Below are 288,358 nucleotides of genomic sequence, written 5' to 3'. Positions count from 1 at the left end.
ACCGGCTGGACCTCCTGGGCCAGCCCAGCACTTGCCTCCACTTCAAACAGCTGGCTACTCTTGGTAAAGCCCTTGCACTTCTCAGCTTCCTTAATGGCCTGGTTTATAGCAGTTCACCATAAAAATTAGTTTGAATTTCTTTAAAAAGATGTTGAGTGTACATTGTGCCAGGTAGGGGATACAAATGTGAAAACAGTGTGAAGACTTCCCTTGGGTCAGGTTCTCCAGAAGACACTGAAATATAAGGGTTTGTTGCTGGTGGTTCACTACGGATAGACTCTCAAAAGAAACCAGTGAAAAAGTGAGGGAAGGAGAAAGTTCGAAAGAATTTGATTAGGTAAAGTTTTTACCTATGCCTAATCCTGTAGTGGGGCGGTGGGGGGAATAGGAAGGGGGAGTTTGGAGTGTAAATTTTACATTGGAGTTTGTCCAGTCTCCAGAAAGCGAGCTAAATTTGCTTATTCCTTCGTCACTTTCAGCTGTTGGCAGGTAAAGAGGTTTTAGTAGCCCACCTAGGAGAGTCTATATGTGGCCCTTTGGAAGCAAGCACACAGGTGTGGAGATGCAGCGGGAGGGATGACGCAGTGGTCAGGGGTGCCCAAGGGTTGCAGACACACGTAGCTATGTAGCGTAGCTGCATCTTCCACAGATCCCTGTATTCCAAAGAGCTGTGAAAATAGACAAATAATTCAAAGGAAGCATAAGGGAATTTGCATTTATTATATAACAGGTATTTTACATTTATCCTCTGAATCAGCCTCTTATAGAGGAGGACGTTTGAGTTTATCAGAAATAAGCATTTTCCCAAGGTTACACAGGAAGCAGCAAGGTTGAGATTTGACTCATGCTCCTCTCATCCCATGATCCCTCTTTTAGTGCATGCTGCCATGTGCCAGACACACACTAAGCATTTGTGGCATGTGTTTCTACCACCCATTGATTAAATTTGAGTTGATAAACTCCACTGGTCTAAAACTAGACTGTACAACTGATGTTCTCTTTTTTCATTTTTGGAAAATATTTAGGATTCAAAAAGGTGAATAACTTGAAAATTACTGCTCAGCACACAAACCAAGTAGAAGGAGCACAGTTGGGAAGCAGATCAAGGATAGACGTCACCAGTCTCTAGATTCCCAAGGAAAACATATGTATTTGGTTCTTCTTTTAAATTCCATCCTAGAGAGTTTCTGCCTGGATATGAGATTAAGAAAGCAGGCCAGAGTAAGTGATCCCTCCTATGACACATTCCAGCAGTAGATACAACTTAAAAGAGCTAGAGATGTCAATCAAAGAAAGCTTACTTTAGGTTTGGGAGTTTGCCTTTTCTTCTTTAGACAAAAGAAGATGCATGCCCTTTCATTCATATTTTAAAGAAATGCTTTCTGAAAATCTAAGGTGTATTTGATTTTCTTAAATGCTGCATGAGCAAGCTAACCATCACTGCTGGTGAAAATGAGGTCACTGTTCTGAAATTTAACACAGTGAAACACAGCAGTTTTCTTGATGAGAAAAGTCTCAAGCCCAGATTTTCCTGTGGATCACACTCCATAGCTACCCTGTCTATAGCTTCACGTGGCTGTCGAGCTCTGGAAATGTGACTGGTCCAAATTGAGATTTGCTGTAGGTGTAAAATGCCTACTTATTTTTTTATATAGAGTACATGTTAAGGTGAAAATATTGTGGGTATATTGGATTCTATAAAATATATTAAAATTAATTTAACTCATTTCTTTTTATTTTTCTTAATGTAGTTAATAGAGAAGTCTATGTTGTATCTGGGGATTGTACTGTATTTCAACTGGACTGTACTACCTTACAAAGATGCTCAGAAAATGCAGTTTGTCAACTCAATACTTAACATATGATTAATGGACCGCTCCTAGGTGAGCCCAGCAGACCTTAGGTCAGCATGTGAATTGCACTTTGCAGCCATACCCTCACCTGGCTATAGAACCACAGGCCAATGTGGAGTGGTCATCAAGGGTAGTTTAATATCAGTTGCTAACAAAAGTAAAACAAGACAGTTCCAATATAATAAAAAGGAAATAGAAATATTAGGAAAATGATGGCAAATAAATGGTTTCTCATTAGTTTCACTGTGATGGGAATTTTGAGACAAAGTGTTATATATATGTCAGAGCTCCGTTCATGACTGAAAGAGGGACATTATCTTTCTTGGTACACTAAGGAGAGGGAAATTTTTTAAGAGCACATCATCTAGTACAGTTAAGTACACATATGTATATAGGTGTTTACTGCCTATGCACAAAGCCTTGGGTCCTGTTCTCTCCTTCAGTCGATCTTGTACCCCCTTTTGTACAGTTCCCAATCTACTGGCTCACTCTCCAAGGTTTCTCTCTCCACCTTTTCCCTTGGTCCTACTGCAGCTCTCTTGTCCCCGAAGTGTATTGCCTTCTGACATTTCTGATATTACTGTGTTCTTATATTTTTGTTTCCCTCTTTTTTTTTTATCCTTGGTCTCTCCAACTGGATCCTGAGCACTTTGAATTCAGGGACAGTCCTCTTTCTCTGATACATCCCTACTAGGGGCCCCCATGATAATATGCATATAAACCCACAGCAACACTGCTAGGCAGCCTGACCCTTTTAAGCCTCTGACTTTCTTCTCCTTGATATACATATATAATAATCATCCACACCACCCATAAAGATATCCTGAAAATTATATGAGATATAACATTACTTCACCCATCTGCTGAGGACACCTAAAAGTAATGGATGGGAACTTAAAGAAAAAATCTTGAAGTTGGTATACCTGAAACCTATATACTGTTGTTAACTAAAGTTACTTCAATTTAAAAAAAAATTTCCAAAGCATTAAAGAACTAACATGATTATAAGGAGTTACTAGGCCAAAGTCTAAGATAAAAACCCAGAGAAGGAAAGAACACTGAAAATCACTTTTGCAATGCACATATTTACCACTTCAGAGGAAACAGCTATGGAATTGAGCTTCATAGGGATTGGGAGAGGAGCAACAAGCAAACCCAGGGTGCCCATGAGGTGGAGACTAACACATGAAACCTACCCTGCCACCCCCACCACGCACGCACGCACGCACACATGCATGCACTCCTGTTTCTAACACCTCATTAGGGGAAGGACGAATTGAAATTAAAGCAGCCTTTGATGTGGAATTCCCGTCATCTGGGTGGCCTAAGGAACCTCAAGTACTAGCTAGTTGTAGACAAGCTGGATATCACAGTCCCATGTAGAGGTCTGAAGCCAGTGGCCTGGTGCCTTACTGGGAACAGTTTGCACCTCACTTCCCAGCCTCATCTTGGGGTGGGGCACCTGGCAAACTCAAATAACAACCCTCTCTGGAGAAAGGCCTCAACAATTCCTACCAGTTTGTCTTTAAAGACAATGTCCAGGATGGTCAGAGACCACCAGCCCCTAAGGAAACAAGACCCGGTAAATGAGCACCTTTGCCATTTCAGGCATTTGTATTCCTTAGACATGTGTCGCTTCTGGGTCACTCGTGACTCTAAGCTCCCTGAGGGAGAAAAAAATGACTTTCTTCCTTTTTAGCTGAGTTCTTCGCTTTCTTTGGGAAGACTTTAAATCTCCACAGCTGACAAATTGGCAAAGCCTTGGCAATACTTTTCTTTGGGCCTGAGATGAAGCTTCTGTGTTCTCAGGCCGGCTTTGTCTGCTGCTTTTTCAGAAAGTCCAACTGTCATGCTGTCTGCTGGGAGCTTTTCCTCCCCCTACGAACACCTCAGCCAGCCAGAGACAAAGCGCATGGTAGAGCACTACACAGCCTATCTCAGTGACAACACCCGCCTCATTGCTAACCCAGGGCTCAAAGTAAGTGCTGGCATGGGGCCCCATTTCTGGTGACCCCCTCCATAGGCATGGGAGGGGGCGCTGGCCATGAACCTTTGAAGTGGGAAGCCCAGCTCTGGGTCTATGCCTCTCAGCTGGTGAGCCAGAAAGCAGAGTGTGTGGCCCAGGGGATGCTGGTCAACGATGACCCTTCTGATGGATTAAGAAGCCCTGTGGGCCAGATGAAGAGTCTCTTTCAGGCCTCAGATGTGCAAAGGGCTTTCCAAGGGGGGTCATGGGATGGGTGATTCAGAGACCAGGGAAACTTTTTCTGTCCCACTTTTCCCAAGGGAAAGAAGTGCCCCGACTGTCTGTTGAAATAAAACTGGTAAAGTTTAAGGAAGAGATTTAGCTCTGTGTGTGTGTGTGTGTGTGTGTGTGTGTGTGTGTGTGTGTATACATGTGCTTAATGTTTCACTATAGGATTTTTCCTTTAAAAGCAGGAAGTCTAGGATGAACAATTAAGTAAATTACACATCCACTGACTGTATTTCAGTAAGTTTTTGTTTTCACCAAGTTTGGCCATATCCATCTGCTGTGGAAAGATTTTTGAGAAGTAATTGGGCTTGGCTTCTCTGTAAGAGAGCTTTGGGAAGCCCTGCCAGCAGTCCAGTCTCTTTTCATGTGAGTCTTAAAGGATCCCTGCTATGTCTCCCTTTGTTTCCCAGTTCTCTGTCAGAAATGAAGTAATGGCTACCAGCCACGTCACAGATGAATGGATGACACAAATGGAAATGAGTAGCCTGAACACTTACATTGTCCGCCGTTACATAGCAACGCCCAATGGCGTCCTCAGAATTTATCCTGGTTCCCTCATGGACAAAGCATTTGATCCCACTAGGAGACAATGGTGAGTTTTAGGGGCTTCCATTATCAAAGGTTCCCCCCAAATCCTGGAGAGACATGATAAGTACACACAATAAGGCAACTTTAGGCAGTCACATTAAAGAAGAGATTTTCATGGCAGTGAAAACATGTTTCTGAATAGTCTCTTTTTTTAATGTAGTATTCACAACAGCTTTGTGGGTTTCCTTTTATCTTTCCATTGAAATTTTAAGACTGAAATGCTTTATGCTTGACATTGCAATTCCTGGTGGTTTGCGGATTCCTACCTGTGTGCAGAGTGTCTGTAGCAGGCAGACTTCATTTCACTGCCCACAATCATGGCATCAAATTACAGCTCATGTCTGCATGACCTTATGGAAAATGACCTACATAAATTCAAAGACCTTTTTCACTTCTGGGGCTTTATTTTTACTCTGGTTTTCAAAAAAGAAGTAGTCAGGTAGTATAGCAGGAAGGGAACTCGGGCATAAAAACAGGGTTTCTAGTTTTGCGCTGTACACTGAGTCATTTCTGAGTCACGTGTTCTCTGCCTGTTCCCTCGTCCTTACCAGGGAGCACTGTTATGTGCCAAATTATATTTGTTTTTTTCCTTACTTGTTAATTTCCTTTTATTTTAGCCTCTAAAACTTCTACACCATGTGTCTTATTAAAAGCTCAAATACACACTTAGTTCCATGTCTATTTTTTAAAAAATTTCAATTTTTCTTGACCCCCTTATGTGGTTGCTACAGCCAGACATAAAAGATAGGCATCCTCTTGAATGTTAATGTAACATAGGCACAAATTATAATAAATCTTTAGAGCTACAAGCTCATTTTTCTTCGACATCTACATTGTAGGTGCTTAGACACCAAATAACTTGACTTTGTCTCCATTAGGTATCTCCATGCAGTAGCCAACCCAGGCTTGATTTCCTTGACTGGCCCTTACTTAGATGTGGGAGGAGCTGGCTACGTAGTGACAATCAGTCACACCATCCATTCATCCAGGTAACCTTATCATTACTCTTCAGTCATTTCTTAAACGTATCAAGGATATTTTGAAAAGTTGAATAAAGCAGTAGATGCCTAAGATTAGTGGCAAAAGCATGGCCTTTGACATGTAAAGTAAGGTGGGGTTTGAATGTCTTCTCTGGCTGTGTCATTTCGGATTCCCTGGGCTTCCTCCTGACATTTGTAAAATGGGGGTGATCCCTGTCTCACGGGGTAACATGTGACTGAATCCATGAAGAGCTCTTATCCCTGTACTTGGCGGCCATGATGATGCTCACAAATGATTTGATTCAGTGGAACAGTTTGTAGAAAATGCCATCTGTAAACCAATCAAAGAAATACTAATAGCAACCTGACCAGCCATCACTACACAAGAGTGTTTTCCCCAGCAATTGACCATCTTTGCTAAAGAAAGTATCAAGACTTCAAATTTAGTACCTCTTGTGTTTGGGTCTAACTCTTAAGCATTATATAGGTGGTGGCAATGTTTTTATTTTGTCATTGCCCTGTCTCTTGAAAAATTAAAAGGCATTTTGAAAATTGATTTTCCAAGATGTTACAAAATGTCGGTATCACTGTAAATATATTTAGAGTGCTTTATATTTCCTGCTTTTGAGGTTTCAGGGTTTAAGCTACAAATGTCAATGAAATGTTGGATGGAAAGGCAAGTGGAACATGCTGTTTTAATCCCTTCATTATACCAATAGCAGTTTTTCCCTAGCAACCAAGAAAAACTATATTTTCACTGGTACCTGTAATGATGGCTTAAAATTTATGGGAGACAGATTTCCCTGCTTAACTTTATGCTTTTCACTGGAGCTCATTATATATCAAATGATTGACATTCAGTAGAATTCTTCTAACGCGAATTCATTGGAAACAAGATTGGAAAGCAGTGCTGAGTGGCATTTCAATAACATGACCTGTGTCTCCATGGAAAGCAGGGCCCTGCTGCCAGCCAAATGTTGATTCCTTCATGGGGCATAGTATCTGCTTGGCTCTGTCATCCACTCCATGATATGACATTTCACGTATAAACAAGTAAACACTCGCTTAGAACAGATCTTTCCGATGTTTTCATTAACAGACCATCTGTCGGGCTTACGCCCACGATTGTTTGAATAGCAAGATTTGTCATCCCTTCCATATATTCTAATCATTTGAGAAAAAGTAAACAAAGGTGTTTCTTTATGGTGCAGCAGTGATGTTAGTGTTTGATGGCAATGAAATGGACCAGAGTGGGCTCTAAAAGATGTCCTTGGGGGGAGAGAAGAGGAAGAATCCTCCATGACTTCCTTGTCTTTAATGATTCACCAGGCTTTTCCTTCTGGGCCACTTATTTCAAGAACCATGAACTTTTCCCCTGTACAGCATTCTATTTTTCTAGTGGGGGTTTGGGGCACCATAAGAAGATGCAGATTATCACGTTTGTGTATGCACGTATATGTGTTTTGGTGGAAGTTTGGATGAATGGAAGTTTTCATTCATTTTATTAACAGTTATTATTGTGTCAGTCCAGAAGAGCATGACTGTAACATAGACTGTCAGGTTAGAAAAACCTAGTTCGATTCCCTTATTTTATTTACTTTTTATAGTGTTTATCCTCTATAAGTTCAGCCATTCAAATTTTTAAAAGAATGAAAAATGGCAATTTTCATCTGGGATGGAACTGTCTACTATTGATTCAGTGAGTGTGTATTCCTGGAATAATTATCTGCTCTTAGTTAATATGCCATGGACTTGATCACTTGAATATGTTTCTTAGCACTGAACTATCTAAATTTGGGTATTTTCACTCAACGTAGTTTAGAATGCAAGTCAACTGCTGCTTCTGCTTTTCAACCAAAGCATTGTCACTTTAATGGGTATAGTGGTAGGTGGGCTCCACAAAGGTGCTTTTTTCAAATGAATATCATTGATTTTGGCCTAATGTCCCAACGTGTACTCCTGTCCTCCTCCTAAGATGTGATTCCAGTCTGAAAAAGTAGATTTTCCATGTTCTCTCTATATGATATATAAGCAAGTACCTTTTTTCCCTTGGTTTCCTCACCTATGAAAGAAGGCTATTTGAGCTTATCTCAAATGATTCTTTAAGAATTGCATTAAATAATATATGCAAAGCTCTTCAAACAGTGCCTGGCACATGGTAAGGGCTCAATAAATGCTAAATGCTTTTATTATTGTGTTCCTTGTTCTCCTTGAGTTGCATATGTAAAATAGAGGTAATGATGCCCGTGTCGAACTGGTACAATGAGAATTTGAGGCCATGCTTGTAAATTGCTCAGCACTATACTCAACATTGTTGAGGCCTCAATGAATGGCAGTTATTTGTTTTATCGTGCTCTTCATGCTTTGAATTTCTGGCACTTTAACAAGTCAGAAGAGAAAACTTAAGCTAATGTTCAGCTTGTCATAAGGCACTCTCATTCACCCAGGGTTTTCAGAAGAGGTTTGGCTGGTAGTTTGGAGAGGACCTTTTCTCACTCAGTGCTCTCTTATCAGTTATAGTAGATGTGCTGTGATTCTTCCATACACATTACTAGTAGACTGAGAATCTGGCTGTGCATTCTTTGGAGAATCATAATGCTGGTGGAGATGGTGACAATCAGTCAATGAATAAAGGACTTGTCAGATGAATCTTAGGCAGTGAAAATCTCATAAGTGCTGCTAACAACATGGTCTGTTGTAATTAAAACAACAGACCATGTTTGATTCTGCTGTGGTATTTATGTACAGTTACCATAGTAACTGTACATTTCTGAAATGCAGGTTAAAATGTGAATGCTAGGCTTACCTGGGCACTGGGCATACTTTTACTGTGCATGTAGATCATACTGGGGCAGATAGTAGTCAACTGGAGCTGTTTAATGCAAAATTAACTTGCCTCCAAAAATGGGGGGGGGTGTATTTTTTTAAAGATTTATTTATGCATACAAGAACTGGGGTATAGGCCAGAGGTATGGGGAGGTGAGAGGATTCACCAGAGCCAGAGTAGGGAACAGAACAGGCAGAATAGGGGAGAAGTAGGCAAGGCAAGAGAGGTCTACTGTGCCATGTGGGTCACCTCTCTGGCCGGAGATCAAACTCGTGCTGCAGTGGCTGCGGATTGCTTCATAGTGCTGCGTCTTAACCCCTTGTGCCACCAGGGAGGCCCCGGGGGTTGCATTTTTCACTGAGGCTGCTGAAATACTACAAAAAGAACCTGATCTGTAAACTGATTTTTATAGTGTAAATTCAAGGTGATCCATTATACTTAATTCTTAATCATTCTAAGCCTAATTTTTCATTTATAAAGTGGAAACTATAATTCCTCCCCCATATCTCCATGGGAAATTGAATATGTTGTGTACACTTTCCTGGAAAGTCTTGAGAGTGATATGCAGCTCTAAGACAGCAGGATAATGTAGGGGTTAGGAGTGTGTGCTTTGGAGTTGGAGACGCTGAGTTTAATTTCCTGCTTCCACTAGTTATTCATTGTCCGACCTTAGCCAAATATTTTATCATCCTAAGCTTCTGCCTTTACAGGAATGATAGAAATAATTGAAATGCTGTATTTGGATGCATATAAATTGTGACCATTCAGTAAATGGAGTGATTACCATTATAGCAATAACTATTATTTAAATTCATCACTCCTTCCTGGACAACCAAGAGTGGTTCAGACTTATTTTGAATGATATTTCAGCAAACCATTATTTGCTACAAAGCACAAGTTCTGTGTGAACTCTTAGAGTTATTCATGGTGGAATCTGAGTTACTTCAGTAACAACAGGAGAGCTTACTGAGTCACTAGCATCTCAGAGGTGGCCCACACCATACTCCTCCCCCACTGGCATACCAAGCACAGCTTTGATAGTAAAGCTCTGATAAAAATTTTTTGGGATCATGATCCTTTTTTCCAGTGTTTGGGTTTTGGGGGTTCTCTTTTGAGGGGGGGCAAGTGGGGAGACAGGGACAAGGAACTAATAGGATATCAAAGTTGATAGTAACCAGAAGGGGGCAGTTGTCTACATGGCAAAGCTAATTTCACTCCTAAATTCTGATTTTCCAAAATAGGATTTCACTGTGGGAAATTTTTCTAGACTTCCCAATTACTATTTTTAAGGTTTTTGTCAATAACAACACTATTATTTTTTGGTATTTACTTTATAAAGAAATCAGGTGTGTATATAGGCTCTGGGAACATCCCATTTTTGAGTAGAACCCTGCAGATTCCCAGCCCCAAAAATACAGAGGAGGCTCATTGGTCAGGTAATCCAAGAGCCTCCTACTATCCATGACCATAGATTAAAAAGAACCTACGTTGCTCAGTGAGAAGTCTACACTTCAGCTATATCTAGCAGTTTCTCTGAGTGTAATTTCTCTAGGGAAAAAAAAAAAGGTCATTTTCTGTCCAGGCCTGAGCTTTAAGTCCTCTCGTGTAATTACTTCTAATTGGGTGTTTTCTCTATGGAAGGCAGCTTGCCAAGCACTGAAACACACTCTCATGTAATCTCAGTAAAAAAAAAACCTTATAAAATAGGTACTATTATTACCCATTCTCAGATATGAGAACTGAGGCTCCAAATGATTAAGTGGCATCCCAGGAACCACGTGGAGAGAAACCAATAGGGTCAGGATTTGACCCCAGATCTGCTTGATTCCAGAGCTAAAGGCTTACACCATGTTAAACTGCCAGCTTTGTCTTCCTTGGTACTCCTATTTTTGAGAGGAATATTTTAGAATGGTCGGGGAATCAGGAGAGGCTTATTCTAGAAAATGAGTTGTGTTTTAAGTAAAGTCAATTTAGTGTCATAGAACAAAAACTAGACTTTTTTTTTTAATGAAGTATTGTATATAACCCTACAACGGTCAGTTAACCTTTTTGAATTCTCAGTTTTGTCTGTAAAATGAAGGAAATAATTAAGGAAATCACTCAGGTTTCTTGTCTAAAGATTTATTTTTGGAAGGAATTTTAGTAATCATATATCTAACTTCCCAGCCCATGTCTTTCTCTGGACTCCTTATTCTTGCCAAAGAATAGTTCATCAGCTGTTTGAACATCTGGAGTCAGGACCAGCCATATTCCACAGCTGCTCTTGTTTTGGATTGGTCTGATTTAGAAAGTTCTATCTTAACTCTTAAATTTTTCTCTCATTAAATACCTATGTTATGTTAAATTAGTCATTATTTCATCTTTTTTTTGTAAGAGTGGGTTGTGAAGTGTTGAGAAACAGTAGGAATGTGTTTCTGATACCCTACAATGCCCTTACAATGGACATAGATCTAACCTTTAAATAAGACATATTTCTTGTTCTCATTTATCTTTTCCACCTGAAGCACACAGCTGTCTTCCGGTCATACTGTGGCAGTGATGGGAATTGACTTTACACTTAGATACTTTTACAAGGTTCTGATGGACTTACTACCTGTTTGTAACCAAGATGGCGGCAACAAAATAAGGTAAGCCCTGCCACTCACCATTTCCATTCTAATTGTAAAATACAAAAAAAAAATGATGTAAAGTGTCCAGTGATTTGACAGCTACATTGCCGTGTTCAAAACCAGAAATAAAGTCCATGGTCTGGGTGTTTCATTGACACAGTTTTGATCTTTTCCATTTTTCTAACAGACATGCCATGTATGATTTAGACAGACATACTCCTAACAAGGAAAATAACTGTGGTCTGGCATTCTCCAAAAATACTTAGTTTTCTAAAAGTCAGTAATTAGACCTTTCCCATATCTTGGGTATTCTTGGGTAAGTGCTTATCATAGTAAGTTTTAAACCAAAGTCTTGGTGAGATTTTTATATGCTTAGACTGTTCCTTTTTACATTTCCTCAGGAAGAGGCTCGTGGAACTAAAAGTCTTTGCCACCTAAAGTTCAAAAGAACCTGTCTGATCAAAGCAAGCTCATTCCCGTGATTCAATGCAGGCCACTTTTTAAAATACCTTATTTCTGTCTCATGACCATCACTGCTATATTTCACACTGGCCCTTAATAGGGAAGTGCAGGATTACAAGCTGTTAAAACAAATGTGGAATAAAACAGCAGAATCTTGTCTTAATTGGCACCTTTCTAGCTTTACTTATTTTCATATGATATTTTTGTATGTCCCTGAATGTTGTGTTTTATGATTGCTTATTATCAAAAAGAGAAATTGTATGATTTACTTAAAGTTTGTATCCCTAAATATGCAAGACAAGTTCCTTTAGAGTCTCCGTCTTCTGAAAGAAGAGTGCACTTTTCACTTACACATTCTTCCAAAGACGTTTCAGGTCTATAGTACTTGCCCTGGGTGGGCACAGAGTGTGTGAACTATGCAGACTACCTCAGAATCAGCATAATGATGCTCTCACCTTAACTTATGTGTTGAGGTGACCCTCCACTTCAAGAATAATGTCTCTTTTCACCTAGTTGCCAGCCTGCCTTCATTTTCCCAGTGAATATCTGTTCAGAACTTGAGATAAACACTATTCGTTTCAGAATAGCAAGATAAATGCTTTTCAAGTATAGAAAAACAATTGATGTGAATGAGGATGCCACTTGTTTTGGTGTAGGTGTTTCATCATGGAAGACAGGGGTTATCTGGTGGCACATCCAACCCTCATTGACCCCAAAGGACATGCACCTGTGGAACAGCAGCACATCACCCACAAGGTACTTGTTGCTATGCTTATAGCTCAGTTCCCCAACAGCCTGCAGCTCATTAATTACATGGCACATGTCTTCTGTTCTGTTTGACCTTGCTAGGAGCCCCTCGTAGCCAATGACATCCTGAACCACCCCAACTTTGTAAAGAAAAACCTGTGCAACAGCTTCAGTGACCGAACAGTCCAGCGCTTTTATAAATTCAATACTAGCCTCATGGTAAGTGGATTTCTTAATACACATAATCCCATCCCTCAATGGCATATGAAATGGAATAAAGGTTAATGTCTTGGAATTATCGAATGATAGGACTGGACCTTCATCAGTTTCCCAACTGGACAATTGTGGGACAAAGATCCTCGAGTGCAGAAGTGAATATTTTAGACGTTACACTTGGTATTTTGTTTTGGTTTTGTTTGTTTTAAAGCACACCCAATCTTAGCCCTTTTACATACCCACTGTTCCCACATTCTTGTATAAATGTGTGGCTCTGTGTGTTCCTCTCTTCTTGTCTTCTGAAGATCTCTGTCTCCTTAAATTCCCAAGGCTCAGCTGGGTCAGTTCGTGGTCGTCCACCCTGCTAGATCAGAACACTCATCCACAGCATCCAAAAATCTTTTCCTTTTTTTAATTTAAAATACTCCACATGATTTAGAGTGCTGCAAACTTATCCTTGAAACGATCAGAGGTCTCAAGGATAGTCTTTCTCACTTGTAAATAATCCTAACTGAAAGAGAACTAAAGTGGATGATGACAAGGCCAGCATTCAAAATGCTACACATAGGGAGTATACTTTTTATTTAGAATAATTATTTATATCTTTGAACATATTAAAAATTAATTTTTGAAGTGTTGAGTAAAATGGGAAATCTTCAACTTAGTATCAAATAAAGCAATTGCACAAGCAGTTGCCCAGTGGGATAAAGGAGTTTTTACAAGTAAATATATTCGTAGGATAGTGAGTTCACAGCCAGGGAAGTCCAAGCCCACACCACTTGGTGTGGGAGCATACTCTGTAATCAGAGGAAGGAGGCTGTCAGGTGAGGTGGCCCGTGAAATTCTGACTTCCACTGTGTGTCATCTGTCATTTGTACAATAGTTTCTTGAGCCCTCAGCAGACAGTCATATCCTCAGGTTCAAAATTTCTCAGAAGCTCAAATACCAGTTGAATATGAATTAGAATAACTGGTTAACAACCCAAGTTATTCCACAGTGCAATTGGAGCATTCTTGGTTGCAGCAGCCAGATGGATGATAAGCATTGCTTATATGGTAGAGGCAGGAATCTTCCAGTCATGGGGAAATCCATGCAGACCTCTTTTTTTTTTTTTTAAAGATTTATTTATACAAGCACTGAGTACAGTCAGAAGCGTGGGAGGGTGAGAGAATTCACCAGAGCCAGAGCGGGGAGCAGAGCAGGCAGAAGGACCAAAGTACACAGCTGAGGGGAGCAGCAGGTGGCAGGAGAGTGCTGCGCGCCATGTGGGACCCTCCTCCTGTGGCCGGGGGATCGAACGGGCACTGCAGAGGCTGCGGGCAGCTTCGCAACCCAGCACTCAACCGCTGCGCTACCAGGGAGGCCCCACCATGCAGACTTCTTAAGGATCTATCTAGTCCCTTGATTCGTGGAGTTAGGCTTATCCTCACCATGCCTATATATGGGATGACTGGCATGGAAATAGGCATGGGATTAAAAATTTTGCCTGCTGCATAAGCCATACATGCAGAAAAAATAGAACATATTCAACTTTACAGTGCCACTTTTGAATCCTTGGTTTTCTAATGCAGTAGAGAATCAGGCATTTCAGGAAACTACCATGTTTTCTTGTTATAGAATGAACAAAGGGATGCTTGCTTTAGTTGGAATGTGTAAATATTCTGCAGGAAGGAAACAGGCCTCCTGGAGAGGATTGGGTTTTTAAATAATTGTATTATTCAAAAGAAGAGAACCTATTATCCAAGGGGAGGAAAATATCTGTTTTCTGGTTGATTTAGCTATACTTTGAATACATTTTAACTATTCCTTGTTTTAACTATTTTTTAGTAATTTTAAACTACTCCTGAAAGTTGTCTTTCATTCTTCTTCTGAAGTTGTCCCAATTTCATGATATATTCTTGTGTTTAAAAAAGATAAATTACAGAGCCTCCCGGGTGGCTCACGGGTTGAGTGCAGCGCTGTGAAGCTATCCGCAGCCTCTGCAGCACGGGTTCAATTCCCAGCCAGCCAGGGAGATACCCACATAGCGCGGCAGACCTCTCCTGTCTCGCCTGCTGCTCCCCTCAGCAGTGCTTTCCATCTGTCTGCCTGTTCTGCTCCCCGTTCTGTCTCTGGTGAATCTTCTCACCCTCCCACGCCTCTGGCCTATGCCCCAGTTCTTGTATAAATAAATAAATCTTTAAAAAATAAAAATAAAATAAAAAGATAAATTACAAAAAAGCTATAAATCTTTAGATATAAAGATAGATAAAAGGATAAATGTAATACTCTCAATTGTTAAGTGAGAATTCTCTGATTGGTGGAATGATGAATAATTTTCATTTTCCAGATTTTTACCAGTGATTGTATACTACTTTATCACACAGATGTGCTGCTTGCTACTCTTGCAGTCAGAAGTAAAGTTGCATTGTAATCCATCAGCAGAGGGTTGCAGGGTTACAGCATCCCTGGTAGGTGTCAGTCTTTGCATTGTTTGTCACTTCTGACACTGAGGTTGTTTTCTCTAGGGGGATTTGACGAACCTCGTCCATGGCAGCCACTGTTCCAAATACAGGCTGGCAAGGATCCCAGGAACCAATGCATTCGTGGGCATCGTCAATGAAACGTGTGACTCTCTTGCCTTCTGTGCTTGTAGCATGGTTGACCGGCTCTGTCTCAACTGTCACAGGTAAACATGCCATAGGTCGTATTCTTTGTTTGCCATGCATCTGAATATTTTAACTGAATCCAGTCACTCTAGAAATGATATCTACTAGGGCGTCCCCTGATGGTGCAGCAGTTGAGCGCTGGGCTGCGAAGCTGCCCGCAGTCTCTGCAGCACCAGTTCAATCCCAGACCGCCGGTGAGGGTCCCACATGGTGCAACAGACCTCTCCTGCTCCCCACTGCTCCCCTCAGCAGTGTATTTTGTCAGTCTGCCTGTTCTGTTCCTCACTCTGGTTCTAGTGAATTCTCTCACCCTCCCGTGCTTCTGACTGTACCCAGTGCTTGTATAAATAAATAAATAAATCTTTAAAAAAAGAGAGAGAGAGAGAAGATCATTTATTAAAAAAAAAAGAAGAAGAAATAATATCTACTAAATAAAAAGTGCTAGGATGTTTCCTGGAGAAAAGGAAAGTCCTGATTACAGAAGCATTTTGAGCTCTGTTGTTTGCAGAACCCTTGTCCAAAGAACAGTCGATTGATGGATGACCTTTGGTCATTCATTACCCCTTTTTCGTTGTCCTTTTACCTTGCTTTTTTCTTTATTTTGCTTCCCTTGGTGAATGTACAATATACAGTTTGTTATTAAACCTCATCATAGTAACTTTCTTTTTCTTCTCAGGATGGAGCAAAATGAATGTGAATGTCCCTGTGAGTGCCCTTTAGAGGTGAACGAGTGCACTGGCAACCTCACCAATGCTGAGAACCGGTAAAAAAAAAAATAGTGTATTTATTTATATAAGTATCGGTAGTCTTATTTATAGATTTGTTTTGGGTTGGAGTCTAAGAAGATGACTTATTCTAGTGGTGGAATTACTGTGTAAGCTAAATTTCAAGCTCTGTAATGCCTTAGGACGAAGTCCACTTTCAAATTTAAATGCCATTGCTATCACAGAGTTGAGATTGTATGTGGCATGTACAGATGCATATGATATTTACAGACATTTACTGAGTGCCTCCCCTTTGTCAACTACTTTCAGCACATTAAGTCACTTTTGTTTTCAAATTAATCCTGTGATAAATGTGTAGGAACATTTCACATACACATGTTCCCATGCAATGTTGCATTATTTATATTAGTGACAAATTTTATTTTTTAAAGATTTATTTGTGCATACAAGAACTGGGGTACAGTCCAGAGGTATGGGGAGTGAGAGGATTCACCAGAGACAGAGTGGGGAACAAAACAGGCAGATCGTGAAATACACTGTTGAGGGGAGCAAAGGGCAAGTCAGGAGAGGTCTGCTGCACCATATGGGTAGCTCCCTGGCCAGGGATCGAATTCGTGCTACAGTGGCTGTGGACAGCTTCATAGGTTGCATCTTAATCCCTTTTGCCACCAGGGAGACCCTATTACTGACAAATTTTAAACCATTTAAGTAAATTGTGGTTAAGTGCCTTCTCTAGAACTTAAAGCATTTTGTGTCTATGCATATCCTAATACATGTTTCGGCATAGAAAATAATGTCTAAAAGGGCATTAAACTATAAAACGGTGATTATCTCTGGTGAGTGGGGGATATTCACTTTTATTATATGCATACCCGTTTGTTGAATATTTATGGTCTCCTAATTATTTTTATATTATATCAATTGTATATAAAGATGAACAGTTTGAACTTCAGAGTACTTAAGTGACTGGCCCATGTTTCATGTTGAATCCCAAAGTGGGGATTCAAATCCAGATCTCTCTGACACTAGTGGGGACCAGGGGCATGATGAGTGGGGAAGGTACATGGTCCTAACCTCCAGTCTTGCTCCTGCGTAGAAACCCGAGCTGCGAGGTCCACCAGGAACCACTGACATACACGGCTATTGACCCGGGCCTGCAAGACGCCCTTCACCAGTGTGTCAACAGCAGGTGCAGCCAGAGGATGGAGAGTGGGTAAGCTGTGGACGGGGCTTATTGGATCTCAATAGGGTGGCTCTGGGGGCAGAGCCTAGAAAAGAACAGCGACCCCCAGTTTCATCCAGCCTCATCCCCATTCTTGATGTTTTAAAAAGATGTATATTGATTTCTCAGGTCCAAAACTGGTTTCTCCATACCTTTGACCCACCATGGTTGTTTTCTACTTCCTACTTAGTACAGCTCTTTGACATCTGCACCATCTGTTGGTAATCTCTCTGGATGAGGATGTTATTGAAATAATGAAAGGATTATGATGGGGACATGTCATGGAAGAAGTCAGAGCAGAGGGGGCAGGACCTACTTCATGGGGCCCAGAAACCCCATGCTTTCTAGCTCTATAATACATTTAAGCTCATCTGTAAAGTGAAGATGCTTTGTGGTAATTTTAAAAAGTGAAAATTCCAGGTCCCTTCTTCTTCCCCCTCATCCCTAGGGTGTTTGGGGCTAGACAGTTTGGGAATGGTATCTCTGGTAGACTGAAAGAGAGTGGGAGCAGGGTGATTCGTTTATTGTGGCTTCAGGTTGCCATTTGATTACACAGTTAATGGGGAGAAGGGGTAGCTAATTCTGTTCTTGGTGTAAGTTTTAGCACAGGAATGATAGGGCATCTGATGGATTAATTTGAGATGTTACATGGGAACCCAAAGTCAGTTAAGTTTGGGGAACACTGCATATATTCTCTCAGAAAGTCATCATATATAGCAAGAGAATGCTTATTAAAATGCCTAAGAAACTGGCCATAAGAAAATCTGTTTATCTAATGTTTCCCAAACTTATTGGACCATTTTTTTCCCTTCCTTTTTTATGACAATACTCTTGGGAGATGTTAGGCCAAAAATCCTGCAAACTTTAGGGCCATTTGGAATTTTAAGATAACTTTGAATAATCCAGCACTTAATTCATGATGTGTGGATTTTATTGTTTGATTCAATAAAGAACAGTTTTATTTTTCTCATTCCCAAGTTGTTGAGGGACATAAAACAGCTATCCCTTGGCAGACTGTTACTATTCTCCTTTTATAAGGAAAGGAAACTAAAGCTCCAGAAGTTACAACACTACTAAGTCACAGAGCTCTTGAGAGCTACCTTTTACCCACGCCTTCCCTCACCCAACACTGCTTTCCAGAACGCTCACAGCCTTCTCTCTGCAGGGACTGTTTTGGTGTGCTGGATTGTGAGTGGTGCATGGTGGACAGCGATGGAAAGACTCACCTGGACAAATCCTACTGTGCACCCCAGAAAGAATGCTTTGGGGGAATTGTGGGTGCCAAAAGTCCCTATGTTGATGATATGGGAGCCATAGGTATGTTTGTTGGGAACGCAGAATAATTTAATTCTTAAATACATATTTTCCTGCCTTTGTGATAGTAAAGACATCTTAAAACATTTCTCTGCTTCCCCGATTCCTTTGTGAGTAGTTTTTAGTTACAAAACCAAGGCAGATAATTACCTTCAAAGCTGGCTACATATTCTGTGCAGAGTGAGCAGCCATCTGTCCTGCCAAATTTTGTAAGCCTGGAATTTATTCCCATAAAACCTGTTCTGAGAAATGTCAAGCCTGATTTCCATGTGACTGAAGTATGGAGTTTGTTTGAATGGGAGTCCGAGCTGTCAGAAGAGCAGGGCCTTTGATGGACAGAAATGACCTCAGCACATCAATTCCCTGCTGTGGTCCTCCCTCCTAACCTTTGCGAGGCAGGAGTCTGTGGCTAAATATCAGCAACTAGGGTCATCAGAAGCCACAGCTACACGATGCAACCAGAGCAGCTTAGGGTGGGAGACAGGGACACCTTTGGGAACTGTGGCCTTGAGGTCAGGCCACAAAACCTCAGAAATACTGCCTTACTCCTCTGAGATTTTCTCAGTGTCTTTCTGAGAAGAAAGATATCTGAGAATTAGTGCATTCACGTGGCCCCAAAAACAGCCCCATTGCTCTCACCTCTGCCTCCGTGACTTCTCTCTAAGATTTGCCCACACCCCAGCGAGCTGGGCTCTTCACTCTGGGCACTGCATGTGTAAGTGATTCTCATCTACTTGCTTGTCTTACCAGTCCTGGCCAATTGTGCTCTTGCTCTGCCCAGCCACCATGGGATTAAGCAAAATGATGACTGCCGTGATCCGGTGGGTCTTCTCGGAGGAACTGAAAGCTTAAGGCAGCTGTGTTCTTTCTTAGCTTCACCAAGCTCCTTTCAAATCTCCCCACCTCCTACTACCCTGGGGGAATCTTTACCAGGGACATATATATTTTTTCTTTTATGAAGGCGATGAGGTCGTCACATTGAACATGATAAAAAGTGCCCCTGTGGGTCCTGTGGCCGGAGGCATTATGGGGGGCATCATGGTCCTGGTCCTCGCAGTGTACGCCTACCGCCACCAGATCCACCGCCGCAGCCACCAGCACATGTCTCCTCTCGCTGCCCAAGGTGAGCTCCATGGGAACCCCAGACCCCTCTGGAGGTAGGAGCCTCCCTTGGCTTGTTCCTGGGCTGGAAGGATGTGGGCCAATTGTGGACGCCTAACAAGAACAGCTTAGCGACCCCAGAGTGGTCCCAGGTCCCCAAAACTTGCTTTCCTTCTTTGGCCCATGGCTCCTTCTTTAGTGCCTAAACCCCACAAGCTCCATTTTGATTCCCTAGTAAATCACTGGATCATCTCTCCTCTTTCACAACATCAACCTGCCTTTAGAGTAAGCCAATTCAGGGGAGCTGGGATCCAAAGTGGGAAATTTTGTTCTTCCCTGAGCTCAGATGTGCTGCCTTTGCTGTTCCAGAAAGACAGGTGACCCAAGGACACCCCAGGTCATTATTGGCAAGAACATAAATCTGTTGCATTGCAGCCATTATTATATGTATGAATGAATACATGTCCAAAGAATAATCCCATGTCTTCTAGGATAAGTAATTGTAGTCAAGTACAAAATGATTAATTCTGTAACCAGGGCCTCCAGAGCAAGAGTTTAAGTGGTATATGTGCCTGTTTGCAAGAGAGACAACCATTTAATGACCATGTCCCTCCTCCCTTAAAGGCCCCAGGGATGTGTTAACCTGACCTTTGTGGAGGTAAGGCTAAACTGCTCATTCCTTTTGGTCAGCTCACCCTTGCAGCATAATGACAGCTGGGTAATGGCACGTCTCACCATGGCCACAATCCTGATGAGGGATCCTGGGGTGTTGCCTGATTAAGTAACAGGGCTAATCACAAGGCTCTTTCCCCTGGGTAAGGTTTGGTGAGGCTGAGGATTACTGCCCCCAGCATAATCTCATGCCAGGCTCCTTTTAGGACTGTGTCAGACCTTTTTATCCGCATAGTAGGCCATAGTTTTATACCCCTTCCTTCTGTTTGATGTAAGTTAGTAGAGGATTAAAGATCTACTAAGCCCTACTAACTTCTTTCCTCCTCTGTCTTCAGAAATCAACTTCAGGTGCCTCTCTTGATTATTGTTCTCTCTTCTGATTCCTGCCTCCCTCCTCCTTTAAAAAAAAAAAAAAAAAAGGAACATCAGTTCATTCCTTTCCAAGATAAGATTGGTTCTTGATGGAATGCTGTCAGCCGGCCATCAAACGAGCACTCAGCAGGGTATTAAAGTGGGTGATTTTGTTTGATTAAATAGTCATGTTTCTCTCTTTTTAATGATGGGTAGAAATGTCAGTGCGTATGTCCAACCTGGAGAATGACAGAGATGAAAGAGACGACGACAGCCATGAAGACAGAGGCATCAGTGAGTATTCAAGCTGCCTCGCTGCAGAATGTGTCAGCAGGAGGCTAATCCAGAATAAATATTCTTTCTTATATCCTTTTGGCTTGTATTAAAATTTAAGAAGCTTTGACATGACAGGTGTTTTTTTTTTTTTATTCCCCATATTGAGTAGGGCAAAGTGTAGGTGTTTGCTTTGTTTTAGAAAATCTCGAAAGATTTCATGATGTTCTTTTTTGCTTTAAGTGCTTTGGCCTAAAACTTCCCCCTGTTCTTTCTCCTCCTCATTACTTTCCAGCATAGTTATTCTAGAAAGGGAATCTTCAGGTATGCATTTTTTTTTGATCCCTTAACTAATATATATAATTCTGGGTAAAAAAGAGCATCTCTTTATCAAAAGAGAGTTTCATTAGCATTGAGGTACCTTGGCCGTCAACTGCACAGAGCAGACCTTCTTTGTGCGCTTAGGAGATATATAATTGGGAACCTTTTATGCCTCAGTTCTAAAATCAGATCCCTTAGTCCACAGAATTTTTAAAATACTATTTTAGCTTTCCAGAGAATAATTTCCCCCAAGGTATGACTCAGCCTGAGCCTGCTAAGACCAAATGTGCTTAATACAATGAAGATTGGCAGACCAGTGACATTAACCATCCTTGCCTTCCCTCCCAGTCAGCAATACTCGCTTTATAGCTGCGGTCATCGAGCGCCATGCACACAGCCCAGAAAGGAGGCGTCGCTACTGGGGACGATCAGGGACAGAAAGTGATCATGGTAAGGCCTGACTTCCTACCTTGGAGAATGTGAGGAGCCTGGCATACTCACACTCGCCTTTCTCTTTCCTGTAAATTATTTTGATGTAGTTTCCCCAAAAGACACATTTCACTTTGACCCTTTTATAAGAGCCCTTGGATAGTTATGTTGATGTCACTGCATGCCCAGGCAAAAGTGGGGTGACTGCTGGACACAACTATAACTTCCTAGGTTTTCTCCATTAATGAGCATTCAGATGGTTAAAATGGAGCCTGCATACCACCCCACTTGAGTCTCATAGGTTCTACAACCAGTGTTATTAGTTGGCACCACCAGCATCATCACAGGCTCTTCTGTCGATCATGTATTCTTGGGGCATGGCTAGAGTCCACAGTGACCCTGAACTTGGCCAGCCTTGCCTGGAAAGCACAGAAAAGGCTTCACCAAATAGACAGTATTTGCAGTGAACCTTAAAGGATGATTTTTTTTTTTAAGTTAGGGGTAAAAGATACTCAAAGCAAGGGGGTAGTAGTGCAGACCAAGGTATGCATGGAATTGTCTGAAGTGCCCATAAGATGCTCAGAAAGGATCAGGGCTACGTGGTGAAGAGGCCCGAGCTTGGAGGGCACTGAGTCGCCAGTCCACATGCTGTACCAAAGTCTTGGCCAGTATGTGGCTTCTCGCCATCCCTGTGTCATAAGACTGGTTACAAAGGACAGCAAATGTAGCCTACTCATTACGTGTCACTGCCATGGTGCCATGAAAATATTAGAGGAGTGGTAGTCCTTTCCCTGTAGTTGTAATGTGTCTTTATTTTTCATATATTTAATTTTCCAGAAATCTTTATTTTCTTCCCAGAATCAGGGCTCTTTTAGATGCATAAATAATGCATTTATGCCTTATTGACTCTGCTTTCTCCCCATATACTAGGGGAGGGGGAGTGGGAGTGGGTAGGCTGGCAATATATCTTCCACCAGTGTGTTCCCACACCTGTGCTAAAAAATGCATTAGTAGATATTCAATGAAGCAACCAATGTCACCTTTTTATGCCACAGCCAGGTATTCAGACATCCTCTGGAAAACAGGAGAAGCCAAGGCTCTCATTTGTAAATTGGAATCTGTTCATTCGGGTTTTGAATGGCATTGTTTCCACCAACTAAATAGAAACTTTGGGTTTCTATGGAGAGTCAAAGTAGAACTTAAATTTTTCAGTTTCTTTGACTTTCTGTCTCTTTTCCCTAAAAACCTTTGAACCTGTAAAAATTCATTCTGCCAGGCAGTTCTGTGCCTCCTCTCCTTTGAATAATAAAACAGGTCTGAGGCTACTAAAGTTCAACAGAAATAATTTCTTATTCAACAGAAATACTGAATCCTTTCTCTCTTTCTCCTCCCTCACCCCACAGAAATTGCTTTAATACAAAATTGGAATTCTGAGTGATGTTTACGTTGTTCCATTAGCTCTCCCATTGTCTTAGTAAAATGGCACATGAAGCAACAGCTTAGATAAAAGAAACAGTGCAGTGTCGGTATCTGAAAGCCCAGGACTCTAGCTAAGGGCTCACTTTCTTTCATTTTTCACAATAATTGGATCCCTGTTATCCCCAAGGAATGAAAAACAGTTTCTCATGCAGACTGAATGCATTCACACCAAAGGAAGTGGGAGACATCGACATTCCACATAACTGCAAATGCACACAAAATCAGTAGCATTTAACTGCCTGGTGTCATGTCCCAGAACCTGTAAGGTCAGTCACTAAATGTGGTGGCAGCAAGTTCATTTCCTGCAGTGCCTGGAAAATAAAAGAGGTGTGCATTGAAATGTAGGAATCTAATTGTTTTGTCAGTATCCTTGTTCCTCTGTGTATTCTCCTATTTAGTGAACATATTGGGTGTCTACTCTTTGTAGGTGGGATGCAGGAAATCAGGGAAAGGGAGATAGTATTCCTGGGAAGCTGACGGAGTAGAAGAGCTTATAAGATAGCATCCAGTGGAGGTTGCCCACATCTCCCCCTCTTTATGAATTGTGACACCTTCTGGGAACTACTTCAGACAATAGTTTCTTAATCATTAAAGTGGACTTGGATTATTTCAACCTAGTAAATTTGTTGTAGGATTAACTGAAATAACTTATGGCAAACATGAGCTCAGGGTTTACCTCCCATCTCCATACCTATTCTGTCTTTAAGGAATTCACAATTTTTGGAGGAAACTCTAATGAATCATATTTTCATAAAACTGGTAAAAGTCGAATGTGACTGTTTCCTAAAGGGAGTGGAAAAAATATGGAGGATGGAGATAGTTCACTTTCATCTGCAAGTATATCATGAAAGATCCCCAGGGAGAGGTGGCATGGGTGCCAGACCTTACACTGGTGGGATTTGTAATATCAAGGTTCTTTGCTATCTAGAGAGCATATGTCCCTTAAGTTCTGTGTCTGATACACAAAAGGAATCTCCAAATAATATAATATGCAAATATGTAAGTATTAAACAGACGAGGCTTTGGTGGTTTGGGTCAGTGTTTTGATTTCCTAGAATTAAAAGTGTTACCAAGCTAACTTGAATTTTTATTTAGAAATAGTCAATGTTATCCAAAAGGGCTTTATATTTTAAAGGAGTCTAATTTCAATGTTTGTACCCTAAAAAAATACTTAGATCAAAGTAAGAACATTTTTAGAAAGGTAGAATTATTGTCAATAGTATATTAGGACTACTTCAAGTGATTGTTTTTCAGCATCCAGTATAAAACTATTCCCTTCACAAGTAAAGGTTAGAAATAATCACTCTCCATCTATGCTTTTAACTATACAAGCACTTTGCCCATACTTCTCTTAAAAATAATCATGTTCTAACTTATCATCTACTGGCTCATTTTTAAATAAACACACACACACACACACACACACATATATATATATATATATATATTCTCTGTTTTTGGTTAATCATCTCATTAGAAACCATGTATTTTTTATATATATATGTTGCATATATATATATATTCTCTGTTAATCATCTCATTAGAAACTGTATGCGAATGTATGTTAAGCAACAGGTTTTTTCTTTGTAAAATGGCAGCTTCCCCCTAATGAAGCAAATTCCTGAGAAAGGACTTAAAATGCAAATGGGGAATCTTGAAACCTGGTCGAAAACTGCATAATGCAACCAGAAACAATTTTCTAGAACACAGATAGCCTGCAGTTACTCTCAGTGACCACAAGGTGGAGAGTGAGTCCCAGAGGGACCTAACATCCCTTCCTGTCTAGAGTGGTTTCTCAGGAGACTTTGGGTAAATATAGAAGCAGACTGCATAAAAAGGAAAAGTTTCAACTTGACTCTTCTGTTCTTAATGGATACCTGGCCTCCCTTCTGAAGTTTATTTCTTCCTTAAGATTGGCTTTGCAGAAATTTTTCTGCCTATACCTTTGGATAGTGAAGAAATGTTTCCTTTGAAAGTATTTGTAAATATCCTTTGTGTTTTAAAAAGAGCTTCCTCACCCATGACTCAGAAATTGAGTCTCTTATTCATCACTCTTCCCAAAGTTCAACAGAATTGCCTGGTACTGAGTAAACAATTAATTTGTTAAGTGACAGCATGTGTTCGGCTTTCTCCTGCTTCTCCACAAGCTGCAACTCCCTCTCTCCAGATTTGCCTTAATTATTGAGATAAGAGAAAGCCTGAGTAAATTAGAGGGTTGAGCAATTGTGTCACACTGAAGAGTAAACAAAAGACTCCAGTGAGGGGTTCACTTTGGAAGGACCTCTGCTGGAGTTCTCACCAAAAAGCAGTAGCAGGAGAAATGTGGGTGCCCCCCAACCTGTGAACAAGATAACCCTATGTTTTAATGTAATATGGCACAAATGCCATGTAAACTCATGGAAGGGAGCACCAGACCCCATCTCGGTTGACAGGACAGGTGTGGTTAGGGAGACTTCCCAGAGACGACCTTCATACTTGTAAAGGCAGGACAGGACACAGAGCAGGTTTTCTGATCTCATGCAGACTGGGTAAAGGAGGAGTCAGAGTCCTCAGTGGTTTTTTGCAGGTCTTTTATTGGGATTTACCCGGTACACAGCAGGTAGGGGTGCAAGTCTTCACTCTATGTGGGCTCTCGGCCTTCTCTGCTTCTCTCCTGACTTCTGTTCGTTCTCGGCTTCTTGGCTTCTGCTGCTACTGGCATCCCCATGACGCCGCCCTTAAAAGCCCAGTCTTAGCCCAGGTGAATCCCATCTACCTATGCCCACACCCTACTCCAGGTGCCCGCCATCAAGCATGCATTCAGGACAAGGATCCATCATCTATCCTGATGGCGGGAGGGCAGAAAAGCCTGACATTTTCTTTACCCTACAATACTGAAGCATGTAGCATATGAGGAGGGAAGAGCGGGAGTGAACCAGGCAGAAGGACCACCGTGCACTTTATACCATAATGAAAATGAATTGTCAGTTACTGTGGGTGCTTGTAAATGAGCAGAGGGAAGTCATCCAGGGAGTATTTGGAGGCAAGATGAAGATAACCCAGCAGTAAGACAAAAGCAATCAACGCAGACACTTTGTGCGAAAACCATGCTTTCTACATTCGTCCTTTACCTGGCTGGCATGAGGTTAACCTTTACATGGTTAAGCACATGCAGCACTCTGTAACTGAGGCTTCAGAGCCCAGCACCCAGTTTTACATTCTAGAGCTAGCACAGCCAAAGCTGAGCTCATTCAGACTGCTGATATCTTCATCTTGTGTAAAGGCGTCACTGTGTCCCCAACCTTGAAACCCAGAAGTCTGCACCTTATCTAAGGATGCCAGTCCTCCTGGCATCTTCACCAGGCAAGCCCATTGGGTCACCAAGTCCTGCCTACTCTGCACTTGCACTAGCACTTAAAAAGCAGCAGAATCCTCCACTTAGACACTGCTACTATTCCCTTTCAGGTCCTCCACATCTCCTGGGGACCCATGCACCAGCCCCCTGGCCTCAGAGCCTCTGGTTTCTCCTTCCTTTTGTTCAGCCTTACCTTGCCACCAGAGCTCATCTTAAAAGTGTGTGTTATGTCCTTGCACGCCCCTCCGCTTGCCTGTTGCTGGGTCCCACCTCACAGCCAGCCTTCTTGGTCTGGTCTCAGCCAGCCCCAGCAGCACATCTCCCATTCCTTCTCGCACACACAGAGTTTATCACCATTCCTCAAAACCCCTAGAGACCTCAGGCTGCCATGTCATCATATTCTCCTCTCCCTGCCAACAGCACCTCCACACCCCTTTCTTTACATAGTGAACTTCTCTCCCATGAGGGGATCACCTTACATGTCTCTTCTTCTACTATCCTAAACCTAGACCTTAGCTTGGTTTTCCTCTCGGTGTGCCTCTGTGCTTGCTTGCGTGTTTCCCCCTGTTAACAGCATTTAGGAGCTGGGGCCTGACCTCAGCCCTTTTTCTGTTGAGTCTTGAGCTATCACAATAACCTCTACCTGCCCCCTCTCCATTTCATTCATCCTCCATTCTCTTTTTTAGAAACACAGAAATCATGTTGATTTCTTCAGGTCTGCTCAAAATCTTGCATCCTCTCTTTGTTCTCTACACTTTGGCATGGCTGGAGTAATGATCTGACTAGAAATCGCCTTTCTGCCTTCCCCCCTGCCCTTTCCCCCAGCCACTTGCTACCACTCAGCCACGTGGGGCAAGAATGACCTTAGGTTTCCTGCACTCACCTTTCCCTTGCTCAGGTCCACTTACCAAACTCCTACTCATCCTTTTAAACCCAACTAAATAATGTTTTCTACTGTGAAGCTTTCTCAATCCCCCATCCAGAATGATTCTCTCGGCTGGATTTCAGTTATACCTCAGTGATAGTTCTTATCATTATCTGCACTAGGGTGAACTAGCTTCATGAATAACTGCCTCATACTAAGTTGCGAAACCTCCTTAGCAAAGAGAGTCATGTCTTATTCATGTTTCCCAGTCACTCCCTCCAGCCAACGATAGTCTTCAATTAATGAATAATAGAATTGTGCTCTATCTGTCCTTTTGTTGTTGTTGTTCCTCACTCATGAGCTCTTAAGTCCCATGTGCAGGACCAGGTTTTTATCTCAGTGTCCCCTGCAATGCCCAGCATACTGGCTTTTGTGCAGAGTAGGTGCCCAATATTTGTTGAGTTGGACGGACTTAAATAATTCTGTCAATTGAGAAATGTTTCATTGAGAACAGAGAATTGCCTTTCTCGTTGTATGGAGCATACATTTTCAACCACAAACTATGCCTGCTTGGCTGGATGCAAGCACATCAATTTTGCAGCCACAAATGTGACTAGCACTACCCACAAGTGAGTGCTGATTGATGCTAACTGTAGATGCAGCGGAAATATTAATGAGCTGTCACTTCTCAAAAATATTAAAGGAGATTTTTGCAATATTTAAAAACATGCCAAGGTTCTTGGAATGGAATCCTTTGATCAGCAAGGGCATTTTCTTTTGAAACATTTATTACTTAGAATAGCAAAAGGAAATTAATCTTTAAATACTGTGAACCAGCTGACACAGAATAGTTGATTCCTTTGTGAGTTAACTGCGGGTATATGTAGAGTTAGTATTTCATCAGGTACTGGAACTTAAGGCAAGTTCATCAACGTCTCTGTTCATTTCCTTCACCTATAAAATGGATATAAAAAGTCATGCCTCATTGGCACACAGGGATTACCTGACACCGGTGCTGACATGGAGACAGGTGCAGAGGGTGTGGCAGTGGGCAGTGTTTCACTGTGGCATCACATTTAGACCTTGAGAAGCCCCCTGCCCCCCAACAGCTGAAGCTGATCTGAGCTAACAGCTGATCTGAATTCTGTTATGATCTTTTACTTGAAGCTGTCATTTTTTCCAATTTCTTTCAAATAAAAAATTGTCTCAGTCTTAAGTCAGGGAAAAATCTAGGAGGCTATAGTTCCAAAGGGCAGTGGTATTTATAGCCCAGATGTGGGGGGATTTTAGTTTTGTTCATTTGGGGATGTGGGAAAAGAGTTCTTGTGTATTTTTTTCCTTATATCAGTTCTCTAAAGTGAGTACTTACTGTGTGATGACTTGAAGAATCAAAAAAAAAAAAAAAAAAAAAGCTCACAAGTGATCTCTGTAAAAATAAGTCTCTTCATCATCTGCTGACAGTCTGCAAACACTTGCACCTATGAAGATAGGAATGCCTCCCTGTGCCCTAGAAATCTTACGTGACATCTCCCGCCTGCGTCTGGATGCTCTCAGCGGCTTGTTTGTTTTGTTCATTTTCTAGGTTACAGCACCATGAGCCCACAGGAAGATAGTGAGAACCCCCCTGGCAACAACGACCCTTTGTCAGCGGGGGTCGATGTGGGAAACCACGATGAGGACTTGGACCTGGACACCCCGCCTCAGACTGCAGCCCTACTAAGTCACAAGTTCCACCACTACCGCCTACACCACCCCACACTTCATCACAGCCACCACTTACAGGCGGCCGTGACAGTGCACACTGTCGACGCAGAGTGCTAACAACCTCCTCACCTCCAGGGGAAGTCGGGATCCGAGAGACGCAGAATGTTCTAGAGAAGAGAGCCAGCATGACACCCACCACAGAGACCCCTGTGTTAGCGCTTTGCCCAGAGTGGTTTTAACTCATTTCCTGCCTGTGACCGTGTTTAAAAACCAGAGAAACGGCAACAGATTCACTTTTGTGAAGCTGCAAGGCTGGTTGTGAAATGGAGGGGGAGTAAGCCTGAGGAGCAAACCTGCCATAATACTAAGCAAGTGGAACAGAAGGCAAACCTCCAAACTTAGAGACGAAACCTATAAATGAAACAGTGGGAACCCTGGTGAAGCTGAGCCAGAGGAATGTTCCCAGGAGCCAGAAACATTCAGCTCTCCTTAACTGGAAGAGAGAGAAATCTTCTCCATCGAGACTGGGCGTGTGGCCCGTCAGATAAAAGGGGTGCTCGGGAGATGTCACTTGGTTTCTGAGCGGTACCTCGCTACCACATTGCTGTATGGAACTCACGTTGAGCTCTAAATGATGCATCTCAAAATTTCTAAGTAAAGGATTATTTTTCTACTATTTATTGAACTTTCAAACGTTCTCAGACTGTAGGGGAAAGAAAAGGAAACTCTAAGAAATTTTCGGCAATTTTCCCTAGCTGTCTGGTGTGTGATGAAGTGGTTCTTTGACTAAGGAATTCTATTTCTTATTTAACTGATATCATCCCACTGCCCTAACTCCACAAAATGGGAAAATGAAGAAATCTTTCTCTCTGACTTGTTTGCAGACATTTTCTTTAGAACATGGTCTGGTGGAAACACACCTTTATTTGTAAAGCAGTATTCTTTCTCTGTGTTTGACAGAGGTGGGGAGGGACAGAGGAATCCAAGAAGCTTTTAAAGAAAGTTTGTTTCTTTTTAACTCATTTCTGCTCTCCATACAATGCTTTTCTTAGGTTTCTACGAAACCTAATTTTACAACCCCAGCCTTTCAGCTAAGGGAGGGTTGGGTTTAATCTCCTTGTTTTAGAGACTATTGATTTTAAAATGTCCCATTTTGATTCTGAGAATATTGAACACATAAAGGAAGTTTTTTAAATTCAAAAGTTTGATTCTTAAAGATTTCTTTGGAAATCATAATTGAAAGCTGCTGCTGCATTATCCAAGAAGTTATCCTCCAAACTGCTTTGTGATGTCTCCAGAGATGAATCAGATCTGGCCAATATAACATGGGGCATTGTAATTTTAAAGTAGTGTTCTAATTACAGTGATGTATTTTAGATTCACATTTTGTGATTCAAATATGTTATAAAGACATTCTTGCACCGTGTGTGGTAAATCTCCATTTATATGTAGTTGGAAAAATTTCACTGAATAATGTTTTAATGATAGGGTATTACAATACAATGTAAAAAAAAAATTGGTTCTTCAGCAGTACAGGAAGTAAACTACATGTGTCTATCAGGAAACCCCTTCTTACTGTGTATAAATTTGCAGTCTAGTGAAATAAACTGTATGAACAGACTGTCTTTGGGTCTAGTGATTTGTTAATCTGCTCCTTCTCGTGCCCCAAGGCAAATTACATTCACTTGCTAACCTATCAGGGCTCTTGCCAAAATGAAAGCCTCCTTGCAGCACCATTGTCAACTTCAGGGCCTTCTTGACAATCTTGAATATGCAGCAAGGTTTAATAGAATGAAATAAATTAAAAGCAAACATTAAAAATGTGGAACAGAGCTCCCCTTCCTGCTCATCTAAAGTAAAAGTCTTGGTTCTTCTTTAACTGCTGGAGAAAATGGATGATTTCCAGTCTTCCCAGGAAAAAAACGTCTCCATGGGCTACTGGGATTTTCCATTAAAGTCAAGAACTTCTGTGTTATGGAACTAGCCTTTTGATGAGGGGGGAATGAGTTAAGGGGGAGCCTGGTGTTTTTTAAGAAAATAACAAAACTTAAATCTTAAAAATAAAATACTAAAGTTTGCTCAAAGATTTCAAAATGGATTTTGTGTCTTTTACAGTAAGTATCTTCCGCTATCCTGAAATTTAGGGGGAAATAATTGAATGCTTGTACCTGAATAAGAAATGTCTTGCAGTTCCTGTGGAATATGACATATAGGTTTTTGAAGTTTTGATCTTCCAAGTTGTCTCATGTCTTCTTTCCCAAGAGTTGTTCATAATGTTATTTAAGCATTTGTTGGTGTTCTTGTTGCTTAAAAGGAAAAATGCTTTTGGAAATTTTATCATGGTAACCAACATTAGTTCTTTTTGCACTCAGGTACATAACTGACTGAATACACAAATTCCCTGCCTGGAGGGAGATCCTCTCAATGCCTTCTCATTCACTAAAGTCTCTTAATGCTTCTAACCCACTGTGCTTATCAAGTATCAAGAGCTGAGGGTGTTCCTGATGATTTTATATAACTAGAATTGGAAATGTCCTATTTCTGTCCCTAGTAAAACCAGATTCAGACTCATACTAGTCCTCGTGGTATATGTTCCTCTGCTTCTCAGATACATTTACTTTAAAAATTTTGGAGTATATATATTGTAGTTTTTCTTCCTCAATGTCTTGATTTAATTTGAATGCTTAACTACATTAATAGGTTTATTTAAAAAACTTTGTGTAATTTGCTTAGACAGATTTATGACTGGTATAAGCAAAGAAATCCTGGAAGATCACTTCAGCTCATCTCCCTAGCTAATGGGCTGCTCAAATGATTATAATTTTTTTAAATATTTATCTGGTAGAATAATCAAATCAAAACAGGCCAGTCCAGTCTCATTTGCGTCTCTATGGGTCTGTTTCTCTACAGAGGAATGGTGATTTTCCTGGCTGACATGCAATACCATATTCAGAATTTTTTCTGATTTGTCGTAAAAAGGAATCTTAAGCTAAAGATGTACATCTCTGACTATTAATACCTGTGTAAAAAAAGAAAAACCTGTGTACGATGATAGTCTGGTTTTTTTTCTTTTTTTCTTTTATTTTGTATATTTTGACATCATTTTTCATTTTTGCACAATGTGTGCATGCATTTTCATCTTGGTAATATTCCCCATACAATTCCCATCCCCCGATGGTCTGTTTAATAGTGAAATTGTGTGACATGTATGAATCAATCTAGAGAGGTAACTGGAAAAATCTTAAGCGTGTTTTTCCTCCAAACTCCCTCATCAGTACTAGCCTACTTCTTAGGGCCTCTTCACCTTTAATCCAGTGTTTCTTAACCTTTTTTAAAGAAATTCATTGCCCTTCTAAAGTTTTTATTGATGTTACATTTACCCTAATGAGAAGTTACGTACTTGGGATGAGATATTGAATATAGTTCAACTGTGAAAGGCTACACACCATTGTAATATCTGATTTCTTTTTCTTTCCCCAAGAAATAGTCGTTATCTTCCCCATTTGAGAATGTGTACCTTAAAGTTATGCAAGAAAGTAAGCAAGAAGGCCAGGACTAAAAGAAGTCTCTGATTCGATGCTCAGACCTGTCTCGGGTCAATTCCAAAGGCAAATATCTTCGGATGAGCAACATCACCTGCACCTATCTTATCCTTTCCTTTTTTTGTGTGCCTGGTTTGCAAGCTCTTGTATATGCCTCCACTGAATCCGTGACCTCTAAACTGGTTCCTAGACTCTTCTCCAGATCATCATTCATTCAGTAAGCAATCATAGGGCCCCCACTATGCGTCAGGTACTGTACTAAGAACTAAGTATACAGGAATGAATGAAACAGAATGATCCCTTCCCTCATTGAATCTAACTGAATAATGGGACTGACTCTTCTTCCTTTGTGTTTCACTGCATGAGATTCTAGAAGTTGACTCAATCCTAGGGTTGGATTTCTTCACAATCCTATATAAATCATAATAAGCCCATCCTACTTATTTGGTTGAATTTCAGATTCATGACAAACAGGGTTAGGCATTTCTTCTGCCCCCACAACTACTTTCCTACTCTGCTTCTGTGAGTTTGACTTTTTTTTTTTTTAAGTGCTCCCTCATATAGGTGATACTGCAGTATTGTCTTTCTCTGGTTTCTTTCATTTAATGTAATGTCCTCCAGGTTCACCTGTGTTGCAAGTAACAGGATTTCCTTCCTTCTCAGGGCTGAGGGTTCATGCTTTTTTATTTACTTGTATGTTTTCGTCTGTTCTTAAGAAAATAACCTCCCCTCTCACCCCAGCAAGTATCAAATACAACTTCTCCCATGATCAGGTTCCTTAGCAACCCCATTCCCATACCTGATAAAGAGAGCAGTGGTCTTAAGCTCAGCTTCTGCACCTGTCATGAACTTCTAGTTGACATTACCTGGAGCTTAGCTGCGTCTTCATGTGAACTCCTACAGCCTCCACTGGATTTCTGCTTTCTAAGAGCAGAAACTATTTCCTTCTCCTTTTATAGGGCTATGCCTGAAACTTAGTATACACTCTACTCTTCAAATCCTTGAATATTTGTTGCAAGAATTAAATTTCTATAGTGTCATCTGCAACCACAGTCAGGTACAGCCTATCAAAATATATGTTGTATTTAAAGTAGTAGATGAAGGCTCCCTCCTCCAGCCCCTGGTGGCGCAGCGGGTTGAGCACAGAGCTATGAAGCTGTCAGCAGCCTCTGCAAATTCTCTCACCCTCCCACACCTCTGGCCTGTACCCTAGTTCTTGTATAAATAAATTTTAAAAAAATCTTTTAAAAAGTAAAATAGTAGATGAAGCATATTGATTTCTCCAAAATACTTGTTTAATTAGTTCATCAGTTTTCTAGCATATTGTACACTATTACACATTTTAGAAGTTTTTAAGTGTTATCGCTGATACAAAAATCAAATTCCTAAAGCATATAGATTCCATATATAGGCATTTAAAATGATACATGTAATTTATCATCATTTATATCACATGCACACTTCCAAGTACTCAAATAATTCCTGCTGGCTACTGAAATGTATAGTTAATTATCCAATGTGGTTTTAAGTAACATTTTCTTTGAAGAAGGAGCTTATATATGAAGGCTTTCAAATCCTATTTCTCATAAAACTTCTTGTATTTCTCTCACACTATTCCCATTCTATTTCTGGGTGTTGGTTGATTAAAGTGTTTTATGTAACAATATACCTACCAGGATTAGTGCCTTAGTTCTTACTTCAGCCTAGTGCTTTTAGAAAAAAAAATTACGTAACAAGAGGCTTGGCTCCCCTACAAAGTTACGTTCTTGACTTTCAGGACTCCTTGGCAATCCTTTATCCAGACCCAGTTTATTCTCTGTTGTATTCTCCTCAAAATCAGATCCAAGGTGTTTTCACATTCTCTAGCCCTGTGCTCTCTCCTGCCACAGCCACTCCACAGCTGCCCTTCATTTCTGCCCTCACATATGGGTGGAAGTCTTACAACTTTATACCTTTCACATCATGTTCTCTGATCTCAGACGCAGGCATCATCTTACTCTTCTTGATCGGGTTGTATCAAATTGGCATAGCCTCAGTTCTACCTCCCCAAACAATGCATCCTTCTCCTTAAGCTTAAAGCACATTCAATCATCCCCTAGCCTAAAAAGACAAGCCTTCCTTTGCCTTCCTTTCCACTCAGATTACTGTTAAATGACTCCTTTGTTTGGACTGATACTTCAAAATCGGAGTGTCCCATCAAACCTCTCCCTGCCTCATGCTGTTTCCTTGTGCCTACTCTCCCCCTCCTGAGCTAGGTCATCCTCTCCTGTGACATCCACAAGAAGCAGTAGCAGCATTCCTTCTCCCGGGACTGCCCCCTTCCTCTGTGTTCCCTCTCTTAAATGCTGATCCCCCCACCATCCAGTTGCCTATGAGGTTCTCCACATGGATATTTCCCAGGCAACTCCACACCAGAGATCCCATCTTCCCTACCCTAACCCAAGTTGCTATCATTCCTCACCTGGCTCTCTGCAGCCTCTCCCCCTGTCCTCTTTTCCATTCTTGCCACCTCCAGTTCACTATGGAAGTCCAAGTAAGTTAAATGTCATGCACCAAAAATCTAACCAACTTAAGGTATGCAATTCAGTGGAGATTGGTACATGCAAAACGCTATGTGACCATCACCTCCACTGAGTTACAAAGAGTTTTTGCCATCCCAAGAAAAGCTACCCATGAAAGTCACTCCCCCGTTCTTTTTTCCCCCATTCCCTAGAAACTGCTTTTTGTCTCTATAGAATTATCTAATCTGAACATTTCATTTAAATACAACTTGTGATCTTTGTGTCTAGTTTTTCTCACTTAACCTAATGTTCCTGAGGTCCATCCATATCATAGCACCTATCCGTACTCTGTTCCTTTTTGTACTTTGTTGCTGAATACTATTGCATTGTATGGTTATGTTGGCTTTTGTTCATGCATTATTTAGCAGATATTTGAGTGGTTTTCATCTTTTGGCAATTGTGAATAGTGCTGCTTTGAGCATTTGTGTACAAGTATCTGTTTGAATACAGATTTTTCAGTTCCTGCGGGTACATACCAAGAAGCTGAAATGCTTGGTCATCTGCCAATTTATGTTTAACATTTTGAGGCTTTATCACACTGTCTTCTTGAGCAACTTCACCTCTACATTCTACCAGCTATGTAGAAGAACTCTAGATTCTTTACTTGCTTGCTAACACTTGGTTTTTTTTTTCTTTTTCTTTATTCTTTTTTTATTATAGACATCCTGGTCAATATGAATTATAATCTCACTGTAACAAAGTGTTATGTTTTTTAATGTAAATTAATTAAAATTGACTATTATTTGCCTAATGTGCTTTAATGTTTCACAATTGCCCCACCCCCTTTCTACCCTAAGGATACTCACCTTAACCTCATATTACCCCCAGTGTCTTCATTCCTGCTTGTCTTCATTTAATGTCTTGAATAAGCCTGCTGTAGTCCAATTGGGGGCCTTTACATGTGCTTGGATCACCTCCCACAAGCCCATCCCCTCCTTTACCTGTTCATCCTCAGATCTCAGCTTCACTGCCACCTCCTCAAGTCACTGCCCACACTGCATTAACTTAACTTTCTCTGTTGGAGAGAAAGTTTTTTAAACCCTAGATTGACAATGCCTGCTTTTAAAAGAGGGTGCATAATCCTCATCAGTAGAAAAGTCTAACTTTATTCTGGCCCCTCTGCTTACCAAAGGGAGAAGAAAAGACAAACTCTGAACGCTGCCAGTTTTTCTGTGCTGTGAAAGGATGAGACTATTATGTGAAATTGATCTGCATAATAAACTGGGATAAACAGAGTTTCTGAAGGGACAAAAAAGACAGAAGCTATGTGAGTTGTGAGGCAGAAAGCAGACACCACCTGTAAAGGCCCAGGGACCCACAGAGAAAGGTGACCACTAAAAGTCATGCTTGCATAGGTGGTGAGAAGGCTGAAGGAGTATTGGGTTTCAGTTTGTCTGGCTGTTATATGTCCACTCCCATCTTCCCAGAACTCCCCTGGAGTCTCATAAGCATAAGGTGTGAGTGACGACTATGGTAAATCAAAGAGAATGAAACCAAGTTGCTACAGGCCAGGACAGAGCAGAGAAACAGGGACAGTTGCAGGGATAAGAGATAAGTGAAACAGCTGAGTAAAGCAAGCACTTAGAGCCTAGGGCAACAAAAGCCTTGAGGAATTCACAGAAATCTTGGGAAGGTCCTTGGATTTCCTGCAGGACTTGGGATAAAAGCTTGAAGCCAGTGTCATTTAAATCTCCAAACACACTTTGACCTCAGCTGACACCTGGAAATACCACAGCACCCTATATGAGCCGACTCCTCCATTCTCATTGTACTTATTTTACTTACCTGCCTTCCCTCCAGACACTCTGCTCTGCACAGTCAGGGGCAGTTGTCTGTATTTACATTGCATCCTGGTGCCGAAAACATGAAGAGATTTGCTGAGAAAAGAAACGCTTTTTTGTGAACAGAATTTAAGATGGATTAAAAGGACATTAAAGTAGGATAATTGCATATTTTTAATTTAGCTTTCCCTGAACTGGAAATAAGAGTGAAAGACACATTTGAAAATTCAAGATGCCTTAGGTTATAGGGATAAGTTTACTTGCTAAAACATTGGAAACAATTGGAATTGCCTTATCAGTGTCCCCACAAGTACATCAAAATCAACTTCTCAACTATAAAGGCATGAGAAGGAAATAAAATCCTGTGCTTATGACCTTGGATTAAGGCAGACCTTCTTTTAAAAGACCTAACAAAATAAAAGTCATTATCTCAAAGATTGTTATAAATCAAAATCTCAGTACTACAAAAAATAACTAAAAAATGTAATTGCAGTATTAGAACAAGGCTTGGTAATGATAATAACAACATATGCTAATTACCCAATTACCAGGCAAAGAGTTCCTCTTTAGTGAAAAGAAAACAAATGGTAATCATGAAGACATGTTCAACCTAGAAATAACTGTTGTGCCCAAGATCAGCAGACTCGGCGAGCATAGCCTCCAAGAATCCAAAGACAGCTGATGCAAATGCAAAAGGGAGTTTATTACGGGCTCGAGACCGGGCCCTCGACACGCACCGATGCAACGGCAGAGGTCGAGAGCCCCGAATAGAGGAAGCAGGGGTATCTTATAGGGTCGCGAGTGGCGCGAACTCTGAAAGAAGCTGGCAATTACTCATTGGCTACTACAAAGGCATTTTGGCGCGCGCAGTTACAGTTTCAAACTGACTGGACGGTTAGAGATGCTGTCCCATTTATGGACAGGACTGCCCTCATTGGCGGCTGGGGTGGTCTGCTTTTTCGCCACCAAGTGGAGTGAGGGTTGTGACTGCTGAAACTATCTCCGGAATGCGGCTGGACAAGGACTAACATATCAAGGTGGAGGATATACAAAATGGCAAAACCTTGGCTAAACTTGGTTCCACAATAACAAGATGCAAATTAAAATGAGGTAAGTTTTTTTAACCTGGAGTTGGCAATAATCTCAAAGTTTATAATATTAAACATTAGTGTGAGCATGTATATTGGTATAGACTTTGAAAAATCTGATAAAATTTATTTTTTTTAAATTATGGTGTTTTATCCATTAATGAACTTTTTTTAAAGATTTATTTATTTATGCATACAAGAACTGGGGTACAGGCCAAAGGTGCGAGGGGTGAGAGGATTCACCAAGGACAGAGTGGAGAACAGAACAAGCAGACTGACTGAAATACACTGCTGAGGGGAGCAGTGGGCGAGACAGGAGAGGTCTGCTGGGCCGTGTGGGTAGCTCCCTGCCCGGGATCTGTGAATAGCCCCATAATGCTGACACTTAAACCCTTGCGCAACCAGGGAGGCCCAAATCTGATAAAATTTAAATGTACACATTGATTCAGAAAGTTTACTTACATGCGAGCATAAGAAAACTTGACAAATATGTTGGCTAAAGCATTTATGGAAGAAAAGAATTGAAGACACCTTCAATCATGACTAAGTAAAATGTGGGATACCTTAAAAAAACAGGTCTCTGTGCATAGACATGTTTATATCTAGAAGATATATTGCTGGGTTAAAAAAAAAAAAAAAAAGCAAACAGCCCAGAAATACATATAATGTATTACCTGTAATTTGAAAAACACAACAAAAAACAGTTCATTTCCTTAAGGACACTATCATGTCTGTGAATGAATAGGGGGAAAAGAACAAGGGGATCCACACCAACAGATCCTAGTAATTATCACTTACGTCCAGGAGTAGGTAAAGGGGGTAGCAATAACCTAAGGATAGTAGAGGTCTTATGTATATTTCAAATTTTGCAAGAAAAAAATAAATCTCATTTGTGTTATTAAATTTTTTTAATTTTATTTTTTGCATAGAATAACTGGGGTGTAGGCCAGAGGTGCCAGGGGTGAGAGGATTCACCAGAGACAGAGTGGGAAGCAGAACAGGTGGATCTACTGAAATACACTGCTGAGGGGAGCAGCAGGCAAGACAGAAGAGGTCTGCTGCACCATGTGGGTTAGCTCCCTGGCCAGGGATGGAACTCAGGCTGTAGTGGTGACAGAGCTGAGACTTAATCCCTAGACTACCAGGGAGGCCCCAATTAGTAAAATAATTTAAAGCTAGTACATAACAATAAGACTCTACTCTGCAATAAGAAGCAAACCATGGACATGGGCAGCATCTCCATGAATCTCACAGATTGGAGGCAAAGCAGAAGAAGCCAGCACAGGAGAGTGCACTCTGAGTAAGTTCATTGTGATAAAGTTCTAGAACATGCGAGACTAATCCATAGCACGAAAAAAATCTAAGCTGTGCTTACTTCTGAGGGTGGGGAGACAGATGAGGTGACTAGGGCGGTAGAAACATGGGTCATGAGGATGGATCCATTGTTACTATCAGACTGTTATCATCTCTGCATTTCAAGGTATGTAAAGTGGTCCTTAATAATACAATTAACAAAATTTTCTAGCTGTGTCCATCTGTCATAGTACAATGTTGAAAATCTTCCTTTTGCCCCAAATTAAACTAATCTGTTCTTGCACGGATGTGCTCATCCTTAATTTCCCATCTCTGCCAGCATCTCATGGGGTGATTGGTCACTCAAGCTCAGCTTAGATGCCACATGAGGACAGTCAGGCCACAACGGCACGAGCATGGTTTGAGGAAAAGAGAAAGGCATTGCATTTGTCTGCAGAGAACAAGCATTGAAAGTGCTGTATGACCAGCCCCATGAAGGGGATTGGAGAGAGTCACTTACTGTGCTAACTGATCAGCCCATGTTTCATGTTTAGGAATCAGTTTACAGAGAGGGGAAGGAGAATAGATGAAAAGGAAAAGGACACCAGTTCAGCCTTTTAATTATGGAAAAGTTGGAAAGGGCAAAGAAACCACACAAATGGACACGTACCCTTGAGGGAAAAGGATGCAGTGTTAGAGCTATGTTTTCTGTGGGCCTCCAAAAGGCAACAAATTTTCAGATAGTTCTTTCTTCACATCATATAAGAAGAGGGGTGCAAATGTGAAATTTCAGCAAAGACCTATGCTGGCCAATGAGGAGAGGGGTAAGGCAGGTTCTCCTCCCAGCCTGGTGACTGGGATTCCTAGTAAGGGAAATGAACTTTTGACCAAATTAATGATAAGATTTAAAATGTAAATAATTGGGAGCTGTGAGGATTAAATGAATGGGTACATGAGGAAAAATTCCTGGCATCAAATATTCATAAATGTTATCTGAAAGTAGTAGCAGCAGTAATACTATGAAACAACCAAAATCCAGACTATTTTGGCTTTTGCAGACATTCCTTAATTAATTATAGTTTTAAAAAAGTCCAACCTATCTCAGCTGGAAGAAAAGGCAAAGGGGGAAAATAGGACAGTTTTGCAATTTGCACCAGATAGTTAGAGAATGTGGTAGATTACCCGCTCAGGTTGGTAGATGGTGTGAGCAGGCAGGGATGTAACCAGTCCCTGACCTGAGGAAGGCTGGAGGTGAGGCAGACAGTGTAACAGCATCCAGATCTGGAGACCTAACGGGCTGGAGGCCAGAGCACCCTTGCACTGAGCCATTCAAGGTTAAGGCCTAAGCTGAACTGTGGCCTCTACTGTCTTCTCACTGTCTCATAAGCCTCATCCATTAATGTACTGCCTGATCCTCAGTATTGAAGGACAGTGTCCATAGAATACATGTGGATGCTTTTTTTATATAAAAATTTTTACTATAAGCATATAACATAAAATTTGCCATTTTGACCATTTAAGCATATGACTCAGTGGCATTAAATATATCTGCAATGTTGTGTAATCATCACCATGATCTCTTTCCAAAACTTTGCATCACTCTAAAATGTAGGTATGTTTTACCTCTCCTGATTTGCAGAATGACAATTCCATTATTAAATATTGGAGCTAAAAGGATCTTGGAGATTTCCCCCAATCATCTTATTTGTACAGATAAGAGAACTGATACTCAAAAAGGCTTTATTCAAGGCCACAAAGTTACACTGTCCCCAGGCTAGAGCTCAAATCCAGATTTCTTGATTCTTAATCAAGAGCTCAGTCACCAGGGAGCTGTTTCTATCATATACTCTTGTTTATTCTTCTTCAACTATTTCTAGCTACTGAAATTAATTAGTTTAATGCAGAGGTATAATGTCAAATGCCTAGCAGAGCCTAGAGGCCCAAGACAGATTGTCAGTAGATGTTTCTTAGATAAACAAATTAAGCTGACAGCTCAAAAGGTTAATAAATCCCTCCATCTAAATGAGAGTAGCCAACTTTAATATCATTGCCAAATAGTTGCCATTTTTTAAATAAAAGTCAAAAATTTAGATTTGTGTGGATGCTGTCAATATTAAATATTATATGTGTAAAAAAATGTTTGAAGGCTATAGTCATTATTCAGAATTTAGTACTTCCATAAATCCAATTTGTTATTAGAATCTCTGGAGAAGTATGAGTCCCCAGCAACCATCAAAGTGGTTGGCATGTAATAGACATTGGATCAATGTTTATTAAAGTGAATAGATTGTGACTCCACTCCATATTTTCTCCACAGGCTAAAACACTGGAGGTAATCAACAAAGACCTATAGAAAGATGTTTGTGTGTTTAGTGGGAAGACAAGAAATTGACCAGTCAAGTCATGTATGTATTCACTGATTTTTTTGATTCACAAGTTCATTGACCACATGCTATAGAGCAGGCACTGTGGTAGATATTGGATATGCAGAAAACAGAAATACACAGTCCTTACCTTCCAGGAGCTCACAAACTCATATAAACTATTCTAACACAATGTCATAACTATTAACAGAAAGGTGATGACCACTGCAAGTGTAGTGAAAGTCCCTAGGTGGGGGTGGGTTTAAAGGCTCAGGGAGAGGGGAGAGGACTTGTCAAAACTGGAAATAGTTTACCAGTGACAGGCTACAAGTGGAGGATGAAAAAGAGGAGGTGGTTGGATAGATGGTGCTGCTTAGTCTCAAAATTCTGCATTCCTCTTGTCTATATTAGGAACGCTGCTCCTGAGTGGTAGTAAGCCACTTGTTTAATTGCCCTGAAACTACAGATAGACTTCAGCCCTAAAATCTTATATTTTATCCCCTTTTTAATGATAAGTGCATCAAGACTTATTTTTTTATTTATACATTTTTACATCATTTTTCATTTTTGCACAATGTATACATTTTCATCTTGATTACAGTCCCCATACAATTCCCACCCCCCTTATTTTGATCCTACTCCCTCCTTTCCCCCTTGTAGTGTGTCTCTTGTTTATAGTTGATTGTTGATTTTGATTTTTACTTGTTATAATTAGTCTTTTTCCTAGTTCCTTATTTAGGTTTTCTAAATTCCTGGTATGAGTGAGACCATCCGGTATTTTTCTTTTTCTTTCTGGCTAATTTCACTGAGCATGATCCCTTCCAGCTCCATCCATGTTGCTGCAAATGGCATGAGTTTATCTTTTTTTATTGCTGAGTAATATTCCATTGTGTATATGTACCACATCTTCTTGATCCAGTCATCTATTTTTAGGCATTTGGGTTGTTTCCATAGCTTAGCTATTATAAATAGTGCTGCCATAAATATAGGGGTGCAGGTACCCTTTGAATTAATGTTTCTGTGTCCTTTGGGTAAATACCTAGGAGTGGGATTGCTGGATCATATGGAAGGTCCATCTTTAGCAGGTTGAGGAATCTCCACACAGCTTTCCATAGTGGTTGGACCAGTTTGCACTCCCACCAGCAGTGCAGGAGAGTTCCTTTTTCTCCACATTCTCGCCAACATTTGTTGTTGCTAGTTCTTTTAATATGTACCATTCTCATTGGTGTAAGATGGTATCCCATTGTTTTGATTTTGATTTTCATTTCCTTGATTGTAAGTGATATTGAACATTTTTTCATACGCCTGTTGGCCATTTGCATTTCTCCTTTGGAGAAGTTTCTATTTAGTTTTTCTGCCCATTTCTTGGCTGGATTTTTTACTTTGTTTTTGTTGAGTTTTATCAGCTCTTTGTAGATTTTTGTGATCAGTCCTTTATCATTAGGACTGAGGTATGCAAAAAAATTTTTCCCAGTCGGTGGGGTGTCTCTTTGTTTTTGTTATTGTCTCTTTTGCTGCTCAGAAGCTCTTTAATTTGATGTAGTCCCAGCTGTTTATCTTTACCTTCACTATCACTGCTTTGGGTGATGTGTCTGTAAAGATGTTACTGAGGTGTATGTCATGTAGTGTTTCGCCTGTATTTCCTTCTATGTATTTTATGGTTTCAGGTCTTATGTCTAGTTCTTTAATCCATTTTGAGTTGGTTTTTGTGCATGATGTGAGGTAGTAGTCAAGCTTCATTCTTTTGCATGTAGTGATTCAGTTTTCCCAGCACCATTTATTGAACAAACTTTCTTTGCTCCAGTGCATATTCTTTGCTCCTTTGTCAAAGATTAGTTGACTGTAAATCTGTGGGTCTATTTCTGGATTTTCTATTCAGTTCCATTGGTCCGTGTGTCTGTTCTTGTGCCAATACCATGCAGTTTTGATTATTATGGCTTTGTAGTATAGTTTGAAGTCTGGGAGTGTGATGCCTCCAAATAGCTTTGGCTATTTGGGGTTTTTGGTGGCTCAATATGAATTTCATCAGTATTTGTTCTATTTCTTTGAAGAATGTCATTGAAATTTTTATTGGAATAGCATTGAATCTGTAAGTTGCTTTTGGTAGGATGGCCCTTTTGATAATGTTAATTCTTCCAATCCATGAATAGGGGATATCTTTCCATTTCTTTGTGTTTCTTCTATTTCTTTTAACAGTATTTTATAGTTTTCTTTGTATAGGTCCTTTACCTCTTTTGTTAGGTTTATTCCCAAGTATTTGATTATTTTTGTTTCAATAATGATGGGATGGTTTTCTTGATTTCTTCTTCTTCAGATTTATTGTTTGTGTATAGGAAGGCTGCTGATTTTTGTGTGTTGATTTTGTATCCTGCTACTTTTCTAAACTGATTGATTAGTTTGATTAGTTTTTCTGTGGGGTTTTTGGGATTCTCTATGTATATTATCATATCATCTGTGAATAGTGATAGTTTAACTTCTTCCTTCCCTATTTGGATTTCTTGTATGTCTTTCTCTTGTCTTATTGCTGTGGCTAGGACTTCCAGTATTATATTGAAAAACAGTGGTGAGAGTGGATATCCTTGTCTTGTTCCCGATCTTAATGGAAATACTTTTAACTTTTCACCATTGAGAATGATATTGGCTATGGGCTTGTCATATATGGCCTTTATGATGTTGAGGTGTGTTCCTGGTATCCCAAGAATTTCAAGGGCCTTTTTCATAAATGGGTATTATACTTTGTTGAAAGCTTTCTCAGCATCTATTGATATTATCATGTGGTTTTTATATTGCTTTTTGTTGATGTGTTAGATTACTTTGATTGATTTTTGGATGTTGAACCATCCTTGTGTCCCTGGAATAAATCCTACTTGGTCATGGTGAATTATCTTATGAATTTGTTGTTGGATTCTGTTAGCTAAAATTTTATCGAGGATTTTTGCATCAGTGTTCATTAGAGAGATTGGCCTGTAGTTTTCTTTTTTTGTGTTGTCCTTGTTCAGTTTTGGTATTAGTGTAATGTTGGCTCCATAGAATGTGTTTGGTATTATCCCTTCCTTCTCAATTTTTTGAAAGTGTTTATGAAGGACAGGCACTAGTTCATTTCTGAATGTTTGGTAGAATTTATTTGTAAATCCATCTGGTCCTGGGCTTTTGTTTGGGGGGAGGGTTTTGATTACTATTTCTATTTCACTGCTTGTAATTGGTCTGTTTAGGTGTTTTATTTCCTCTTTATCTAGCTTTGGGTGATTGTAAAGTTGTAGGAATTTGTCCATCTCTTCTAGATCATTGAACTTGTTTCCATATAACTGTTCATAGTAGTTTCTGATTATTCTTTTGATTTCTGCTGTGTCTGTTGTGATTTCTCCTCTTTTATTTGTGACCCTATTTATATGTGCTTTCTGCCATTTTTCCTTTGTAAGCCTGGCTAGGGGTTTGTCTATTTTATTTATCTTTTCGAAGAACCTACTTTTGGTTTCATTGATATTTTGGATTGTTTTTTTAGTTTCTATTTCATTTATTTCTGCTTTGATTTTTATTATTTGCTTTCTTCTACTGGTTTTAGTTTTTGTTGTTGTTGTTCTTTCTCTAGTTGTAGGGTTTTTTTTGAGTTCTTTTTTATTTTTTGATGTGAGCCTATATTGCTATATATTTTCCTCTTATTGCTGCTTTTGCTGTGTCCCATACATTTAGGAAATTGGTGTCCTTGTCATTCAACTCAAAGTATTTTTTAATTTCTTCTTTGATCTCCTCATTAGTCCAGTGGTCTTCCAGTAGTGTGGATAGGAGGGTTCCTTGCCTTCTTTTTATGGTTTATTTCTAGTTTTGCGTCAAAACTTATTTCCAAGAATGTTTCCTATCATAGTATCTCATTGTTTAATAGTAAAAGATTAGAAATGAGAAAATTATAGAGAATTAAAGACATTATTATGCAGTGGAATAGCTTGCAGTATTTATATATTGCTCTTAAAGAATACAGAATTGCATGGGAAAATGTATTAATTGTAGTACTAGGTTTTGAAAAGAATATAAAATTGTATGTTCAATTCCAGATTTAAAAATACAGGGAAAGATATGTTTGCATAAGCAAAAGAGTTTCAAGTACATATATTTAAATGTTAATAGTGGATTTTTTAATGTCCTAATTATAGATTATTTACTTTTTTCTCTGTATTTTCCACATGTTTGAAAATATCATTCTCAGTTAAAAAAAAAAAGTTAGATTGCAGTATTATCTTGGACCCATATTGGGTTATCTATCTAGTGAGACCCTTTGTCTGGGAAGAGTCCCCAGATTCCCACTCTAAATCTGCAAGGTCATGGAGGTGATTCCAAGGACGCAAGTGTACAAAGTCACATGGTTCCCTTGGCTAAGTCAGCTAGTCCATAGGTGGGCATCTGACCCAAGCTAGATCAATCAGATGGCATTTCCTGACAATTTGAAAATAAAATCCTTCCCAAATCAAGTGTCCTTTTGAATGGAAGTAATATAAACTTGGGAGCTAGAGGTTGACCTTTATTTTGTTTTTATTTTTATTTTTTGCTTTGTGGACTATGGAGTAGAGATAAATAGTCTCAGAGGCAAAAGGAAAGTTGCCAGAAAAAGAGAAGGAGAGCAGCAAATGTGTCTGATTCCCATGACAGATGTGTTCCCTCTAACTATCCTCTCAGTGTCATCCTGAATTTCCATGAGAAATCTGTGCACCTTAGAAGAAATTTCTCTCTTTTGCTTAATCTGAATCAACTTGGCTTTTGTTTCTTGAAACCTAGAGCTCCACCTAATACCAATAGCTTTGGGAGCATAAGAAGAGAAACCAAGGTCATGAAGAGAGCTTCTAAATGATGCTTTTCTGTGAGGTCAAGGACTACATTTCAGGCTGCTATCTCCAAGCCCAACAGGCAAATGGCTGGTGCATCAGCATGCTTACTCAGAGCTGAGAGAATGAATAATGCATTTAGCATGGCATCTTTCATTCAACTTGCTCTACATTCCTATGTAGTAATTAGTAAGAATTTGTCAGGTGTAGTAAAAGAGACACTGTGAGCCCCTCTCTCCTCCTTCCTACAGGAAAAGTACTCCATTTACCTGATCTGGGAAACGTTATTGCCGCAGACCAGCACAGCAGTAGACGATGAGGCCACCTCAGGGTTGAGAGAAGCGTGCAGGGTGGTCAGGGAGTCGGCGAAAGAAATGACAAACAGACACACTTCAAGAGTGAAAATCTGAGTGTAATTTTCTTTAAGTTTGTGACTAGTATATATATGTTTTCTAAAAGCACAGGAATGAATATCAAAGAAATTAGCTTGCTCGCTGGCTCAGTCTATCACTATCAGGGAGGTGATCTACATAACAAGCAATGACCATTATAGAAGAAAGGAGGAAGTTTAGAAAGACAGATAAGGGATTAAAGTTTGTAGTTCTAGGATTTTTAGCATTCTTGTAGTGGTTCTTGGTGGTCGTTATCTATTAAGCTTCTGCCTTTTCAGGGAACTTCCGCTGCACTTCCTCTGCTTCAGGCTGTTCTCTCCCCGCGCGCTGGGCCCAGCCGGATCTAGGGACCGTGGCGAAAGCCATTCCTAAAGATCACTGCGGGGAGAGGTGCAGCAGGTAGGGTTTTGCTGTTCTCCCCCTGCGCGCTGGTTGCCCAGCCGGACCTAGGGCCGGTTAGCCCTAAAGGTCACTGCAGGGGGAGGTGCAGCACGTTATCATTTCTCAAATTCCACCATCATTTCATTTGTAATTAAAGGTTAGATATGGCTCAGAAATTTCTTACTTGCTGAGGGACAAAAGACTTCATTTGGAAGATACAGAGCTATTCTCAGTAAAGGAAAAGCATGTAAATTGACATAAATATAATCAGATGGCACTTTCTAGAATTTATGATCCTTCGTCCAACATTCAAGAGCAGCCACAGTGTTCAACTTGCTGCCAAGCCACTCTCTGTTTTCGACTTCATGGTTTGTTAGAGAAAAATGCAGAATCATTTGAATTGAGTCCTTTCTTCCCCAAGACAATAGGGCAAAATATGTAGGGTATAAAAATAAGGTAGCTTGGAAAAGTTTTGAATTTTTTGAAACGATGAACCAGGTCAAATTTCTAAAGTTTCCAGCAACTCCAACATCTTACTTTGGAAATAGGAGCAGATGTTTCAAAGTGGTAAAACCACTTGCATTAATAGCATTACTGAATGTTGTTAACAGTGTGAAGTCTTTAAGAAGTTATCTGACCTACTAAAATTAAATAGGAGGTTTAAAAGGCTTTGGAAATGTGCAATGTACTACCTTCAAATTGCAATGTCAGGTTGCTAACTGATGGATTCAACTGCTAATTTTAAGGCTATTTTCTACCACCATATGGCACACATGATCGTTTAACTCTGAAGGGCAAAGTTGGCAGGGCCAACAGAAAGAAAAAGAAAATTGAGTCACAACCATCCAAATATTTTAAATGTGTCAGCTTGGCCTCTTTGGGAAACAGGCTTGTAATTTTTAATGAGAGCCTTATATACACAGCCTTACAAGCTGAGGTCAATATTTATGTTAAATTCTCTAAAATTCTGGAGATAGTCCCTAAGACTTCACCAATACCAGGCAGTGTGCTGAGTCCTGGACATACAGTGACTAATGAAAAAGACAAGCATCTTCAAGAAAGGCTCTGAAAGGGTGAGGAATAGTCATGCAAATGGGGAATGGCGAAGTGTTCAAGGCCAGGGAGGGGCATATTAAAAGGCCTGAATGAGTCAGAAAGATTGTGGTTTTAATATGTATGACCTTTCTATATGTTGTGATGCTTTAACATCTTGGGGCCTTATTCACAGGGAAGGACTGCCCCTCCTAGGGTTAGCCAATTCCTAGGGATTGCAAACACGCCTTTGATGTGCCAACCAATCTATCCTAAATCCATTCCTCCACTCACCTTTTACCAAAATCCTATAGTTCAGGAAACTGTTCCCTGCCCTAGATCACCCCAGGGCCAGGTGCAACTAGGGACCTCCCCAAGAACCCCGATCTCCTTGAAATGATTCACACTATTTAATTCTAAACCTGCCTTTCCTACAGAAACCACAGTAAAGACTCCTGCCAATGTCTTCTCCACATTCCTTCTGCCTCCTGATCGAGCCTGGTGTTTCCCCAAATGGTTCTGCTAGGCCTGACATGACCCTCTCCTCGGGAACTGTGAATTAAGAAGCTACCTTTTTCCCCCAGTTTTATCAAGATGTAATTGATATATAGCATTGTGTTAGTTTTAGATGTGCAACCTGTTAATTAGATATAAGTATATGCTATGAAGTGTTCACCACAATAAGTTTAGGTAACATCCATCAAACTACTTTTTCAATAGTAGTCATCTTTTGATTTATTGCCCTCACCATACCTGAAGGAAATCAAAATCCAAGCAGTACCTAACTCTCATATTGTCATAGAATCATCAAAAATTGAAAAATATTAGGATAAAGGCCAACAAAAGGAATATTAGCATATACAGCACTAAAAATATTTTGAATACAAAACTGAAAAAATTTTCTAATAAAAATGTCATCCATAATAAAGCAGCACTCATTCAATGATATATATTCAGCACACCATGTGCCAGGCTCTGTGCTGGGTACATGGACAGAATAGTGAACAAAACAAAGACCTCAGTTCTATGGCACTTATGGGCTAGCAGGGAAGAGAGAAAGAAAAAGAGAAAAAAAATATATAGATATAAAAAAATATGGTAAGGCTTAGGAAAAAAAGCATGGTTAGAATGGGCTTCATTGAGATGGGATTTGATTAAAGACATGACGGAGATGAGAGTTTTGTGGGTATCCAAGGAAAAACAATTAAAGAACTTAAGATAGGATCGTGTGTGGCTGTTTGAGAAACAACAAGGCTAGAACGGAGTGGCTAGAGCAAGGTAAATGAAGAGGGGAAGTCTGACTAGGTAGAGGAATAATGAAGCTAGAGAGGTGAGAAGTGGGGGAAAGGCAGATTGTATCCAGGTATGTCCCATTTTAAGAACTTTGTCTTCAGGTGCAGCCCATTTTAAGAACTTTGGCTTTTATTTTGAGATGCAGAGCTGTGGGGGTTCTGAGCAGAAGAGTGACATGATCTTAGACTTTAAAGGATAACTCTGGACCCTATGTTGAGAATATACAATAGAGTACACGAGGGGAAGAATGGCACTTGTTGGGACACCTACTATACAGGGCATGACTGGGCTCTCAGACTGGGTGGTAGCATGAAGATGGCTAGAACTGATCCGAGTCTGGATAAAGTTTGAAGGTTAAATCAAAGTCAAGGATAATGTCAAGGTTTTGGCTGAGCTACTAGAAGGATGGCATTGGCATCAATCAAGATGAAAAAGATAGTGATGATGTGATAATGGGATGTACAATTCAGGAGAAGAGAGAAAGGTCAGTGTTGGCGATATAAATTTGAGAGTTGTCACTATATATATATATTTGAAGTCATGAGCTGGATTGAGAGTGGCTGGAGATGGAGAAGAGATGATCAAGGACTCAATCCTGTTAAGTCACTTCATTTGAGATGAAAATAAGCGACTGATAGAAGAAAATTATGTTTATCCAATGGAAGAGGTGATATGAAGTCCTTAAAAATGTTTAGATGCTACAGAATATAGAAGCATATTTATTATCATGGGAACAAAGCAATATACAAAATTATATATCAATATGACACTTGTTATAAGTATGTAGGTTTCAGGCCTCTCTGGTGGTGCAAGGGGTTAAGCACCGCACTATGAGGCAATTTGCAGCCTCTGCAGCACAAGTTCAATTCGATCGTTGGCTGGCCAGGGAGCCATGGCTCAGCAGACCTCTCCTGTCTTGCCCACTGCTCCCATCAGCAGTGTATTTCAGTCAGTCTGCCTGTTCTGTTCCCCACTCTGTCCCTGGTGAATCCTCTCACCTCCCGTTTCTCTGGCCTGTACCCTGGCTCTTGTATGCATAAATAAATAAATCTTTAAAAATATATAAGTATGTAGGTTCTGAGTTGCATATATAGATAGGTATATCTATGAATTCATGAGGAAGAGAGAAAGGAAAGACATAAAATGATAACATATGAAGAAAATTCCTTTTTATATATGCCTTTTACCAATCTACTCATCTTCCAACCTGTCATTTTTATCCATGTCAACCTGTAGTTATCAATGTTGGCACAGAGGTACAGAAACCCAAAGTTTAGCTGTTTGCTTGGCTGTTTCTGAATTCTGATTGTGTCTAGAAATGAGTATTTACTGCATCTGTTAAAGAATCTTTGGGATTAAACACAAAGTATAATATTATGTATTACCTTTCCATGAGACTTATCCTTTTAAGAGTGCAAGTCAAATTGCTACAAAGTTACTTTTAAAATAAAGATCCTCGGGCCTCCCCCGTGGCGCAGCAGTTGAGCGCTGGGTTGCGAACCTGCCCGCAGCCTCTGCGGCGCCAGTTCGATCCTCGGCTGCTCCCCAGCCACAGGAGGAGGGTCCCACATGGCGCGCAGACCTCTCCTGCCGCCCGCTGCTCCCCTCAGCAGTGTACTTCGGTCCTTCTGCCTGCTCTGCTCCCCGCTCTGGCTCTGGTGAATTCTCTCACCCTCCGCGCTTCTGACTGTACCCAGTGCATGTATAAACAAAACAAACAAACAAATAAATAAATAAATAAGCATGCCTCTATAAAATTTAAAAAATAAATAAATAAATAAAAATAAAGATCCTCAAAATTAACATCTTATGTTAATAGGGAAAAAAGTGTTAATAGGAGTTTTCTCTGGGTAGTAAAACTACAGATTACTTCTCCCTAATTTCTAATTATGCTTACCAATTTCTTGTAATGAATATATATTTATCAATGGGGAAAATTTTTTAATAACCAGGTTTTCTCACTTTCAAAAGTAATAAAAAGGTCACTTTTCTATAACAATCATATTTTTCTTCAACTTTTTTTTCAATAAACTTAGATATCTATGGTTAACTTAGTGTGTTTATCTATAATTTGTTGACAATTCAATAATAGTAGATTTTTTTAATGAAATGAAACACATGTCTTCCTTTGAAGGTGAATATTGCTGAGAAAGCTCATCAAGCAAACTGAAATAATTATGGAGACTTTTTAATCACCCCTACCTGAAACCTACTCTATATGAAGTCTTTCCCCCAATCAGTCGATGACTGTTTTGGGGGTCAAAAGTCTGAGAGTCACCCTTGATTTCTCCCTCTCGCTCACATTCCACTTCTAATCCATCAGGAAATTCTGCCAGCTCTATTTTCAGAACGTACACAGATCCGATCACTTATCACTTCCACTGCTCTGTTCTGAGTCACCAGCATTTCTTCTCCGAATTACTTGAACAAACTGTTCTCTAGTCTTCCTGCTTCTTCCTGGATCTCCTAGATTCCCTGTACAGCAGCTAGATTGTAAAACATAGCTCAGATGATGGGACCCCTCAGCTTAAAATCCCATGGTGGTTCCACATCACATTCAAAGAAAGTTCTTTGGTGTCTGTCTGGCCCTAGACAATCTACCCACTCCCACCCCACCCCTAGCCCAGCACACAAACACACACACACTCACATACTCACACTCTTCCACCCCAGCCTCAGTTAAGTCTTTGATGTCACTCATGGCCATTTGCTCCCCATCTCACTCCGCCTACTCTAGACACACTGTCCTGGTCTCTCTTAGGGTCTTTACCCTGCTGGTCCCCCTGCTGAGCATATTTCCTCCTGATTCCCTGCAGTGTCAACTCCTCTCACCCTTTCTTGTCTACATTCTATATTAATTTTTTTTACATCATTGTTCATTTTTAAACAATATTTGCTTCCCCACCCCCTCAGGTGTAGTCCCCATAGAGTTTCCTTCACCAGTGCACCCGTGCACCATCACCTCAGTCCCCTGTGCTCCACCCTTCCTCCCTCTGATCCCTCTCCCTCCTCCCCCCTGCAGGATGTCTCTGATTTATAATTGTCCTTTTTAAAAAACACGGGACACTTCACAAATTTGCATATCATCCTTGCACAGGGGCCATGCTAATCTTCTCTGTATCGTTCCAATTTTAGTATATGTGCTGCGGAAGTGAGCACTCTTATCTATGCTCTAATGTGACCTTCTCAATGTAATGGATCCCCTCTACCTAAACTCTTAACTCCTTGTATCCTTTACTATTTTTTTCACCAAATACTTATCTTCTAACATATGATATAACTTATCATGTTTGTTATTTACTTTTCATGCCCTCCTGGGTTGTAAACTCTATGAAGATTGAGGTGTTTATTTTTGTTCACTGACATAATCCAGGCATCTAGAATAGTGCCATCTTAAAGTAAATATTTGTTGCATTACCCCATTACTATAAGGTGCAGTTTACACTGGCTCCTTAGCAACCCATCAATTTCATGCCGGCCCCTGTTCTTCTGGTAAACAGAATGAGAAGATGGCCCTCAATTAAGTTAGGTATTACTAACAGCTAGACTTAAGTGAGTGGTCACTTAAGACACTGGTCCTAGACACTGTTCTAAGGGCCTCACATGTAGTAGATCACTTTATTCTCACATTAGTCCTATGGCATGGGTGCTATCATTGTCTTCATGATAGAGGAGGAAGCTACGGCACAGAGAGGTTAAGGATGATGTCTAATGTCACACAACATTGAAGAGTCTGAGTCAGCATTTGAACCCAGAAAACCTAGAATCAGAATATTCACAACTACATTTTGCAGCTCTCAGACTCACAGGCATATAGGGAGTAAAGACCCTTCATGACTCTAGATTTACTGTAGGTGGGAATGGCCTCCTCTTGACAACATCCTCAATATATTGAAAGATTAATCTCAAGTTTTTATTCATGGAATCTTTTTTTTTTAAGTTTTTTTTTTTTTTTAAAGATTTATTTATTTATTTATTTATTTATACAAGCACTGGGAGTCAGAAGCGCGGGAGGGTGAGAGAATTCACCAGAGCCAGAGCGGGGAGCAGAGCAGGCAGAAGGACCGAAGTACACTGCTGAGGGGAGCAGCGGGCAGCAGGAGAGGTCTGCGCGCCATGTGGGACCCTCCTCTGGTGGCCAGGGAGCAGCCGGGGATCGAACCGGCACCGCAGAGGCCGCTGGCAGCTTCGCAACCCAGTGCTCAACCGCTGTGCCACCGGGGAGGCCCTGTTCATGGAATCTTAAAATTAATATTTTAACATTTTTTGCTCTTTCTCCTTGGTAGGCTAGGGGAAAAAAACATTTCCCTGCATTCATCTATCATTCATATATTTCCTTCCATACATTATTTTTCCCAAATCAAATTCCTGTTTTAGTTTAATAATTTTTGCATTAATGGAAATGTCTTTTAAGGAAAACTGGTCTGTTTGCTAATAATAATACTAAACAATACAAATCCTAGAATACCTACTTCCCTTGAATTTATTTTTTGACTATGAGTAAAAAGTAGTGCACTGTGCCTAGCAAAACTTATTTCCACAAAATGAAAACTGGTTAAATTGATCGTTCCTGTACTGTTTGGATATTTTTATTGCTACACTGGTGGGAGAATTTATACAGCTCTCTCCTTCTGTGTTCCCTTCCACGATGATTAAAATTTAAATAAGTTTGCCAGTAGGCTGTTTGGCAGCTGTCGTGTCTATTAAACAGAGTGCATCTTTAGAGCATTCCATTCTGTGCTAAGTAGAAAGAATTTTAAAGGAAAATAACCTACCTTCCTGAAGAGTGAAGACGTTACACTTCATTCAAGTGAAAGTTAAGATGCAATGGATTTGTTGTGAATAGATATTATTGTAATAGGCCAGGCCTTCAAGTGTGATTATACCTTTGTGACTGAAACGCCTTTAACCTGTGGAGAATCCATCAGAGATGGAAGTGCATGTGCCTATTTTTGTGCCTCTCCGTGTTCTGAATTTCCCAAGGGCTGCTGGAGTGAAATGCTGCATTACTTCAGAACTTGGCCCAACTGAGCTGTCTAATTGTTGTAAAGCTAGCGTGTTGCCTGATGCTTTTTGATTGTATTTAAGACAGACCATATGACCTCTTGATGATATTTATCAGAGGAATAAGCAGTGTTGTTCAGATGCTGCAGGATTTGTCAACATAGTTCTTAATTATTGAAACACTTCAGATATGAGTATACTACCATAATTACTAAGAAAAATCATGTTTTCATATATATCTACTGTTTTCATTTATCACTGATATGAATATCAGTTCAAGATGTTGTATAAGAAATGTGTCCCGAAACACACAGGCTGGACTAACTGGGTCACAATCACCCAGACCCAGGCTGAGAAGGGTTCCATGTGCACAACAGTTGAACATAACTCAATCAGTGAAGAAAAAAAATGCCCATGATCTGTGACCTCAAGCCATCAATCTGTAACTGGATCCCAGAGGCCCCGGGGTAAGGGGCAAGCAAGGCAGTATTTTGGGTCCTGAATTATGCTGGCCTCAGCCCGCAGTTTGCAACTATTTCCGCAATCCTGGCCCTAACAAGGTTGTTTCTGGCCATGGCTCCCTGGAGCCCACTTGAGCCCTGACCTGAGTACAGGCTGGTTTAGGCAGAAGCTGGGCTTTTCCCTTTTATAAGTAGCTCCAGAATCCTAAATAGGCCAATCAGGTTCAAGCTAAATGGACCAATCAGGATTTTTTTTTAAAAAATCACCCAGAGAGCTTTTTAAAATGCAGAGTCCTGGGGTCCACTCTCAACTATTCAGAGTCCATAGGTTTGAATAGGGCTTCAGAATTGATGATGACATAACTAATTGTGACATATCATCAGGTATAATGGCCAGTGTCCACAGACATTTATGGAGCTGTATTACAGACATCCAGGCCCTAACCACTGCCAAACTGTAAGCAACTTTCTATTAATATAGCCCCTTTAGGGCCCAGCTAAAAAAGATGTATTGAGTTTATTTGAGTTGAATTGCTTTGACTTGGAAAACGATGCTTGGAAGTGAACACGAAGTCACTGGAAAGCTTCATCCTCCTTCACAAACTAATAGGCCTTTGGCAAAAAGCATTTTGTGAGCTAGCTCAGTCAGTTATTCCCAAGCCTAACGGGCCCTTTGGGAAAAAGACCCTGTACTTGAAGGTCAAACAGACCTGGCTCTAAGCATTGACTCTGTTTTTGATTGTAGCTACACAATATACTCAATCTCTAACATCCCATGTCCTCATCTGTTAAGTGGGTACAATACTAACCATGTAAGATGGCTGTATGGATCAAGTGAGAAAATGTAGGCTTTGTGTGTGCTTGCAAACCAGGTAGGTGCTAAGTGAATGTTAATGGCTTCTACTACATTTGCATGTTGTTCTGTGTGCAGCTGAAAATCATAGTTGCAGGATGAGAATAGTGAGAGTCCAGATGCTAAACTATGGACATTCCACCAAAGAAAGCACCATCCTGCCTCTGGGTTACTAGAGGATTTATAATCAAAATGAAAATGCCATTATTATAGGGATACTATGTTAACCTTCAATTTCAGGAATAGTTGCAAGCAGCATTTAACTAACTATATTGGTTTCCAGGGCTGCTATAAGAAATTGCCAAACACTTCATGTTTTGATACAAAAGAAATATATTCTATCATAGTTCAGGAAGTGGGAAGTCTGGTGTTGGTAGTGTTGTTCATCCTCTCTAAAAGATCTAGGGGAGGGGCCTCCCCGGTGGCCCAGCGGTTGAGCACTGGGTTGCGTCAACCGCTGGGGGCGAAGCTGCCTGCAGCCTCTGCAACACCGGTTTGATCCCCGGCCGCCAGGCGAGGGTCCACCCGCCGCTCCCCTCAGCAGTGTACCTCGTCAGTCTGCCTGCTGTGCTCTCCCCTCTGGCTCTGGTGAATTCTCTCACCCTCCCGCGCTTCTTCTGACTGTACCCAGTGTTTGTATAAATAAATAAATAAATCTTTTAAAATAAATAAATAAATAAAAGCTCTAGGGGAGGATCCTTCCTGGGCTTTTCCAGCTTCTGGAAGCTCCTGGTAAGATTGCTTTAATCTCTGGTTCCATCTTCATGTGGCTTCTACTCAGTATTTTTATTTATTTTTTTTCCAATTTACTTATTTGTTTGTTTATTTAGTTTGTAAATCTCTTTTTTTTTATTTTTATATTTCCCATACAATTGCAACCCCCTGATTTTGACCCCAATCCCGCCTTTCCCCGCACCCCCCCCCAAAGTGTGTCTCTGGTTCATAGTTGTTTATTGATTTTGATTTTTTTCTTTCTTATAGTTATTCTTTTTCCTGGTCCCTTATTTCGGTTTTCTAGATTCCTGCTATGAGTGAGACCATCCTGTATTTTTCTTTTTCTTTCTGGCTTATTTCATTGAGCATGATCCCTTCCAGCTCCATCCATGTTGCTGCAAATTGCATGTGTTTATCTTTTTTGAATGCTGAGTAATATTCCATTGTGTATATGTACCACATCTTCTTGATCCACGCATCTATTTTTGGGCATTTGGGTTGTTTCCAAAGCTTAGCTATTGTAAATTGTGCTGCTATAAACATAGGGGTGCAGGTGCTCTTTGGAATTAATGTTTCTGTGTCCTTTGGGTCAATACCTAGGAGTGGAATTGTTGGATCATATGGAAGCTCCATCTTTCTACTCAGTATCTTTATGTCCTTTCCTCCCTCAATAAGGACCCCAGTCACTGAATTTAGGGCCCAAACTAAATTCAGAATGCTATCAGAATGAGGCACTTAAGTACTTACATCAACAAAGGCTATGTTTTCAAATGATGTCACTTTCTGAGGATTGGAGTGGAGATATATTTTGCAGGGAATCTATTCAACCGACTATATTAACCATCTAGGATGAACATGCTAAATATCCTCCAAATCTGTTCTTTCTTCCTTGGTGAGATAAATCTCATTTTGTTATACACAGAACTGCCTAGGACAAAGGCTTCATCTAGTAGGCTCACAGAATATGGTAATATGACTAAGTTCTGGCTGATACAATACCATCAGATGTATATTGTGAATCCTTAAGAGGATTCTGTCTTTCTTCTTTTTGCTTCCTGGACTGTGGACATAGTGATTTGACTTGAGCAGCATTGAGCATGGAAGAAGCATGTTGACGGTGATGAGAATCTGGGCCTCTGACAACTTCATGTAGCTGCCCTATCCTGAACTGTGTTCTACCAAAATTTTGTGTAACAGAGAAATTTCTATCTTGTTTAAGTCAGTATTACTTGGGATTTTTATGCTACAAACCTAATTCTAGCAAGTACACCATCTGTCTTCTCTTACATGATAGATTTGAGGTTAAAACCTCAAAATAAAGGATCAGAATTGTATTGAGCATTTTAAAGAAAATTTTGGTGCCTCTAAATAATCAGTCCTCCCTCTCAGGGTCTTATGGTCATTATAGCAATAATAGCTTAGTTAATAATTTAGCAAAATATTGTGTACTTGCCTTTACTTCCTGACTTTCTTCTTATGAGGCAAACAGAATAAGATCATTTTCCTGCTTTGTCTCTAGCACTCTGATTGACTGGACCTTGGTATTTCCAAAATCCAGGAGTATCATTCACAGTGTAATCTCCTAAGGGTACCACTACAGTGTTTTTAGTACCCCTAGAGGTGTGCAATACAGTGGTTTTGCTGCCAGGCTCCACGTACAGTGGGAGAATAAAAGAAGTAGAACATTGTTGTCCTCATTTGAGGAATAATAGTTCATTAGCTTACCAGTGTTTAGTTTTTAAACTGTATGTCAGTGTCATATTCCTGAAAATAGTTGCTCAGGCCTCAATCACAGAAAACTGGATTCACTCATGATAGTTTAAGAAAAAGGACTGACTTACTGGAATAAGAGGATATATCCTGGGTTGTGCTGCATTGCCCAACAGCCACAACTCTCTCTCTCTCTCTCTCTCTTTTTTTTTAAACAATAAATGTTTCTCACTCATGCTATGTGAACATTCTGGGTTGTTGGGGGTTCCATTCTGTGGCATCCTCAGTCTAAGCGAATGGAGCAACCACTTCATGGAACATTGCTATTAGCCACTATATGGAGGGAGAGGTAATATTTGTTCTCATTTCATTGGTTCAAGCGTCTTAAAGTCAACGTGGGTTTGGCTCCAAAGGGGCAGGGTAGAACAATGCTACCATATGCCCAGGGGCAGAAAGCAAAAATAATACTTATAAACAGCATTAATTGCCTATCCAGTCATTGGAAGGGCTGGAGGAGGGCAAATAAAGTGGGGCTTCCACAAATGACTCCAAGAACAACACTGCAGACACCCTACTGGGGGTGCCACTGCCTCTGATAGAGAGCGGGAACCATGACAACTAGGACAACACTGCCTTTGCCATTTTGAAATAGTAGCTTTCTTGGGCTTTCAAAGTACATAATTAACCCCCAGATACCCTCAGTGTTAAGGATCAGATACTAAAACCTCAGCTACCATAGCTGCAGGGAAGTCGAAAGCATCCAGAGAGAACTGGTGCATGTGCTTTCCTTCTCTCTGGGTCACTTCTACTTGGTGGAAGTGAGGTTGTTTATGGGAAAAGAGCTGTAATGAAACCTGAAGGATGTAACCTTGAGATTTCAACTGCTCTGAAAGGTCTTTTATGAGTCTTGGAAGGAAGCTGAGTGAGATTCTTGATTATCTGCTGCATGTACAATATTCACTTACTCTTTCATACTTTTCTCCATCCATTTTTTCATCTGTTCTTTTAGCTGACACTGATTGAACTCCTACTATTTCTAGGCATTGTATTAGATGGTTGTGGTGAGGGAAGTTAGGGGGCATGTCAAGGACTGAGAGAAAATAATGACCTGGATTTTAATTATGATCTATGAACATTTCCAGATCAAACTCAGCAATCCAGATCACTAAATTTGGAAACAAGATTGAAATGGAGCTGTGGCAACACATTTCTTTACACATACAACAGGAAGTTGGTTTAAAAAAAAAATCATCCCACATTAAATAATTTAAAATGTGTAGAAATCAAAGGGTTTACATATCCGGAAGGGGGAGATGGTTGTTTCTACAGCAAAGTACTTGAGTGGGAGTTTGAAGACAAAAAGCACTTAGCAGATTAGTTCCTTACAAATAATAACTGGTACCTTTGGGGGTTTTCCTATTATCAGCAATGAAATAAATAAGATTTTACTTTAATGAGCTGTATAAATAGCACCAGGGGAGCAAGGTAAGCCTTTTGTTCGCCACCAAGAGAATAAAAGTAAACTCTGGAGGATGCAGAGAGATTTATAAATTTAGAGTCCTATGAACATACCTATTCTATTCAATGAAAAAAACAGCTGCCCAAACAACATGATTATTTACCCAGAGACAGTATTACAATTCTTTTTTTCAGTCTCACCACCAGTGCAGTGAATAGCATCCCACTGCCTCTCAGCCTCTCTATAGAGAATTCTAACATGCTTTATGTGGATTTGTTTTCCTTTGGAGATGTAGTTACTCATTGAAAAATGTTTTGTCATCTTTTTAATCTCTCATTCTCAACTAGTTACTTTTTTATTACGACTTAAACATGATCATGTATTTCATTTTCAATAATATACTTTCCCCTTATTCCCATGTTCCCCCAGGCAGCACCTTACCCCTCTCTGCCTTTCACAGTTACACTTCTTGCTGTGTGTTTGCAATGTGCCTGTCCACATCTCACCTCTCTCTCACTCCTCAGTCACTATTACATGAGTCATACCTCACCCTTCTACTGAAAATATCCTTAGTGAGTTCATATTTTCCCCCAAATCCAATAAACACTCTTATATCCTATCTCAAGAAATTCAAAACTGTTGGATCTGTCTTCCTTTCTTAAACATTCCTTGTCTCCCACAATCATAGATTCTCCTGGGGTTTTTTTTCCCCATTTCTTGGGTAGATTAACCCTAGTCCACTTAAAAATGGAATGAAGTGGGATTTCCCTGATGTCTCAATTTTAGTTGAAAACGCATGACATGTACCTCCATATTCAAAGGAGAAATATTATAACTTGTTAAGCATGGACAGATCTTGTCCTGTGCCCCTTGACTTATGCAAGGAATCACCCTAGAGGCAGAGGATTTCTTGCCAGAGAGTTACTAGCTAAGTTGGAAGTGTTGTGGCGTTTTTTTCCTCCTCCCATGGAAGAGGTAAGGGTAGATTACCTCATCCCTAGCCAAATAAATGAGGCACTAAGTGAACACTCAAATTAATTTAGGGTGAGTGCTATCCAGAAATGAATATGGGTCTCTTACTCCCTGCTGGATGCTTGCAGAAATGCAAAAAATCCTTGTTCTACTTCCAGGCTCTCACTAGAGCCAAGCACAACTTTTTGGAGAGCCTGACATGGGCTTCAGAGAGTTTAAGAGTCTATGAGATAAAGAAAGAAGCTGAATGGAAAGGCTCTGTCAGCAAAGGGAATGGGGAGAGACAGTAAGAACAGCCTGTTACCAGGGTTTGGAACATTTGCTCCAGGTCAATCTGACATGTGGGGGGGGGGGTAATCATTAGAGCTATTTAAAAATATTCCATTTTTCTCTTCATCTGGGCATGTGATAGTACTTTCCTCACTCTCTTTCAAGTTAGAGTTGGGTGTTTGCCCAGTTTTGGCCGATGAAATGTTGGCAGAAGAGAGGTGTCACTTTGATGAGTCAGCACAGGATTCACCATTTTTTGCCATGGTGATCTTAAGAGTATGAATCAAGAGGGGACCTCTGTCAGCCTGGATTCTTAATATAAGCAGAACCCCCTGCAAACTGCAATGAACGTGTAGCTCCAGTGAGAGTACATTTCTACTTAGATTTAGGAGCTATTGTAGCATAACTTAGTCTATCTTGACTAATACCGGAGGACAGTTGATCTTGCAAGGATCTAACTCAAGAAGTGGCCTATGTGGGAGCTGATTACCCCAGCAGGGAAAAAAAAAAGATGGAGTTTGAGGGGAGTTGTGAGAAGCCAGTTGGACACTGAATATTCTGAGTCAAGGAAGAATATACTATAGAGGTCCCCAAATTTTTGGAGAAGGATGAAGGATAAGTGTCTTTAGACAGCTCACACAAGAGGAAGAGCATCTTAAAATCTGTCAAGGGAAACAGCATTTATTTGACAGCCAACTACAAAAAAAAAAGAAATACTTACACCACATTCTCTCTTCCCCTAACTTACCAGGAAGGAACCAGGAAGGAACCAAGAGCCAGAGAGAGAATGCGGGCAGAAACATGGTGCAAAAAGAGTGAAATGACAAGCCATACCCTTTTCCCACTTCATGGCACAGTGCCAAACTGGAGCTGGAGGAAGGTGGTCGCTTGTACTGGAGGACGCTTTTTTTTTTAAATGTTTATTTATTTATGCATATAAGAACTTTGGGTACAGGCCAGAGGTGTGGAGGGTGAGATGATTCACCAGAGACAGAGTGGGGAGAAGAATAGGCAGAATCACTGAAATACATTGCTGAGGGGAGAAGCTGGTGAGACAGGAGAGGTCCGCTGCACCATGTGGGTAGCTCCCTGGCCGGCAGGGGATTGAACTCATGCTGCAGAGGCTGCGGATAGCTTCACAGTGCTGTGTTTAGCCCCTTGTGCCACCAGGAGGCCCTAGAGAATGCTTTTAGATGGAAGTTTTAATCTAGCTTGATCTGAACATTTTTGTACTTGAAAAGAGACTATTTGAATATTGAGGAGCTTGCAAAAATGAATAGAACATGCTCTAGATATTGCCCAGGATGGAACAGTTTGAAGGTAGCAATGGTGGGAAAATGAAGTTTTTGTTGTTTTTTTTTTAAGTATACTCTACCAAGTCCAACTAGCTCAAATTCTGACTCCTCAAAAAGAATTCTCAGGGTTTTATTATAGACCTTTATCTCACATACTGCTTTCACATATTTACATAGATAATCATTTCTGTGGCTATGTTTTTCCCAAACCTGTTTTTCAGGCACAGGCTACTCTCATAAGTTACACAACTGGTATATATATAATTGCTTATGGGGCATTGGTACTTGGACAACTCGTAGGAAACCAAACTAACTGGACACATTATTATCCATCCACCCTTGAAATCCTCCTAGCTGTCTCTTCTTTAGGGTTCTACTTCCCATTGATTGCCCAAGGTGGAAATTTTGACCTTTGCTTCTGCATGGTTTCTAACATCCAAACAATCACCAAATCCTTTCTACTCTGCCTTCTAAATTTGCCTCGAATCTTCTCATTTCTCCTCATTTTCCCTGTGGTCTGAGTCATTCTCTCATTTGAAGAACTTTAGTGATCTCCATCTGGACTCTGTGCTTCTAGTCCCACTGAATTCCAAACTATTCCTTTCATTGCAGCTACAAATCATCTTTCTAAAATGAGTCATTCATTCTACAAACACATAGTAGTGCATGCCTACCATGTGCCAGGACCTGAGCTAAGCTCTGGAGGCAGAAGGGGAACACAAACTCAGTCCTTGCCCTCATGGAGTTTACCTGTTAATTTGAGAAGATAAATCTTGAATGAAATGATCTATAACAGTGGTCAACAAAGAATTTTAAAAGATATAGTTATGCACTTAATGTATACTTGGAATTTCTCTGTGCTTTTTGTGTGTTACACTAATAGGAATGCAATTATTAATTTAGTGGGTTTAGAGCATGTGTTTGGGTCAATAAAGAAAGACAGAAACAAGATTAAATAGACTTGAAATTGTTTACATTTTTGCAACTACACAGTTGAGACAGACTAAGGGTGGGGACATGACAACTCAGAATAGGAAGTCCAGTTGAGGCTCAGTTGTGTAGGGACCACTTTCAGTTGCCTCTGTTATAGTTGCCCCATTTCCATATTAATGATATCATGGTAAGGAGAGCTCACACAAATGAAGTAAACTATAATTAGGGCAAAGTCATCTCCAGACCTTTCTGGGTATTGAAGAGCTGTTATATCTACCCCAGATATGGTCATGACCAGTAAACAGATTTGTGTGTTTTCTAATTTACTGTTTGGCCTGACAGCATCACTTCCTAGAAGAAATCTAGGATTAGAAAAGCTTGCTTTCCTCATGGTTTTTGTGAAATAGTTTAGGTTATAAATTATACCTTGATGCCTGATTGTTCTCTCTGTTGGTACCAACCAAGAAGTCTCAAGCTTCCCCCACAGGGGTAAGAAAGATATGAGGTTGTTTTAGTGATAATAGACAAGGTTTACTACAGCAATCCCAAACTACTTCAGCTGCTGAAGTTGGGACTTCAGTAGCTCAACATATCAAAAATTATTTGTTATACCAAAGATTTTGTTAGCAAAGATATTCTGCTCCACATAGTCATTCAAGGATTAGGTAGAAGTTCCACCATCTAGAACAAGGTCAGCCACCTTGCCATGGAAGAGACAGAGTGGAAAATCACAGAGTGCCTTCCATCACTTCACGCAGAATTGACAACCATCATTTCTGCACACACCTTGACTGGCATGTATTAGTGATGTGACCTGGATTATATAAGAAGTGATGCCTTTCATACATTCAAGAAGAAAGGGAGAACTGGATATTGGTGAATGTTGATAGTGTCTACTACCTAAGCCATTAGTCACTTTATTCAGAAAAACTTCCCTTACTAATATTTGTCAATACCCAAGTAAGGTGTTACTTTGATACGTTTCAATAGTCCCTTTGCATCCTCTTTCATTATTTTACTTCTTTAATTGTTATCTTGCATTTTTAGATCCCCCCCTTTTTCCTGCAACACACTTGCCATTACTCCATCTGCTATCTCCTACTTATCCTATAGGTCTTAGTTCTAACTACTTACAATAGGCATGAAGAAAAATATGTGAACTCATAATTTCTCTCCTTGAAAAATTCCTCAGTAAAGAAACTAGGGCTCCTTGGAAGGTATATGGTATCAGATCTGAGGAGAGGAAAAAATAAAAATAATCTGACATTATTGTCTTTTTGTCAAAACCTAGAGATATATTTTTAAATGGTCAAATGAACATTAGAGACATTTCAGTCACTGGATTACAGGTGACAAATTTGGCCTTTAAAATGCCCACATTTAGGGGCCTCCCCGGTGGCGCAGCTGTTGAGCACTGGGTTGCGAAGCTGCCCGCAGCCTCTGCAGCGCTGGTTCGATCCCCGGCTGCTCCCCGGCCACCGGAGGAGGGTCCCACATGGCGCGCAGACCTCTCCTGCCGCCCGCTGCTCCCCTCAGCAGTGTACTTCGGTCCTTCTGCCTGCTCTGCTCCCCGCTCTGGCTCTGGTGAATTCTCTCACCCTCCCGCGCTTCTGACTGTACCCAGTGCATGTATAAACAAAACAAAAACAAACAAACAAATAAATAAATAAAACATGCCTCTATTAAAAAAAAATAATAATAAAATGCCCACATTTGGAAGATGTTGAATCTGTCCAAGGAGCCATGAATCCACAGTGATTTTCAAGAGGTAAAGTGGTTTTAAAAATTGCTGCAAGAATGGCTTGGGATTAATACTTATATATTGAATGAATGAGTTGTATTTTGACTCAAATAGAAAATGGTAATTTATATGAAAATGGATGTAGTAGGAAATAAATAGTAACTTAGAGAATATGTTTCACTTCTTGTATAAAAAAAGTGATTTTTTTAATCCTCTATATCATACTTATAATAAAAAGGGTATTTAAGCTATGACAGAAGGATTTCTATATTCAAAGAAGAAATTCATGTCTGTGGCCATTGTTCAACTCTAGAGTGAGGTTATTGACTCTTCCTGAGGTGCTTTCCATCCTGTCTGGGTTGTTTATGTACAACTCTGCTCTAAGGCAGAAGAATACAAGAGAGCTAATTTGCTCAAAGTCCTTCAGGCTTATGAATCTCTAAGGTGGTCATTATGCACAGGTACAAATATGCTTGTACTTCATTAAATACAATTCATAGGAAACTTGGTGAACCTTTGGAATGGACATTCTGTAAATGAAATATTTATAGTTGCATTAAATGTGCATTTGCTTCAAAGATACAGGCTCCTGTAAAATGTTCCTGGGAAATTTTCAACAATATGTATGGAATGAGCAATAACCTATTTAACTGAGGTTTTCTTTGTCATGCCCTATCTTAGAATCTTTTTCTGTGTTGGAAATAAGTTCACCAAAAAAAAAAAGAAATAAGTTCACCAGCTGAAAAGTATATTAGGAACAAGATCTGTACTCATGTGAAAACTATTCTGGAATAGTTCAACTTCAAAGGTTGGGCTTCTCTTACTGCATGAAGAAAAGCAAAGTGCTGCCTGTAACTGAACTATTGAGTGCAAAAGCAGAAGAGGTAATGGAATATTACAACCAAAAAAGAAATGGAAGAACTGGCAAGAGAAACAGAATACAGCAAAATGGAGAGATGTAAAATTAGCTGAAAACAGAAGCAGTTGTAGGAACATTCCTTTTGCGTGGGCTGTTCAAATGCTAATGATTCTACAAGGAATTCAAGCTTTAACTAGAGAATCCTAGGAAGTTTGATCCAACAATATGTTTGGGAAGGTATGGGGAAAATTAACTTGAAAACTCCCACCTCTATTGGCTCAAAGGGGAGGTGGGAATGTGTAAAGGGAAGTTTAATATGTTTTTTAACTGCCTGCTAAATGAGACCAGATAATTTATTCATAGACAATTTGTGAGGCACCTGTTCGCTTGGCTTCATATGCAATAATTATCCAAGCACTGTTATTGCTAATCAGTGATAAGACCGTTATCAGGACTGAGCTAATTAGATAGGGTCTTAAAAGTGTGCTGGAATGCCATATTCCCATGTAGATCAACAAACATAGCATGGCAGTGTGCAAGGGGCTGAAGACTAAAGGGGTGAAACTGCAATGGATTACACAAGATGGCAGAAGAATAAAACAGAAGGAGGAACATAGGTCAAAGTATGGAGGGAGTTCTAAATATCAAAATTTAAAGAACAGTTTGTCTTAGTCAGGTTTTCCAGGAAGCGAGACACCAAAGTGAAATGCGATGGGCAGGAAATGTATCACTGGTCATGCTTGTAAAGGATAAAGACAGGAGTGGGCAGGAGTAGATGGAGTGGCTTTCAGGCCTCCCAGATGCTTGACCCCTGTGAAAGGAGAGAGGAAAGGAAGGAGTATCTTGACTCAAGAGCCCCAGATGACAATGTGAGTACCGTGGTGAAGATTCCCTCATTGGAGCAGTCAAGAACTGCTTGGAGAAAAATGACCCAGCTCTCAAAGACCCCTGTGCTCTGTCAATAGCTGGGAGCATCAGGGGGAGCATGGCTTCAGTTTGAAGGCTGTGCCAGATCACAAAATTCAACAGCTGAAGGTGGTTTGCCAGCTACACTCCTTCCTTACAGCAGGCTCTGGGAAGGGAGTCGTACCTGCTATAGGTACACTTCTCCATGCATGTTTGGGGAGCAACTCTTCCATGGCTCTTGTGCGTGTCTCTTCCTGAAAGGAAATGTCCAAGAGGGAGGTTATTGGGATAAACTGCATCCCTAGATGTGACAGCAGGTCTCAGAACTGTCTCCCTCCTCCTCTGTCCTAAGTTCCCCATCATCCTTAACCATCACCTCTATTGTTCCTGGAGGCTTATCTGGTAGTTTGACCCAAACCTCAATCCTGAGGGACCTGATTTCTTGGTAATCTTACCTTTTAAGGCCAGCATTGCCACATGTGTCCATTCATTGTTAGAATTGGTCAAATGAGTAAAGAGGCCTCCAAATGAGTGGCCATGTAGAAATGCAGTCTTACTTCCTCCTGCTGGTCACATATGTTACCCCAGCAAAAATGGTGACTTCTTATCTGCTGGTAACTAGATGCAAAGAGTCCAAAATGTTCAACAGCAGACCCAGTAGGAGATGGAGGTTTGTTTTAATGCATTTACCATATCCTGGATGATAACACTCTATCCTCACAGAGTATTGCCTCTGAGATTGTATGTCAGCTATGCTTTTGTGCAAGTCTTTTAGAATATCTACTTTAGGTTGGTGAGGATCACTCTAATCTCTTGAGGGCCCACTCTTGTCCTTGGAGTGGGTTCCCTGGTCTGCTGCAATGCAGAATGTAATTCCATGTCCATGGATCAGTGTTGTATAAACTCCTGGATAATGATACTGATGCTCTTCAGGAAAACCCAGACATAAAATCAGAGTCTATCACTATGAGGACAAACTGTGGGCTCTTTCAGGACTCAAGAGTCCAATGGCACCAAGGGCTGGTAGTTGGTCTCCTTGAGGAATAGTGCTGTATCAGGTCTCAGAGTTCATTTATGTTGATGGAAGGTTGGATGGCTAAAGGTAGCGGTGGTTAGATTTGTCTGAGTAAGTAGATATTCATGCTCTGAAGCCCACACATAGAGGCTATCTTTGATACCATGGTCACTCCATTCATGTGCCCATTGTGTCAATTCTGAGAAGGCCAATGATGAAGATTGGCTGACACTGGCTAGTTGAGTAATTGGTTCTTCAGTGTCTTTTCCGAGGTAGATGCTCTTAGGGGGGTTTAGTATGTTATACAAAAATCTTCATACTTCATGGCCACTCCCACATGTCCATTGACATCCTTATTTCTATCTCTCAGTCACAGAGCTCCTTGAGCTGCAGTCTACATTTTCTACAGAGCTCTTTTAGATTCCAGGTTCTACTCAAAGACAGCAGCTTTCCATATCATCCAGTCTAGGAGCTGGAATATAGTTCCAGTGTTAGATATAGATTAGATTGTCTACAGAACCCAAAGAAATCTACCAATTATTATGTTGTCTTGTTTGTAGCAGAAAATATAAGATACAAGATACAATAGTTTCTCTCTTATTTTTGCAAACCTACCACTGGTCAATGAACTTCTAAACACTTTCCTGAGGCTCATGCACCTTACCAAGACCTCCAGCACACAAACCAATCTAGTTTGCTCTTCCAGGCCAGCATTATATCATGAATATATTAAATCAATAAGATGATACAGACCTTTTGAATTATTTTATGACAGTGTGGAGAGTAAACATAATCCTGTGGCAAAAGTACGTATGAATTTTGTCTACTCTCTGTCATTGTAAACTGATTGTGATCCTCTCCTGATTGTTACAGAAAAGATTGCTATTATCAAATCAGTGCCTATGTACTCCCTATCTGAGACCCACTGATCTGCTCTACCATCAACATCACATCTGGCACAGTAACTGTGTTAGAGCTGCTACTTTTTTGAGTTTGTAGAAATCTATAGTAATCTCCAAGGTCCATGTGGTTTCTGTAGACATCAGACTGGTGAATTAAATGGAGACAGGATAGGGACTACCACCCCTACTTCCTTTAATCTTATATGGTTGTATCAGTGAGGGTCCAGAGTAACAGAATAATAAGCTGCGTGTGTGTATGTGTGTGTTAGTGTGTGTGTTTGTACCATAAGTTATAATACATATATTTGTTTACAAATATTTTAAAAAGACACTTCTTTGGCTCATGTGAGTATGGAGGCTAGGCAAATTCAAAATCTGGGAGAGCAGTTGTATGGAGATCCTGGAAAGTTGCAGTTTGAGTCCAATCTGCTGGCCAACCAAAAAGAGTAGATGTTGCAGATGAATTCTGAAGGCAATCTACTGGAATAATTTTCTCTTAGGGAAGATCAGCTGTTTGTTCTAAGTTTTCAACTGATGGGGTGAAGCCCACCCACATTACAAAGGGTAATCTGCTTTACTTAAGTACACCAATTTAGGTGGAAATGTCATCTAAAAATATAGTCACAGAAATATCTAGAATAATGTTCAATCAAAATTCTTGGCACCATGGCCCAGTCAAATTGAAACATGAAGTTAACATCACAATGGGTGGTACCTTTGCCATCATTTTTGGGATGCAGTGTTTGACTGTATTAGCTCAAAAAAATGGTAGTTTCAGAGGCTTTCTCTTGGTCTGCTCCAGTATAATAGTTCTTACCATAGTAGCCAAGCACCTAAGTGATTCAAAATTCCGTGAATGGAATCCTAAATTTTCACTAAGAGTAAGTGAAATGACCACTATCTATGTTTGTGGATGCAATGGTCCTAGAATGCATATATTACTGGGTCCCAAAGCTGCAATTCTAGCAGGGATCATGATGACAATTGAGATTTTCATGTATTGATGTCAGCTCTGAAAGCATGACCAAAAGTCCTCAATAAGTGCATAGTCACCTGAGTACGTGGCTGCAGGCCCCATAGGGGCGGGACTGGGGAAACCATTACACTTAATCCTTGCCATGGCAATGCAGGGTAAACTTCCTCCTTGGGACACAGTTGTCTCTCACTCACTGTGTACTGGGTCTGAAACTTGTCTCAAGTCCAGAAACTGAGCAATGAATCTTGAATTTTTATTAGGACAATTACCCTTCTGCTTCTGCTTCTCCCATTTGCTTGTTTCTGAGTACAGATATTTAATGGACCTCTCAATAATTCCCTTCTATATTGCCCCTGGGGACACCAGCTTCTGTTAACCATTTCATCACTCCCTGTGGACTATACCCATGACAGTAACTCCAGTCTTTTTGGTAGTTACAGCCGTGGCAGCCCTGCGCTGGCAGTTAAGCTTTATCACGTGGCTTCTATTAATTTGCCACTTGCTGCCATCCCTGTTGCCATCCCAGATCAGTGACAGCTTTATCCCTGATGGCAAGGAGTGCCACCACTAGACTGGATGCTGGTACTCCCCTCACCAGTGCATCCTGGAGGCTGTGGAGAACAGTATGTTCTCTGGACCCTCTGGGGAACAGAATCCCCTGGTGGGACTCACATCATGAAGCTATTACAGGCTACCCCTTTCTGTAGCCTTTTTATTCCTTTCTTTACCACCTGCCATGGAAACTTGGGCACTTCCACTTCAGTGTGGGCCAACTCCTTCTCTAGGCTTCTCAGAGTCACCCTACCTGAGTCTGTCCCATCATCCACAGAGGGGTGCATGTATATGGAGTATGGGGTCCGTGCAAAGGTGTTAAATCCCATTTTCCCAGAAAGTGCTCTAAGTTGAACAGTCTCTAACTCTTTGCCTTTTACTGTTTGCTATTTCTCAGTTTCTCATTCTCTGCAGGGCATCAATAGACATTTGAAATAACCAGCCAACACTACTGTACTTGTGGACTTCATTCTCACCATATTTTTCTTTTTTTTTTTTTTTAAAGAGGCATGTTTTTATTTATTTATTTGTTTGTTTGTTTTGTTTTGTTTATACATGCACTGGGTACAGCCAGAAGCACGGGAGGGTGAGAGAATTCACCAGAGCCAGAGTGGGGAGCAGAGCAGGCAGAAGGACTGAAGTACACTGCTGAGGGGAGCAGCGGGCGGCAGGAGAGGTCTGCGCGCCATGTGGGACCCTCCTCCCGTGGCCGGGGAGCAGCCAGGGATCGAACCGGCACCACGGAGGCTGCGGGCAGCTTCGCAACCCAGCGCTCAACCGCTGCGCCACCGGGGAGGCCCACTCACCATATTTTTCTAATGCCTAGTCTTCAAACTAGAAAAGCTGTTGCCCTTATCAGTATATATTCCCTGGCCATCAACAGTAAAATCTTCAGCAATTGCAGGGTCTTCTTCTGCCAACAATTCCACATTCCCCACATTCTCCTCAGGATGGGTCCTATTTAAGGGAAAGAATAGTCACCAAACTAATTTTACAGCCTGCTTTCTTGGGCCATTTCTTGGGCCAAATCTGTGAGTTGGGTTTTAGATAGCAGACACCAAGCCAAAGTCACCCAGGCAAAGGATGTATTGGGTAAACATCTGTGAAAGACAAAGGGGAGGGGAACAGATTGGCAGGGTGAGCCATCAAACTGTGAAGGTCCAACATCTGTGGAAGGAGAGAGGGAAGCAGAGAATGGGTAGGAGGTGCCTTAGTCGGAGTCAGTTCCAGCTGCAAGTGGGGAGTCCCGGAGCAAAGGCTGCTGCCTAGACTAGTGGAATCTGTGTCAGGCAGGCGTGCCAACTACAGTGCTAGTCTGCATTTAGTTATTGCCTGGGTGCTTCCTAGAAGAGAATGGGCTCAGTAGGAGTGCTGCAGACCTGAAGGTACAGTAATTAGCAGGCGATTATGCTTTACAACTTTTTTGAAGGGAGATCTGAAGTGGCACGATCAAGGCTAAGTGGCAGGAGCCAAGGTCAGAAGACCAGGTAGAAAGCAGAATGAGAGTCCACCGAATTGCACAGTAGATAGTAAGCATGGGCATGTGCAAATTTCACCTTAATTTATTTATTTGCTTTTAAAGAGTTATTTTATTTATTTATTTATGCATACAAGAGCTGGGGTGTAGGTCAGAGATGTGAAGGGTAGGGAGCGGTGAGAGGATTCACCAGAGACAGAGTGGGGAGCAGAACATGCAGATTGACTGAAATATACTGCTGAGGGGAGCAGTAGGCGAGACAGGAGAGGTCTGCTGCGCCATGTGGGTTAGCAACCTAGTCAGGGATCGAACTCATGCTGCAGTGGCTGCTGATAGCTTGATAGTGCTGTGACTTAATTCCTTGTGCCACCAAGAAGGCCCAAATTTCACCTTTAATTACATGTCTGTGGGTTTGGTAAGCTGATTAATTGTACAACAGGCATGAGTCTATGCAAATACAGGGGCTACCATGAGAAATAAACATAGACGGGGAGGAGACAAAATTCTATAAAAAAGCAGACACAAGAATTAGAAAGGCATAGCTTTATGGAGCCATTTAGTGTAGGAGGAATTCATCCAACAAATCTTTAGTATGCCCAGCAGGCAATAACTCTATTATGAAGTCATCACTGAAAGGATAATTCAGGTTAAAGTTTGTATCTTTTATGAGGGAAATATACAGTTCTTAATATAAGTACTTTTTAAAATTTTTCACAAAATGCTTTTTATTTTTTTATTTTATTTTATTTTTTTTTTATAGAGGCATGTTTATTTATTTATTTGTTTGTTTGTTCTGTTTACACATGCACTGGGTACAGTCAGAAGCGCGGGAGGGTGAGAGAATTCACCAGAGCCAGAGCGGGGAGCAGAGCAGGCAGAAGGACCGAAGTACACTGCTGAGGGGAGCAGCGGGTGGCAGGAGAGGTCTGCACACCATGTGGGACCCTCCTCCAGTGGCCGGGGAGCAGCCGGGGATCGAACCGGCACCGCAGAGGCCGCGGGCAGCTTCGCAACCCAGCGCTCAACCGCTGCGCCACTGGGGAGGCCCACAAAATGCTTTTTAAATGTCCTGAGTTTAAGTGACATGTCTCTCCATTCTACACAACAACTTTTTAATCTTAAATGGTTTCTTTTTTTTTGCTAGAAAACTGGGTCATACTTTATTATCTTTCAAATATTCATGCCGTCTGTTCCATGGCTTTTTCTGTAATTTTATAACTACCATTTTTTAAAACTTTTTAATTACTTTTTTAAAAATTACATTTTTGATAGAAAGCGTACTACTTTCCTAGATGTCTGTAGCTCAGGAATTAAATGCTAAAAGAATCTAATCTTCAATGCAAACAGTGAAATAGCAAAGAGTTCTTCCTGTATTATTTAATATAGTTCAAAGTTCCAAGGAGATTTTTATGGCTTCTGTATTTACAATTTCACAATATCCTTCATAGCTTTAGAAATAAAACATATCTGAACTATAGTAAAAGTTCATCAGTACCTTAAAGATATGTTTACATTGTAACAAATGGAAAACTTTTTTTTTTAGTTTCAATGAAGTTTAATAAAGCAAACATATTCTTGTAAACAGCATCCAAAGAATAGTATCTGCATCCCAGAATCAATCTTCATGCCCCCTTACAGTTCCAAACCTCCAACGGTAACCACTATTCTGACTCCTAACACCATAACTTAGTTTTATCTTCATATAAATGGAATCATGTAGTTTATACTCATTGGTGTCTGACTTTTTGTTTTACTCAGCACTCTATTTATCATGTTCATCTATGTATTTGCATGTAGTTAAAGATTGTTCAATCTCTGTGTTGGGTGGTATTGTGTCATATGATAATATCATATTTTACCTGTTTTACTGTTGATGAACATTTGGATAGTATCCAGTTTGGGGTATGAATAGTGCCTCTCTGAACATTCTTGTTGGGGTCTACAAAAGGAAAACTTTTAATGGTACTTTGTGACTAAATAAGAAAAAACATCTGTATGAAGTGATATCATTTAGTTAGGGAATCAATAGGTACTGTGTTTTATGGCATAGGTAAGATATGTGCTATTGTAGTTACAGTTCCATCAGCAGGAGCATTTATTCCATTTATCATTAGCACTACCTTTGTCTGACTCATTTTACTCATTATTTTTACCTCTGTTACAAACTTATATATAATAATGGTATTTATGACATTCCAATCACTACCACATCAATGCTTTCCCATCCTCCTTGGTGGCTTCTTTAAATCTGAATGCAGTAGGAAAAAGAGAATTTGGAGACAGACTTGGTTTAAGTTCTAAATTTGCTTCATCCTAGCTACATGACTAAACTTTATTATGTCAGTTGCCTAATGTACACACATGGATAGTAACCCCCACTCCAAACATTGATTATGAAAATTAAATATAGGTAAATCACCTATCTAGGGGCCTCCACAGTGGTGCAGCGGGTTGAGCACCCCGCTGTGAAGCTGTCTTCAGCCTCTGCAGCACAGGTTTGATTCCCAGCCGGCCAGGGAGATTCCCACATGGCACGGCAGACCTCTCCTGGCTCCCCCGCTGCTCCCCTCAGCAGTGTCTTCGGTCCTTCTGTCTGTTCTGCTCCCTGCTATGTCTCTGGTGAATCCTCTCACCCTCCCGCACATCTGGCCTGTACCCCCGTTCTTGTATAAATAAATAAATCTTAAAAAAAAAAAAGTAGAATATCCTCACTATCAGAGAATGCTCTTCTTTCTACTTCATGGGAAAAAACTAAAAGGACTACAGTTCATGTCAACAATTCTTTTTCACAGATTTGTCTCTTACCCCTACTACTTTATGAAAGTCTCTCTCATTCAGGATACTGGAGCAGGGCCTCCCTGGTGGCACAAGGAGTTAAGTCTCAGCACTATGAAGCTATCAGCAGCCACTTCAGAATGAGTTTGATTCCCAGCCAGGGAGCTACCCACATGGCAGAGCAGACCTCTGCTGTCTTGCCACTGCTTCCCTCAGCAGTATATTTCTGTCAGTCCCCCTGTTCTGCTTCCAACTCTGTCTCTGGTGAATCCTCTTACCACCCCACACCTCTGGCCTACATCCCAGCTCTTGTATGCATAAATAAATAAAAATCTTTGGGGAAAAAAAGACATTGGAGCTTCCTAACTTCCAGGTCCAATTTCCTTCTTTTCAATCTTCATTCTATTTGTCGGCTCTTCTGCACTGACATCTTGAGCATTCTCCTTCTAGAAATAGGAGAGTGTCTGAAGATGCCTTTTCTAGTCCATTTCTAATCTTTTTTCTTTCTGATTTTGGGTTTCTTTGATAGCTGGTGTGTTGTGGAATATAAGGACAGTAGCAGAAAGCAGGAGTGGTGAGTTGCTTCAGTGTACGATCCGAGGAGGAAGTAAAAATACAAACAATGTCGATACTATGGTGACACAGCCAGGAGGGGATGTGGCCAGAAGCTGTGACAGAGCAGGTGCAAAGGTTCAGGAGCTAGAGACGGCCACCAAGGTAATAGAAGTGAGGAATACAGGGAGCAGTCCCTAATGTGATCCAGCTCTTCCTGCCTGACATCTTTTTTATTTGAACCTGGTTCTCCTTTTATGAGCTGAGCACAGTAGTATATGTCTAGTCTTAAGACTGCCAACTACCTTTCATTTTCTTTCCCTTTTGGCTCTTAAATGTTGTTCCATAAGGTCCTATTTTTTGGACTTGTCTTTCCTTCTAGACTCTTAGTCTGCCTGATCCCATCCAGTTCTGATTTTAAAAACTATTTCATTTTCTTACAAGTTCTAGACAGCCTACTAGATATTTTTATATGTCCCCCAGCATGTGAAGCTAGATGTGTACACTGAACTTGGTATCTTTGCATCCTAAATCAATCCCTCTTTGAACTAAGCACTCTACTAAGCCTTTTATACAGCAAACCTTGTCTATCCCTGTAATCGCTTTTAATAATAGCGTAGTGGGTGTGTGTGCTGTTATTATTTCTGTTTTATAGATGAAGACACTGGGGTTCAGCATATTTGAATTTTTCTCTCGTGCCTTGAATAGCTCAATCCATTTATAAAGAATTGAATCTAGGTATGTTAAGTCCGGATCCTTCTTTGTCACTATATTCTGCTTCTACTTTACTCTCCTGTGTTTCTTTCAGAAAACAGTCACAAATCCAGCCCCTTCTTGAGATACAGTTACACACAATCACATACTTTGGCTCCAAAGGTATACGATTTGCATTGGAATCCTGGGGCCCCTACCTAAGGCATGACTTTGGACAAGTTACCTTCTCTCTTTGATTCCTCATTGGTAAATGTGTATGTATTAGCTGTGTTACAGGTATTATAGGGCTTACAATTAAATAATAAAAAGAAAAAAAAACAGGTTTAGGTAACCCCTGGAAAGCTCATACACGTAATACACATAAGTTACTAAGGTAATCTATATAATGCTTAATACAGTTGTTGTTATTCTATTCCAGTATAAGTCCTTAAGTGTTTTCATTTTGTCTCAAAAGATTTCTAACCAGTCTTCCTGACATAAGGCCTGCTAAATTCATTCCCTCTATTGTTGTCACAATGCTTTTTAAAAAGCTAAATCTGATCATGTCATTCTCCTGCCTAAGAGCCTCTGATATTCCTTTTCTCTATGGGATTGCCTTTTATGCCATACTAAAGCATTGACTTAAATGGAATCAACTTCCTAAAATGGAATGACATCTGCTATCTTTCTTGTTTATTTCCTGAAACTCTCCCAAAAGTAGCACAGCTTTCATTAACACCAGACTTGGGCAGTCCCTTTCTTGACTTTGGGCCTATTTCTGTTCCCTGTTTCACTACTTGCCCCTCTTCATTTAGAAAACTCCTATTGTTCAAGGCACAGCTCCTCATGATACCTTCCCCTAACTCAAAACCAAAAACCCATCTGTGCCCAGAGTACTTTATTTATTCAAAGTATTTACAATGCTGGATTTGCAATTGCTGAATTGCAATTAGTTTGCCCTTGGAATAAAAGTCAATCAAAGCTGATGTGTTATACCATATCTAGTACATTGTAGGCACTCAATACATATTCCTGAGTGAATCAATGATAGCTAAATGTGTAACATTCACAGCTTAAAAGGTCTTTTCATATACTTATTTTCATCAAATTATCATAATATATAAGCATAAGATTGTTTGGGTATTAAGAGGCTGTATTATTATCATCATCATAACAACTGAGATGTATTAAACTTCTCCAGTGTTTTTCCCAGTTGCAGAGTTTAAAAATACACAAAAATAGCCACTGGTGTTTTTAAAAAATAAAGGCAAAAGTGAGTGCATGGCTTGTGTTTTAAGAACAAAGTAATTATGGAGATCATGGTAATTACCTGTGGGTATTGGTAAAGTCGTTGCAGTTTGATAATTATACCCCATTTCAGGTTCAGATTAGAATGTTCCTTTAGTTTGCCACAGAGACTGCTGTTTAAGAATCAGACTAAAACCTGGAATGAGAGGAACTCTTCAGAATTTAGTAGCATCTCCAGGTTTTTGAAGTTTCCATTCATTTCTTTTTTAAAAAAAAATAAATTTCTTCGACAATCCACATTTTATTTATTTTTTTAAGATTTAATTATTTATTTATATAAGAACCGGGCTACAGGCCAGAAGTGCAGGAGGGTGAGAGGATTCACCAGAGACAGAGCAGGGAACAGAACTGGCAGACCGATGAAACACACAGCTGAGGGGAGCAGCGGGCGCGACAGGAGAGGTCTGCTATGCCATGTGGGACGCTCACCGGCCGGCCAGGATCAAACCGGCGCTGCAGAGGCAGCGGACAGCTTCACAGCACAGCGCTCAACCGCCTGCACCATCAGGGGAGGCCCCATTCATTTCTTTTTTTTGTAGCAAAAACATTTTAAAGTTTAAAAATTTTAAATCAGTATATCCTTTTATTTCCAAATAGTTGCGCCAAAGAGGTTTAAACTGATTTAAACCTAGTGCAGTATTAAAATGTAAGTAATGACTCATTAGTGGCACATGAGATGAATTTAGTGTGTCATCCCAGTAATTAAGAAAAAGTAGAACAGAACAGAACAGAATGGAAAATACTGGAGCACGATGATGCAGCAGGTAAGGTTATGTTGTTTTGAGAAATCTTTGTTTCAATTGTTTGTGTGTATTTACTGAGTTGTGATGTCAAATATGTTTCCCACCATGGTTATTTCCCACAGTGGTGTATGTTTTCTACTGGATAGGGTCAAAAAGTTTGAGAGTCACCATCATACTATAGGACAAAGCAGTCATTTGAGTGGGATTAACTCCTAATTATCACTTAATAATATTGGTTTACTAACTGGATAACATTGTACTTAGTCTCAGTTGGGGCCAGAAATCCAAATTTCATGATCATAACCCCAGAAGCATAATCAACACCTGACTCATTCACCAGATTTGCCTTTAAATAGCATTTCATTATTTCCAAAAATCACACCTGCCTCTAAATGATGAGCAATTGCTACCCAAAACTATGCAGAAAAATTTACCGTAGATTCTGAAGCCAATATCAAAAAAGAAATTTGAAAAATGTTTTGAGCAAAAGCAACATCACTAAAATTAGATGCAGGTTACTACTTTTCAGGGTTTCTCCTGAAGTTTTTGTTTGCACATTTATCCTATTTAATTATAATTATTTTCTCCCAATGAGACTGAGCCCCTATTCTACAGAAACTCTTATTTTATTATTCCTGTTTTCTTCTTGCCTGTATGTATATGTCTAGAACATAAGAGACCCTTAATAAATGTTTGTCAAGAAGACAATACTCATTTGGATAAATATATGCTTTGAAACATATTATGTGACTCAAGGTCAAAGCCTGTGCTAAGGTTGTTTATGCTTCTTGCCCTCCTTTAAAGAATATACTCCTCAACGTCTCTCAGTTCTACAAAACAGGACATTATTGAATTTTAAAATCCACAACTTGTAAAACCAAAGGAATGAAATTAAAAACAAAAATGAGATACTTGGATAACAAATAATTGCAGGTCTAAGTAGGGAAATGAGCAGTCAGACAATGTTTATGATAGGGAAAATTGAGGACAGTAGTTTGTAAACACATATCAAAATTCGTTAAGTGTCTTTTTTTTTGGTGAGGAAATTTTGCTTCTAGCGCTTTCTTTTATGGAAAATTTAAGACTGCAAATATGAATGCAGGGCTATTAAACTCAGTGCTGTTTACAAAAGATAAATGTTTAATATTAGATTAGCAAGATAAAGTTTGGCGTCAAAAGTCTGAAATAGGGGAAGTAAAACCTTAGTAATTAGTAAAAGCTTATTGCATTCATATCAAAAAGTGTTCAAACCTGGAGCATTCAAACCAAAACAAGGAATAAAGCGCAGGTGTATACTGTTAAAAAGTAGCTTCTGTGAGAGGGCAGTGAGTACTTTCTTGACAGTGAGCGGTTATATTAGAATTATCTCAAGATAGGGAATCAGTTGTTACCTTATGTCAACCTTGGAAAACAGGTTGTTTTGCTTATGATTTCCAGAGCATAAAACAAGAGATGACCTAGGTCAAGTTAGTCTTGCAAAAGAAACTGAAAGAAGCCTTGTTTGTATAACTGAACTGGTTTTGTCTGCTCAAAGAATTCTCAAGGCTGGTCATCCTTTGTTTTTTATTTTAACAATGGTAATTCTCATAATAAAATAATATACAACCATGAAAAATAATGATGTTCAATTATGTTGTCATAGAAAGATGCTCAAAAACATACTGTTCATAGCAGGAAACAAAGTGCAAACACAGAAGAGCATTAGAAATATTTTATCAGCGGCCTCCCCTGGTGGGGCAGCCGTTGAGCGCTGGGCTGCGAAGCTGCCTGCAGCCTCTGCAGCGCCGGTTCGATCCCCGGCCACCAGCGAGGGTCCCACAAGGCGCGGCAGACCTCTGCAGTGCCTGCTGCTTCCCCCAGCAGTGCATTTCTTCGGTCTGCCTGTTCTGTTCCCCGCTCTGGCTCTGGTGAATTCTCTCGCCCTCCCGTGCTTCTGACTGTACCCAGTGCTTGTATAAATAAATAAATATTTAAAAAAAAAAGAAATATTTTATCAGGTGAAATTCATATAACATAATTGCTTTACATTGACTCTAGCTATTTAATTATTTGCAGTGTACAAATCTTTCATTGGTTGTATGTTGTTTTATTGAAATAATTACATTATAATATTTTCGAAGTTTCCGATGTGCATCATTATAAATCAATGTCTGTGTACTACATTAAGTTCACCACTAAAAGCCCAATTCATTGGCTATTTAGTACACTGACAATATTGGTAATGCCCACCCCTGCCCATTTCCATTTTTATCACCCCAAAAGAAATCTAGCACCCATTAAATAGTTGCTTCCCATTCACCCCTCCCCCAATCCCTGGTAATCAACTTGTATTCGGTTTCCATGGATTTATTTATTCTGGATATTTTATCTAAGTGGACTCATACAATATGTGTATCTGGCTTCTTTCACTTAGCATAATGTTTTGGAAGTTTATCTACCTGTGGCAGTACTTGATTTCTTTCTATGACTGAATAATATTCCAGTATATGTATAAACAACGTTTGTTTGTTCAGTGGTAAATGGTATTTGGGTTTTCACCTTTTGACTATTGGGTACAGCGCTGTTGTGAACTTGGGTGTACTGCAGAATCACTTAATACGAGAATCATTGGCAGAGAATAAATTCAAGAACATTAGCGGAAGAAGACTCTTTTAATATTCAGAGAATTGGGTTTTAGGATTAAGCACTTGACAGCCTTCCTGCGTGAAGTGAGGAAAATAAAACCTACCTAATTGGATTATTATGAAGAGTAAATAAAATATTAGGTAAAACATTTAGAAATGCGTGGGGGCCACAGGGTAAGTACCATGTATGTAATACTTCTTAAATGGTTTTTACGTTTATTTAAAACATTTCCCCCGTTGGAATAATATTGGTGTGAAACAAGCTTTTTTTTTTTTTAATTTTTTTGCGTGTTTGCATGCTGTGCACTTAAGATGCATGTTTCTCTTGGCTGAGCGTCATTTGAACTGGTGCCAATCAAAGACTGATTGTTTGATCTGATAACATCACTCTGTCTAAATATAGTTCCACATTGTAATTCTCCAAGTTTCAATGAAAATAATGTTCCCAGTAGAGTATCCTCCAGTCTCGGGCATGGTTCATCTTCCTTTATAACAGTCTGTTTGAGAATCGCCTTTATATGTAGCGTATGCAACCACCCAAGTTTTCTATCTTAGCAACCGTACAACAGAGGACTGGCGAAGGGCTGGGGCTCTCTCGCACACAGCTGGAAAAATACTCTGTGATCATGTTTTACCACATATATATGGTGAGGGAAAAAAAAAAATATATATATAAAATCTTCATTCCCCAGAATATTTTACTCGCAAATTTTAGTTTTCATGGTAAACTCAAACTTTGCCAAATATGCACATCCAGCGTACAGCTGAAGCGTTACAGTTCCGAGTCCGCGGGGCGCCCCCCATCCGGGATTTGGGGAGTGGGAATTCGCGCCCGCCGCGCCGGAGCCACCTCAGCGCCAGAGTTTCGAGGGGAGCCCGCAGACCGGGGCGGCGTCACGTGGGGAGCCCGCGAGGGGACAGCACCTCGGGGTGTGGGCCCCCCTCCCGGGAAGCCGCCACCGGGGGGCTCCACCCCGAGCCCGAACCTGGCGGCTGACTGGGGCCTCGCGGGGAGGGGCGCCCGCCGGCGCGGCACAGGTGTCCGGGGAGCGGCGCCGGGGCGCGTGCGGCGGGCGCGGCGCGAGGGGGGCGGGCGCGGCCCGGGCCCGGGCGCGGGGGCTGGGGGCCCGAGGGGAGGTCCCGCGAGGTACTTGTCGGGCTCCTCCTCGGCGCTCAGGTTTCCGCTCCCGCCCGCCGGCTGCTGGCTGCGGCGCCGCCTCCCTCCCTCCGGCGGCTGGGCCCACTCCGCGGCCTCTGCCCGCCTCGCCCCCGCCCGGGCCTCCTCCCGCTTTCTCTCATCTCCGCTTCCCCTCGAGCCTGCGGAGGAGCCCGCGGCTGCGGGGCGCCCGGGAAAATGGCGGCGGCGGGACACGGCGGCGGCGAGGGGGGCGCGGGCCTGGGCGGCGCTGTGGGGTCGGGGCCGGGGTCGGGGCCGCGCGAGGACGCTGGGGGCCCCGCTCCGCCCGCGCTGCACCCGGAGGAGGTCGCCGCGCGCCTGCAGCGGATGCGCCGGGAGCTGAGCAACCGCAGGAAGATCCTGGTGAAAAACCTGCCCCAGGACAGCAACTGCCAGGTGGGACGGGGCCGGGAATCGGCGCGCCCCGGGGCGGCGGGGCTGGGCTGCGCGCAGAAGTTGGGCGCCCCATGCTGGTGCCGGGCGCCCGGGACCGGTCGGGGAGCGGAGGGCGTCGGCGCGGGCTTGGAACGGCTCCTGGCTCTTGCCAAGTCCCCCGGCTTTCTGAGCCTGCGGCCAGCGCGCGAGGTTGGCAGACTGGGAAACTGAGGCTCGGAGGAGGAGGCTCGTCCTAGGTCACGGGAAACTGGGGTGACTGCCTTGGAGTCCAGTCCGCGCTTTCCTTCGGCGACGGCCCTTGGGTGTGTTTGGGGAGCGGGGGTCGGGGGGAGTCGTGGAGGGAGTAGTTGGTGAGGGAGAATGGAGGTGAGCTTTGCCACACAGATTGGGGGGGCGGCTCTGAGGGAGCACCTTGAGAGGGGCGGAGGGTTCCGCCTGGGGTCCCCCGGACTGTGGGGAGCCTTGTGGGGAGCCTTGTGGGGTGGGATCTCTGGAGAACTGGAAGTGAGTTTTGATGTTGCAGAAGCGCTTGACCAAGTTTGCATGGAACAGTTCTGTTGCCTCCTCACTCTGCTGAGGGCCCTGGAATAGAGGGCTAGTGAGTGCTCCCTGAGGAGCCTTGCAGGGGTCTGCTGCCTCAAGCATTAGTTCCTGGGAGACTCGGAGGCGGCTTCCAGATGGCTACTCTATGTTTTTGATCCACATTAACCGTGGCTTTAAGATTATGTTTTGCATCTAGTTAACTTTTTCCCATTGATTGCCAAAGTTGCATGCTCATTGCAGGAAGTTAGAAAACACTAAGAAGCGCAAAGTGTGTGTGGGGGGTGGTCATAGAAATCATCCTTACAGATAACCATTTTACATTTTCTTTCTCTATTTTCCTATGCTTATGTATGCATATGTATTTTTGTTTTCAAAAAATGAGATAATTTGATCATTCAGGGTTTCTTAGTTGCCTGGATGTTCACAATATTTTATATGTAACCTGAATTTATATATTTTGTGTATGTGGAGGGTGGTCTGCTTGGGTAGTTGCAGATTTGGCCCAGTTGATTTAGTTCTTTCTTGTAATCGGATGCATGGAATTGCAAGCGGTCTGGCTATTGAAAGTTTCAGGGCAGTTCTTCCATATGACCCATAAAATAAGCCTCCTCACTGTGTAATTGTGTGTCCACTCAAAATAAATGTGAGCAAATAATCTTACAACTTACATGCGCGAGGGGCCATTTTGTCTCAAAAAGCGTTATGAAAAGTCTGTCAGTATTGTATATCTCATCTCTCAAGTCTTTGCATCATTGTCGATTACCCATTTGATTGGTGATGCTGCCTATAAGGACACGTGCAAGGGACTGATTTCATAGAAGCAACTTACCTTGCCCATGCAAGTGAGCTCAGAAAGAGAGATCTGGAAGAGACAGATGGCATTAAAAAAAAAAAAAATTGAAGAAATGGCAGCTTGGTATGGAGATAACCTAGAAGAGAGCTAGAGAAGTGCTTTGATTTCCTTTGCAGACGACTATCAACTAGTCTTGTTATCACGTTTCCTTGCATTAATTCTGAAAAATATTTAAACCCCTAATTGTAAATAATTCTTATTCTGCTTTTAGTATCATTTTCCTTTTTGAAAGACATGAAAAAAAATCAAATTAGTAGACATGGCTAATAAAGGGTTTTCATTACATAGCGTTAGTAATGGGGAAAGGTTTCATGAGAATTACACTGATTTATATTTTTTTAGCTGTTCGTTCTGTTAGGAATCTATGGCTCACCTACTCTTGCCATTTTTTGTGTTGTATAATTAGCAAGCCTAAACTATTGAATGAAATTGGTGTAAGATGAGTCTTTTATTGCCAAGTGTCTTAATTTTTATGTTAATAAGTCATTTTATTGAGAGCTGACAAGTTTCATCTAAAAGCAAAAAAAAAAAAAAAGTGGTCAGGACCTAGAGACTAGTTTCTAGATTGGTCATAGCCTTTATTCTTTTCTGTAATGACTTCCATAATGAAAGGTTGGTTTTATTTTTTCTGAATGTATTTTTAAAGTTTAAATAGATTGATTACAGATATCATTTGTTAAATAGTGCCTTTTTTTCCTACTTTCTTCTGTGCTTCTACCTTTGCTCGTTTTCTGGTCACCATCACCTTATAATTATCAGTGGTTTGTTACGTAAAGAAGTAGAACAGCAAAGAATGCTATTTCTAATGCAATTACATTAATTGCATTAATTAATTAGATTGAGAATTGGTGTTTTTGTTGGTCCAGTAAAATTAACATTTACTTCATCCACTTTTTCTTATATTTTTTTATATGTTCCGCAAGGGTTTTTTGTATTGTCATTAGTTTCCTTTAATTCTAATACCTGTTTTTTCCTTAATGGTTCCATTTTATTGTCAATTTACTAATGAAGGTTTAACTTTATTTTGTACATTTTAGCCAGTATCACCTGGCTAAACTATGTATTTACCCTTTACTAAATGGATAACATGGTTTTTAGAAGTTTGAACTTTTTGCTCAGTTCTTAAAGCCAGTTGTTTAAACTACTTAAATTCTTTTCTAGAGGGCCTCCCCTGATGGCCAAGCGGTTGAGCTCTGGGCCTTGGGGCTGCCTGCGGCCTCTGCAGCACCGGTTCGATCCCTGGGCACTGGCGAGGGTAGTGGTGCAGCAGACCTCCCCTGTCCCACATGGTGCGGCAGACCTCCCCTGTCGAGCCCACTGCTGCTCCCCTCAGCAGTGTATTTCATCCGTCTGCCTGTTCTGTTCCCTGCTCTGGTGGGAACACCTGCTCTCTCACCCTCCCGTGCTTCTGGCTGTGCCGAGTGCTTGTATAAATAAAAATAAATAAATCTTTAAAAATATATATATTTTCTAGAATACTCCTTGTTCACTCATTCTAGAGTCTTTCAGTCATTCTAGAGTTCACAATAAGGATCAGTCATGCATCACTCAAGTTCTTTTTTTTAATAAATTATATAATTCTTACATCATTTTTCATTTTTGCATGATGTATGCATTTTCATTTTGGTTATATTCCCCATACAATTCCCAACCCCTTTTTCTGACCCTAATCCCTCTTCTCCTCCCCCTGCCCCCCCATTGTGTCTCTGGTCTATAGTTACTTGTTGATTTTGATTTTCACTTTATTGCAATTAGTCTTTTTCCTGGTCTCTTATTTAGGTTTTCTAAATTCCTGCTATGTCACTCTAGTTCTTAAGTTATATAGTTTTGTTTCTAGAAAAGCTACATTGGTAATTGAGCCCAATACTTTTTTCTAAACATTTTGAAAACATATTATTAAATAATTATTCAAATTTTAATTTTTTTATATAACAGATTTACAAGCATCCCGCATCTTTACATTTCCTAGGATTAGAAGGCACACCGAAAGTATTAAGTGGGAGCTTTCAAGGTACATATGTCAAGTTCTGTACAGAAGTGTTAGCTGTAAAAAATAATATCCTTATTCTCACCAGTTCTCAAAAGCTGTCTCATTGAATTGTTAACTGTGCTGCCAGTCAGGTGCTCTCTTGTCAGCCTTCTACACTTTCTAGAATGCTAACCCTGTCTCTGTAGCTCCAACTCTGGTGCAAGTCCTTGTGGTCTCTTCCACAGCCTGTTACAGCTTGTCTGTTGGTCATCTACCCTCATTATCAATTGTTTGTTTTTAGCCCATTCTACTTCTTCCCTTAGCTTACCAAATCTCATGATGTCACTCTCCTGCTTGAAAAAAAATACCTGCTTCTCAAACTTTTCCTCAAATGTTCCTCAATTTGTCTGTTTTTCCAGGAAATTGTAACCTGAATTAGCTTTATTACAGGAGTGAAATTGCTTTGAAGCTTCAAGTTCTGCCTTAAAAATTCATACTAATTTTGTTATAGTAAAATTGATCTTAATATAGTGACTTAAACGTACTGGACTCACCTCCAACTCCCCCTCCCCCCCATGCTCTGTTACCATGGACTATTTAGACCTCGGTTTGAAAAGAGTGGCTTGATAGGAAAGAAATACAAGATTTTAGGCTTTTTGTGATGTGTCCAGTCTCATTTCTTGTTAGTCTTGCATTTGAGTCTGTTTTGGTTTTATCAAGCTTCTTAGATCCCCAAGTATTTCACTCTGGTTTGGATATTTATGGTCATGCCTTTCAAAATTAGTGTTTTGCAATGTAATTATAGTGATTAATAGATCATGAATAATATTTATAATTATAATAATTTATAGTGAACAATAGCAATGTTGTGAACACTTGGTGCCTATTCAGAATAGCCATTGTGTCTGTGTGTGAACAGTCATTTGCAACTCTGAATTTAGAATTTCATCAGCTAATACCCTAATTCGTGGTTTTTACTTCATGTCTATAAGTTAGTGTTATCTGTGGTTAATCTGAGTGTTTTACTAACCTTGTTACTGGGTCTTCAAAATGGAAAAATTATTGACATTTTTTCCTATGTTCTAGTGCATTCAGTTCTTTTCATAAATGTTTTGTGTGCCGTGTTTTGGTTTTGATGTATTGTTTATTTTAAAATCTAGAATGTTTTGTTGTGCATTAGAAGAAAATATGAAGTATTTAAGGCACAACTGGGATGTAAAGGCAGGATTGGGCACAGGGCAGGTTTTCTATGATCCCAGCAGGGGTAAGGGAGGAGTCAGAGTCCTGGAGCCCTCAGTGGCTTTTGCAGCTTTTATTGGGATTTACCAGGCACGCGGCAGGCAGGGGGGCCGGTGGGCCAGGAGACTGGCAGGCCTCCCAGCCCCCAGCAAGTCCTCTCTCTATCTGGGCCCTCCGGCCTTCTCGCGTGTTCTCTCTGCTGCTTCTATCTCTAGGTTCTGCTTCTCCGCTTCTGCTGGTGTCCCCGTGACGCCGCCCTTAAAAGCCCAGTCTTAGCTCAGGTGAATCCCATCTACCTATGCCCACACCCTACTCCAGGTGCCCGCCACACCTACTTCAGGACCGCAGGGTTCTGTCATCTATCCTAATGGTGGGAGGGCGGATAAGCCTGATACTTTTACCTTACCCTACACAGAATCAGTCATAGAAGAAACATTCTTTTATCTCACTTTGGGTATTAACTCTCATATCACTCTATTACGGTAGTTTATTGAGAAGCTTGATGGCTCATTTGAAAACATAGTATTATCAGCTGAGCACTTTTTAAGCATCAAAAGTAGGAAACTAGTTGATTTTCTTTTTAAAGGTTGCTTTTCCCTGTTTTTCTTTTATGTTGGTCAGAAACCAGTATTTTCTCACTTGCTTTATGCTTTTTAACTGTGGGATTTAATCATAGCTATTTTCTCTAACAATATATTCTAGTAATCCTTGCTTCTTTTTAAAATAAGCTCTTATTCACCACTTTACCCTGAGAATACTGGATGTTTTCACATTTTCTAATTATGCTTTTTAGTGAGAACACCATTCTTCTTACTTTTCAAAGTTACTTTTCTTAGTGCAATTTATACTTTTAAAACGCCATTGTTACATTTTCTTTTCGAGTGTACTTAATCAGAATTGAACTATGGATTCTACTTCTTGTTCCTTTACATTAGTCTCCTATTCCCAGTGTAGCAAGAACACTGAAAGCTCCTAGAGGAGTATATTTCTAGATTTCTGGGACACTGTTGTCTCTGTAAGTTTCTAGTCTTGGCAGAAATTCTTAAAGTATTTCAGCCATGCTTGTTCGCTGCTCTGAAAACACAGTGGAGAAGAGGACTACTTTGTGTTTAGCCTCACAATGCTGGGGTTAACAAGCAGTCAGAGAAAGAAGTCTCAGGTGATTTATAGACATTTTCCTAATTAATGAGTGGTCTATGCTAAGAAATTATTTTTTGGACTGACAACATGTTCTCCCATAGGAAATGTATGGTAGAAAGTATTCAGTTTTGCCAATTAGTCTTTCAGTGTGTGTTTCTGTATGATGCTTCTCAATTGTAAGATTACTATAAATAGTACAATGACATCTAACAGCTTTGTGCAGGAGTGGAGACTACAGCTTCAAATCATTGATGTCACCCGTGACTTAAATCACCCGTGTCTTAAATCAGAAACTTAAGAGGAGCTGTAGTTAAAGGAGTTGCTTTTTTTTTTAAAGATTATTTATGCATGTAAGAACTGGGGTACAAGCCAGAGGTGTGGGGGGTGAGAGAATTCACCAGAGACCGAGTGGGGGACAGAACAGGCAGATTGACCGAAGTACACTGCTGAGGGGAGCAGCGGGCGAGTCAGGAGAGGTCTGCTGCGCCATGTGGGTCACCTCCCTGGCCGGGGATCGGACTTGCACTGCAGTGGCTGCGGGTAGCTTTATAGTGCTGCGCCTTAACCCCTTGCGCCACCAGGTAGGCCCCAGGAGTTGCTTCTTTAGATAAACAAGCTGCAGAAGATCAACTCTGATGGAAGCCCGTTGTTGCAAACAGGGTACCTCTATTACTAGCCCCTGAGTAGTGTGTCTCTTGGTTCTTCCCCTACCTTATAGCCAGAGGGCTTTACCCATTGACTTCCAGAGTTTTTTTTTTTTTTTTCTTTTCATTTCCACCAGCAGGTGCTAAAATAACAGGTTTCCTTCTTAATGTGTCATCAAGCTTATCTGATGGGTGAGAAACCATTTCTCATTATAATTTTATTTTTTAAATTTATTTAAAAATGTATTAACTTTTATACCACCACCCCTTTTACTGAACCTTTCTACCTCCCACCTCCTTCAGAAACCTCAGTTCAGTTATTAATGTCAGCTGGCTCATAATTATTTTGTATTACCAACTTTTCTACTTTGTTTCCTTACATTACTCTCAGATGTGAAATCATCCAATATTTGCCTTTATCTTTCTGGCTTACTTTGCTTCACATAGTCCCCTCTGGTTCCTTTCTTTTTGCTGTAAATAGTATATTTCATTTTCCATACAGCTGAGTAGTACTCTACTGTGGGGATATATACCCCATCTTTATCCAGTCCTTTGTGAGTACTTAGGTTGCTTCCATATCCTGGTGGAATATTATAAATAATATTGTCATGAATACTGTGGCGTATATGAGCATTCAAGTTGATGATTTCATGTTCTTCAAATAGATATCCAAAAATAGGATTTCTGTATCATATGGTATTTCCATTTTTAGTTTAAGATAGGTCCAGGCCACTTTCCAAAATGGCTGCACCAGTCTACGGCCATGCCACCCTGAGTGCATCTGATCTCGTTCAAAAAGACTACACCAAGTTACATTCCCTCCAACAGTGTATAAGCATTCCTTTTTCTCTGCTTGCTGTCCAGCACCTGTTGGAAGTTCTTTTGAGATAAGCCATTCTCACAGGTGTGAGAGGATACCTCGTGATTTTTTTCTCTTATTAGAAGTGATGATGAGGGGCCTCCATGGTGGCATAAGGGATTAAGACGCAGCACTATGAAGCTTTCTGCAGCCACTGCAGCATGAGTTCAATCCCCGGCCAGGGAGGTGACCCACATGGCGCAGCAGACCTCTCCTGACGCGCCTGCTGCTCCCCTCAGCACTGTATTTCAGTCAGTCTATCTGTTCTGTTCCCCACTCTGTCTCTGGTGAATCCTCTCACCCCCTGCATCTCTGGCCTGCACCCCAGCTCTTATATGCATAAATAAATAAATCCTTAAAAAAAGTGATGATTTTTTTTTGTTTTTTTTATCTGTTGGACTTCTCTATATCCTTTCTGGAAAATTATCTTCAGTTCTGCTGCCCATTTTTTAATTGGGTTGCTTGGGTTTTTTGTTTTGTTTTGTTTTTTGTTAAGTTGGATGAGTTGTTTGTATATCTTGGACAGAGCCCAGTTAATACTTGTGGGCAAAAAGCTTTATGCTTCACTCTGCTTACCCCAGCTGTAACAGGCAGTTGGAGGAATGTTAAAACATAAATGAGGAAAACAAAATTATCTGTAAATGTAAAGATTCTAAAACTGTAAGGAGTCTAAAGTTGCTTATCAGAAACCCAGACTCTCAACCTATTTTGTTTGCCTAAAGGCATTGCCTTGGGCCTCCCCAGTGGTGCAGAGGGTTGAGTGACTCACTGTGAAGCTATCTGCAGCCTCTGCAGTGTGGGTTCGATTCCCGGCCGGCCAGCGGCAACCCACATGGTGAAGCAGACCTTTACTGTCTCGCCTGCTGCTCCCCTCAGGAGCGTACTTCATTCATTCTGCCTGTTCTACTCCCCGCTCTGTCTCTGGTGAATTCTTTCACCCTCCTATACCTCTGGCCTGTACCCCAGTTCTTGTATAAATAATAAATAAATAAATCTTAAAGCAAAATAAATAAAGGCATTGCCTTATTCTGAGGGGATACTATGCACTGAGAGGGGTAGTGAGAAGTGGAAAGATCAGATCACCTGGAACACTTGTCCTTAGTGTGTATTTTGGCTTATGACTCTCTGCGGAGGATTGTCCGTGGTTGCTATGCTGAATATCTTGCATTTCTTTGTCCAGATCTCTCTTTTCTCTTCTCACTATGTGTCCTAGAAGGCTAACCAGCCCTGTGGATTGTACAACCAATGTTCCTCATTCTCTGGTTTCTGCTTTAATTTGGTTGGATCCAAATTGCGGGGGAGACCGAAGGGCAAGGGGACAGGTCGGAGCATTTATTCAGCCAGCTTCCCTCTACTGGTTACTGTGCTGGGCTGTTTCCTCTTTCAAAGGTCACACTTCGTTCGCAGTGGCTGTCTCCATGCAACTACGTTCTCTGGGTTGTGGTAATCATTCCCTTTGCCTCCTTCAACCCTAGGATTGTAGGGGACTGTTGCTGAATTTCCTTAAACCCTTGTAGATAGTATCTTTTAAAGATAAACACATGCAATTTGCAGCAACATGGATGGCGCTGGAAGGGATCATGCTCAGCGAAATAAGCCAAAAAGAAAAAGAAAAATACCGGATGGTCTCACTCATAGCAGGAATCTAGAAAACTTAAATAAGGGACTAGGAAAATGAATATAAGAAAGTGAAAATCAAAATCAACAAAAAACTATGAACCAGAGACACTTTTAGGGGGGTGGGGGAGGGAGGGGAGGGATTGGGGTCAGAATGGGGGGGCTGCAATTGTATGGGGAATATAACAATAAAATTTATAAAAAAAAAATAGAAAACATGAAAAAAAAGATGTAAATTTAAAAAAAAAAAAAAAGATAGTATCTTTTAAAATTTTTCACCAAGTACTTGGTTTGCTATCTTTTTCTTGCTGAGAGTCTTGACACTGTATTCCTTCCAGTATCTAGTTTTCCTCTTTTCTTTCCTAATAGCCTCCAGGATTTTCTTTAAGGACCTACCCCTCCCTCATTAGTTAGCAGTAATATGATTTGGATAGACTGGGTCTGTAGATCTCTATCCTATTTGTAGAGGTAACACCAACCAATAAACAGGATTCCTTTGCCATTGGAATTGGGTAAAAGATGGACAATAACTTGGTCTTCAGGCAGCCAGTATATGAAAGTCCCTTGCCTGTAGTGATTGTTGCAGGTTGGTAACAGAGAAGCTGAGGTCTTTGGGTTGTTAAGGTAAGTGATTCTTTTTGTTCCCTCTGGCTGTTACTGCAGAGATATATCACCTTGATTGTAGCTGAGAAACTAAGGACAGAACAGATACCCAAAGGAGGACTGACCTGATTTAAAAAAAAAAAAAAAAAAAAGCTGGTCACACTGTGTCTGATAGGTAACCTTACCCCTGGATTTCATAGTTACACAGATCACTAAATTTCCTTTATTCATTGATTTCAAATTGGGTCTTCCATTACTACAAGCCAACAGTATCCTAACTAATAATAAAAAGCATCAAATCTCAGTATTGGAGGGGATCAAAGAAGACATTACATCTACCCCTTTTGCTTATTAATACATGCATACAATTGATAGTCCTTGTGAATTCCAGCCCACTTTTTAAAGATTTATTTATTTATTTATTTATACAAGCACTGGGTACAGTCAGAAATGCGGGAGGGTGAGAGAACTCACCAGAGACAGAGCAGGGAACAGAACAGGCAGACTGACGAAATACACCACTGAGGGGACCAGCAGGCATGACAGGAGAGGTCTGCGCGCCATGTGGGACCCTCGCTGGCTGGCCGGGGATCAAACCAGCTCTGCAGAGGCTGCGGGCAGCTTCCAGCCCAGTGCTCAACCGTTGCGCCACTGGGGAGGCCCTAACCCACTTTTAACACCTTTAGTTTAAAAAAAATCATTGCTTTGTAAGGTATCCTCCTTCATCTTTGGACAGCTTTCTTTGTTATAGCTATCCTATTTATATAGAGTGTATAACATTTATTTCCCTGTAATTTTGATTTCTTGATCCAACTTCTCTCTTCCAGGAACAGAGTTTGTGGTATCTATTCTTTAACTTATCACTATCTTACTTATTTTTCTCTGAACACACACCACTACCACTTTGTCATATCTCTTTAAGATGTGGCACCTGAAATTGAGCATGGTAGTCTAGTTGAGCTCTCCCTGTAATCCCTTGCCGGGGACCAGCACAGCAGTAGACGCAGTAGACGATGAGGCCACCTCAGGGTTGAGAGAAGCGTGCAGGGTGGTCAGGGTGTCGGTGAAAGAAATGACAAACAGACACACTTCAAGAGTGAAAATCTGAGTGTAATTTTCTTTGAGTTTGTGACCAGTATATATATGTTTTCCAAAAGCACAGGAATGAATATCAATGAAATTAGCTTGCTCATGGGCTCATTCTATCATCATCAGGGAGGTGATCTACATAACAAGCAATGACCATTATAGACGAAAGAAGGAAGTTTAGAAAGACAGATAAGGGATTAAAGTTCGTTGTTCTAGAAAGACGGGATAAGATTTTTAGCATTCTTGTAGTGGTTTTTGGTGGTCGTTATCTTTTGATAAGCTTCTGTCTTTTCAGGGAACTTCCGCTGAACTTCCTCTGCTTCAGGCTGTTCTCCCGCCTCGCGCTGGTTGCCCAGCCGGATCTAGGGACCATGGCGAAAGCCATTCCTAAAGATCACTGCGGGGGGAGGTGCAGCAATCCCTGAGCCAGAATCAATTTCTTTTTCCTTTGGGTATCTGTAGTAACAATAACAACCTCTATTTTACTGAGTGCCTGCTATGGCCCGACACTGTAGGTTGTGCTTTGTATGTATATACCTCATTGCAGGGCTGTAGAGTCAAAATTTCTGATTTCACTTTAATTGATAGTAAACAGATGTAAAATGAATGTCAAGCAATTTGCCCAAGGACATTTGACTAATTTGAGCTAGAATGGAGAAGCACTAATGTCTGCTTGATTCCAAAGTTCATATTCTTCTCCCACACTATATTATAATTGCAATTCTCAAATTCTGTACTGTAAGTACATAAAGGATAGGCATCGTGTAATATTTACCTTTGTATTACCAAAGTTTAATATAGAACCTGACAAATTGTTTTGAGGGAAATTTAAAACAAAGGGACAACCCACCTCCTTGGTTCTAAATTGCTGTGCTACTTTTAATGTGTATGAGTCATGGCTAACTCTCAGGTTGACTTGTAAGACAGTTTTCATTGTAAAACTTAACTTTTTTTGGGAGTGAACTCTGTCACTGATATTCAATCAGTCAACTGTTTATGATTCACAAATAAGTTGAAGCTTCGAATCCTCTCTAGAAAAGTTCTCATAATCTCAGACACAAAAATTTTTTTTTTTTTACTATGTTTTTTTTTTCTCTTTTTTATTTTTTATTTATTTTTTTATTTTATTTTTTTTATTTTTTTTTATTTATTTTTTATTTTTTTATTTTTATAAATTTTATTGTTATATTCCCCATACAATTGCAGCCCCCCATTCTGACCCCAATCCCTCCCCTCCCGCCCCCGCCCCCCTAAAAGTGTCTCTGGTTCATAGTTTTTTGTTGATTTTGATTTTCACTTTCTTATAGTTATTCATTTTCCTGGTCCCTTATTTAAGTTTTCTAGATTCCTGCTATGAGTGAGACCATCCGGTATTTTTCTTTTTCTTTTTGGCTTATTTCGCTGAGCATGATCCCTTCCAGCGCCATCCATGTTGCAGCAAATTGCATGTGTTTATCTTTTTTGAATGCTGAGTAATATTCCATGGTATATATGTACCACATCTTCTTGATCCAGTCATCTATTTTTGGGCATTTGGGTTGTTTCCAAAGCTTAGCTATTGTAAACAGTGCTGCTATAAACATAGGGGTGCAGGTGTTCTTTGGAATTGATGTTTCTGTGTCCTTTGGATAAATACCTAGGAGTGGAATTGCTGGGTCATATGGAAGCTCTATGTTTAGTAGGTCCAGAAATCTCCACACAGCTTTCCACAGTGGTTGGACCAGTTTGCACTCCCACCAACAGTGCAGAAGAGTTCCTTTTGCTCCACACCCTCGCCAACATTTGTTGTTGCTAGTTTTTTTAATATGTGCCATTCTCACTGGTGTAAGATGGTACCTCATGGTAGTTTTGATTTGCATTTCCCTGATGACAAGTGATGTTGAACATTTTTTCATATGCCTGTTGGCCATTTGCATTTCCTCTTCAGAGAAGTTTCTTTTAAGCTCTTCTGCCCATTTTTTGACTGGATTATTTTCTTTGTTGTTGTTGAGTCTCATCAGCTCTTTGCAGATTTTTGTGATCAGTCCTTTATCATTAGTGTTGGGTGCAAAGATGTTCTCCCAGTTGGTGGGGTTTCTCTTTGTTTTTGTTATTGTCTCTTTTGCTGTGCAAAAGCTCTTTAATTTGATATAGTCCCAGCTGTTTATCTTTGCCTTCACTATCAGACACAAAAATTTGTGTGTCATTTCAGTGAATGATAGATCTATTGTAACTTACATCTCTGATCTCACTGGGGCATTTTAGACCCAGCTTGAGAAGCACCTTTTCAGGCAAGAACTATTTTGATCATGTCTGGTATCTTTGGAGCTTCACCTGCTTGTGGACCACTTGAGCAGCTTTAAAGCTGCTCCTTGAGAAGAATTTTTATCAGACATTTCTGTGGGCCATATAAATCTCCTTCATTTTCTTTCTAAAAACCATCAGCTATTACCACTTGATTTTTCTCTGGTCACCTAGCAGTACTGACTGAGAGGTTGGATACTGTGCATAGATCCTCACAGGTTTCTTTAGAGGTTTTCAAGGAATGACAGGATAATATTTTCCCCTTAATGTTTATTAAAAGCCAAAGATTGTCTCTTTAAAACACACTCATGGCTCATTGTGTGTTCAGTGTTCTTCATATATTGCTAAGAAAGGTTTCTCTTTATTTTTGGAATTCTGAGTCCCTAAACTTGTTTTCTCAACTTTGGTTCTTAATTTTGTGCTTCTTTACATTATCTTAGGCTTTGTATATTTCCTCTTTTCTGTGATTGAACATTTTCTACATATTTTTGAAAGTTTGTTATGTGTTTGTTTCACCTGAATGCCAGCATAGCTTTGAAATTCATTGAATTTGTTTGAGCCTATATTTGTAAGGGAATTCTCTGCTTTTCTTCCGGACACCCCTCCCATCCAGCCCTGCCCTACCTCACCCCAGTCCCTTTGCCCCAGTCAACTGTTTTCTGTGATAATCTGCTCGAAGATCTCAGCTTCCCTTTATTTCCTGGACTTTGGATCTTCTATTACCTGCAAGTTCAAATGTTTGCTTTTTATTCCAGATTAGTCTCCTTTTCTCTGACTTGTGGGTTTTGTGGGTTTTGTAGCATCTAGAGGAAGAGAATTGGCAGTAAACAAAACTTGTATCTGGGAAGCTTTCAGTGGATAGCTTCGGTGATAGGTTGGTATGCTAGAATACATTTGTGTGAACCTATGCCCCTAACCCTAGTGTGGCACAGTCAGTGTTACCTCAATGAACATAATTTAAAATTTTCTTGAAATAATCGCGAACTTACAAAAAAGTTGTAAATGTAGTGCAAAGAACCTTTTTTCTGAACTGTTTGAGAGTGAGTTGGAGCCTGATGCTTTATCACACTCAGTGTGTTTATATGTATTTCCTACATATTTGGAACATTCTCCAGCTTATATAACCATGTTACTACCTTCAAAGTCAGAATACCGCAACCTACTTAACCCTCAGGTGGCTCTGATGTCTTGTCAGTTCCAGGTCTCTTAGTGTGAAAAGTATCTAGTTCCATATCACATCTTGTGCTTACTTGTGTCTCCCCCCACCCCCACCCCCAGTGACTCTATAGGCTTCTGCACAAACTGATCAGATTATAAGATCTTCTGGGCTTCAAAGTAGTAATGAATATGAACATAGCCTCAAGATGCCTGCAACAACTGTAATCTAAAATAAAAAGTAATGGTGATTTGTATTGGTCAGAAAGTGACAGGCATTGCTTTTACTAATAAATATGTTGCCAATGTTCATATTTGGGAGTAAAGCTAAATTTTAGTTAAGTTAGTGGGGGAACAAAAGATGTGATACTTTCCTCCATCAAGTTCACAGATACTGGTCTTCTATCCAGATGAAGAGCCCCTACTTTTGGGGTAAATTATATATCTAATCAGGACACACCTGGAAAGGTTTGGAGAAGAAAGACCTCAAGAATTCTCTGTACGGAGCAGACATTTTATTTATGATGCTTCTTTCCTTGCTGTTCTTGTATCTCTTTAGTCTGATTTGTAGTAGCTCCTGGGTCTTGACTATTATGACCTTGACTCTTTTGAAGATTACAGGCCAGTTACTTTGTAGAATGTCCTTTAGTCTGGGTTTGTCTGATGTTTCCTCATGATTAGAGTCAAGTTATGTGTCTTTGGCAGGAATATCACAGGGTGGCGCACATTTTAAGTTTATGCCATTGTTGACAAAGTTAGCTTTGATCACTTTGATTAAAGTGATATCTGGCTGGCTTTTCTGTGCAAAGTTTACCCCTTTGTAAGTAGTAAGGATCTTGAAGGGAGATATTTTAAGACCAAGTGAATATTCTATTTCGTTGCAAGTATATTCAGTTTATTACTTGATATCCTATACAGGCTTATGGTTTCCTGTGTTGCTCACAGGATATACTTCAATACTGTGATTATTTTGATGCTAAAATTGTTTTTTTTTTTTATTTTTTTGTGGGACCTTCGCTGGTGGCCAGGGATTGAACTGGCGCTGTAGAGGCTGCGGGCAGCCTGGCAACCCAGCGCTCAACTGCTGCACCACCAGGGGAGGCTCTAAAATTGTTTTAGATTGAGGGTATGTGAGCTTGTTCAGGCAGGCTCTTGTACTTTTTTTTTTTTTTTTTTTTTTTTTTTAGATTTATTCATTTATGCATACAAGAGCTGGGGCACAGGCCAGATGTGCGGGAGGGTGAGAAGACTCACCAGACACAGAGTGGGGAACAGAACAGGCAGATTGACTGAAGTACACTGCTAAGGGGAGCAGTGGGCGAGCCAGGAGAGGTCTGCTGCGCCATGTGGGTTGCTCCCTGGCCAGCTGGGAGATCGAACTTGTGCTGTAGTGGCCGCGGACAGCCTCATAGGTTGCGTCCTAACCCCTTGTGCCACCAGGGAGGCCCCTCCTGTGTCTTTTTAAGTAAACTTTATTTTGTAATAATTACAGATTTATAGAAAAAGTTGTGTCAATAGTACATAGAGTTCCCATATATTTTTACCTAGTTTTTCCTGTTATATCTTATATAATTAAGGTCCATTAGTCAAGACTAAACAATTAACATTGACCCATTATTATTAGCCAAACAGATTTTGTTTAGATATCATTAGTTATTCACTTATGTCATTTGGATCCAATCTTTGCATTCCAGGGCACGACTTTGCATTTAGACATCATATCTCCTTATTCCCCATTGTACACCTTGGACTCTCCTTGTTTTTCATGACCTTGACAGTTAGAATACTCCTCGGCTCATGAGAGATTAGGGTGATGAACTTTGGGTACATATTCCACAGAACTAAATTGTGGTCGCATCATTTCAGGGGGTACATGACATTAATATGACTCACCAATGATGATGTTGACCTTGAACATTTGCTTAATGTGATGTCTGCTCTGTGAGTTCTCTGTAAAGATGCCATTTCCCCCCACTCACTGTTCTGTTTTAAACATGTTACTGGGCTTCCCTGGTGGTGCAGGTGGTTGAGTGCAGCACCATGAAGCTGTTCGCAGCCTCTGCAGTGCGGGTTCGATCCTGGCCAGCCACGGAGATACCCACATGCCTGGCAGGCCTCTCCTGTCATCAGTGTGTTTCAGTCAGTCTGCCTGCTCTGCTCCCTGCTCTGTCTCTGGTGAATCCTCTCACCCTCCCGCACATCTGGCCTGTGCCTTAGTTCTTGTATGCGTGAATAAATAAATCTTAAAAAAAAAAAAAAAGTTACTAATTCCAGCACTTACTGAAGGGATGGTCCTATGTCTTTTGACATACCCTCAACATTCATTGAGCATTTTCTTTAATTTTGACACAGTAAGATGATGTAGTTATTTTGTACTTTGTATATACTATTCCTGGAATCAACCATTTCATGAAGGCACATGTTACATACCGAATGCTTGTGTTCGCTGAAGTTCTTATGTTGAAATTCTCGCCCCCACTGTGTGGCAGAATTTAGATATGTGACCTCTATATAAGTAAAGTTAAATGAAGTCATAATGGAGGGGCCCTTCTCCAATAGGATTAGTGTCCTTATAACAAAAGCAACAGAGAACTTGTGCTCTGTGTCCTCCCCTACCCCACCCTGACCAGTGTGCGCAACCATCAAGAAGAGGACATGGGGTGGATTTCTGCAAACAGGAGGAGAGCGGTCTCTAGAAATCAAGTGAACTAGAATCTTGAATTTAGACCTTCAGAACTGCTGCTCTCAGTTCCCCTTAGTAGACAGAACTGAACAATATATAAACAGCTATGTCTACATGCATGCCTTAATACTTCTATCTATCTACCAATTGAAAGTAATAGATTCACAGTGAGATGTCAAATTGCAGTCTCACACTCATAGTGTTCACTTGAGTTTACTTTCATTCTATATTTGTTTTGTACTTTTTCTGACACTGGAAACATGGTATTCATTATCCTATGTATTTCAACTACTTCTATTATGTAATCAATCTCCCTTTGCTACTGCAGATGGCTGCCACCTCCCTCTATGCAGATGCCTGTCTTACTTATCGTAATTCAGGTCTTCCCTACTAGACTGCTCCATTGGCCAGAAAGCTTTCTTACCTTGCCTGAATTGATACTTTATGCTGGTTCCTTCTGTGCACATGTCTTCCTCAACCTACCTGAGCACTGAAACCCGAGATATTAAACAATATATCTTGTTAAAGTACATAAAAGTTAAGCAATTTTTATTTTTAGTGTTAATTATGGTAGGCAGAATCCTAAAAATAAGCCCACCAAAATGTGTGTGAGACTGTACATATGACAGGTTATATGTGAATAATTGTTATATTCCATTACCAAAAGAGAAATTTGCAACTATGGTTAAGATTACTAATCATTTGACTTAGAGTTATCAAAAGGGAGGTTATCCAAAGGGTGATTATGCAGGTGGGCCCAATCTGATCACATTAGCCTTGTGTTATTGTTTATTTTTTATTGATGTTACATTGGTTTATATCATGTAACTTTCAGGTGTACAGTAGTATTCAGCATCTGCCCATTCTCCATCATGATCACCACCAATAGTCTAGTTTCTATTGACTACCATGCAATTTCCCTATTTTGCCTGTTTCACCCACCTTCCTCCCAGCCGCCCTCTCTGGAAACCACCAGTTTTTTCCTCTGTATCTAAGGACTGTTTCATTTTGTTTTTTTGCTTTGTTTCCTTATATTCCACATGAGTGACATGATATGGCATTTGTCTTTCTCTGACTGACATTTTCAGTTAGCAAAAGACCTTCCAGGTTCATCTATGTTGTTGTAATGATAACATTTCATCCATTTTTTGTAGCCGAATAGTACCGTTGTGTATCTATACCACATCTTCTTTATTTATCCATCCATGGACACTTAGGTTGTTTCTATATCTTGGCATTGTATATAATGCAGCAGTGAACATAAGGGTACATATATCTTTTCAAATTAGTCATTTCACATTCTTTGGGTAAATATTTGCATTTCTTTTTTTTTTTTTCTTTTGCCTAGCATTAGGACATATTTATTTGAAAATTTTCAGCAGAATATGGCAGAAATTGTATACTCATAATAAGAAAAGTCAGTGCTACAGTAATATGGTTTTGGTTAATATTTACATTTCTTTTTTTTTTTTTATAAATTTTATTGTTATATTCCCCATACAATTGCAGCCCCCCCATTCTGACCCCAATCCCTCCCCTCCCGCCCCCGCCCCTGTAAAAGTGTCTCTGGTTCATAGTTTTTTGTTGATTTTGATTTTCACTTTCTTATATTCATTTTCCTGGTCCCTTATTTAAGTTTTCTAGATTCCTGCTATAAGTGAGACCATCCGGTATTTTTCTTTTTCTTTTTGGCTTATTTTGCTGAGCATGATCCCTTCCAGCGCCATCCATGTTGCTGCAAATTGCATGTGTTTATCTTTTTTGAATGCTGAGTAATATTCCATGGTATATATGTACCACATCTTCTTGATCCAGTCATCTATTTTTGGGCATTTGGGTTGTTTCCAAAGCTTAGCTATTGTAAACAGTGCTGCTATAAACATAGGGGTGCAGGTGTTCTTTGGAATTGATGTTTCTGTGTCCTTTGGGTAAATACCTAGGAGTGGAATTGCTGGATCATATGGAAGCTCTATGTTTAGTAGGTCCAGAAATCTCCACACAGCTTTCCACAGTGGTTGGACCAGTTTGCACTCCCACCAACAGTGCAGAAGAGTTCCTTTTTCTCCACACCCTCGCCAACATTTGTTGTTGCTAGTTTTTTTAATATGTGCCATTCTCACTGGTGTAAGATGGTATCTCATGGTAGTTTTGATTTGCATTTCCCTGATGACAAGTGATGTTGAACATTTTTTCATATGCCTGTTGGCCATTTGCATTTCCTCTTCAGAGAAGTTTCTTTTTAGCTCTTCTGCCCATTTTTTGACTGGATTATTTTCTTTGTTGTTGTTGAGTCTCATCAGCTCTTTGCAGATTTTTGTGATCAGTCCTTTGTCATTAGTGTTGGGTGCAAAAATGTTCTCCCAGTTGGTGGGGTTTCTCTTTGTTTTTGTTATTGTCTCTTTTGCTGTGCAAAAGCTCTTTAATTTGATGTAGTCCCAGCTGTTTATCTTTGCCTTCACTATCACTGCTTTGGGTGATGTGCTTTGGGTGATGTGTCTGGGTAAAGATGTCTTTGATGTGAATATCATGTAGTGTTTCGCCTATATTTCCTTCTATGTATTTTATGGTTTCAGGTCTTATGTCTAGTTCTTTAATCCATTTTGAGTTGATTTTTGTATATGGTGTGAGGTAGTGGTCAAGCTTCATTCTTTTGCATGTAGCGACCCAGTTTTCCCAGCACCATTTATTGAACAAACTTTCTTTGCTCCAATGCATAGTCTTTGCTCCTTTGTCAAAGATTAGTTGACCATAAATCTGTGGGTTTATTTCTGGATTTTCTGTTCGATTCCATTGGTCTGTATGTCTGTTCTTGTTCCAATACCATGCAGTTTTGATGATTATGGCTTTGTAGTATAGTTTGAAGTCTGGGAGTGTGATGCCTCCATTCCCTTCTTTTTTTTTCAGGAGAGCTTTGGCTATTCGGGGTTTTTTGTGATTCCATATGAATTTCATCAATAATTGTTCTATTTCTTTGAAGAATGACATTGAGATTTTGATTGGAATAGCATTGAATCTGTATATTGCTTTTGGAAGGATGGCCATTTTAATAATGTTTATTCTTCCAATCCATGAGCAGGGGATGTCTCTCCATTTCTTTGTGTCTTCTTCTATTTCTTTTAACAGTGTTTTATAGTTTTCTTTGTATAGGTCCTTTACCTCTTTTGTTAGATTTATTCCCAAATATTTGATTTTTTTTGTTTCAATAACAAAAGGGATGGTGTTTTTGATTTCTTCTTCTTCAGATTTATTGTTTGTGTATAGGAAGGCTACTGACTTTTGCGTGTTGATTTTGTATCCTGCCACTTTACTGAACTGATTGATGAGTTGAATTAGCTTTTCTGTGGAGTTTTTGGGGTTCTCTATGTATAATATCATATCGTCTGCAAATAGTGATAGTTTGACTTCTTCTTTTCCTATTTGGATTCCTTGGATGTCTTTCTCTTGTCTTATTGCCCTGGCTAATATTTGCATTTCCCTACTAATAAGTGATGATGAACATCTTTTCATGTGCCTATTGGCCATCTGTATATCTTCCTTGGAGAAAAGATCTTTGGATCTGTTCATAATCCTCTGCCAGTTTTGATTGTTTGGGGGGTTTTGTTGAGTTGTATGAGTTTTTTTTTTTTTAATATAGTTTTATTAACCTCTTGGATGTATGATTTGTTTCTGATTCTCCCATTCAGTATGTTGATTACCTTTTTATTTTGATGATTTCTGTGCAAGTTTTTTAGTTTGATGTGATAATATTTGTTTATATTTGCTTTTCCCCCCCTTGCCATTGTCCTTAAATCTCCAAAGGCTAATGTCTAGGAGCTTACCACTATATTTTCTTCTCTGTATTTTATGGTTTCAGGTCTTACATTGAAGTCTTTAATGTATTTTGAGTCAATTTTTGTGTATGGAATGAAATAATGGTTAGTTTTTTCTCAGGATTGCTTTGGCTGCTTGGGATATTTTGAGGTTCCATATAAATTTTAGAATTTTTTGTTGTATTTCCATGGAAAATGCCATTGGAATTTTAATAGAAATTACACTGAATCTGTATATTGCTTTACGTAAAGTGGTCATTTTAGCAATGTTATTTTTTCCAATCTGTGAGCTCGGACTATCTTTCCATTTTTTTTGTATTTTTTTTCCCAACAGTGTCTTACAATTTCCAATATACACATCTTTCACCTTCCTGGTTCACTTCATTTCTGTTTTTCGTTCTTTTTGATGTGATTATAAATAACATCTTTAATTTCTCTTTCTGGTTTGTTTTTTTTTATAGAAACAACAGATTTTTGTATATTGCTTTTGTAGCCTAAGTGGACTGTAGGGTTTCCTGTGTATAATGTCATCTTTAAGTAGTGACAATTTTACATCTTCCTTTGCAATTTGAATGCCTTTTATTTCAAGTCTACTTGCTATGACTTCCAATAAATACTATATTGACTAATGTGAGAGTAGGCATCCTTGTCTTGTTCCTGATCTTAGAGGAAAAGATTTCAGTTTTTCACCATTGAGTATTACATTAGCTCTTGGTTTATCTTGGCGACCTCTATTATGTTGAGGTGTGTTTCTTCTATATTAATTTTGAGTATTTCTTTCAAAAATGCGTGATGAATTTTGTCAAATGAATTTTCAGTTTGTATTAAGAAGATCATATGATTTTGTCCTTTTCATGTGGTATATCACATTAATTTTCACATGTTGACCCATCCTTGCAATCCTGGAATAAATACCATTTGATTATGGTCTATGATCCTTTCAATGTATTGTGAATTTGGTTTGCTAGTATTTCATTAAGGATTTTTTTTTTTTAAATCTATATTCATCAGAGATACTGGTCTGTTTTCTTTTTTTGTGATGTCCTTGTTAGGTTTTAGTATCAGTGTAATGTTGGCCTAATAAAATTAGTTGGGAAGCATTTTTTTCTCCAATTTTTTGGGAATGTTTGAGGAAGATAAGTATTAGGTTTTCTTTGAAAGTTTGGTAGAATTGACCAGTGAGGTTGTCGAGTCTTGGACTTTGGTTTTATAGGAGACTTTAAAAAAAAAAAAAAAAAAAAAAGATTTATTTATTTATTTATTTATACATACAAGCACTGGGTACAGTCAGAAGCACGGGAGGGTGAGAAAATTCACCAGAGCCAGAGCAGGGAGCAGAGCAGGCAGAAGGACCGAAGTACACTGCTGAGGGGAGCAGCGGGCGGCAGGAGAGGTCTGCACACCATGTGGGACCCTCCTCTGGTGGCCAGGGAGCAGCCGGGGATCGAACCGGTGCTGCAGAGTCTGTGGGCAGCTTCGCAACCCAGCGCTCAACCTCTGAGCCACCGGGGAGGCCCCTATAGGAGACTTTTTTTTTAAAGAGTTATTTATTTATGCATACAAGAGTTGGGGTACAGGCCAGAGATGCGGAGTGGGGTGTGTGTGAGAAGATTCACCAGAGACAGAGTGGGAAGCAGAACAGGCAGACTGACGAAATACACTGCTGAGGGGAGCAGCGGGTGGCAGGAGAGGTCTGCACGCCATGTGGGACCCTCGCTGGCAGCCGGGGATGTACCGGCGCTGCAGAGGCTGCGGGCAGCTTCTCAGCCCAGCACTCAACCACTACGCCACCGGGGAGTACCTCTATTCATATTTTTATCCTGATTCAATCTTTGAGGATGTATTATTCTAAACATTTTCCCATTTTTTCTAAGTTATCTAGTTTGTTGGCATATAGACAATCATAGTAATCTTTTATGATCCTTTGTATTTCTGTGGTATCTTTGTAAGTTCTTTTTTGTTTCTGATTTTTTCTTCTTTTTTTTAAGATTCATTTATTTATTTATACAAGAACCAGGGTACAGGCCAGAATCGCGGGAGGGTGAGAGGATTCACCAGAGACAAAACGGAACAGAGCAGGCAGACTGATGAAATACACTGCTGAGGGGAGCAGCAGGCACAACAGGAGAGGTCTGCTTCGCCATGTGGGACCCTTGCCGGCCAGCCGGGATCGAACCCACGCTGCAGAGGCTGCGGGCAGCTTCATAGTGTGGACAGCTTCATAGTGTGGTGCTCAACCACCTGCGCCACCAGGGGAGGCCCATTGTTTCTGATTTTATTTAAACTTTGTCTTTTTTCTTAGTTTGTCTATTTTGTTTGTCTTCTCAAAGAACTAGCTCTTGGTTTCATTAATCTTTTTTTATTTTTTATTTAAATTTTCACTCTAGTTTTTATTATTTATTTACCTCTATTGACTTTTGGCTTCATTTTGTTATTGTTCTAGAGTTCCTTTAAGTGTAAGGTTAGATTGTTGGAGATTTTTTTTGTTACCTGATACGAGCTTGTAATGCTGCACTTGCTGTTATCCCACATCCTGGTAGAGCAGATCCTCATTTTCATTTGTTTCTCTCTCTCTCTCTCTCTGTGTGTGTGTGTGTGTGTGTTTAATTTCCTTGGTGACCTGATAGTTGTTCAATAGTGTGTTGTCACCACATATTTGTCATTTTCCAGCTTTCTTATTGTGGATTCCTAGTGTCATGCATACCATTGTGATTAGAAGAGATGCTTGATATGATTTCAGTCCCCATAAATTTATTGAGAATTGTTTTGTTTCCCAACATATGGTCTATCCTTGAAAATGTTCCATGTGCACTTGAGAAGGACGTGTATTCTACTGCTTTGCATGGAATGTTCTGTATATATCTATTTAAGTCCCATCTGGTCTAATGTGTCACTTATGGGTGTTGTTTATCTTATTGATTTTCTGTCTTCATGATCTATACATTTATCTAAGTGGGGTGTTAAATCCTGTACTTTACTATGTTGCTGTTAATTTCCCCCATTAGGTATGTTAATGTTTGCCCTATATATTTTGGAGCTTCTAAGTCGAGTGTGTATATACTAGGTATGTTTTTTTACTGGATTGACCCGTTTATCATTATATAATAACTGCCTTTCCCTCTTGTTATCTTTTTGGCTGGAAGGCTCATTTTGTCTGATACATGTATTGCAGTTTCTGCTCCCTTGGAGTTACCATTTGTTTGAAGTGTCTTTTTTTGATCCCTTGTTTTTGAGGCTATTTTTGTCTTTAGGGCTCTGATGAGTCTCCTGGAGGCATCATATAGTTGGAACTTGTTTTTTAATCCTTCCAGGCACTCTGTGCCTTTTGATTGGTAAATTCAGTCCATTTACATTTAGGGTGACTATTGATATATGCCACTTTACAGCTGCCATTTTAATTTGTTTTTGGTTGTTCCATATCTTTTTTCTTGTGTTTCTATCGGCCATATTACCCAAGTGTTTTCTATGGTGTTTTTCTTAGTTTATTCCTTTTTTATGCTGTGTGTCTCTGCTCCAAATTTTCGTTTTTGGTTACTATGAGGTTGCTAACACCTTTATTATTAGGTAAAGCTTTGTCTTGGTTCTAATCCAGGAACTGGTAATAGAAACCTATCTTTTGTTTTCCAGTAGGTGGCAGGATAACATAAGTTTTGGGTTTCTCCTACCTGAGTTGCTTCTGACTATTGTCAGTAGTCTTTCTACCTGCCAGTGCCTCTGGTGCCCTGCTCCTGCAGGTATCTCTTTGGTGTGGGCCCCAGTGGTTGCCAGGTTTATGGACTTCTGCCACAGTGGGGATGGGTGGGAGTGGAGCTGGGCTCCAGGCAGTCACTGCTGCAAATACTTGGCAGTCACTGCTGCAGACTGGTTCCTGTGCACTGTCTCTGCTGCTGCCTTCTAATTGGGCCCTGGGCCTGAGTCCCAGTCCCACAATGGCAGCCAATTGGGTAAAGCTTCTGCTGTGGGAGGGAAAGGGATGGTATCCTGCCACTGCTGCTCACCTCTCTGGGGTCCCTGCCTCTGTCATGAGCCCCACCACTACTGTTAGTTCACGCAGCCAAGTGTATGGACTCTTATGCTATTCTTATCTTCCCTTCTCCAGGACATGAGTTGGGTGCCCTGACTCAGCTGCTTCTGTGAGTCCAAACCCACTTACCCTCAGATACACGTATGTGTGTCACTGCATCCTGCTGTGATGAGCAGAGGACCCTTTCCTGAGTTAGGCACGTCTCACTATTTGTAGACTGAAGGGGAGAGGTAAAGGGAGCACCCATGTCACTCGGATGCTGACATCACTCTTCCTACACTATCCTTTAAAAGCAGAGGGTTTTTCTGGGCTAGTAGCAGAGGGAGAAGTCAGAATTGAAGAACAGGACTTATGCACTGCTGCTCAGTTTGAAGATGGAGTGGGCCATGTGCAAGGACTGCTGAACATTCTAGGAGCTGAAGGTGGGCCCACCTGACAGCCAGCAGAGCACAGGGACTTCAGTCCTGCCACCACAAGGAACTGTATTCTGCTGACAACCTTACTGAGCCAGAGCCCAGCCTCCTCAACACCTAGGTTAGGAGTTTGAGAGACTCTCAGCAGTTGTGCCACCTGCACTTAATAAGACTTACAGACTTGAGGGCTGCCCCTGGTGGCGCAGCAGTGAGCTCTGGGTGCGAAGCTGCCCGCAGCCTCTGCAGCACCCGTTCCATCCCTATCTCCAGCCCCAGCCGCCAGAGGCGAGGGTCCCACATGGCGCACAGACCTCTCCTGCCGCCCGCTGCTCCCTTCAGCAGTGTGTTTCATCAGTCTGCCTGTTCATCCTCCCGCGCTTCTGACTGTACCCAGTGCTTGTATAAATAAATAAATAAATCTTTTTTTTTTTTTTTAAAAAAAAAGACTTACAGACCTGAAAGATAATAAACAGATATTGTTTTAGGCAGTTTAATTTGTGGTAGTTTGCCACATAGCAATAGAAAACTAACACAGTTGTATATCCAGGTGGTATTTGAAGAGAAAACATCTTATTTTGGACAGAGGTGAAAAGATTTTGATTAATGTATGGGGAGACAGTTGGGAGGGACAGTTACCTAAATCACCTGTAGATTAAAGTGCTCTTCCACTAACATTTATAAGCAAAAACTGCTTAAGCAGAACCTCTTCTAATAATAATAACTAAACTGAAATACGTAAATATTTTCTTTCAAGGAAGCGAATTATGTATTAGGTAAGTGTAAAGAACAAAATGTATTCATTTTTTGAGCACTTTCAGCATTAATTGGTTTGTGTTAAGATTGTAAAATAATCTTAGGGAAAAAATATGCTGCATTGGAGTTGATAAAGGCAATCTGTGGAAACAAGTATTCACACAGTCAACAAGTGTTGAAGGCTTGCTGTTTGCTAGATATTGGAGTCCTGTTTATGTATAAGGCAGACACAGTATTTGTCATGGTTTAAGCCTACTGTCTAATGAAGATAGAGTTTGATAAGAAATTAAAATATGGATGATATATGCTGTGTTGTGATGGGAAAAATAAAAAATGCTTTGGAAGCACAAGGGAAAAATAACCTTATTCACACTTGGGAGATTAAGAAAGACTAGAGAAACTCATCTAAGCTTAGACCCAGGGAGAGAGATGGCAGGTAGGGAAAAAGAGGAAAGAAAGGGGTGCGGAATATTAATGGTTATAGGATCAAGATGTTCCAAGCCTTAAAGGCAAGAAAAACCATGGCCAAAAGCTAGTTCACTGTGGCTAAGGCATAGAAAATGAGAGGGACAGTGGTTCAGTCTAACGTTGGCACATTAAATGTGACCAGGTGATTGTTAGCCATGTTGGGGGAGTTGACTTTAAAGAAAATGAGAGCCCATCAGAATATTTCAACAAGGAGTGATGCCATTAGATTTCTGGCTGTCCAAAAGTAAAATTAAGTTTTTGTTTACATCTCCCAAACTTTGTCTTTATCCTCATCCCAATTCTAACATTAGGAAGTCAGTGATGCAGTAAACTTTAGGAATATGATGGGAATGAGTATTTTACACATTTTATTTTTGTATTGGTGATACTCAAAATACAACATAGTAGAGCAGCTCATTGTGCTTGCCCTAGAGTCTATCAATCTGGGTTTAAATCCCAGATTCATCACCTATTGTCTATGTAAGTCACTTCACTTCTCTATACCCCAATATCCTCATCTTTAAAACCTGGATAATGAAACCAGGCTTTAATATTCAGCTTATTGATTTGTTAAGATGAAATGATTAAATGAGATAATGTCTATAAAGTACCTGGGATTAAATAAGCACTCAGTAAATTATACCACTAATAAAAAAGCTAAACGTTTATTAGTTGTTTTTAGGCCAAGTCAGAATGATCCCCTGGCGTTCAAATGAAACTTCCAGCAAAACAGCTGCATTTGAAAGCAGTTAAAATTGTAGGTGAGTTCAAATGAACACCACATTTACTCAACAAATATCATAAAAAGATGGTCTGTAATACGCCCTGTGTTGGGCCAAAAAAAAGTACCTCATGAGGAACATCCATATACAATCCCAGGCTGATGATAGACTGCATAGGTTTGGAAATGAGGTGAAAAGTTGAGAACTTGGTGGTCACTGGCATGAAAATGGGACTGAAGTCATCTCAGTTGATAAATGAAAAAGCATTTAACAAAACTAACACCCATACATAATAAAAAGTCATAGGAAGTAGGAATAAATGAGAACTTAAACTCAAAGATTATCTAGAACAAAACAAAAACTGTGAAATATTGAAACCTTTCCCTCTGAGATTAGGTTAATATTAGAATCACCTCTATTTAAGATTGCTATGGAAGTGATACCTACCAAAATATGGTTAAATACATAATGTATGAGGATTGAAAAGAAAAATGTAAAACTGTCTATTTGCAGACAGCATGGTTGTATATATGAAAAATAAAGAATCTACAAGTAGGCTACTAGAATTAAGTGAATTTAGCCAGTTTGACAAATACAGGGTCAACCTGTGAACATCACTTACAGTAGCATTTGGAAAATTAAATTGAAATTCAGTCATATTTTTAAAAATCAATTTATATTAGGTATATTAGCATTTGGAAAATAAAAGACTCAATCATATTAGAAAATAAATTTATAGTAACACCAGAAATACCAAATATACTTTAATAAATTATATATAAAAATTTACAGTGAAGACTATAAATATTTCTGACATGAATTTAAGAGGACCTAAATATGCCAAAGAGCATTCCGTGTTTATGGATTGGAAGACTCATTTTTTTAGATGTCAGTTCATCCCAAAATGTCCTGTAGTTTAAACATAATCCCAGTTAAAATTCTACTAGGTTTTTTTCATAGGAAAACTGATAAGTGCCCTCCAATTAAATGGAAATGCAGAGGATCTAGTGTAGCCAAGACAGTCTTAAAATAGAAAATTGCTTGAGGACTAACATTATAGATGTGAACAGATGTATTGTAATATTTGTACAAGGATCAGACAAATAGAATAGAGTCCAGAAATTAACCCATTTGTAATATGATTGTTCAGTGAGAGAAATGATGGTATTTTTAATAAATGATGCTAGGGCACTTGGATATTCATACAGAAAAAGTTTAACCTTTACCCCTTCTAACATGACTTACAGATTTTTTTAAGATGGACCATAATCTAAACATAAGTAAGAGAATAGACTTTTTCCAGAAGAAAAGATAGGGTAATGTTTTTATTACCTTGGGTAGGTAAATAATTCAAAAAATAGGACACAAAAAGCATTAACTGGAAAAGAAAATTTCATTAAGATCAATGTCTTTCTATTCAAACAACATTAATAAGTAATTAGGTAAACCACAAGCTATGTGAAGATACTTGCAAAATCTATAACTGACAAAGGACTAATATCCAGAATTTATAAAGAAATTCTACAAGTTAATAAAAAGATAACCCAGTTTTTAAAATAGGCAAAAGATTACAACTGGCATTTTACAAAAAGAATATCCAAATGATCAATAAGCAAATGGAAAAGAATTTAATATCATTACTCATTAGGAAAATGCAAATTAAGACCATAAATATTACTGTCCTTGCACTAGGATGGCTAATATCAAAACAAGGGTGTTGGCTGGAAAGTAGAACAGTTGGAACTCATACTCTGCTGATGGATGTGCAAAGTGGTTTAAAAATTTTGGGAAGTTGGGCCTCCCTGGTGGTACAGGGGTTAAGTCTCAGCACTATGAAGCTACTGGCAGTCTGTGCAGCACAAGTTCGACCCCGAGCCAGGAAGCTACCCACATGGCGCAGCAGACCTCTTCTGTCTTGCCCGCTGCTCCCCTCAGCATTGTATTTCAGTAGATCTGCCTGTTCTGTTCCCCACTCTGCAGCAGACCTCTCCTGTCTTGCCTGCTGCTCCCCTCAGCATTGTATTTCAGTAGATCTGCTTGTTCTGTTCCCCACTCTATCTCTGCCACATGGAACAAAGTTTATTTTAGAGGCATAATCTTGAGTATAAAAAGCAAGACACAAAAGATTAAAAATAGCATAATATCATTTTTATAACGCTCAGAAACAAGTAAAATAAAACAGTTTGGGAGTGCATATCCTGAAGAGCTCCAGCAATGGTGAGAAGTGGCATGTGGGCTAGTGGGAGTTGGGGGTGGGGGGCTGGAACAGGGCTGCTGATGTTCTAGTTATGTTCCCTGGTGAGTGCTTGGATACTTGTTATTATGTATTACTCCTCATAACTTAATATGTGTTGGATTTCTTTTTAAAATGAAAGTAAATCTGCAAAGGGTCTAGAAGACAGTGTGATTCAAGTTTAAAACTAAGGCTGGGTTTCATTTAGGAAGAGGTGCAGACTGGTTGGAACAAATGGTTATTTAACTTTTGGGAGGAGTGCTATTGAATAACTGCTTTGAATTGTGAAAGCTATTGATCCTCTCCCCAGCAAACATTTAATATATGCACAACTTTTCATTTAATTCCAGAGAATCATAGTGAATCTGGTCTGGAAATAGGTTACTAAATCAATCTAATATAAATGTTGATGAATTCATCTTACTCTAAGAAATTTGTAAGTAACATTTCCAGTAAGAGGACAAAGGTGTTACTTTGTTAAAATTAGCTTGTAAGTTAATAGAAATGTCATAAAACAAGATTAGTACATGGAGATGTAATTTTAGTCCTTTTGGTTCTGTGTGTTAGAACACAGTAGAATTTTGGCAAATGGTTTAGATTCTTTCAGACTTTAATTTTTTTTATTTGGCCAACTTACCAGCTCAAATTGAGGGGTGACCCACTTTACCCTGGGTCAAAACAACCAGGACATGGAGAAAAATAATTGGTTTTTTCTTTGCAGGAAGCTTTGTAAGGTTTCCCAGTCTGTTGGGACTGTATCCCACAGCTTATAATAGAAAAGCTATGATTAGAAATAAGGGTTTTTTTTTTTTTTTTAAAAATAACAACAAAATGTCTTAAGTTGCCAAATGCATTGTTGAATACTCTCTCAGGAAATTCTCTCAGTGGAGTGAAAGACATAGCATGTCATTTGTTTACAGATACTTGATTATGTGAAGAGCAGTATCATCTTTTCTTTATCTGGCGTGTGGCAGCTGTTAGATGAGAGATTACTGTCTGTGCAACTAGAAACCTGCACTGGATCTCTTCGAACGAAACTGCGTCACCCTCTGTATAAAGTATTAAATTGGCCAACTGGCAAGATGTACATGTTAAACTGTTGAGGGACTTAGATTTTTACAGTGAAGAATGCAGTACATGTTTTTTTTTTAAATAAATTTTATTTTTATATTCCCCATACAATTGCAACCCCCTTATTTTGACCCCAATCCCTCTCCTCCCCGCCCCCTATCCCCCATAGAGTGTCTCTGGTTCATAGTTTTTTGTTGATTTTCACTTTCTTATAGTTATTCATTTTCCTGGTCCCTTATTTAAAGTTTCTAGATTCCTGCTATGAGTGAGACCATCCGGTATTTTTCTTTTTCTTTCTGGCTTATTTCGCAGTACATGTTTTTTAAGTCTAAGAACACTTTGACACTTTCAGGATGAAAAATTACCAGAGTAATAGGTGAACCAAGTTGTTTACTGATCATATTTCTATATAATTGCTTTACTGAAGTACTTTACAAAATTGGTATTTTAAACATTTCCAATATTGACTTACTAATAAGGAAATCATCAACCATTCTTTAGGTGATAATCTTTTTTTCACTGACCATTACATATTTATAGTTTTCCTATTATATTACTCTCCTCTCCCCCCAACCCTTGCACTGGGTAGGGAGGGAAAATATTTCTCAACTTTGGACTGTCACCTTATTTTCGATTTCCACATGCTCACTTAGGTGGCACTAGTGGCATTTTTGTAACTATTGTTGGCAGTGTCCTTGAAACTATTGTTGGCAGTGTGGCATAGAGGTTAACAGTATGGCCCTTGGAACCAGACCAGTTGGTGAGTATCCACTCAGCAAATTACCAGGTATATGACTTTGGCAACTTACTTGATTTTGCTCTTTCCTGATTTCCAATAAAATGGGTGAATTCAGTGCCCCTGTACTAAGTAAAAGCTAAGTAAATGTTAACTATAATGACAATGAAAATTATTATTGAATTAATCAGTTTAGATAGTGAGCTTAACATGCTAACGCTTGTGTGTGTTCAGTTTATTCATCTGCAGCTTAAAACAGGTTGACTTTCAGTCTCCATTCTGGGGTCAGAATGTCACCTATTTCATAGCTCATATCCTTTAAAAAGTATAATAACTACACTGGGGGATTATGAGTAAATTTCAAGTTATTGACAAAGCAGTTGTTATAGTCACTGTAATGTATATTTGAGTGCATAGCATATGCAGAGCAGTTCACGAAATACATGAAGTTCAGTTCCTGCACTGAAACATAGTTAACAGACAGAATTAAGGGGATAGAGAGAAAATATGCTCTTTCAGGCCTCCAGGTGGATGGAAGTTATGAGAGCCGAAGAAAAAAGTTCAAACTGGGTTACTTATAGGAGAACAAACCCACATAGTCAGTTTAGACATATTGGGGAGCTAAGGAGAAATAAACCGAACTGCATGTCATACCTTGGTGGTGGTTACTTGTTTTCATACCCTGGGATCTCTTAAGTTAGTTGTGCAACGTACATTTATTCTGCATGCGGGTAATGCAGGCATTTACAGTGCAATCAAATAAAAACTGTATATAGCAGACAAAGAGAAATAAGTTTATTGCTTCTGTAAGAGGCATAAAAATATTAACATTGATAGCGTGGAGGTGGGAAAGGTCATGTCTTGTGGAAAAGATTTAGAAAACACTAGATGGGAGAAGATTTGAGCTGGGATTTCAAAGGATCATGTGATCTCTGAAATCTGGGTGCTTTCATGGTGTGTCTGCCCCATGCTGGGTCGAGGTGTTGGTGTGAGCAGAGTAAGGACTGTATGTGCCACACTCATGAGAACGTATATTAATTTGACAGGACAGGAACATGGGCTCTACTCCTATATGTAGATTATTGTATTGGGAGATGTATTTGGACAGGTCCCTGGCTACCATATCTTGTGGGATTTGAATGCTTTTAATTTAAATAAGTAATGGGGATCCATAGAAAATATTTCATGTGGAGTATGGTGGTAGTGGTGATAGACTAATGTAGCTGGATTATTTACTAACTGCATTTATATGTTTACTGAATTCATGTTTTGTCTCTTTCAGGAAGTTCATGATTTATTACAGGACTATGAGTTAAAGTATTGTTATGTGGACAGAAATAAACGAACAGGTATGATTTCAGTTTTTAGCATCTGATTTCATTTTGATTCTACATATCATAAAACAACAAAGCTTAGTATATTCATTCTTAAGCAAATCTCTGAAATGCTTAAGCATTAAATCATAGAAAATTTACTCATATAATTTATTTTCTGAAGTAATGTTAGTATCTTAAATTTTAATCAAATAAATTAATAGAGTGTTACTGGAGCCTTATTTTTTATAGCTATAATGAATGTTCTAATGTGTTATAATGAATGTTCCTGGTAGTCTTGGTATTCTTCCATTTTAATAATCAATATTGCTGTGTGATTCGACTTTTAGCTGGGAAAATTGCTTACTTTTGCTGCATATTAGTTTTATATCTGTGATATCAGAGGGCCAAACTAGATTATTTTCTTTGTGAAAATGTGCTGCGTAAATGTCTCGAAACATCTTTTTGAGATGATAAAAAAAATTGAGAAAAGTACGGAGGGAGATGGAACCACTATGTACACAGACACCAACTCTCAGATTTTTTTTTTTAAATTTATGACCTTGGAAAGAAATGGGAAGCACTATAGAAGAGAATCAGTGACTTCTTTCCCCTAATAACTGAATGTTTAAATTTGCTGCATTATGTTATCTACGTTCTGTCATAAAACATCTTACACACACATATGTATACCAAGTCACTGACTTCAAATGTATTTCTTTTTTTTTTTTACTTTTAATTATTACTTTATTTGACTATATTTTATTACTCTATACAATTACCTCATCTAATTTGGTCAAAATGCATTCTATTTTTTTATAATAAATTTTATTTTTATATTCCCCATACAATTGCAACCCCCTTATTTTGACCCCAATCCCTCCCCTCCCGCACCCTACCCCCCATAGAGTGTCTCTGGTTCATAGTTTTTGTTAATCAAAATCAATCAAAATCATATGTATTTCTTACATAGTCATAGTCAAAGTTTGAAAGCACTAACCTAGAAAATTCTTAAATCATTTTTTTGTCTTCCAGCTTTTGTTACCTTATTGAATGGGGAACAAGCCCAGAATGCAATTCAAATGTTTCATCAATATTCTTTTCGTGGAAAAGACTTAATAGTCCAACTCCAGCCAACAGATGCTTTGCTGTGTATTACCAATTTGCCTACTTCTTTCACATTAGAAGAGTTTGAAGAACTTGTTCGTGCTTATGGAAATATCGAGCGATGTTTCCTGGTCTATAGTGAGGTTACTGGCCATTCCAAAGGCTATGGATTTGTGGAATACATGAAAAAGGACTTTGCTGCAAAGGCTAGATTGGAGCTATTGGGTAAACAGTTGGGAGCATCAGCTCTCTTTGCACAATGGATGGATGTTAATCTATTGGCTGCAGAGCTCATTCATTCTAAGTGCCTTTGTATAGATAAACTTCCTAGTGACTACAGGGATTCAGAGGAGCTGTTGCAGTTTTTTTCCAGTATCCATAAGCCTGTGTTTTGCCAGGTATGTATTTTTAAGATATCATTTGAATGTCTAAAAATATCTGTATATGTATCTCTTCTACATGCACTCACATATTATACCTTTGTGAACATCACAGTGCATAATCTAATTATATCTGCTTCAGTCTGTAATGAAGACTAATGGCATGGTAAATGTTCAATTTCTTTTGTTGGTAGGCTAGACTGTAATGTTACATAGTTAAGTGTGTCTTAGCAAATCCATCACTTGTTTATTCCATCCATTCAATGAACCATTTATCCATTGATTTATTCATTATCCAAGTTTTATCTTCACCTTCTTTGTGCTGGACACTGAAATTGCTAAATGTCAGAAATGTGGAAAACAGAAAGATACTCTCAATATCTGACAGTTTTGCAAATGAGACTGACAAACAGTTAATTATAAATCCTGTGTGAAGAGGGACATAATAGAAGATAGAAAGGTATCTTGAAATTTTAAAAGAATGTATAATTCTGTCTTACTGGGGACACAGTGAAACATATAGAGAAGGTACTGAAAGCTACTGACAGTACTGCTAAGAATTTTCAAGCACTTCATCATAGTAAAATTATACTTTAAATAGACAAAAATATATATTATTTATAGCTCTGTTACAGGTTTTAAATAGCAAACAATAAACTTGCCCTTGATTTCTTCCTTTTCTCTCCACTTGTCCCATGCTCCTCTTTAATCATCCATTTGTTGAGTCTCTACTATCACCTTAAAAATTTGGAGTGTAATTATTCATATATATTTAAGATCATTGCTGCCACCTTACTTTTTCTTTCATTTCTGCCTTTCCAATCTCAATGTAATAAACACCAAAGAAACCATTCAATAACTTTATAATCAGAAAATTTTGTGACAGTTCATTTACCAGATATTTGCTGTTACTGAAAATTACAAGTATACTATTTTTGAATAATAAGAATTGCAGCATCTGTGGCCATACAGAATTCTTTGTATCTAGAGTTGAGGCCTTAGAAGCAAATGTCAGAAGAGAAGCCATTTATCACAAATTTTATTTGAATTGTGAATCTCAGAGTTGGAGGGGACTTGAGAGGTTATCTAGTCCAGCTTTCCATCTGGTAGAAAAGAACTTTGTTACAATATTTGTGAGTGACCATTTAGCTCTGTTAAAATATTTTAAAATGATGGAAAATTGACTAGATCACAAGTCAGACCATTACATATTTGAGCAAGTTTCACACTGAAATTTTTTTCTCTAAGTCGACCTAAAATGATTTTGTCATGTGAAAGCCTTATTAAAAAGGAATTATAGTATAGAGCAACGAAAGTTATCATAACGAACTAGGTATAATAGAAATGTTTTAAAAAGTTTTCAAAAGATAATAAAACAGCTTTACGATGATGAGTGCCTCTTAAATGCAGGTGAGAGTCGTGGTTCAAAAATAAAAGGAGCTCAGGGGGACTATGAAATGATTTGTAATAATAACTTACAAGATGTTAAATCCAAGTGGAAGTCTTTTAGATATGTCTTAAAGACATCCCAAGCTGAATTTTATCACATCTGTCTCTTTATAGTATGAATATGTTTAAGGTAATTCAGAAATGTTCAAAACTTAGAAGCTACTTTATAGTCTTATTTTGTTCTTATTTTTGCTCTTTGTACTGATCTTTACAGATCCAGAACTTTAGTATCTTTCTTTACACTCTGCAGGTGGGTAATTGGAAATCAGTGGAGTTCTAAATTGCAGGAGATTATTTAGGGCACGTTCAGAAATAAAAGTTGTGTGTTTGTGTGTGGCATTTTAACAAACCTGTGGCACAGATTTCTTAAATAAGTTTTGCTTTGATATACTTAAACAGATCTCTGGGATCTGCCTAAAATACTTAAATGGAAGTTGAATATAGTTCTCGCTACCTTTCTTTTCTTGTTAATACAAATTTTATTTTGCCCATATTTTATTTATATGGGCAAAAGTTGTTCAGTATGTTTTGTTCATTGTCCATGTATCTGTGGAATTTTTTTTAAAAAGTTTTAATTATCATGTCCCAATATTTTCTTACAAATTACCAGGTGTATGTGCACATGTATATCTTAACATATAGGGTTATTAACATTTGGGTTTTAATTTTTAAAATAAATTAAAACTCAAATCGTTGCAAAGAAACTGGGCAGAATCTTGTTTATCTTCCTGTCTTGAGGAATCACTGAATCCAAGCAACTAGCAGCTTTTTTCTTCTCCTCAGAGAGAAAGAGCACATTTTCACCAGTATCATACTTTGATACATTTGTTCTTGATTTTCAAAATGATAAATAATTATTTTTTTTTAGTTTGTAAAATTTTTTAATTTTTTTATATATTTTTCACGTCATTGTTCATTTTTAAACAATATTTGCTTCCTCCTACCCCCTCAGGTGTAGAGTTTCCTTCACCAGTGCACCCTGTGCTCCTCCCTCCCTCCCTCTGATCCCTTTCCCTCCTCCTCCTCTGCAGGATGTCTCTGGTTTATAATTGTCTGTTTTTGTTTTGTTGTGTTTTGTATTGTTATTATTTTTCCCCTGATGTCGTATTTGGTTACCTTATATTCCTCCTATAAGTGAGACCATCCAATGTTTTTCTTTTTCCTTCTGACTTCACTGAGCATAATTCTCCTTGCTCCATCCATGTTGCTGTCAATCCATTAGTTTATCTTTTTTGATTGCTAAAAATGGAGCTACCATGTGACCCAGCAATTCCACTCCTAGGGATCTACCCAAAAGACACAAAAACATTGATTCAAAAGAACACCTGTACCCCTATGTTTAGTGCAGCACTATTTATAATAGGTAAATCCTGGAAACAACCCAAATGCCCAAAAATAGATGACTGGATCAAGAAGATGTGGCCTGTATACACAATGGAATACTTACACTTTGAAATCAGAAATCCCCTTTTAATAAAATGTATTATGTCAGCTTGCACAGGATGAAGGCAGTTACGTTGGTGGCTTTGCAGTGGTCGAGTACAACTCTGCCGAGCACGCCGAGGAGGTTTGTCAAGCTGCACATGGCATGACCATACAGGGCAGCCAAGTCCAGGTCTCCTTCTGTGCCCCGGGAGCGCCAGGGCGAAGCACATTGGCAGCACTGATCGCAGCTCAGCGTGTGGTAAGTTTGTTGTTCTTTTTTAAGGATATAGAATAATTCTAGTACTATTACATTTTAATTTAATTTTAATCTAGACAGACACATTGGTGATTGATTAGACCTTCATTATACTTTCAGGGCACAAACACATTCTTCTTGCTTTAAAAATTGGCTCAGTGGAACCTCTGTGAAGTCAGTGAGACAATACAGAAGAACAGAAATTGTGTGTAGTAAAATGTATTCACCTTAAGAAAATTTTTGGAAGGAATTTCCTTCCGTAAATGTTTTAGGTCCTATTTTGAATGTAACATGCCTCTTTTTCAAAATTCCTAAGTATCCATAAAGTAAAGATGTCTATCATATTTTGCTTATATGCATGCTGTACCTACTTCCTCATTGTAACTGTCTAACTTATTCCCATCTCTGCTTCCTTAGTCTAGAAGTTCCCCGGCAGTAAAGACTGTTCTTCATGGTTTTTATTCCTAGCACTTAGCATAGTAAATGTTTGTTGATTGAATGAAGGAAACAGTCCATTCCAAGGCATCAGGGAAGACTTCATGACAGAGGTGGAATTTGAGTGTGTCTTAAAGTATGATTTTGAAATGCATTGACGGAGGATGGGATTGCCAGAGAAATACATATTTTGCATGAGACATATTTATATAAAAATTATTCATTGTTTATCTGAAACCCACATTTAACTGGGTATCCTGTATTTTTATTTACTAAATCTGGCAGCCCTAAGGAGGGAGAGTGATTGATCACACTCCAGCTGGAAGATAACTTTTCCAGCAGTAATAGGAGGTGAACTTGCATGCAGGAAGAGTGCTAAGTGCTCTAGGAGGACTGAGTGTATAAAGAGATAAATGGTGAAATGGTAGGTTGATGCCAAAGCGGGAAGGAACAAGAACACTCATCTAGTTTAAATTTGATAAGCAGTGGAAAATTTATCAAGTATGTAAACAAAGTAGTGGCACGGATTAGCCATCAAGAAGTTAGTCTGGAAAGTGGCTTGAAGATGAACTGGAGAGAGAGGAGATTAGGGGAAGGAGGAACAGATAGGATGTTACGGTCTCTAATGCTGATGTGGTTGGAGGGATACATGACTTTTGTGGCTTGCTGCATGGTTGATTTCTGTGAATGTGCCATGTGTGCTCAGAAACCACCCAAGCTCCATGTCTGTGGGTTCTGAAGTTGTATGTATGTACATTTATGTGTGTATAAATACTAGTTTGAGCTTACTAATTCACACTCAGATCTTTAATGCACACACACGCAAAATATCATTAATTACTAGATACACATTTATTATAGCCACATTGGTCATTTTAACAGTATATGTCTTTTTCTCCTTGAGAAAAGAAATTTTGTTGACATTGGTACTTCAGCTTCCTTTTAGTTTATATTTGCCATCAGTTTATATTGGCTGATTTATCATCAGCCTTTCTATACATTTTGTTTTAGGTATGTCTTACAGCTAATACGTTTTACCTTAAAAAATTTTTTTTTCTAGTATTCGTCTTTAATAGGTGCATTTAGACTACTTATAGAGGCACTGATTATTACTCTGCTAGGATCTTTTTACCATCTCTTTTCATAGTTTGGGGGGAATATATTTAAAAATTGAGATATAATTGGCATATTAATTTCAGATATATAGCAATAACTCAATATATGCCTAGTTGTAAAATGATCACAATAAATGCAGTTATCTCTATCACCACACATGGTTACAGTGTTTTTTCTTGTGATGAGAGCTTTTAAAATCTATTCTCAGCAGCTGTCAAATATACATTATTGTTAGCTGTACAGTACAATCTTAGGAGTTACAACTGGAAAAGTAGTAAAATTATTTTATAACTGGTATTTTGTACCCTTTGACCACTTTCACCCATTTTGGCCACCCTTATACCCCCACCAATCTTTCCTCTGTATGTACAAATTTTTTTTTTTTTTTTAGATTCCACATGTGGGTAAAATACAGTATTTGTCTTTCTCCACCGGAATGACTTGCTTACATAATGCCACCAGGGTCTATCCATGTTGTTGCAGATGGCAGGCGGTCTTTGTTTTCATGATCACCACATTATCCATTCCAACACTGATGGACACTTGTTATTTCTATGTCTTGGCTATCGTGAATAATGTTGCAGTGAGTGCGGGGGTGCTTATATTTTTTCAAGTTAGTGTTTTTGTTTTCTTTGGACAAACAGTCAGAAGTGGAGTTGGTGGACCACCTGGTAGTTCTGTTCTTCTGTTTATTCTGTTTTTCCATGGAGACTGCACCAGGTCACATTCCCACCAGCCATGCACCAGGATTCCCTTTTCTCTACATCCTCACCTACACTGACCATGGTTTTTGTTTTTTTTTTTTTTAAGATTTATTTATTTTTATACAAGAACCAGGGTAAAGGCCAGATGTGTGGGAGGGTGAGAGGATTCACCCAAGACAGAGTGGGGAACAGAACAGGCAGACTGACTGAAATACACTGCTGAGGGGAGCAGCGGGTGAGACAGGAGAGGTCTGCTGCGCCATGTGGGATTCTCGCCAACCGGACAGGATCGTACTGGTGCTGCAGAGGCTGCGGACAGCTTCACAGCACTGTACTCAACCTCCTGTGCCACCAGGGAGGCCACCATGTTTTGTTATTTTTTTATTAAGTATGTTTTCCTCTTTATTTTCAACTCCCATCTATTAGTGGGTAAGTAAGTTTTGTTCTTCTGGTTGAGAGTGATATGTACTACTTTATCCCACTAGTAATTGCCCACACCTTTCCATACCCCTAGTTTTATCAGTTTCTCTTTCTTCTCACTTTATTTATTCTGACCTCCTCCTTGCTTCCTCCTTCCTGTCCCACCTGTCACCTTATTGGCAGCCACATTTTCCTTTAGGATTGCCTTAAATAGTTGCTTTTTTATGGTCCTGGACTATGTATGGAAGATTAAAATTAACCATATTACGTACTTAAGCATCCACATAATAAGTAATATTTTCTTGCATTTCTTTTCTCATATTCAGAGTATTACTCATGTGATAAAACCTCTGGAGAATTTGTATGACTGGGATATTTTTATATCTAGAATATCTTTACCTAATAATTTAGCTGAATATGAAAATCTAGGTTCAATACTTTTTTCCTGCATACTTTGAAAATATTAACTCATTGTCTTTTTTAATTCATTGTTGCTGCTCAGGGACAATGATATTAATCTGCTTCTTGATCCTATGGAGATAATGGTCTTTCTCACTGGAAGCTTTAGCATTTTTTCTTTGGCTTTGATGTTCTTAAATTTCATGCCGAAAAATATAAACAGGTCTGTTTTTTCTTCATACTTAATGTTGGTGACACTGAATCCTTTCATTCTGTGGTCTCTAATTTCTCTTTAATATTGGGAAGACTGGTAAATTCTCAGCTATTCTTCAAAACTTTCCTTTTTGTCCTTCTTCATAGACTCCTATTATACAGACGTTGACAATCCTATTTCTGACTTTTCCGTTGCTTTACTACTACTATCTTTTGTTTGCACTTTCATTTCTCTATCCTTTGCTGATGTGTTCTGGAAACACTATTTGATGTGACCTTTCAGATCACTCTTTTGATTTTCAGTTGCATTTACTATTTACCTGTTTGTTAAGGCATAGGGTAGAGGTTAACAGTAACTTTGCATCTCTTCAGTGGATATAATAATTCCAACTCTGCAGAGTTGTTTTAGGGGATTAAGTGATCGAATCCATGTAAAGTGCTTAGAACAGTGCCAAGTATTAGTTTAGTGAGGGCTGCTGTTCCTTCTTTTCAGTATATATGTTTTTCATACCCAGTATTTCAGTTATTCTTTATAACTGCTTGTCCTTGCTTCATGTTACCAGTAAAAATCTGTCATCCTTTTCAGGATGTGTTTTAGGTTTATTTAATATTCTTATTTCCTGTCTAGTAATTCTGCTTTGTCTCTTAGAGGTGATTCAGTTTGTTACCTTTATATTTTAGTGACTACATTGTCCAAGTGTCTGTGAATGCACACTTCCCTGGGTGGGTGGGGGAGGCTCCTATCAGCTTCTTTGTGTGTGTGTGTGTGTGTGTGTGTGTGTGTGTTTTGGGGTAGGGGGGACACCAGCTACAGCCTGGTCTTGGCTGGAGTGGAGAGAAGGCAGGCAGGGACCTAGGGCTGAGCACTTCTGCTCTTACCATCTGACCTTGATCACCACTCTGCCCAGCCAGCCAGGCAACTCTGCATCTTTGACCTCCTCTCTTCCTCTCCACTCCCACCTTGCTCTTTTGCAAGTTCTGCCTTCCTCATTTATAGCTCTTTTATCATGCACCATGGGAGGAAGGAACTGAAGAAGGTTGGAGGAGATGGGAAGGAAGTTTCCAGCACGCACATCTAGTGTTTCATGGTGACCAGGGCTTCTGAGTTTGCATGGCATCCTGCTATTGGCTGTCATTGCTCTTTCCCCGCCTTGTGTTGGCCAAGGCAGCTGTGGACACGGCCACATCAGTCCACCACTGAACAGTCATTCCCCAGACTTTCCCGTCTGTGGATTCAGGCCATCTCATGCTCTCTGATACTGTTTACCTTCACACTGGGACCCACTACAGTTTTCTCACAGGTTTTATGTTACGTTCTCAGGTCTATCACCTTTTCCATCTCAATTTCATTGTGTCTGCATTGGGAGAGGGAAACACTTGTCCTGTTCTCCATGTTCTCATGGGTAGAAATTTACAGCTTTCCTTTTATATCAAATTGATCTTCTCATCTATTCGGCTATTTATTAATTTTTTTTTTACTTTTTAATATTTTTTTATATTCCCCATACAAATGTACCCCCCTTATTTTGACCCCAGTCCTTCCTCTCCCTGCCCCCCAGGGGGTGTCTCTGGTTTATAATTGCTTGTTGATTTTGATTTTTTCTTTATTATTGTTATTCTTTTTCCTGGTGCCTTATTTAGGTTTTCTAGATTCCTGCTATGAGTGAGACCATCCGGTATTTTTCTTTTTCTTTCTGGCTTATTTCGCTGAGCATGATCCCTTCCAGCTCCATCCATGTTGCTGCAAATTGCATGAGTTTATCTTTTTTCATTGCTGCGTAATATTCCATGGTGTATATATATACCACATCTTCTTGATCCAGTCATCTATTTTTGAGCATTTGTGTTGTTTCCAAAGTTTAGCTATTGTAAATAGTGCTGCAATAAACATAGAGGTGCAGGTGCCCTTTTGAATTAATGTTTCTGTGTCCTTTGGGTGAATACCAGGAGTGGGATTGCTGGATCATATGGAAGCTCTATCTTTAGTAGGTTGAGGAATCTCCATACATCTTTCTATAGTGGTTGGACTAGTTTGCATTCCCACCAGCAGTGCAGGAGAGTTCCTTTTTCTCCACATCCTCGCCAACATTTGTTGTTGCTAGTTTTTTTTATTTTTAAATTTTTTTTAAAGATTTATTTATTTATTTATACAAGTACTGGGTACAGTTAGAAGCACGGGAGGGTGAGAGAATTCACCAGAGCCAGAGCAGGAAACAGAACAGGCAGACTGACGAAACACACTGCAGAGGGGAGCAGCGGGTGTGGCAGGAGAGGTCTGTCACGCCATGTGGGACCCTCGCTGGTGGCCGGGGATCAAACTGGCACTGCAGAGGCTGTGGGCAGCTTCACAGCCCAGCGCTCAACCGCTGTGCCATCAGGGGAGGCCTTGCTAGTTTTTTTAATATGTGCCATTCTCACTGGTGTAAGGAGCAAAGAATATGCACTGGAGCAAAGAAAGTTTGTTCAATAAATGGTGCTGGGAAAACTGAATCACTACATGCAAAAGAATGAAACTTGACTACTACCTCACACCATGCATAAAAACCAACTCAAAATGGATTAATGAACTAGACATAAGATCTGAAACCATAACATATATAGAAGGAAATATAGGCAAAGCACTACGTGCCATGCACCTCAAAGATGTCTTTACAAACACATCACCCAAAGCAGTGATAGTGAAAGCAAAGATAAACAGCTGGACTACATCAAATTAAAGAGCGTCTGCACAGCAAAACAGACAATAACCAAAACAAAGAGAAACCCCACTGACCAGGATAAAATTTTTGCACACAACACTAATGATAAAGGACTGATCACAAAAATCTACAAAGAGCTCATGAGACTCAACAAAAACCAAAAAAAAAAATAATCCAGACAAAAAGTGGGGCAGAAGAGGTAAAAAGAAATTTCTCCGAAGAGGAAATGCAAATGGCCAACAGGCATATGAAAAAATGTTCAACATCACTTGTAATCAGGGAAATGCAAATGAAAACTACAATGAGATATTAGACTATTTTTCAAAACTGAAAACATTTTATTTTTAGGAAACTACCTAATTACATGTTTGTAAAGCCAGTTCATGTTTGTCTCTGAGGATTATGTTAATGAAATAAAGATCTTTATTGTAAGAAAATTTTTATTCTTAATGCAACCCATGATTACACATTAGATTGATATTGCAGTAAGGGTCTTTTGTCACACATTGTGGTAACAAGTTCTTTCTCTGTTAATAAGTTCAGATATCCTTGTCATCTTTTTATGAAAATTTATCTAAATTTTAGTCCTTTTAAAGCCAATTTGTATTTAACTGAGACAGTCTGAGGGTTTCAGTGTAGGCTATTGGTAGAATATCTTAAAACTACAATTAGAAGATTTGTGAAATGTAACCAGTAAATGTACACTATAAAGCAACTTGTGTTTATCATAAAATATATCCTTATCAAGTAAGAATTAAAATTTTATCTTTTGTATTTATCCTTCTTCTAATGTTTCCTATTTCTGTATTCATTAAAGATGCACAGTAGTCAAAAGGGCCTACTACCAGAGCCAAATCCAGTGCAAATTATGAAAAGTTTAAACAACCCTGCCATGTTACAAGTTCTTTTACAACCCCAGCTTTGTGGGCGAGCTATTAAACCAGGTAAGCGCCATGTATGCTGATTCAGTGGAGATTGTTGGCATGCAGTTAACTGTGCTGTTTTACATGAAAAACCACTTTTAAATTAGTCTAAATATATTAAATTTCTACTTGTCAGTGAACTTTAATTAATGACTTGAGCTGATAATATGCTGTAACCGTTATTGGTAGATAACAATAGCTGATGTATCCTAATTTTTTTTACCATTAATAAATGTTAAATATTAAACCTTTACCTCCAAGTTGACGTGAATTTATGGACCAGAAAATAATTAACCAATGTCATTGCTATGGGCTGTATCAGCAAAAGATACGATACTTTGCCATGTAATATTGTTTCCAGAATTAGGTTGTTAAAAAGTGCTAAATGTCTGTTTCCTCTTGCTCTTATCTTTTTGTTGTACAATTGTTTCACTTTTTAGAAAATACAACAAACTTACCTTCTGAGCACTATGAAAATCTTTGGTATACATTACATGTCCTCCCATGAATGTATAGACAATGTATAACTGAAATGTACAACTCCAGATGCACAGAATATATATTATAGAATTATTGCTAGTCCATGGCCAAGGGGCACCTAGGGACCGATGCTGTTATTCACACTAAGGTTTACAGCAAAATGTTCAGAGTAAATGTATTTATTCTGTTCTAAGCCCAGCTGGTCTCACCAACTTGTGTACTACAGTTCACTTCCAAAAACTACTGGAAGTTAGCGTAGACCCCCACGAGAAAAGGGTTTACTCTCTAAGATGTCTGCTTCTACTTCATACATCAGCTGTAAGTTAAAGGGACCCCCTGGCCACCTATATTTATGGCCCACTGACTGCAATTGGAGGGCTCCTGTGACCCCCTCAGGTTTGATAATATGCTAGAATGACACAGAGAAGTTAGGAACACACTATACTTAGGATTACAATTTCACTAACAAGGGTACAACTTAGGAACAGCCAGAGAAGTGATGCTTGGTGCTAGGAGAGCCTGAAGGCAGGGCATTCATGCTCTCCCCCTTACTAGCCCATCAATGTGTCCATGAGCAGGGATCTCTACTGAACTAAACTCAGTATCCAGAGTTTTTTATTAGAGAGTTGGTTTTGTAGGTGTGATTAGCCAAGTTATTGAACTCAACCTCCAGTCCCCCTTCTCTTCTTGAAGGTCAGGATATAACTCAAAGTGTCAATTATTTTATACAACAAAAGTCATTAATATAATTATTCAATTATTTGTGTGTCAGAGCAAGTTCATATGTTTTTTGGCTCAGCTTATGCAATCAGGTGCAATTTCACAGTTCTACAGTGTGCTGTGATTTTAAAGGTGTAAAGATACCCATTTTGTGTCTTGCCTACTTAAAGTGTAAGAAGCTCATCATTTGCCAAGGAAACCTGTAATCTGATTTGACACATTTAATTACTAGAAAGTTTTTCTTTATTCATCGGAATAGTAATCCCTCTAACTTTTAGCCACTTAATACTAGTTTTCTTCCTCTGAAGAAACAGAAAATCCATTCATTCCTCTGATGAGAAAAGTCTTGTAATTTGTTCAGACAACCATCATGACACCTCCATCTTTGGTTTTTCCCCATCTTCTAGTCTCCATATCAGCCATGTCCACTTTTATTTATTTTTTGACTATACAACCCTATCATAAAATAAATTTTGAGCAGAGCCCCAATATAAATAATATATCTGTCAGCTGTATGTTGGTTGTATAAATATATCCTTGTCAATTCATGTATTAAGAGATGATAAAGCTTTATTTTTAAATTTGGCAAGATTTTTTAATTGAGATTGCATCAAATTCAATGTCGCTTTAGGGTCTATTGGCAAATTTACAATTCTCCAGTTTTCAAACCATGAACATCATATAGCTTTCCATGTATTTCATTCTTCAATTTCTCTTGGTAGTGCTTTGTGGTTTTCAGTTTAGAGATCTTGTTTCTCTTTTGTTAATTTTTTCTGAATAATTTATATTAAATTAAAAAATTCTATTTGTTTCTTGCTGTCATACAGATATTTTTGACTTTTTTTAAAATTTATTTTCTTTTCATTTTTTAAAGATTTATTTATGCATACAAGAACTGGGGTACAGGCCAGAGGTGTTGCGGGGGTGAGAGGATTCACCAGAGACACAGTTGGGAACAGAACAGGCACATCTACTGAAATACACTGCTGAGGGGAGCAGTGGGCGAAACAGGAGAGATCTGCCGTGCCATATGGGTATCTCCCTGGCCAGGGATCGAAGGCATGCTGCAGTGGCTGCAGATAGCTTCATAGTTTGCGTCTTAACCCCCTGAGCCACCAGGGAGGCCCTAAATTTATTTTCTTTATATCATTGTTCTCCTCGTCAGCTTAGTACCCTTAGTTCTCCCACCACTATAGCATCTATGAATCATCACTACGGTCCCTGTGTTCTTCTTTCCCCTTCCTTTGCTGTTTGCCTCAGTTGTATGATTTGCCTGCAAGTTTTGTCTTTTTCCTGACCCTTTGTTTGGTTTTCCTATGTTCCACCTATAAATTAAGTAACTCCATATTTTCTTTTTCTAACTTATTTGGCTTAGCATAATCCCTTCCAGGTCCAACCATGTTGCTGCAAATGGCATGAATTTATCTTTTTTGATTGCTGAGTAGTATTCCATTTTGTATACCACATCTTGATCTGTTTGGGAGCATTTGGGTTGTTTCCATATCTTAGCTATTGTAAATAGTGCTGCAATAAACAGGAGTGCAGGTTTCCTTTGGAGTTACTGTTTTTGTGTCCTTTGAGTAGATTCCTAGTGGAATTGCTGGACCATAATAAGGTAGATCCATTTTTTGTTTTGAGGGTCCTCCACACAGCTAATGAAGCTTTATTTTTTAATATGAAAGTAAAGATGAGTAACAGTAATTGTTCTAACATTTTCTTTTTGTTAACCTGTTATGCCACTTTGGAGACTTAAGTTTTATAATTGACATTCCATAATGTGTCATAGGATGTGATTTCTAGATCCCTCTTCAAATTTATTTGTTCAGTTTTGTTGTTTTGTTTTTAATATGTAAATAATTTATGTTCTCTTCTCAATTGGATTATACTTTTTTCAAGGATGGGGTGGTATCTTTTCCAACTCCCCTCCGCCACAGTCCAAATACTCCAAACACCTTAAAAAACAAAACAGGGCCTCCCCGGTGGCGCAGCGGTTGAGCGCTGGGTTGCGAAGCTGCCCGCAGCCTCTGAGGCGCCGGTTCGATCCCCAGCTGCTCCCCGGCCACCGGAGGAGGGTCCCACATGGCGCGCAGACCTCTCCTGCCGCCCGCTGCTCCCCTCAGCAGTGTACTTCGGTCCTTCTGCCTGCTCTGCTCCCCGCTCTGGCTCTGGTGAATTCTCTCACCCTCCCGCGCTTCTGACTGTACCCAGTGCTTGTATAAACAAAACAAACAAACAAATAAATAAATAAAACATGCCTCTATTTAAAAAAAAAAAAAAAAACTGAGCAAGTAACATGGGTTCAATTAGTACTATACTCAATAAAAGATAAAATACAGTTTTGTTGCATTACGCACTAGAGAAGGAAAAAACTAGGTTTGTCTGTTAAGACAGAAGGTGTTGAAATTTTAAATCAAATTCCAGGGTTAAATCACTTTTTGTACAATAACAAGGTCATTGTCACTTTTTGTACAATGACAAGGTCACTATATTATTGAGCTTCCAATGACTGTTAAAAGTTTAAAGGAATATTTATTTTTTGGAGCTTGTTACTTTTATTTTTAAATTCCATATATAATAAAGTTAAATTTTACTTTTATTTTCTCAAAGCAGTTCTTGGAACACCTCACAGCTTGCCACATCTGATGAATCCATCCATCTCCCCTGCATTTTTACATTTGAATAAAGCACATCAGGTATATGAATAGCCTTGAGTACTGAAGCAGCAAAAATTTGGAGTGAATATTTTGTTTGTTTTTAACAGTTAAAGTTCTCAAGAAATTAAATGAGTATTTCATTTTAAATTCCTTAGCAATAAGTATAGCTACATAGAAACAGAACTTAATGAGTATATCACATCATGTTAAGCTAATCAAAGCATCATAGTTATATATTATTCATATTTGTTAGGTATTAAGGAGGTATGTTTTGTGTATATTTTTCTAGGAGTAAATCAGTACAAAACAAGTTGTCTTATATGTGGCTGTCACTCCAAGTATTTATAGAAAAAAAAAACAATCTTAATTCTTAAAATTTAATTGATATTATAAAGGTAATCTATGAGCCTTTTTTCAGTAGTATTTTAAGACGTGATTGCATATGTAAATAACCATATATTAGTGATAAGCATTATTCATTGATTTCAGGTACTGTTTAAAAATGTTGTATATAGACTGCTACTTGCAAATCAAGCCTTATATTGATCCATACTAGATGATTAAAGAACATTGAAGCAGTGTCCTAAACCCAGTTATTTAAGAAGGCCTGTCCTTTATTTTTCATTCTTAGAATCTGATGTAGGACCTTGCACATTAAAGGGGCTTTATTCATTCATTTACTCAACATGTTTTATTGAGTATCCAACAGGACACTCATAGTCCCTGTTCTTAGGGAATTTCACCAAATACGGAAAACAAACATGAAACAATTATAATAGGTGTGAAAAGCAGTGAGAGGAGAGCTCGTATTATCAATAGTATTCCCTTTATTTTAGAAAAATAATCAGCGTGCTTAATTTTGCTGTGAAATCCTGTCCAATCTGGCCCCCTCTGCCTCATGCTCATTGGCCACTGCAGTTGCAGCTCAGTGGCTTGCTTTTGGTCCTCAAGGGGATTTTTTTTCTCTTCTCCTCAGGTCTTTGTTCCTGCTGTTCTATCTGCCCAGAATACTTCCCAGTACAGCATCATCTAATTGCCCCAAATTTCTTAAATTTTTCTCACAACCTTCAAATTTGTTCAGAAAGTTTAGTTCTTCAGGGAAATCCTTCCTGAGTTTATGGTTCTAAACCAGTAGCTCTGTGTTTGTTCTCAAGCTCCTTCTATTTTTCCTTCAGAAACTCACCACCACTTGCAGTTACATGTTTTTATAACTGATTAACATCTCCTGTCCTGGGGGCTATAAAGCCAGGAGGACAGGTCAGATTGTTGTATTTCTCACTGTGAGCACAGCTCTGGCACATAAAGTGCTCAGTTACTTGTTGAATGATTACATAGGAGACCAAATGGCAGAGCCAGAAAAGGGGTGGGAGGAAAGGGTGAATAGGAGAAAAGAAGGCAAAGGGGTGGAATTGTCATGGCTTCATGGCTACACATTGTATGATGAAGAATTAATTAGCATTGTCTGAAGCTGGAAAGTGGAATATTAAGAAGCTGTTCTGCTCAGATCAGCTGGAGAAATTTTAAATGAATTGGGTTATACAACATGAAACTTTTCAAAATTAAACTAACTTAATGTTTTGTCATTTTCACAGAGCTCAGTTATGGGTAATGCTTCTAATTTATTCCTTCAGAATCTCTCTCATGTACCACTGGCACAACAACAATTAATGAAGTTTGAGAATATTCATACGAATAATGTAAGCATAGAATTATTTTTTCTTTTGAAATGATTTCATTTCTTTTCTGTAATCAGGGTGTTTTGTTTGTTGGTCAGATTCTTATAGATTACACAGTGTCGTCTTTATTAGGTTATATCTTGCTGCTATGGGCAAATCCTTACCTTTTTTTGTATTTTCCTTTCACAGAAACCAGGCTTACTTGGAGAGCCCCCAGCTATGGTACTTCAAACTGCCGTAGGGATTGGGTCAGCACTTCCATTGAAAACAGAGTTGGGTCATCATGGAGAAGCACAGAAAAGTAAGTGATGCATTCTGATTGAGAAGTCCGTAGAAAGTCACATTTGAGATTTGAAGATACTTTACCCTGTAGTATACTCTAATTTATAGAAAGGTCAAATTTGAGTTTTATTTAGTCTTTCAAAATTTCAGAAGCCTTTTGGCTTTTCCATATTTAACATTGGAAAACTTGATAAATTATTAAAGGACTTGCTTCCATGCCAAGAATAAGAGTTTTCCTTTTGGATATGCTCTAATATTTGATGACAGTTCTTAACAGCATGAGACAAACACATGGATTCACTTGAAATAGACATGCTGCCCACTGGGCTGATAACACATTTTGTAGGTATCCATTTAAATTTTGCCAGGATAAGAAGGCCTTTGGTTTTATAAAAAAGAAATAGCTTAAAAATTATATAAATTTAAAGTTTATTTGTATGTATCATTTAAAATATGTGATCTCCAGATTAGAAGAAAAATGTGTGTACTATGTGTTTCTGAAAAAACGACAAATTTAAACAAAAATTTTTCCCCCAGGAAAAACAGGAATTTGGTGGTCTACTAAGATTTCTTGTTTTTAATTTTTTTTTTATTTTCTTACATCATTGATCATTTTTAAACAATAATTGCTTCCCCCCACCCAGGTGCAGTCCCCATAGGATTTCCTTCACCAATGCACTCGTGCACCATCACCTCAGTCCCCTGTGCTCCTCCCTCCCTCCTTCTGATCCCTCTCCCTCCTCCTCCCCTGCAGGATGTCTCTGGTTTATAATTGTCTGTTTTTGCTTTGTTGTGTTTTATACTGTTACTAATTTTGTATAAGATTTTTTTTTAAGATTTATTTATTTATACAAGCACTGGCTACATTCAGAAGCGCGGGAGGGTGAGAGAATTCACCAGAGCCAGAGCAGGGAACAGAACAGGCAGACTGACAAAATGCACTGCTGAGGGGAGCGGCGGGCGTGGCAGGAGAGGTCTGTGCGCCATTTGGGACTCTCACTGGCTGCCGGGGATCAAACTGGAGCTACAGAGTCTGCGGGCAGCTTCGCAGCCCAGTGCTCAACCACTGCGCCACCAGGGGAGGTCCAATACTAAGATTTCTTATTTGATTTTGAAAGACATTTTCAGTTTGAAGTTTACTTGAAATTTGTTTGAAGTGACCATCTTCAGGGAAAAGAGCCACCATTAACAAAAGTCAAGAGTGGGTAGCATATTGAGTCTCTTGTACATACCAACAAATCATAATGAAATAATCAGTTCCATTGGAATTGACTGAGCAAAAATCAAACCAGTGTATCGGCAGGTGTAGATGTTGTGGTATGATGGGATCTGTCCTAAAAATTAAATTTTGAATAAGTAAGCTTTAGCTACTACTTTTAGAACACTGAAAATTCAGTGTGCCTAAATAATATGTCACTAAAGTATAGAACTAAAGTATCCATCTCTGGTAGCTGGTTTGCTCAGTTGGTTAGAGCATGGTGCTAATAAAATATCCATCTCTAAGTAGAGTACAAAAATAATTTCAGGAATTTGTTTAGTGAATATGTAAAATATAAATTTGACTTAGTTATCAAAATTAGCTCTTTTCATTTAATTTTAGCTTATAGATTTTTGATTTTTTATAGATTTTTTAAAATGAAATGGTTCAGAATTTTTTGTTTTTATTTCTTTCAGAATTTTTTTTCAAATAAAAATGTAAAACTTTCATGTGTTAAGTTTGGTGCTTCTTTGCATAAATATTAATGTTTTCTAAACTAGTATAGCACTGATGCTTAACAACCAGCTCTCTAGGCTAAAATAGTCTTGATGTAGAGTTTGTGGATTTCTGTGTGTAAACACTCCAACCATGGCCAATTGCAGATTTTCTGTCCATAAGAAGACACTGAATTCAGGCACTGGGAATGGATAAGTACAGTTGACTCTTAGGAGCTGGTCAAGCTGACAGACCAAATTTATAGTTGAGTTCACTCTAACTTTATTAATTGTTAAGTGTCAGATTTTTTTTTAATGAAAATGTCTAATTACTCCCTTAAAATATGAAAACAGGCAAATTATGATGATTGGGCTTAACAAAGGCACTGATGTATTTAAACGTCAAAAATTTTACTCTCAGCTTCAATAACATTAAAATTAGGAATTAGAAAATATCCTTGAGGTTATCCTGAAGGTTGTTGAAAATAAGAAAAGTTTCTTTCTTACAATAAAATTAACGCTACTTTAGGTTGATTTTTCATACAGGAAGCTGTTCATTTGCAACCGCTAAAATTGAATTGTTTTCTATCTAATGTAGATTTCTCTAAAGTAGATTTCTCTGCATTTTGCCCATAACTTAAAATTAGAAGTCCTCTTGTGAATAAGCTTTATCTAACCAAAACTTTTTTGCATTTGTGGTTCCCTGCAGCATCTAATCTGATGCCACCTCAAACAGCTCTAACAGCTGGCATGGGCATGTTGCCATTCTTTCCAAATCAGCACATTGCTGGACAAGCTGGGCCAGGTACTACTCAGGAGAAACAGCCAGCCTCCGTGGGAATGGCAGAAGGAAGCTTCTCAGGGTCACAGGCTTATCTTCAGAATTTTCCAAACCTTACTGCTGGAGGCTTGTTGACAGGACACCTTAAGCAACAGCAAAGTCAGCCAAAAGCCACAGAGATAAGTTCAGGGGTAAGAAAACTCTATCTCTGTGCAGTATGGTAGAGTTACGTACGTATGTACTCACACGGCTAGTGTATCCTACATGTGTATAGTCACTGTCTAAGAAAACATACTTATTTTCCCTTTAAATTATATCCTAAATGAAATTATTCTAATTCTATAGTATTCCAATTTTTTTTGTTATTTTACAGGTGCATAAATGATAAAGTATAACTGTTTTTAGATTTAAAGGAAGTTAATATTAAAATATATAAATGGAGTACAAACTGGATAATTGCTATAATGTCAATGACATGACTTTTTCAAAGTATACATTTTACAAAATAGAAAATATTGTACTTTTTACAAAAATTCTGTTACTATAAACAAAACCCATCTTTCAATAAGTTAATACCAGTTGATATTTGGGATGATATGTGATTACTTCCCAGTTTATCTGTAAATAAGATAATTTTAATTTATGTAAAATATGTTTTTAAAGTCTCTTACTGTAAAATAATTTAAATATGAATTTTTTATTCTTATAATTTGCATTCCTAAAATTTGAGAGATGCATGGTTTTCAAAGATACTTGATATTTTAAAAATAAATTACAAAGTACTTTAAAGTTCAAAATTTTGTGCTTTGCAAGTTTAGAACTATTACTAATACCCAATTATATATTATTATATATAAGGTTTTTGCTGTTCTTTAAAATATGTTTATTTTTCTATTTTAAGTGTATATTCTGTCGATAATTAAGGAGACATTTTAATATTTAAAGACAAAACCAGTTTTACCTGAAAAATGTCAACGTCAGTTTTTATTTTAACTCTGGTCCATTCAAAATAACCTGTTTTAACTATGGAAGTTTTTACCAGGTTACTTTATTGGATAATAAAACATTGATATTTACAAATGTTACAGTTAGTAGGTAGAATAAGTACATTTCATTTTTATTTTATTTGAACTCTACCCTTTGGTTTGTAAGTGGTTTGAAACTCAGGCTGTTTAAGTAGTATGTAAGGGAAACATTCATGTAGTTGGCATTACACAAATGTTAAAATTAAACAAAAAGCTCACAAATGGTTAGTCTGCTATTTCGTAGACTTTTAAATTCATTGAAAGTCCCAGGATCTCTAGAAAAACTGATTTGAGGTGATTCACATAATGGACAAATGAAAGTCTGTCTGAAAGAGAACCGCCAAAGTGGAGCAGGGTCTGGAGAACAAGTCTTGCGAACAAGTGTCGAGAAAAATGAAAGTATGGAGCTTGGGAAGTGGTGATCAGCTGGATATACATTTAAAAAGTCTAGTCACATGGTATTTTGCATTTCTCCTAACTCCATAAGAATGACATACAGTAAAGCAGACTTGGGGACTGTATAACACAGAAAAATCAGAGATTTCACACAGATAAAGTTTAATTTCACAAAGGTATGAATGTCACATTACTTAAAGGCAGTTAAGCAGACAGACCCCAGGTGAACATATGGACAGATTTTTGTAGAAGTGATTTCACTTTCTGTTATCAGGTTGGGCTAGTAGCCTCAACATTTTCTAAGTATATAGCAGAATTTTTGACTTTTATTAATAAGTTTAACTCAGCTTTAGTTTTTTAGACCTGCAGCCTTAATAGTATGTTGACTAGTGATTCTTGATTCTGCATTTTTTCAGTCATCTCTGGAGTTTTTTTGTTTGTTTGTTTTGTTTTAGTGGAGAGGGCTACACCCTAACTCTGCTACCCCTGGAGTTTGGTTTAGGGAGATAAAGGTGAGATCTGTATTATACGTGTAGGATTCACACTGTTTTGCAAACATCTAGTGCTACCCATTTCCAGAACTTTTTCAACATTCCATAGTTCAACCCTTTCAAGAATTCTCCATTTTCCCTTCTCCTGAACCCCATTATTCTACCTTCTGCATCTGAATTCTGACCATTCTGGGTACCTCAGATAATCAGAATGATACAGCATTTGTCTTTTGTTTCTGGCTTATTTCACTGAGCATAATGGCTTCAAGGTTCATCCATGTTGTAGCATAAAATTTTTTTAAAGACTGAATAATAATGTCATGTATGGTATTTTGCTTTTCATTCTAATGTAGTTTATGTTAAACCGTCTTTGCATTCTAGGGATAAATCCCAATTGATTATGGTGTATAATCCTTCATTCATCTACTGAATTTGGTTGACTACTGTTTTGTTGATAATGTTTGTATCAGTGTTCATATAGAATATCTGCCTGTAGTTTTCTTTTACTGTTTGTGTTTGGTAACTAGGGCAGTACTGGCCTAAAAGTTTGAAAGTATTCCCTTTTCAATTTTTTGGAGGAGTTTGAGAAGGATTCTATGTTAATTCCTATTTAAATGTTTGGTAGAATTCTCCAGTGAAGGCATTTGGCCCTGTGTTTTCCTTTGTTGGTAAGATTCTGTATTTAAATAATTTTTAATCTTATGACTGCTTTTCATGCCTAGCTAGAATTGAGAACCCTGGTATGGATATAATCTGATTTCTTTAGCAATCTAAGCAATTTATTTATTACTATTCTTTTGATATTTATTTATGCATACAAGACCTGGGGTATAGGCCAGAGGTGTGGGGGGTGAGAGGATTCACCAAAGACAGAGTGGGGAATAGAACAGGCAGATTGACTGAAATACACTGCTGAGGAGAGCAGAGAGCAAGACAGAAGAGAGGTCTGCTGCGCCATGTGGGTCTCCTTCCTAACCAAAGATCGAACTTGTGCCTTAGTGGCTGCGGATCGCGTCATAGGTTGCGTCTTAACCCATGGCACCACCAGGGAGGCCCAATCTAAGCAATTTAGTAGTAAAACATGAGACTTCTTTGCTGCCTCCTTTCCCTGTACTCAATTGCTGGATTTTTTTGAAGGTATTGTCCCTTCATCTGCTATATGCTTTGCTTTGTCATGTATCTAATGGTTTTGGCTGCTACCTAATCATCTTTAACTTCTCTGGAGCTATTTTATTACTAGACAATGAATTTCTTAAGGGCATTATCCCTGTCTTGGTCATTTTAGTTATTTTAGTTTTGCACAGTGTGTATTCAGTAACCACATGAATGAATGAACATTACATTTACCCATGCAGTTTACATACCACAAGCAAACCTGGACATCTTTGGGGTTTATGAAGATGTAGACCGATTCCTCTATCCAATTATAGTAATATTGGCTAGATAAGGAATAAATGTAAGGAATTCTGTAAGTAATACAGAAATAATCACTTGAGCTTTTAATCCATCATTCTGCTCAGGAAACAAAAATTAATTTAAAATAAAAACTACTGTGTTTAACTTTAATTATGGTAACCTGAATTCTGTCTTATTTAACATCTGTCTTTACCATAAAACAGTAAAAAGTAAAAAATTCTTCCAAGATAACATGAAATACACTATAGAATCAGCTGTGATTTTTTTCTCAAAATAATAGGTGAGATATAATTTTGATCATTATCCCAAAATATTTAAGTTTCTGTCTTTGTATATTAGGTTCCACAAATTTTTATCACTCTAGATTACTAAAGAAGAATATTTCTATACTCATGTGTGTACACTTCTTATTAAGCACCTGCTCTTCTGTTTTTGATGAATAGGCTACCATAAAGAATCAGACTTCACTCTTGGGAGAACCACCAAAAGAAATTCGGCTTAGTAAAAACCCATACTTGAACTTGGCAAGTGTTTTACCCAGTGTCTGCTTATCATGTAAGTGAGACTTCAATATCAGTCTTTTGGAGTTTTACTTTCTGTAATGAGTTTTACTTGAATGTTTAAGGTAATAGAATCAAATAATGCATATTGACCCATTATAATAAATTGTAATCCCATCTTTAAATTGAAAGAGTAACTAAAATTGACATTTTAAGTGTATTTTAAGAAGGAGAATGTCACATATAATACTTTGTAAAGAATATAGTCAGTTATTGAATTATTATTGAATCATGGTTGAAAATAGTTGGTGCAAAGAAATTATTTGGCAATACTATAATTCTTTACAATATATAAACATGTCTGAAACAGAAGTGTAAAGTTCTAATATTCTCATGGTATTTTCAGAATAACCTAAAATTAGCAAAAGTGGAATTCTCATTTACATTTTTGGAGGACCTCCTTGCCTTCAATTAGTGTAAATTAACTACTAAATCAAATTAGTTTTAAGAGAAAATCACAGATACGATTTGCTGGGATAGTTACTACAATGTTGATTGTCAATAGTGAAAAACAGGAAAATGTCTCACTGTTCATCATTAGGGAAATACATACTCCATCAGAAAATAGAATACTGTGCAGCTTTTTATAATTGAGTGATAGCTACATGTACTAATATGAAATGGTATCTAAAACATTTAGTGGAAAAGCCAATAAAATGATTCTGTATTTGTCTAATGCTATATATTCTTAGAGGCACATAATCAAATGTGTAAATGGATAAAGTAAATCTAGAAAAGTAAATTCTAAACTGTAACCTCTGTGAAAGAATAGAATTGAATGAAAAAAGATGAAGGCTGAATTGTTTTTAATGTACATTCTCTACTTTTTATGAATTATCCTCTTGAACCGAAACATTAATTTGTAATTTTTTTAAAATACCAGAAAAAAACATTGATATGCTTCTAATGATGTCCTTTTATATTTTTATCTGGTCTAGAATTAGACGGTTACAAATATTGCATTAACTAGAATTAGTTACATTTTGCTTCCCTTGTTTTAGAGATTCAACACATTTTTAAAAATATTTCCATCCAAATTATTTACTCATAGGGCAAGCTACCACTTTTAGTTTTAAATGAATGAGGTAATACCCACATTTTTCTTCTGGAGGTAATAAATGTAGGCATATATAGCGGCAAATTAAAATTTACATTCTATTTGAGACTATGCTGAATTAGTGAGTTTGGTACTTATAACTTACAATAAAACAACCTAACTAAAATACATATATCAATTTCGCCTTTAGCCTCTACAAATAAAACCACTCTACAGAAGACTGGAATTGCAAGCAACCTTCTGGATGCAATCTCTCAGGGAAATGAATCACAACATACATTGGAAAAGTGCATTGCTTATTCTCAACCTTTTGGTGATTATACACAGGTAAGCGATTCTTGGGGTTTTATGAGATGTTGAAAAATTAGTTCTATATCATGTTCACTGAGTATGATATTGTGAGTCCTGTAATATCATGGTAAAGTTAAATTTCACTGGTCTACACAATGTTTTTTGCTCACCATTTGGAATTTTAGAACATGTTCAAGAGATTGTCATTTTGCACTGAATATATACTTCTTATTGATTAGTGGTTGGCAAACTACAGACCAAATCCAGCCCACCACTTCCTTTATAAATAGTTTTAATAGAATATAGCCACATCCACTCATTTACATATTATTATGGTGTAGAGTTGAGTAGTTAAAAACAGAATTATATATATGGACCCAAAGAGTAAGTATTTACCATCTGATTCTTTACCAAAAAACTCTGTTGACCTCTGATTTATACCAGTATAGATCTAAGAAAACTAAGGAAATATCTTTATTCTTCATCACTGTTCACTGATAGAGAACCCTAATCATAATTGCAGGCACTAGTGTGCTAACTTATAAAACCATCAGTCCATCAATAACATACAGAAAGTATTACATTCAAAAGATGGTACTGTGTCCTTAACTTTGTTGATTTTGCTTTGGCCTTTTCTCCTTTGGTTCTTAGTTCTGATATTATGTCATGTTATATGATTTGTTAAATTTATTCCAAGGAAGTTATAAATGGTATTTTCCTGATTTCTCTTTTTATTACAATAGTTTGTTATTGATGTGTATGAATGCAGTGGATTTTTGGGTACCAATTTCATAGCTTGCCATTTTACTGTATTTGTTTATTGTAATAAGTATTTTCTGGTGTCCTTGGGATTTTCTATGTTATATCATCTATGTTGTGTCATCTACAAATAGTGATAGTTTCACTTCTTTCTTTCCAGCTGACATACTTTATATCTATTTCTTGTCTAATTACTCTCCCTGGATTTCCAACACTATAGTGAATAGTAGCAGTAGGAATGAACATCCTTATCTTGTTCCTGACCTTAGAGGAAATGCTTTCAGTTTTTCTCTGTTGTGTCTGAAGTTAACTGTAAGGGTTTGTCACATATGGCCTTTATTGTGTTGAGGTATGTTCCTTCTATACCAGTTTTGTTGACAGTTTTTATTATAAATGAAATTTGATTCTTGTCAAAGCTTTTTCTGTGTATAGAGAGTGATTTTTGTCCCTTTGGTTGATGTGATGTAGAATGTGACATTTATTGATTTATATATGTTGAACCATCTTTGTATCACTTTTAGGCGTATAATTCTTTTAATTTACTGTTGAATTCGGTTTGCTAGTATTTTGTTGAAATTTTTTGCATCTGTGTTCGTTGGGGATATTGGTCTACACTTTCATTTTTTGTCCTGTTCTTGTCTGGTTATAGGATCAAGTTAATGTTGGATTCATAGACTGTATTTGGAAACTCTGAAATTTATCCAGTCTTGGCAGTAATCTGTGGACTGTTTATTCACGAAAAAATGGCTGTAACAACAACTAGCTATAGGTCTTCTAACCAACTCTGTTACTGTTCTGTTCCTGTTTCCAATACCCCATCATCAGGAAGCTGGCAAGCCACCAGAGAGACAGGAAAGTGTTATAGCTCCCGTAAAGTCTCATTCCCAGATTACCATCCTTATTTGACCTCTCTTTTGATTCCTTGAAAGACTCTGGCTTGCTAGGCTATTTTTATTTGACCTTACTCAGAACCCAGTGTGAAAAGCTTTTCTCCAGAAGAGTGTATTGAAAATAATTTAAAAGAGGGCCTCCCTGGTGGCGCAGCGGTTGAGCACTGGGCTGCGAAGCTGCGCGCAGCCTCTGCAGCGCCGGTTCGATCCCCAGCTGCTCCCCGGCCACCGGAGGAGGGTCCCACATGGCGCGCAGACCTTTCCTGCCGCCCACTGCTCCCCTCAGCAGTGTACTTCGGTCCTTCTGCCTGCTCTGCTTCCCTCTCTGGCTCTGGTGAACTCTCTCACCCTCCCACGCTTCTGACTGTACCCAGTGCTTGAATGAATGAATGAATAAATAATTAAATAAATAAATAAATCTTAGAAAAAATATTTAAAAGAAATTATTTAACTTTTTGATGGCCTGAGGTAATAGATAACCTTTAAGGCAAAGAACAGGCTAGCCAAAAAGCTTTAAAGGAAAAGCTGGGGAATTTGAGGCCCATGGGGGCTTTGAAATACTCTAACACATTCCTGGGACTCTTCCAAGGTTGTGTGCATGTATGGGACTGTGCACACAGTTGGAAAAGACTCCAGAAGGCCTTCAATTCTCACACGTAAAGGCAAAAGCAGTTTCAATTGACTGGCTGGGTGTTGAAGGCATGGCCCTTATACATAGGCTCTCATATATACATAGGCTCTCAGCAAAGTCTGAGAGACTAATCAGTTCTGTGTGTTTCACAGATTCTCTTTGCAGTCATTAGCTGACCGCTAAGCTAATGGAGCAGCGCTCAGTGACCATACACAGCAAAGAATACAGGCTAAATATAACTTATTCAGAAGCCACTAAACAATAAAACAGCAATAAAAAATTCTGAAAGCAACTGTAATCTGATTTCCAGAGTTGTAATACTATGTTATTTTATTATTATTTTTTTATTTTTTTAAAGATTTATTTACGCATACAAGAGCTGGGGTACAGGTCAGAGATGCGGGGGATGAGAGGATTCACCAGAGACAGAGTGGGGAACAGAACAGGCAGATTGACCGAAGTATACTGCTAAGGGGAGCAGCGGGGAGACAGGAGAGGTCTGCTGCACCATGTGGGTTGCTCCCTGGCCGGCTGGGGATCGAACTCGTGCTGCAGAGGCTGCGGATTGCTTCACAGCACTGAGCTCAACCGCCTGTGCCACAGGGAGGCCCCATAGTTCCGTCTTTTCATTGTTTATTCTTTTTATTTTTATTTATTTTTTTTAAATAATAAATTTTATTTTTATATTCCCCCATACAATTGCAAACGCCCCATTCTGACCCCAATCCTTCCCCTCCCGCCCCCCACCCCCCAAAAAGTGTCTCTGGTTCATAGTTTTCTGTTGATTTTGATTTTCACTTTCTTATATTCATTTTCCTGGTCCCTTATTTAAGTTCTTTAGATTCCTGCTATGAGTGAGACCATCCGGTATTTTTCTTTTTCTTTTTGGCTTATTTCGCTGAGCATGATCCCTTCCAGCGCCATCCATGTTGCTGCAAATTGCATGTGTTTATCTTTTTTGAATGCTGAGTAATATTCCATGGTATATATGTACCATGGCCGGCTGGGGATCGAACTCGTGCTGCAGAGGCTGCGGATTGCTTCACAGCACTGAGCTCAACCGCCTGTGCCACAGGGAGGCCCCATAGTTCCGTCTTTTCATTGTTTATTCTTTTTATTTTTATTTATTTTTTTTAAATAATAAATTTTATTTTTATATTCCCCCATACAATTGCAAACGCCCCATTCTGACCCCAATCCTTCCCCTCCCGCCCCCCACCCCCCAAAAAGTGTCTCTGGTTCATAGTTTTCTGTTGATTTTGATTTTCACTTTCTTATATTCATTTTCCTGGTCCCTTATTTAAGTTCTTTAGATTCCTGCTATGAGTGAGACCATCCGGTATTTTTCTTTTTCTTTTTGGCTTATTTCGCTGAGCATGATCCCTTCCAGCGCCATCCATGTTGCTGCAAATTGCATGTGTTTATCTTTTTTGAATGCTGAGTAATATTCCATGGTATATATGTACCACATCTTCTTGATCCAGTCATCTATTTTTGGGCATTTGGGTTGTTTCCAAAGCTTAGCTATTGTAAACAGTGCTGCTATAAACATAGGGGTGCAGGTGTTCTTTGGAATTGATGTTTCTGTGTCCTTTGGGTAAATACCTAGGAGTGGAATTGCTGGATCATACGGGAGCTCTATCTTTAGCTGGTCAAGAAATTTCCACACAGCTCTCCATAGTGGTTGGACCAGTTTGCACTCCCACCAACAGTGCAGAAGAGTTCCTTTTTCTCCACACCCTCGCCAACATTTGTTGTTGCTAGTTTTTTTAATATGTGCCATTCTCACTGGTGTGAGATGGTATCTCATGGTAGTTTTGATTTGCATTTCCCTGATTACAAGTGATGTTGAACATTTTTTCATATGTCTGTTGGCCATTTGCATTTCCTCTTCAGAGAAGTTTCTTTTTAGCTCTTCTGCCCATTTTTTGACTGGATTATTTTCTTTGTTGTTGCCGAGTCTCATCAGCTCTTTGCAGATTTTTGTGATCAGTCCTTTATCATTAGTGTTGGGTGCAAAAATGTTCTCCCAGTTGGTGGGGTTTCTCTTTGTTTTTGTTATTGTCTCTTTTGCTGTGCAGAAGCTCTTTAATTTGATGTAGTCCCAGCTGTTTATCTTTGTCTTCACTATCACTGCTTTGGGTAATGTGTCTTTAAAGATGTCTTTGACCCCAATCCCTCCCCTCCCGCCCCCCTAAAAGTGTCTCTGGTTCATAGTTTTTTGTTGATTTTGATTTTCACTTTCTTATAGTTATTCATTTTCCTGGTCCCTTATTTAAGTTTTCTAGATTCCTGCTATGAGTGAGACCATCCGGTATTTTTCTTTTTCTTTTTGGCTTATTTCGCTGAGCATGATCCCTTCCAGCGCCATCCATGTTGCTGCAAATTGCATGTGTTTATCTTTTTTGAATGCTGAGTGTCAGAATGGGGGGGCTGCAATTGTATGGGGAATATAACAATAAAATTTATTAAAAAAAAAAGATGTCTTTGATGTGCAAATCCCGTAGTGTTTCGCCTATATTTCTTTCTATGTATTTTATGGTTTCAGGTCTTATGTATAGTTCTTTAATCCATTTTGAGTTGATTTTTGTGTATGGTGTGAGGTAGTGGTCAAGCTTCATTCTTTTGCATGTAGCGACCCAGTTTTCCCAGCACCATTTATTGAACAAACTTTCTTTGCTCCAATGCATAGTCTTTGCTCCTTTGTCAAAGATTAGTTGACCATAAATCTGTGGGTTTATTTCTGGATTTTCTATTCGATTCCATTGGTCTGTATGTCTGTTCTTGTTCCAATACCATGCAGTTTTGATGATTATGGCTTTGTAGTATAGTTTGAAGTCTGGGAGTGTGATGCCTCCATTCCCTTCTTTTTTTTTCAGTAGAGCTTTGGCTATTCGGGGTTTTTGGTGATTCCATATGAATTTCATCAATAATTGTTCTATTTCTTTGAAGAATGCCATTGAGATTTTGATTGGAATAGCATTGAATCTATATATTGCTTTTGGAAGGATGGCCATTTTAATAATGTTTATTCTTCCAATCCATGAGCAGGGGATGTCTCTCCATTTCTTTGTGTCTTCTTCTATTTCTTTTAACAGTGTTTTATAGTTTTCTTTGTATAGGTCCTTTACCTCTTTTGTTAGATTTATTCCCAAATATTTGATTTTTTTTGTTTCAATAACAAAAGGGATGGTTTTTTTGATTTCTTCTTCTTCAGATTTATTGTTTGTGTATAGGAAGACTACTGACTTTTGCGTGTTGATTTTGTATCCTGCCACTTTACTGAACTGATTGATGAGTTGAATTAGCTTTTCTGTGGAGTTTTTGGGGTTCTCTATGTATAATATCATATCGTCTGCAAATAGTGATAGTTTGACTTCTTCTTTTCCTATTTGGATTCCTTGGATGTCTTTCTCTTGTCTTATTGCCCTGGCTAGGACTTCCAGTATTATATTGAAAAGCAGTGGTGAGAGTGGACATCCTTGTCTTGTTCCAGATCTTAATGGAATTGCTTTCAGCTTTTCACCATTGAGAATGATACTGGCTGTTGGCTTGTCATAGATGGCCTTTATGATGTTGAGGTATGTTCCTTGTATCCCAAGAATTTCAAGGGCTTTTATCATGAATGGGTGTTGCACTTTGTCGAAAGCTTTCTCAGCATCTATTGATATTATCATATGGTTTTTATATTTCTTTTTGTTGATGTGTTGGATAACGTTGATTGATTTTCGGATGTTAAACCATCCTTGTGCCCCTGGAATGAATCCAACTTGGTCATGGTGAATTATCTTATGGATACATTGTTGGATTCTGATAGCTAAAATTTTATTGAGGATTTTTGCATCAGTGTTCATTAGGGAGATTGGCCTATAGTTTTCCTTTTTTGTGTTGTCCTTATTCGGTTTTGGTATTAGTGTAATATTGGCTTCATAGAACGTGTTTGGTATTGTCCCTTCCTTCTCAATCTTTTGGAAGAGTTTGTGAAGGATAGGCACTAATTCTTCTCTGAATGTTTGGTAGAATTCATTTGTAAATCCATCAGGTCCTGGGCTTTTGTTTTTGGGGAGGTTTTTGATTACCATTTCAATTTCGCTGCTTGTAATTGGTCTGTTTAGGTGTTCTATTTCTTCTTTATCTAGCTTTGGGTGATTGTAGAGTTGTAGGAATTTGTCCATCTCCTCTAGATTGTTGAACTTGTTTCCATATAACTGTTCATAGTAGTTACTGATTATTCTTTTGATTTCTGCTGTGTCCGTTGTGATTTCTCCTCTTTCATTTATGATCCTGTGTATTTGTGCTTTCTCCCTTTTTTCCTTTGTGAGCCTGGCTAGGGATTTGTCTATTTTATTTATTTTTTCAAAGAACCAGCTCTTGGTTTCATTGATCTTTTGGATTGTTTTTTTAGTTTCAATTTCATTTATTTCTGCTTTGGTTATTATTATTTCTTTTCTTCTACCGGTTTTGGGGTTTTTTTGTTGTTCTTTTTCTAGATCTTTGAGCTTCGAGATTAGGTTGTTTCTTTGCGTTCTTTCTTGTTTCTTGATGTGAGCTTCTATTGCTATATATTTTCCTCTTATTACTGCTTTTGCTGCATCCCAAACATTTAGGATATTGGTGTCCTCCTTGTCATTCAATTCAAAGAATTTTTTAATTTCTTCTTTGATCTCCTCGTTAGTCCAGTGGTCTTCCAGTAGTGTGGCTTTTAATCTCCATGAGGTAGGATAGTTCCTTGCCTTCTTTTTATGATTTATTTCTAGTTTGATGCCTTCGTGGTCAGAAAAGATGGTTGGTATGATTTCAGTCTTGGTGTATCTGTTGGTGTTTGTCTTGTGCCCCAGTATGTGATCGATCCTGGAGAATGATCCATGTGCGCTTGAGAAAAATGTGTACTCCGTTTTTTTGGGGTTTAGTGTTCTATAGATGTCTGTTAAGCCCAAATGCTCTAGGTCCTTATTCAGAGCTTTAGTTTCTTTACTTATTTTTTGTCTTGTTGATCTATCCATTGTTGATAGTGGTGTGTTGAAGTCTCCCACTACGTATGTGTTTTCTCTGATGTCTGTTTTCAGAGAGGACAACAGTTGTCTGATATATTTTGGTGCTCTTTCGTTTGGTGAGTATATGTTAATGAGTGTTATTTCTTCTTGAAGTATTGTCCCCTTAATCATAATGTAGTGACCATTGGGGTCTCTTTTTATTTTTTTGAGTTTGAAGTCTGTTTTATCTGATATAAGTATAGCTGTTCCTGCTTTCTTTTTTGGCCCATTTGCTTGTAGGATTGTTTTCCATCCTTTGACTTTGAGCCTATTTTTATCTTTTGTAGCTAAACGTGTTTCCTGGAGACAGCAAAAGGTTGGGTTTTGTTTCTTAATCCAGGCTGCAACTCTGTGTCTTTTTATTGAAGAGTTTAGTCCATTTACATTTAGAGTTAATATTGATATGTTAGCATCTGTATTTGCCATTATGTTTGTCTTTCCTTTGATTTTATTTATTCTTTTAATAACTTTTTTTTTTTTTTTTTGGTCTTCTTTCGTTGTTATTCATCCCTCTGAGGTTCTGGCTTTAGGATTCCTTGTAGTATTTTTTGGAGTGGGGGTTTAGTCGTAATGAAATTCCGGAGTTTCTCTTTGTCTGGGAAGGTCCATATTCTTTCTTCATGGAGGAAAGAGAGCTTTGCGGGATAGAGTATTCTTGGTTGGCATCTGTTTTCTTGGAGTCTGTTGACTATGTCCCTCCACTCTCTCCTTGCCCGTAGTGTTTCTTCAGAGAAGTCTGATGTCAGCCTGATTGGTTTTCCTTTGAATGTTATCTGTTTCTTCCCTCTTGTCAGCTTCATTATTTTTTCCTTGTCCTGGATTCTTGGGAGCTTTACTATTATGTGTCTTGCTGTGTTTTTCCTTTCGTCGTGGAAGTTTGGTGTTCTTCTTGCTGCTTGTATATCAATTTTCAGCTCCTTCTTCGCATTTGGGAAGTTCTCTTCAATTATATCCATGAATATTTTCTCTGTTCCTACATCTCTCTCCTCTCCTTCTGGAATTCCTATAACTCTTATATTTCCTTTCCTCATGGAGTCAGATAGTTCCCGAAGTCTTTCTTCATTCTTTTTCCTTCGTACTTCTCTTTCCTTTTCTGTTTTGGTTCTTTTTATTTCTGTGTCTTCAAGATTACTTATTCGTTCTTCCATTTCATCTATTCTGCTTTCATTGCTTTTCCCAGAGTTCTTTAGTTCCTCCATTAATTCTTTGATCTCCTGCATTTCTTTTACTTCCCTCTTTAGCGACTCAATTTCCTTCTTCTGATCTATCACTTTTTTAATCATGGCAATTTTAAATTCTCTTTCTGGAAGGCTCAGAAGTTCTTCCAAGTTGCTGTCGTTGCAATCTGGGGAGTGGTTGTCTTTTTGTGGTGTGCTTCTTTCCTGAGGAGTTGTTAGGTTGCGTTTGGTTCTTCTACTCCCTACTGTCTGTTTTCTAATTTGTCGTATGCGTTGGGACACTGTGTTGCTCGGTCTGACTGGCATGTTGGGTGAACTTCTCCGCTCCCCTCTGGCTCTTCCAGGAGCCATCTCTGTCTTCTGGGGAGCTTTCTGCTGGTTTTAGGCAGTTTTTACTGAAGAAATGTCCCTGTTCTAAAATGGCGAAGCGGGATGCAGTCCCTGCGCCTCTGGTTTCAGGCACACTCTTCTGCGCACCCGGTCTGCCCCGGACGTGGGTGCCTGCTCCCTCTGTGGGCTCAGACTGCTGGTCGGAAGGGGTCTGGCGTGGGCTAACTTCCCGGCTGGCCACTGGGTCCTCCAGAAGCCTTCTGCCCTTTTCAAGCAGTCTTAAGAAATTTCCTGTTCTATGGGGTGTTAGTGACTTTTTTTCCTGGTCACTAGGTGGCGCCAGAGATCTCTCCTATTGTCCTTGGGGGGCTGTTTTTCGCCTCCCCCCACCCCGTGGGACAGGGAACAGAGGGGGAATGGTAGGGTACACCTCAACAGCTTTGGGGTGCTGTGTCTGCCTTGTGCCCCACCGTCGTGGAGAACCCACGCCCCGAATTTTCGTGCCCCGGGTCTCAGTTCAAAGCCCTCAGTTCCAGGACGCGGGCTGTAGCCCAGTTCAGTGGCGCGGGAATGGCGCCTTTTGCACCTGCTCCCGTGCCTGGGCGCCTGGTTCCTGCTTACTCAGGGAGGGACCTTCACCTCAGTGAGGACCTCCGCGCGTCTCCCCGCAAGCCTAGGTCGCAGGCGCGGGTACCTGGGCAGCCGTGATCCAGGTGTGCATTTGCTTTTCAAGCGCGCCAAGTGCGCCGCTTTTCCGCGCAAGCTTACCGGCAGCCCGGGCTGTGTGCGCGTCTCCCGGGGTCTTTGTTCTTCTCTAATGGCGCCCGGAGCCGTTCGCTCACCGCCGTGGCGAATCCTGCAGGGTTCGCCTCAGCTCCCGTTCACGGGGTGTGGTGGCTGCAATAGTTCCTTTCCACTTACAGTCCCGCTTGCTGCGTCGTTTGTTCTTGTTGGCCGTTTTGGTTTGTTGTCTTCCTCCTCTCTGCCGGTTGGAGAGTGCCGCCTCTGTGGGCGGGGGAGGGGAGCAGGGTTCTGCGCTTCCCTCCCTTCTAGTCCTCTTTTATGGCCACTTTCTTCTTCGGGTAGTTTGCTGGAGTCACCCGTTTATCTTCCGTGTCCCAGTTCTCACTGGGACCTGCCGCTTTTCCTCCCTATTAACTTTTTTTAATGGGAGATCTTACTCGCAGCGTCTCCTCGCCGCCATGTTGCTTCGCCCCCCTCCTTGTTTATTCTTTTTATTTGTCAGACTATAAAATCTCAACAGAGCTCTCATCTACACTGGTTTTCTTCTACCTGTAAATCTCAAGTCAACTTTCCATTTCGTTATTGTAGTTTTCAAATCCATAATTACCATTTGGTCCTTTTTTATAATAATTACCATTTGTCCTTTTTTATAATATGTTTTGTTACTGATGTTTTCTGATTGATGAAACATTGTTCTCATACTTCTAGTTCTTTTGTGGTTTCCTTTTATTTTTTACATATTTAAATCTCTGTCTAGAGCAAATCCAATATTAGAGCTACCTTATGGCTAGTTTCTATTAGTTGCTTTCCCTCCCATTTATGGACACAATTTCTTATTTCTTTGCATGTCCAATTTTTTTGTTGTTGAACACAGGCCATTTAAAATAACACGTAGGGGCCTCCCTGCTATGTTTTCGGTCCGTCTGCCTGTTCTGTTCCCTGCTCTGTCTCTGGTGAATTCTCTCACCCTCCCACACATCTGGCCTGTACCCCAGTTCTTGTATGCATGAATAAATAAATGTTTTTTTAAAAAAGACAGAATTATGGCAAGTATTACCAAGGCTCTGGAGAAAGTGCTGCCTGATACATTGTTGGGGAGAGTGTAATAATAATAAGTAACATACAAATAATAATAATATACATACCCAACGTATTGAAAATAATTGTCCATACACAAACTTGTACATGATTTTTCTTAACAATATTCGTAAGTCAAAAGAGAAATGATTCATTAATCATTTACTTAATGAATTTTTTAAAACGTGGTATATCCAGACAGTGGAATACTCTTTAGCTGCTAAGGGACTGGAATGCTGATCCTTGTCACAACATGGATGAACCTTAAAAACATACGCCAAGTGAGATAAACCACATGTTACTTAAAAATTTGCTATATGCACTCTAGCAGTGATAATAGCTTTATGATTAGTTGTATAACCTTGTCTCATTTCAGTGTACAGAGTTTGAAGTTAGGTTGTTAGCTAGAGAAAATAGGTTCATCTGAGTCAGAGGGTTAGGAAAAGCCATCTTAAGGGAGAAGCCTTTGAGTCATTTTATGGTTCATTACACAGCTAAATCTACTAGTAAATTATAATCCGTCAAAAATAAGACATCTGGGGCTCCCTGGTGACTCAAGGGGTTAAGCACCAGCACTATAAAGCTATTGGCAGCCACTGCAGCAGGACTTCAATCCCCTCCCAGGGAGGTGACCCACATGGCACAGCAGACTTCCCCTGTCTCGCCCACTGCTCCTCTCAGCAATGTATTTCAGTAGATCCGCTTCTTCTGCTCCCTACTCCATCTCTGGTGAATCCTTTCACCCCCTGCACCTCTAGTCTACACCCCAGTTCTTCTACATAAAAATAAATTAAAAAAAAAAAATCCCCTTCCCTTTTTTTAGTAAAATAGACCAGAATTTCTCTTAAGCATCTTTCAGTGTGACATAGTGATTAGTTTTATATAAAGAATAATATAAGAAATGTTCAGCTACTTGAAATGAATATAGAAATTGTGACCCTTGTCATGTGGTATAGCTGTCATTTGAAGAGTACCGTCCACTTGCATGTTGCAGTTTTACGTCGCGCTTGGTTACAGGGGTCTTTCCTGCCAGGAAGCTGACTGCCTGTTGCAGGGAATCAAGCATAGAATGTCAAAATGATGTGATGAGGGAAGAGGAAACAAAAACAAAAAATGAGCAAAAAGGCCTGGATGAAACGGTCTTTTCATTATAGAGTCTAATGCTGCCACCTAGTGGGCAAATAATGGAGATACTTGCCAAAAAGTGTGTGTCTCCCCCCTCATACATAGAATCATGAGATTTTTATGACAAACATTAACACTATATATATATATATATATAAAATAAATTTTAAACCTAAACTTCTCTTCAACAATAATTTTGGGACCACAGATAATATGAATAGTAGATAATTAACTTTTAAATATTATTATTTTGCTAAAAACTGGAATTAAAAAAGACTGCTTCTGAGACTTAGTTATCCTCATTATTTTACAATCTTTTGTTTACAAACCAATGAAGGAATCGTATACAGTATAAATATGAAAGCATTTTTGAATTGATACTCTTACATTCTCTGATTTTTAAAAGAATTTTAATGTTATGTATTGGGTTTTTTTTTTAAATGTTTATACTTTATGTAATTTGTATAGTTTGGTATACTGAAGTTATTCAGGTTCAGTGATCACATTTTAGAGGATCAGTCATTAAATTCAAAGTAAAACTTGACATTGCTTGTGAAGAAAGGCAAAAAACTTAATTTTTTTCATAGAGATTAATATGAGTTGAAAACAGGGTCTTCCTGGTGGCGCAGAGGGTTAAATGTCAGCACAGTGAAGCTGTTCACAGTCACTGTAGTATAAGTTCAATCCCTGGCCAGGGAGCTAACCCACATGGCACAGCAGACCTCTCCTGTCTCGCCCTCTGCTCCCCTCAGCAGTGTATTTCAGTAGATCTGCCTGTTCTGCTCCCTGCTCTGTCTCTGGTGAATCTTCTCATCCCCCCACAGCTCTGACCTTTATCTCAGTTCTTGGATGCATAAATAAATCTTTTTTAAAAAAAGGAAGTTGAGAAAAATCACTGCATGTGTATGTATGAGGAAGACGCATTTTATTATTTCATTTAATGCCACAAAATAAAGCATTTTGGTATTAAAACATAAGGGGGAAAATTGTACTTAAAGTTTTAGAAATGAACTATGTTTAATGCAGAAAAGATAAGTAAAACTCATGTCTGTCTAAAAGGTGAACTTGAAAACTCTTAAGAAAGTGCTGTATTAGGGATTGGATTCAGATTCTAGAGGAAGCTGGTACAGTCGTTCATTTCAGGTTCTCCATCCAATTTGACCTCGCTAAAGAAAAGACTTAGAAAAAGTAAAGCGGGGCTTATTTGGGTAAAGGTAAGACTGAGGAATCCTTGATAAAGGCAAAATCTTTACAAAAGCAATTTGATTGTGTAGTCAGATGACTGTATCTTAACTGGTTGCATTCCTTTCAGAAGAGCATTAATAATAAGTATTTTTATTTTTATTTTTTTATAGAGGCATGTTTTATTTATTTGTTTGTTTGTTTTGTTTATACAAGCACTGGGTACAGTCAGAAGCGCGGGAGGGTGAGAGAATTCACCAGAGCCAGAGCAGGGAGCAGAGCAGGCAGAAGGACCGAAGTACACTGCTGAGGGGAGCAGCGGGCGGCAGGAGAGGTCTGCGCGCCATGTGGGACCCTCCTCCGGTGGCCAGGGAGCAGCTGGGGATTGAACCGGTGCCGCAGAGGCCGCGGGCAGCTTCGCAACCCAGCGCTCAACCGCTGCGCCACCGGGGAGGCCCAATAATAAGTATTTTTAATTTGGGTTGGCAGTATATGAATCTAATTAAAAATCACTATCAACATTAACATATCCCAGAGGGATGGCCCTGTCAGGGATATTCAAGATTCCATTTTCTCGATTCTTTTAAGAGTTTTCAAACTAGCCTTCAGCCAGTTATTGAAGTCAGTTTAATAATTAAGCTTAAGATGCACTGTATTAAACTGACAGTCAAAAAGTGAAATTGTTATTCATCTTCATTTACATGGAAATAAAGGGTATAGTTACCTGAAGATAAAAATATTTGCTTTGGTCTAAGTATTGTGAATTTCATTGTTTTATATTGCAGAAGGATGTTGGATTTTGTCATTTTTTTTTTTTTTTATTGAGGCGCTGATGTCATTTTTGCCCTCTGTTCTACTGATACGGTGTATTACACTGATTGATTTTCATATGTTGATGTTTCATATTGATGTGTAAATCACACATTTGGTTATGGCATTGTTTTTTATCATGCTGGATTGGTTTTTGGTAATATTTTGTTGAGGATTTGTATATCTATATTTATAGACATAAGGAAGGTGACAGAATGAACAGATATTAGTCTGTAGTTTTCTTTGGATGGTCGATGGTTTTAGTATCAAGGTGATATTAAAAGTAATACAGAATGAGTTGAAAAGTGTTCTTTCATCTTCTAATGTTTGGAATAGTTTGTGAAGGATTGGTGTTAATTCACTTGGGTAAAATTCACCAAAAATCCATCTATTACTGGGTAAAAATATTTGCTTTGATAAAATAATTTCTTGAATCTAAAATAAAAGAGTAACTGCATATCTACAAAATGAGTTTCATAGTAAATGTGTGCAAAATGTGTGAATTGTAAAAGTTAAGGCAGCTTAATGAAGAAAAAAAAAAACTGAGGTGAGAATTGAGTTGGATTCACAGCTGTAGTGTTTATTAGCTGATTTTGACCAAGTCCCATGAAGTTATCTGAGCATTTGTTTTCTCGTCTATTCAATGGAGGTAATTCCTTCTGTGCCTATGGCACAGGGCTGGTGTTAATGATGTGCTGTTGGCTATCATCATCATTACATTTAATCAATTTATACATCACCAAATACATTGTGGTTGGTTATTTTGTTGCTCTGATTTTTGGTTGAATACTAGACACACAATTGCAGTGTTATAGCTTCTCTAAATGCCTTTCTTTAGTCTTAGGAATGCATAAATGCCTATTCAAATTTTTCAGATTTTTCACAGTATACCACTGTTCTTTCTCATCTGTATGTCTAATGTAAAATTTTAACCAGAATTTTGAACTGTACAAAATCTGTGTTTGGCCACATGTGTCCTCCCTGGCTGCATTTTTTTTTAACATTAATTAATTAATTAATTAATTAATTAATTAATTTATTTATACAAGCACTGGGTACAGTCAGAAGCGCGGGAGGGTGAGAGAATTCACCAGAGCCAGAGCAGGGAGCAGAGCAGGCAGAAGGACTGAAGGACACTGCTGAGGGGAGCAGCGGGCGGCAGGAGAGGTCTGCGCGCCATGTGGGACCCTCCTCCGGTGGCCGGGGAGCAGCCGGGGATCGAACCGGCGCCGCAGAGGCCGCGGGCAGCTTCGCAACCCAGCGCTCAACCGCTGCGCCAGGCCACAGGCCGCATTTTTTGTGGAGCTGCTTATAAATCTTTCCAAATTCCAAGATCAAATATATCATTCCTGGTTTATAGTAATTAGCCTGGCGCTGCAGCCCCTGAGTGAGGACAGGTACCGTCTCAGCCTCATTGCCACTTCCCTTCGGGGAGCAGCACGTGTCCCATCAGAGACCTCGCCTGCCTGCCATCTGCCCTTGCTCAGCCATTTCCTTCTCTAGAGGGTCATTCCTGTCGCTTATCTATGCCTGACCTCGCCTCCAAATATTAACTCAAATACTGTCGCTTCAACTTTCGTCCTCTCCCATTTTCTCTTCTCTGAGAAAGCTAGTTTAGCACTTCACCTGTTTCTCTTTTGGCGTGGTGACATTTTCCTTTGAGAATTAGGTTTCCTGCTTTTCTTACTTCCCCTCCTAGGATATGAACTCCTGCAAGGCACAATTCCAGTTTTGCCTGTCTGGATAACCCCACAACAGCCAGCCTTTTGCTATCTGTAGGTAGTGTATGAAGGAATGGATGTCTATATCCTGCAAATATGAAATAAAAGGGAAAGTATTTTTAAAAGATATTTTGGATATTAACACCTTGTCAGATATGAAAATATTTTCTCCCATTCGGTAGGTTGCTTTTTCTTGTTGATTGCATTCTTTGCTGTGCGGGACTTTTTAGTTAGCTGTAGTCCCACTTATTTTAATTTTTGTTGCCTTTGCTCTGGCTGTCAAATCCAAAACATGATTGCCAAGTCCAGTTTCAAGGAGCTTATTAAATGTCTGCTCTTCTAGCAATTCCATGGCTTCAGGTTTTATATTCAAGTCTTCGATCCATTTTGAGTGAATTTTGTGTGTAGTATAGCAACAGTGGTGCCATTTCATTCTTTTACATGATTGTCAAGTTTTCCCAACATTGTTTATTGAAAACACTGTCCCTTCCCCATTATATATTCTTGGCTCATTTGTCTGTAATTTGACCATATAAGCATGAATTTATTTCTAGGCTGTCCTGTTCCATTCATCTATGTGTGTCTTTTTATGTCAGTGCATATTTTAATTACAGTGGCTTTGTACCACAGTTTGAAATCAGGAAGGTCCATGTCTCCAGCTTTGTTTTCTTAAAATTGCTTTGGCTCTTTAGGATATTGTGCAATTCCGCACACTTCTTAGCATTGTTTGTTCCATTTCTATGAAAAATATCATTGGAATTTTGAATATGGGTTGTGTTAAATCTGTAGTTTGCCCTGGGTAACATGGAGGCCTTTAAAAAAAAAAAATATTATTTCCAGCCCACGAGCACAGGATATCTTTCCATATTTGTATCTTCTCCAGTTAACTTTCATCAGTGTCTTACAGTTCTCAGTGTTACAGGTCTTTAGACCCTATGGTTAACTTTATTCCTATAAGTTTTATTATTCTGATGCTATTGTAAATGTATTTGTTTTCTTAATTTCTCCTTCCACTAATACATTATTGGTATATAGAAAGGCAACTGATTTTTGTATATTGATTTTATATCCCACAACTTTGTCTTTCTGATTTGGAGGTCTTTCTTTTTCTTGCCTAGTTGCTCTTGCTGGGACTTCCAAAGTCCAAAGTTGGATAAGCTGTCAAGAGTAGCCATTCTTATCTTATTCCTGATCTTAGAGAAAAAGCTTTCAGCTTTTTGCTATTATGTAAAATGTTATATTGAAATACATTCCTTCTGTATGTATAGTTCCTAACAATGGTTTGACTTGAAATACTTGACTTTATGGTGGTCTGACAATGGTAACGCATTCGATAGAAACCATGGTCCATCCAATATTCTCTCATGGTGCTGAGCCTTAGCATTGAGCCACAACTCCAAGTCAACATTTTCAACTTGGTACTACAAACTGTTGGCATTTTCATCCTATGAGGAGTTTAGTGGGACAAAACCCCATTGTGAAACAAGAAAAAAGTATACATATGTTGTTGAGTTTTTCTTATGAATGATGTTGAATTTTGTTAAATGCTTTTTCTGCCTCTATTGAGGTTGTGATTTTTATTTCATTTGGTTAATCTGCGGTGTTACATGTATTGATTTGCAGGTGTTGAACCATACTTGCATGCCTGGATTAAATCACATTTGATCATGGTATATAACCCTTTTAAATGAATTGCTGGATTTGGTTTGCCAATATTTTGTTAAGCATTTTTGCATCTTTGTTGTCATCAGAGAATGACTTGTAATTTTCTTTTCTGGTAATGTGCTTTCCATGACTTGGTATCAGGGTAATGCTGGCTTTATAAAATGATTTACAAGTGTCCTTTCCTGTATTTGTAAAAGTTTGAGAAGTTAGTATTAATAATTTGCATGTAACTATTCATAGTGGTGTCTACACTTTTGTTTGTAACCTTTCTTGGTGAATCTAATTTTTCTTCAAAAACCAGCTTAGTTCCATGGATCTTTTTAGTCACTGTTTCATATTTCCACTAACCTTTGTTATTTCCTTCCTTCCACTAGCTCTGGGCTTAGTTTCCTCCTTTTTTAAAATCAGGTTGAGCTCTTTCTTAATAGGTTACTTATCACTATATACTTCCCTGTTAAAACTGGTTTTCCTGCATTCAGTAAGTTTGGATATGTTGATTTGGATTTCCATTTTCACCTGTGTCAAGATAATTTTTCATTTTTCTTTTGATTTCTTGACATACTGGGTTTTCTAGAGCCATGTTGCTCACACATTTCTGATTTTTTCCAGTTTATCCTTGTAATTGAGTTCTAGCTTCATACCATTGTGGTTGAAAAAGATGCTTGCTATTACTTGAGTCTTTTTAAATTTATTGATTTGTTTTGTACCTATGATGAACATTCTCCATGATAGATCATTTCTCTCTATATGTTAGGTCTGCCTAATGTATAGTTTAATGTTAATTCTTTTTGACTTTCTGTCCGGATGGTCTATCCATTAATGAAAGAAAGTAGAATGTTGAAGTAACCTACCATTATTATATTGTGATTTCTCCTTTCAGAACTATTACTATTGCTCCTAATTTGGGTTCAGAGATTTTCACAATTATGTCCTCTTGATTAGCTGACCCTTCTTTTATTATAACTTCCTTGTCTACTTACATTCTTTGACTAAAGTTTATTTTTTCTAAGTATGGCTGTCCTTGCTTTCCTTTGGTTTCCTTGTGTGTGGATTATCTCCTCCATCTGTTCACTTTTGGTGTAAATGTCTTAGAAGCTGTGGTATGAGACTCGTAACCAATATATACAGTAGGAGCGTGACTTTTTTTTTTTCCTTTAATCAGAAGCCACTGTATGTCTTTTGTTGGAGAATCTAGCCCATTACATTTAAAGTAATTATACGTGTGGATTTAAAATTGCTACTTACTTTAGGGTGGTTTTGTCATTCCTGTTCCTTCTTCTCTTTATGAGATCTTTGTGGTTTAATGATTTTCTGTAGTTATATGCTTGATTCCTTTTTGTCATACATATATATACACACACCTAGGCTTTTGTTGTGGTTACCACATGACATGAAAGTTAGTCTTAGACAGCTTCCAGTGCATAGAAAAGCTTTCCCAACACCTGCACTTGGTTTGTGGTATCAGTTTGTACCTTATATTACATATCCATTAAGATATTTTATAGTAATTTTGTCATTTAACTTTCATATAATTATGATTTACCCACCACCATTACATTAGACTATTATGAATTTATCTTTTTTTTTAAAGATTTATTTATGCATACAAGAGGTGGGGTACAGGCCACAGATGCGGGGGAAGAGAGGATTCACCAGAGACAGTGGGGAACGGAACAGGCAGATTGACCGAAGTACACTGCTGAGGGGAGCAGCAGGCGAGACAGGAGAGGTCTGCTGTGCCGTGTGGGTAGCTCCCTGGCAGGCCAGGGATCGAACTTGTGCTGCAGAGTCTGTGGACAGCTTCATAGTGTGGTGCTTAACCCCTTGCAACACCAGGAAGGCCCTGAATTTGTCTTTACCCCAGAGCGTGTTACACTTTTGTTTTCCTGATATTCATCATCTTTTCATCTTTAAGACATTTCATAGAAGGCCAGTCTAATGGTGAGAAGCTCCTCCTTGCTTTTGTTAAAGCAAACAGAAAAACAGTTTCTTCAGTTCTAAAGAACAGTCTTAGTTTGTGTTTTCTTTCATACTTTGAACATGTCATCCCTTCTAGTCTAGATAATTTTTGCTGAAAAATAGGATTTCCTTATGTGACAGTTGCTTTTTTCTTGCTTCTCCTTGTCTTTAATGTGTGACAGTTTGTGCCTCAGTTTGGTCCTCTTTATCTTTTTTGGTGCTTCTTGAGGATTTGGTATCTTACCCCAGATTGGGGAAGTTATCAGACATTAATTTTTTGAACAAGCTCTTTGCTCTCCCTTTTCTTTCTGAAACCCCTAAAATGTGTATATTTATCTACTTGATGGTTAATATTAAACTGCATAAACTATCCTTTTTTTTTTTTTTTTTTTGCAACTCTAATTGGATCAGTTATGCACTGACCTGGTTTTGTGTTTGCTGATACTTCAGATTGATCTAACCCGCTATTGACCTCCATTTGCTCAATTCAGTTATTGTGCTTATATCATACAGGTATTTGTATTCTTTAGCTCTCATTTGTTTGGCACTCTAAAATACTTCGTCTCCATTGACATTCTCTTGTTCATGCCTTGTTCTACTGACCTTGGTGACTTTATTTTGCACACTATCAGGTGAATCACTTATTTTGTTTCACTGGAATCTGTTTCTGGATAGTTACTTCTTTTGCTGGGGACATATTGCCGTGTCTTCGTTTTCCTTGATTCTCTTTGTTGGTTTCTACGTATTAGATAAAATAGCCACCTACACCAGTGTTGGTAGAGTGATGTCATGTAGAAGATGAGCCTTGATCGTCCCAGTTGTATCTTAAACTTCTGTCATTGTGACTGCTAGCATCAGTAGTCAAGAGGGTGCTAAGACCTTGCAGACTCATTAGACTCTCAGGCAGAAGCAGAGTTAAGTATGTAGTTAAACCCCTTCCAGGGAGAAATGGTGATGGGCACCTTCACCTGTTCCTGCTGCGCCTGCTATATAGACATTAGGGGGTGCGGGGTGTGAGATAAAGCCATTAGGCTTTTTGTTTACTGCAGTCCTCTGGGACTCATGGATGTATGTTGGCTAGCAGATGACCTAGCAACCAGCCCTTATGTGGCAGCCATGAAAACTGAGTTATTGGCTGCCGGCTCTTTCAAGGGAGATTTTAGTGGCGTACAGTATTGGAAAAAGGTGTCCTCCAAATCCCCTGTTATCTGGGGAAGAGCACAGCCAGCTTCTACCCATTAGGTTAGAAGCCTGATCCTCAAGCAGTAGCTTTTAAAGTATGTAGGTAAACCTCTTCTGGAGAAAAGTTGAGAGAGGAGTGCTCTTAGGAATTTGATTTCCTAGGTTTTCAATCTCGGGCACAAGTGTCACTGGTCTTCTAAACTAGGTGTAGTTTGTCCTTAGTAGAAACGACAAGTTAAGAGTTCATGGCACACGTCTTAGCCATCCACTCTGCGAGTTTCTCAGTCTCTTGCAGAGGAACTTGTTCCACATGTAGCTGTACAGTCAGTGCATTCATGGGAGGGAGCTTCCTAGCTTACCATCTTGGGTTAACGTCGCTTTAGCTCTTAATATCAGTGTTTGAGAACTACCTTACATACAAGGAGGTACAACTACCTGTCGTCTCTAAAGTTGACTAGTTTTTAAAATTGTGAGCATTGCTTTAAAAACAAGGAATCTGTGGGCCTCTCTGGTGGTGCAGGCGGTTGAGTGCCACGCTGTGAAGCTGTCCACAGCCTCCGCGGTGCTGGCCAGCCAGGGAGAATCCCACATGGCGAGGCAGAGCTCTCCTGCCTTGCCCGCTGCTCCCCTCAGCAGTGCTTTCAGTCTGTCTGCCTGTTCTGCTCCCCGCTCTGTCTCCGGTGAATCCTCTCACTCTCCCACGACTCTGGCCTATACCCCAGCTCTTGTATAAATAAAAAAATAAAAACAAGTAATCTGGGGACTCCCCTGTGGCGCAGTGGTTGAGCGCTGGACTGCAAAGCTGCTCACAGCCTCTGCAGCGCCGGTTCGATCCCTAGGCGCCAGCGAGGGTCCCACATGGTGTGACAGACCTCTCCTGCCACGTCCGCTGCTCCCCTCAGCAGTGTACTTTGGTCCTTCTGCCTGTTCTGCTCCCTGCTCTGTCTCTGGTGAGTCCTCTCACCCTCCCATGCTTCTGACTGTGCCCAGTGCTTGTATAAATGAATGGATAAATCTTTAAAAAAAAAAAACAAAAAACCCGAAACAAGTAATCTGGGCCTCCCTGGTGGCGCAAAGGATTAAGCATCACACTATGAAGCAATCCGCAGCCTCTGCAGCAGGAGTTCAATCTCCAACCAGCCAGGGAGCAACCCACATGGCGCAGCAGACCTCTCCTGTCTTGCCCGCTGCTCCCCTCAGCAGTGTATTTCAGTCAATCAGTGTTCTGCTCCCCGCTCTGTCTCTGGTGAATCCTCTCACACACACCCCTCCACATCTCTGGCCCGTACCCCAGCTCTTATATGTGTAAGTAAATAAATCTTAAAAAATAAATAAAAACAAGTAATTTGAATTCTATTTGTAAACTAAATTAGAGGATTTAGGTCACAGGGTTATGCTGTGTATCTGATTTAGTGTGATTGCTATGATTACTGGTGAGGAGCATTTAGGCCCTTTTTATGATCACTTAAATATCAGCGTGTCTGGGATAGATCCCGAAAGTCTGCATTTCAACATGTTTTCCAGGTGACTGTTCTACAACTAAAGTTTGAGTTCACATTGCTTTCTACAATTGCTATTTTCATTGACATTATAGTCACACACTCTCCTTGGAGCATTATTGGTGTTTATGATTCCATATCAATAGTGCGATCAGTGTCTTTTTTTTCTTTCCCAAAATGTTGGTGTGCAAAGGGTACTCAGGCTGTCTTAAGTTCTGTAAGTTATTGTGATGTAAAAACTTATTTTTATACCAAATTGGAAGTGGCATTGCCTTTTAAGAATCTTGAACACTAAATCAATATTGAACTTAGATTTTAGCATTAGTGGTGACTTATTTTTCTTTCGTTCATAGGTTTCATCTTTAAGAAATGAAAAGCGAGGCTCCTCTTATCTCGTCTCTGCCCCAGAAGGTGGTTCAGTAGAATTTGTTGACCAGCATTCTCAGGGCACAGGAACGTATTATATGGAAACCTACTTAAAAAAGAAGCGCGTATACTGAGTTAAGTTTTCACCTGATAGCCTCATAAGGTTCTCTGCAGTACTTCTGCTGTTCCTTGCTGCCTTAACTACATTCAAACTAGCCATATCCTTTAAATACGGGTTTGTAATTTCCCATAAGGAACTGTATTGTGCAGCAGGCAGAACTGCCAAAAAATAAGTAGCAATAAGAGATGTCAATTGAGGACATTTTCCACTAGAATTAGATGCATCTTAATGTGGTATTAACTTACAGTTCATTGGGAGAAATTAACATTATTCCTAGTTTTAGGACTAGGAATAATTTTGACACCATATATAAGTTTGAAGCAATAAATAGGAAACAGTTCTTGTTTCCTAAGCCTTAGAAGAATGAATTTCTTGTAAAGCCAATGTACATTTCAATTTACTTTCACTAGAGGTAATCTCCTTTATAGATTTTCAGAACTTTTCCTACAACCCTAAGCACGCCAGTACAAAAGGCAGTGATGGTAATGTTATAAAGATACTCTACAAGCAAACTAAATTATTAACCTCCCACACAGTATAAAACCCAAATGCAGAGTGATGGTCACAACATCCAAGGTATACCCGTGTACAGATGTTGTACTTTTAATGTTATTTACGATTTATACCTTTTGAGAGAAACAAGAAAGGTTAAGTAGTTTTGGGGGCCGATTCAGTCTTCTACCTGTTTGTGTACTGCCTGCAAGGTAAGAAATATTTACATTTATAAATGGTTGGAAAAGTATATGTGCAGAAAATTTCCCTGGATGATGATGAAGTTCATTTTCGTATAACTACTTTTGTGCTACAATGGTAGAGCTGAATAGGTGTGAGAGACCACAGTACCTGCAAAGCGTAAGGTATTTCCTTTGTAGAGAAACCTTTAAATTCTGCGACGTATTTGTAAGTGGCAAGAAATATTAACTTCCACTGTTTCCTCATGGCATGATTACACAAACCCCGCATTTCTATAATATTAGCGTCCCTTCTGAAGCAGTCTTAGGAAGTAACTGTATTTATTACCATTTTAAGCTGATAAGCTATACCTCATTGTCTCTTATTCAATTTACATGTGAAAGAATTGTTTATTGCATATAACTTTCCATCACCATTTCCTGAAGACCTTGGTAGTTGCATGAGACTCTGCCATCTGAAAATTGCTAAGTTTGTGCCTTGTTATGAGATTTTAAAGAGTTTAAAAGGACTGGGGTCATTGAGACGTCCAAAGTGAGATCATTAAATATCTTGTAAATTGGTAGACTTACTAAGGAACCTATCCTGTTTTAATTATGAAGTTTAAGACTGGTGTATGTTGTAAAGAATTTTACTTGGTGTAAGCATGTATTCACCTCTACTGGAAAATGACAACTAAAAGGTAATTTCTAAGACATATACTACCTGTAAGTAGTGGATAGGTACGACTCAGTAAATAATTGGATGATTCCATGCTCTGCTTTCTCCTTCCAATTTTCCCGTTGAATTAATCCTCTTCAATGCTTAGTCACACCTCTGTGACAGTAGATTTTAAATCAAAGGAAAGTAGGAAGAGGTTGAAGGAACTAAAAGATTCTTTGGATCTGCCATTTGTACAGGTCTGTGCCCCACTGTCATTGAACAGCTAAGTACAAATCAAGTGGTAAGACTAAGGACCATTCCCAGCTCCGTATTTTCTATGTAAACAAGTTGTTTGAAATGCTTTGAAAACAAAATCTTAATATTAAAAGGCATATGCATGTGAAGTCTCTAGTACATTTATTCGTATAAAGAGTAAACAAAGTGCATATAGAGTGGCCACAGGTTTGACACAGACAAGAGACCTTGGTGATGCAGGGTTACTGGACAAATTTAAATGGCAAGTTTATCACCACTGAATCAATTAAAGGTTTTGAAAGGCAAAGCTATGAAACAATGTTGGTCAACCTCCAAGAAAGTGAAAAACGCTAGTGGATCCTGAACCCCATAGTGCATCTAGCTGGGTCTTTCAAGTTTTGTGCCATAGAGTGATGGTCAAAATAGTAATCGTCTCTTTGAAAGAAGGATGGTAAGTATTTATGGTAAGTACGAAATGCTCTAAGAACAGTGCATTCTGACTGGTTGTAGACAGCATCCCAAACCAATTCTGGAACAGCTCGCTCCAAAGTGGTAGAGTTACAAAAGGATATACATGGACATTTCTTAAAAGCACATATTATAGCATCCAGGGTCTCAGAATCAATTCTGATTAATGGTATGCTGTTTAGGAAAGCACTGGCACAGTTTTCAAAAATTAAACATCATGCAGCAAAGTATCTATTCCCCCTGGGGACAGCTCAGTGATTTCTCAAGAGGAGGACAGGAGCTAATAAGCCACTGGAGAAACAAAAGTTGAAGTCCTACTGGTGACAGGAATACACTCATCTATTATTTCAAGAATGACTGGTCTAGCACTGTAGAGACACTAAAATTTGAGGGCAGGTGCCACAAAAAAATGGCAGCTGGGGAAAAAGCAATCCTCCTCTTCAGAGTTTTGGTCTGAAAAATCCCATTTGGATAAGTAACTGTGTTGGTAAACCAGAGAAAGTGGTCGTATCTTCTTTCCAAGAGGAGTGTGCTACTGGTGCCAAAATGAAAAGTAGTAGTACTTACACATGGGTCTGACCCAGGTATCTTTTCACACAGAATATGAACTTTTTTCCATTAAAAATTTTTTTAAATGGCTTAAGTATTTCCTGAGGGGCAGGGAGGGAGGATGACTTGATACGCGGTGGAATTTAAATGCCATTCATGGTAGTTGTTTTAAAAGTGCTTCAAATCCTTCAATAAGGCTCTGAAAAGTTGTCCGATTAGACGGTTGGAGTTCCCAGCATTTTCTCATAAGTTGGTATAACTGTAAAAAAATAAGAGGAGACAACAAGCGTATCTCATAAGAAAAAATACAGCAACTACACTTTGGTATTTTAAAATTGAGACGCTAATGTGTTAATTGACCTTCAAAAAGAATACAGGGCACTGTTTATGGGTGAAGTCGTTTAGACTCAATTTTCCACAATGGTGGTTTCATTCTTAACCGAAAGGGTAAACTCGTAAGTGCTATTACTACCTAGCATAGATACATGTAAACTGCATTCCTGTGTTTGTTACGATAAGGAGCTGTCAAAACGTGCACTAAGTAAGGTAAGCCTACAATGGGAGGCAATGTCATTTTCCCAGAAAGGACCTCTCACAAAACCATTTTTTTGCTTTTTACCCCCATTCCCTAACTCAAGCTAGGAATCATTGAGTTTTACCACTGTAGAGTGGCCCATAGATACCTCATCTGGACAGTTCGGTGGACAAGGCAAACGTTTTCCATCTTTTAATGTATTCACAAGTCTTGTTACTGTCATCTGGCCATGAGTTGGGCCTATCATTTTCAGGAACAACTATTAAAAGAAAACCAAGCAAAATGTTTTTAATTTTCACACATTCATAAAATTAGCATACAGAATGAGGGAAGATTTCTAGAAATGGAAATAAACATGCTTTTGTCCTTAGCAGTATTAAATCCAAGTCCAAAATCCTTATTAGCACTCAATGATCAGTCTGTAATCATTCAGACTCTACCAACGCCGCCTGGTCAAGGAGCCTCAGCCAGGAGAATGATTTCATTTAGGAATAAATAAGGCATCCTTATTCCATGAGCCTGCCCACAGAGAGAACCCTTGTCATCAGAATTTCGGGCTACTTGTGAAACCAAGACTAGAGAGAGCTACAAAGGTAAGTGTTAAAAACATCAACTAGGTGGAAAGTGTCTTTCCAGTGTAATACACCTACAAGGCAGGGGGATACATACATTCCGGGGAGACAAGGAAAACTTACTGCCATGGGACTGGAATCTGAATCACAGTAAGTAAGCAGCTCATGCAGAGTGACTCCAAAAGACCAGACGTCTGAGGCAATATAAAATTTACACTGTATTAAACATTCTGGAGCATACCTAAAAGAAAGAACAGACCTTCATTTCCTGGGACAGATATCCCAATAAACATTACAGAGTAACTCAGGAAGTCACCCATTCAGTTTTTCTTCAGAGTAGTCTAGGCTGTATTGGTATTCCACACTATGCACATCTGCTGCCGGGGGATGCATCTGACATGCAGCCTTTCCACGCCCTCAGTAGTCCAGTTCTGCCCCCACACAACAGCACCTCATGTTTCTGCTCCTCACTCCACAGAGCAGGTACTCACCCCTGGTTTATTTGCCTGATGGCTCTGAGTGAGTCAGCAGTGATTTCACTGCATACTCCTCCTCTAATGTCAACTGTTTTGGTGAGTGATGCCCCAACAACTGCCCAACTCAGCCAGAAAACCCTGTCCAGTTTCCTAAATACTTCTGTCCCCATCTACTTTTCTAACCCCTGCTGTCATCATACTAATCACTGGCCTAGTTCATACGATCACTAGCTCTGGCAGAATCAGACTTCTGGCTCTAATCCTGCACTCTCTTATTTCAGAGGCACCCTAAAACTCTTGGGCTGGAGTACTAGCTCCATAATTTACCTTCCAGTGCTCTGTCTTATTTTCAAGTCTCTTCATGATCTAGCCACATCAAGCTGATTTCCATTCCCGGGATGACCACTGCTCTTTCCTTTTACTCACACATGCCTTCCAGCCATCTCCATATACTCCCAAGAATCTTTGAAGGATTTAAAAAACAAGTCTGAACTGTTCTTACAGTACCACCAAACTGGCTGCCTCATTCATTAAACTGCTCAATAGTTCACTAGTACCTGGCACAAAGTAGGGCCTCAATGCTTATTTGATAGATTTAGGCTCCCTGAGTAGGAGAGATGCATGTTGTATCCATACAGGATGTACATCCCAATGCTGCTTGTTTTTATGGGTCTGGGGGAGAACTTCAGTAGTTTCTCCAGATTGAGCAGGGTTGAAGCCAGGGCATGGCCTTCTAACCAGGAGGTGCTAAGAGCTTTAAAGGCATTGTCAGATGAACAATATTTTAAATCTTCTCCAAACTTAGCTCAGGCAGGAAAGAAAAATGAGAGATCACTCTGGCTAAAAAGGGCCCATCGAAACAGCAGAAACTCTATGAACCCCTGATGAAACCTGATTGATCGTTACCAAAACACAGGGCTGTCCCGATCGTCCTTGACCGTGTAGTACTCCTTATCAGTTTCAATTGCTTTGGTTAAGCCAAAGTCTCCAATTTTCACTTGGTGTTCACTCTCAACAAGGACATTTCTTGCTGCTAAATCCCGGTGAACGTATTGCCGAGACCCCAGGTAGTCCATTCCCTGAGGGAATTAAGTAGAGCATGTCAGTTCAAATTGTTATTTTTTTATCCACTGCCACATAATAAAGTACAAACATCATTTCATTTGCCTTTTTTTTTAACCAAGAATAAGAAAACTGAGGTGATGAAATACGTATTACATCAGCATCCTTTTTTTAAAAATTTTTTTTAAAGTTTTTTTTTTTTAAAGATTTATTTATTTATACAAGCACTGGGGACAGTCAGAAGCGCGGGAGGGTGAGAGAATTCACCAGAGCCAGAGCGGGGAGCAGAGCAGGCAGAAGGACCGAAGGACACTGCTGAGGGGAGCAGCGGGCGGCAGGAGAGGTCTGCGCGCCGTGTGGGACCCTCCTCCGGTGGCCGGGGAGCAGCCTGGGATCAAACTGGCGCTGCAGAGGCTGCGGGCAGCTTCGCAACCCGGCGCTCAACCGCTGCGCCACCGGGGAGGCCCAGCATCCTTATCAGTTCACTTTTTTAGGAGACTAATTTTTATCCAAATAATGTAAAATGATTTTAATCTCACATGCTCTTTACCTTACAAATCTGAACTGCATATTTTAACTGCTGTTTGAGGTTGATTTTGCTCTTATTTTTTGGAAGATACTCCTTGAGGCTTCCAGAAGGCAGAAATTCCATGATGAGCTTAATACCATTTCCTCCTGTTTAGGATTAAAAAAGCACCCATCAGTCTGAGGTACGAAAAATGAAGGAACTGTGAGTACAGGGTACAGGAAGTGAAAACAGAGGCTCTAAAGTATTTTCCCCATCCCCCCTTCATTGTAAGCTAGTTAATAAGCCCCAGAGCATCGGATCCTCGGTAGTGAACAGGGATAGCAGCACGTGTGTCATCAGCACTCAAGAGGTAACAAAACAGTCCTCGGGAACCACCAGGCAAATGAAACTTCTTAAAATTAAGTATTGTGCTGGCTTGCAAAAGAGATGCGCATTAATAAATACCTGTCACTTGATTTAGGCAACTAGAAAAGGAACGCATAGCTAGAGCTAGTACTGGATAAGACGGGGGAGGGGGCATGTGTTTCAGATGGTGCAAGTGCCCTAAGTAAAAATACCAGGATGGGTGAAGTCCGGTCCCCAGTGGGTGTTCAGAGCCTGAGCAGCTTCCCTGACAGCCCTAAAGCTGAGGGGTTTCACAGTGCCCACAACCTCAAAGCCCCAGAGCTCATGGGGCAGTGGCAGGTGTGTCCAGGCATTCCAGGGAAGACCGGGAGCGCCACCTGCACAGCTCTCACTCCTATAACCCCAGATGGTCACTTCCAGCCTCTAGACTAACCCCACTTCACACAGCATACCGTCTTCTGTACAGATGCCTTTGTACTTCACAATGTTCTCATGATACAGGTTCCTTAAGATTTCTATTTCCTTCTTCAGATCCGCTATGTGGTTACCTCCGCTCTCAGGCTTCAGGGACTTGACAGCCACCTGCTCCCCTGTATTGTCCCCCTCAGGGTCATACCTGCAGAGCTCAACCTTCCCGAAGTGGCCCTAGAGGGGAAGATGCATGTGTTCAGATCAGAGAGGCCCCAGCCTGGACTAGCGAGACATATTTAGAAGATGAGGCTTGTTCCTACTGCCATTCCCAGAAGGGCCAGGTGTGGACAGCACAGCCTAATAGTGCAGGTAGCAAGCACCTATTTTGCTTGCCTCTTCCCATCTCCACTTACTAGTGAACCAATTTAGCAACCCCAGTTTCCATGAACTAACCTGAAAGGAAATAAAGATTATTTCTAGACATGCTGGACAACTGGCATTCTTGGACCCATGTACGAGAGGCACCTCAGTGTAGCTGAAGAGCATGCATGAGGAGTTTGGGAAGCCTTGGGATTAGATTGCAGCAAAGCCACTTGATGGTGATGTTGGCCCAGTCACTGAGTGTTCCGAGCTACTCAATATAAACAGTAGTAATAAAGCCTCAGGGTGGCTGTGAGAAACTGAAGGGCACAGGGCCTGTACATGCCAGCACAGCCCTGACATGAGGCAGTCTATTTATTACGTAACTACAGAAAATCTGCATAGAGCAGTAATCCCAGTAGCTTCTCTGGTCACATTAACTGTTAAGAGACACCATTCAAAGTCCAAAGAAAAAGCTGATTATATTCTATTTTGGCATCCCTATTTAAGCGGCCTCACAGGATATATACATGCCCCTGAAAGTCAGAGACAAGGGTTTTTCTATTTCTACACATTTATACCTATTCCCCCTATCCCCCTCCCCTTCCATCCTTTTCTGTCCCTTAGAGGAAAACCAAGTCTCTGGAGAGAGATGTTCTGTGTCCTGTGTGCACACCCAACACCACAATCAGCCACGATCCCATAAACTGACCCACAGTGAGAGAATGGAAAGTGACTTTCTATGCAGTGAAAATTGATGTGGTCAGTAGAGGACTGGAGTGCAACTTGCCTCTCCCAAATCACGGATCCTCTTTATCCCCCTCCCCTTCCATCCTTTTCTGTCCCTTAGAGGAAAACCAAGTCTCTGGAGAGAGATGTTCTGTGTCCTGTGTGCACACCCAACACCACAATCAGCCACGATCCCATAAACTGACCCACAGTGAGAGAATGGAAAGTGACTTTCTATGCAGTGAAAATTGATGTGGTCAGTAGAGGACTGGAGTGCAACTTGCCTCTCCCAAATCACGGATCCTCTTTAAGAACCGCTTTTCAAAGTGTGTGGGATCCACTTCAGTCGCTGGCTTCTTTTCTGAAACAATGTCTGGATCTAACAGAAAAGAAAACAAGTTTACAAAGGAGAGACCGCCACTCAGTTCCAGCTTATTTCCCCCACTTCCCAACCTGCTCTCCAGGCAGTGGCTGGTCTTGGTGAAACTACAGCCCAAGGGGAAGCTTACTCTGTTCCTCCAGCTTGTTGATGTCTCTCATGATGGCTCGAAAGAAGGGTCTCTGATTGGGATCATAGTTCATGCAGCGGGTCATAAGGTCAGCCAGTTCCTTACAAGATGGCGTCACTGGCCTGCAGCGGCTTTCATAGAATCGCTCTTTCTGTAAAGAGGAGGATCACATGGGAAAAACGAAAGGAACCACCCACAAGCCTTATAGCCCCAGAGCTACCAATCCCTAAATGAATTCCCAACAGGTCTGCTTAAAGGTAAATTTAAAAAACATGGGTTGCTATTGCTTCATTCCAGTTTGGGGAATATCTCAATCCCGAATTTAAAATAATCCAAATTCAAGGAGGGTAGGCGGTCCCAAACCAGCTGAATTCCGGTAGTCATGTAGTCTTTCTGGAAGACAGTTTGGCAATATGCATAAAAATCTTCAAATTCTTCAAACCCTCTGACTCAGTAATTCCGATTACCAAATGACTCATATATAAACAAAGATTATGTTTAAAGATATTCCCTACAAAATTAGAACATCAGAAATTCGAAAACAACGAATATGAAACTGGTTAATAGTGAAACAATTAACTATCTCCTATGTAAATTAGATTTACAAATGTAAGTACTCCTAATGCATGCAACTATACTTAGCATGGTTCCAATTTTGTTTAAAAGATACAAAATGGATTAGAAGACAAATCTGCCCAAGTGTTAGTAGTGACCAGGTGTGACTTGGGCTTCTGGTGATTGCTTTTTTTTAAAATAGCTTTCTTTGTTTCCCAAATTTTCAAGTGTTTATTGCTTGAAAATTCAGATTCTAATAATTAAAATCACTGCACCATAGTTTTTCAGCCTATATCTGAATCCCAGAGCACTTGTTTCTCTTCTGCTACCTGTGGGTTCTGCAGCAGGGGAAGAGTAGGACCCAAACAAACAGGAGGAAGTGGAGGGAATTAAGGAGCTGCCAGCTGCCCTGGCCTCTCTAGAGTCACTCACCCTTCCCTGCTGCAGTACCGCAGGCGAGAAAACCATCTCAGCCAAGCAGGGACTCTGGGCGGAGGCAGTCTATCTATTTTCAAAGGCACAGCCCTTCCTTAATTCCACCTTGTGTGCTGCTCAGCCCTGGGTACACAGCAGGTACTCAAGAAATTGTGACTGACAATAAGCAATGCTGAATTTTCTTTTCCAAAGAAGTTAAAATCAATTTCCCAAAAGCCCAGGCTAAACATCCCAACCACAGAGAGCCTTCGCGCAGGAGTCCTACTGGTATCTCCTCTGCCCACCCATCCAGCCACGGTGTCAGCAGGCACGGTCCCCAAGCTGCTGTTAGGGCACCTCACTCCACCCAAACCCTTCACCATCCCATCTCACCCCCAGTAAAATTCCACAGCTTGGAATTCAGGTCTTAAACAATCTGACCACAAACGACCTTTCCCACCCATCTCCCAGTCATTCCTCTCCATGCTCCCAACGCTCCAGAATACATGGGAAACCGCGCAGCAGTTCCCCAAGACAACTGAAGTGCCACTGTCCCTGGATTCTGATCACTTCCTCTCAGCTTAAGAGTTCTGCCTGCCTCCCTAAACACAAAGCACAATCCAAGCATCTGATCGGTGAGTAAGGATCAGTGGTCCTTTCTGTTATCTGTACTACTTTGTCCCTTCGGAGTTTAAGAGTTTCCACTCTTTCTGCAAATAAATGTGAAAGAGGAACACCTATTTTACATTCTCGCTGAGAAACCCAGGTGTGTGTCTTGGACTCCCTGTATCCAGTCTACATACTACATAATGCAATCTACATACTATATAACATAGTACCATCAAAATTAACAAAGCAAAACAAAGCTATGAGAACACTTGGTTTGCACACTAATTACAAAGCGTTCTACCTAGGCTACCTGACCTGTAAAATGAAGGTAATGGCACTGCCCTATCTAATGAGCTAGGTTCCTGGGTGACAGCATTTTAAAAGTTTTAGATAACATTTGTAAAATCATTACTGCTATTCTAGCCAAATTCTCCTACCCCATTCTAAGATCCTCAAGGGAAGGCAAGAGCTGTGTCTATTTTATCCTGAATTTCTACCTAGGACAATGCCTGATGCACAGTTGGAACTGTATCTCTGTGTTAATTCCACAAACCGTGGCAAGTAAGACTGTAACAATCCACTGAGTTCCTACATCTGAAGCACCCTACATCCAAAGTCGTTACTACTTATCCCCATTTACAGATGATGAAACCAAGGCTCGGGGAAGTTAGGTTACATTTTGCAGGTCACACAGCCTGTAAGTCCCTGGAGGAGATTTAAACTCATGCACGCCTCTTCCCTCAACCTAAGACTTCCTGATAACTACCGAGATGACCCTGAGCATCCAAGGAGTCCTCACTCAGCTCACGCTATGGAAAACGACTGCTCACCTCAATCAGTGTCTTGTCTTTCAGGGGGATCTCGCCATTGTAGCAGATTTCCCAGAGTGTGGTTCCAAAGCTCCATTTGTCAGCAGCCACACTCAAATTCTTAGAGTCTTCAACACACTCAGGAGCAATCCATGGGATTCGTTCTATGCACTCTGGAAAAGACGAGCCATTTACAGATTAGTTTCTGGAATCACCTGGGGAATAAATCACTGTCATTACAGCAAGAACAGTGAGCTAACAAACTATTTCAACTAGTGTTTTCAAAACACATTCCTTGGAAAGCCCATTAAAGGTGTGGTTTCCAGGCCCTTCACCCTGGCACTTGGGAGGAAGTAGTCAAGAGTCAGGGCCAGCAGACATTCCATGTACCACAAGCTCCTCTGCTGGACTGCACACGGCCAATCTTCTGAAACCCCGGCCTAAGAAACAGCAAAGCACCACGTTGGAGGCCAACCCCCTGGGGATGGGGGTTCAGGGAGCAGTGGGGACAAAGGCTTCAGAAAGTGAAGGCAGGGGAGACGAGGACAACCTGTGCAGAGCAGGCACGAGCTAATCTCATACACCGCACAGCCCCCTTTAAGTGCTATACATTCATTTTTACTGGTTTTCTCTCATTTGAGAAACAACAAGGAAAGACTGCAGTAAAGACATTAGACATTTCTGGCCCCCAGCGATCTCTGCAGCCCTTGTTCTGGTTTCTAACCAAGACCAGAGCCAGTGAACAGAGCAGAAATCCCTGCCATGTCCATGGAATTGCCCTCAGCAAGCATGGCATCTCCCAGATCCTGAAGAACGGCGGCAGCAGGGTCACTTCTAAGCTGGGTATTCACAGGCTGGTCCGCTTACCTTCCACCCCAGCCTTCCCCCCACCTTCCTCCTGGCACAGCAAGTGCAGGCAGTGCCCTAGGATCAAGTGCCTGCCATCACCCCGCTGTGGGCCCATTTCACTGACCTGGATCAAGACCCAGATGAACTCCTACCACCTCCATGAACCAACCTCTGACCCCATTGGGTGATAACTCTTCTGAATGCCCACCACATTTTACTGGCATCTCTGGTGGAGAGCTAGCTCCAACTTCTCTGCTTTGTCTAGAGTCATTTGTGTCCCTGTCTCAGACCCCAACACATTCAGGGCTGAAATGTGCCTCCGGTTTGATGATGGCTGGATGATAAATGTCATCTACACGGGGTGAGCCTGCCCCTGCTCTTCCTCCTGCAGTCAGCTCCCTAAGCACAGGGGATGATTTAGATCTTATTCAGAAGGCTTGTTTTTCATCCTGTTCCCTTCCAGACTTAATCCATTCTTTGAATTATTAAGCAAAACTATTAAGTGCGAGGCACTGTGCTCAGGACCCCACGTGCGGCCTTTAGAGTTGAGGCAAAGTGTCATTTCAGTGGCTCAGTTCCCAGGGCTGCCCTTCCCCTATAACTCAAAATAACCTCATTCAAAGACAGGATGCAAGGTCACAGCTCAGTGCCTCCCAAACTGCTCACTAAGCATAGAGATTTCAAAAGGAACACAGGGGAGGACCTAGGAGGCCTAATATCTCCCTTTATGCTACCCCAGCACCTTGAACACAGTTCCTCCTCCATGGCCTGTTGTGAGTAGTCTGTTCCTCCTCCTGCAGTCAGCTCCTTAAGCACAGGGGCTAGCCGTCCCTAAGGTCCCTCTCCCCGTGGCCCCCACAGCACTGTAGGAACACCAGACCCATTTGCTGAAATATGCTTTCTCGAAGGAGAAAATACCCCAAACCCAAGCCCTTCTCCCCACTGGTCTAACCCTGCCTCAGTGTGGGGTGACGAGGGAGGGTGTGAGGCTGAAGGAAGACATACCTTGCCTGGACAGCACAGTGATGGGAATGCCAGGATCGCTGAGCTTGATGAATGGACCACACTCGCTGTCAATGCCCTCCCGGGCAAGGAGGAGGTTTTTAGTGCACACGTTTCCATGGACCAGGTCCTTATCCTCCTGCAGAGTAAAAAGGTTGAGTTCTACAAAGCTGTCCACAGGCTGCCCATCTCCCCCTTCTACCTTCCCCTTTGCCAACTCCGGCCCCTCATATCATTTCTCCTTTCTCCCCAGCTATCACCAGACACAACCACCTAGCCCCCTACCAACTACCTGTGTGCTCAGCACATTCTATCATGTCTGGTTCCCTCGTCAGTAAGGCAGGAAGTAGAACCTTTAAAACACTAGAACAGCTGAGCCCTGATAAGTACATAGTGAATGTTAGCTAGTACGGATACTCCTGGTTTCATTAATTCATCCAACAAGTATTGCACTCCTGCCTTATACTGGAATACGGAGCCAGTGTTCTCACATGCTAAAACGTCCTATGTGAGCACACGGAACAACCCAGAATGACCGTTTTTCACTCAGCTCCAGGCACACCTGTGTTTAACCACAGAGCCTAAGCCCCTGCCACCTGCTTGCTAACCCCTCCTTCCTGCCGCCCTCTCTTAGGACATGCTGGTTCCTGGTGGGGGCCTCATGGACAGCAATATACTTACCAAGTAACTCAGGGCACTGGCTAGCTGTTTAGCAACTTTGAACTTCCATGGTGTGGTGAGAATGTCACTTCTCCGGTGCATGAAGATATCCAGAGGGCCCCCCTCCACAAACTCTTCTACCATGATATCTACAAACACAAAAATAGTCACAACTGGAACCTTCTAAATGTGAGAGACAGTACTCTCCCTCACTTGCTCACAAGAGACCACTGAACTAGATGGCTATGGAAGGACACAGACTTCCTGGGAGGTACAAATGGCAGAGAGCTGTAGACCTGGACAGGCCTGGATTTGGCTCCCGCCCAGAGCCGCTCCAACTCTGGCTCTCAGGGCAATGAACTCATTTTATTCACCCCAACCTCCCAGGTCAGCAGAGCACTGGGCCCAGGGTCGACAAGAAGTAAACTTAAAAAATGAGTGAAACTCAAATGAGATTTGTTGCATGGCCATTATTAACTTAAGCAAGTAACCTGCTCAGTACCTCAAATTCCTCGAATTCAAAAAGAAAGGTTAAGAAGCCTAGGCAACCTGTAGGAGGAAGCAGTTCCCAGTTGTTTCCACAGGACCTCTGCTCCCCAGCCAGGGTCAACCTCCCCGTCCACAGACAAGACACTTACTCTCCACATCTCGCACACAGACACCATAGAGGTACACAATGTGTTTGTGGGAGACTTGTCTCATCATGCTGGCTGCCTCAAAGAAGGCCTGTGGGAAAACAGAGGAAGGAATGTCAAGGACCAGCCTCCACCGGTCTAATTCCAGAGTGTGGTAATGCTAAGAGGAAAGTCACTGGATCCAGGAAAGTTGGCAACGCTCATCATCTCAAGACCGGCCCTTGACTGTCAAGGGGCCATACTAAGTCTCTACACCTCAAGCCACTTTGACTGGAATGTGGGATTTAGAAAACCTAGGAAGATGTAGAGCCAGGCTTATGGGACAAGCTAGCTAACAATGTCCCCATTGGCTGTGCATGGCTACCACTTTTTTGCTTCCTTTAACTTTTAGGAAATAACAGTGTTTGGCACTGTAATAGGATAAAAGAAAACCAAGGCAGTAGCATCTAGCTGTCAAGGCTTGGCTTTATCACTCCAGGAGTCTTTAACCTCGGTAAGTCATTTTTCTCCTCTGGGCTCTAATTTTCCAGACTGAAACTGACAGCCCTGGACTGCATCAGGGACTCAGACCATTCAGCTAGCACCCTGGGGCTCCAGGGCATCCCACAAGGACCTGTAGGTGGGGAACAGGAGAGTGGAGTGCACAGAGAAGACCAAGTGGAAGGGGCCCCTTAGAGATCTTCATCCTCAGTTGTCCCTAACTTGCTTTACCTGCTGAGTTTGCTGAAGATTGTATCTGAACAAAAGAATCCTGACTAAAAGAGAAGTTTAGAAACCCTGAGGCCAAAATAAATGCAAAGGTTCTTCCAGCCCACTCTGCTCTGCTGGCTCCAGAAATGGGGCGAAGGGGTACAATTATGAGGAAAACACTTACCAGAGAAATGTCCCTATGGCTGGGGTCTAAGACTTTCAGGATCACTTTTACTCTCTTCTCTTCAGCCATCCCTTCGTCATCTTTGTAATCCACAAGGGTTCCCGAGTAGATGTGTGTCCGTGTGCCTCTCCCAAGGTGTTCGCCCTGTAGGAGGAAATAAAAGGTTGAAGTGACTGCTCTGAGGGTGCAATGATGCCTTAGTCTGGGACTGAAACTTGAATGAGAACCAGAATACTGGACAGTGGGGCAAAGACAAAAGAGCCCCAGCAGCACTCAGCCTCCTGTTCCTTATCCTTGTCAGGTCACAGAGGACTAAAAGTTACTTGCTCAAACACAGTTGTGGCAGTTCCTGGAGCCCCCAAGATGATCCTCATACTCGTTAAACAGTTCCTTCTTTTCTACTTCCAGAACAATCTGTGGCGAAAACATAATTCTGGCCTAAGATCAAAACTTTACCCAGTACCACAAACAGCCAGGCTTCCACAGAAGACTTGGAGAGAACCCGAAGAGGCTCCTCCACTCCGACTGCGATATGAAGAGAAGGGGCTTACTAGTCCTGGTTCTACTGCTTGGTGTCCATTTATCATGGGGTCATCCTTTCACTGTGCTCAGTCTCCATTCACTTTATAAAACAGAATAACGGTACCAGCCAAGGGTTGTTGTAAGAAGCAATGGAGGAAAGAGGTATAAAAGCTCCCCGGCACTCAGTGGGTAGAAACCAATCTGCTGGGCTGATGTGTTTTGTTTGATTGCCCTCTAGACGAGGTACACATTTCTCAGGCTGAAACTGCTTACTTTCCATCCATCATGTAATGTGTGTGTGCATGGGTGCTAAGCTTTACAATCAGTGATGCAATTCATACATGCATTCACCTTAGTGATCCCACAGAGGAGCCGGTGATGTGTAAAGGCAGAGACTAGATACTAGATGGACAAGTCACGGTCTCCTCACATATGAAAAGGGTAATACCATAAAAAAAAAAGGGTGGAGTACCTGGAAAATGAGATCATCTGCACAAAGCCTTTAGCACACAATGATCTGTCTGTCTCTAAGGACCCTTCTGGTTTGAGCTTTAATAATTCTAAGTGCAGTATTCTCAATAGGTGGAAACTACAATGTGATTCATCGAACTTAGGCACTGTCAAGCTATTGACAGTAACTCCACAAAACTTGTAAACTACTTTCTATCATCCTGTTGCCCTAGGCCCCCCTGTAAGTGCAGAAAATGCATTGTGGCTGATTCCAAGGGAATCCTCCCCCACACAAGAACATACACAATCACTAAGTGGATACATGGCCACTCGTCATTTATCCTGGCAGAAAGGTGCTCCATCTGCCCTGTCTCCTGGCAAGGTCCTGTGACTATCATGAAAGCTGCATCTGTCATGAAGCAATTCAAGACGATGGGAAGTTGTGTTCCCAGAATATACTGTAAAAGCCATGGGCTTTCAGAATAATTACTCTTCTCCAAGTAAAGGGTTACTTTATCCAGTGACCAAGTCTTGGAACCATACTTTTAGGATTCTACGGTGACCCACAATGTCGCGCCTCAGCCTCCTTCCAGGCTGTTTCCTCTGCCTTTGCCTAGCTCTTACAGTTTGTTCTCTGGCATTCTGCTTTAATGCCACTTCCCCAGGAAGTCGCTGCTGTCCTTCCATGAAAGGTAGGATGATAGACATCGACAATCCAGCATCCTACTGTACTTCTCTATTTAAGACTTGTCTCTTGATAATGTAATTACCTACTTAAAGATAAGAGTCTGCCTCCTCCACTAGACTATGAGCCAGCTACAGGTGGCAACTGCCTGGCACATGGAAATGCTCAATCATCATTGACTAAAGGAGGACAGGGTCATAGAAGACGGTAGGTATCTGGCCAGAGGTTCAAAGTGAAGGAAAGAAGGCAGGCCCCAGGTATAGTTTCAAGTTTGAGATATGTAAGAGGCTGGAATACTGCCTACTCTGGTGATTTTACTCTCTGGGCACAGCTCTGACACCACTAGAGGGACAGAACAATAAACATCAGTCCTTAGTAAAGAATTTATCATAAGTGAAGTGAGGAAGTTACGAACTTCCATTCCCTCAAAACCCTACCCAACAATTTCAGGGATTAACTTTAGAATAGGAAACCAACTCATCCCATGGCTGCGACCCTCCACCAGGTTCCTTAGGGGTAGTGGGGCCTATGATTCCTCCTCTAACAACCCACAAGGTGTCACAGCCTCTACCAGATAATAAACAGCCCACAGCAGATTCCATTTTTCCAAAGCTGCTGGTATGCTATCTCCTCAGACTCCCCAAGGTGTGTGTGGCTCTGTGTAAGGGGGTGGGGGAGGGGGAGGGGGAAGGGGTGGTGTAGAACAGAAACTAACCAAAGTACAAGGGAAGTACAAGGAAATAAGTCAACCTACAGCTGCAGATTCTGGGCAAAAGGCCAACAAGGTTAGGACAGTGGTCTGAGGGATCTGTTTTCAAGACCATTCTTCAGGCCATGAGTTCGCTTCTGCTGTTCCCTCATTGTCCTCCTTCTAGAAGCATCATCAGAAAGCCCAGATAGAGCCTCCCTGGTGGTGCAAGGGGTCAAATCTATGAAGCTATCCGCAACCAATGCAGCACTATGAAGCTATCCACAACCAATGCAGCACGAGTTCGATCCCTGGTCAGGGAGCTAACCCCCATGGCGCAACAAACCTCTCCTGTCTCACCCACTGCTCCCCCTCAGCAGTGTATTTTGGTAGATCTGCCTGTTCTGCTCCCCACTCTGTGTCTGGTGAATCCTCAATCCCTGCACCTCTGGCCTGCACCCTAGCTCTTGTATGTAGAAATAAATAAATCTTTAAAAAAAAAAGAAAACCCAGACAGAACTTCACAAGTGCTGTGTCACACAGCATACTGTGGGACAATAAGGGTCATCAGTCCACATTCCCTGGGAAGATCTCACTGTACTGCCCTATCAGCATTTCCTCCAACTTCCTCTAACTGCAAAGGACTCACAACAGAAGAACCCTGTAATCCTAGATAACCCCATAAAACCTAATCTACTTCCTTCAAGGAGAAGTGTCTCTGGGGAACATCAGCAAGGCTAGACAGGATGGCAGGGCAATGGTTAAACAACTTCAACTATGAAAGAAGTCCTGTCCTTTTTCCAAAAGGGTGGCCCAAACCTAGACTTCATTCCCAAGTCCCCAGGCTACTCCTCATCAGCAGGCAGGACCAAGGCTGAACTCAAGAAGAGCAGCAATGACTCACTTGCACAATGTCCTTCTTGAGGATCCGATCGAAACTCAACTGGCTCATGGGGTAGACAGGCTGCCATTCCTGGGCTTTCTTAGTAGCCACCAGCAGATTGGAGATTTCTGTGAATGAGAGTGGAGAAGTCTGAGCAGAGCGGTAAACGTCCAAATCCAGGTATCTGTTGAGCCAAAAGGGTTCCTAAACACAAACTGTGCATTCACTGGTTTAGTCATTCAACAAGTATTTACTGAGTAAGTACTTGATGAACTCACAGGCTGGTAACAGAGCTAAAACTAATAAAAAAATACACCAATCAAAAGGAAAGCTACAACTTGCACAGCTACTCTAAGACAGGCACAGGTGCCCCGGGGTGGACCCGGCAGCATGTTCACTGGCGAGAAGGGTGAGGAAAGGTTTACCTGAAGAAATGAAATTTAAAATCTGTGCACAAACACTCTAAGATGACAGGTACTGTGACTATCTTATTTCCAGCTCTACCTCCACAGCCTGGTACATAGTCAGCACTCAAAACACATTTATTAAATGTATGAATGAACACCCAAGGAGGGTGTGAGATGAAGGGTGAGACCTGAGGAGAAAGGAAGCAGTATGCTGGGCCTGGGGACCAAGGCAGGAGGGTGAAAAAACACTGGTTTTGTGCACAACAGAGCACTTGATGCAAAATGAGTCTTGTACCTGAACCTGTCAGGGCTCCCAGTACTGCCTGGCACCAGGAGGTGCTCACTAAATCTTGCTGACCATGCAGATTATGAGCAAATTCTATTGATTCAAACAGCAACCAAATATATCACAAAATGTGTAGGACCAGCGTCAGCACATGTAGCACTACTTCGAAATTCAAGGATATCATCAAGCAAAAAAAAAGTACTTTCCAGGTACCTGGTAACCCATGAAGACTTTTCTATATTTACTGATAAACTGCTGGGTGCTGCAACCTTACAGTGGACCAAGTAATCGCTTCCCTCTAGCACAGATTGTTTTCCCTTATTTTTTTTAAGTTCACATTTTCTGACTGCTTTCTTTATGCCAGCCACTGTCCTAATGCTTTACAAACATTAACTCCTTTGTTCTAACAATCCTGTAAGGTATGTAATGTTATCTCCCACTTTAGAGATCTGAAAACAGACTCAGAGAAATTAAACAATTTGCACAAATCCCAGACTAGTGATTCACACTGAAATCAGGGATAGCGCCTGTCTCTTATCTTTCCCACACACAGCCCCAGTGGCGTTGACAAATCTGGGTGCCACAAACTCACAGAAAGCACAGACTCCCCTGTTAATCACAGCCTGGGTACTCCTTTTTCCAGAGTCTACTCTTCATTGTGTTCCCCTAACTCCACCCTGTTACCTGGGTAAAATCAGATTCAAGTCACTCAGGACTGCCCTAATGGAAAAAAGACATCAAGAAAAGACCTTTGAATGTCCACAGGAAAGGGGAGGGGCAGTAGAGCCATTTGGGAAATTAGAAAGGAGGACAGGAATAGGGGCCACTGGAGGGGTGATTATTTGTGTGGTTGTTTCAGGGATCATTGGGCTGAAAATCATTTAACCGCCAGGAACTTATTTTCTCCCTAAAAAATGGGACCATACTCATGCCCCTCATCAGACTGCTCTGGGGGAAGAGATAATGCACGTTAAGGGCTTACTTCAGTACCTGTGTAGAGTGAGTGCTCTGTGATTGATAGTCATGTGATTATGGCCAGAATTACATACTAGTCAGCAGCAGCATCCTTGTTGTGCCAGCTGGTTCTCTGTACCTTGGCAACAGGCTGCAGAAATTCTGAGAGTCAGAGCTGAAGAGTGTAGAAGCCAAGCACCAAGCTTGATTATACAGATGAGGATGTGAGAGGATCAGTAGGGACCAGGCTGGTGAATCCTATGGGTCACCCTGAGGCTTGGAGAGGGACAGCTGGGCTGGACAACGCACAAGAGATGGTAGACTTGCTTTACTGTCATAGTAAGTGATAGCAGGTGAGCAGCCACCTGCTTTTTATTTATTCCATGAGGAGTTTTGCAGCTGCATTTTCAAGTGAGAAACGCTGGTTGAGGTCTGGTCATCAGGACTTTGTGGTTAGAAGGGCAGAGATACAGAAGAATCCAAAATGACATTCTATTTTATATTCATGATTTCACCACTTCTCTAACTTTCAGGTGACAGAGGTAAGAGAGGGCATCTGAAGATATGAATAAGGAAATCTCACACACTAAGTTTATTCTTTCTTTTCCACCTCAAGTCCCTTCCTTTCGCTCCCCAGATAAAGAGAAATTCCTTGTCCCTGAGTCTTAGGCTGACTACTGCACTCACACCTCTGCAAAGAGAGTATGACCTAGGGAAAAGATAACTGGAGTTGGAGTCAGAAGATGTGAGTTCAAATCCCCACTACTGGCAAATATGATGGGAAGAACAATATACTCTGGGTTGTCCCGAGGATTAAATGACTTAAAACATGGAATAGTGTCCATGTTTTAGAGCATTACTTACATGGTAGTCTCTGCTACTATTATTAACCACTGATATGACTAAATATGTGGCTGAGAGCAGGTCACCGAACATGTTTTGAGTCTCAATTTCCTAATCTTTATAATAGAGCTAATGTGTGGTTGAATGAAATGCAAAGAGCTAATGCATGGTTGAAAGAATGCAAATCTGCATGCAAATTGCTTGAGATTAGTAGGCACCAGCATTGTGGTAGCTCCTGTTGTAATTAGTCACATTACAGACATTAGAGAGCACTACTTCTGTACTGGGCACTGTGGTTCCACAAGTCAGAATGGTGAGACCCAGATCTTATCTAAAGAGTTGATAATCAGGGCCTCCCAGGTGGCGTAGTGGGTTGAGTGCAGTGCTGTGAAGCTGTCCGCAGCCTCTGCAGCGCAGGCTCGATTCCCGGGTATCCAGGGAGATACCCACATGGCACAACAGACCTCTCCTGCCTCACCCATTGCTACTCTCAGCAGTGTCTTTGGCCCGTCTGCCATTCTGTCTCTGGTGAATCCTCACCCCCCACGCCTCTGGCCTGTACCCCAGTTCTTGTATAAATTAAAAACCTTTAAAAAAAATAGAGTTCATAATCAAATGGGAAAGACAGACACCACATATATTCAGTCAAAGTTCAAGGAGTCTCCGCAGAAGCCAGGAGAGAGCCATTTAATTCTATTGCTTTTCTTCTCCCACCACAGCTACTGAGTCCCAGGTTTGGGCAAGTAGGGGCACTGTCTACAGCAGACACCTGCACAGATGAACGCTACTAAGAAAGCACATCACAGTCTCCACCTGCCACCACCTTCTTCCTTTTCCTGTGGCTGCTATTCTCTATTTCAAACTCACCCAATGACCACGAATCCTTAGGAAAGTCAAAACCGCTTCTACTAGTCATAATCTTTCACAATCTCTCTCCTCATATATGAGGAGGTCATTGGGCTTTAAGGTTTTTAACTCACTCAGAGTCTCAGGGCTAAGTGGCGGATGTGTTTTACCTTTGCAGAATGTCTTCAAGGACAAAAACAAAGACTACAATTGAGACTGGCCTGAAACTCTATCTGATCAACAAGAAAAAGTCCCTCCTCTTTCACCAGTTCAATGACAGTCCCTTGTTAGGAGACCAAAAAGTGATTCAAACATTAAGAACCCAGCCCATTTTTTTGGCCTATCATTTCTGCTTACCCCTGATGCAAAGCCTCACATGCACATTCCCTTAAAAAAAAAAAAAAAACAAGCCGTATCTCAGGCAAAGACACTGCTCAGAGTATCATCAACAGACACTTGTTAGGGCCTTAGGAACAACTGTTGCCCTTTCTTTGAGGCTAGGATGTGACATGTTCAGGGCAATGCCTTGCAGTGGGGGAATGCAAAAAACAATACTGAAGGGATCTAGCATTTGAGTTGACCTGGAACTCAAACCCTTCTTCACTTCTCTGGGCCTTCATTTTCTCATCTATAAAGTGAGGCACTAGACCAGGTGACCCCTATGTGTCCTGGTTCATCATACAAAGAGGTGCTGAATCTACCTGCAGGACACCAGTGACAGCATTCATGGGGCTTAAAAAAGAGCAACTGAGTTTCTCACCTCTCCTATCATACTCACTGATCCTCACATGGCTGCTCACTCACTGCCTGCAGGATAAATTCCCAGCAACTTCACATGCCACCCAAGGCCTCCCGTGATCCCAAATCTCTCCGCTCCCAGTGTCACCTACCCCTTTAATTACATAAATACATTAGCCCTCTCAAATCATCTGCCTGCTGCTTTGTCCCTGCACACACTCTGCTGGATATACCCTCATCTAATGGGCAACCCCTTGGTCACTGTCTAGTACTCAGTTCAAGATCTGTCTCTTCCATGCAACCGTCCATGTCATGTAACTCTGAGATCCTGACAATTCTCTTTGTTGCAACTCCAGGGGCAGGTATGTGTTTGCTGCTTAAAAGACCTGTCACAATGTGGTGGTCTCATGTGCCCCTAATGTACTCTGTAGTAGACTGGAAATGATTGCAGTGCAGGGACTGGGTCTTATATACACTCTGATCCTTTGAATCTGATAGTCCTTGGCCCACAAATGTGCCAAGAACATTTCTCAGAAATACAAACCACTGACAGGGGAACTGTCAAGACACTATTTTAATGAAGGAAAAAAAGTAAATTTCTGCTTACTAATCCTAAACATGCCTCTTTCTGCAGCCTAATTAAGATGTTGAGAGAAGGTATAGTGTCTTTTCTAAAAATACTGAACTGGAGGAATAGATTTGAATTGGGGATAGACTTATAACCTTAATGAAAAACACCTACAGACAGCGGGAAGAGGCCACTTTCTACAAGCCAGCCAGCATCTATTGGTTGATCTGAGTCTCAGAGCATCACTGAGGAACAGAGCATCACTGAGGGCCTACCTCTGTACAGGGAGACTGACCTCGGGGCTTGGGCTGACAGCAGCGCTTCAGCACGAAGCTGATGTTGTCCGTGCGCAGGATCTGCTTCTTGAGGTGGCCCATGAGATCCTTCAGGCTGGGGAAGCTGCTGTCTGAGCCGTACAGGCTATAGCAGCCCTTTTGAACCTCAATCTGAAAGTTCTTGAACTGTTTCTGGCCACCCAGCACCTGCCATTCAGGAAAAAAAGCAGAAGCGATATGTTTGAAAAGGAGTCAGGCAAAGGCAAATGTACCATAGTTTTTTTGCGATGCCAATGATATGGGACAAGGGGGAAGAGCAAAGACAAACTGCACTGCCTCAACATATCTATAAATGTTTAACAAAAAAAGTTTATTATAAACAAATGAAATGGTAAGTAAGAAAATAATAAAAGGGGATCCAGGAGAAGGCACAATGGACAGAGCAGTGAATTCCCTAACAGTATCACTTCGTTTTGGACTTGTAAAATTAAATTCATGAAAATACCAACATTAAATGACATGGTGCATAGAAAGTAAGCACTTCATAAAGATTAGCAAATAGTATTATGCATAAAATAGTAACAGTAGTAAGATGTAGCCAGAACTTCCCTAGTCCAGGCATGGTCTCTTGCAGACCATACATCTACTTAAGGGGAGCCAGCCTGCGAGGGGCAACAACTGCCCGGCTCACTGTCAGAACGGCATGATGTCACAGAGAGGAAGTGTGAGCACAAGTTTTCCTTCATGGAAAGTTTCGCAAAGGGAACTATTTTGGTGGTTAAGAATGAGAGTAAGAACGATCTCCTTAAGGTAAAAGTCGGACAAGTTATTTAAAATTTTGATGCCTCAGTTTTTTTCATCTGGACAATGCAGGTAACACCATCTGTTACAAGTCTTAAAGGAGAACAACGGAGGGAACATGCTTGGCACGGTAACCTAAAATAAACATTACAAGTAATCCTATCTATGAACCCTGTTTCCCCCACATTAGTGGACTCAGGTAGGTCATGATACTAGTCACTGACATTCTTGGTACACACTGGTTAATTCCCTCTCAGGAAGCTGGGCTGTCTCAGGTACCCATTTGTGTTAAAAATATTAACACAAAAGACTGGTGAATCTGTAAGACTGGTGCATCCTATCCAGCAACAAATTTAGCAAGTTGTGAACCACTGAGTTTCTCTGTCTGTAGAGGAACAGCCCCAGACAGGTCATAAACCCTAGAGACTTCACCCAGGACACTTGGCAGCACTGTGTTCTTCTGCCATTTCCTCTTTCCATTCTTGATTGAATCCGGTAATGAGAAAGTTCTCTAGAACTTTTCCTAGCTGGTGTATGAGGTCTACAATACTTCTGACGCTATAAAATAATAAAAGCCCTGGGCCTCCCCGGTGGCGCAGCGGTTGAGCGCTGGGTTGCAAAGCTGCCCGCAGCCTCTGCAGCGCCGGTTCGAACCCCGGCCGCTGGGCGAGGGTCCCACAGGGCGTGCAGACCTCTCCTGCCACACCCGCTACTCCCCTCGGCAGTGTACTTCGTCAGTCTGCCTGTTCTGCTCTCCGCTCTGGTAAATTCTCTCACCCTCCCATGCTTCTGACTGTACCCAGTGCTTGTATAAATAAATAATTTTTTTAAAAAAAGAGTGCTGTAAGTCTTCCCGAACTAGTGCTTTAAAGACATCCCACAGATGTTGATATGCTTTAAAAATAATACTAATAATAAAGGCCCTATGGTCTACGGAGATAAAGTCAACAATTCTGACTTCTAATCTTTCAGTACTTCTCTCACATCATTCTCAGCTTCTAGCTACAGTTGAGTCACTAATAAACATTTCCACTTGTCAAAACATGGGACAGTAATTTGTCTTTTAAAATGTCTAAGGTTGGGCCTCCCTTGGTGGCACAGCAGTTGAGCGCTGGGCTGCAAAGCTGCCCGCAGCCTCTGCAGCACCAGTTCGATCCCCGACCGCCGGTGAGGGTCCCACATGGCATACAGACCTCCCCTGCCGCACCCACTGCTCCCCTCAGTGGAATATTTCGTTGGTCTGCCTGTTCTGTTCCCCGCTCTGGCTCTGGTGAATTCTCTCACCCTCCCGTGCTTCTGACTGTACCCAGTGCTTGTATAAATAAATAAATAAATAAATCTTTTAAAAAAAAAAAGTCTAAGGTTATCATATGGGGAAAACTGTATGAGGCCAGGCTGCCAAGTCAGCATTCTTGGCACAGGCTTATACCAGTGACTGCCACAAGCAGGTACAGTTCTGGGCCCATGATGACCTTGGCACGACTAAAATAAACCACTCCAACTGATTACACTAAACTTCACAGGTGTTTGGAGTGAAGTGATTTTCTTTTGGAGTCACAGTAGACCCCTGCCATTAGGTCCTTGAAGGAAGAAAGGGCCATGAGGAGAAAAGGTTCTGGAGAGGTTACCCTTGTCAGGGATTTTCTGCAACCCAGTATATTCTTTTCCCTCTCCCCAAGGGTAGTGCTCTCTGCAGCAGCTCCTGGTTGCACTGGATACTCTATGGCCGTATGAGTTGGTCCAAGTCAATGTACTGACTGACCTCTGACTTTTCAAAGCAGGTGACGGTCATGAGGATGTTGTCAAAGTCAGTGCAGCTCCACCGCAACACGTACATCCCCTCCTCACTTCCTTCTTGCCGTAATTTATTGATGGCATATTCTGTGCTAGAGGGAGAGAGGCAAAGGGAGAGAAAGCTCATATCAAGTAAGAACATTCTGAATTTCATGGGGTATCTCACATCCTGAGCTATCTCATATCTAATGGCCAATCACATTACCTACCTTACTCCCTTAAAGTCCTCTGATATGATACACACGGCAAGCTGAAATACTGAGGAGCCACAATACAGTCCAATGTCTAGAAGAAGATTCAACCTGTTGCCCAAGGCACTGAGTCCTGCTTATCCCCAAGTTCCCCAGCCATGCTGTCTCCAGCTCTGACAAGGTTCATGATGCAATAGTAGGGGACTCTCTCCACCATCCCCAGTTAGTACAACTAGAACATGAGCCTCAGGAAGCCATGGATTTGAAGTTGAATGCTGATCCCCAGTACCCAGAGAATGCCTGACTTGTAGCAGCTGCTTAATAAAAAAAAAAGTGAATAACTGAGTAATGAATACTGAAGAAAGAAATCAAAGATTCCTAAGTTGTTACAAAAGAGCATGCCTATCTTACACTCCAATCAGCCTTGGCACATAAAGAACAGTGATGGTTGCTAAATAAATACATGTGTAAGGTAATAACCTTAGTGAGTGGTAATACTTAGTGAGTGCTATTAGTGGGTCACTAATTTCTGGTGAGAATCGGCTGATGTGATCAACATGTTAAGAGAGTAATTACCAACTGCTCCATGGTCTCTGATACCTTCATACCTTTGCACATGTAGATCTCTCATCAGGGATACCCTTTCCATTCTCTTCAAGACCTGGAAAACCATCACTAATTCTTCAAAGTTTAATCTGACTTGAATGCTGCCTACTCTGAGAGGACTCTTAGACAGGAAACATTCAATAAATACTGAATGTCTACAATGTACCAGGGCACCTGTGAGTGCTGAAAAAAGTAATGAGCAAAGGAGACAGTGTCCCTGCCTTTATGGCACTCATAATTTGATTGGTATGGGTAGGCTGAAAAGAAACAGACATAGAAATAAACATAGTATTAGGAGGGAATACCTGCCACTGAAGAAAAATAAAGCAAAGTGAAGGAGCCAGGAAGTGTGGGTTACAAAGGGGGAAAGGTGCTGTTATTTCACTTGAGATGACAATTTGAGTGACACCTGAAGAAAGCAGTTGTGTATATTCTGGAGGAAGGACATTCCAGGTCAAAGGAAGACCAACTGTCAGGGCTCCGAAGCTTACCTGTGGCTGGGGTATTTGAGGGACATGCTTTATTCAACTGCTTAACCCCCTGCTCTGCAATTCTATGTGTCTCCCCATGAGTCTGTGAACCTTTCCACATCACTAACAAATTAATGGTCTACAAGGTAACTGGGATAGGGATGAAGTGGGAACCACATCACATGAAAGGCATATGAAGAGATGTATATATATATATAGTCATATGTAAGTGGAATTAAGGTAAACCCCTGTTGTTTCAAATGGCAGAACTCAAATGAATAAGCAGAAGTTTTCAAACTTCATCTGAAAAAGGTATATGTTTGTTAGAGTTGTAATACACTGGCTGCTTCACTGAGTCCTAAGTACCCTATCACAGAGGCATTTCAGCTCAGCCAACTAGTTCTGACAAGCAGGTAAGAAAAGAGATCCTACAAAGCCCCTTATTGCTTGAAGACTTTGTCACCCTCTCTGATTCCACCGTGCATCTGGCACTTTAGGACAAGGTGATTCAGATTTCCATTACACTGTCTGATCTGTGTACTATCTTTCTTGAGTCACCCATAGTGCTTGACATAGCAAAGTATTAGGAAGTACAGCTATGCAGAGATAAAGGGTTAAACTATGAGAAGACACCAATAAGGGAAAGGCAGCTGCAAGAACCAAGGTTAAGATATGACAGCAAGTCTTCACCAACCAAGAGTAAGGATGGAAGAGAATACCAAACAAGTACTAAACAACACGCTCAACTGTCTGAGGCAGCCACACCTCCCATCACTAAAATATGGGTTCTTTTCACACCAAGGTAACTGAAAAGGTGCTAGAACCAACCTAATTGGACCATGACAGCCATTCTGTATGTTGTGGACGATCAATGGGGGAGCCACATCGGTGCAGAGGTAATGATGGGCATCTGCTGTGAGTCGGAAATAGCCATCCACCAGGGACACAAAGGACAAGGCCTCCTCGTGGGAAGAGAGTTTCAGCTCCTGGTGAGAGAGAAGAAACATCATGGTTACATCATGTATTTACCATTGTAAGCAAATGACTATGCAGAAGTAAACAGTGAGAGGATCTTTAAAACAAAATGGAGAATGTATGACTCCAAAGGGAAATTCATTTTTGGGGGTAGTAACTGTACCCTTTGTATTTATATAAGACTGTGTTCACTATACTGTCCCATCTATTATGTCAAAACTAACAGACAAAGTATGTTTGTGTATGGGAAAGGGAGGCAGAAGACCTATGGAGAAGCTATCATCTGTGTCTAGACTGTGGAGTGAGTCTTAATCAAGGTGGTGAAGATGTAGAAATGAAGTAGGAAGAGTGGAGGGTGAAGTGGTGCCCTGGTCTTGGCACTGGACAATGACTGAGTCAGGATTATTCCTGTTTTAAAGAAAAGGAAACAGAAAGGTGCTCTGTCTCATGCAGAGTTGGTCTATAAGGTGAAACTCCAGATTTTAATCCGGGATTGGTCCCAAGACAACAATGAAGCTGTTGGATTAAGGTTTGGAGAGATCAGAGTCTTATAGTGGGAGAGGGAAAGGCAAAAGAGGAGGAAAGAGGGAATTTTCATGTAAGGAAGGTTTTCAGATAAATGCAGGTGAAGACAGGTGGATTTTTGTGTTCGATCACATAGCCCTTGGGCAGAATGATCATTTGAGAGAAGCTATGGGGCCAGCCAGAAACATATCCTAGTAATAAAACATGCAAAGCTAAAATTTAGTTGGGATTCAGGAAGTATTTAAAAAGCACCTGAGCCTTCAGAAAAGGGCAAAATGACACTTGAAAATAAGATACTTTCCACAGCATTGGAGAACAGGAGAGGCTAGTAGCACAGAAAAACAGAGATAAGACCAATGAAAGGGAAAGTGGACAGATCCAAGCACAAGACAGGATGGAGGCAAGAAAGCCTCATGATGCCACAGGAAGAATACTCTGAGGCTGTGAGCCAAAGGTGCCAAGTGAGGTCAGGACCACCGTAAGAGTGGCAATTTGGAAAGGAGACTCTGTGTTAAGGGTGTGCTGATGTTGTAACCTTTCGGGTATGATGTGGCATCCATATGCAGATTCTCAGAGAGTGAATTCAAGATGGTATGTCTTGAGTAGCTCTTTATGTATCTTATGTGAGCAGAAATCTGAATTGAAATGGGAGGGGCTAAGGTGATCCAGAAAGAAGAGATAAATCAAGATACAATTTGGAAAGCATCATGCTTTCCTAGAAGATCAGCAGGCGAAGTTTTGCCTGATCAAAGGGTTTAGAAAAACCCTAGTTGGGAAGGAAAAGGGAAGTGAGACACTCAAGAAAAAGTATGACATAATGTTAATCCACAAGCTCTGGAGCCAGCTTACCTGGATTCAAATCTCAACACCTCCACTGGCTATTATATTCAAGTCTATGGAATCATCATTTTTATAGGTCAAAAATTGCCATATAATGGCAATTTCATATGATTTAACCTAATAGCTGTTGTGACCTTGGGCAAGTTACTTAACCTCTTTGTGGCTCAGTTTCTTCCTCTATAAAATGGGGATAGTTACAGCCACACCTCACAGATATGAAAACAAAGAGTTGATATTTGTATTTAGAATAGGAAGTGCCTGGCATATAGTGAGAGTTAGTGTTTATAAAGGAAGAATTTTTTTCTGCCTTCCTCCTGCTCCTCATACAGCATGATATCTTGGCACAGATGCACTGGCCCACATAACCAGAGTGAGGTAAGTCTAGCTTGGATGACAGGTGCCCCAAGTGGGTGCTGGACTTGACTCTGTCAGCCAGGAAAGGATGGGGCAGGTTCACAAAACTTGTACCAGCTGGCTGTTGCTTCTCCTCTGCCATGCATCTTAAGGGTGTGGCCATGCTGAGAGCCAGATTGTGGATGTGCCAATCCCATCTCACTACAGAGCCCCGGGGAAGATAATGTCTTGGAAACGAAAGCAGCAAGGGCTACAGCTGTCACTTCTCTTTATAACCCCATACAGTTTCTATACCTCTACCTAAGTTTCAGATTCTCCCAATGAAATGGAACTTAAATAGATAATGTAGATAGATAGAGTAAATAACACGGCCTAATATCTAGAATACGCTGACTAAATAACATTTATTTTTATTTTCTTCCTCCCTCCATTTTCTATTTTCCTATTAATATCTGCCTGGGCTCTTCTACTTCTCCTTCACTTCATTTTTCACTTATTTTCTGATAAATCCTGATATATATTGTTTAAAAAGGGAGGGGGTACAAAAATGAATCATGATATAAGAAAATAAATTTAATTTTTAAAGAACTAGACGTAAGACCTGAAACCATAAAATACATAAAAGGAAATACAGGCAAAACACTACATGATATGCACATCAAAGACATCTTTACAGACACATCACCCAAAGCAGTGATAGTGAAGGCAATGATAAACAGCTGGGACTACATCAAATTAAAGAGCTTCTGCACAGCAAAAGAGACAATAACAAAAACAAAGAGAAACCCCACCAACTGGGAGAACATTTTTGCACACAACACTAATGATAAAGGACTGATCACAAAAATCTACAAAGAGCTGATGAGACTCAACAAAAACAAAGAAAATAATCCAGTCAAAAAATGGGCAGAAGAGCTAAAAAGAAACTTCTCTGAAGAGGAAATGCAAATGGCCAACAGGCATATGAAAAAATGTTCAACATCACTTATAATCAGGGAAATGCAAATCAAAACTACAATGAGACAATAAAATTTATTAAAAAAAAATTACAATGAGATACCATCTCACACCAGTGAGAATGGCACATATTAAAAAACTAGCAACAACAAATGTTGGCGAGGTTGTGGAGAAAAAGGAGCTCTCCTGCACTGCTGGTGGGAATGCAAACTGGTCCAACCACTATGGAGAGCTGTGTGGAGATTTCTGGACCTACTTAACATACAGCTTCCATATGATCCAGCAATTCCACTCCTAGGTAGTTACCCAAAGGACACAGAAACATCAATTCCAAAGAGCACTTGCACCCCTATGTTTATAGCAGCACTATTTACAATAGCTAAGCTTTGGAAACAACCCAAATGCCCAATAGATGACTGGATCAAGAAGATGTGGTACATATATACCATGGAATATTACTCAGCATTCAAAAAAGATAAACACATGTAATTTGCAGCAACATGGATAGAGCTGGAAGGGATCATGCTCAGCGAAATAAGCCAGAAAGAAAAAGAAAAATACCGGATGGTCTCACTCATAGCAGAATCTAGAAAACTTAAATAAGGGACCAGGAAAAAGAATAACTATAAGAAAGAAAATATCCAAATCAACAAACAACTATGAACCAGAGACACTCTATGGGTGGTGGGGGGCAGGGAAAGGAGGGATTGGGATCAAAATAAGGGGGTTGCAATTGTATGGGGAATATAAAAATAAAATTAAAAAAATAATAAATTTTTTTTAAATAAAAGGGGGAAATACAATGTTCAACTATGTGTTTGTGCATACTCTAAGGTTCTTGGATTTTTTTTTTTTTTTAACAAAATTGGTTCCATTCTATACATGCTTTTATATTCTGCTTTTTTCTGTTCATAAAATGTTTTCCAGATTTTTTTACATTCAGCAATTTGTTTATATAATATGCTACTACTCAGTCGAATTATGATTTATTTTCCGTTTCTCCTATTATTTCATATTTAAGTAATTTTACTTTGATACTATAAATACCATAGGAATAAAGAATCTCACCCATAGAGCACTGCCTGCATCTCTCATAATCTATAGGTTCCTGAATGGAGAGATACATAAATATTTTCAAGGCTCTTTATACATACTGCTAAACTGCCTTCTAAAAGGCATACCACAAAACCAAGTTATTCTGGATGTAAAAGGGTGATCAGCTGTCTGTCCTAAATCCTATCACCAGATACTTTCCCAGCACTGAGTGTTACCCTTTTGACACATTGTAAAACTTTGAGTAAAACCTGGTACTTTCTTTCCCTAGTGTTGACTACCTTTACTCTGTAAAAATGCCTGCCTCACCAGCCTGTTCTCTCCACATGCTGTCAGCTGAGACTCTCCTAAGGCAAACATGTTTATTTTGGCAGGGTTCCCACTTCCCCTGCCAAACTGGGCTGCCTGTCTAGATTATGTCCTCAAGTGATACCAAGTAAGAGGAAGTGAGATTGAAAACCCCTTCTGTCCAAGAGGCACTTTGGTGTGCCTAACACCATGAGGAGGACTGCAAACTGTGGCCACAGCTCTGGCCTGGCAGTCTGCTGAGGTGCAAACTGGAACTTCCCACCAACCCCAGCCCAGAGGACCCACCCAGCTCAGCAGAGAAGACCCGCAGGAGCCCTTGGTGGAAAACACTGATGTTAACCCATCCTCTTTTCCTTCAAATCCACTAACTTTTGTGAATCAAACTCTAAAGCAGTTAGCATATTTTAAGACCAAAGAAAGGCTCTAGAATGTACTGATGTAACTTTAAAACTGGTACTGATAATGCCGATATCAGCAATAGGGACTTTCTGGTTTGTACAAGAAAAACATCTGATTTTCTCTTTGGGACAGGAACTCTGAGAAGCATGTGCTACATCATTGTCCTCAACAATGTCTCTCTCATCACCAGATCCAGAGTGAATTGATTCTAAAGCAAACTTACCATTTTTTTGTTGTCTTGCTTATTAATGCTGACCAAAGATTCCTTTATTACAATGTGAGTGATTTCAGGGAAGTAAGAGAAATTATTCCACTCTTCCCGGATTCTGTTTTTTTCTTCATCCTTCTTATGTTTACTTTCCAGTTTTTTCCGTTTCAGTTTATTTTTTTCCTTTTCAACAGGAACAACCTTGTAAGATATATATTTAAAAGTGTCAGAATTAACTTGGTTTTCTCATTTTCTATTGATGGAAGGTCAATGTTTCTAGGAAACTATTGCAGGGTTTACATCTAAGGAGGACACGGTCAGCAGGTCCGGGTTTATAGAGGTTTATAGATGAATGGGAGAGCTGGCACCTGTGAGCTTAGGACTGCAAATTTTGAGACCTACCACAGAGACTTGGTATTTTATAACTGGAAGAGATCTTAATGAACAAACCAACAATAATATTTATATAATCTATAACGTTACCTCAGAAAGAGAAACAAATGCCCACTAAACATGCATCTAGTCAGATCTCTCTACCCCAGACAATGTATGTGTTTTAATATAGGCAAAAAAACATGTTTTCTTCCAAATGTGACTGGACAGAACAGACTTTCTTCTTTTACAATTTATTATGATTGTCTTGACTTTGACAGTATTCAAGTCAGAATTTTTGAGATGACATGAATCCCATATACAAATAATTCAGGGAATCATATGTGTTTGATAAGATTAAGTATTTTGCATTGTCTAGGTGTTAAAGACTACCAATCTGGGCTAATAACCTAACTAGTTAACTGGCAAAAGCAGGGTATCTCTCTGACTCATCATTTCCCCATTTATAAAACCAAAATTTCACATCTTCACAAGATTCTTTGAGGATTAAATAATTATTAACACAGTATATAATATGTAGAGAGGATTCAGGGCTAGGCACTGTTATTTCAGCATGAACAGAGTCTCTTATTTAAAATAATAGCAGCTATAATTTATTAAACACTTACTATATACCAGTCTGTGCTAAATGATACTTAGTTCTCTCAACAACCCTATGAAGCAGATACAGTAAGTATCTCCATTTACAGATGGTTAACATGTGGCTTATATAGGTAACGCTCTCGAGTAATAACTCTAAATAATTGAGACCAGAATTGAACAGGTCTATTTAGTTTTAGAACCCATGCTTTTAAACCACTTTGTTCTATAACAACACTCAATAAAGTAGCTTCAAATGCAAAGTCCTATTTTCCTATTTTCATGGAGTTGGATGTCTAAGTTCAATTCTTGGCACAACTGCTTTTTAGCTATAATCTAGGACCAGTTTAATTGCTCTGTACCTCTTTGTGCTCATCTATAAAACAGGGATAGTGGTAGTATTCCCCTCAAAGACTTTTCTTTTAAATAATAAATGAATACATGTAAAATGCATGTAGAAAATTACTTAGTACATGGTAAACATTCCATAAATGTCTATAGTTACTGTATTATTACATGTTAATGCACAGTTCTCCATTTTCCTACAGAACTCAATAAATACTTAAATAATTCTACATGATGCAATAAAAGATGAAAGATAAATGGTCTCTAGCCTAAATAAATTCAGTCTACAGTGATGGACATGCAACCATGTAATAAAGGAAATTGTTTTAATCAGCCACTTCTTGCCACTTACAATTGGTTTCTGCCTCCATTGGATTCCTAGATTTCCAGTCACCATAACTTCATAGTAGACAATGTTCCCACTGTCATTTGCATGAAAGCGATTCATCTCATTTTCTGATGAAATCAATAACATGGAAGTCTCAAATATTTCAGCACCATAATGTTTTGTCAAAGTTTCCAAGGTAGCCAGGTATTTCACCTTCAGGTCATGTGTGGACACACTGCTGTCACAGATGGTCTTGTTGTTAAATTCCTTTAGGAAATCCTTGAAAACATTATTTATCCGCATTCTGGTAAGAAGGTTCCTCTGTCTGATGGACTTATTCAATGTTTCTGGAATATATCGCTTGTAACTAAAAGAAAGTAGGAAAATATATCTTTTTTTATATGTATATTAGCAGAGAATAGTTCAGAAACAAATTTAATTCTATAAATCTTCCTTCCACATGTTGCCAAATGAGAAGAGGGGATCTACTCCCAGAGGGCCCTAGACAGAAACTGACAAACCTAAGATGGAGGTGAATAGAGACCAAGAGAGAACAGAAAATATAAGTACCACAGATCTTACTGAAATGAAAAGTCCTACAAATATCTTATTTTCTGGGTCACAAAGCAGGTAGTAAGACTGATTTATCTATGTTTTTGGTGGCTAGAGTCACTTCCTGGGCATGTTAGTATTCACATAAGCATATTGTATTAAGATTTAGTATTAGAAAATAGTCTGAAAGTGTGAAGAGTGATTATAGATGCTTTATATTCTATTTGCTTGTCTATCTTATATTTTTTCTATAAAGAGCACATATTGCTTTTATAAGAAATTGGAATGTAAAAACTAATTAGATACCATGTGAAAATGTTCCAGATATATAGAGATACATCTCTATCTATCTATATATATATATAATGGAACAATAAACTGAAATATTAGTTACCCATCCAGGTGCTAATGGGGAGAATGTATGACAAACAGTATCTCAACAAACTGACACACTACTAGAAGAAGAGTCAGTTTTAAGAAGAATATGAGTACCCATGACAAAAGAAACAAGTCCACTGGGAGACCAGTGTGCTCATTACTCCCAGGCCTGAGACAGCATCCAGCACAGGGTGATCTAATCCCTGCTATGTGAATGGTTTCCCAACAATGGGAAACTGGGAAGTTTGGCATTTATCCTCCCTAAATATTTTTTTAGATTAATCTAGTAGAAAGGAAGAAAAAAGTGGCCATTTTTTACTTTAAAATAAAGAGGGCCACTGGTTCAAAAACTGACCCTTTCAGAGATTGGTAGGAATCACACAGATTGAATATTTCATCACAAAAAAATTAATCACAAATTATATTTTTAAGTTAATACAATTTTCTTAAGGTAACAGCTAAGCATCCTTCACATCAGAATTAACAGCTCTCTAGTAAACTCTGGTCCAGGCTGGGAATAGTAGTAGCTACCTGCAGAAGTATACTGAGAATGATTTTAAGATGGTCTAGCAAAAAAGAGAAAGTACAGTGATAAGACAGGAGTGCCCACCGTGGGCAGGGAGTGAAGTGGAGGGCATGTGGCCACTAATCTGATTGGCTACCCCAGCCTAGAACTTTCATTCTAGCACAAATTTCTGAGGTTATCTGTAAACATTCAAAATCATAACACAATCAAAACTGTGCTGTCTTTATAAGACTTGGGTTTACTCAGACTTGGGTTTATTCAGAAGACATGGACCAACCAAAAGCTGGCAGTGGTTAAACTGATATACAAGAGAAGAATAAAAATAACACCAATCCCACAATCAATTTCTGAGCCATCCAAAAGATCTACCTGATGTCCTTGGGAAGTTCTGGCAACTGCATCTTCTTCATCATGGCATAGTGTGAGATGGCCAGGACAGCCATTCCCAGACACTCATTCTCAATATCATGTCCATCCTGCTCAGTCTTAGGGTCTCGAATGGGAGCCAAGCATTTGACCAAGTCATATTGTCCCTTTGGAACAGAGGAGAGAATAAATGAATCACCACTGAACTTTTAAATGTCCACCCACGGGCCTTCCCTGGTGGCGCAGCAGTTGAGCCCTGGGCTGCAAGGCCGCCCACAGCCTCTGCACCAGTTCGATGCCCAGCCTCTGGAGAGGGTCCCACACGGCGTGAGAGACCGCGCCAGCTGTGCCCACTGCTCCCCTCAGCAGTGTATTTCGTCAGTCTGCCTGTTCTGTTCCCCGCTCTGGCTCTAGTGAATTCTCTCACCCTCCTGCGCTTCTGACTGTACCCAGTGCTTGTATAAATAAATAAACAAACAAACCTTTATAAATAAATAATGTCCACCCATGTTTTGATGTTGATAGGAAGACTCTCACATAAGAAGGTATGCCCCAGAAAAGCTGCACAGCAATGAAACTAATCAGATTTGCAGTTTCTCTGTTATCAAAGCTTTCCCAACAACACTAAGCATGAAGGGGCTCAGAAGATTTTCTCCCCAGGTTAATTTAGTCATTTAACAAATATTTGAGCACTATGTTATGTACTTGTGAGCAGCACAAACACATGAAATACTTTCCCCGGGCTCACCATATAAATGATGCCAAAAAGCTGTATGTACTAGGATGGAACTGTACCAAGACAAGGGAAGATGACAGAAGGCTGGGGTTTTTTTTTTTTTTTAATTCTTTTTTTTTTTTTTAAGATTTATTTATTTATGCAAGAGCTGGCGTACAGGCCAGATGCATGGGAAGGTGAGAGGATTCACCAGAGACAGAGTGGGGAACAGAACAGGCAAATGATGAAATACACTGCTGAGGGGAGCAGCAGGTGAGACAGGAGAGGTCTGCCCCGCCATGTGGGATTCTCGCCGGCCAGCCGGGATCGAACTCGCACTGCAGAGAGGCTGCGGACAGCTTCACAGGGTGGCACTCAACCGCCTGCGCCACCAGGGAGGCCCAAGACTGGGGCTTTAATCATATTTTGATTTCACAAAAATGTACGTGACATTCTAGCCTCAACACTCACACAGTTCTAACCTGCCTCAGGAACCTTTCCACATTCAGTTCCCTATATGTTTTTCATGAGGAGTTTTTGCCTTTCCAGGGCTATTTGGCAGTATCTAGAGACTTTTTTTTTATTGTCACATTTGGGGGGAAGCCCCTCAATAGAGGCCAGGGTGCAAGTAAATACCCTACAATGCACAGTGAAGTCCCTCATAACTAAGAATTATTCAATCCAAAATGTCAGTAGTGCTACGTTTGAAAAACTGCCATACACTGAAGAAATACATTACCCTATTCCTCCCTTAGAATTGCAGAATGCTTTTTACTTTTCAAAATTCAGTATAAATGTTAGCTTCTTAGATCTTCTTTGATCACATCATTCAAACCCTCCCCTATCCCCATATTCTCCATCACAAAAGCTTTTTCTTCATAGCATATCTTATAACCTTATCATTATAGATCATGTTCTTTGCTTGCTTATTTTCTGTCTGTCCAACTTGTCTATACATCTGGTGCTTGCAGAAACCACATGTATCTTGTTCGTGACAGTATCTGTAGTGCCTCCACAAAACTCAGTAAATATTTGCTTAATAAATGAACTGCTGTGAAGCCAATAAAACAGAGATCTGTATTTTTAATTGATATTTGAAAGGTCATCAATAGGGTGAATAAAAAGCAGTTTATAAAATAATATAAACAGTAAGACATTTTCAAAAACCACACAGCACATAATAAATATTTGCATGGCAAAATCAGGAAGCATTTAACCAAAAACGTTAATTTCTCAGAAAATGTAATTTAGGTGATTCATTTAGGTGATTCTAACATCTCTTTGTTTTTTTCTAGCATCTAACCTTTCTGCCTGACCACCAGAGTGATTTAGTGTGGCCACCTTCCTCCCCAAATATTACTAAGACTTCTGAGAAAAAATGCCTTTGGGGGTCCTGTTGAACTACCCCTACTCACATATATAGCTTCTCTCTGTGCTTTGCACAAGAGCCACTACAAACTAAAAGTAAAATGGTAGGCACTGGCAGGGGGAGGAAATTAGGAAGAAATGAAGCCTGAAAAACCAAGAAGTGGAAGAACCAGCCTCCTTCTCATTGGGTGAAGTCCAGGTTGGCAAGAATTACCCAGGTCATAAAGCACCTTAGCTACTACTGGCATCAATTCTGGCTGCACCAGGAAATATCAACACTACAAAATCTCACCCATCCTACAAACTGCAGGTTCTCCTGGGCCAAACTTCTTACCTGAGCAAACAGATACTCCAGGGAGCTGGCATCAAGGAGAGGGGTAGCATCTGGAACTTTTTTTTTCTCGTAGCCATTTTTCTGCTTCTTTGGAGAATGTCGCCATACTGACTGCTCGTTATCATTGGTCCCATGCCAGTTGGTGAAATAGAACCTGAAAGGTAGAAAAAAATGAATGTGAACTATGAGAAAGAGGATCTTGGAATCGTAGGGAGGCATCCTAATCCATCCAGAGTGATCAGTGCCGGAAACTAAACTTTCCTGAGACCTTTCATGGGTGCAACACTTCATTGTCTCTAAGGTCCTTTTTCTTTTCATCCTTAACAAGCATTCTGCGGGCCTCCCGGTGGCGCAGCGGTTGACCGTTGGGTTGCGAAGCTGCCCGCAGCCTCTGCGGCGCCGGTTCGATCCCCGGCTGCTCCCCGGCCACCAGAGGAGGGTCCCACATGGCGCGCAGACCTCTCCTGCCGCCCGCTGCTCCCCTCAGCAGTGTACTTCGGTCCTTCTGCCTGCTCTGCTCCCCGCTCTGGCTCTGGTGAATTCTCTCACCCTCCCACGCTTCTGACTGTACCCAGTGCTTGTATAAACAAAACAAACAACCAAACAAATAAATAAATAAAACATGCCTCTATTAAAAAAAAAAAACAAAAACAAGCATTCTGCAATGAGTGCCCTGCCAAAACCTGTTCTATGACTCAGAGAGATAAAGTGACTTCCTTAAGATCACAAAGATAGCTCCTCTAACCTTTCAGCCATCTTCCTAAATGGGGAAAAAAGTAGAATTAGATGCCGACCCAGAAACTCTTTGAAAATGTCATGCTGCCTTGAATCTAAGACCTATTTTATTCACATCTTAACAATAATTGTAATTTCATCCTAAGAGTCAAGATGAAAGTTAACATGGCAATGTTTCCTATTTCTCAGATACTTGTAATTAAACTGATAGTTCACCTTACCATGAATATAGTTTTAATATAGAAGAAATATGTGAACACTACCACCTTTATATATACTAGGCTATTTTATTCTTACAACAACCATACAAGGTAGGTTTCATTGTTTTCATTTTACAGGTAAAGAAAACTTAGGTTCAATGGGGCTTAGTGACTTAAGACTATAAACCTCTTCTTTTTCGTGTGTTTTAACCCTTTGCACTCCGAACCATTTTACGATATTTTGATTTAATTTCTTGTGCCATTTCAAGATAAAACTTCAGGGAAACATGCATGTCTCAAAAAGTTGCGTTGAAATAACCTCAATTCCCCGTAATCACTAATAAATTGCAATGTCCCCTGAGAGGGGACATCCGAGTGATATGCTAGAATTCCGATGTCCCCTGAGAGGGGACAGCGGAGTGCAAAGGGTTAAAGATTTATTTATTTATGCATACAAGAACTGGGGTATAGGCCAGAGGTGTGCGGCAGCGGGGAGGGGGCTGAGAGGATTCACCAGAGAAAGTGTGGGGAATAGAACAGGCAGATCTACTGAAATACACTGCTGAGGGGAGCAGCGGGCAAGACAGGAGAGGTCTGCTAGGCCATGTGGGTAGGTAGCTCCCTGGCAGGCAGGGATCGAACTGGTGCTACAGAGGTTTTGGATAGCTTCACAGTGCTGTGCTCAACCCCTTGCGCCACCAGGGAGGCCCTAAACCTCTTCTTTTAACCACTACTTTTCTCTGTCGCCTGCAAGAGAAACAGTGAGTTCCAGAAGGTATGAAAGCAAGTAAGCCAAGCTGACACATGTCATCTCTAGGTTGCAGACTCAGGTGGTGCTTGGGTCCCTCTCCTTTGACATGCCCATATGATATGAAAAACAACCATGGTGGGGCCTCCCTGGTGGCGCATGGGGTTCAGATGCAGCACTATGAAGCTATACGCAACTACTAGAGCACAAGTTCAATTTCCGGCCAGCAAGGTGACCCATATGGCGCAGCAATTTCTCCTGTCTCACCCGCCGCTCCCCTCAGCAGTGTAGCTCAATAGAGTCACCTGTTCTGTTTCCCACTCTGTCTCTGGTGAATCCTCTCACCTGCACCCCCCTCACCTCTGCCCTGTACCCCAGTTCTTGTATGCATAAATACACTTTTAAAAAAAGAAAAGAAAAAGAACCATGGCACTAAGAATCAACAAAGAAAATTTCCTTCACAAACAGAGCTGCCATCAAACTCATACTGTTACTGAGCTAAATTTGCTGAACCTAGGACAAGCCAGACCTTGCGCCAGACTCTGAAATGCAAAGGGTTCTTGGGTACAGTCCCTGCCCACTATGAAAAAGGCAACCAGTCACAAGCATCAATAACAAGTTACAAGGGAACACATCTCATAAGCTGGACTACACTGTGATTTTCATGGAATTAACATACTTTTCCTCAGTATGAATAATTAAAAATAAAATTATATTTTACAACTCTGTTGGCTTAAAGAGGAACATAATACAGGCTGTAATTTTTTTTTCTGATTTTGAATGTATTTAAAGCATTTTTGTGGGCCCATAATAATAATGTGGACCCTAAGCACTGTGCCTAATAAGTAAGTTGTCCCCGGAATGAAGACACTCTGGGTTAGGTGCCAAAGGAATACCAAAGAGAAAAAAGCTGCCCTCTGCCATTAGGGAAGGTGGAAGGGAAGTTGGTACCAGAATAAACGCCAGCCCACAGAATCTGGGCACAGCAGCAGAGGAAAAATTACAAACCAAACTGATGTGAGACAGGATTCCCCTGGAAGAAAGTCATATGGAAGATGGACTGAAATGAGAAAGGCCAACAGAAAAGCAGGTGCCTATGGCTAGTCTGGGCAATGCTATGAGCCTTTTGGGCTCAGAGGTCTCAGCTATTTTGCTTACCAATGAATCCCCTAAGTCTGGCATATCATGGAACATAACACATGCTTGCTGCATGAACAAGTGAATGAAGAAACTTGGTAAGCAGCAATTAACACTGAGAGGAAAGGACTAATAAAATATGACTGTAAAGGCAAAATCATTATTTAAAAACTTACAGCAATTATGTACAGTCCATCTTCCCTGTAACTTACGAAAGTTACTTGAGAATTTGACTGCAGGTTTTGGAGTCTCTCTCACACACACAGAAAGAACCACAGCCATGGGAAGAACACACAGCATAAACCACAGCTGCAGACTGCTATATGAGAGGTAATCAGCACTTGTCACAATAAAAGCCTGAGGCTCTCAGCTAGTGAGAGCCTTGTCCTGTCCCCAGGCCTACACGCCTGGTTTTTGAGACAAGCAGAAAGAGATGAATCAACTCCATTAGCTGAACAGATACAGGAAAATCTGACACTGATGCAGAAAAAAATGGACAAGAACATGACCAACTGCTCTGCCTGCTGAGGAGAACCCAAAATAGAGAGTTCTCAGCATTCATACACTAATTAGAGATCTACCAGAGTTTCAGGGTCTGCCTGGAAGGAGAGAGGTGAAAAGGTCAAAAGAGGATGAATAAGATAGTAGCTAAGAACTCCTGAATGTGTACTGTATGCCAGGCACTCCATCTACATAGGGTCAAAGCAGGGCTCTGATAAAAGAGCACACAGAAAAGGTAAGTTCTATTTGATAGAAAGAAGATGGTGGTAAGGGAATGAGAACTGTCCAACATGAAAGGTTACCTGGGATAAGTGAGGAATGGATCTCAAGGATGGAGGAGGTTACTTTAAAGAGACACTCTAAAGACAGTGCTCCCCTGAATCAGTCCAAGTCATGGACCTTCTTCCACATCCCACTGAGCTTTATGGGAAAGAGTCCTTTAGAACTGGTAGAGCCTAGAGCATAAAATACTCCCTTTGGGCAAAACACAATCTTCAATCAGGTCTGAACAAGGATATTCTTCAAGGCTGCTCTCACAGCCCTATGGGACCAGCTTTGGCTTAAAACTCTTGGCAAGATACTCAGACAGGATAAAGCTGAGGAGATCAAACATTGATTGCAGCTCCTCCACTAGAATAGAAGTGGAAGAGAACCTAAACCAAGGCTGAATCTCCAGAAATTGTCTATAGTCAGAAGCTGGCAGATTTTTATTTAACAGGATAATCCCCTCAAAAAAAGTAAATCAGTGACTACCAAAATCAACATCTTCCTAATTGCTAATCAAAACTAGAGTTTCACTGAAGACAGAAACCAACACTACTTTTTAAAATTAAAGTCCAAGTGTTCATCAAATCTGGTCCACATACAAGTTACTGAGATTATGACATGCTAATGAAAACATTAAGACAGAGATGAAAAAATGTAGTATGATAGCTGCTTAGATTCCTTTCCAGAATGATATAGAGGAATAATGCAAGAAAGGAAAAATAGACCTATCAATCAGAGATATGTATTTCTTGCAAGTTTTTGAAAAAAACGCACCATAACTGCATAAAGTTTACATATAGATATTACATGTAACATTTTCCTTAGCTATTTATAGAACTTAACTAGTGGATCATGAAATTCATTTGGATTAAAAAGCAAGAGTTTTTTTTTTAGAGGAATAAAGATTATACTTGTCTTGTACAAGGGTATGCTACAAAACAGTAACTATCAAAATTATTTAAAAACAGAAAATTTTAACTAAAGTACAAGAACATTTCCCAAAACAGAGCTGAGATTCCACCGAAATAGTCACCGACATTTATTTTCATGTTACACCTTCTTCAGTGGTGAGAGTTTAAGGTTTAAAATTTTTGTAATTTGTTGTAACACAAAGGTTTGAGTTTAGGTGGGATCTTTTTTCCCAAGTTCTAAGTGCCTGTGGGTAACAAAGCAATATCCTGTTGAAGCACCATGTCAGGTATAAAGTCAAGGTGCCAAAACTGAAGCAGCCATGCACTTCCTGGCAGCTAACAGATATGGGGAGCAGGCAGAGACAGCTTTCAGTAGTGAGGAATTCACACTACTAAGATGACTGCCTTAAAGAGAGTTCTAATGGGATAATTCAGTAAGTGTGTGTTTTGGGGTAACTCATTTCTCTTTTTGGGCATCACTTTCCCCCCTAAAAAAAATTGGCAGAGTTGAACCACGTGAACTCCAGTCTCTTTCAAATTCCAAATTTTACCATTTCAGATTCTAACTCAGGTGGAGAAACTCAGAGAACTAGAATTCAATGAAATGCCCCCTTTCTAGATTGAGGGCTATACATTTCAATGAGGAATCTCATAACCAACGCCTCATCCACAAAAAAAAACCAAAAAAAAACCAAACCCAATTATAGTCAGAAGCTCAGCTGGGTGGAATGAATGTGTCCCTAATTTGGGGATGTGAAATCACACACAACACATACCTCTTAAGGTGAGACCTTGGGTGAATATAGGAAAAAGTCAGTTCTGGGATGATTATCATAGAAAGCAGATCCCAACCCGTTTCCACTGAGAAAAACACCCAGGCCATTCTAGAATGGTAAAAATTCTACTGACTTCCCATGGAAATAGCAGTTAAGATGCTATGGAGCACCTCTGAGAGGCCCTACAGGCTTTTCCAACATGTCCCTGCATTCCATTAGTACCTGCGTTAATCTACTAACAATCACATCTGTGTAAGTTAAGACCCTTTTCAAAAAACATCCACCCTATTTATAAGCTCCTCTTCTAAATACACGTTAACTTGTGCTTAACTAGCATTTAACAAATATACTTTCAATTCTAGGTATGGAGCAAAGATGCTTACAAACTCAAGAGACTATAGCTATGAAGTACTAACTGTGCACTGCCACTTTGGGAGATGCCATAACATTTAATAAAATCTACAATACAGGAGAAAAGGGACATAGTCATCAGAAGAAAAATTAAGAGCTACACGACACAAACATCTCCCGGGGAAAGGAGCAAAACATCCACCCCTTGAGACCAACAACTGCTAAGTTCTTGTATACCATTGCAGGCAGTAATTCTCAAGCTCTTTGGCTACAACTTTACAAAATACAGTTATTATACTGTGACCTACTATATACACATATACATTATAAATCTCAAATGGAAGCTTTAAAAAACAGTATACTTAGGATATGTATATACACTATTATCTATTCTTATCTGTTTCTATCTATTTTAAAAAATACTGATCAGGGCCTCCCCAAAGGCACAGTGGTTGAGTGTTCTGCCTGTTCTGCTCTCCGCTCTGGCTCTGGTGAATTCTCCGTGCTTCTGACTGTACCCAGTGCTTGTATAAGCAAATAAATAAATCTTTAAAAAAAAAAAAAAACACTGATCACAGCTCATTTAATTCATTACCAGGACAAAGCATTTGAAAAAAAAACTGCTGTAGAGGGCCTCCCCGGTGGCGCAGCAGTTGAGCGCTGGATTGCGAAGCTGCCCACAGCCTCTACAGCGCCGGTTCGATCCCTGGCCCAGTTCGATCCCTGGCCGCCGGGCGAGGGTCCCACATGGCGCACAGACCTCTCCTGCTGCCCACCCCTCCCCACAGCAGTGTACTTCGGTCCTTCTGCCTGTTCTGTTCCCTGCTCTGGCTCTGGTGAATTCTCTCACCCTCCCGCGCTTCTGACTGTACCCAGTGCTTGTATAAATAAATAAATAAACCTAAAAAAAAAAAAAAAAAATGCTGTAGAATTCTAATTCTACTCAAAATTGCAACATAATAATTTCTTTTCTAAAATGTGGGAGAGGAAGGTGATCAAATTCACTGTGAACTGTATTCCAAACACTGAAGTCCTTTCTCACAGTAAGCAAATATAAAATTTACAAATTACAAAAATGACTACAGTACTCCTGAAAGTGACTTAGGGCTCCAGGCTGTCATCCCTAACTCCAGGAGAAGTCAGGCAGGCACTGGCTCTGTACTGTGCTTACCTCATCCGATAGTGAAGCCGGAGCCACGTTTTGTCATCAACAGTGATGGAGCGATTTGGAGCATACCAGAGCTTGGTGTTATCATCATACAGAGCAAAGAGGTTGTGACACAAAGGAGAAATACCTGCGGGAAAGTCAAGAAGGTATCAGAAATTAAAGATAACATTTGTTCACCTGTTTGCAAAGCACTTCGTACTCAAAGGTTAAGAATTCCCTCTTCCAAAAACAGTCTAGGTCATATTCATATCCTCTTAGGTAAATACAACTTCCAACCATGTTCAATTAGGTAGTTTTAATCATAACAATCAAGAACTATGGCACCCCAGGAATGAGATAAATCCTGGAAAAACAAACAAAAAAACAAAGTAGTTTCTATGTCAGAGTCTTCCTAAATCTTACTTTAAAAAAATAGATGCATCTGAGAGACCCCCCAGATCCCACCTGATGTGCACTTTGTGAAACACAGTCAGAGACATTCTTGGAATTTGGAGATCCCTGATGTGCTTCTTACAGGAAAGGTTTAAACAATTCTAAAACACTATAATTAAACATGCAAAGAAGTTCCTGGCATTAGTGCATGAAATGTGTTAGAATAAATAACCACAGTTATTTTTGTCAGTGATTAAAATTATTAATACCATTAGCAATGTATATACATCATAGGCACTCTGTATAGGTACCATAAGTAATACTTAGTAGTAGTCAACTAACAAGAAGATTGTATGCTCAATAAAGCTGGTACAATGGTGCATCCCTGACGCCCTACCTACAACTGCCTCCTTTAATACAGGAATGAGACTATTATATGCCCCCTATGGTAATGGGGAGACTATGAAGGCAACAAAATACCTTTCTACTTATTTCTGAGACCATGATTAAAACAACACAGATCTGTAATCTAAAAGCCTGAAGGGAGGGAAGAGAATGATGGCTATCATCAATTATCACTGATATTTTCTTAGGTGGCCAGGCCTCAAACTATGATACAATAAACGTAAATGACCAAACACATAGAAGAATATGAGGTAACTGGCCATTTGTTTTCCAATTCAGAAATATGAAGTGACACTAACATTAACAGAGACCCTCCCTGGCCATATCCCATTTAGGCAGGTACTACCTCCAAAGCAGCATACAAGTAGTCAGGAAGTTAGATACTTAGCATTTCAATGCCTCTACTGACTGCCTCAATTCCTGTCTCTTCAAGATATCTGGGAGTTATCCCCCTTCAGAAGTTATACTCCTTCCTCCTAATAAAAGCATCAGGCTAATACACTCTACATTTGTATCTTTTAAAGCTTGGAACACCTAATAAGGTAAGTATTTTTCCATTTCACAGATGAAGAAACTATGCCTCTTAAGGTTTAGTCTGACTCAAGGTTACTGGGTTAGTAAAAGGCAGAGTTGGTATCTATCAGTAGACAGAGCTACTGACAGGGTGAAAGAAGAAAACAATACAGTTCTCAAAACATCACTTACTATAAAAATGAGTTTCAAGAATCTATGCTATTCTGGGCCTCCCCTGGTGGCACAGCGGTTGAACGCTGGGCTGCAAAGCTGCCCACAGCCTCTGCAGCGCCGGTTCGATCCCTGGCCACCGGCGAGGGTCCCACATGGTGCGACAGACCTCTCCTGCCACGCCCACTGCTCCCCTCAGCAGTGTACTTCAGTCCTTCTGCCTGCTCTGCTCCCCGCTCTGGCTCTGGTGAATTCTCTCACCCTCCCGCGCTTCTGACTGTACCCAGTGTTTGTATAGATAACTAAATCTTCAAAAGGAAAAAAAAAAAAAAGAATCTATGATAGTCTGTAATCATGTATTTTTTTAAATTAACAAACTGTTCCAACAACATTCCTGAATGGGTTCCAAAGAGAGACACTCATTCTCTACAGTCTGGGCTTAGAAAATGATGGCCCAAATTAATGCTGCACCCAGAGCCAAGTCTGTCTTTCCACGCAGGGTGTTCTCCTCTCACACCCTTGATCTCTCATAAACAGCAGCCCAACCAGAAGAAACAAATGATCCTTGCCAACACAGGTTGACATCGGCTACACTAATGGCAAGAAGCGTGGCTGAATTAGTACTATAAATGAAATCTCAAGGAAAAGGAGAAAAAATGCAATGCCTTAAAAAATACTTTAGAAGCACCAATTTACATTAGTTCTTTTGTTAGTCACAAAAACTTTTTTTTTTAAAGATTTATTTATTTATACAAAAACTGGGGTACAAGTCAGTGATGTGGGAGGGTGAGAGGATTCACCAGAGACAGCGCGGGGAGCAGAACCAGCAGACTGACCGAAGACACTGCTAGGGGAACAGCGGGCGAGGCAGGAGAGGTCTGCGGCGCCATGTGGGTTTCTCCCTAGCTGGCCGGGAATCAAACCAGCGCTGCAGAGGCTGTGGACAGCTTCACAGCGCAGTGCTCAACCCGCTGGCCCACAACAACTTTTAAAACTGCTATCTAGGGGTGGCTCCTTATATACTTTGCTATCTAAAAATAGCTTTAAAATATTGATGCAATTTCCCCTAATACTCTGTAGTTTAGCCAATTTTATCTAGTTTTATCTCTAGTTGGCAAGAGTCTAATACATTCTTCCTATTAGTACAAGCCTCTCCCCTTATATTGGAGTGCTGGTATTTGAAAAGCATAAGACAAAAAGATATATAGCAGCAACAAAATGGGTTTTCTAGGCAAGCTATATTACAAACAAAAAAGGTGTTTCTTGAGAAAACCATACTATCTGTTCAGAGTTGTTCTTCTGAGGGCTATTCTAATAAGTAAAGCATGGATCAGGCAATCTACCATCACAGTACGTTTCCCCAACATAAAATGAGTTGATTTTTTATAAAAAGTTTTACTGAAATGTAATTTACACAAAGTCTACCAATTTTAAGTACACAATTCAGTGAATTTTAGTATATTCACAGAGTTATACGACCTTCCCCATAATCTAGATAGATCTGATCTTTTAAGTTTTTATGATTTAAACCTCACTAATCACCTAGAGCAGGTGATCAAAATCTACCAACAATCCCAAGTTTCAAGATAATGAAAGCAGCTTTTTATTGTTAGTCAGTTTGGTTTCCAACCTTCTGAGAGTGATAGGTTAATCTTAGTTAAGACAAGCCTCACTTAAAAAAAAAAAGGATTCACAGCTTCACTGTCCATTTCACAACCTGGCAATCTGACCAAGCTATAAAGCAACACCCAACTTCACACTTAAGCTCAGCCTCATGTTGCAGAAAGTGGAGGAGGGGGTGTCCCTTGAGAAGGCAGGGCAAAAGTGGCAATAGGATGGACCACAAATTTTGAAGAATTATTTAGACAGAGACAGCACTTGTTGAACTAGTAACTTTGTGTGCCAGGTGCTTTACTCATTTAGTTCTGATATTACTCTAATTTCACAGATGTGGGGAGGAAATGAAATTAAGCCCCCACAAAAGATGAGCATCATTTCCAAGTATCCCACGTGCTCAATAGTGACCAAGCAGAAATAAGCTGCATTGCAATGAAGAAAGTGAAAAGTGAAACTCATAACTCAAAAACTGGCCTAAGGTGATATGCAAGTAAGTTGCAGATATTGGGTGTGGGGGAGAACCCCTGACTCCCAGAGCCCACACCTCCTTCGGTAGAGTTACAAGGGAAACAGAAGACATCCAGATCTGCTTAAGTATGGGCTTAGTGTGCTATGTGCCACCCAAACCTGTCCAGGGCCCTGGGCGCCACCAGAACTCACTGCATTTCTGTGCGGCCCTGATGCACAGGTCCTCCGCTGTGTACTCTCCACTGCCCAGTCGGAGGGGCTCCCTATCAGAGAGATAGAAGAGCACTTCCACCCCTGGCTCAGGGGCCTCCAGATTTGGCTCGGTCTTCTTGGAGCTCCTCATTTTAGCACAGAAAGCCATGGCATTGCAGTCCTCCTTTATATTTAGATACTGTAGTGGAAAGAAAATAAGACAATGTACCCATTCTACATGCAAAAAGTTCAAGAAGTAAAGGTGTGTTATGAAGATAAGCAAACAGAAATCCATGGTATGGAATAAGTACTCCTCTCATACCCTTTCCTTCCTGAAAATCAAATGTATCAGAGCTTATGAGTTCAAACTATGGAAAAGAATCAATTAGGCATACAAATTAATTACAGTCAGACCAAACATATTCACCAAAATCAGAATACTTTTAGAACAGCCTAAATTTATTTTATTTTCTCTATTTACACACAGGTAGAGTTGAAAAATGTGATTCTGGAAACACTGACATTATTGTTACCATACTGCTGTTACTCCAACTGGAATAATTTAACCTCTGAACGAACCTATAGCATGAATCACATCATCCTTTAATTTTATGTCTATTTCCCACTAAAAAGCAAGTTCTGAGAGGGCATGAACCATGTCTCGTCTATCCTATATATATATATATATATATATATATATATATATATTAAATATATATAAATATATATAAATATATAAATATAAAAAACACATCATCCTTCATTTTTGTACAATGCATGATTTCCCATGAAATTCCCACCACCAATTCACCCGTGCATTATCATCACCGTCCCTTGTGCTCTTCCCAACCCTGTTGTGATCCCTCTCCCTCCTCTTCCGTTACAGAATGTCTCTGGTTTCCTGTTGATTTTGATTTTTACTTTATTATATTTTTTCCCTCCATGTCTTATCTATCTTTATGGCCCACTCCCCCCCCCCCCCGCCCCCAGCCTTGCCCAGGGCTGGCTTTGAGATACTGACACAAAATGACTACCAATTAATGTTCATAAAGCGACACAGAAGGATCATGAAAATTAATTAATGGAATCAGGTTTTCATCACCTGACACAAACAGGTGGGAAGATGGGCATCATTATGGGGAAGCAGAATGAAGATGGGAACCCTTGCTCTGAAAAGGTCAGAACACACTGGTAAGAAGCTTGCAAGTAAGTCATCAGGAGCTCCCTCAAAAGAGAGGGCATCAAAGAATCAACCTCAGCAAGTTAGCCTTGGGCAAGGTGACAAAGGAGGAAAGAACAAAGAACAGTTTTACACATTCTTTCTTCTCCTCACCCCAATACCAATGATTTGATTAACAACTAATTTCTAAGATCCCAAGACCCACTTTCCTGCTGCCTGCCAAGTCAACCTTCATGTAATCCCCTAAGTACTGTCTCCATTGGCATAACTAGATCCTTCATTAACCTAGAGACTAATCTTAAATTCCGTAACAGAGGCCCTCCACCATCTGGCCAACCAGCCTTACAGGCCTCATTTTCTATCTCTCAATTCATGTTTGAAACCCACAAAGCTACCATCATTCTTGTTACCCTACCCACCTGACTCACTGCTGTTTTTCTCACCTTCCTGCTTTTGCTCACTCTGATGCCACTGCCAGGAACAACTTTCCAGCTCATCCTTTTCATGGAAAACTAAAATGCTGTTTAGTATTCATCGCACACATCACCACCTCCAGGAAGCCTTCTCTGAAATACACCACCCTGCACTAACCACACTGAATTATGACTGTTTTATTCACATGTATCTGTTTCTCTCACTTGCATGTGCTCTAAGTTCCCCGAGGACAAGGACTGTGTCAGTCCCCTTTGTATCTCCAGCACCTAATAGAGAGCTTATGTATAAAGGGTACTTAAGAAATGACATAAAAAAAGCTTTTCCAAAAAAAAAAAGTCATAAAGAGCAAAAACAAGTTTCTCTTTACCAAATTCACATGCTTGGTCCATTAATCACCCTAGTGAGGTGAGATACTCACAAAAGGAACGTGAATCAGACATGACCCAATGCTACAAACTCAGAGGCATTTTAATTTTAATAAGCAAAATAAATTGGAAAACCGGAATCTTCTAAAGACTTAGTCAAAAGACTAAACTCTTAACTTGAGGTTCAGATCAAAGTCAAACAAAACCTTTTAAACCTAGCACTCAGCCTCCAACAACACCCCATAATGAAAAGTACAAATGGAAACAGTAGCTAAAGCTGGCCTCACAATGGACGATAAGATAACCCTCTGTTCTTGAGATTTTATACAGCATGGCAGGGGAAGAATTCAAATTGGTATTATATCTTTTCACCCTAAGGAAATAAACAGGCAAACATGCACAATTACATATGTACACATGGCATCATTTTAAATAGAAAAAATACAACCAACAACATTATACAGAATATGACTCACTAAACAAAACGAGGCATGTAAACGCAAAAAGTCACACTGATTATGTATACTATATATATGTACACAATAACATGTACATTATGAATTTTTGGCTATGTATATGTATAATCTGGAAAAATACATAATAATTATCGACAGTGGTAACTATCTTGCAAGGGAGTTTTAACTTTTACTTTGTTATTTTCTGTACTTTTGCACTACTGGGAATTTAAACCAGCACACTCAACACTTGGAATAAACAAAAATTAAAATATAATTTTTAAAAAAATAAAAGAATGGTCCATTAGGTTCAAGATCAGTTACACTATTCTTATAAAATTATTTTCCTTTTGTCTTTAAAATATATATATGCAAATGTACATACCTGCATTTATTCAGCTGTCCAATTCCCTCAAAATGCAGACTGGATTTTCTTCTCTACTTTCCAAACTCTGTTCAGAACTGACCTAAAGACAAAGATGAATAAATCAATCTGCTGCAGAGGTAATTGCATCATAAAATAAGAGGATGATTTCACTAAGAAATCAGCCCAAACCATAAGGAGGCAGGGAAAAAAGCACTTGAGAGGAAGAAGGGGGAGAGGGAGATTGCTGAGGACACTGAGAGAACATTTAGGCATCTTTGGGTATAAATATGAAATATCAAAAAAGATATTATTTTCACTGTTTCAGGAAAGGAAGCCAGGAATTTTTGCTTCCTGGAGTAGAGTACCCTGTCCAGGGTGAAGACCACGTGCCTTTTCCATCAACAACCTCTCTCTTGAGGCTGTGAACAATAGTTTAGCACATCCAAAGATATGCACTTTTATTCCCCATTTCCACTTCCTTTAGAATTACCCTCTTGCCAAGTCCTTCTTGTCCTTAGTCTCATTTTAATGGTGAAACAATTATAGCATGATGAAAGGGAGAGGACTTGGAAATAAATCTGATTAATAATGCTTTCAGTTTGCCTTTTTTTTTTTTTGTGGGACCCTCGCCGGCAGCTGGGGAATGAACCGGCGCTGTAGAGGCTGCGGGCAGCTTCGCAGCCCAGTGCTCAACCACTGCGCCTCCAGGGGAGGCCCAGTTTGCCAATTATTTTTAAGCCATCTAATTAAAAAACTTAGGCAGCAAGTAAAGCTCTTCCTAACTCACCCAGCTAATCTGGCCCCATCCTCACCAACAACCCCACATACACACACACACACCCCCTCTGTATTATTTAAAAAATGTCTAATAAATTTGCTTCTCACAAATTACTTTTTTTATGCATAAAAGACCTGGGGTTTAGACCAGAGCTATGAGAGGAGTCACCAGAGACAGAGTGGGGAGCAGAACAGACGGATTGACTAAAATACACTGCTGAAGGAGCAGTGGGCAAGACAGGAGAGGTCTGCTGCACCATGTGGCGCAGCCAGGGGGATCGAGAAAGAACTGGTGCTGCTGTGGTTGCCGACAGCTTTGTAGTACTGAGACTTAAGCCCTTGCGTCACCAGGGAGGCCCTCACAAAATTTTTTTAACAGCTCAATCGAATTAATTTTGCAAATAAGGAAGAACCACCCTTTGTGATTTCCAAGTGGCTTCCAAGTTAATACAGATTATTAGTTTTCTCTCAGTCATTCAACACATTTTATCAGAATTCTGCTTTAGGAAGAACATGACATCAACTGAAGGGGATGAGGGGAAGAGAGATGAAAATGGGCTACCTCCAAACTGCAATTCTGCATTCCCACAAGACTTCACTTACAACATTTAAGTGGGAGATGATACAAATGAAAACTCAAAAAGCACCTAAAATCAACAGAGTGAATGTGTCCTATGTCATCTTCTGTACCACTTGCTAATAAGACTGATGTCTATCACCAAGAGGAATAGCTTCAGAAGGCTTTTATATGAGACTAAATAAAGCAAAAGTAACAATTAGGAAGGCAGGCAGAAGGAACAAGTATTTTCACAGACCACTTGGCTATTCTGACATGAATGGTTTAAACAAGATTCAAAGAACACATTGTTGCACTTTCAAGTTTTTTAAATTTAATACAATCAGTTGTTTCAATTATGTGAATAATTGCTCTGCATCAAAACAACAATCTGAAAATAGCTACAAAGAAATGTCTTGGTCCAGCTCAGAAGCAGGATTTCAAAGTCAGAAGATTCCTTCATTCAACGGGTACTTTTGTGGTATCACTCTTCAAGCCAGAAACTCATCAGTGGACTGTAATGAAGACTGATATAGTCCCTGCCTTCATCGTCGACAGCAGCAAACGCATCAAGATGCACGAGAAAAGGTAATTATAAAAGTTAAAAATGTCATGAAGGGAAATAAAGGCTGTAAGAGAGAAATGCGATCTAGTCTGGGGTATCAAGAGAAGTTCTATTGAGCTAAGATGTAACAGATATTTGAGAAGATGGGAGAAAGTATTCTGGGTGAAAGAATTTGCATATATGTTCAAAGATACCATGGGGGAAGGGGCGATTGGGGTGTCTCCAGCTGCATAAATTGGTAACTCCCTCTAGCACCCATTTTACACCTGGACAAATAAACAACTCTTATCTATTCACAGGCAGTATTTGATAACAGATGTCTGGAGTCTTTCTACCCTATTATTTGCTGCTGCCAAAGATGAATGACAATTGATCAGAAAGGCTGAGCTTTGGCACATTAAGAAGCTTGTCCCAAACCAGAAAAGGGACAGACACAGACATTTCTAACAGGAAGGGACCTAGAACTTCCACCAAACAAAATCTCCTTTCAGAACAACTACTGCTTAAGTCTTTTTTTTTTTTTCCCCTCACAGAGCTTTAATATGCACCATCAGATCAAGTGTTACTTGAACTCAGGAGTCAAGGAGTTTCTCCAGACTTCATAGGAGTTTACAGAATCAGACTAAAACCACCAATATTCTCTTAGAACTAGGATTCCATAAAAACCTGTAATCTGGGAGTTTGATTTTTAATTATTTGAAACAAATTCCTGTTCTCAGAGAACTGACATTTCAATGATAAACATTTAAAAACATCCACACAGTACTTAGACATGACAGGCACCCTTCTAAGCACTTAAACCTAGGACTGCTGACAGGCTTTATATAAAAGACAACTGTGCTCCCTCAGGATGACAAACAATTTTTAGTACTACAGTATTTGTGCACCAGGTTCATTCAAAAACATTTCTTTCAAAATAAACCCTGGAACAAGTAGAAAGGGGACAAGATCAATTTATAAATATTTTTGACTATTCCAAGAAATCAATGCAAGTTTTTTGCTACAAGATACAAAAAAAAAAAAAAAAAAACTTTAATAAAAAAAAAATCAGCAGGAATTACACAATATCCTTTGAAAATAACATGATCCACTGGGCTTCATTCCTTAACAAATGAATACAAAGCAGCTCAAAAAATAAAAGTGAGTTATCAAGTTTTCTGATAAGAGTAGTGGTTTTTATTATGACTGAATTATAAATTTTCAAGGGTTTGAACGAAAATATCTTCCTATGATAAAGGATTACCTTTGTGGCTCAATCACACAGGTGCTGCTTTATATGACAACAGCAGCAACAATCAAGGAAATTTTGTAGATCCTCAAATTCTTAGTTTATTAAAATTCCTATGCAAGAGACAAAACTATGTGATCCTTTCTGAATATAGAAAAAGAAACAAAACACAATTCTGTGAATTTCTGACAAGGACCAACTGCAACAAATAGGCTAGCACAACTTTTTTCCAAGATGTCAAATTCAAGAAATCTATGTGTGAAGATAATGACATGCTCTTAAATGTACAGGAACATTTTTTAAAATACAGATGTCTGTATAAGGGAAGAACATACAATTAAATTTTTGAGTAAGGGAGGAAAGACATTAAAATGACCACGTTAATTAATATTCACAAATGTGATGACCAGAATGTTATTACTTTTGCCCAAAAGTCACTCAGATTTACATGATAAAAAGAGACTGGATGATGGTTAGTATCAATGACAAGAATCTACTTTGGGTATCTAATTGTTTATCCTAAAGAAACCATGACAGCTCAATGAGTTACTTAATTTTATGTTTTAAACTCAAAGTGTTTGAGTTCTAAAGTAGAGAACACAAATAAAATTTTCATAAATTAAGATCTGATTTCAAAAAAATTAAAAATATGTAATTTAGAAAACGTCCTGAAATGTGCTGCTTAATAGCTTAAGAAAATTTAAGGCTAAAGATTTTAAAAGACTATTTCAGTAGGTACCAGTCTTAAGGTTTGTTAAAAACCAACCCAATAATGTAAGCACTGATAGGGCAAGGATTTTTCTGGTCTTTATCATACACTTTATATGGTATTCAATTATTTTTTTAATTTATTTTCTTTTTGTACAATGTTAGATTTATCCCCTCAGGTGTAGTTCAAATATTTCCCCCACTACCACTGCACCAGTGACACACCCCCATAGTCTCTTGTACTTTTTAGGGCAAGGATTTTTTTTTAAAGAGATTTATTTTATTTATACAAGAATTGGGGTACAGGCCAGATGCGCGGAAGGGTACGAGGATTCACCAGAGACAGAGCGGGGAACAGAACAGGCAGACTGATGAAACACATTGCTGAGGGGAGCAGCGGGCGAGACAGGAGAGGTCTGCCGCGCCATGTGGGAGTCTCACCGGCCAGCCGGGATCGAACCGACACTGCAGAGGCTGCGTGGCGCTCAACCGTCTGCTCCACCAGGGAGGCCCAGGGCAAGGATTTTTATCTCTTTTGCTCCATGCTTTATTGCCAGAACATACTAGGTGATCTAGGTGATTGGTAAAGTAGTTAAATCAATTTTTTAGTGAATGATGGAGGTAACAAAGTAACCAACATTACGCAATGGAAAAATAACTGTAATCCAAGGTGTGTGGATTCTTACTGACTTGATAAACTAACAAGTGAGACACTGAAGGAGTCATTTTAATCTCTCTCCTCCCTCAGTCTCCCCATTAATTAACCAGAGAAGCAACATTGTTCCTAAGGATCAAAAAGATCTTTCCACCATCTTCATAAAGTATCTACAATGCCTTTTTCAAATGAGGTTGCAGATGTGAAAATGTTCAGAAAGGTGTTAAGAAATTAAAGCAATATATTGGAGGCTTTATGGCAGAGGACTGAAGTGGGCTGAGAGTGTGTTTAAAAAGTAAAATAGAGATTCTGAACAAAAGCCTGATCACAAATCAAAGTCTATTTAAGAAGTCTCAGATAACACAGTGGACTTGTTGAGTATGAGCTGGTGTCACCCTGACCTAGGTTTAACTCCTGACTTCCCCAACAATAGCTATTGTAATCTTAGGCAAAATTCTTACCATCTTTAAACCCTCAATGTTCTCTACTCTTATTGGAAAGATAACAATAGCATTTGCCTCATAGAGCTGTTAAGAATTAAATGAATGGGGCCTCCCTGTGGCGCAAGGGGTTAAGCACCGCACTATGAAGCAATCAGCAGCCTCTGCAGCATGAGTTCGGTCCCCGGCTCGCCAGGGAGCAACCCACATGGCGAGGCAGACCTCTCCTGTCTCACCTGCTGCTCCCCTCAGCAGTGTATTTCAGTCAATCTGCCTGTTCCCCACTCTGTCTCTGGTGGATCCTCTTACCGCCCGCACCTCTGGCCTGTACCCCTGTTCTAATATGCATAAATAAATAAATCTTTTAAAAAAAAAGAATTGAATGAAGGCATATAAAGCTCTTAAGAGAGTTTAACAGGCATTAAGCATTCAAATTTGGGGCATAATTTCTGCTGAACTGAGTACAGCTTGATGGAATACAGTTCCAGCCAAAGGGAGGGAACATACACTGAGCATCTGCAACATTTCATGAGAAGAGCAATGCACTTGCACTTAATTCTCATAAAAAGCAGGAGGCTTTAGGTCAGTGGGAATGCTAGGACCAAACACGTGACTGCTTTTGATTCCCAGGACCTTGCTCCTTCCAATGGGTGGGGAGGGAGCTGAGGTGTTTTAACAGTTGCAAAACCGTTTGAGAAGTTCCCCTATCACCATTACAACTGTGTTCTCTGACTCTTCAGTATTGCATCCACCTACCTAGGAGACTGGTCTCATTCCAATGCCCTTCCTGTCCCTCCAGAGAATAAAAGAGTTTAAAAAATTCATTAAAATCCCCTGGCCTTGCCCGAGTACCAGCCAACAATTAATACACTGCTCCAGCACCACTCCTGCAGATAGAGAGGGGAAAGTTCTAGTGGCCACTGCACAGGGCCACCCACAGAATTGAGGCACCTCCTTGAGGCCTGAGAGACACACCAAGCCAGGGAAAACATCCTTGCTTGGCTTTCAGTCTCATTACCTGGGCTTGGTAGCCACAGGAACCTAGCAAGTGACTTGTGTCTGTTGCTCCCAGTACTCTCCTGTTTGTTGAGAATCAGAGTAGGTATTCTGATGAAAGCAACATAGGATACTGTGCAAAGCTGATGGATTCCAGCCAACAGAACAACATAATATAAATCTGCTCTTTTTTCCTGTCAGCAAGTCAGAATTATGGCTTTTCTATATGCCACCCCTGCCACGCAGAATAACTCAAAACTAACTATAGCAGCAATTCCAGGAATACACCAGAACCGTAAGTGCTGCTTCATTTACAATAAACTTGTAGCGATGATCAAACAATCAATGACAGCTCAATAGAACAGAGCTTTCTGCGCACTTCCCAGTGAGTTCACTTTCCCTGGGAGATGGTTCGGATCAAAGTAAATACAGTACTTTGCTTAATTAAAGTCAATAAGTGTTTTCCTTAAAGCCACATTATATCAAGAGGCTTTGCTACTTCTTTTCCATTCTTTCTCTTCTCTTACCACTAATTCATATCTACAGCATTACTAAAGAGCACAGAATAAAGTCAAAAACATAGTGGCAGAAATGGACACTCCTCGCACAGGGAAAGTGAGGTACATATTTGGAAAAGCACATAACATGATGACAATCATCCTTTCTTGTTAAGCATTTGTGCCATCATAACAAAATCTTGCATCTGTACTGTATCTTATAGTTAAAAGGGGGCTTTCAAATGTATAACCACATTCAAATCTCACAGCCTCCTTCACAGATGAGACAACTCACCTTCACACACTCCCAGTGAGTACTGACAATAGCCCCAAATACATTTCCTCCACCTCTAGCTTCACTGCCCTTTCAGTATGCCACACTACCTTGGGCCAGGTGCAAGGTTTGCAGGGAACATAAAAGAGTATGACCATTAAAATCTAAATCCACCTAAACCCTATCCAGTCTGTTAACAGCTGACAAGATAAACATATACAAGGGAAATCTCAAGAAGATGTGGAGGAAATGCTGAGAAACAGGCACGAACAGATGCGGGGTGGGAGAAGGTCAAGAAAAGAAACTGTGCTGTGATCAGGAAGAGGGAATCTGCTCTCCACTTTGAGGAAGTAAGAAAATTTAAACAGAGCAAAGGGTACACTGTTCTGGAAAAAGGTCAGAAAGAAGGAAAACCATGAGAATGGACATGAATATGACCAAGAGGGATCATGCAGGCAAAAGGGAGACTGCGTGGAAAGGTGAGGAAAGGTCCACTGAGGACCTGTGTGCCACCTTCTTCCTATAAGCAATAAGAGAAACCCTGCATCAAAAAGAAGCTTTCCCAACCCAGTTCTTCCAGGACCTGCCTAGTCTTGGGCAAGTCTCTAAAGCTCTCAGAGCTCAAATCCTATGTAATGAAAAAATATTTTAATAGATGACCTCTGAGGCTCCTTACAAAACAGAAGCAGTTAAAAGCCTCGCCTGGAGCTACCCTAACCTGGGTTCAGACCCCAGTGATAACATTTACTGTTTGTGGAATCTCAGACAAGTTTAGACATTCAAGACAAACAATTTGTTTCATCTGTAAAATGGGATTAATAAAAGTAATTTACAGGACTGCTGAGTGATTTAAGATTTCTCCAAATCTCTTATACTAAAATAAGCTTTTGACTAGCACACATTCAAAAAGCTCACACTTGTCAGAAATCAGTTCTCTGTACTTATACACAGGCTTAAAAAAAACTTTTCAATTAAAATGAAAACAAAAACCTAACAAATCCTACCTCGCAAATATTTTAAAATTGTATTATGCTGCATCCTAACACAGCAAATTTTTCGTTAGTCTATATTTCAAAATATCATGATGCAAGAAATACTTGCTGATATGCCATCTGGCAAAGCTTGAAGGAAATTCTGTGATATAAAGAAATATGCAAGGAAACAACCCTCAATGCCTCCTGCTAACTTTTATTACTACATATTCACCTACTCCCCCTGTGTTATGAACATACAAACATCTTTTGGAGCAGTAATCCTGTAATTCTTTGCCACTCAGGGTTCTTGGGTACAAACAACAGAAACCAATGATCTCAAGCCACCCCAATGTATTTATTTACATCATTCAGACAACAGATTCAAAGTATTGGTATGCAGGGTTCCAACAGTTCAGCCCCAGTCATGTGTCTGTACTGCCTTCAGCTTCCTTAGCAACATGGAAGATCACTCTAGAAATGGAAGGAGTTCCAATGCTGGAGAATCCCCCAAACAGCAAATATCACTCCAATCTATATACCCTAAGGAGCAACATTCTTGCCTCAAGATAGAAGTGAAGTTGGGGAGGAAATCTCAAGAAAAATGTTTCCCTACATGACTCCTATGCTATCATAAGTTTAGCTTTGAAATAGCTTGTGAACAGTCTCCTAAACTGCAGAGCTCTTAAGTGAACCATATCTGCATAATGCCTAGCGCACCTGGTCTTCACCAAGGCAGCAGACTGATCTCCAGGTCAACAATGCTCCTCCAGAGCACTGAACGGTCACCACCTTTCCTCCCCCAGTTTTCCCATTTGTTTCTAGCATCAGTGAGAATCCAGTAAGGACTACGCATCAATATCTATATCTTAGGAACCTTCAATGTCTTAGGAGATCCTAGGAGTCATCTCTGCAGCAGCTTTTCAAAAAAATTTTTTAACCATAACCCACAGTGAGAAATATATTTTACAATATATTCTACAAAACGTGTAGCACATGCTTTTTTTTAATCTTTGTAAAGGTCCTCTTTTTATTTTTTTTAATTTTATTTTTTTATTTAAATTTTATTTTTATATTCCCCATACAATTACAACCCCCTTATTTTGACCCCAATCCCTCCTTTCCCCGCCCCCCCCCATAGTGTGTCTTTGGTTCATAGTTGTTTGTTGATTTTTTCTTTCTTATAGTTTTTTTTTTTTTTTCCCCTAGTCCCTTATTTAGGTTTTCTAGATTCCTGCTATGAGTGAGACCATCCGGTATTTTTCTTTTTCTTTCTGGCTTATTTCGCTGAGCATGATCCCTTCCAGCTCCATCTATATTGCTGCAAACTGCATGTGTTTATCTTTTTTGATTGCTGAGCAATATTCCATGGTGTATATGTACCACATCTTCTTGATCCAGTCATCTATTTTTGGGCATTTGGGTTGTTTCCAAAGCTTAGCTATTGTAAATAGTGCTGCTATAAACACAGGGGTGCAGGTGCTCTTTGGAATTAATGTTTCTGTGTCCTTTGGGTAAATACCTAGGAGTGGAATTGCTGGATCATATGGAAGCTGGATTGCTGGATCATCTTTATTAGATTGAGGAATCTCCACACAGCTTTCCATAGTGGTTGGACCAGTTTGCACTCCCACCAGCAGTAGCACATACTCTATCAACACTAACAGCTGCACCGAGATCCCTGAATTCATAATCTTCACTCCACAAGTTTCTTTTCCCAAAAAGCTTCTTCGCTTGGTCTTAAATCTATAAAATGGTGTAAGAGGTGGGGGATATAGATATAGAAACTATACCCAAAATGTATGGAAGATTCATGTTTTAAATTCTGCCAATAACCACTATTTTTATCCATGATTTATTCTCACTGTCCTCACTTTCTACTTTATGATCACATCTCCTAGCATGCATTGCAGAAATCTGAAGAATTCAAAGTGAGTTGTTACTTCACATCTCTACAATATTTTCAATATATTTCCTGGAAATAACTATTGTACCTGGAGAGATGAGTTCAGTGTATGACTATCAGTGGGAATTTCTGGGGAAGGGGGGCAGACCTTGCCATGTCTTAGAGGTTTAGATGGCAGATGATGAATCATCAGAGGTTAGGAGTCTTTTGTAGCAAATTTATTTCTCTACCAGTGAAATGGAAAGGATGATCAGAAGCAGTTATCCTTTGTCAAGACACAGACTCACTTTATACTCTGTACCTAAGAAGGCAAAAACTCATTTAGACCCTTTTTATCACTCTTGAAGTGAGGATACAAGCAGGTCCATAATTTTATCATCGAGTACATTCTAACAGACCAAGGGCATCCATCTCATTGCACCAAACTACTTAGAGGCAAAACCTGGACTTCGTTCATTAACATTTAACTTTCCTATTAGGTTTTGGTTTTTTTTTTTTTTTTTGAGGGATGTAGGGGCTGGTGGGGAAGGGGTGAGGAACACAGCAATATAGACTCCAGTTTCTTTTGTCTTTCCTTTCAAGGGAATAAAAATGTAAAAAGAGAGAAGGGGAGGATAATTTGCTAAAACTACTGTGAAGATAAATAGTATCAGGATGTTAATGACTAACTAGATTAAATTTTAAAGCTAAATATAGTAAGAGCTAGGAGGAACAACTTACTTGCTCCTGTATATCATTAAGTAAAACAAACACAAACCTGTGAAGCACAGGTTACCAGGAGATCATTCCCCTTTTCCCACAGTGTAAAGCCTATGTTGTTTCAACACAAACAGCTGCACTGAGATCCAGAGAAAGGTCTGTGAAGCATAGCTTGTAGGAAGGGAAAAAATGGTAGAAATCATCAGAGTCAGGAACCCAAGAATGTAACAAAGTGATCATACGTGAGTGACTGCCAAACATAAGACACACCCAATCTAGGCAAAGAGCATATTCAGAAAAGGTATGAGGTAGAGGCTGGTATAGTCAGTCTAATGCAAAAGTCTTCAAGAAAATCCAGCAGTGTGGAATCTAACATTCTGATCAAGAAGGCCTAAGTCAGAGGACTGGCCTTGCCTCTTAGTAGCTGGGTTATGTCACTTTTTAACTTTCTGTGATTATCTTCTCATTTGCAAATTGGATAATAGTAATTACAGAACCGTTTTCTTTCTGGGAGATAAAATATATACATAGGTCTAATACAACGCCTGGCCCTGAGGAGGAGGAGTATATAATATGCCCACTATGAAGGAGGTGGGATTTGAACTGGGTCTTTAAAGATGGGGACGATACAAATAGGATGAGAACAGCAGTTGGCAGGGGGAAATATTTCAAATATTGGAAACATGAAGAAATAGCAAAAAAAAAGAAAAGAGGCAGTGCAAGACATTTTGTAGACTGAACAGAAAAGTTTATGTAAAAGGAAGAAAGAAATGAAGAAAATGAGGAAAGGGAGAAAGCTGAAGCCAATTTTGAGTGGCCCACTCCTACTAAGGAGTCTGGACTCTCCTTAAAGGAGATAACCCCTAAGGAGAATTCAAATCCCCAGACACAAATGAACTCCTCAGAAAGGAAAAGTCCCCCTATTTGTGAAAGAGTGCTATGTGTAGGCTCAGACATAGGAGAGGATGGGGAGAGAGGCATGAGGACACTAGAAACTGAATTGTGGCAATATAACAGCCTCATTTAAAAACATTTTAAATGAATCAACTTGTCCTTAATGGGTATACAGGCATACAACACAAAGATCCCCCACCTCTTCCCCCCAATGTGAACATCCCAGGATAATAAAAGTTAACCGATAAAATAGACTTTTAAATATTGCAACTGGTAAGAGTTAATTCAAAAATTCATTTGGGGGAATCCATACTCTCATTCCAACTTACTATAAACACATGCACAGATGATATGTCTTGAGAGAGAGAGAGAGAGAGAGAGAGAGAGAGAGAGAGAGAGAGAGAGACACTAGAGATTTTCTTCTGCAAATCACAATGAATGAGTCAGAAAAAAACTTTCCCAAAGCTTTTGTCCTCATAGCTAAAGAGGCTGGCTGGGACATTTACTAACAGCACTGGAGGAATCAACATTCCGTTGCTTGGTGATTCATCCTCCTCCAGGGATGCAGTCTGAAGGAGGAGTTCATGGGGCTACCCTTGGGAGTCACTCTGAATTATTTTTGTAACAGCTTGTCCTTGGATAAAAGGGAACACAAAATCAGAAATAGAAGGCCAGGAGGTCATCTATTACTTAGTGGAGTTGTTTTTGAAGCCATTTCCCCCTACTATCCAGAATTCAGTGTTCTGGATAACTAACAGACATAAGGTACCCACGTTTCCAGGGATTGGAATAAGGCTGAATGCAAAAAAATCAGGCTGAACAAAACTTTATCTGCCTTTGATAATTCAGAAAATCCTATCAAACGTTTTCAAGACTTAGAATCATTACTTTCAATAGTTTCATTTTACAAATCTGTGCTAACAGGATGGGGGGGGATAATTCAATCAGTGTAACTTGCACAAAGAAGTTCCCTTGTACAATCATCCATTTAAAGGGCATTAATGTTTTATCACGGAGCTCTCTGGCATGTATCCAGCCAGGTGCTCCCTGAATATTTCTGGTTTTGGCCAGAAGAACAATGTTTGCCGAGGGCATTGCAGCTGTACGCATAGCTTAGCAAGTAGCAAAAATGCAGCACGAACCAGGTTCTCAAATGCCAAATCTCATGGATACCACACCATACCAAAAGAAATATTAATGAAGGAAACTTTTAGCCTTTCTCCAAATGAATGCAAAATGAAATTGGCTTAATGTTCATAACCATTAACTAATCAAAATCAATAAACACAAAATCGCTAAATACAATTATATGCTATTTACGGAGTACAAAGCACTTTCAATACAAGATCTCCATTAATTCTCACAATAATTTTAAGTATCATTCCTTTTATTTTTCTCATAAGCATCCTAAACACTGGAGTTACTAGACGGCTTCAGAATGTTTACTTGTATTTATTAACTGAGACCCAAATTCAAGTCATTGAGAAGGCAAAGAAAATTAAACAACTAAAAAAAGAAAAATCAATGCCATTTTTTTGTCTAGCTAATCCATAAGGGTAGTATAGTGGCTGTCAAATGTAGATATATGCCTGAAATAGGCAGAAGTAAAAAATGTCATCTTCAAACAATGAAAGTTATTCAGACTCATGATAATAAAACTATCCAATCAATATACCAAGATATCAACATAAAAAAGCAAAAATTCCCCTCCTTGATCAAAGAAGAAATTAAAAAATTTTTTGAATTGAACGACAAGGAGGACACCAATATCCTAAATGTATGGGATGCAGCAAAAGCAGTAATAAGAGGAAAATATATAGCAATAGAAGCTCACATCAAGAAACAAGAAAGAACGCAAAGAAACAACCTAATCTCGAAGCTCAAAGATCTAGAAAAAGAACAACAAAAAAACCCCAAAACCAGTAGAAGAAAAGAAATAATAAAAACCAAAGCAGAAATAAATGAAATTGAAACTAAAAAAACAATCCAAAAGATCAATGAAACCAAGAGCTGGTTCTTTGAAAAAATCAATAAAATAGACAAACCCCTAGCCAGGCTCACAAAGGAAAAAAGGGAGAAAGCACAAATAAACAGGATCATCAATGAAAGAGGAGAAATCACAACGGACACAGCAGAAATCAAAAGAATAATCAGTAACTACTATGAACAGTTATATGGAAACAAGTTTAACAATCTAGAGGAGATGGACAAATTCCTACAACTCTACAATCACCCAAAGCTAGATAAAGAAGAAATAGAACACCTAAACAGACCAATTACAATTAGCGAAATTGAAATGGTAATCAAAAACCTCCCCAAAAACAAAAGCCCAGGACCTGATGGATTTACAAATGAATTCTACCAAACATTCAGAGAAGAATTAGTGCCTATCCTTCACAAACTCTTCCAAAAAATTGAGAAGGAAGGGACAATACCAAACACGTTCCATGAAGCCAACATTACACTAATACCAAAACCGAACAAGGACAACACAAAAAAGGAAAACTACAGGCCAATCTCCCTAATGAACACTGATGCAAAAATCCTCAATAAAATTTTAGCTATCAGAATCCAACAATGTATCCATAAGATAATTCACCACGACCAAGTTGGATTCATTCCAGGGGCACAAGGATGGTTTAACATCCGAAAATCAATCAACGTTATCCAACACATCAACAAAAAGAAATATAAAAACCATATGATAATATCAATAGATGCTGAGAAAGCTTTCGACAAAGTGCAACACCCATTCATGATAAAAGCCCTTGAAATTCTTGGGATACAAGGAACATACCTCAACATCATAAAGGCCATCTATGACAAGCCAACAGCCAGTATCATTCTCAATGGTGAAAAGCTGAAAGCAATTCCATTAAGATCTGGAACAAGACAAGGATGTCCACTCTCACCATTGCTTTTCAATATAATACTGGAAGTCCTAGCCAGGGCAATAAGACAAGAGAAAGACATCCAAGGAATCCAAATAGGAAAAGAAGAAGTCAAACTATCACTATTTGCAGACGATATGATATTATACATAGAGAACCCCAAAAACTCCACAGAAAAGCTAATTCAACTCATCAATCAGTTCAGTAAAGTGGCAGGATACAAAATCAACACGCAAAAGTCAGTAGCCTTCCTATACACAAACAATAAATCTGAAGAAGAAGAAATCAAAAAGACCATCCCTTTTGTTATTGAAACAAAAAAAATCAAATATTTGGGAATAAATCTAACAAAAGAGGTAAAGGACCTATACAAAGAAAACTATAAGGGGCCTCCCCGGTGGCACAGCGGTTGAGCGCTGGGTTGCAAAGCTGCCCGCAGCCTCTGCGGTGCAGGTTCGATCCCCGGCTGCTCCCAGGCCACCAGAGGAGGGTCCCACATGGCGCGCAGACCTCTCCTGCCGCCCCCTGCTCCCCTCAGCAGTGTACTTCAGTCCTTCTGCCTGCTCTGCTCTCTGCTCTGGCTCTGGTGAATTCTCTTACCCTCCCGCGCTTCTGACTGTATCCAGTGCTTGAATGAATAAATAAATAAATAAATCTTTAAAAAAAAAAAAAAAAAAAAAAAAAAAAAAAGAAAACTATAAAACACTGTTAAAAGAAATAGAAGAAGACACAAAGAAATGGAGAGACATCCCCTGCTCATGGATTGGAAGAATAAACATTATTAAAATGGCCATCCTACCAAAAGCAATATACCGATTCAATGCTATTCCAATCAAAATTTCAATGTCATTCTTCAAAGAAATAGAACAATTATTGATGAAATTCATATGGAATCACAAAAAACCCCGAATAGCCAAAGCTCTCCTGAAAAAAAAAGAAGGGAATGGAGGCATCAGACTCCCAGACTTCAAACTATACTACAAAGCCATAATCATCAAAACTGCATGGTATCGGAACAAGAACAGACATACAGACCAATGGAATCGAATAGAAAATCCAGAAATAAACCCACAGATTTATGGTCAACTAATCTTTGACAAAGGAGCAAAGACTATGCATTGGAGCAAAGAAAGTTTGTTCAATAAATGGTGCTGGGAAAACTGGGTCGCTACATGCAAAAGAATGAAGCTTGACCACCACCTCACACCATACACAAAAATCAACTCAAAATGGATTAAAGAACTAGACATAAGACCTGAAACCATAAAATATATAGAAGGAAATATAGGCGAAACACTACGTGATTTGCACATCAAAGACATCTTTACAGACACATCACCCAAAGCAGTGATAGTGAAGGCAAAGATAAACAGCTGGGACTATATCAAATTAAAGAGCTTTTGCACAGCAAAAGAGACAATAACAAAAACAAAGAGAAACCCCACCAACTGGGAGAACATCTTTGCACCCAACACTAATGATAAAGGACTGATCACAAAAATTTGCAAAGAGCTGATGAGACTCAACAACAACAAAGAAAATAATCCAGTCAAAAAATGGGCAGAAGAGCTTAAAAGAAACTTCTCTGAAGAGGAAATGCAAATGGCCAACAGGCATATGAAAAAATGTTCAACATCACTTGTCATCAGGGAAATGCAAATCAAAACTACCATGAGATACCATCTTACACCAGTGAGAATGGCACATATTAAAAAAACTAGCAACAACAAATGTTGGCGAGGGTGTGGAGAAAAAGGAACTCTTCTGCACTGTTGGTGGGAGTGCAAACTGGTCCAACCACTGTGGAAAGCTGTGTGGAGATTTCTGGACCTACTAAACATAGAGCTTCCATATGACCCAGCAATCCCACTCCTAGGTATTTACCCAAAGGACACAGAAACATCAATTCCAAAGAACACCTGCACCCCTATGTTTATAGCAGCACTGTTTACAATAGCTAAGCTTTGGAAACAACCCAAATGCCCAAAAATAGATGACTGGATCAAGAAGATGTGGTACATATATACCATGGAATATTACTCAGCATTCAAAAAAGATAAACACATGCAATTTGCTGCAACATGGATGGCGCTGGAAGGGATCATGCTCAGCGAAATAAGCCAAAAAGAAAAAGAAAAATACCGGATGGTCTCACTCATAGCAGGAATCTAGAAAACTTAAATAAGGGACCAGGAAAATGAATAACTATAAGAAAGTGAAAATCAAAATCAACAAAAAACTATGAACCAGAGACACTTTTAGGGGGGCGGGGGCGGGAGGGGAGGGATTGGGGTCAGAATGGGGGGCTGCAATTGTATGGGGAATATAACAATAAAATTTATAAAAAAAAAAAAAATTCCCCTCCCTATGACCCAGAAATAATCACTATTCAGTTTTTTTGTGCAACCTTCCTTGAGGACAATTTGGACCCTGTTTTGATTCAGGAACCCCATGATAAATTAATGGAAAAAGCAGGTTACAAAATAGTATGCAGAGGATGATCCTAGCTATGTTGCATCAACACATGCATATGAAGCCAGAGATCATAAATATGGAGGATGAAGACAATACAAGAAAAATTACCTTGTTAACAATTATCTCAGTGCTGTGTGACTGATTGGCATACTTTTATAACAACTACAAGTTTATTCTAACCAGGAGAGGAAAGCCCCAGGTTACACAGGGATTTAGGACTGGGATCAAGGTTTTGGGAGAACCAGTTCAGGAGAGTTGATTCCTCATCCACTAAACCAGCATATCAATATATCACTCTGCTAGCTGTAATTTCAAAATAGTTAAAGAGTTACTAAAAACCCAAAGCAATCAAGAAATGTGACATGGCAAACATAATTACTAGCTAATGACTAACAGATATTAAGTGCTAAGACTTCAGAGGAGAAAAAGATCATTCTAGGGCCTCCCAGGTGGCGCAGTGGTTGAGCGCTGGGTTGCGAAGCTGCCCGCGGCCTCTGCGGCGCCGGTTCGATCCCCAGCTGCTCCCCCGCCACCAGAGGAGGGTCCCACATGGCGCGCAGACCTCTCCTGCCGCCCGCTGCTCCCCTCAGCGGTGTACTTCGGTCCTTCTGCCTGCTCTGCTCCCCGCTCTGGCTCTGGTGAATCCTCTCACCCTCCCGCGCTTCTGACTGTACCCAGTGCTTGTATAAACAAAACAAACAAACAAACAAACAAATAAAAACATGCCTCAATTAAAAAAAAAAAAGATCATTCTAGTACATAATGTTTCCAAACGCTTCATAAATCCGAGATTTGGGCAAATACAGAGGATTGTCAACCAGTTGATGAGAGCTGAAGTACAATGCTCCACCCCATCACTTGTTCTCTCAACACAGAGTTATTGAAAAACTTATGTACTAGGTCCTATAAAAGGGCCTACGGACATAGCATGAACACTGGGTGATACAAAGTGCATTTCTTCACAGATTTTATTATTGTTGCATTGTGTTATCTCTTGTTAGGAGCCTTGAGAACATTTAAGTGGTGGGAAGGAAAGAATCTAAAAGATGAAGGTGAAGGTATGAGAGGGGAAAGGATGGTCAGAAGATGATGAGAAGGGATGGGCAACAGAACCTCCATCACCAGTTATGAGGGAGTAGCAGAGGCTGACAGTTGTATGTCATTATCATTTCAGTGCTTCAGTTCCCTACTTCAACACTGCACACAGATGTTTGCCACAAAGATTGTTGGCCTCCCTCACACAAAGAGGAGGCTATGTGAATAAGTTCTGGCCAATGGTAAGAAACAAAATGTTGTGTGACAGCTTCGTTCCAAGAGATTAGAATATTTTGTCCCTTTTCCTTAATTCTTTCTAGAAATGTGTATGCAACCTCTGAAACTGTTTAAGGTGAGCTTCTATTATGAATGGAATACTGATATATAGAAAGACTGAGCAGAGGATAAGAGATCTAGCAGTTAAGTGTACAGTTTAAAGTCACACACCTGGGTCCTAATTCCAGCTTCTCACTCAGTAGGTATGTCAAGTTAGACAACTGGCCGTAGTTCCTTTATCTATGTGATGGACTTCAATAAATGGTGTTGGGAAAACTGGACATCCACCTGCAAAAGAATGAAATTGGACTAATTCTTATACTATACACAAAATTAACTCAATATGAATAAAAGACCTGAAACCATAAAAAAGACAGAAAACATAGGCAGGAAGCTCCTTGACATCAGTCTTGGCAATGACTTTTTTTGGATTTACACCAAAAGCAAAAATAAACAAGCAGAACTACATTGAACTGAAAAACTTCTTATAGCATTCACAAAATGACAAGGCACCTACTACCAAATGGGGAAAAATATTTGCAAATCATGTATCTGATGGGTGGGGGGTAAATATTCAAAATATAAAGAACTAATTTAAACACATACAAACACACCCATTTTAAAAAAAGGGAAGAAAAGCTGAAGAGACTTTTTGCCCAAAGTACACAAGCAGATGACCAACAGGTATGTGAAAAGGAGCTCACCACATCACTAATCCTTTGGGAAATGTAAACTAAAACCACAATGAGATCACCTCACTCCTTTTAGAATGGCTCTTATCAAAAAAGACAAGGTAAGTGTTATCGAGGGGTTCCAGAACAGGGAATCCTTGTGCACTGCTGGTGGGATATAAATTTATGCAGTCACTATAGTAAATAGTATGGAAGTTCCTCAAAAAAATATATTACCATATGATCCAGCAATACATCTGGGTATTTATCCAAGGGAAATAAGACACTAACTCAAAAATATACCACACCCCTAATGCTCCAACAGTTATAATAGCCAAGACAGAAAACAACCTAAGTATATCAATAGACAAATGGATTTTTAAAGTATGGTACTTATACACAATGAAATTTCTCAACAATAAAAAGGAAAACCCTGACATTTGCAACAATGTGAATGGATCTGGAGGACATTATGTAATTGAGATAAATCAGGGAGAGAAGAAAAAATCTGTATGATCTCACTTAAATGTGGAATCTAGAAAAAACAGCTCAGATACAGAGAACAGATTGGTGGTTGCAGGGAAGGGGTGCAGTAAAAGGGGTAAAGGTGATCCAAAAGGTACAAACTTCCAGTTATAAAATAAACAAGTAATGAGGATATAATGTACAGCATGGTGACTTTAGTTAACAATATTTTATCATATTTGAAAGTTGCTAAGAGTGAATCTTGAAAGTTCTCAACATAAGAAAAAATGATTATATGTGGAAATGGATGCCATAAATTCACTGTGGTAATGACTTTGCAATATATGTGAATATCAAAACATTATGTTGTAGGGGCCTCCCTGGTGGTGCAAGGAGTTAAGCACCACACTATGAAGCAATCCGCAGCCTCTGCAGCACAAGTTCCATACCAGCTAGCCAGGGAGCAACCCACATGGCAAAGCAGACCTGTCCTGACTCACCTGCTGCTCCCCTCAGCAGTGCACTTCGGTCAATCTGCCTGTTCTATTCCCCACTCTATCTCTGGTGAGTCCTCTCACCCCCTGCATCTCTGGCCTGTACCCCAGCTCTTGTATGCATAAATAAACAAATCTTTAAAAAAAAAAAAAAACAAACATTAAGTTGTAAACCTAAAATTAATAAGGCACCTCCCTGGTGGCCTAGGGCCTAGAGGTTAAGTCTCAGTGTGATCACCGCTATCACCGCTATGGCCTCAGTTCAATCCCCATCAGGGAGCTAACCCACACATGGCACAGCAGACCTCTCCTTTCTTGCCCACGGCTCCCCCCAGTGGGCCTGTTCTGCTCCCTACTCTGTCTCTGGTGAATCATCTATCCCCCCCCACAACTTTGGCCTAAACCCCAGTTCTTCTACATACAAAGAAAATAAAACTAATACAAAGTTGTGTGTGTATGTTAATTATATCAAATGAAAGAGTAAAGAAAAAATCTACATAGACCTGATTAAGAAGGTCTAAAGGAAGCAACATGTTAGAAGTGTATTAAAAGAAAAAAAAATTTTTAAAGGGAATAAAAGTTTGCAGGAAATCAAAAATTAAATGGAAACGATAAAGCTCTTATCTCCTACTAGTGGCAGTATCATAAAGCCTTTGCCAGAGATAAAAAGGACTATGTGGTTACTACCATATCCCTGAATGATACCTTTTGTCACAAAAGTTATGGAGGAACAACCCATTTGTGTTCTATCAAAATCTGACTCAGGGTAACAAGTCAAGTCCCATAAATACATCCCCATCCTACAGATTATTTCAAGCAAAATCTAATTTGGGTTCTTTTCTGGGGATATCCCATCCACTTGGGAAAGTCACCCACTTGATTACAAGCTCCTGGAGGGCAAGAATAAGGTCTTTTCTTCTTCACAGCCTCAAGGCATCAGCAGCACTGTGCTCTGAAACTAAGAGGTATTATGTTCATTCAATAACTTACTGAGATGCTACCATGGGTCCAGGTACTACACTAGGTGATACGGTTATGAGGAACAAAAAACAAAACAAACAAAAAAAGATTCTTTAACACAAAAACATATCTGACTTTTTAAATGTTGATTTAATTAATGAATCTGAACTAGAAAATATTATAGCCAGTAGTAACAGTAGTGACTGGTTCAACCTAGTAATATAAGTGTGAACAAAGACCAGAAGTTAATTGGCCAAGTTTAACTAAATGTAAGGGTTATATTAAATCACTATTCCCAAACTGTTTTCTGGAATCGTGTATTTCTGTGCAGTGATAAAAACCGTTCTATACACAGACTACTCCTTTCCATTCATTCAATTACTTAAATATTCTCTTCCCCTCCTACTCTGTCTTCCTCTTTCTTTCCGTCCCTTTCCCTCTATTTTCTCACATCCTAAAATTGGACAGATGCAAGCATAGGAATAAAATGTAGATTTCAGTTTAATCAGAGCAGATTTAAAAGATACTCACATAAAAGTGGAAGAGAGCAGGACATTTTTGCAATTTCACCTCAAGCAGGTGTTCTAAAAGGTAATGCCTGAGAAAAATTATATTTCCCTATTACTCAGTAACCCTAACACCTGGGGAAGGTTCTAGCAATTCTGAGAGTATGGGCACAAAGAAAATAATGGGGGGAGGGGGCATGAAAGGAGGAAAGGTGAGGAGAGGGAAGGGAGGGAGGTAGGAGGGGAGGAACAGAGGGAGGAATATTGCTTTCTTGCTTCTTTCCACTTCACCCACTTGGTTTTCCTGTTCTCATCCCCAATCTTTTTGCAAGTCTTTTCTTTTCACCATGTGATTGAATAAGCTGTATGACACACTGGCAGCTGGCCACAGAGTCTTCCCAGAAGAGAGGCCACTTTTCAGGAAACCCTGCCTCATTTCCAGTGGAGGGAAGATGATAGAGAAGGGAGGGTACAGAGAGTGAGATGATGGCAAAACAGCTTACTAAGCAAACTAACATTCGGGAACTCAGATATCTGTTCACAGAAAAACAGACAATATCAATTGCATCCAATTTATATTTAGTGCACATGCATATTTTTCACACAAGTATATATCTCTACATATGTCAAATATCACTCTTTTGAGCATGAGAGCCCTGTTAATAGTAATGGCTTATGATCCCCCTGGTGTAGGTTTTCTTGGACTTTCTATTTCTGTTTCTTGATAAAAACAGAAATAACCACATTTAAAGTAAGTCTCCTGTAAAATTTCCCAAACATTCTCCCCCCCCCCCAACTGTCAACATACATACACATTAAGAACCTCTGCTATATACCAAATTCATACACACATCTCACCCAAACCCATGCCAACAGATCTTCATGGAAAAATAATTTCCTTACAGGGAATTTTCAGTGTGTGTTCATGTGTAATATATTATATGATCCCTATATTGAAAAAAGAGAGAGCTCAGACAGGTTCTAGAAACCTCACTTTCAGCAGATGAAGCCTCCTCCATTTCCCAATCTCCAAATGTTGGTAGGCCCAAGGTCTCAGCCCTCGATCATCACCTTTTCTCTATCCACACTTCCTACCAAAACAATCACACCAAGTTGTATGGCTGAAATGTCATTTATATGCTAACAATTTTTAAAGTTATAGCTCAGAACTTCTCTCTCAGATACCCAATTATTTCTTCAACATCTTTACTTGGGAGTCAACTGAACATCTAAAGTCTACATAAAGGCAATTACTTGATTGCTGCACAACAGCACACACCACCTCCTTCCTTCCCAGTGCCCACCATTCTCAGTAAATGCCACCATTAATCACCATGTGATCAGTCTTGACACCTCTCTTTCACATACCACATCCAACTCATCACCAACTCTGTGTTAGCTTCAAAATACATCACATAGCCACCAGTTTCTCACCACTGCTACTACCCCAATTTTCAGTCACCATCATCTTTTTAATATTAGCACCACCAACAAGGCAGGAACAATGTCAGTTTTGTCCTCTATTGCGCTCACAATGTCTAACACACAATAAATGGTGAATAAATTCAATGAATGAATATTGGCTGAGAAAGCTGATATGGCTCACAGAGCAAGTTAATGCTGATTGCCAGGCCTTGGACCCAGATCTCCATCAGGTGTCCCCTAATATAAAATTCTTATTTGGTATGATTTGGTGGATTATTTCGGAGGTCTGGAAATGGTGTTACCACTAATATATATGGTATAACTTTTTAGCATTCCCTTTCAGTGCCCTCCCCCCCAAAAAAAACCTACCAAATCATACCAAGTAGGAACACTCTACTTGGGGGGGGGGGGGGAGAGGAGAAGTGATAACCTGTATCTGTAGATAAGACTTGTTCCCACAACTCCACACTACCCTTTGGAAGTTTTAAAGGAAAAGTGATTCTACTACCTTGTCACCTTTGTGCTCATTTGCTTTTCTTTTTCCTTTTAATCATTCTCTCTCAAATGCACATACTCAAAACTTTTTTCCCAGTAAATATCTACTCTCATGAGTGAGGAAATGCATACAAAGGACAGAAATATTTGTGGATCAAAGACATTAAACTTTCAGTTAACATTTTCACAACTGAGTCTGTTTTGGTAAAAGTGATAAAAAAATTACATATTAATAAAGATAACGGGAGGAAACAGGTTTAAATGCTAACCCCAATTTTAAACTGAAAATATCAGAACACAGAGTTGGGCTTGGGGGTGCATCTAATAAATAGATATATATGAATATAGTTTATTTAAATGCACTTACATATTCCTATTGGCATTTGTTTTAAGATTTATTTTATTTATTTATTGATACAAGCACTGGGTACAGTCAGAAGCGCGGGAGGGTGAGAGAATTCACCAGAGCCAGAGCAGGGAGCACAGTAGGCAGAAGGACCGAAGTACACTGTTGAGGGGAGCAGCGGGCGGCAGCAGAGGTCTGCGCGCCATGTGGGACCCTCCTCTGGTGGCCGGGGAGCAGCCAGCGATCGATCGAACCTGAGCTGCAGAGGCTGCGGGCAGCTTCGCAACCCAGCGCTCAACCGCTGCGCCACCAGGGAGGCCCCCTACTGGCATTCTTAAAGAAGAAATAGCTATTAAAAATGAAAAGGCTGGATTCTGAAGGTAAGAATAACACTTTTCTAGTATAATAAACCTCTCTGGGTCTTTTGGAGACTTTCATCAAAGAGGCATTTAGAGGAGTGCTGGACATCACAATAAATCTTTCTACCTCTCTGAACTTCAGGTTCCTGAAGTACAAAAGCATACAATAAGATGTATTAGGAATGTGCTATCAACCCTGACATGCCAGGATTCCCCTAATTTTATGGAGTTGGGCCCCCAGGAAGACACAAGAACTACCTGCAAGTGCATTAAAACATTTTAGCAAAATGCACACATATTCCTATACCAACTGATAGTAAGGACTACAAGAAAGTCAGGAAGACTCAGCTCACACCAAAACTGTATTCAATAACTGAAATATAATGATGATCTTTACGCTGATATTAGCCTAAATCCTTATTTTTAATCATATTTTTTTTAGTTTGGAACCTAAGACATGTTCAAAAGCATTTAGCATTGATTACACTATCTATTCAAAATGAAGCTAGTAAAGGAAGAGTGACAAAGGATACTAACAACCCCCATAACAGAGAACACTTCATACATTTTAGAAATGTCATTTCTTTGTAAACAGTATTGGTAATACCCAAGTGAAGTCAAGTCAGCACTGGTCAGGTTAAAACTTAAATGTACTCTAATCACAAACAGTTCATGTGAAAACTTTAAACATAAAACTTTTATTAAGCCATATATAGCTGGTTGTTTTCAGTCCTTATTTTCATAGTGGTGATTCTCTCAAAGTGGCACACAGTTGGGCTGTGTTACTATTTTCAGTGATAGACATCTACACTACTACTATTTCTAGGTATACTTTATTCCTTTCCTTGTATTCAGTCAGTAAGTTAGATCAAGCTTTCAACACATTCAGGCAAGTCTTTTTTCCCATTTGTTCCAATTAGTGAAAGTTTTACAATGCAGATTGAAAAAGAGCATTAATTATGTTTTGCTTAAATCAGTCCATTTCAGATACAGTCCCAAAGACCCCAGAGCAGAAACAGGTGGTTACAGTTCCTATCATCCTCATTCACAGTTTTACTTCTTTTATTAGCAAAAAGCCACTTAAATCAATTTGCCACATTTCAAGCTCACAAAATTGGAAGCATATGTCCACAGTCTTTAGAAAATAATGTATTTTCACAGCACACACACAAGAAAACATTGCTTAAATTAAGGAAATACTCAGTGCACACAGTGGTTGTAATGTAATCTTACTGTATCTGGACATTTGTGTCCCCCAAAATTAACATGTTGGAATTCTGAAACCTAAAGTAATGGTATCAGGAGGTGGAGCTTTGGGAGAGTTGATGGAGCATTCAAGTGAAATTAGTACCCTTCAGGCCATATGGCACTTTCAAGCCCTTTTGCCCTGTGAGGATACAAGAAGTTTGTGACCCAGAAGAGGGCACACAAGGAGACTATGGGCACACGCACACTGAATGTTGAGGGTCTGCATTTTGCAACCTCCATCCTTTTCCCCATATGGGTCCAGAAACACTGGCAGTCAGGCACTAACCCACTAGACAAGAGACAAATATCTTTTCTGAGGAATGTGATCATCCCATGAGAAGAAAAACTAAAGACACTGACAATTAAGGGTTCCCCAATTAATGGCCCATTCAAGTCACTCTTGGGTGACATTCAAAACCCTATGTATGCTCAGCTTCCCCCCTCAAGTTTAATCATGAAAAGGCAACTCAGTATACACAAAGATTATGCAGAGGGGGGAAAATTTAAAGTCTTCAGAGATAAAGGAACATATTTATCTATGAAGAAAAAGATGTTTTTGTTCTGTAAGTAACATTTTCAGAAAATGAAAAAGGAGCTCTCTTAGAAAGATGACAGAAGAAAGGAAAAACAAGGCAGGAAAATGGCCCTATGGAACTTTCTAAGTTAATGGAAATGTTCTATATTTTGTTTTGGGTGGTGGTTGTGCAAGCACATACAAATGTCAAAACAAAGTGAAATAAACACTTAGGGCTGTCCTCCCGTAGCCATCCTCTGTCTATGAGTGACAGTGCCCTTACATCCCTGCCCTCTAGGCTCAGGTGTGCACACTTAGGCATGCGTGCACACTTAGGCATCCGTGCTCACCCATGCTCCAGGTGTCCACAATCATGATCAAGGCCGCAGGTGAGAGCCACAGAGGTTAGTAGCACAAAAAACCTAATTTATTCACTTATCCTGCACCACCACATTCAAAAAATTCAAGAACTGACAATGTGTCAGGAATGTTTTTTTAAAATAACTGAAAGACTTTCTAACAGCTGCATGAAACAAGACCATCAACCAATGCCTTCAAAATTACAGAGGAAAACAATTTCCAACCTACTAGTCTATAACCGGCCAAATTATCAATAAAGAATGAAGGAGGAATAAAAACATATTTAGACATTCAAGATCTTAAAATTTTTGCCTGCTATGTACCCTCCAGAAAAGAATAGGTTCCAACATCAAAAATAATGATTCAACCTACAGGAGGTGAAGGGAATTCCTGGGGAGAGAAGGGGACAGAGCAGAGAGATTTCAGGACAAATTGTGGTCAGTCTTCAAAGATGAGCAGGCCACAAATTGTGGTCAGTCTTAAAAGATGAGCAGGCTCAGGGAAATGCAAATCAAAACTACAACAAGATACCATCTTACACCAGTGAGAATGGCACACATTAAAAAAACTAGCAACAACAAATGTTGGTGAGGATGTGGAGAAAAAGGAACTCTCCTGCACTGCTGGTGGGAGTGCAAACTGGTCCAACCACTAAGGAAAACTGTATGGAGATTCCTCAACCTACTAAAAATAGAGCTTCCATATGATCCAGCAATTCCACTCCTAGGTATTTACCCAAAGGACACAGAAACATTAATTCCAAAGAGCACCTGCATCCCTATGTTTATAGCAGCACTACTTACAATAGCTAAGCTTTGGAAACAACCCAAATGCCCAAAAATAGATGACTGGATCAGGAAGATGTGGTACATATACACAATGGAATATTACTCAGCAATCAAAAAAGATAAACACATGCAGTTTGCAGCAACATGGATGGAGCTGGAAGGGATCATGCTCAGCGAAATAAGCCAGAAAGAAAAAGAAAAAAGAAAAATGGATGGTCTCACTCATAGCAGGAATCTAGAAAACCTAAATAAGGGACCAGGAAAAAGAATAACTATAAGAAAGAAAAAAAATCAACAAACAACTATGAACCAGAGACACACTGGGGGAGGGGGGAGAACGGGGAAAGGAGGATTGGGGTCAAAATAAGGGGGGTGCAATTGTATGGGGAATATAAAAATAAAAAAAAAATAAATTTGGGGGGGGGGAGACGAGCAGGCCACACTTGGATAGTGAGACTCAAGCGTCAATTATGCTTAGGGCGATTATCAGTAAGAACCCCAGATTGCATCAAGGGACGGATTATGGTTTTCCATAATCATGCACTGATGAAGTTCCTACTCTTCCCTCATACAAATGCCAGAATCAGAAGACCACTTCACCCCATAAACGTATTCTGTAATGACCTACACCTGAGAGCTAGACATAAACTAAAAAGAGATAGGTTAGAAGGTTTCTTAGGTTAGGAACAAAATTAAAATATAGAGCAATCCTTAACTGTATTACATTCAGGGTCCCAACAGCTAGACACACCATAGTCCTCTTGACCAAGAGAAGCCCTAATTCCCACAATTCTCTCATGTCCTTTTCCACTGGTTTCTCCAAAAAGGTTCCTGTAACCTCTGGGCTCCCACATCCAAACTTGATTTCTGTTCAGATCCAATGGTAAATGGATTTCTCAAAAATGGCAACATTGTCCTTTCCTTATACACCTAGCTTTGTACTTGCTATAGGGATAGGGACATCAGGGTTGCAAGCAGGAAAATGACTAAAACACAAGTTGGGATGGTTGCATCCTCTGAGGCGAGTGCAATGTGGAGAGTACCTGGTGACTTATAAAAATATTGTTAATGGTCTGGGTTTTTTTTTAAGATTTATTTTTATTTATTTATGCATACAAGAACTGGGGTGTAGGCCAGAGGTGTGAGGGGTGAGAGAATTTACCAGAGTGGGGAGCAGAACAGGCAGATCTACTGAAATGCACTGCTGAGGGGAGCAGGTGAGACAGGAGAGAGGTCTACCGTGCCATGTGAGTCAGCTTCCTGGCCAGGGATCAAACTCGTGCCGCAGTAGCCAGTGATAGCTTGATAGCACTGAGACTTTAATGCCTGCACCACCAGGGGAGGCCCTGTTAATGGTCTATTTCTTAACATGAACAGTTAAGTACATAGAAATTTTTCTCCAACTATGCCTATATGTTTTATACATTCTTCAGTAAGACTGGTACATTTTGCAATTTATAAAGTTCCTCCCAAAAAGATTAATTTATTTAAAGCCCCTAATACAATGAGAGATCCCACTATACACTCATTAATTACCTTCTCTCCAGTTACTCAACTGTACCTTTTTTTTTTAAAGATTTATTTATTAATGCATACAAGAATGGCCGTACAGGCCAGAGGTGCAGGGAGGAAAGAGGATTCACCAGAGACAGAATGGGGAACAGAATAGGAACTGAAATACACTGCTGAGGGGAGCAGCAGGCGAGTCAGGAAAGGTCTGCTGCGCGATGTGAGTTGCTCCCTCTCTGGGGATTGAACTCGTGCTGCAGTCTGCGGTCAGTTTCATAGGTTGCATCTTAACCCCTTGAGCCACCAGGAAGACCCTGTACTTTTCTTTTTAAGATTTATTTATTCATGCATACAAGAACAGGGGTATAGGCCAGATGCGCAGGAGGGTGAGAGGATTCACCAGAGACAGAGCAGGCAGACAACTGAAATACACTGCTGAGGGGAGCAGCAGGTGAGACAGGAGAGGTCTGCCGTGCCGTGTGGGATTCTCACCAGCTGGAGGGGATTGAACCAGCGCTGCAGAGGCTGGGGACAGCTTCACAGCGCTGCATTCAACCATCTGCGCCACCAAGGGAGGCTTCAACTGTACTTCTTTAAAGGTGATCTTGAATGGCAGCAAACCTCCAGCAGCGTGGATTATGCAATAATACCCTCAACTTTTACCAGCTTGTGTCATCATTTACTGGTAATGCATTTCTCCTTAGCTAGATTGAATTTTTTTTTAAGCATTACTTTCCCTCACGATTCTTTTGACCTTCCATTTTCTCCTTTAAAACACAATGACGGCCCTACGGCAAATGGAGGCGGGCCTGATTCACATACATTAAATTCTCTGAAGAGAAAGTAAAGTTCTTAGACAAAGTCCTTTTATCACTCAGTGCCTTTCCATCCCCAGTACCTACTTAGCACAGGGCCTGACACAAAGAAGAACTCAGATGTCTGTTGAGAAACAGTAACTGAAATCAGAAGAAAAAAAGTTCTAAGGAGAATGACAAATATGACTAACCTGATTAATGGAAACAAAGTCACACATGGAAAGAAAAAACACCACTGTGATCATACCCATTTAAATGAAGTTTTTAAACATAAAAGAGGGTGTCACATTAAGATTAGTTTTAAAAATTACTTCCAAATCTTACAAGGACTAAATCAGAGGAAAATGACTTAAAGTAAATGAATTGTGATTCTGAAAAGAATAAACTGTTGACAGAGGAGGAGGGGCTTTCTCATCCTTCTCAGAGTTAATAAATCTTAGTGGAGTCTATCTCCCTAAGTGAGTTCTAATATTACCTTTGGACCACTGTAAACAAGTGAGTGGAATAAATAACTATAACCCCCCCCCCAAAACTAACAGGGCTGTAGAAATTATATGTTCCTGGTTTTCTGATTCACTAAGAGTAAGAACAGTACATAGGGACACATCCAATGCAAAACTATCTTAATATCCTATTGATAGGAAAATTAGGAGAGTTTCAAATTCAGGTGCTTTTACAGAGTTTAAGTTCCAAAGGTTTTTTAATAAATACTATGCTCTGACAGTTAAATGCAGTGACTTTTGACCTGAAAACTGTTAAAACCAAGGGAAATAATGTAAGTTGGACCCAAGCCCATCTTTATTATGATTCCATTTTTAAAAGTAACTCATAAATGCGCATGACTCACACATCTGAATATAATGAGACGTTCCTTTATCATTTCATCTTCCAGTGCCAGTAATCCCACATTACAGAGTGCCAAAGCCCTTTAATAAGTGCAGCATGTGTTCTGAACACACTCCAAAAACCAGCTCAGGACTACCGCATTTGGGAGAAAAAAACTTAAGTAATGATTTCTGGGCTTTGGAATAGAGGACCTACAGGAAGTTGCCAAAAATATAACTACCCTCACATTCTCCATGCAGTTACCTAGACTTCTGATCCTTAAACCCATAGCAACAATTATCCTTCAGGCTTTCATAGCTCTTTGAAGTTCATGAAGCACTTCACACCTATTAACTTAGCTGATTCCCAGCGACACACTAGAGTCCTTAGGATAGACATAACTGGACCCATTTTATAGATGAAGAATCAGAGTTCAGAGAATTTAGTGACTTGCCCAAGAGTATACGTTCAGCAAGTGGTGGAACTGGGACTTGCACCCAGAACATTAAAAACCAAAACCTTCTCGAAAGAGAAACCCTATTACACTGCTGGTGGGAATCTAAACTGGTACAGCCATTTGGGAAGCAATCTGGATTTACCTTAAAACACTAAAAATGGAAACACTGCATAAGCCAGCAATTCTACTCTAGGTATCAATCCAAAGAATATGATACCATCAACTCAAAAAATCATATGTTCTACTCTGTTTATTGCAGTATTATTTACAATAGCTAGGACATGGAAACTACCTGAGTGCCCACTGACAGAGGACTGGATTAATAAAATGTGGCATATCAACACAATGGAAAATTATTCAGCCATTAGGAAAGATGAAATGCTGCCATTTGTAGCAAAATGAAAGGTGTCTGTAGAAAAGTCAGACAAAAATGACAGAGACAAATATTGGACATTTACACAGTGGGTGATTCAACAAAGCAAAATATTTATAAAAACTAGTGGACACTAATAAATGAAGTGATGCTGCTGAGCTTAAGAGGAAGGAGGGAGTAAGGGTCAAAGAGACAGGTGGGAAAATAAAGGCTCCTCTCAGGAGCACAGCAAGCCAACAAATAAATAAAACCTCACTAAAGTGCTTTGTGATCTGGGGATAAGAAAATAAGTAACTGGAATGAAATTTGTTGGAAACTTCTAATTTTACTTATGGGAATAGTTCAATCTTCTGTAAATTTTACTTATAGGAACAGTTCAATCTTTTGTAGAAACTTTAGACTAGAAGAATGTTTCTAAAACTCCCTTCTCCCACTCTCATTTGTTTCCTTTGGTCCGTGGTTTGCTAGATCTAAGCAACTATCAGCTAAAGAAAGTCAGTACATAAAAAAAAGGTACTCACTTCTCCCTTTCTCAAACATCACCAATGACTAGATTCTATTTCCAAAAACAACAAATAAGTGATGGAGTCAAAATTAGAACCAATTACATGACTAGAATCAATTCACTCCCATCACCTTTCTTGCCCTTCACAAAGTGGGTCAGAAGCCTAGACAGGCAATGGAAGGGGAAGCTAGAACAGAAATAATGGGAATGAGAAGAGACACCAGCTAGGATAAGAACCAGACAGCTATCCATTTGGGCTTGAGCGCAGATATATAACCTTTAATTCCCTACCAAGAAGACCATTTTTGAAATCTTCTCTCAGAACAGAAATCTCATTACAGCATGACTTGGGTAAGTGGAGGCAAAGCGAGAGGAGCCTCAAATCACAGAACTGCATAAGTAATGTGGAGCATCGCAGGGCCTTCAATCATCTCTTTGCACATTTAGACATTCAGCAATCCTTCCTAAGAAATAGGACTTCTGATGACAAAAATTTCCAAAGCAACTAAAGGTATGGCAAGGGTCTCTTTTTTAAGAAGCGGGGAGAAAAACAGTATCAGATGTCCTCCCTGTAGTTAACTTGAGAACAGTCAGCCAGATCTTCCCTATTTAAAAACAAGATGTTTTTCATTGATTTGACACCTTCATTAGCAGGTACAACTAACTTTACAATAGCTGGAGGTATGGGAATTCACTTTGTATTCTTACCTTTAATTATACAACAAGGGCTGGAATCCCCGGTCAGTTTATTCAGCCAAGTTTACAAGAAGTCACAATGAGGGAATTTCCAAGGCCAGTCTAACATCAGTAGCATAAATGCCATTCACCTAGGCTTCTCAGTTTACAAACACATTTTTAAAAGCTGACTAGAAACAATATAAAAATCTTTCTTGTCTTTACCACTTCAAACATTTAGTATGATCTAGGTTTTTGGTTAACCATGCTTGTCAAATGCTTTAAGTCGCTAAATTACTAACTGGGTTAGAACTTTCTAACCATACTTCACATAAATATAATCATAGATTACATGTCAAAAACCTTAATTTCCAAGTCTTGGACCAAATGAAATCTGCTTTATAATCTGGGTAGAAAATGCTGAATAAAAATGCTAATCATAATCACCATTTCTAGAACAAATGCGTGGAAAAGCCTTAAGGAGTGGTGTTGGCATCAAACCTGAGGTTAAATCCTGCCCTGCCACTTACGAATTGTGTGACCCTGGGCACATGGGTTTCTGAGCGCAGGTTTCTATAACCAATTCTCTCTCATTTAACTGTACTAAAGGATGAAGCACAGATAAAACCATACATTAGTTAATAACAAAAGAGCAATTAACTATTATAAATGAAAATTCAGAAAACAAGTTAATGTGATTGCTTTGTAGTAACAGCATGGAAATCTGGAGTCGGAAACAAATACAACTTTTCCATATTTTACTCTTCCCTTTAAGATCCATCCCAATCCAATCTCCTCCTCCACCTATTTTCATCAATCACCTTACAATGACTGACATATAACGTAATTAGTTCTTTGTTAAACATTTTATATATACACCCTGTATATATCACAATTCACTGGCAGACTCCTATTCATTTGATGGCTGCAGGGGAAGAATTCCCTGTTTCTCTAACTTCCAACCTCATTACTCCTTCATTATCCTGCCTGATTATAAACTACCATACTGAGATTATAAGCAATTATATAATTATTTAATTAGAACTGCAGAAGATTAAAAATACAAAAATCACTCGAGCAGTAACAGATAACCTTAACGTCTTAAAAGAATATTCTAATGCTCTAAAACCACTTTAGTTCAGATCACATGAGGCTACTCCCATGGGTTGGCTGTGGTGAATATGACAAAAATTAAAGTCCCTCAGGCTACAATTCTCAGGTTGCTGTGGACTAAACCACTGTAACCACTTCATATCTACTTAGACACACCCATTTTCTAGAACTTCAAAACCCTACTAAAAACAACTCAACTCAAATGAGTTTGGAATCAAGGCTACACCATCATGACTTTTAACTCTCCCTCAAGTCTCCTCTGTACTTTGCCACTCAATGTGAAACCAATGCTCTAAATCAATAGTCCCATTCTCCTCCCCTTTTTTAAACATTATTTTAATGCTCTTTTTACTACCCTGAAGTGAAAACCAAAGGTAATATAAACTATAAGCAAAATTTCAAGAAAATTAGCATAATGTCTGAAAAATAACTTTACACAGAAACATTAATTCCAAAGGGCACCTGCACCCCTATGTTTATAGCAGCACTATTTACAATAGCTAAGCTATGGAAACAACCCAAATGCCCAAAAATAGATGGCTGGATCAAGAAGTTGTGGTATATATACACAATGGAATATTACTCAGCAATCAAAAAAGATAAACACATGCAGTTTGCAGCAACATGGATGGAGCTAGAAGGGATCATGCTCAGCGAAATAAGTCAGAAAGAAAAAGAAAAATACCGGATGATCTCACTCATAGCAGGTATTTTAAAAACCTAAGGGACCAGGAAAAAGACTAATTAATACAAAGTAAAAATCAAAATCAACAAGCACCTATAAACCAGAGACACACGGGGGGGGGGGGGCGGGGGGGGGGAAGGATTAGGGTCAAAATAAGGGGGGTGCAATTGTATGGGGAATATAACCAAAATGAAAATGCATACATTGTGCAAAAATGAAAAATGATATCAGAATTATATAAAAATATTAAAAAAATAAATTATAAGAATCTATACTTAATATGTAACTGTTCTATCATGAGAACATTAGAAAAACATAATGAAGTAATCTAAAACTTGCATCAGCAGTAGAATAACCATGAATGTAATAAATGCAAACACAGATAATGGTATATTCTTCTTGGCAACAAAATACAAGCACACCAACATCAGCAACATGATTTGCAAAAATAGTGAAGAGCTTTTGGTAAAGTTTCAAACAAAATAAAGAAAAATGGTACTATATATTATATAACACATTAGATAACTGTAATAGTAATAAATTAATATATTAATAATATATACTATATTAATATAGTGACATTAGTTTATATAGTTGCATTCCTAGAAAATTCAAAGTAAACTAAATGATACAGAAAATATTTTATGTAAAATGAAATTAGGTTGTAGGCTCATACAACTATAAACAGATTTTCCTCTACAGGAATGTCTGAAGAGAATCTGAAAATCATGGAGACCACGAAAAAATTCCTTATACATGACTGCCTCCGTAAATTAAAGAATTTTCAGTATTCCTGGCCATGTCCTCTAAATGCCAACCCACCCCCACCATCAATCAACAAAGCCCCACAGAAAATCACTTAGTCAGTTGAGTGCTATTGTTAGGCCTAGTAAAATCTTGCTCTCTTTGAGTTCATGTGTAGGTTTACCCCAATATCTGAAAGTAGAACATTCCTATTTGGGATGATCTGGTCGGTTATTTTGTGAGTATGACACACGCAAACATTATTACATATAGGGGCCTCCCTGGTGGAGCAAGGGGTTAAGTCACAACACTATGAAGCTATCAGCAGCCACTGCAGCATAACTTTGATCCCCAGCCAGAGAGCTGACCATATGGCACAGCAGACCTCTCTTGTCTCACCTGCTGCTCCCCTCAGCAGTGTATTTCAGTCAATTCACCTGTTTTGCTCCCTACTCTGTCTCTGATGAATCCTCTCACGCCCCACACCTCTGGCCTATACCCCAGTTCTTGTATGCACAAATAAATAAGTAAATCTTTTTTAAAGAATTATTACATATAAATTAACAGCAACAGCATGCCCAAGATGCTCTCCTACCAATCATACCAAATAGGAATGCTCTACTTTCAGATAATGGGAGAAAGCTGTACCAAGGTTAGATCTGTGCTTGGCTGCTAAACAGTGTTCATTAAAACTGAGGAATTGGGGTGGAAGTTCTTCTAGAACTCCTTCCATTCTTTCTTAGGTAGGTAGGAGAATGGCCTCTACTGGGCTAGAATGTAAAGCTACTGATATTTCACTCACAATCAGAAACACTTTAAAGTATGCTATTGCTCCTGTCCCACAATGGCAGGCTAAGATGAGTACAGCAAGTAACACCATGCCATGATGCTCTACCGAGCCTGGGCATGGCTTTAAAATCCATCTCAGCATGGCTCCAATGAATCCTGCCAACACATTAGATTTTCTAACCTCAGAAATATGGGAAAAGGCTATGAGTTGCTCAGAGTTCCTGTGAGGATTCAGAGCCTTCCACACCATGCAATCCACTAACTTCTACTATAAACACCTGTGCACTTACTATTTGTACTTTAGACACATAGCTCAAAAGGTAGTAACAGAGCCTGAATTCCAGCCCTCATCAACCTAGCTCCAAAGCCTATGCTACTTATTTGTCTGCAGCCACGTGTAAAACAAACTATATGGAGGAATGGGATAAGTAGAGTGGTACTTCTCTGCATGGACCCAAGAAGAGAAGGAACACTTCAAGGTGGACAGACAGCATGTCTCACTGATTCACCTAGAGATCAATATGAGATTTGAAGAAACCCAAAATTAGACCCTATTTAGATCAAGCTCTGAACATCAGGACCAAATATTCCCTGATGCAAAAAGACCAAAAGCTTCAACATAGTGTCAAGCCCTGCTGAGAGCTGGCTCTAACCTATCATGACTCTGTCTTTACCTGGTTCCTGCTTCTCTCCCTGGAATAGCCAGCTGCTGCCCCCACCCTCTACTTTCCTGGCTCTAGCACATACTACAAGGTTTGAAAGAAATGGCCCTCCTACCTGCCCTGTATGAATCCTGCCCTGTATGAATCCTGCCCATCTTTCAAGGTCAATAGTTAAATCTCCTGCCCTCAAATCCCTCCTCATTCTCCAGCTAGAAGGAACTGACCCCACTTTAGAACCTTGACAGCACCTTCCTCAAAGCTCTTACCTCACTCTTCCTTGCATCACAGTAAATTAAATATATACATGTTCCTTCTCCAAAGCATTAGTTCTTTCTTTACACCTATATCCTTCCCCAATACGAACTACTACTACCACCACCACCACTAGACATAATGGCCACATAATTAATAACTAATGATATGCAGTCACTCTATATACATTATCTCTTTTAATCCCCATACTAATTCTATTTTACTGATAAAGAACCTGAGACCTGACATAATCCAGCTTTCATGGGCAACACAGCATTGTAGATACTAAGTGAGTCTGGAATCAAACTGCCTGTGTTTGAATGAATCCCTGCTCTAACATTTACCAGCTGTGAATTTCAGGGAAGTTATTTACTCCTCTGTGTCTTAGTTTCCTCATCTCTAAAACAAGGATAGTAATATATACTTCAGAAAATTATTTCTTACCTTTGTTCAAGTTGCCTTGACTGCTCTTTACAAGCCAGCTCGTCACCATTCTTTGGATCTGCTTATGTGCTCATCTCAGAGGGCTGGTTCCCCATCAACTCTATTCAAGAGGATCCTTGTCACCCAGATCCTATTTTCAGTGTCCTCTTCTTCCCCAACTCCTATTTGTACCCTACCACACCCATGTTTGTTTTCCACAGGGCACTTATCAGAACCTAGAATTCTGTTACTTATTGGTCTGTGTGTTGATTTGGGCTCTATCTCCTTCACTACAAATGTGAAGAAACGTATCTGATTTTTTTCATCATGGTATTTCATGAAGCCAAAAGGCTGGCATACAATCAATGCTCAATAAATATTTGTTGGTACCCTGCCTCCTTCTACACAGAAGGAGCTCAAGAAATATCTGCTGAATTAATAAATGACCGATGAAATGCTGAAGTTAACGTATGGTCACTGCTGCAATGAGAACAGGTGTCACCCTGCAAACTGACACTTTCTCTATTTGGTCAGCTCCAAATTATCAGTCAACCAAAACATCTATTAATACCCACAACGAAAAATATGTGTAATGCAAAACAATGAAGTCATTATATCTGGCTGGAAGATAGCAGGCAGGATCAGAACTACAGTGTATGGCTGAGCAGACTGAGTACTGCCAAGAGTGCCCAAACGAGGTGAGGGAGCACTGGCTGAAATCCCGCCTGCCTGCTGCAAGCCAGGCCATCTCAGATCCCGCCCCCCCCCCCACCCCCACTGGGTTGTCCCACCCAGACAAAACACTGTTTTCTAATTGTCACAAAGGCAAAATACAGACCACCAGCAACCCAGAGGAAGGTTGGTCTCATTTCTTAAAACTGGGTCTCTACACCTTGGAATCTCAGGAAACAAGAAACACTTATTAAGAACATACTTATAATCCCTGAAACAGGCACCTGAGGTGAAAGCATTCTAATTCATGAGATAATACAAAAACAGGGAGGGGCAACAAGACAGAGTTCACTACCACACTTTAACCCAGACTAGTTTATTGAATTAGCTACTATTACTTATCAGATATTTGGGTCTGAGAAACCTGCTATTTGGGTCTTGAGAAATTAAATTTTCATGTGGCAAAGGGTGGCAAAGAAGATTCAGGAAAAACAGCACTGCCAGGAAGGGTAGGCTCAGGCTGAGCCACACACTTCACCCCCTTACCTGAGGCTAGCTCTCATGGGGGCCAGTGTGTAAATGGGTACATAGGGGTACATTCATGTGTCTAGACAACATGCACACACATAACCAGGAGGAGCAAGTTTCCCACCTCCCTAACCTTGTAGAAGTCCTAACTGTTCAGCAGAGAAAAACAACACAGATGATGGTGTACAGGTGAACTGGTGGTGGAAATTCTATGGGGACTACACCTGATATAAAGTACATACAAATAAAGAAATTAAAAAAAAAAAAGAAAGCAACATAGAGAAAAATAACATAGAAAAGCCTATGGAGACCCATTTATTCATCTCTCAGCTTTCCCAGAAATTTCAGAGTAACCTATCTAGGCAAAGTCACTTCCCCTAATTTCATAATTTCCAAATAAGGTGGTAATATGTAACAGTTAAGGATTTTCAAGCAATGTTCTAAGAAATCACAAAGTTTGTGTACTACAAAATTCTGGGGAAAGTTTATTCAAATTTAATTAATATATTTTAACAATTTCTAAAATTATAATTAACCCACCCACAAACTCAAATTTTATAACAAAATTTAGCCATTGAAGATCAACAATGTGTTCACATTATCTTTCTGCAAACCTCAGAATAAAGTTGTTCTCATCAATTCTAAGGTTATATTTGAACATCTTGTAAATATGTCACTAATTCTGAAGAAAGCTGGGACTCTACTTATTAAATTCAATTGTATATTTGCCTTCTCCCTTAAAACCGCTCATGTAAGTATATTCCTAAGCACACTCAGAGCACACTCAATTAAATGCCAGGCAAATCTTGCACATCTGCAAATTAATTCACAAAAAGTTGCATCAGAATAAAAAAGGCAACAACACATTACCATCTACCATCCACTGTGTCACAGAGAAGGTAGTATTGTCACTTTATTTTGATAAAAGTTCCCCCTATCAGACTTCTGGGTCAATTTAATTGAAGAGTACCCTAAAACTGCAGGGTAGGTTAGTAGTAAGGTATCTGCAATTATTTAACCAGAGGAAACAGATTTTTACAACCTAAATTCAAATTACAAGTTTGAAATTCGGAATACAAACTAAACTCATAAGTAAATTGGGTAATGAAACCTGCAGGTGACTGAGACTTCCACTTGGAACCCAATGCAAAAGTCAGTGCTCATTAAGTCAGCTACATTGTCCTCTTGACTTTATCACAAATAAATGTTACAATACTTACAAGTTATGATACTATGCCTGAAGTTCAATGTGGGATTGGATTTGAAATAGAATTTCCTAGCTTCCAAAGAGTCAAAACCCACTACATATATACCAGATACCCTCAAAGTTATTTTCAAGTTCTTATATTCATAAGGAAAGGTACTTTTTAATTAGATCTGTACTACCTGTCCATCCCACTTACCCACAATCCAACCAGGCTACAACTCCTATGGGGAGGGAGGGCCTATGCAAAATTCCTCCCCTTCTATTCCCCTATCTGTCAACAATAAGGTCTATACAGTTGGACCAGCTGTCTACCCTGGGTGCCAGCATCTGAGTCCACAAAGCTACAGTATGAAAGTAATTCAGTGCACCCTAACAAAGCAATGTGGTACACAACTATTTGGCACAGCTATTTGATTGTTTGTGCCCATGGGGATCAACTCTGGGAGCTCAGGTCAGCATTTAGAGGGTCCCCCTAAACCTTTAATCTTAATATAATGGTTTTGTGTAGAGGGCTTATCCCTCTGTCACCCTCTCATCTCTGCCTATTAAAAATCTGCTTTTTGCACCACTGTGAGAAATGACAAATTGTTACAAAGTATCTGGAGGCAATATAGTAATGAAGCAAAGACAAAAGATAGAAACCATGTGACAACCCAGAACTTTATCCTAAGTAAATACAATGCATGACACAGAAATTCAGCCCTAAGTCCACTAATTATAATATCTAAACAAGGATAGTGCTTAAAAAAAGGAATGTCCAAACAGAATATCAAAACTATCAATAATTATGATAATAATAACAACTAAAATTTGGAGCATTAAACGCATACTGGATCAGAGTCTGGTAATCTTTAATGTTATAATGCTCATACCAACTCTTTAGGAAGATTTATTCCACTTGATAAATAGCAAAGAAGATTTATAAAAGAAATAACCTAAAACCTATACATACAGTCAGGATCAAACCTAACTCAGTCTTGTATCCAGCAAGCATTTATTAAGCATCTACTATGTGCCAAGCATAGTCAAACCAGCTTTGTTGCTAGGGCTTTTTAACTTTTCTTTTTTTTAATATGATAAAAACACATAAATTCACCCTCGTGACAATTTTTAAATGTATGTTACAGCATTGTTACTATACATACATCATCATTTTCATTCTGCTTGGCTGAAACTTTAACCATTTAGCAAACTCCCATCTCCCCGATTTTTAAAAATTTTATTTTTAAAGAATTTTAGAATTACAGAAAACCTGCAAAGATAGTGGAAAGGATTTTCATATACCTTTATTCAGCCTCTCCTGATACTAAGGCTTTAGTGGTGGTGTTTTTTTTTTTTTCAATTGGCAAAATGGAATAAAACATTTACTCTATCATCAAATAATCCTGACAGGACAACTATATACCGGACACTACTAACTGGCTCCAAATGGTGCCTCTGTCTGCAACTCTACACCTCTGTTCCACACTGACTTCTGACTGCACTGTTCTCTACTCCTGCACTACTCCAAAGGTAAGAGAAGGGAATTGAGAACCAAAGGTTATTCTCCCCCATTAAGAATTCTTAAGACCACTACTGATAAAGCGTAAAGCCATAGAAGAGTTACGTTTTCTAAATGACTACAAGAACTTGGGGGAAAATAAGAATAACAAGGAAAATCAGTCTAAATAAACACATTAGTGTTAAGTATATGTGTCTGGCATCGTGTCAAGTCTTTTACCTATACTAACTCCTTTAATTCTGAGTCATCCCACAGGTGGGTACCACCATTATTCCATTTTACAGATGGGCAAACCAAGATGCAAAGAAGTGTTACTGAAAGTTCTACAAATAGTAGACCATTTCCCTTACCTGCGAAAGAGCAGACCAAAAGGCTCTGATCCCTCTGCTTTGAACATCTAAATTGCTAGATTTCTGGACCCAGGAAGCACCTTTTTAATAACAATGGCCATCATCCAGACTTCAAATATGACCAATCTCTACGTCAGCAAAATTATTCATGAGTACAGCATTTTTCAGCTCCTGAGTAATCTTTGCATGAGTGATATAAAGCCCCTCTTGCACACGTTTCTAGAGGAAGTGAAGAAATTTCTGAGGGTCTTGCACAACACTGCCTGAAAGCAAGATTCCAAAAGGTCTTTCACATGTTTCCACCATGTCCTGGACATTATGCACCACTCACCTGCATCCTCCCATCAAGATCCCCCCAGGAAAGGTGCTGATTGATGCTCAATCATCAATGAAGTTCAAAGGACAGAATGGCTGCCCTACCTCCTCATGAAGCTCTATCATACTGGTTTCCACAAAATTACAGTGTCATAATTCACTTCAAAGGATTTTCATGTCTCTGACAACAGGGCAAGATAGACAGTATAAAAAGTGAATGGTCTAACAATGAGATACCACCTTACAAGTAAGATACCACCAAGTAAGAATGGCACATACCAAAAAACAATAGCAACAACAAATGTCGGCGAGGATGTGGTGAAAAAGGAACTCTCCTACATTGCTGGTGGGAGTGCAAACTGGTGCAACCACTATGCAAAGCTGTCTGGAGGTTCCTCAGTCTACTAAAGATGGAGCTACCATACGACCCAGCAATTTCACCCCTAGGGATCTACCCAAAGGACACAAAAACATTGATTCAAAAGAACAGCTGTACCACTATGTTTAGTGCAGCACTATTTATAATAGGTAAAACATGGAAACAACCCTATGCCCAAAAATAGATGACTGGATCAAGAAAATGTGGTATGTATGTATGTGTACACACACACACACACACACACACACACACACACACACAATGGAATACTATTCAGCAATCAAAAAGATAAACTCATGCAATTCGCAGCAACGTGGATAGAGCTAGAAGGAATTATGCTCAATGAAATAAGTCAGAAGGAGAAAGAAAAGTATCAGGTGGTTTCACTTATAGGAAGAATATAGGGGAACCAAGTAAGACATCAGGGGAAAAACAGTAACAATACAAAACAAAACAGAGAGAAAAATATAAACCAGAGACATCCTGCAGGGGAGGAGGAAGGAGACGGATCAAAGGGAGGGAGGGAAGAGGACAGGAGACTGTGGTGATGGTGCATGGGTGCATTGGTGAAGGAAATTCTGTGGGAACTATGGCAGGGGGGGGGGAAGCAAACATTGTTTGAAAATGAACAATGATATAAAAAATACATATAAAGAAAATTCAAATTTAAAAAAAAAGTGAATGGTCTATTCCCGGCATCACAAAAGCAATCTATTTGCTTCATTAAACATACTGCTCTAGACAAAGTTTTTGCTTTCAAAGAATCCTTGGTTTAACTTTAGACTCACTTTGTTTCATATGGAAGTGACTAACTTTGAATCATTCAAAGCTGCCTTTAGGAATTTCAATTGCACAGAGTATACAATTACTATATAAATATGGATACTAACTCAATACAAATTCATTAACAAGACACACAGTCAGGGGTCTAACTCAGGCACACCTCTGGAACTGGGGAGCTGGCAAAACAGTCACACAGATACTATTAGGGTTCCTAATCAGGAAAGATAAATGCTGACCAAAAGCCAGGAGGGGCAGAGGAATACAGAAAATACATGGAGACATGGGAAAAAAATGTAAAACAGCCTCTGTTCTTGGGCACCAACTGATATCAGTGAGAAAGGGTTTCAGTGGGATCACAAGAGGCCTCGCTCAAAATTCCTCCAGTTGTGGCCTGAAAAATTTGTTCAATAATGACACAAAGGCACAACATGAGGTTGTTCTGGAGAAGAAAGAATAAAGGATGGAGAGCCACAACGAGGGGACCAGGCAGTGAAGAGCCAGGCTGTTCTCTCACTGGTAATACCTAACATCACTGCAATTAGAAGTTGCAGTGATTCATCATGATGAGTTCATAGAATGAAGAAAAACTGTAAAAGGAGTAAAAGCAACATTCCACTTACAAAACAAGATAGGAACTTTGGGTGATGAACCCACATGGTGACCTCTCAACCGTTACTAGTCCCAAGGCTCTGCCTTTCCTCAGTTATTGAACATAAAGAATTCTGGTTCATTCTAGAAGGACAGTTCAATGCCTCATCTACCCTGTTAAGTCTTCCTGACTCCCCCAGAGAAATGTAGTAACTCTCTTCTTTGTTCACAGTACTCTGTTAAGGTATGTTATTACAACCTTAGCTTGTTTTTGCATTGTAAATGTCACCCATCAGACTCTACCAGGGACTGAGGAGGTGTTTTTACTCATTTCTATGTCTTAGTTAGTGCTTAGAACACAGAAGGTATTCAACAGACGAATGAGCGTCCAGCAACAGGAGCTACCAGAGTTCAAGGCCATAGCAGTTTACAGGGAGATTCATGATCAATCTATGAAGCCAATGTACTTGATCAATCTGATTCTAGCCACAAGGATCTACACCACTCCCTCTAAAACAGAATAGCGGAGATTCTTCCATGATTGCCCTTTAGCAAATGGGACTACAGAGGCAGCTGGCATCTTTGGGATGACACAAAATAAACTTTTTTTTAACATTTATCATTTTTTACATTTTTTAGACAATATTTGCTTCCCCCACCCCCTCAGATTGAGTCCCCATAGAATCTCCTTCCCCAAGACACACATGCACCATCACCACAGTCCCCTGTGCTCCTCCCTCCCTCTCTCTGATCCCTCTCCCTCCTCCTCCCCTGCAGGATGTCTCTGGTTTATAATTGTCTGTTTTTTCTTTGTTGTGTTTTGTACTGTTATTATTTTTTTACACTGATGTCTTATTTGGTTCCCCTATATTCCTGTTATAAGTGAAACCATCCGATATTTTTCTTTTTCCTTCTGGCTTATTTCACTGAGCATAATTCCTTCTAGCTCCATCCATGCTGCTGCGAATAAACTGGTTTTTAATCTCACATCTACTGTGACCAAACTAAAGCACCAGACTTGGAGAGTGTTAAAAGTACTTAAATAGATTTCTGACCTTCCTCTTCCTTTGTCCATCAGAGGATGAAACTAGAATGATCATAATTCATTTTAAACCAAGTCTCCAACTTTCCACCTAGTCAGTCAGAATCAGAAATTATCTGGGTCTCTGGCAGTCATTTGCTGTTGGTCCAGCCTTTCCAGCTGTGACTGAATACCTGAGATGCTGATGACAGAGTCGCCTACAAAGGCAATAATGGTTCATCTCTGATACTAAGGGAGAAGAAGAGGGGAAGTCCCTGACAAGTCACTGCATGACTGCATTTGTTCAATGGACACCAGGGCCATAGTGATGTACAAATAAAGAAGGAAAGCTGGAGTGTGACATGACAGGATCCATTTACTGGATTCTAGAACACTGTGTGTCTCAATACCTAGGACAGCTGTCCCAGAAACAGCTGGGGCAGAAATGGCTGCCCCAGAAGCCAAGGGCACACCCTCTCCCTCCCCAACTCACAAACATCACAGTAAGAACCACAGCCTTACTCTCCAGTATCAACATGGGATTCTCTATAATATCTTTGCAACTTCCTGTTAATCTATAGTCATTTCAAATTAAAAGATTTTTACAGTTCATTTATACAAAGATGCAAGAAATGGCCCTTTAATCCAAAATTTTAGATACAATGTATTTTTTTTTGTTTTTAAAGATTTATTTATTCATGCATACAACAGCTGGCATACAGGTCAGAGATGTGGGGGGTGAGAGGATTCACCAGACAGAGCGGGGAACAGAACAGGCAGACAGGCTGAAGGCACTGCTGAGGGGAGCAGCAGGCGAGACAGAAGAGGTCTGCAGTGCCATGTGGGTTGCTCCCTGGGCAGCCAGGGATTGAACTTGTGCTGCAGAGGCTGCAGATTGCTTCATAGTGTGGTGCTTAACCCCTTGCGCCACCAGGGAGGCCCTACAATGTATGTTTTTATGCCTTTTTCCCACTGATAACAGAAATGCTCTTACCAACTGTTGGCCTAGTAATAATGGGACAGCAGCAAAATCTTTCTCTGGCCTATAAACCTAGTTGGAAAAAAATACCCAGAAGCACTTACATTTGTCCGAATCCTTGATGCCATGTTTCATTTATGAAAGTTGGATCAAGACCATCAGCCTAATATGAAGGCACACAGATGATTTTATTAGTTTGAACTTAATGGTCAAGTTTCAGTTTGATTTTACTGCTCCATTTCCCTCAATACCAGAACCATTTATAAAGCTGAAAACACGATTAGCCCTAAATGAGACTAATAAATAAAGTCTTGCTCAACACTAGACCATATACTTTTTTGTTTCTCAGCTAAAAATAAGAGCTCATTGCAAAAGAAACTGAAAAACTAAAGTTTCCCATACAGTCCCTCTTCTTAATATTGTATATCTACGCAGGAATGTGATGAGGGCAGAGGTAGACAGCTACAACACATCTCAGGACATGCATCCTCATACTGCAGAACAGAATCAGGGGGATCTGCCCTCCCTGGCATTCTTAATTAATGTTATAATTATCTTAAATGTAATATTAAATTAATTGAACTAAATTGAAGATCCACCTAGTATTCTTTTTATAGGGACTCCACTGGTGCATATATATTAAGAGCACTACTATCTGAAAGTCAATATATTTTGCCCCATGGCACACTGTTCTGGTTATCACCAACCCTCTTTTCTACAGACAGGAGAATGCCAGATGATTCTGTGAGCAATGGATCTTTGCATTTGTGTGTGTGTGCGCGCATGTGCACAAGCACAATACACACCTCTAAGAGTGATCATACATTTGCGAATAGCAGATGGCAGCTTACTGCTCATTACATTGGACAATGGAAGAACTAGAAACATCTATCCCACACCAACTCTAATACATAATTTCCAAATTCATAAAACCTTAACAAGTTAGAAAACTTTGGAGTCACTGGTTTGGAGCTAACACACAGAGGGATTTAGAGGTATAAAGCATGAGCTCTAGAATTGGAGAAGAGGGCCTCCCTGGTGGTGCAGGGGTTAAAGACACAGTGCTATCAAGGAATCACCAGCCACTGCAACATGAATTCGATCCCTGGCCAGGGAGCTAACCCACAAATGGCACAGCAGACCCCTCCTGTCTCGCCCACTGCTCCCCTCAGCAGTGTATTTCAGTAGATCTTCCTATTCTGCTCCCCACTCTGTCTCTGGTGAATCCTCTACCCCCCCACACCAACACCTCTGGCCTACACCCTAGTTCTTGTATGCATAAATAAATAAATCTTTAAAAATAAAGTCAGAGAAGAAGCTATATCTTTATATGATGAAGATGGTGTTTTAGTATCTTCATAATCTTTATTTCCTTATTTCTAAATGGGAGCAATACAATCAAATACATAGGAGTTAGGTACACAGTACATGTGCAATTTGTGAAGTGAGAGTCATGGATATAATCCCCATAGGAAAAAAAAAAAAAGAACTCACAGAAAACCACCTGGTTTCAATCTGCACTCTGAAACTCAGATGGCATTATACCAGCAGCATGTGCATGCTGCACAAGTCAGTAAAAGGGGTACGGAAATAAGAGACTAGCCTAGAGTATGGGTCTCCCTACCGTTCTTTCCTAAATAGACCAATATGCAAATATACTTTTATGTTTCAATAATGTTAAGCTTCACTGTTTTGGAAAACATAAAATATGAGTTCTCACACACACAAAATCATGCAGACATTTAACATAAATATTCACAAACATTACATGTTGCCAGGCCATCCAAACACTATGACACTTCAATTAGTGGAAACAGAAAGTTGATTTTTAAAAATATGGAAAGCAAAATACAGAAAATGGAAAGCAAAATACAAAAATTCTAGTCCAAAGCTATCTGAAACAAATACTGTGTGTGTGTGTGTGTGCGCGCGCGCGCGTGCACAAACATATACAAGCCAACAAACCCTGGTACTAATCAGAAATGAAAAATAAAGATTATTTAGCCTGTATTTTATGGACAAAAAATTAAGTGAAGTCAGTCAACAATTACTTCAAATTTCCCATAATTATAATACAAAAAAAGAAAATGGACATCCTTTCAGAGTCCTCTGCTCCTCTTCTCAGACAAATTAGGGGTAGAAGGTGGGCCTCAGAGCTGTGATATTCAAACACCTACAAAAGACCTTCATTTTACAAATAAAGAAACCAAAGCTCGGAGGCATGAGATGACTTAGTCTCAAAGTCTGTTACTATCAGATTCCCAACAGGAATCCAGGTACCTGGATTTAGCAGTAATGTGTAAATCCAAAAATCAAATGAAGAGCCTGAAGTCAGCTATCAATGCTCCCTTCCTTTATCCCACACTTGTAGGCATTCTCCAGGTGAAACAGGAATGATGGTGAAGATGTGGTACATGAACCAAATGAAGTTCTACAAACTGAAACTCAGTCAGTTGGATTAACTGCATCAGCTCGGCATCTTTTACTAGAAGCAGACTGCTGACAAATGAGAATGATCCAAAACTAGATAAATTCAAAGAGAAATTACTTCTGATTAAACGTAAGTATACGCAAAGATAAGCTACCAAAATGTAAGAAAAGATTAAGATGTTCCATAAGGAACATGTGAGTGATGAAATTCAATATATCATGGATGGAAATGGGTATTTTAACATAAAACATGAAGAAGACAATGGATCTAGATTTTAATGGAGAAAGATGACACGATAAATACTTCCTACAGGGATTTATCACTGCTTAACACTGGATGAAAATAACTTTGTTTTCTTCTTCCAGCTGTTTGCTAGAGAGCCAGTATGGACTATTTTGACTATTTTGATGCAAAACTTGTGGTACAGGCAGCATGGTGGTGCTTTCTGGAGACTTATACAGTACTTGCACACTAAACTAAGTGAGCAGAAAATTAATCATTTACTCTGCTTTTATACTATAGACACAAAGCTAGGTTGTCTTTCCTTTTTAAGACTTTTCATCAGAATATTTTTAGTAAAAGGAACAAAACTGATGGCAGGACTGCAAAAAAAGGCAAACAAATCACATTCGTTTTCTTTTATTAAATCAAGAAAAAGGGTTTGGTAGCCAAACTTTGGAAGCAACTTTTGGTTGCTGATGAATAAGCAAATGTATATAAATTCAATAAAATATTATTCAGCTTTAAGAAGGGAAAAAATTCTGACACAACTACAACAAGGACAAGATTTGAGGACATTATGCTGAGTAAGTCTATTACAAAAGGAAAAATAATGCATGATTCCAATTATATAAAGAGGTAACTAGCATGATCAAATTCACAGAAACAGAAAGTAGAGTGGTGGTTGCCAGGGACTGAACAAGGGGAGAACAGGGAGGTTGATGTTTAACAGAAGAGAGCTTCAATTCTGCAAGATGAAAAGAATCTGCAGATAGGTTGCACAATAATGTGAATATACTTAACACTACTGAACTTTAAAGACTGTCAAGATGGTAAATTGTGTTGTATACTTTACCATAATTTAAAAAATTATTTTTTAAAACTGCCAGTTTATGATGTTATGGTAACATCTTTGTCTTTATTTATTTAGAATCCTCTCATCCTACGTGGTTCTGTTAGGACTACAGATCAGTGCCCTGACTGACCCCTACCCATTATTCATGTCTGACAACCACTGTCCACCTGCAGGAACAAAGGATAACCCAATCAAGAGTCCTTTGGGAAATCTGATTAATGGGACCCAGAAGAACATCATCTTGGGGCAGTTAGTCACTCTCTTCTAAGTCATTTGGAGAAAACCACTGTAGCAAGGAGTGAGACCAATGAATGAGATACAGTAAAACAAAAAGGATTCCTAATGAAGGGATCACTCATTGACACTACTGAATCTCATGGGTTCTCCCCTCATTCCCTTACAATAATTTAGTTATGTAAGCTGATAAATCCCAACACCTTTTTTCTTACCCTTTAGTCAAAAAAAAAAAAAAAAAACCGTATTAGAAAAGTAATTTTATGAAGCAACTTGTTGCTAAACAAGAATTCTTTTTCCATTGCTCATTTTGAAATTTTATATGCAGTATTACATATAATTTCTTTAATTTAGTGAAGATTATTTAGTGAGGATTATTTCAAGTTTAACATAATCTTTGCAGTAAGTAAATACAACATATAGTCAGACCAAAATATTGTATTTCTGAAGGAAAAAAAGATTAAAAAATCATTATCAATATAAATCTACACTAAATTATATACGTTGTGAGAGATATATAATGCATAAAAGGTTTAGGTAGAAATACAGATTTAGAAACATCTGTTTCTAAATTACCTGTGGTATAACCAAGAAAAGAGGTGTTTAAATATTACCCTGAAACTGAGGCTTTGGATGGCATATTCTAATTATAAAGTCAAAGATCAGTAAGATAATACATAGACAAGATCCTTTATCTATGCCTTCCTTTAAGAACTTTGCCCTTCTCCTGTTCTTCAATGCAGTGCTCCATTAACTATAATTTCCCTCGATTTAGCTTTCACTAATTATTAACAAGGCTTAATTTTATTAAATACAAATCTAATCGATAAAATGTTTATGATAATGACTCTCTTGTATGGACCAAGAGGCATGGGAAAAAAGGGGTAAATAGAGAAGGAAGGAATATGCTGAGCATGGTTCTAATTCTGCAGGTTTTATATCTGACAATGCAAAGAGGCTATCTAAAAAGTTGTCAAGCTGAGAATTAATGTCAAACCAGTTTCATGTCTAGACTCTGGAAGGCTCACAGCACAAAGCTGCACAGAGATGCCTGAAGCAAAATCTTAAAAGTGAGTTGCACTCCCCAAGGAGTGTAGTTATGAACTTGTTATCACAAGTCTTTGCAAAGATAAACTAGTTTTGTTGGTTTCATTGATGCTGACCTAACCGATAAAAAAAACAGAGTATACTACACATGTGAAATCTTTATAAACACTAAGCAGTACAAGATCCATCTTCAGAAATTTTGGGGGCTTTCCTTTAAGATTAACTTATGCACAGAGCTGGGGTACAGGCCAGAAGGGCAGGGGGTGACAGGATTCACCAGAGACAGAGTGAGGAGCAGAACAGATGGATTTACTGAAATACACTGCTGAGGGAGCAGTGGGCGAGACAGGAGAGGTCTGCTGCGCCCTGTGTGGGTTAGCTCCCTGGCCAGAGAAAGAACTCAGGCCTTAGTGGTGATAGCACTGAGACTCCCTAGGCCACCAGGGAGGCCCCAACAGTATTTTAATCATAATGGAAAAAAAGACCGTACTTTACTTGTAAGGATTTTCAAAAATTTGCTTCAACACAATGGTAAACACAAAATAACAAAACTTGTCTCATCCACAGGGCCTACCTTTCATTTATTTAAGGTGCCTTCCACATCATAATTTCCAGAGCAAATTTTGGGATTTGGCAGCCAAAATGTCTATGATGCTCTGAAAGAAACCTAACGATTAGAAATATTGTTTAAGTATACTATAATCCCCAGCACCATGTATTTTCCAAGAAATCTATGAATTTACCTGCCTAGAAAAGCAACTGAGCAGATTTATGATGTTTCCATTTACATACAGTGTGCGTTTTTTAAATCATGTAATAGATAAGTATCCAAAAGCTTATAATGTGAAAAACTTTCAGATAATAATACCATTTATAGTCTCCTGAGGAAATAATCAGGAAAGTACCAAAAATGGAAGCACAAATATATTCATAATATGACCACTTATAGGAGGAAAAACAAGCAATATATAGGTTCTGCACTAGAGGACCAGATAAACTTTTATTTATCCATACTCTAATAAACTATGTATCATAAAAAGTTATGTTGTCCTAACCAAAAGGCATTACTAAATGGAGGTAAAATTTTGAAGACTCACTTGGCAAAAAAAGTCAGATTTATAAAACAGTATTATGTTCTGTGCTCTTTAAAAAAAAATTATAGGGCCTTATACGCATAAAACAAAATCTAAAGTAATAAACACTAAAATATTAACAAAAAAGCTTATCTGAGTGGCAGGTTTTGGAATTTTTATATTTTTCTAAAATGTAAGTACTTTTTTTTTGAAATTTCTTTAAAACACTAAATAAAATTTTAAAAGAATTCAGTAACAACGGCAAATTTCAAATGATTGCCTTGGGAGAACCAATACTACATTTATAGCCTGACTCCTCTGAAAGGAAATACAAGAATGGCTAAATGTATTCCATATGAAACTATAACTACTTGTTGAACAGACTATGTAATTAAAGTATCTATATAATTAATTCAAAACTAACTCTTTAGAGGAACAACTAAAAACGCAAGTACCTTATGTCTGTAGAAACTAAACATAATACAGACCAGTAGAGATCCCATGAAATACTATCTTTCTTTTATAAAATAAAAAGGCTGTAATTATTTTGAATTCACAGCCTGTAATTTTTTAAGACTTAAGAAAAAAGTCAAAAGAAAAGAGGAAATAAAAACTTTTCTCAGAGTCCCATGTCAGGATTTGCAGAATGTCTGCTCTGAAGTACCTTATGTATTAGCCATCAATAATACCTGACTGAGAGTTTGTTCCTATTGTGAGACTGTGTGAAGAGAACTTTCTCCCTGTTGCAAGAACAAGACAAAGACAGGTTATTCCAACTCAGGTATGAGTCAGAGCCCTGATGATGACCGGAGACAGCAGGCCTTAAGTACAAGCCTCTAGGAAGCTCTCTGGATCCAGGTGGCTGCAGAGGGACCAGTGGGCAACTGAACTTGAGCAGACTGCAACAGGCAGAGTTATTACAAACTGTGCTGTGCCCCCAAAATCAGTCAAGAGTAATAAAGGCACATAGTACAGGCAAGTAAAGGGTTAGCTCAAAATTGCTCACTTCTTTGAGCCTTTGATTGTCTTAAATCTCAATTTCAAAGTTATACAAAAGCATATTTTTATCTGTCACCCCTGTCAATGCTTTCTTGTTGTTGCTGTCTAATTAAGGTCTAATTAAGCTAGGGGTGCTTTGTAAAGTGGATTTTCTCCTAATAAAAGGAACACAAAGAAATGCCAGGCAATCACACAGGCCTTTCACAAAATAAACCATAGTTTGTTTCATACAATAGGCATTCATGTGTACAATGATATTTTACTTGATAGCAGGCAAGATGCTAACTTAATAAGCAAGAGATACTTGGACCCCTAACCTCTGGAATATCCAATGTAGCAAGGACCAAGGAAAAGCAGCTTTATCACTCTCCTTCTATAAGACATTACCCTTTTTTTTTGCACTAGAAACGCCATATATATTTTTTTAATAATAAATTTTATTTTTATATTCCCCATACAATTGCAAACCCCCCATTCTGACCCCAATCCCTCCCCTCCCGCCCCTCACCCCCCAACAAGTGTCTCTGGTTCATAGTTTTTTGTTGATTTTGATTTTCGCTTTCTTATAGTTATTCATTTTTCTGGTCCCTTATTTAAGTTTTCTAGATTCCTGCTATGAGTGAGACCATCCGGTATTTTTCTTTTTCTTTTTGGCTTATTTCGCTGAGCATGATCCCTTCCAGCGCCATCCATGTTGCTGCAAATTGCATGTGTTTATCTTTTTTGAATGCTGAGTAATATTCCATGGTATATATGTACCACATCTTCTTAATCCAGTCATCTATTTTTGGGCATTTGGGCTGTTTCCAAAGCTTAGCTATTGTAAATAGTGCTGCTATAAACATAGGGGTGCAGGTGTTCTTTGGAATTGATGTTTCTGTGTCCTTTGAGTAAATACCTAGGAGTGGAATTGCTGGATCATATGGAAGCTCTATGTTTAGTAGGTCCAGAAATCTCCACACAGCAGTGTATTTCGGTCCTTCTGCCTGCTGTGCTCCCTGCTCTGGCTCTGGTGAATTCTCTCACCCTCCCGCGCTTCTGACTGTATACCCAGTGCTTGTATAAATAAATAAAAATAAATCTTAAAAAAAAAAAAAAAGGGTAGTGTGTGGAGATTGCCCTTTTTTTTTTTTAAGATTTATTTTTATTTATTTATGCAAGCACTGGGTATACAGTCAGAAGCGCGGGAGGGTGAGAGAATTCACCAGAGCCAGAGCAGGGAGCACAGCAGGCAGAAGGACCGAAATACACTGCTGAGGGGAGCAGCGGGCGGCAGGAGAGGTCTGTGCGCTATGTGGGACCCTCCTCCGGTGGCCGGGGAGCAGCCGGGGATCGAACCGGCGCCGCAGAGGCCACGGGCAGCTTCGCAACCCAGAGCTCAACCGCTGCGCCACCGGGGAGGCCCAAGACATTACCCTTTCTTCTTTTTTTTTTTTAATAGAGGCATGTTTTATTTACTTATTTGTTTGTTTTTTGTTGGTTTGTTTGTTTATACATGCACTGGGTACAGTCAGAAGCACGGGAGGGTGAGATAATTCACCAGAGCCAGAGCAGGGAGCACAGCAGGCAGAAGGACCGAAGTACACTGCTGAGGGGAGCAGCAGGCAGCAGGAGAGGTCTGTGCACCATGTGGGACCCTCCTCCTGTGGCCGGGGAGCAACCGGGGATTGAACCGGTGCCGCAGAGGCCGCGGGCAGCTTTGCAACCCAGCGCTCAACCGCTGCGCCACCGGGGAGGCCCAAGACATTACCCTTTCTAATGGCCAGGATAATAGCTGGACCCGCAAATCCTCTTAATTAATCTCTAAATATTCTACTCAAAAATACACCAGACTTTTCAGAACTATTTGAATAAATGGATATTTGGCTTCATAAGATCTACATCTGACTATCTTCTTTGTCGTTTTATCACTCAATCACAAATCCAGAATGCTGCTGCATAAAAACACTAAACAGGTGACCCACAGAGGTCCTGGGCAAGTCACTTAAGAGTCACTAAGCAGGGCCTCCCTGGTGGCACAGCGGTTGAGCGCTGGGTTGCAGAGCTGCCTGCAGCCTCTGCGACACCGGTTCGATCCCCGGCTGCTCCCCGGCCACCGGAGGAGGGTCCCACATGGCGCGCAGACCTCTCCTGCCGCCCGCTGCTCCCCTCAGCAGTGTACTTCGGTCCTTCTGCCTGCTCTGCTCCCCGCTCTGGCTCTGGTGAATTCTCTCACCCTCCCGTGCTTCTGACTGTACCCAGTGCTTGTATAAATAAATAAATCTTAAAAAAAAATTAAAAATTAAAAAAAAAAGTCACTAAGCAATTCTTAGTTTTCTCCATTATAAAACTGCAGACATTTCTGTGGGTGACTTTAACTTTTTTTTTTTTTTAAGATTTATTTATTTATGCATACAAGAGCTGGGGTATAGGCCAGAGGTGGGGGGGGGGGGCGGTGAGACAGAGCCAGGAACAGAACAGGCAGGCAGACTGAAATACACTGCTGAGAGGAGCAGCGGGAGAGACAGGAGAGGTCTGCTTCGCCATGTGGGTTTCTCTCTGGCCAGCCAGGGATTGAACTCGTGCTGCAGAGGCTGCGAATTGCTTCACAGTGCAGTGCTTAACCCCTTGAGCCACCAGGGAGGCCCGACTTTAATTTCTTTCAACTCAAAATTATAAGATTTTATGATCATGATGTGCAATAAACCCTGAAGCAGCATTTACTAGGAAATGTCTATAAACTTAGAACAAAACATGCTGTGGTTCACAGCAGACCTGTCTCCATGATCTCTTAAAACTATTAGAGCTATCAATTCTAACCTGAAAAAGTAAACAAGACTCTAGGCCAAGAAGGAACTTGTTTGACTGCTTTCTTTGCCTCCTAATAATCAAAGTGATAGTCTCATAAACGTCTGGTTCCCAAATACCTTTAAAAATGTCTCAATTCAGCCTAGCATAAGCAGCATTTTCATCTGACTGGTAACTGTATGGCAGTACTCCTCTTTCCTTGTTGCCTGACCCTTACTCCATTGATTTTTATATTGAAATATATCAGACATGCAGAAAAGAATAAAGAAACATTGATTTTTAAAAAGGACTAACTAGGTCTCTTCATAGGGTTCCCACTATATGCATAACAGAAAGATAATGGCTGGGACTCCAGAGGTCAGTCACAAATGAGGACAGACAGCTAAGCAAATAAGCACAATTACGCGTATACACTCCTGATTGTGCCTGGTTCAGGCATGACACATAAGCCTTTAAAGTATATCAATGTAAGTAACACACTCAAACAAATACACTCGCAATCTCTGCTTTATAAACAGCATTGTTGTTTAGAAAATTCATTCCCAGTTGGTTACTTGAAATTTGAAGCACATTTTCCCCCTCACACACACTGCTGTAAATGTGGTTAAGGTTTCCAAGCCAACACACAAAAGGCCAATTTAACACGATGTATCTGAAACACTATACATCTGCTCTGCCAAAAGAGCAGAAAACCTTTCAAGGGAAGAGAACCATGAGTGATCTTGTCATCTGGAAAACTGGAGCTTAAGGGAAAGCAGAGTATAGGATAATAGGGGTACAGATGGAAAGGTGCGATAACCTGCAAGCTTTAAGGCAACTAAGCTCAAGGAATTTTGAGACCAAGGGCCCATTAAACCTACTTTATTCAAATCCAGGTTTCCCGTGTTAAAAACTGGGTGCCTTTAAACATGCTATTTACCCCTTCCAAGTTTCAGTTTACTGATGGTAATAACTGGCAGACTAGCATTCAATAAGCAATGACGTTTGGTTTTTTTTAATTTGCTTAAGACTATATGGCTTTCATCTTCCGTCTTCCTATGTGTAAAAGAATCCTCAACACATAGCTGGGTTTATCAATCATTATTAGAAAATGTTGTCACATAAAACAAAAAGATTTTTTTAAGTGTCTAGGCAAGATATGGTGAAGAAAGTAGACCATGAGAATGTATTACACATGAGAAAATGATACCTTGAATTAAAATGAAGTTAACCAGGATAGGACTGAAGACAAGAAAACAGAAATATCATGTATTGAGGATTCTCTGATGAAAGAAGATAAATGAGGGGGAATCCCAGCAAATTTCTAGATGATTTATGGAATGTATACATAAGCAGGAAACAAGGAGAAAGATAATAAAATAATAGTGGCAAATGCTCATCGGGTTCATGTGTGTTTGTCTATACATGCTCACTTAATCCTTATAACCCTATAAGGTAGGGGCTCTTATTGGGCCATGAACAAGTTGAAAATTTTACCTCAGATCACTCAGCTAGTAAAATAAATCAGTATTCAAACCCAGATTCTGGTTCCAGATTTGTGAATGTGAAACACTCTCATACTGATGGTTTTGTAGTAATGGGAATCCAGCCATTAGTACAAGGGAGTTTGCTACATGGAAGTTCCTAATTTAATTAATATGTATCTTTTTTTTTTAAACATTTAAAGAACAGGTTATTAGGGAAGGGATAAAACAGTTACAGCACTTGCATAGACACAAGCAGACAGGAAGAGCTGCCCCAGAAGGGACAGGTTTGCTGAGAGGCCTGAATGGTTGCAGGTGGGCAGCCTTGACAGGTCATGGGCAGGCAGGAAGCTGTTGCCCTGCAGAGGGAGACAGTTGGTGAAAAGAGGCACGGGCATAGTCACAGGTGCTACATAATATGTATCTTTAAAGTGCCCACTTACAAACAGGTATACATTACATAATCATTTGCAAATTCCCCGAGCCAGTGTTCATTTACAAATTCTCTGCCAAGAGGGGGTGGGAATGAATAATGAAGTTTTATTAAATGCTGCTGACTTGAAGGTACTGTCTAAAACTATTCCATATATTCTACCTCATTTAACTTTCATAAAACTACCTTTGTGATAGGTATTACTAAGTCAATTTTACAAATAAGAAAAATGGAGCATCAATTATGAGTCCAAAGTCACAGAATTAATGAGAAGCAGAGGACAGATCCAGATCTTCCTGTTTCCAGTACAGAGTGCTTCTCGTAACACCACGTCTGGTACACCCACACCCAAACAGGTAAACATGAAACATGTTATATCATAACCAGGTAATATAAAGTAACAGTTAATCAACTTTAATTAAAATGTCAAAAACATTTTACAATACTAAACTTTCTGTAGGACAGCTAAATGAAACCAAAATACCTATTTCACCTATCCCCACGTCTTTATTACTTAGCCTCTAACAATGCCAAATACAATATATAATAGGAGCATCAAGATCACTAGCAAAATAAATCACTCAGTAAAATAAATCAGTATTCAAACCCAGATTCTAGTTCCAGATTTGTGAATGTGACACACTCTTATACTGATGGTTTTGTAGTAATGGGAATCCAGCCATTAGTACAAGGGGGTTTGCTGCATGGAAGTTCCTAACTTAATTAATATGTATCTTTTTTTTTTTTTAATTTTAAAGAACAGGTTACTAGGGAGGGATAAAACAGTTAAAGACACTTGCATAGACACAAGCGGACAGGAAGAGCAGGTGTCAACAAGACATCCAAATTAACAAACATGGCATAAAATGAAAAAATCTTCCACCCCTGAGGACTAGGCACCCTAATCTGTACTATTGCTTGTACACTCTTCCTCCAGGTCAGGACATAACCTGGCTCCCACTCACTATCACTCAGGTCTGAGCTCAAAGACAATTCCTCCTCCCACCAACCTACACATTCTTAACCCATTACTTTACTAGTTTTCTTTATTGCCCTTACCCCCACCCAAAATTGTCTAGTTTAATATCTTAGAATATTGGCTCCTTAAGAATAGAGACCAGGGCCTCCCTGGTGGCACAAGGGGTTAAGCACAGCACTATTGTCTTGCCTGCTGCTCCCCTCAGCAATGTATTTCAGTCTGCCTGTTCTGTTCTCCACTCTGTTTCTGGTGAATCCTCTCACCACACACACCCCCCCCACCTCTGGTTGGTACCCCAGTTCTTGTATACATAAATAAAGCTTAAAAAAAAAAAAAAAGGAATAGAGGCCTTGCCTCTCATTCCCCATAGTGTCCCCAGTGCCTTGAATAGTGCCTAAAAAGCTGTTCAACCACTACCTTGGGAGTTAGGGAGTAGAAAAGAATATGAATAAAAGGGACAAGTGCAGCTCAGGTGAAAACCCGGTCATCCGCAGTTTGAGGAACAGATGTGATAATGCCAGTTGCAGAAACTTTAGAAAATTCTTCAGTGGGGGAAAGGGAGACATAAGAAAAAAGAGAAGACCAAAAAGAGAACAAAGACACAAAGAAAGAAGTTTTGAGTCTCAGAAGCCAAATAGCAACGGGGTTACAGGACACCTTTAAGGAAGGGGGTGGTTAGCATCAAATGTTTTAAATAACAAGAGCAGTAAAAAGGTGTTAAAACCTGACAGCAAGGTCTCTGGTGACCTCAAAGAAGCAGTCTCAAGAGTGTGAAGGTGGTAGTCAGGCTGCACAGGGGGTTTAAGAACAAGGGGGAGGAGGCTTTCAAGGCAGCAGTGAAGGCAAAGAAAGGGATGCACCCAGGAGTAGCAGAGAGGGGGATGGGATTCTTCTTTCTTTTTTTCATACAGTGACTCAAGTCCCACCATGTCATTATTTTAGATTCTTCAATTTTCCCTGCTATATTATAAAGCCCAAAGTAATATGGCCCAGAGGCCCTGACTGATCAAGTTCCTGTCCACCTAACCAAACTGCATCTTTGTTCTCTCCGCTTCAATTGCAAAGTGTTGGTTCCACTTCAGGTCTGTCCTTTGCACATGTGGTTTCCTATGGCTGGAAAATCACCTCATCTTCTTAGCCTGCTTAACTCTTTCACTCTTCAGGTTTTGATGTTTTTTAAAAAAAAAAAAAACAAAAACCTATCTCAGGGACCCCTTTTCCTTATCGCCCCCAACCTCTGCTTTACAGTAAACTAGACATCTCTCCTAGTACTGTACATAACTGCAAAAAAAAATTGTATACTTGTTGAATTATATCTTCTACTAGCAAGGAAACTTCCTTCCTGCTTTGTTCTAATATGTGCTATATAAATAACTGTAAAATAAAGGAATAAACATGAAAACCAGAGTGCATTTTTATCTCAGCTGATGCATCATAAATGGCCTACTGGCTAAGTCTGCATTAAGTGGGCCTACAATTTATGTTCAGGCCAGGAGCTTCCTGTGACTCCCCTCTCCCCCTAAATACTCACCCTTTTAGCTACCTGAGTGACTGGTCATTCTAAACAATTGAAATCAAATTTTTTTAGGAAAGCACCATATATCAAATGATTATCCAAATTAGATAAATGGTATATAGCCCATCAGTGGATGTACCTAAAGCTTTACAAAATGGCGTTAACTGAACAAAATTGGTCAGAATATAAAATGTAGGCATATGTGTCTTACTTTTTTAAGCCTGTATCTTTAGCATTAACCCTAAAATGGATTTGCAGGTACACTTGGCAAAAGATCCAGTAGAGGGCCTCCCCAGTGGCACAGTGGTTAAGCGCTGGTTTGCGAAGCTGCCCGCGGCCTCTGTGACTCCGGTTCGATCCCCGGCTGCTCCCCGGCCACCTGGAGGAGGGTCCCACATGGCGCACAGACCTCTCCTGCCGCCCGCTGCTCCCCTCAGCAGTGTACTTCGGTCCTTCTGCCTGCTCTGCTCCAAGCTCTGGCTCTGGTGAATTCTCTCACCCTCCCGTGCTTCTGACTGTACCCACTGCTTGTATAAATAAAAATAAATCTTTAAAAAGAAAAAAAATAGAGTGAAAGTTAATTTATCTACCGCTACTGGTGCCGTTTATATACCAAACTTTTCTTGGTTTGGGAGACTGCCTTAAGTGTTAAATTTTTGATAACTCCATTGTGACTAAAGCTGAATATACCAGCTACTCTATTTTGCATTTAGCAGGTCACACTTCCCTGCCAGATAAAGCATCCTAAATACAAATTTGAACTCCTTATCTTGTTTTTAACATGAAGCATATTCACCCATTTAAAAAAAATTTTTACTCATCATATGTGCTAAGCAAGTATCTTTAGCTTGTATTGAATGGTTAAAATCTTTAGGTTGTAGTCATTCAATCCTCAAAACAATTTTGGAAATAGGTGCTGTCTTTATCTTCCTTTTTATAGATAAGGAAATGAGGAACTTGCCCACTTTCTCACAGCTAGGTTCAAATCGAGCAGTCACTTCAGAGTCTCCAAAAACAGAGATTATGAAAAACAAAGTTACAACATAATAAGCCAGTTTGTTTTCTCTACAGGTGTGATAAAGTGAGCTGATTTAACCTCACCCAGGTGGGTTGAAGTTATTACTACCTTCTCTACAGATAGCCACAGTTGTTCTATTTAAGTTTCTCAGAGGCAGCCTCCACTTGCAGATCATTCAAATTACTCTTACCCTGAAGAGTTAAAGCACCTTTCGTGGAGCAGATTCTTCACTGGTTTTTCATTCTAAAAAAACTTGAAGTCTGTCCTATTGCTACATTGACAGCAACTTCTCATTCTACTCTCACCTTCTTAATCACTTGTACACTTCCCAATCCCCCAATCCCCAACCCCTAAAGTTGCCCTTTTCTGCTACAGACCAGAACTATCCTGTTCATTTCCATTATGCTCCATAACCTAATCTCTTCTTAATGACGTTAAACAAGTACTGTGTTTGACAGAAATACCTTCACTTTGGTAAGGTATTTAGAATGGAGTTGCCCCTTCAATAAATAGCCCCACCTGGAATGTTTTACTTTTTGAGTTATGGTACTACTCCTTATTCACTTCCAAAATGAAAAACTGCCTCAGAAAATGTGCTTTTCTATATCCATACTTTTAACTAAAACTCCTACTGACTTGAATATCAGTTAGACAAACTGTTAACAAACCATAAATTAAAATCAAAGTAGATTTTAATCTATTGTAAGAAAAACATATGTGGACTACATGACATCTATTTTGGCTCCAAGCCATCTCCTGTTTCCTAATAGTCTTCTAGATAACTGACAAGTGGTGGCTAAGTAAAGAGTATCTTGTGATGAGGAGGGAAGAAACACAATGGTCATAAGAAGCTGACCCTTTATAGAACTTTCAGTGTGTCATTTGCTAATGATGTTATTCTTAAACTCAAAAACTATGAATGGCTTCCTGTTCACACAACACAGGCCACAGCCCAAGGTCACACTGCTCACAGAATTGAGTCTCAGTCTTCAAAATCTGATGACATGCGACCATTCTGCATGTTGAGCCCCACCAGCTTCGGCGCTTCCTAGGACTCTGATCTAGTGAAAAGGGGTTACCTCTAACTTTGTCTCTCACACAATGTATACACCTACCTTTGTGCCTTTGCTCATGCTGCATATACAAAAGAATGAGCTAATCAATCTGTACTATAAAAAGGGGGTGGGTTTTTGCAGGGGGGAGTTACTTCTTAATCCTCTGACTTTAAAGGTATGCCACAAAGTTTCTAGGAAACATTATATGAAACCATGGTGGCCATGATGGTCATTTCCTATTTGCTGACCTTGCAAGAACAGCAAACAAAGTTTGCCATAATGGGACAAAAATACCCCTACCCCATTTTATTTTATTTATTTTTTTTAAATAGAGGCATGGTTTATTTATTTGTTTTTTTTTGTTGTTGTTTATACATGCACTGGGTACAGTCAGAAGTGTGGGAGGGTGAGAGAATTCACCAGAGCCAGAGCAGGGAGCAGAGCAGGCAGAAGGACCGAAGTACACTGCTGAGGGGAGCAGTGGGCGGCAGGAGAGGTCTGCACGCCATGTGGGACCCTCCTCCAGGTGGCCAGGGAGCAGCCGGGGATCGAACCAGTGCCGCAGAGGCCGCGGGCAGCTTCGCAACCCAGCGCTCAACCGCTGCGCCACCGGGGAGGCCCCCCTACCCCATTTTAAACAAGGGGAAAATCCTTTGTATTTCATACGTTGATAAGCTGTGTCAAAGTGCCGGCCCAGAAGAGTGTTCACCTTCTGGGAGATGACAACTCACTGCCCAGACCAAAAATAGCCATGGAAGACAGAACTAGATGCCTGACTCATGGTTCGATGGACAACATTCAGAAGCATAGTGTGCTCAGTTTGTTGCAGTTCTGGACCCAAATTCTAGTTGTACCATGATTTAGCAGAATGCAACCAATAAGACTATCAATTTGCATTTTCTGCATTTGTTCTTCAACTCCATAAATATACCCAAAACACTCGCCTCCACATCAGTCTCCAGTCTGCTGCTAGGTTACCTCACATTAAACTGGTTCTTTTCTCAAAAGCTGGTGGCACTGGGTTTTTTGGCTTCTGTGTCATGGGGTAGCAGGCGCATGTTCAGCAACACGATCATAATGTAGCATTTACTTATTTGTATGTGTAAAATCTGCAACTGAGAAACTGAAACAAGAAGTCCAAGAGCCTTCGAATAACTGGCAAACACTAAGGATGAGATTTTTACCTGTTTTGTTGTCTGTTTATTCATCCCCTGAAGCTCATAGTAAAAGCACAACAAATATTTACTGGGTGAATAAATGAATGAACAAAGTGCTGTGTGAATATTACTGTAAAGTAAATTCAGTTACCAAAGATTAAAAATATCCTAACAAAGACCAGCTCTGTCTTCTGGTTAGGCTTAAAGAAACTTTCATTTTGCTTCTAAAGCAGGTCTTGCCTCAGGACTGGGCAATTTACTCACAGAGCACCAAGGAAAATTGTGTGCCTACTGCCAGCTGTTAAGAATCACAGATCATAAAATCTTAGAAGCAAATACATTGCGGAAATGAACTTAATGTTTTATGTTTTCTTATTGCCTCAAACTGCCAAAAAGGCTAGTGTACTTTACAGGGAAGAATGCTCATAGGAAGTAGTTTCCTACCCCTGAAACCCAATTATTTCAAAGATGACAACTATGTAACCCTATGTGACTATAGGGTTTTTGAGACAGGAAGCAATAGTGGCACACCTAGCTGAGGAAAGGGGAGAACAAGAAACAGAGAGGAAACAACACACTGAACAAGAACATGGCTTAGAGGTTAGCCTGCAAAGTATAAAAACAATGAACTAATTTCTCTAATGTCTCCCAAAATGTTATTTACCTGTATATCGTAATTTTTTAAAAAGAGGAAATAAAGGACATGGAAACAAATAGCACTCTCCTTGGTGGTCACCTGCCTCTCCCCTTTTTCCCATTGTAAACATCTTCTCATTTTAATGGCTCCTGTAGAAAAAAAAGTGGTAATAACTTGATCACCCTAAATAGGGCAGGGAATAGATCATGGATGACTTTTTTACACTTTCTATTTCCCTATAGTTTTTGGATTTTTTCTAAAGTAAGTTTTCCCTCTTGTTATGAGAAAATAGCCTTTAAGTTTAAGGAAATCGTACAGCTGAAAGTGTATGTCCTAGTAATAAGAAAACTACACTAAAGAAATCCTTTACCCAAAAAAACCACAAGAGAATTCAATAATACCAAACCATCCAATCCTTCCACTCACTGTCTTAACTCTTTTCCTCCTCAACTGCCAATATACCTAACAATTCATTTACCAAAAAAAAAAAAAATCATGTCTTCATAATAGTTTAAATTTATGTAGCATTTCACTGTTTGCATGCATTATTTAGCTGATAGCCCCCTCCCCCAACAAATGTGTGAGATAGCCCACGTGAGTATTTTTATTTTTGCTTTACAGGTGAGGAAAATATTGCCATGACAGAAGCCAGGACCTTCTCATTCCTCAGTTGTTATTCCAATACAGAATTTCTCAACTTTGGCACTATTGATATTTCAAGCCAGATAATTGTGTTTTAGGGGGCTGCCCCATGCATAGCAGGATTTTAGCAGTGTCCTTGATCTGGCTCCCCACTAGATGCCAATAACGTTGCCTCCTCCCATCTCCCACCCCCTCTCCAAGTTGTTACCAACCAATAATGTCTCCAGGAACTAAAAATATCTCATTGAGCATAATCATACACAATTAAGAACTACTGGTCTAAAAGAATCTGCACGATTCCTTCTAGCATCTACATCCTATGACAAAACTCCATATATCACTGAGCCAAAATAAATCACAGTGTTATCAGATGCTGCATGTTCAGCTAAGCAATTCCCAATCCACTTAAAATAATTTTTTAACCTGGAAATTTTCTTGTACAAATATTCACATCTCAAATGATAAGTCTAAAAGCAAAGTATCTCATCTGAAAATAAGGATATACATAATAAAGACATAGTGATACCCGTGGGCTTAAAGGAAAAAACATGTAGAGATAAGACAGATGTCTTTCTAATAAACCTTATTAATGCCTTATACCTTAGCGTTCCCTCTATAAAAATGGATATAAACTTACACATTGTCCATACTTGTTTCAGCTGGGCTTCTGCTTAAAAATGTTACTTCAAGGTTTTTAGAAGAAATCAAATGATAACTGTGGAACATTATTAGAAGTGGTGGTCTGCAGCTGAAGCCACTAGTGTTTGTGAACCCAAAAGTTAAACCGGCAGATCTCACAATCCTATTTAGAAGCACATTTAGAAGTTTAAGTTTCTTCGCACTGCTTAATCTGAGTCTATTCCTGCCTATTCCACCCTAAAAATTCCTTATTTCATAAGCCTTTTTAGAAAATACCTGAACTGAAAAGCTTTTGCAACCTAATTCCCTTTAACGTCTAAGTTCTGTAAAGGCAGGATCCCAAATGGTCAGATAATTACAAGTATGGCATTAACCAAACTGATATTAATACTGCCTAAATTACAGCAAATTGAAATGCAGTTATATTTTTAAATATGCATAAATTATTTTGTCCATATAGGTCTAGTTCAGTCATCCTCTCTCATCATTTCCCAAAGGTAGTAATTAGAATACTGTGGAATGGGTAAAGTATTTGTACTGGCTTTATTCAGTGCTTCAATGCGAAGTGTCACAACGCAATCCTAATATTAAAAAACACATTTTGCAGCTGTTTAGAGAAACTAAGTTATAGGGACCATAGTTAAGAGGATAGGTAGAATTAAGAGGCTGTGCTTATTCATAACGTCCACAATCACTCCGGTATGATGTACTGATGTCTTTCAATGTAATTGGAACCTATACCGAGGAGACATATTCTCCGTATTACAAAACACACTGTACCCGAAGTGTCTGGTACCTCATGGTCTCCACAAACCTTTACCACAAAGTACAAAAGAACACATTGATCCTTCAATGAAAACAACTCCCTGATCTTGGAAGACATCAGCATGACCAAAAACAAAAGCAAGAAATACCACAAAATGAGGCTTTAGAAAGGAAGGAACAGAGATCTAATCAATATAAAATATTTTCCACTGTGTACCTCCATAACTCAAATCCTTTTCTTAAAAACAGCCAACAATCAATGACTTCATCATCACATCGAATTGTTGGTGCATTACATCCATCACTTAAATATCCAAGGCTTTTAATTAATACTTTGCTCTCCGACAGAAACAATGACAATTTCATACTGCTGTAAACTGCTGCCACTGAGAAAAAATTCTATCACTTAAAACAAACGTTAAATGCATGTATCCAACCAGGGGCAGAAGACACCTCGCAGCCATGGATCAAGTGGCACCGGGGACGAGGTCCACTTCCCGCACAGTTTAATACACAGTCCAAAAAATGTGCACATCAACACCCGACCATCACCACACCTTTTATCTACTCTTCCTAAAGAGGTTCCCCGGTAAACACACAACTAAAGAGTACACATCTCGGAAAGCTGGGGTGTGACCTGAGCGGGGCATTTACCAATCTCGCTAAAGACTTGTCTCCCTCGCATGCTGGCGGGCGAGCGCGCGCGGTTGGGGTTTGAGCACTTAGACGGGGAGCCAGAGACCAGCCCAGCCCCAGTTAATGGTCCCCCTCTCCAGTAGGATTCTCATTCCCCGGGGGTTCTCACAGCGCCTCTCCCCAGTGCCTCCCGCCAAGGTGCTTCCAGCAGGCTGGCCGGCCGGGGTCAGGTTCCCCGAACAGAATCTGAAAGGGGAGGGGGCGTTTCCTGAGTTCCCAGACGACCTCCAGCTCCAGACACTGTCCCGAATCCCAGAAACTTTTCCTCGGTGAAATGGCAAAGAAAACGGCTAAAACCCTCAGCCTCTGTCCGGTGGTCAGGAGCGGGGAAAAACCTCCAACCCCCCCACCCCCCTCCACCCCCGCCCCGACGATTCTGCCAGAGCTGGCGGTCAAGTTCTCCGCGCAACAGCGAGGGACGTCAGACCTCAAGCCCGCGCCTGCAGCTCAGGGTGGTATAAACAGGATGTCAGCGCGTTCCAGGCTTGTTTATGAAAACTTGGTGTGAGCTCGGGGGGAGGGGGCGGCGAGCCTTACCCTTTCCCCTCCCGGCCCGGGGGCCCTGGCCCTCGACCTCCCCGCCGCGGGCCGGCCCGACTCGGCTGGAAATCCCCCTGTGCCCCGCTCGCGCCCTCACGCCCCCACCCCGCCGCGGCCGCCGCGTCCAGCACCCGGCAGGGGGAGCGGCCCGGGCGGCGCCGGGCGCGAGGACTCAGAGCGGCGGCCGCGTCGCCCGCCCGCGCCCAGCCCCGCGCCCCGTCGCCAGCGGCCGCCGCGGGCTTCTCCGCCTCCCCTCGCGGACACTCACCACTTCCGTGTGCGCCGGGCCAGGGGGCTCCGGGTCGCGGCGCGGGGCGGGGTCGGGCGGCCCGCTTTCCCAGCGGCCAGCTCCGCGGGGCCCCGGCGTGCGCGCGCCCCGGGCTGAGGAGGGGTCGTCGGGAGGGCGACCAGCGTTCGGGCGAAGGCCCGCACCGTCTGCGGCTCCCAGCTACTCCGCCGCCGCCGCGGCCTGCGTTCCGCGACGTACCCGCCTCCAGCCCCGCCCCGCCCGCGCCGGGCCCCGCCCCCTGGTGACGCCACACGCGGCAGCCCCGGAAAGCGGGAGGGGGCAGCGGTCGAGGCCGCGGCGCCGCCCACGCGCAAAACCCAGCGACTCCAGCCTTGCGCCCCGCCCCCATCCGGCCTGGCTTCGGCCCAAACCCCCAACGCGACTCTTTATTTTTGTTGTTGTTTTCTTTTATTTACCGTGTCTTCTAGAAACACTAATCGAGGGATACGAGGTCAGCCCGGCAGGAAGTGAAACTGTCACGATCTGGCCATAGGTTGACCCTTCCCGAGTTTGGAATGCCCTCCACCACATCTCTGTGCCCTGCTTAATCACAGTCCTTTGGAAGAGAGGGCTGGCGGGCTTAATATAAATAAATAAATAAATAAATCCACCAGGGCCTCCCTGGTGGCGCAAGGCAATCTGCAGCCTCTGCAGCACGAGTTCGATCCCCGGCTAGCCAGGGAGCAGCCCACATGGCACAGCAGACCTCTCCTGTCTCGCCCCCTGCTCCCCTCAGCAGTGTACTTCGGTCAATCTGCCTGTTCTGTTCCCCACTCTGTCTCTGGTGAATCCTCTCACACACACACACACCACCACCCCCACCCTACCCACCCACCCCCCCCCCCGCATCGCTGGCCGGTACCCCAGCTCTTGTATGCATAAATAAATCTTTAAAAAATATTAAAAAAAATAATAAATCCTCCAACTTTGGGCCTCCCCGGTGGCGCAGCGGTTGAGCGCTGGGCTGTGAGGCTGCCGCAGCCTCTGCAGCACCAGTTCGTCCCCGGCTGCCGGCGAGGGTCCCACCAAAAAAAAAAAAAAAAATTTAAAAAAAAAATTAAAATAAATAAATAAATCCTCCAACTTTGACAAGTTACTTCGGATCCAACCCATACTGTTTAAAGAATGCTTTAGGGCCTCCCCGGTGGCGCAGCGGTTGAGCGCTGGGTTGCAAAGCTGCCCTCAGCCTCTGCGGCGCCGGTTCGATCCCCGGCTGCTCCCCGGCCACCAGAGGAGGGTCCCACATGGCGCCCAGACCTCTCCTGCCGCCCGCTGCTCCCCTCAGCAGTGTACTTCGGTCCTTCTGCCTGCTCTGCTCCCCGCTCTGGCTCTGTTCAATTCTCTCACCCTCCAGCGTTTCTGACTATACCCAGTGCATGTATAAAACAAAAACAAACAAATAAATAAAACATGCCTCTATAAAAAAAATTAAAAATTAAAAAAATTAAAGAACGCTTTAAAAATAATTACATACAATAGTAATAAAAACTAAACTAAATAAACTGGAAAACATTTGTTGATATCTAATGCTTGCCCAGCGCTTTTCATTTTCACTAGTTATCCCTCTAAAGTAGATATGCTCCTCTTTTTACCCATGAGGAAACAATTGAGGCTTAAGTATCTTAAGGCACACTATAGCCAAGGTTCATGCCCCTTTGCAATCCATGGCCAAATCCTGGCAACTTTTCTAGTAGCTTTTCAATCTATTCGCTTGTCTTGAGTGTTTAATACTAGGCTGATCTGCCACCACCTGTCACCAAAAGAGCCACAAACACCTCTCAAACTGTCAGTTTACATTCACTCCAGTCTCCAATTAATTGTTCATTATGAGCTTTTAAAAATTCAAATCTGTACCACTCACTCCCAATACTTAAAACACCACAGTCCCTTCCTCTTGAAAATCTCAAAATAAAAATCCTCTTAAGGGAGTCCAGTGACACTCTGCAGTTCAGCTCACTAAACAGAGCCTTCCCACCTGCCCTGATTTCACTAAACCCTAAAGAAGAGAGAGGTTACTCTTACTCAGCAAGAGTGACTGGTAATTGGTGAGTGAAAAGAGCCCTGGAATCTAAAGTCCTGAATTTTAGGTTTGGCTCCCCACCATCATGGACCAGTGTGACACCCTAAACAATTAGCAGTATACTCATAAAAATTGAGGCGCAAACTAAAGGATCTCCACAGTGCCTTGTGGAAGGAGATAGCAGAGAAGACAGGAGAATCAAGCAGGGAGGTGTTGGACCAGGTGTTCTTGTGTAGTTTGCTTTACCTGGTACTCAGGGCTGTCTGCATCATTTTCTTCACCTGTTAAACTGGGAGAATATAGACCTTACAAGGACTATGCTGAAAGCAAACTAGCACATGGCATGGGCTTAAGTAAATCACTGTGATTTTTATTCAGCAGGCCCTTAAAAAACAGGTATAAGTAACATGAACAGAGACAAAAACATGAAAGAGCCACAGTAACATGGTTATTAGGCAAAGTGACACGTGAAGAAGGCAGCAGTGGGCCTCCCTGGTGACACAGGGGTTAAAGACAGCTCTGTCAAGCTTTCGCCAGCCACTGCAGCTCCAGTTCTATTCCAGGCTGCCAGGGAGCAATCCACATGCACAGCAGACTTCTCCTGCCTCCCTCACTGCTCCCCTCAACAGTGTATTTCAGTAGATCTGCCTGTTTTGCGCTCCATTTGCTGGTGAATCCTCTGACCCCCCGCACCTCTGGCCTGTACCCCAGTTCTTGTGCATAAATTTTTATGAGTATACTACTAATTGTTTAGGGTGTCACACTGGTCCATGATGGTGGGGAGCCAACCCTGAAATTCAGGACTTTAGATTCCAGGGCTCTTTTCACTCACCAATTATCAGTCACTCTTGCTGAGTAAGAGTAACCTCTCACTTCTTCAGGGTTCAGTGAAATCAGGGCAGGTGGGAAGGCTCTGTTTAGTGAGCTGAACTGCAGAGTGTCACCAGACTCCATTAAGAGGATTTTTATTTTGAGATTTTCAAGAGGAAGGGACTGCGTGAGGAGATAGTATAGACAGTACATGGTGACTGATTAGAGGTGACTACTGAAGCACATGACTCCCAGATTTTCTGAATTAGTTGACAAGTTGACCAAGGATAAACTGGATGAGGAATTTCATTTTATTTTTGAGAACAGATGAGTATTTTAACGTCACTTTACAATGACTCTGTAGGAGTGGGGGAGTTGAGGGAGGGAAGAAGCAGTATAAAAGAAGGAAAACAAATATTTCTTGGGCCTCCCTGGTGGTGCAGGCAGTTGAGTGCTGCACTGTGAAGCTGTCTGCAGCCTCTGCAGTGCGGGTTCCATCCAGCCGGCCTGCAAGAATCCCATATGGCATGGCAGACCTCTCCTGTCTCGCCCTCTGCTCCTCTCAGCAATGCTTTCAGTCTGTCTGCCTGTTCTGCTCCCCGCTGTGTCTCTGGTGAATCCTCTCACCCTCCCGCGCATCTGACCTGTACCCCGGTTCTTGCATAAATAAATCAATCTTTAAAAAAAAAAAACATTTCTTTTTCTCTTAACATGTAATATGTGGCATGAAATCTGCAAATCTGCTACAAATATTCATCTAAATTGAACTAAACCAAATGTAATGGAGAAGTGTCTAACTAGGAAAGTCGCCAAAAATAAAATATCCTGCCCATCACTAGTCATACAAACATGGGTTTCTCACATAAATCTTCAAAAGAACATTGGCTCACCAGTCCATTTCTCTGCAAAAACTATTTCCTAGATTCTAATGGGGGGACATATTAGATTCAAACAATGAGATTTGCCTTTAAAATGTTATACTGAACAAAACAAACTAGGGCCTCCCCGGTGGCGCAGAGGTTGAGCACTGGGTTGCGAAGCTGCCCACAGCCTCTGTAGTGCCGGTTCGATCCCCAGCTGCTCCCCAGCCACCAGAGGAGGGTCCCACATGGCGCGCAGACCTCTCCTGCCTCCCGCTGCTCCCCTCAGCAGTGTGCTTCGGTCCTTCTGCCTGCTCTGCTCCCCGCTCTGACTCTGGTGAATTCTCTCACCCTCCCGTGCTTCTGATTGTACCCAGTGCTTGTATGTATGTATGTATAAATAAACAAACAAACAAATAAATAAATCTTTAAAAAAAAACAAAACAAACTAAAATACCATTATGCAAATCACAAAAGAATGGAGGCTATAATCACCTGTGACTTTGCAAGTTACCATATTACATATGATAATATATATTTTCTTCCAGTTATTTTTTTCACAAGGGTATTCTTAATGTAAATATAATCATGGTATACATGTAATTGTATGTTGTTCCTTAAGCTTGTTTTTTTAAAGATTGATTTATTAATGCATACAAGAACTGGGATACAAGCCAGAGACAGAATGGGGAACAGAACAGGCAGATTGACTGAAATACACTGCTAAGGGGAGCAGCAGGAGACACAGGAGAGGTCTGCTGCACCATGTGGGTTGCTCCCTGGCCGGCCGGGGATTGGGGATCGAACTCATGCTGCAGTGGCTGTGGATAGCTTCATAGGTTGCATTTTAACCCCTTGTGCCACCAGGGAGGACCAAGCTTGTTTTAATTTATAAGCATTTTTCCAGGTTATGGCAAAAGCCTTCATAACTAATGAATTTCTTATGCAAATAACTTTTAAATAATGATTAAATGTTCAATTAATTTTTATTATTTAGATAATTATCTTAGGACAGATTCACAGAAATGGGATATTTTAATCAAATGAACTGCATAATTTTAGATTCCTGATTCAGAAATCAGGAATCTATGGCAAGTTAGTTTCTAAGACCTTTCCACAAAAGTAATTAGGGTGATGAATCCTATGTCTTGATAAAGGGCCTTTAGATCTAACTTCCAGAAATAGTTTTCTTCTAGGGGGCAAGGTTACTTATCACTTACGAAACTGATTGTATGACTCCCTTTGATTGCTCGGAAGCTCCGAATCAAATTTTAGTCATATATAAATTATGAACAGGAACTTTTAACATTCACTTTGTGTTATCCTCACATTAGCACCATCTTTTCTTTCATTTATGTTCAGATCACACTGACTCTTTCACTAAACAACACTATCTGCCCAGTATTGTGCTATTACATAATACCTCATCAAACCTGGCTTCCCCTACTGTGGGGAAGCAACATACCCAATTTCTGTCAGCTCTGATTTTTTCATTTGTTAGAAAGGAAAATCATAATGCCCACTCATTTGGGTTATCATGAAGATTAATAATGATAGCTAGTATCATTAGTTATCAGAAGACATTCAGATATTTGTCTCCCCCCAATAAGTCAAAATATCTATTTTCCAAGATATCAACGTAGTAATTTCTAAAAAGGGAAGCATCCATTTATTATAAAAACATTCAACATACAGAGCAGAATAAGTATTTATTAATTTATTGTAACTTTAATTAAAGGTTGTTTGTGATTCCCACAATTAACAGCAATTGTTGTGATTCCCACAATTAACAGCACTAAAGAACAATCAATAAAGTTAAAATATAATCAATGTCCACACAGAAGTGCTCATTTATGGTTTTTTTTTTTAAGATTTATTTATTTATGCATACAAACACTAGGTTGTAAGCAAGAGACGTGAGGGGTGAGAGGATTCACCAGATAGAGTGGAAAGCAAAACAGGCAGAGCTACTAAAATATACTACTGAGGGGAGCAGCGGGCGAGAAAGGAGAGATCTGCTGTGCCATGTGGGTTGCTCCCTGGTCAGCTAGGGATGGAACCTGAGCTGCAGTGGCTGGAGATAGCTTGATAGCACTATCTTTAACCTCTGCACCATCAGGGAGACCCATATTTTTTTTTTGATATAAAACAAATGACATGGTGAGTGCCTCTGAAGGTAGTGAGCCCAAGGATACTTTACTTCAAAATCTACTCAGTTTTACAGAAATATCATATTGCTTTGGACTGACTTACTAACTATAAGAATGAGACTTATTCTGCCCTGAGGACTTAGTATACTGCATTGATAATGAAAACTCTTTGTGAAGAAATGCTTTGCTGACAACCAAGCTCAGTGGCCTGGAAAGACTACTGAATTAGAAAGCAGGAGACTTGATGTTAGGTGAGCACTCCTGAAGACACATATGGCAATCTTTTTTAATCTCTTTGAGCTTAAATTGTTCCTTGGATCAGATCATGTGATTTTACGATGCCTGTCAGCATCAAAATTCTGTGCATTCATTTTTTAACCTCTCAGTGTCCAAGCAAAAGTTATTGGCCAAGAAATCATGTTCGCATTTGAAGAAGAAAGCATAAATTATATACTCTAAAGCAATAGGAAAATAAATGAGAGCTTAAGAAGAATAAGGTTTGGCTTTTCCCCAAGTTCTAATTCCTTTATTCTGGAAAGAGAGTGATATCTAAGAATCATATATGCTCAGAGGTCTTTGGGACCCAACAATTCAACTCTATTCAACAAATATTTTATCAGTACTAAGATATGCCAAACACATACTAAACTCTTAAGTTCCTGAAAGTACAATATAGGCCACATATAATCAGTAACAATCAGTTGAACAGCTATATGTAAAAGCTATTCTACTAGACCTGTAACGAGGGTGGTCACTCATCCTGCCCTCAGGGGCTATAGTGCAGAGTGGAAAAAGGCAAGCCATCCCTTTGAAAAATCAGTGACCAAGTGTCAAATGGCTAATTTGGAGACAGGAAATACCACTAAAAATCCAGGTAGACTTTCTGGAGGATGAAATGAGAGCTGAAAGAGGCATTTTAGTAAAAACAAGCTCCATGTGGCCTTTTTTTTTTTTTTAGGGGAAATTTGGGGAATGTGTTGATAATTTAACCATTTCCTTGAACTGGCTAGAGATGTCCATTCAAGTTATGAAGAGGAATGAAAGATACTGAAAAACCAAAAAGTGGGAAAGTGTTAGGACTACTCAGTGGGTATTTATATCCTTCCCAGAATTATTAAGATTAGGTTTGTTTGGGCCTCCCCGGTGGCGCAGCGGTTGAGCGCTGGGTTGCGAAGCTGCCCGCGGCCTCTGCGGTGCCGGTTCGATCCCCGGCTGCTTCCCGGCCACCGGAGGAGGGTCCCGCATGGCGCGCAGACCTCTCCTGCCGCCCGCTGCTCCCCTCAGCAGCGTACTTCGGTCCTTCTGCCTGTTCTGCTCCCCGCTCTGGTGAATTCTCTCACCCTCCCGCGCTTCTGACTGTACCCAGTGCATGTATAAACAAAAAACAAACAAACAAACAAATAAAGAAAGAAAACATGCCTCTATAAAAAAAAAAAAAAAAAAAAGATTAGGTTTGTTTTATGTGTGAAATAAAATGTAACTTGAATGTTGTTTCACTCAGTTTTAGGTACTATGACAGCAGGAACTATATATAAAGTTTATATGTGATTCGGCACAACAGATACCTATGAAGTACCTACTATACATCAGGCACTGTGCCGGGTAAGTTTTGGAAGTGGGGGGAACGAGGAAAAGGAAAAGAATTCGAGATATAACTCAGAAATTGGTTTATGCTCTTTTGCCTCTCAAAGATATAAGTAAACTTGGCTTGACTCTCCATCCCCACACCTGGCCTTTAGAGTATAAAGCCAATCCAGAGGAATACTTCCAACTCCTCACACCTGCTCTGTTTTGTACACTGTTGCACTGAAACACTGTCCACTATCAAAGACACTAACACAAAGCTGCTTGGGTTTGGCAGCTATCACTTCATATGTAAGCCACTATAAGGAGTGCACTGCTGCACTGCTGACCCCTCTCACCTAATTCCTCCTGCCCACCCTATTTTCCTCACACCCTCTGTCCCAAGAACTCCAAATTCTTCCTGTAGCATGCATGGTAAGTTGCTGTTCCTCAAACGTCCAGGTCCACAGGTCTCAATTTTGCATCTCAAGCACCAACCAATTCTATTATACCTAATTTTCTAAACCTAGAGATATTTCTATCCCCAAGTGGAATTCTGGCACCAGCTATTAAGAGAGTGATATTTTTTCCACCTTGTGCACTGGTTACTGTAAGAGAAATCCAAAATGTTACAGCGGGACAGAAGGAGGACAAATGCTGGAAATAGACCAAAGAATGACAAAGTATTTTTTGAACTCTTCTCTCTCTCTCCCTCTCTCTCTCTCTCTCTCTCTCTCTCCTCTTTCCCCAAACCCCTCATATTCACATATTTATTTCCTGAATTACTCCTTCAAAATGTATCATCTACTGTCTTCTATTGCTACTTCTCTTTCCATCTGTCCATGTATTTACCTCCCAGACAGTTTTTCTCATCCCTCCCTAGGCTTCCCATGGGTAACTGGCCTTACTGATAGATTCGTTGAGACTAACCTGCAAGAGCCATATAATTTGCTTAATTTGACACTACCCACCACCACCCCCAAATTTCCCCTTAAAAAAAAAAAAGATCCACATGGCAGGAGTTTGTTTTAACTAAAATGCCTCTAGGAATATATTGATAATTTAACCCTTTCCTTGAACTGGCTAGATATGTCCATTCAAGTTATACCAAAGAGAAGTGAAAAGACTGACATGTATTTAGGTACCCCGAAGGTACCAGCCATCTGCTTCATTCTTGCAGTCATCCACTGAGGTGAGATTAGGTAATTTGTCAAAGATCACACAGTTACAGAGCAGAAATTACAATTTTAACCCACTATTCTATATGTCTAAAATAATAATTCTCCTTTAGAGACATTCAAATTCTCAATTTAAAAAAAAAGAAGGGCAATATTTTAAAATTTATTTATGCATACAAGAACTGGGGTGTAGGCCAGAGGCGCAAAGTTGAGAGGATTCACCAGAGACAGTTTGGGAAGCAGAACAGATGGATGTACTGAAATACACTGCTGAGGGGAGCACTGGGCTCCAGACAGGAGAGGTCTGCTGTGCAATGTGGGTCAGCTCCCTGGCCAGGGATCAAACTCAGGCTGGTGATAGCATGACAGCACTGAGACTTTAACCCCTGTGCAACCAGAGAGGCCCAGAAGGGCAAATAATTCTGCCAGGAAACAAACAAGCCCCACTCATAGAGTCCTACGGTAGTAGAAAGACTATTGACTCAAACTTGAAGAAATAGCTTCACCTTTCTGAACTTCAGATTTCTTATTTGCACACATTGAATTTTACAAAGTTGATGTCAACACAAAATTTTATATATATATACAAATATATTTTTATATATACATATATGTGTGTGTGTATGTGCAGGGTATCTGGCAAGCACTGATAAGAATTCCTACTTTCTTTGGGCCTCCCCGGTAGCACAGCAGTTGAGTGCTGGGTTGCGAAGCTGCCCGCAGCCTCTGCAGTGCCGGTTGGATCCCTGGACCCTGGGCAAGGGTCCCACATGGCGCGCAGACCGCTCCTGCAGCCCGCTGCTCCCCTCAGCAGTGTATTTCGTCGGTCTGTCTGTTCTGTTTCCCGCTCTGGCTCTGGTGGATTCTCTCACCCT

The 288,358-nt window shown here is 40.0% G+C and overlaps 3 protein-coding genes across 3 annotated transcripts in view; 2 read left to right on the top strand and 1 right to left on the bottom strand.

Annotated features, from left to right (window-relative positions):
• Positions 1 to 29,091, top strand: part of CACHD1 (cache domain containing 1) — a gene marked incomplete at both ends in the record, with an annotated part of 197,494 nt that extends 168,403 nt beyond the window's left edge. Inside the window, 15 exon segments of the mRNA XM_084242212.1 lie at positions 1 to 63; positions 3,689 to 3,831; positions 4,518 to 4,699; positions 5,574 to 5,684; positions 11,007 to 11,129; positions 12,230 to 12,329; positions 12,423 to 12,539; positions 15,044 to 15,204; positions 15,861 to 15,947; positions 17,006 to 17,122; positions 18,297 to 18,448; positions 19,407 to 19,568; positions 20,786 to 20,863; positions 21,512 to 21,613; positions 28,853 to 29,091. The exon segment at positions 1 to 63 is cut by the window's left edge and continues 106 nt beyond it. Coding sequence (XP_084098338.1) covers positions 1 to 63; positions 3,689 to 3,831; positions 4,518 to 4,699; positions 5,574 to 5,684; positions 11,007 to 11,129; positions 12,230 to 12,329; positions 12,423 to 12,539; positions 15,044 to 15,204; positions 15,861 to 15,947; positions 17,006 to 17,122; positions 18,297 to 18,448; positions 19,407 to 19,568; positions 20,786 to 20,863; positions 21,512 to 21,613; positions 28,853 to 29,091 — 1,937 coding nt within the window.
• A 52,571-nt stretch (positions 29,092 to 81,662) lies between these two features.
• Positions 81,663 to 161,432, top strand: RAVER2 (ribonucleoprotein, PTB binding 2; the record flags this gene model as incomplete). Its single annotated transcript, XM_084243759.1, has 12 exons — positions 81,663 to 81,881; positions 114,070 to 114,136; positions 115,136 to 115,605; positions 118,529 to 118,720; positions 125,521 to 125,647; positions 129,434 to 129,519; positions 131,073 to 131,177; positions 131,346 to 131,457; positions 133,840 to 134,102; positions 137,683 to 137,794; positions 139,047 to 139,183; positions 161,286 to 161,432. 12 exons carry the CDS (start codon positions 81,663 to 81,665, stop codon positions 161,430 to 161,432), a joined length of 2,037 nt encoding a protein of 678 aa, XP_084099885.1.
• Positions 161,433 to 164,177: 2,745 nt separating this feature from the next.
• On the bottom strand, positions 164,178 to 211,678 carry JAK1 (Janus kinase 1; the record flags this gene model as incomplete). The annotated part of the gene is made up of 24 exons (XM_084242359.1): positions 164,178 to 164,282; positions 164,707 to 164,817; positions 165,254 to 165,371; positions 166,513 to 166,685; positions 167,219 to 167,343; positions 167,995 to 168,187; positions 169,327 to 169,421; positions 169,552 to 169,702; positions 171,960 to 172,111; positions 173,793 to 173,928; positions 174,471 to 174,598; positions 175,088 to 175,175; positions 175,959 to 176,102; positions 179,208 to 179,314; positions 184,124 to 184,310; positions 186,667 to 186,790; positions 188,794 to 188,951; positions 193,601 to 193,786; positions 195,255 to 195,597; positions 197,056 to 197,219; positions 199,470 to 199,623; positions 206,267 to 206,390; positions 210,002 to 210,200; positions 211,625 to 211,678. The coding sequence occupies 24 exons, from the start codon at positions 211,676 to 211,678 to the stop codon at positions 164,178 to 164,180; spliced, it is 3,519 nt and encodes a 1,172-aa protein (XP_084098485.1).
• Between the last annotated feature and the right edge of the window lie 76,680 nt (positions 211,679 to 288,358).

Source organism: Talpa europaea, assembly GCF_964194135.1.
Source record: "Talpa europaea genome assembly, chromosome: 9".
In the NCBI taxonomy this organism is placed as follows: Eukaryota; Metazoa; Chordata; class Mammalia; order Eulipotyphla; family Talpidae; genus Talpa; species Talpa europaea.
The sequence above is the reverse complement of the archived record's forward strand: the minus strand, read 5'-3'. Positions and strand labels throughout refer to the sequence as shown.